At 37.2% G+C, this 288,358-nt stretch overlaps 2 protein-coding genes and 3 long non-coding RNA genes across 9 annotated transcripts in view; 3 read left to right on the top strand and 2 right to left on the bottom strand.

The window, feature by feature from the left end:
• GLRB (glycine receptor beta) overlaps positions 1–11,001 on the bottom strand; it is a 48,974-nt gene extending 37,973 nt beyond the window's left edge. For 2 of the 3 annotated variants that reach the window (XM_064417485.1, XM_064417487.1), the window contains exons 1-2: positions 10,745–10,884; positions 9,311–9,464 (exon numbers count right to left, since the gene is read on the bottom strand). In XM_064417485.1, coding sequence (XP_064273555.1) covers positions 9,311–9,432 — 122 coding nt within the window. In that variant the 5' untranslated portion in view covers positions 9,433–9,464; positions 10,745–10,884. Of the gene's footprint in view, positions 1–9,310; positions 9,465–10,744 lie in introns of all 3 variants that reach the window. The other variant, XM_064417486.1, reaches the window with a different exon arrangement.
• Positions 11,002–11,083: 82 nt separating this feature from the next.
• LOC135299092 (uncharacterized) lies at positions 11,084–46,168 on the top strand. Of its 2 annotated transcripts, XR_010361144.1 has the most exons (7): positions 11,084–11,201; positions 15,979–16,514; positions 18,467–18,621; positions 32,036–32,113; positions 37,443–37,576; positions 38,942–39,060; positions 44,859–46,168. It is a non-coding gene; the product is annotated as an uncharacterized LOC135299092 (long non-coding RNA). The 2 variants fall into 2 exon arrangements; XR_010361145.1 differs by lacking the exon at positions 38,942–39,060.
• On the bottom strand, positions 23,739–26,481 carry LOC135299979 (uncharacterized). 2 transcript variants are annotated; one of them, XR_010361828.1, is made up of 3 exons: positions 26,348–26,481; positions 25,770–25,923; positions 23,739–23,872 (listed from the first exon to the last, which is right to left on the bottom strand). It is a non-coding gene; the product is annotated as an uncharacterized LOC135299979 (long non-coding RNA). The 2 variants fall into 2 exon arrangements; XR_010361829.1 differs by lacking the exon at positions 23,739–23,872 and adding an exon at positions 24,506–24,607.
• A 6,436-nt stretch (positions 46,169–52,604) lies between the features above and the next one.
• PDGFC (platelet derived growth factor C) lies at positions 52,605–172,178 on the top strand. The gene is made up of 6 exons (XM_064417488.1): positions 52,605–53,240; positions 121,469–121,664; positions 138,687–138,867; positions 164,049–164,256; positions 169,637–169,854; positions 170,512–172,178. The coding sequence occupies exons 1-6, from the start codon at positions 53,123–53,125 to the stop codon at positions 170,626–170,628; spliced, it is 1,038 nt and encodes a 345-aa protein (XP_064273558.1). The 5' UTR covers positions 52,605–53,122; the 3' UTR covers positions 170,629–172,178.
• Positions 172,179–175,004: 2,826 nt separating this feature from the next.
• Positions 175,005–178,216, top strand: LOC135299978 (uncharacterized). The gene is made up of 3 exons (XR_010361827.1): positions 175,005–176,239; positions 177,549–177,604; positions 177,754–178,216. It is a non-coding gene; the product is annotated as an uncharacterized LOC135299978 (long non-coding RNA).
• Positions 178,217–288,358: the final 110,142 nt, after the last annotated feature.

Raw genomic sequence — 288,358 nt, 5'->3', positions numbered from 1 at the left:
AGCGGCTGTAGTATACAATTCCCCACCCATCTCTTGCAGTAAACACATCACAGCCTCTGTGATCTGTAACAACCACATAGGTGAACTAATTGTTCCAGCAGAACTTCTCCAGAGATAATTAGTCTTCTAATAAAACAAGGAAGCATTTACTTTTAGCAACATATGTTAACTTCCTGTTATGTATACAGATCTGTATGTTCTGTATTCAATAAGCCTCTGCTAATTTAATATTACAGCAATTAAAAAAGGAATATGTGTTCTAACTCCTTTCCTAATAATTGACAAATTCTCTTTCAAACAATCCTCCCAGGGCTGAGCTTGTAAGCTTTTAAATTTTACTTAGAATTGGATCATTATGCATAAGAATTAGTTTATTTCCTCATTTGGTAAGGCAGCTGGACTAGATGATCATTGTAGGTCCCTTCCAGCTGAAATATTCTATTCTATTCTATTCTATTCTATTCTATTCTATTCTATTCTATTCTATTCTATTCTATTTCTGTAATTTTGAGATGTGCTCAGTTTTCAGTGATGACGTTTACCACTGAAGAGATTGCTACGGAAGTATCACAAACCAGCTTTGCATGATTTTTTTCTGCTACCACTAGTTGGACAAAAGGAAAACAAAATATTATTTTCCATTTTCTAGACGGAGCAATTCAGAAAAGAATGTTCTTCTAGCTATTAGAAAGGCAGGGAAACACTCTGCATGCTGCATTTTATCAGATACAGAAAGGTTCATGCCAGTGCTTCCTTGCAAGTTACACATATTGGCATCTGAAACAGCTACATCAGATGTCTACAATAACTACATTTATAAAATAATCTCCTTAATACTGACAATAAGATTTCTTTCTAAATTATGTATGTCCAGTATAATGAAATATGAAAACAAATCCAAGTAACAACTAATGAACAAACTTAATTTTTTTTTTTATTTTGTCATGGGTTATACAAAGAAGTTCATTAGTGAAAACAGTAATCTGAACTACGCAGGATAACATGGGCACATAAATACAGATGCTCATAAGAAGCAATGAGGAAAAGTGAAAAAAAGTTTGAGAAATTAAATGAGTGAGCAACAAACAGCAAAAGAAAGCCAAACACAGATGACATTTTTATTTGTCTTTTCGAGTAAGAGGAATAAAGCGGTAGCTTTGTGAGATCTGAGCTGCACTGCAGAAGTATATTAATAAAAATATCTATTCAGGTTGTTTGCTCAAAAGCCATCCAAAAATTGGGCAAAGGAGACTTATTGCATTGGGAAGACAGTGATGGGAAGAAAAATGACAGCATAGCTTGCTGCTAAAGAACACCACAATCACATCTTCCACAAATCATGGGGCTGTGTTTTGAACTTATACAAGTGTAGAAGTGCATTTTTCCTTGCTTATCTAAGAACCAAGTGAAATACAATGACTTTGGCTGGTTTGAGTTAGGAGGACAAGCACTGAGATTCAGTAATTGCTACTTTTAAAGGTCACTTTGAATGAACTGGTTGAAATAGCCACTGGAAAAAAAGAAAAGCTCTGCTGAGTATCAGTCATATTTTCACTGTGGTTCTTTTACAGCATGCTGTCATTATCTACCATCATTGAACAGCACACAAGGAAACTTCACCACAATGACTGGAATTCCTTGCTGACCAAAATGCCTAAACTTCACCTGCAAATCAGTACATCAGATGTGTTCCTTGGGGTGAGTTAAGAAGTTAACAACATTTTTGGAGTGACAAATGAGCAAAAAGACCTAATGAGAGAGTTAATGGGATGTGGTAGCTGCTTGGATAAAGAAACTGGGACTATTAACATGAGACATTTACCTAGAGCCATAACCACCCCTACTTAATTGGCCATTATGGAATGAATTAATGAGAGGCATATTTGTATATTACATAAGACAAAAAGGATTTGAGCTGAGATTTGCCTTTCTAGAAGAATTTTACTTCAGTGTGCTGAAGGCTGAGTCTCACATAACAACACACTGACTGAGAAGTTATTTACCATTTTTTCCAATTCAGCCTACAATTTTCCCATTTGTAAAAAGCTGGTAACTTTGATTTCCACCAGTTGCAGCATGCATTTTAATTCTAATGCATTTATTTCAACCTCTGTTGAATGCATGTGAAGCTGATGGAAAGCATTAAGAAGCAGGAATGTAGCACTCTTCACAGTAATTCATGAGTTCTAAGCAAGATACAGTGAATACCAAAGGATAAGGCAACAGAAGCCTCATAGTTGCTATGGAGAAAATTTAAAAGCAAGTAATTGTAAAGCTAGAACTTTCCCTACCGAAAATTTTACCTAAGTAATTAAAAAAGCCCACACAACCAACATACAAAATACCCAAACCCAAAGATATTTTTCTGTCTCTTAATAAATGAAATGGAAAACAAGCAGCATTCCTCTATACACAGAAGTATCTGCACTTCTACAAGCAGTGTCCTCACAATCCAGAGAGAAAACAAAGTACAGTTAGTTTTTTGCTATAACATCCCTGTGTGAAATGGCTGGTCTTTCGGAGGTTACATCTAGTATCACTGACGGATCAAATTGCTTTACATACTGTATTTCACAGGACATGCAGTAAGGTGTTCATCTCCTCTTCCACTGCAGCTCTACACATTTTATCACTGCCTTTGAAGATCATGATTAATGTTTCAAGTTGACGACAACAGGTAATTCTTTTCATAATTTACTAACCAAGAATTTTAGATAAGCAGATATGCATGACAAAAGGAAGCATGTATTATACTTGGTTTGAAATTTATACAGCTTTACATTTGTGTTAGGCAAATGTGTCCGAAGACATTATATCTCTACAGGTCATCATGACATTTATTCTCTCAGAGCTCACTGAAGTTACAAGGAGTCCTTTCGACATGCAGTGCTACAGGAGGAAAGAATATAAACAATATTCTACACAAACAGGAAGGAATGCTTTTTTATAGTTCTAAATTACTGACAGATAAAAATACCTGATGGATACTGATGATGGAAACTGACATTTTAGTCATATAACATGGCTGTGTACATGTGAGAAAGGTAAAATAAGTATGGGACACATAATATATATTATCCCACCATATACTTTAAGTACAATTTTCCTGATATAAACTATCCGTGTTCTGATTTGCAGGCATTTGATTTCTTGAGTGCAATAACTCTAAGCATAGAAACAAGTTAATACATATCAAGTAACTCTTCTGACTGATCTCGCTAATCTCTAGTATGTTTAATAGCTACATTTTCAAACTGTGCAAAGTGACAGGTTATTCCTAAGAAGATTAATTACAATTACTCATATGAAAAGTGGTATCACTAATTACATTAAAACTATGGAGCTATGAGTCAACATTTACATGCCTTCACAAATGCAGTTGATAGCTAAACACCTAAAATGAGATATGTAGCTTCAGTACTGAAATTTGGAGATAGTGCAGTGTGGTAAAAAAAAGAGAAAGGTTCCTTCATAGCTAATTTCGAAACAGAAACTCAGATTAGGCATCCTGAATTGTGAACTGTGAGTTGAGGGGGTGAAACAGCTCGTCTTTCATCTCATGTTGTAGATAAACCAAAGAGAACAGTCTCCTGATGTGGACACACAACCTTCCCGCGTTAGGTAGAGTCACTAGCTGTTAGTGCCACTACTTCAGTCCTTGTCTTGCAGAAACCTCTTAAATCCAGCTTTGGTTTCATAATTCAACATTCCCAGGGTTAGTCACCTTAAGGAGTGTTTATATGGGAATCTGAAGTGCCTTATTATTCACTAAACTTGAGAAAAGCAAGCTGGTTCATCTGCCTGCCAACAGAGGTGACAGCCCCCAAACCAACAGAACCAGGTTAGCATGGTATTTGACCCAGCCTGAACTAGTACTGCTCTCATCAATGTGTTTTCTTTCTAAAGCTAGCTTGCTTGCTCCTAGCTTAGGCATCTCTGCACCAAAGTCACCACCTGTGACCTTTGTGCCTAATGGGTGTCACGTGATGTCTTGATATGGTACACAGATGTAAAACAGAATAAGCATCCAAATGTTTAAGCAACATTTTGGAATTAATTTATCTACATCAGTTCAATACCCCAATATTTTTTTTCCAAATGCTGTAAGTATGGAGACAATAGAAGTACCTTAGTAAAATCTAACCAACTGCAAGGTGGTATAAGTGGAGATATAAGAGCAAAATGTAAGCTGAGATACATTCTATATAATTTGCCTTGACAACAGAATTTAGACCTATGGTTTTGCTTGGGCTTAGGTAAAGATGGTGCAATTCAACCCAGAGATCCAAGTTTTTCTCAGTCTAGAGGTTGTATATGAAATACAAAGTATGCAATTTTTCCAAAAAATTTTGGTGTCTCGTCACTCCGGTGTTAAGAATGGAGCAAACGTTGCTCACTGAGAGGGAAAGTTACTGAATGAGAACCAGTCTCTCATACTTAATTACTGTTTTACACGACAGCTTAGGTTTTGCTCATACAGCTTCATCTTTTACTGCCCACCACATTTAACCATTTTGAAAACAAATTCGCAAACTTTCTGGAATGTGGCCCTATCTGTCTGGGATCACAGCTTTCCATGAGAGTTACATGACACAGAATAATAAAAGCATTGACCAACTGCAGTTACCACAGGGCAGAAGAATTTTTATAGGAACAAGACCTGGGCTCTGCAAAGTACTTATCATTGGAATGACTGTCAGATGTATCTTCTTCCACAACCAAACTCAGGCTTTCCTTTCAACTTCATTCCACCTCCTCCCACAAAGTGTATAAACCCTTCCACTACACCTACAAATGAAAATGTTCACTGACTATCAACACTGTCTTCTAGATGATGGGAATGAGGAGAGACATAATGCCACTTTCCCACCAATTACATTTTGGGGTTGATCAGAGGGTGATATATACCCAAAGGCTTGATAAAAAAAAGTTACAGTTCATGGAGAAGTGGAGAGGACCCACGGTATAAAATCTATATGGAACTTTTACTTTAGTCTTAATAGGAAGAGCATATCAGAAGCTTAAAGTTAACCAAGAGAAATTTGAGGACAGAATTTCATACAAATCTGCTTTAAACACAACAAAGCCTTTTTTCCCTAGTTCCACTGTCTTTTGTTGTTGTTTTTTAAAAGAAGCTGTTTATTGAACCTTTGCATCTGTGACCTTTCTAAGCTTCTGCCCTGGCAGATGGCACAAGCCATGTTTTCTGGAGGGCTTAGAGGGCCATTTCACAGTTTCTGAAGTAGCTGATATGCTTTATTCAATACAAGCCAAATATGATTTGTAGTCCTGCTCTGTGCATAAAAAAGGTCTCTGTAGATATTATACAGTATTTATAAATCATCTACAAGGATACCAATCTCCATGTGGACAAATGCATAAAGGTGAAGAGGGATGCTGTTTTCAAAGCAGAGTCCTGCTATCCAGACAAAAGAATGAGATTTAGCAAGTGAGGTTTTGCTCTCAGCATTGCTGTGGCATTAGGGACGCTGAGAGATCTTCAGAGGTGAAAGCTGTGCAAGTGAACAGCTGAGTCATCCTAAAACTATAATTAACAGGGATAGCTGTGATGATGACCACAGTCATTAGTGGTTTTGTTAGCTGCTATGTGACACTCTTACTTATCTATTCCTTTTCTAACACTGTAATAACCAAGCTTCCCTTTTCTTACAATTTCATTTCATCTAGAAATCTCGTGAGTAGTTTTTAGTAGAGACCTTCCAGGCTGCTAAGGATTGTGGAGATAAGAGCAGCAGCTCAAACACCATAAAATAATTGAAGTGCTTATTATGGTGTAACAAAAGGAAAAGCATTTTTCAGCAGTGCTCTAAGTCACAGCTAACTGTCCCACATGTTTAAGAGAAGCAAGGTATTACAAGAAATTATGAAGAAGTTAATAAGAACTAAGTAACAAAGTCTGTGAGCAGGAAAGAGATAAAATAATTTAATCCATCTGTAGCTGTATAGAAATCATCTGTATTAAGTATATGAAATTTCAAAATAAGCTTTGTAAACAGTAAGACAGTTTTTTAGGGTTTGGGGTTTTTTTTGGTTTTGTTTTTTGTTTTTTGGGTTTTTTTTTTTTTTTTTTTTTTTCTTGAAGGGGTGGGCCTGATTTTTTTAAAAAGATTTTCCATGGCAAACAAAAGGCAAAAGTTTTGTTACAGAAGCTTTGTACTTCATTGCACTTTGAATCTGTGGAAGCCAGTTTCTCAGATTTATGGTGCAAAACTCTCTATTGTAACATTTTAGACCCAATATGTAAATTTCCTTGTTAATCAACAAAGATTCAGGAACCAGACAGAAGTATAATTATTCTATGTTTCACTTTGAAAGCCTGAGGTAAGAAGGAAAATGATCTAAATGTAAGATGTGAAATCTTACATCTGTTCTGAGAAAGCATTAAATCAAAGTAAGAACCAAATGATTTAGTATCAGCTTCAAGAAACCCTTCAATTTAAACCTGGGAAAAACAGTTTCAGGAATAAATGAAAATAAGATGGTAAATCAAGCCAGTATCACACAATGTACTGAGAAGTACAGCATCATGAATAATCACCAGGGTTTGCTCTAAGATACAAAATAGAATTTTCCTGATGTAAGGAAGCAAATATCTGCTTATGAGACAATAATGAACGTTTTATGGGGTTTCTAATCAACTTGTTTTCATCTTATCCTAAGAGTAGTTAATTTCATGCCAGAGGGGCACATTTGGCAAAAGGCTTGTATTCTGGAGAGCCATAAAAGGAAAAGTTCAAGTATGCTTAATTTTTATTCAAACAAATTTGTGATAAAGTCCCAAGCCAGTCTTGTAGCCACCCATTTCTTAACATCAAATTAAGGAACTCAGGCAGTAATATGAGATTCAGTATAAGTTTTTCCTGAATAATGATTTGCATAGATTTGAATTTCATTATAAAGTTTGCAAGAGAGGATTGCTCCACATACAACTACTAACGCAGTTTTTTGTTCTCTTGAAGAATTAAAATTTAGCTTTTCACATGCTGCAAGGAGATAAAAGGCAAAAATTTGTTACAATTAAGTTTTAAATTTTATTGCACCAGTAACCAATGCAAATTAAAAGTGGATTAAGAGTTTAACTCATAAAAGTACATTTACATTAGGAATTTGTACCACTTAATTTTATAAATTATACAAAAGGGTTTTTGTTTTGTTAAAAAAATAACATGCATTCTTCTAAAATATTGTTTTCAAGATTACTAGAAAATTTTTAATTTAGACACTTCCTTGAGTCGTTTTAGTCAACCCTTATAGTGTCACTTGATTTCCTCGCCACTGCATTATGTTTTGGCTTGATTCTGAGGAAAGATACCTTACTTTTTTCACAATGAAAAAATTACTACTAGTAGGCAACCTCTTTTACAAAACAGAGTGTCACCAAATCAAGAAATTTTGTGAACGATCATTTAAAAAATGCTGATGATTGGAAATTTGCCAACAGCAGCCTGAGTTAAGAGAGCACTGGGCAATTTCTCTGCCAGACAGAGTTGATTTTCATCGCTCACTCACATGACAGGTCTTCTAGATGCCAGCCACAGAAACAGCAACCCCACTATTACAAGTGGTTGTCTCTCAAGCTGTGAACTTCAGCCAAGTGAGATATAGACAACTTGGTCATTATTCAGGAGATGGAATAGGACTTATTGCAACGGCAAGTCTTGCCGGCAACACGGCACAATGGATCAACAAGTACTGGATTCACCGGTATTTTTGCAGACAAATTCAACTGGGAAAGTATCACTTTGAAAATGATAGCATGTATTCAATGTTTTTTCAAGTGTATTGGTGACAAATGACATCATATTTAATGGTACCAAGAAATACAGGGCTTAAAATAAAAACAAACAAGAAAAATCCACTCACAAAGATAAAATGACATTGCTGTTTTGAATTCTAAGACTAAGTCAAGAATAGGGGAAATGCTGGCTATTTAAACAAGACCATGGAAGACCTGGTTTCAGTTCCCAGCTCTCTAACTCACTTTTCAAAGGCTTCTGTTCTGATGCCTGTCCTGGGAACCCTGACATTTCTCTCCTTGCTATAAACTCTCACAGTAGCTCAGACCAAAAACCTCATCCAGACTCAACTTAATTTTTAAAAGGGAAAGAATGGGTAGGGGTCATTTCAGATGAGTCATGATCACATTTGAGACACATCTTAATATATTCAAATCTAACAACAAATATAATTTTTTTGGTTTGATATAAAAAAAAAGAAAAGGAAGACACGCATCATATGTAGAAACATTCTAAAATTTTAGGTTACAAATAAACATCTCTGTCAATATTTGAAAAGAATATAAACTTTAAAAAGTATTACTTGAACAATGCCTCTGTCTGATTATTCCACTTTTACTTTGTTTTTTCTTTGGAAAAATTGATTAATGTTAAATAACCAGTCTAACATTCTGTACCTCTTCTTTTACGGTCAAAGAAGAAATATGTTTTAACTGCGTCTAAACAATTTTATTATTTCAGTCATAGTAATTTTCTACACTTACTGGCAATTTATCATAGTCCATCAATCTTTTCCACATATATTTACAACATAACACTAAAAATTAGTAAGGCTGGCCAAGAAAATTATAAAAATAGGACTCACAAATAAAATATTGTCCTATGGATCACAATGTAAAGTGTGGTAGGCATTAGAAAGAGGGAGGTTTTTTTAACATCAAGTAATCATAGGTGTCCAGAACACATCCTCTATTCAATTGGGCAATCACAGATTCTAATTTCTGTATTTCTACAGGGAGATTATTCCACAAGGGCATACCTTATAGCAACAATCAATGCATCCACTTCCATAAAAGTTATAGAATTAAACATGATTGATGAAAGATGCTGAAGACCTTCGTTCTATTCAACATGCAATTGTAATATGTGTAGGACAAGCCTTCTCTTACAGAATTAGCTAACCAGAAGCTGAATTTCACCATGACAGTTTTGCACCCTCCTTGCTATCCCCAATACACCTGCAACATGATGCTAGACAGCACAGCACTATGGGACCACTCTACCGTGTCCCCATAAATAGCAAGGCACTGGGTTGAAATCCACCACAAGAAAAGGAACAATTTTTGTGGCTTATATTTTCCCCTTGCATTAAAACAGACTTGCTGCAGAAGGAACACAATGACAGAATGATGCTGGTCAAACCCATTCCCACCACAGACCCCATCCTTCTACCAGAAGCATCACCTTCTACTCCAATTGCCACATAATTTCCACTGTTAAAAACAGGGCAGGTTCACCATCATACAAAAGCATAAAAGAAAGCAGGAACATACGATGGACATAGATATTGCTTCTTTTTCCCTTTTCCTTTCTTTGAAGACTTCTCTTTGGAATAGACTTCTTCAATCCATAAGGAGAATGAGATGAAACATAAAATTGCTAGTAAGAACTTCATCTTGAAGATTATGCTTCAGAGAAATCTTCAGTCTGTGGTAAAAGAAAACAGCTTATGTTAGTAGGGCTGGATATGGCAAAAGGAAATATATACCTGCAAAAAGTAAACAAATCTTTCAGGGGAGTTGAGTTTCTTGCTGTTCTTTGTTGTCCTGGGAGAGAGATACATGTATCCTTGACGTGAAACTGACTTAGGCAATTTCCAGAGAGTCAAGTAGCTTCCCAAAGTTGAAATTGACAGTGAGGAACAGATTTAAATGCAGGCTTGCTTCAGTGTGCCTCAGAAATATGATGTCTTTCAAAGACTAACCGAAAATAGTCAGAAGCTTGGAAAGGGGTTCCTCACCAGAAATGTATCAACTGCATTAAATACAATGTCAACCAGTCATGTAGCAAGGCAAAAAACTGCAAGCTCTCTGTGACCTTGCACAGATAAAATAGCAATCATTTCAACACTGGTTACGAGAAGAGGTTATAAATACAATTTTATGTACAGAGTTTAAACACAACAATTTTGCATTAAGCATTTCTACTGCAGAGCCAGCACTGACAAGGCCTTGCAAAGATGACTAAACACAACCCGCAATACTATGCTTTATTGCATCGTGCTCAGTGTAATATTTAAACTTCTCTGGGGCAAAAGCACGTACCCCAAAGGCCAGGAGATGAGTCTGTGTTTGGCCAGAGCAGCTCCACCTGCCCCTGGCCACAGCACTGCGGCACCCAAGGCATTTTTCATTTGTTTGCCATTCCACAGATAACTCCCAAGCATTTCCTTGGGCCAACAGAAATCTCGCAGACGCCTAAGAACCTGCTGCATTTTCCACTTTTATTTATTCGGATTCCGCCCCCCCTAACCCCTGTTCTCAAGGAGCTGTGCCTCTCCCTCTGTACCCCCACCTCACGGAGGCACCGGGATGCTTCGGCTGCCCCTTCCCTGGGAGCCGCAGCATCGCCACCGCCCCGGCCCGGCCGGGAAAGGTCGCGGATCTGTCCCTGCTGCCACCGGCCCCTCGCCTGGCCTGCCGGCCCGAGGCTTCCCACCGGCCCGGGAAGGGACGGGAGCGGCCTCCGCGCTGCCGGCGCTCCGCGGGAGCGGGAGGAGACGGGCGGGGCTCCCCTCGCGGCCCCGGCAGCACCCCCGGGCCGTGCCCGCCGCCGCCCCACCGGCGCTGGCCGAGGTGCTGACGGGGCTCGGCCGTGCCGCCCGGCGGAACGGGGCCCTGGGGCCGGACCCTCGATCCCCGCCCGCCCCACCGGGGGCACGGGCCCCGCCCGCACACGCAGCCCCGCCGCCCGCGCCCCGCGCTCACCGCCGGACGCTGCGATCCCCCCGCGCTCAGCGGCGGCGGCGGCCCGGCAGCGGGCGGGCCATGCCGCGGCCCGGCCGCAGCCACAGCGCGGCTCCTCCGGCGGCGGAGCGAGCCCCTACCTCCGGCGGTGCCTCCGCGGCCAGTGAGCATGTGCGGCGCCGCGGCGCTCCCCAGCGAGCACGTCCCGGAGCCCGCCCACACTCGGGCACGGCGCGCCGGGAGGGGGCAGCGGGGCCGGCAGCCCGGGCACCCCGGCCCTCCCGCCGCTGGACACCGGCGAGGCGGTGGCAGGTGGAAAAGGGGGTGGCGCAGCGAAGCATCCTCTGGCCTCTGGCGGGAGGAGAATGCGTTCGATGGTGGTGTTGAGAGATACCTAACAGAGTTGGCAGGCCCAAGAGAATATTAGCGGAGAGGGACTGAGTAGGACGAGAGGAAGAGGGAGTGCAGGCTTGCACAGGTTAGTGGAATGGTGGATCGATGGGCCGAGGCCAGTTGTATGAGGCCCAACAAGGCCAAGTGCGACATCCTGCCCTTGGGTCGCAGCAGCCCCTTTAGCCCCGTGCAGGGCTACCGGGTGCGGGAGAGTGACTGCAAAGCTGCCCAAAGCACTCTGGCTGCTGATCAAAGCCAGCGTGTGCCCAGGTGGCCAAGAAGGCCAGTGGCATCCTGGCCTGGATCAGCAATAGTGTGGCCGGCAGGACCAGGGCAGTGACTGTCCCTCTGTACTGAGCACTGGTGAGGCCACACCTCAGATCCTGTGTTCAGTTTTGGGGCCCTCACTACAGGAAGGACATCGAGGTACTGAAGACCGTGCAGAGAAGGGCAACAAAGCTGGTGGAGGGTCTGGACAAGTAAGTCCTATGAGGAGCAGCTGAGAGGTGGGCATGTTTAGCCTGGAGAAAACAAGGCTCAGACAAGACTTTTCTGCTCTCTACAACTGAAAAGATGTTGAATAAGAGTGAGGATCGGTTCTTTTTCCAGCAGTCCCTTACCAGGTCTGTTGAAGAGGCAGGAGGCAGTCCAGGACACCAGAGGCTGCTGCCCATGGCTGGTCCTTGCCTTGCCCCAGCATCAGGGATTTTGACATGTGCTGCTTCAAAGAAGCTGCAATAGAAAAATGCTTTTGCTAAGCTCTTCCCAGGTAAAAGAAACTGTATTTGAACAAAGTCATGGAAGAAAGTTTACTGGCAAGTGTAGCATAGAGCCATAGAGCCTTATCTGTCCCTTGGGGAAGTTTTTGTTTTGGAGAGGCAACAATTCCAGGGGAGAGGATGAACTGTGGCAATTGATGACACTTTTAGATTCCTACTATTTTATTTGGTGGGTTTGTACCCACCAAAATATGTAGAAAACAAAGACCTTGCCTGTCAGTTGAGCTGTGTTGGGACTTACAGGCACTCTAATGTGGACACAGCAGCACATACAGCAACATCTTAGGAGTCCAGGACTTCTCTGCAGCCAAAAAATATTTAGGCTGATGATTAAATTCAGAACTATTTTCTGTTAGGAAACTCCAACTGCTTCTTCCAACTGGGGCTTGCCCCCATGCACTGGGACACACAGGAGAAGCTGGCATGTCCCAGAAGATGCAGAGCCCCAGCCCTGCTGGCAGGGAAGTTCCCAGGACCTGTTCTGTGGTGCTTAGTTCCCCAAAGCCATAGAAACCCTTCAGTTTACAACATTCCATGTGAGCTTCAGCAAAGGAATCACTCCTCCAGCAATCAACCACAGCACATGCTGGGCTGCACAATTGGTTGTTTTCTAATACCAAGAAACCACATTTTTTAAAAAAGAAAAGTATATATTACAGCCCAAACCCGAACAGTTCCTATTTCAACCTATCCTGACCAAGTCCCACAGAGGCTGTTCATCCTGAGATAGGCTCTCCCATGAAGAAAGGGGAATAAAAAGCAGGTCAGCCGTAACCTTCCATAGGCATGTTTCCTGGCAGGGGAATGAATGAAGAAAATAAATATTAAAAAGAAAAAGGAGAGAATATGTTTCTCTTGTCTGCTTGAGCAAAAGAGTTTTGTGTAAATGTTTTACACTTTTGGCAACAACCAAAGTTTTGGCTGGCCAACTTCTACTTGCCTCAGCAGGGGCACCAGCTCTTTGTGCTGACTTGCTGTGAGCCTGATCTGCCTCTGCCAAATGCCCTGGTCTGGCTGCCCTTGCCCCACCATGGCCCCCATGCCTTCCAGCCAGACATGGTGGCACCATGGAGCAGGTCCTGGAGCCTCCATCCCACTGCTAAGGGCAATCTCTTCCCAGCCCACAAGATGTTTTTCAGAAGCTTGGAAAGCCTGACCCAGAGGATGCTCATCCCTCTGACTTGCCCTGCCAGGTTCAACTGCCCCCAAGCACATGGATTTTTTCTTAATTGCTGCCTGCATTTCGTTATAATTTCTTTTACTCCTCATCTCTGGGGATGCAGAGCTGCTTCCATTTATCTCCAGAAACATTTAATTTCACTTTTCACTTGCTCCCTCCCTCCTTGCCACTTCTGTTCATTTGCCTTTTAAGCAGATCTCTACCCAAACTGGCACTACATCACTTCTCATGACCCAGCTGTTTTAATACTATTTCAGTTCTTCTAAAGTTACCATTCTCCTAACATTGTCATCAGAGCACTTGCTACAGCTTCAGAAAACTAGGACTGGGGCAAATCTAAGTCAGAAGGGAGCGAGAAGGGGCTTGCTTTGGGCAGCAGGATCCATCTCAATCCATCAGGTACAGGCATTGGCAAGAGCTTCCTGATCAGGGCAATGCAGTGAGGATTCTGTAAGAAAAGGCCTCTTCTTCTGCCTCTCACCCTATAAAACCAGTCCAAGGTCACAGACAGCTGCTTTCCTGCCTGGCAGCACCTTCTTGGCAGGCCAGCAGGGACAGAATAATCACTCCATCTCCTCACTGCACACTTGCAAGAGGAAGCCAGAGCTGTCATGCATGCAAGGCTCGGGAGGACAGCCTGCACACCTTTCAGATGTCCTATTGCGGTGCCAGCTGAGCTGGCAATGCCCAAATAGGAAGAAATGGAGAAAACAGCCTTATGAGAAACCTTATACACCCAAGCCACTTGATCATGAGTAATGGTCCAGCTTCTGCTGATTGGTTTTGGCCATATTGTTTTGTATTTCAGGCATCTATTGAAAAGAAGTGAATAAAACACAAGTTGTCCTGGTGAACGAATGTCTAGGGGAAGGCACACATCTGTCTCAATATTCATTGTGTTTCAAAGTGCAGTGGTAGATTTAACTATCTTTCCTCTGTTTGCAATTGCTGCCTTGTCAAGTGTTGGGAACATCTAACCATGTTAAATTGTTTAATTCAGGAACAATGCCCATAAATTCCTGATCTTAGACAATATTCACTAGAAAATTCTTGTGTAAACCAAATGCAAATATAACCAGACATTTCCTAGTGACAGCCCAAGGACATTAGTTGTTTCTTTAGTTTGCAGTAGTAGAATATGGACATCTGAAGGTCCAGCTCTGCTGTTTGATCACACAAAAGATACTTTGCAGCTGTATAAGATAGAATTTATTTGGGTTTATTGCTCTTTTTAGTCTCATTAAGGTATTGAATTTTGTGCAAAAACACAGTATGTGTATATATTTCAAACAGTTTGTTTCAAATTTTTAAGTGATTTATACCACATTTAAAATAACAACAATAACTTTTTTAAAAAGTCAGAGGACTCAGAGAGTAGTCCTGTGTGTTCTGCTGGTTGTGAAGGCACCTGGATTAAAATCAGATTAAGCTAATGTTCCTGCAGAAGGAAAAAAAGTAAGAGAGCAAGCAGACAGGCCTGAGTGGTCACTAGAAATCAGAAAAACAAAGGAAACTTAGGAAAAAGTGATTACAAGTTCTTTAGCCACAAACTTATGTAATTAATAAAGAATCTACTTCACTAGAGGATGAATTATGGCTGAAAAACAAACTTCTAATGTCAAATAGCTGACCAAATTTTATTAAAGCCTCCACCAAGCCTTTTTCAGGAAAGCAAATACATATTTTTAAATTTCTATTAACACAAGGACCCATGCCTTGGTTTTCAGACTAATTCAGTTGAAAAGCCAGGCAGACAGAAGATCCAAATCAAATTAAAATCATATTTCAGTAGTTTCAATGCTCACCAAAGTTGTTTTTCTTATAAATTGAGTTGATTTAATTCACACAATTGAAAAACACAGTTTTAAAAAGGATTTAATGTTCTTCAAACTTTGTAATTATAAATGTTTTTTTAATCACCTGTCACATCTTGATGACTATGGTGAGCATCCAGAAGACTTAGAGATTTACAGAGCACCTAAGAAAGACTGATTTCCAAAGGATGATGAAAGCTCTTTCTTTTTCTTTCCTTCTCTATGTTGTAATGGTTATACATCCTCAGGTCTTTGTAGGAAGTACAGACATAATAGGTATTTATTTACAAGGTTTCTCCCATCTGGCACAAACGACTAGAACTGTGGAAGTAACCTGATTTTATTTCTTTGAAATGAAGACTAATGATTTTCCTTTCATTTTGAAATACAGAAATTTGAAGTAGCAAACCCATCAGCAAAAAAAAAAAAAAAAAAGCAAACAGATGAACCATCAGATGAAGAAAATTATAGTCTGTCCTCCTTAATGTTCCAGTTCCCTCATCTCCCTCTCCTTTACAGATACTGAGTATGACAGATGATCCTTACAGGGTCGATGTGGCAAATCTTACTGGAAAATTCAGACTATTATGCCTTGGTGGAGGCTCTAAAATTAAGAATTTTGAGAGAGCTGCACACTCAATGAAGTGTCTCATTTATTAAAATTAAATGAGAAAATTATTAGAACCCTGTGCCACTTAAAACCTGTTAATGCTGGTAAATGTATATATATATATATATATATATGTGAGGCTTTATGTATCTGATAGATAAAGAGCTTGTCAAAACAGCAATTGCGTACATTGATCATAATAGACATGACCATATTAATAATAAGAATATGGAAGCATATTCATATTATGAACACTACATAAGAATATTATGAATACAGGAAGCAGCCATGTCTAATTGATGTAATGGATTTATAGAAAAGTGAGATCATACAAGATGCTGAAAGCATATGTTCCTTGCAGTCTTTTGCATTTTAATGCTTACATTTACTGTGTAGCTATGCCATTGCTGACAGATCTCCATGTGCAAACCAGTGTCAAGCTGTTTGTATGACTTTATGATTTTTTTTTCCCCATGCAGGAGTGCACACACCACTCCTCCAGCCCTTGCCACACTACAATCCTGGAATTCCTGAGACTCTGCCTTGAGAAGGTGCACCTGGAGCTTATCAGGAGCACTGTTTGCTCCCAGCAACTAGCACTGTCTAATGATCACCTGGGCTTTAGCAAACAGCCTCGGAAACTCATTTTTCTGTCTGAACAACAACCCAAGTGAAATAATATTTTCATTATCAAATTTTAAAAGAAATTTTCTGACCTGAATTGTGGCCAAGATGAAAGGTTACTATGACTAAAGCCACCTCTCTTGTGATTCTGAAAACAGCAGCCTAAAGTGAGATCCTCTGAGCTCTCCCAGACCATAGCAGCTGCAACCAGCAACCTCCCTCTGCCTGGGATATCTCTCAGAGCCAGTGAACTCTTGAGTTTGCTCTGCTCAAAGGATCACTGAATGATGATGATTGTTCTGGGCTGATACCCCAGCTCCTCAAGGCTCAACCCTGTGCCCATTAAGAAGATGCAAAGACATCTGAAGTGAGCACTTCACTGAACTCCAGGGTAATTTTTCACAGGAACATTGTAGAGAGTCTTTATGTCTGTGTGAGCAAGTGTGAATATGCTATAGCAAATTACTAGGAATGTTGCTCTTCTAGATTCTTAAGTAGTTTAGGTTTGAAAGTAAGTTAAGCCTGTAAGTGAGTTACTGTTGTGCTATAGCAAATTCTATATGAATCCTCTGCTAAGTTGTTGATCCTAAGTTATGGATTAAGTGCTATTAAATTTAAGTGTTGTTAACGTTAATGGCTGTTGAGCTTTCAGGCATAAACTGTTGGTAAAGTCAGGCTCAGTTTAGTACAAGGGTCTACTCTGAACCTTGTGACTCAACAGTACGGTCTTCTGTATTCTTCTTTACTCTTACACTTTCCTATCCTTTTCCTGCCCGCCCTCCTCCCCTAAACTTTATTGTTTAAAGACTTTAAACTCTTGTTGCACATTACAACACTCAGTGTTGCACATTATAACATTCACAGTGTTAATACCTTAAAAAAACAGTTTTGAACACACTCATATACCTATGACAGTGCTAAAAAAAATCTCAACTAAACATCTCTTGAAAATTACAGAGGCTCATTGTCTTCCTGTAAGATGATATTTTAGAAAGTTGAGAAATACTGTCACACCAGTTTTGTGAGAAAAAAAGTTATAATTAAATCAAAATACACCTATTTTTCTGCATCCAAATTTAACTTATATGCTCTCATTTAACCCTTAAGTCTCAATAAAATGGTGTAATTAATTGACTGAATAAGTTTAGTGCCATTTTGGATTCTTTTCTGGATTATACTGTCATTGAGGAATTGAGATACAAGTCAGTGGTGAAAAGAATTAGCCTGTCAGCTTCAAAGTTCTTAAAGGCAGTGTTTGTTCATGCATAAATGGTAGATGTAAATGACTTGTGAAGAGTTAATGCATGATTAGTAATTGTTATCAACAAGCTACAGGCATGAACTGCATGTCTCATGAATAACTGTGCCAAAACTGTATCTATACAAATTGATAAAGAATATAGCTTAACCTTGAAAAAAATCAGGAAGACAGTGATTGTTGAGATGTCATTTAATAACACTTATACTTTCTACCACATAGACTCTTTCTAAAGGCACTTATTGCATGCAAAGTGCTGTACAGAATTAAGTACCTGTCTTTATTTCCTCTACTTACATAATAAAAAGAAGAGACAGATGCCTTGTTGGACAAGTCAAGGCAATTCCATCTAATAAGAGTTTTAAGCATGATTCAGTATTCCTCCTGGCTGACTATTTTGGAAAGGTATCTAGATGTTCCTGAGGACAAAAGTGAGGACAGCATGCAACATCACATTCAAATTTCCTTTTTGCCCACCACAGCACATGCATTATACCTAAATCACACTGATGATGTGCTTTACTGTAGTAGTTGCTCTTTACTTAAATTCTTCTTGATTTGCACTCAGTCTGAACAGCTGTCAGCTACCTGCTAGACATATGGTGCCAAAGACCCACAGGGAAAATTTCTTACAACCCACAAGATGCTCAGTTGCAGTCTTTGGAACAGTTTTAGCACACTGTCATGGTGTTATAATGAATTGCACCTTTCCCAGACTCCAATTCCAAACTGGATCTGAGCCCCAAAATTTTAACCTAAAGAAAACAAATCCTTTCTGCCTTTAAGAGAGCCATTTAATCTCACTCTAAGGTCTTAGTTTGGTTCTTAGTGTAAAAAAAATTATATTCTTGATATTTGTGCAGATATATATCAGTCTGAACTTTAGAATCTGTCCCCTCATTCAGATTTAGCAGTTCAAAAAAGGGACACCACCACAATAATTGAGAGAATGTCTGGGTCTTCACATCACTGTGAAGGATCCATGCATGTTAAAGGATCTGCCTTAGGAGATCCCAAAATACACTGTTAAATTTACTCTGAAATTAAAGCCCTACTACTTTTTTTTTTTTTTTCCAAAAACCCAGGAGAACTAGCAATGCCTCAATGTTTATTATTTGGGTAAGGAGTGAAATGAGGACTGTGAAATACAGTAGAATCCTTACCTGTACAGCAGTCAGTGGAAGTCTTGGAGAATGAATGAACTCAAAAAGAAGAACAGCTGCCTGAGGCACCAATACAGGTATGTGACACACTGTTTAAGGAGATATTTTTCAAGAATAGGAATGTTGGACAAAATTAAGGGTTGGAACGATAACTGTTATATGAACCCTCTCAACTAAGCATACTTTTCAGAGGTTTGAATACAATTAACCATGCAAGAAAGGCCATGTCCTTTTAGTTTGAAAAACACACTTCAGAGTAATAATAATTATATACTTGATGCCTAGTTATTACATTATATGGTTTCTCAGAACTAATAATTTATAAAATAGAAATCTCCAAAAATATGCTACCCAGAAATCGCTGTAGAAAGACCATTCATTCTAAAATGATAGCTTTTTTATAAAAACAAGTATTTTACACATTACACTTGAAATGTACAGGGTAAATTTTGTACCTTACAGCAACATTAAAAATAAATCTAGCACTGAAACTTCAAGAAACTGTGGTGAAAGTTCTCGTGCTGCTAATTTTTTTTTTTAATATCTGGCTGTAAACATAGGTGCTAGAAGGTGGGTGGTCATTCAATATTAAAGAACATACTGACCTCTGAATGCATCCTTAGCAAAATTTTCTCTTGTCTAAGACATCATCCTTCCTGTCTTCAACTAGGAGAGACTCATCCATGCTAATGGATCTGACATCAGTGTTGCTGGAGAGAAAGATTTTTATGCTAGAAAAAAATATATTCTCATTTTCAGATTGCATCTGATTGTTATATTTCTGCTTTTGTATGGGTTCACTTTAATATCAACTCAGGCCAGTCAGCAGAGCCATTACGTTTTTGTAATTATTCACATCCTTAATTGTGTGTTAAAATGCTTTTTTTGATTAAAGGTCTGTATTTTGTGTTAGCACTTTTCTTGAACATAGCTAGAAGCATAGATCCTGCAGTGATTTTTAAATGCCAAACTCAATGGAAATATTCAATTTTGAAAACCTAAAAGATTAGGAATGGGGTTTGCCTGCCCAGATTGATCTATTTTGTCCAAGTACCGGTTAGTTATTCTGTATGCAGTATGAATTCAGTAGTGTCCATAGGAAGACCATGCAGTCATTAAATATTTGATGAAGATTATCAAATGACTTCATAAAAACAGTCACGCTACCTCAGACCACTGGACCCCATAAGACAGCATTTTGTCTGCACCAGTGGCCACAGGCAGATGCCTAGGGAAGAGTATGAACAGGACCAGCAGATGCTACTTTTTACCCAAATATCTTCCCAAACTCCAGCCATTTTCTGCTCAGGGGATTTCTGAATACCATTTTGCAAGTACATAGATCTCAGTAAATTAGAGCAAGGGGCACTGCTGCCCTGCCGGTCCAAGTTAGGAAAAGAAGAACATGGAAAACCTTGGGTGCACAGAGAAACTGTCAGACTGCAGAGAAATAGTCTGAGACTGGCTGCTGCAACTGTCCAGTCCAGCATTATGACTCTGCTCCAAGAAAAAAATTCCCATAGGGCAGAAAAACTGGGAAAATAAGAGCTAGAAACACCAGGGTCTTCAAGACATTGTTTTCTTCTGATTCGCAGTACATGTGTGTAAGTATTTGCCCCATTTTTTTCTATTTTTCCTCAATTTTTCTTGTTTCATGACCCAACTCAGATTCACAAGCAGAAATGATTTTCAATCTTCATTCTGATCGTTCTCTTCTGGTCTGACCATTAAGTTTGTGAAGAAAGATCTTAGGTTAGCATGCCAGGATCTGGATCCAAACATATAGACTTCCAGTGAAGACAGACCAGACTAACTATTCTACTTTCCAATCCAGTGACTAAGAGAAAGTGACTCTAAATATGCCCTGAACTCATCTATTTTCCATTTTGTTAGAGTTTCTTGCTGCTGGAAGTGCAGCTGACCAGCAAAAGGCCACAGAGTCTGCTGAGACCACACTAACAAAGGACCTGGTCACTCTCTTTTGACTGGCATGTGAACCAAAAGCTGAGACCGAGTCATGGTATCATGTACGAACATAATGAGCCAGTAAAGATGTCAGCAAACTGGACAGTGACTTTAGGGACAGCCGCTATAGTCGCTATATATAGCTGGTAGCAGCAAGGATAGCAGAAGTGTATCTCTAATGGGTTTTGCAACATTTATAAGTCCCATCAACATTCTCTAATATCCAGGGAGGTCTCTTTTCTGGTGGCTCATCTCATCAAGCTCCTTAGTCAGTGACAGTCTGGAGGCTCTTAATTATTGACATTTTTTACTGGTTACTTAATGGTCTAGGTGCTGAGGGTGATGTTTTCTGGTGGAAAAGTGATAGTATAAATAAAATGCATCCAAGTCAGATGGTTTCAAAATCACACAAGGAATAAATATGATTAATGTTGCAGTTGCACTCCTCAGCTATGAAGCTCGGGAAAACTAGATTGCAAGAGACATTTTGCTCCTGCTCAGCCTCCTTCTGAATGTTTTGCCATGCTGCAGTGGCATGCGGCAGTATGGTGTGATGCAAACACAGCAGCTTGCTGTCCAGAGCAGTTTCCAGCCTTTCTATCTACAGATCTCAGGCACACATGCCAAGCTGTCTGACCTCAGATTGCTTGGGCCTAGTCTGCTACACAAGCTGTCCTTGCTTTACTCTCTCCTTCAGTCACTATATTCCCCTCTCAATTCCTATTATGGAGTTTCCTAGTCCAGCCTCTCAGCACCCACTCTAATCTAATCTTAATGACTGCTGTCAGCCTATCCAATCCCACTCTCTGAGTCTTGCTTGAGGGCCTGAACACTAACACATAGCATGTGGGAGATATCAGGTCTCTCTCACCCATTGCCAGCCTGGGGGACTCAGTTCCAAACTGCCTGGGTGGGCTCATCAGTGAAGCCTTGATTGGAGTTAAGGACCTCTAGATAAAACAGCTTTAGACAACTGGCATAAAGGAGATGAGTTACACTGCTTAAGTCAGATGTTTAGGCTGGCAGTCACAAGCTAGGAAGGTTTCCAGTTGAATGGTGACTGAATAGCACTGGGCATTAGAAACCCTGCCTAGGGGAGAGGGAAAAAATTATGGTGTTCTGCTGATGATAAGGACATTGGATTAGCACTAATAAGATTTGAACTAGACCACATTTCCTTGTTTGCTTATGCTGAGATACACAACACAGCCCAACCTTACTAAAGTCAAATGCTTTCACTCCTGTTTATTATTACTATTTATTATCCTGTTTATTATGCAGGCTAGGGTGCTGCCAGCAAATGGTTGCCATGGTGTGTTTTGACAAGCCCACACTGCATGCTTCTTAGCACCTCATCTTTTAGGTATATACAGTTTGATGAAACAAATATGGTATGCCTTTTTCCTTTCTGGAATTTCACATTCCTCTTTTGCTGTCTTCTCATAATAGTTGAATAGAATTGAACAAGCACCCAGTTGGCAGTTCCAGCAATGTCTGGTTTCCTGTCTTTAAATATGAGGTTAACTTCAAAAATACTAATAATCAGATTAGTACCAATTCTCTGAATTTTCACATCAGTAGGTTAGTCACTCCAAAAATGAAATTACTTCCTTTTTGCTTAATAAATCTACTTCAAGTACTGGACCCTTTGTCACTCCAAAAATGAAATTACTTCCTTTTTGCTTAATAAATCTACTTCAAGTACTGGACCCTTTGCATAAAATGGATATAGGGCTACTTTACAATGTATAACTCTGCTGTTTATTTCATTAAATATTTCAAAATTAACTGAACAGTTCCCTTTAATAAGTGCCTTGGCTTGGAACTTTGCAGAGATACAGATCACAGACAAACATCAAAATCTTGAGATGCTCACTGTGATTTACTGAGAGTGAAAAAGCCATATATAACTGATATGCCTTATGCAACACGTTATCATTATGTCTGAAATGCTCCAGTGAACTTTTTGAACAAACCAAACAAAAAAAGTGACCTGACAACTTGTTCAAAAGTATAGACAGCTCTTTCTCAGACACATTTAATAAAAAAATTTCCTTTTGGTACATGTGAACCAGGATTTTGTGCTCTAGTTATGGAATATCTTTGTCGGTGTAGATTAAAGGATTTTTTAAAATTGTTTTTCTTTTCTTTCAAAACAATGTTGTTGCTAGTCAGATATTTCCAGTACAAGTTCAGAGCAACAGTTTTGTTGTCAAAGTGGCAGAAAATAAACAAATGAAAACATTAATATGTAAGGAAATGTAACCAAAATGTTTTATTATCTTAGCCAGAAAAAAGGCCACATAAAAAAATCTTAATTTAATTTTTTTTTTTTTGTAAAACTAGGCACTGATGTTTACTGATGATTCAGTCCAAATATGAGTTTCATGTGCAATTTGATTGACGAAACACCCAAGCATGGCCCATAACTTGGCCTGCTCTGACCACATGGAAGTTGTGTGGAAGGAGTTCCAGCCATCCAAAGCAGATCCAGCTCTGTCCATCCAGGGTCTCCTGTGCAGATCTGCTGGGAGAATGTGTTGCTGGCCACTAATGTTTAGCAAGGGATGATTCCCAGCTCTGAAAGCACTGCTTTCTTTCTCTGTTAAAGGGGAAAGCTACACAAAGCTAAGCCCTTTGACTTTGCCTTGGGACAGAGTTACAATCCTCATATATCCTGGCAGTGATTTCAGCTCAGAAGTGAGGTCAGGTTTTGTCATTTCCTGAATGAACTCAAACGCTGCCTGGGATCTGACTTAGACAGTCAAGGAAAAAGGGAAAAAAACCAAACCAACAAAAAAGGAATTATGGGGTGTGGGGCAGGGTGGAGGAAGAGAGGAGCACATAAAAGGACAAAAAAATAAAGCAGAGAAAGGGAAAAATGGAAACAAAGGGGAAAGGGGCAAGGGGGGGGGAAAAAAATCAGTCTTCCTAGATAAGACCCTGGAATATAAATGGAGCCCCTATACATGACTTTTTCCCTTGACTTGATAACTGAGGCTATCCACATCAGTGGGAAGAGAGGCTCCCCACACCTGTTTGTCTGTTTGTTTTCTGAGATAAGTTAACAGTGACGTTCCTATTAGCATTTTCTTTGCTAAAATCTCAGGACTTCCATGAGACTCACCTTGTTTTCACTGCCTTTGTGAGCATTAAGCCTTCAAAACTGTTCTTGTCTATGTGTCATGAGAACATTGTATTTCTGGAGAAAAAAAAGTTGAAATCTTACCTTTCCCATAATACATCTGTCCATAGATTCTTGCTCTCCTTAAAAAACTTGGGCATTTCCTTGATTCTGACCAAGTATAGATCTCAATTCATGGGCATGAACTAGGCTGTGATTTGGGCTTCTCTGCTAGGATGCTGCAAATTGGAGACATTCTTTAGACATGTGGTTCCTGTCTGGTGGCTGAAGTGAAAATTCTATTTTTAGGGATTGCACAAAGATGTTGCACTGACATTACTAAGTGGTGCAGATGTATTGTATATCTGTATGGTTCTAGGATTGTGTATGTGTTTTTAAGAAAAATTATATTTGTGCAAACATCTGTCCATAGGCATTCACTGCGCATGCATGAAGATGTAATGTTACAGGTGAGGTGAGTCAAGGGCACTCTGATAAGTGGCTTCAACCTTGGTTCCACCAGGGGAGAAACCATTTCCCAGCACAGCAGTCACACACTCTGGCACATCCTGCAATACTCCAATCGTAAGTGCAAGGCATATTCAACCCCTCTGGTACTCTAAATAACAAATGTGCAGCTATTCTTCCCCCAGAGCAAAACAGTCATTTCGAGTTAACTTCACATTAGCCATTTAGTGTCAGTAAAAAGAAAATACCAGCTCTTTATCTGTTTCTCCCAAGACTGTGGGATGTGAGTAACCTATTAGCATCCAGCCAGCATAGGTTTATGAAAGGCAGGTCTTGCTTGACCAGCCTGATCTCCTTCTCTGGCAAAGTAGTAGATGAAAGAAAGGCCCTGAATGTTGTTTACCTGGAATTCAGTAAAGCCTTAGACGTTTCCCACAGCATTCTTCCGGAGAATCTGCCTGTTTACAGCTTGGATGGGTGCACGGTTCTCTGGGTAAAAAAACTGGCTGGGTGGCCAGGCCCAGAGAGTGGTGTTGGATGGAGTTCCATCCAGCTGGCATCTGGTCACCAGTGGTGCTCCCCAGGGCTCAGTACTGGGGCCAGCCCTGTGTAGTGTCTTTATTGATGGCCTGGACAAGGTAATTGAGAGCACCCTCAGTGAGTTCACAGATGACATCAAGCTGGGTGGTGGTGTTCATCTGCTGGAAGGTGGGAAGGATATGAAGAGGGATATGGACAAGCTGGATCACAGGCCAAGGGCAATTTTATGATGGTTGGATTCCATAACCTCAGAGATTCTTCCCAGCCTAAATGGTTCTATGAAGTGTATCACAGCTAATGGTTTTCTCTTTAAAGTTACTGCAGCTACACTGAATGATATGTTGGGAAGATAGTCTTTATGAATTTTGTCTTCTTGATAGATAATCAGGAAACACATTAAACTCTTCCAGCAGTGTTTCTCAGTAAGAAAAACCTAGCTGCGCACAGGCACTAGCTTAATTTTGAATCAAATGTCAAAAATTTTGTTTGGAATTCATATTAAAGTTGTGAAAATATATTCCTTTGGTCTACAAATGATTACATTCTTTCTGTTTTACACAGAAACTGTCACTATCCTTGACACCAAACTCATTTTTCTTAATGGACTCAATCCACTGTCAGCAAAATCAATGAAGTACATTTTTCATCAGTCCTAATGGGATCTGGAAAAGGGCCCATGTTTCTAAATAAAGCCAAATACTGGGCTGATTTTGTATTCAGTTATACCCATGCAAACTGGAAATCAGCCAGTTGGCAACTTCTTTTTTCTTTCCTTCTCTTTTGTGTCTTGCAATAGGAAAAAAAAAATCCCACTTTATTAGGGTGAAAAAGGTAGAAACACAAGATTACAAGGATAAAAATTCAATTCCCTTTTCAAGTGATGTAACACTTGATCTGTATGCCTCGGCTCAGAAGGGGATTTGTAAATTATCCAAATTTCAGCATCTTGAATAATTTGCAGCAGTGTCAGGGTTGACATGACTTAAGTGTGTCTGTCCACATACCAAAAGCCTTTAATATTGCTGACTATTGGCTGAGTACAACAACACTCAAACAGTATTTCTTAAGTGGCACCCATGTATGAGGCAGGCGAATGTAAAGTAAAGCTATCACATCTGTTCCACTCACCTCTTGTTCTTGGAGACTTTCTTCATTTATTTGCTTTGGCAAAGTAAAGAGATTTTTGCAGTCTCTGGCACCTCCATGTATGCAAAGACGTTATAACACAGTCCCTGAATTTGACATACAGGTGGATTCTGACAATGGCTTAAACAGCAGAGAGCTTTAAAAGCAAGGATGACAGTCTGCTTAGTTTTCAAATCATGGCAGTTTTCTAAACAATTCCTCACACATAAAAATGGCAGAAAACCCTGTGTGGTTGAGAACATGGTTGCCAATGACCTCACTAAAACTACCTCAAGAAATAGGAAAAGACAGTGCAGCACCTGGTAACATTTCCTTTCTCCTCTATTCTCTGCCAAAATGACTTCTCATATTTAGGAAATGTTTAGCTCTCATGTTTTAGATCTGGAAAGCTTAATAATAACTTTCCCCGCTTTATAAACTTTATGAGATTAAATCATTCGCAGCAGACAGATAAGATACAGTTTCAATACCTCTCCTTCACTCTCTGCGTTTCTCCTTGAAAAGGAGTGTCATTTCCATAAAAACCTCTAATACCTTGCAGGAAAAATAATGGCACTTACATACTCTGTTTTGTTAAGTTTCTACCATATATGAAGAAAAAGAGATCCTTTTTGCCTGTGTCTTGCACAATGTGTAGCTTATACAAAGAGGAATGGTCAAGAGTTTAAAGAAACCACCATCCACAGGAAGAAGACTATGGTTGAAATCACAGCTAAAATGCAAACTGGTGTGGCAGATGAGCACACAGAGAAGAGCAGGCCTCCAAGGCAGGCAGGCAGGTGGGCGCTGATTAATCTTGCAGTCCTTTTGCTTGGCAAAGAGCACAAGTAAATACTTTCTTCCGTCCTTAAGGACATATGACCACCAACAGATTCTACCTGCATTTCTCTGTTAAAGTGTTCCCAAAAAAAGGATTATAAAGTCCCATTTTCAAGCAGGAACAAATTAAATAAAATAAAAATAACCCTCTTAATCTTCCACACTACTCTGTGCCCTGCTTTTTAGCCAAGACAGCTCCTGTTGATGTTCGTAGGAGTTGTATTAGTAGAGCAACAAGAAAGAGTATACACAGAGACCTGCTCTTTAAAACCTTTTACAACCTCAGCCATCCTTTAAGAACAGATAGTGTTCAAGAAATCCATGGCTGCTCACAAGGCCTTTCTCTGGTGACACCTGGCACTGCCTTGGCCAGTGTGCAGTCCCCTTGTTCTGCTTAGCTTCAGTTCCAAACTTCCAGGCTCCAGTGGACACAAGTGCATCATTTCAAAGACAAACACAGCCACATTTTAATAGTTTGGAAAATGTGACTGTGCAAGATGCTCCGCTGGAATGCTTGGTAGAGACTTATAGGGTCAGAGCATGTTTGACAAAGTTCCTGGAATTTTTTTTTTTTTAGTTCTGTTTCAAAGGCTATGATAAATAAGCAACACAAACATCAGTGTGATCAATACAAAATCAATTATAGGATAAGTTTTTCCGCTTTGGGTATTAATCACTAGTTAGATAAACCTTAAGGAGTACAGAATACATATCTTTTCCAGGAAGAAAATGAAAAAAAGCTTTGACAGAAACACAGTTTAGAAATACTTTCCAGAATACCTGTCTACAGGACTGCAGGCTGAGGGAGACATTCTCAAGCAGTTGTCATGATGATGATATGTCATTGACCTCCAAATTGAGAGTTTACCTGCTCAAGTTATCAAATATTCTATCTTGAATGGAATTGAAGAGAAACTAGACCCCAATTAGAGATAAGTCCTACTTAGGCAGAAAGCACTATTTTGTGGCCTGTCATTTTGGCTGATGGATTTATGGATTTTCTCACATACAGGAGTTATGTTTAATCAGCTAGTTTAATTCTTCCAGTGACAATTTAATGCATTTAACTTAATACACTTTTTATTAGTGGTTTGTTTTTGTTTTTTTTTTTACTTGCTAACTAGATTTTTAACCTCTTTTGCTCAAAGCTAAAACTTTTCACTTACTGCCAGGCCTGAGTTTGGCTCCATATATTTAATACACAGTACAGATTTTATCAACATATGCTCCACCTCTTTCTCATTTGGAGCATTACACTTATTCTTTCCTCATAATTAACCCTGCTTACCTCTTGCTTTCAATGGAAAAAAAAGAAAGTGATGAATGATACAAGGCCCCACCAGTGACAGAACTTTTCCATATGGAAATACTAATGCATTTCAATGCTTTCTAAGATATGAGGTAACTTTTTGGCTAGATGTCTTTGATTTTTTTAAGGATTGCATTGTGGCATATACCTTATGATATGGGGTTTTTATTTAACATAGTTTGATTATTTTCTTTATGCAAAAGCTTAAGAATTCTGAAAAATGGCTTCTGTTGATATGAGTATTCAAAGTGTCATTTTGTATCTATTTTCCAGATTCGTTTAGATAACACCCACAAAAAAAATTTAAAAAATAAATAAAAGAACTATGAACTATTTGCTGCTTAAATTCTATTATAATTAGTTATTTTTTAAATGACAAACCAAAGTCACTTCTCTCACACTTGCATTTTAGAGATCATTCTTCCCACAATCTATGAATAATATTAATTGAAACTGGTAGATAAAACTACAATCTCAGATTTTTCTTTTATTAGAGCCTAGCTGACTTTGTAACTTTGATAAATAGCAGTATCTGCAGAGCAGTCCATCCTAGCATCCATCATCATTGGTCTTGACCAGAGTATCATAGAATATGCTGAGTTGGAAAGGACCCACAAGAATGACTGAAATTTAACTCCTGCCTTTGGATGGGACAGCCCCAAGAATCACACCACGAGCCTGAGAGCACTGTCCAAATGCTTTTTGAATTCCGTCTGTGGCCACTCAGGTGCTGTGACCACTTTCCTGGGGAGCTGTTCCAGTGCCCAACCACCATCTGGGTAAAGAACATTTTCCTGATGTCCAACCTAAACCAGCCCTGACAGAACTTCAGGCCATTCCCTCAGGTCCTGTCACTGGGCACCACAGAGAGAGATCAGTGCCTGCCCCTCCTGTGCCCCTCACCAGGAAGCTGTAACTGCAGTGAGGTCTCCTCTCAGTCTCCTCCAGGCTGAACAGACCAAGTGACCTCAGCCACTCCTCATATGGCTTCTCCTCAGGGCCCTTCACCATCTGTGTTGTGCTCCTTTGGACACTCCAATAGCTTTATATCTTTTTTATGTTGTGGCACCCAAAACTGCCCCCAGAACTTGAGGTGAGGCTGCCCCAGCTCCGAGCAGAGCGGGACAATCCCCTCCCTTGCCCAGCTGGTGATGCTGTTCCTGATGCCCTCCAGGACAGGGTTGGCCCTCCTGGCTGCCGGGCCATAGTGACTTGTGTTCAACTTGCCATTGACCAGGACCCCCCGCTCCCTTTCTGCAGAGCTGCTCTCCAGCCTCTTGTTCCCTTGGTGTCAAGTACAAGTTTTAGTCTGAACCAATATTCAGAGAAAGTCCCAGAGGGGTTTCAAGGAAATTTTGCCTGGAGTTCTTTATAAACCAGTCCCAAGGGAATATCATGAAAGGAGAAGGATGTGATAAAAATGAGAAGTATTTTCCAAATTCCCATAACTACTTTCTTAAATTACATATATTCCTGACATCCATGCACATGAGTACTCTGCACTTCCCTGCTTTTAGTATTGAACTCCTGCATCGTTGTGTTTACAAAAGTAATTATTATTTACTTTCCAGTCGCAAAAGAAGAAAGCATCAAAAATAAATCTTGCAGGCAGGTTTTTTCCCTTACACAAGAAACACCAGCCACATGAAGCCTCATGAATGGTTACCATAAAAGCTAAAAACAAACAAGGATTTCTTGAAAATGCAATTGCTCAATATACCTAAATCTGCCAGCTGCAGTTTCCTCTTTAGGGTATTGACTTCATAACCTTACCCAACCCTTCAGAAATTTCCTGGTCAACAAGATTTTTCAGAAACTTTATAGAAAAAACAAACAAAACGAAACAAAACAAAGTTAATTTCCCGAAGGCTTAATTACTTCATTGGAATTCAGACTAAAAAATTGTAAATATTACTAAAAGTTAACCAATTTATCACCTTAGAGCAATAAAGGCAAATAAGCAGAAAGAAAGCTTGTTAGAAACTACCTCTTTACCACCTTGAAAGAATATTCAGATATTCTTTGAATATTTGTTTTTCTGTATTGGAAGAAAAGATGTTGCAATGCATTTTTTTTTTATTTTATTTTATGTACAGGCTTCAGAGAAACTAAAGGGTATAAAGTAGGAGTAAGGTTTCAGACTGAAAGAGTTATTTCTTCATGAAAGTTTGGGTCATGGTTATTCCTTCTCTAACTGAATAATATATTTACAATTATGACTATTTAAACTTGTAACAGTGATTCTCTATGTAAAAGCATGAAGTGCATTTTTAGCAAGTGCATTCAAATCAGAAAGGGAAGGTATTTTGTGAGAATAACTTTACTCTGCATTTACTGCTGTTAGCATATTCCTGTCCTCAGTAGTGACTTTGGTGGGACTACTTACATGAACTAGTTCACATACACATCAGTATTAGGCTGGTCTATAAGTCTGTGAGAAACACATCCCCATCTCACACCTAGTTATAGCTGGTGATTCAGATTTCAAGGAGAGACAGAAATTAACAAAGAATTGTCCATAGGACTGTTAGGGATTAAATGAGAAAGTTGGGCTACCATCTTAAAAAGGTTGCTGTTATATTTTTTTGTTTACATAGAAACTTGGACAGCTGGTCTGGCTACAGTCTATCTTATGTGCTTTAAGGCACGTGATAAAAATTATATCTATAATTTCAGACCTAGGTCTGATGAGGTACAGTGTCTATATGGAACAAGACAGAGAAGTTACCTTTAGGTTAAAATATGTAAGATACTTCTAGAAGTTTTCCCATCTTTGAAGGAAAACTGGCAACTCACATATTCTCATTTCAAGATTTCAAAACTATAAACTCAACCAACTGAGATGTGAATTTAAAAAAAAAGTATATAAGATAAAACTTGCATTAGAAATGCTTGTTACCCAAAAATATCTACAAGAGCATTATTTTCTTTCAGCAGAGGCTTACAGACTTTCAGTCATGGAAGAATTCTCCACTGTGCTGCATAGAAATGGGATAGAAAATGCACCATCATACTGTACTGAAGGTCTTTTGAAGACCAAGTGTCTTTTGTTTTGTCTTTTTCTATTTTAGGAGGTTTTTGGAGAGATTGCACAAGAGCCTCTAGTGGGCTTCATAGAAAGCTGAGAGAGCATGATGCAGAACTTCCTTCTGCTCCAGAGGCTTATCTGTGAGAATGCTGATGTGAAAAAGCATCAGTCCTGCTCTTGGCTCCCTGCTCAAAGCCATATACAAGCAAGTGCAGAAATACTCACTTTCCAAATGTTGCCAGTGTTACTCACTACCAAATGTTCCCAATTGCTCTTGTGTTTGGGCCTTTTCCCCCCCCCACTTTTTGTTTCACTACTCAAATTTGCTGCCTCTTATTTTGATGAGAGAAAAGTTAGGATGTTTGTAGGGACAGAAAAGATAAATTAAAATAAACATAAGGCTAGACTCTACTAGCAGCTTTCAAACCAAACTGAAGTCTGATGGGTGCATGTCTATTAAAGTACATGTCCTGTTCTGATTCCCACTGGGTTTAACAGTTACAAACTGTTAGGTATGCTTAGAAGACTTTAATTCGATTACTAGATTACTTAAGAGGAGCAAATCTTCCACTCACTTTTTCTAAATTTTCATTTAAACAATATTTGACATTCTGGTTTCACAATACAAAGCAATTTATTCCTGGTGTTTCACAATAGACATCACTAGTGGCTCTTTCTGACTTCTCATTTCTCTCCTGACAGCAGGGATGGCTGCAGAGTCATCAATTCTGACAGTGCTGAGTGAGCTAGAATAGGTACTGCTTCGTAAAACACTCTTCAAAAAATTTTTGTTTCTCTTGAAACCTTAAGGTGTGTTTTTTTTTTTTTGTTTCTTCTACTTTGAGAGCCTATAGCAACCTTCCTGTCTACCTGCCACAGGCATTTGTCTCTAGCTTTTCCACCCATCAAAAATATAATGAAATTCCTGCCCTGAAAACTGGGAGTTGTGAAAGAAGGAAGAAAAAATTGTTTTCCTGGCTGGAAGTGACTGTAGCCAAGGACCACACAGATTCCTCTGGTGCCGTGTCTGTCACCAGCAGCCATGCTCCTTCCTGTAGTGAGATAACTGCCTTGTGTGTTTGTTCTAAGCAGGGCATCCGTGACAGATAAAGGAACTGACAAAGTCAGAGGGGCACCACTGGCTGCAGGAGCTCATGGAGGGATTTCCAGGTAGGCCAGATTGCACATGAATGAACAGGAGCAAGCAGATATTACAAACCCACATTTTTTCTAAAATCATTTCAGCAACACAGGAGAACCTTGGCAGTCCTAAGGCATTTAGTCAGTCAACATTTCTGTAAACAAATACATAATTTAATTTTAAATGTCATTTCATTCCAGGGGTCAGTTTCAGGTTGCTATCACACAGGCCTTAGGGAAATTTGTTCAAGGGTGATCTCTGAATACATAAGAAGCAAAAGAGGACAAAAAATTCAGTTAATCCCAAAAAGAACAATCCTGGTTTGAATAGCAAGCAATGAATCAGGGAAAGACCAGGACTTTCTTTTAACAGTGATAGACTGAATAGCAAGTCTCATTCTATAACGAGGTAAAATATTCCCTGCAGAAGTTTTAATTAGTTAGGGAATTCATTTCCTATAGTTTTGCAGTTTTCTGTTGCAGACTCAAGACCCTTTGAGTATTCAAATTTAAAAAACTGACAGAGCACAATAAAACACTCCAGAAAGAATAAAATTGTATTAAATAGAGAAGAAAAAATGCCAGTATGGAAGCTAAGGAGTCATAATCACTGTCTAATATAAAAAAACCTGTTTCTGCTTAGAGAATTTCAACTCAGGCCTGGTATTAGAAATGCAAGGCTTCCTACTGATACACATCCCTCTCCTTTTTTCTTTCGGTTCAAGGGCATGACAAAGACTGAATAGGTTTGGTTTCCTTAGCCAGGAATTTGTACAAGGGATATTAATATCTGCTGAGTCACAAACATCCTTCTTTTTCTTTAATTTCTTTTTGGAATAAAATCTTCTTTTTGGACCACTAAAAACAGGCCACTGGGGCTAAGATCCGATACCAAACCCTTTATGGTCAGCAGAGAGTTTGCTTCTGTTGGTGGACCTGGCTGCAGCTGTCCCCAGCATTCATTCTGGGTAGTCTAAATTATTCTATGATGCAAAGTGATTCTTCACTTGGTGAAGTTGAAATATAGGAAGGAGATTAAAAATGAAACTAAATAAAGAGAGGATGAAAGGCATCATCGAGATAGTTTATAAATGTGTTTAAATTAGGTGAACTATCTGAGGATTGTCATATCCCAGCCAAGATTGTCTTTCCCAGCACAATTCATTTGCAGACATCATTCAGACACATTGCAATGAAAAGAAAATGCATTTTCTAGTAATTTTCAAAAAAGAAAAAAAAATTACTGCCACCTCTGTTTCTTTTAGTGCATTTTTTTTTGAGTTTTGATGCCATCCTGCATTTTGTATATGACCATGTTCTTTCACCAAGGGGTCAGCACATACATTGTGTCCATATGTAACAGCTTCTTAGATATAAACAGTGTTTAATATTGCTTCATAATCAGTACTTTTGGCCAAATTAGCAGAGATTCAGACAGGATTTAAGGATACTATAATCAGGTTCATAGGTGTGGGTGGAAAAGGGAAGGAAGTTTTAAGATATTTTTAACCTACCACGATAACTTCAAGTATTTGTGAGTGCAATTCTCTCAATGCAGTTATGTTTGATTTGGAGCAAAGAAAATTAAAAGTCCTTTCCCTAGATATTGGTCAGTGCAAATAATACTATCACATAGAAGTTCATGTAGTATTAGTTTCCAGAATATTTTTTCCAGGCAATTCTAAGGAGGTTTGAAGTTTGTATTTAATTTGAAGAATGTTTGTTTGAAGCTTACTTGAATTAGTCAAGGACCATCAAATTGATGTGGGCTAGAAACCTCTGAAAACCTTTCATTATTTGTCCAGCATTTATGTCACATTTAGCTGCCACAATTAGAGTATGTCTCTCCTAAGGCTTTCCAGGGTTAAAAAAAATATTTCTAATCTAAGGATGGATATGAAACAAGATATACAGAATGCGTAAAAAAAAAATTAAAAACAATTTTATGCCCATCCATAATTTCAGAGGTTTTCCAGTCATATAAATTTCATATAACTTTCATATAAATTTAATATAAATTTCCAGTCATATAAAGTTGTCACCATATGCTATGAAGATGTGTCCCCCAGTGCAATCAGAATTAAAACATGTTTACTTCTCTGTCTGCATGTTAATCTGGTTAGTATAACAGACCAATTTAAGAGAGTAAATTAGATTTTCCTCTGACACCTATTTCATGTATAGAATTAGTTTCACAGTATAATCCTATTTACTAACACTTTAAACAGGGAGATATTTCTGCTTCATGCTCTAGTGATGATGTCTGAACCGAAAATACCACTCAGCTTCAGTCCATGTAGGATCTGATGAGAAGCTGAATTGGGAAATTCCCATATTAGAAAAGAGTTTGGATGTGAAGCCACTGACATAGCACTTCACTGACATATTTTGGAGTCCATTCAGGTGTCCAGCTCTACAGAATCATGGAAATGTCAGAGCCATTCCCCCTGAGGGTATGGGGACTCTAGCAGGCACAGTGGAAATTCCCTGAGCTAGAAATACAAGCTCAGTCTGAAAAGATGCTTTGTTCTCAATACAGGAAGGAACCTATAACATTCAGCAGTGCATTGTTAAAAATCACTTATATGTATCAGTCAAGTCTACTGGAAATCTAAGGAAGTAATTTATTTTGTATACATAGAGAAGAATGCTTCTTCATCCTTTTAAGTTTTATTTTATTTTATTTTATTTTATTTTATTTTATTTTATTTTATTTTATTTTATTTTATTTTATTTTATTTTATTTTTGTACTGGAGCTGGTGTTTTCTGTCCAAAATGAATTCTTAGTTCTTAGTAATAACTCAAGAAATCTCTGATAGAAAATGAACAAGACAGATTTCTGCTACTTTGAGACATCAGCAAGTTTCCTAAAAAATAATGTACCAGATTTTCAGACTGAGTATGCTTTTAGAGATAAAATTTCTAGCTTAGAAAGACATAATGTAAAAAACAACAAAAAATTTACTCACTTTTAAAAGCTATTAATTCTTGTTTGATTCTCTTTCTCCTTTTCTAGTTTTGACTTTTTTTTCTTTTTGCTTTTGTTTTAGAATGAACATCTACATAAATGTTGCAGATCAGTATGTAATTAAAACTTGTAATTTGCTTGTTGCATCTCTCAAGACTGAGCAGCAGACTTTCTCTATGTGCATAAATGTGATAGGGCCCTTTTCGTAGATGAGCAAAACCAGAGCCAGTTCATATAAGTTATGAATCCATTCTGGCAAAAACTTAGACCATTAATTCTGGACCTCTCTTTATAGTTCAAGTAATAAAGACAGGTCTGGAAATCCAATTATTGTCTCTTGTCTGCAGTCTTTAAAAGAACTTAGGAAAGGTCTCAATGAGAGAGAGTAACACAGAAAATATTTTTAAAGTATTTTATTTAAAGTGTATCCTTCTAACCTTATTGTTTAGATTTCAGAGTTTAAGTGATGTGATTACCAACATATGCTATTTCTGTTTAATCAATTACTGATTTTTTTTTTTTCTTTTCTGGCTACAGCACTACAGAAACAATGTATAGGATTTATGTATTCTGTTTGCAGCTCTGGACTGGACTGACTTGGATCTCAGTTCAAAAGGAAATGGAAACATAGATATGTTTAATAAGAGGGGAAAAAAGGAAAAAATAAAAGCTTTCAAGAGCAGGAAGAAATAAGCATTATCAATCAAATTTAGTTTTGGACATATCTATCTATTATTTATCAATCTATCTATCTATCCATTTATCTATGTATTTATCTTTTGCTTTTAGTCATTCTGAAGGAAGTGTGAGGTGTGTGATGAGAACAGGTGTAGAAATGCAGGTAACATCCTTGAACAAATTACCTCACCATGTTGTCAAATAAGCTTAAATTACATATTCTGTGGGGTTATGAGTTGTATTTCACATTATCCTGACCAAACCAAACCAAACCAAACCAAACCTCTTTTAGTTTAGAGAAATAAGAAGCATTGAAAATATCAAGAGGTGTGACCAGGAAAGAAGAAATGGAGATTGATCTTACATGAAGCAATGCCATTTCAAGTCTGAGCTTTGTCAAAATACACCATGTAGATGCCAATGTGAGGCCCTAACTCTCACTAAACCTTAAGCTCCAGGTCTCTGTGTAGCATTTTTATTTACTGACATTCTTGGGGCTGTGGGGTGGAAAGTTATCTCTTACTAACAATTCCTGCAAAAGGGGTTTCTTTCAAACTGCAGTTTGAAACTGGAATCTGCTTTTTGACTCATACTGTGAGTAAAACTGGGAAATTCCAATATTTTGTAACTTTAATGTTATTTCAGGGACCTACAGCCAGAAATTCAGGGAAAGTTCCCTACTAGAAACAGCATTTGTAGTGTTTGAGTGAACACCATGTGTGGTGAGCCAGCTGCACTCCTTCCATTTTTTGTTCCCTGACTGAGCCCACATGTAGGCTTGAGCTTCCAGAATGGCTGCTTACAGGCAGAGGTAACAGAGTCTCTCTGTCCTAACTTGTCCACCTACCCCTCGGTTCCACACCAGGCAGAGAGGCTGGACCTTAATGCTGAGCTGCTTCTGACCTGCTGCAGATGAAAACTGCAGGTGAACCCAAGTTGGCACATTGGTTTGCAATGTAACCTGCCTGCACTGGTAAGAAACGGCTTTCCAGTTCCCTCTTTCAAGCTAAGATGATAATAGATGTGGCTCTGCAGCACATAAACACAGCCTGGCCAGATGTGCTTCAGATCTCTGGGCCATGAGACCCCAAAACCCTGTGAAAACATCCGGGATAGCTATTGCTGCTGCCAATCTGCCTGCCTGGCAAGCCCTGTAGGAACTCTACCTACTTGATTTAAGTTCAGCAAAGTGTATATAGTTTCATCATAAAGAAGTTAGGAAAAATTGATAAGTTTTGGTGAGAAAATATCAAACCATCTCAAATGAAAGTTAAGTACCTAATTCTTGCTTGTGCCTTTCTTCAAAATACTGGATTAAAAACCAAAAAAAACAACCAACCAAAGAAACAAACAAACAAAAAAAAACCCAAAAAACCCCCAAACAAACAAACAAAAAAAACCCCATAAAACTCTCAGAACCCTTTCCTCAGCTTCTTTCAGTTTTCCCTGAAACACTTTAACACTTTTCAGTAGCATAAGCAATGAGCTGTTAGTTTAGCAGATGAGTTCATTATTGGCTTGGTTTTTTAAGAATGACTGTATCATGCAGTAGTTATGACACTACTTTTCCAGACTTTTTTCTAATCCAGTTTTACTTCCTATTAAGAACCAACAATTTTTTTTCTTCTGTATTTGGAGTTACAAGTGGGTTTTTTACATAATAATAATGATCTGGTATATGCTGTTGTGTTTCCGTTTGGTTTTCTCCCCAGACAAGAAGCATACAGCAGCATGGAGCTTCTGGAATATTAATTATGTGTAGCTTATTTCAAGATTCGAAGATATGGTTGTAACCACCTGATTACATCTATCCCACAATTGGAATACATTCTGCTGAGAGCAAAAGGTTAAAGAGATAATTATTTGTTCTACACTGTCTTAAACTAACTTTGGAGGTTTGTTCCATTTAGATTTTTAATTTGTATTTCCCTTAAGTGGTGTTTATTTCCTTAACAATTTTGCATTAGCAAAATTTTCTGACACTGAAGAGGAGGAGAATCATGAAGAAAGGGGAGAATAGCTTATTATACATGAGGAATGATTATGAGGTTTAGCAAAAAAATAGTGAAATGGAAAATAGTATTAATTTAAACTCAGAGAAAAAGATCCTAATAAGAATTTCTGCTACAGAAGAAACTGTAAGAATTAGGCCTATTAGGATTTCCAGTGTAGAAAAGATTGGAATATATTAATGGCATTGAGGACTAGTGGTCCAACTAGATTTAGTATTTCAAGTACTGATGAAGAAGTATTGAAGCAAGTGGAAATCTCATTTGGAATACTGTAGGCAATGTTCTAGGAAAACAATTCTAAAACTAAGCTATCAGGTATGGGAGCTGTCAATGGTGCAGGAAGTCTCTTTAGGTATTAATTTTTGTGCCTCTTGGCAAACTTCACTGTGTAATTTAATTATTTAATATTCACTAAAAGCCTGACCAGAAAAAGCAGGGGAAAAGTACATTTGGCCTTCTGATTTGAGCTAGGAGCAGAGAATATTTAAAACAGGTCCTTATTTTCCTTATGTATCAGCTTCCCCATTTAAGAAACAATGAAGTTATTTACCCAGTTTTATAAACATAATTAAGCTAATGAAATACTCATTAGCTTGAATGATTAATGAAGCACTTTTCTCTGCCTCTGTCCAATACCACAATTTGTGAGTCTAACTGCTACTACAACTAAAGAAAACAAAACCATGTAGCTTTAATGTAGGCACTAGCAGCACCTAAACTTTCTGTTGTCTCCTTTTATGAGCCCTTGAATTTCTTTAGATGCTCGGTGCTCTGTTTCTGTTCAGAATCAACGTGGGCTGGGAAAATTCCCAGGCTTTCAGAACAGTCAGGAGATTAAGTGTTTCTTAAGCAAAACTGGAAAGAGTAGAGTACATAGAACAGTTCCTGGAATTCCCATTCTATACACAAAATATGAGTCCTTTCCAGTAAAAAACAACAGAAATATCTAAAGCCTTTCCTGTTGAATAAATATTACCGTGAAAGGATACAAGATTAGAAGAGAGAGGAAAAAACCTCAAACAACAACCTGATTCTATTATCTACTTGTTGCAGCACTGAAAAGCGAAAACAGAGTTGGAAAATCCTAGTTTGATGTTTGTAGTTTCCACTAAACTCTAAAAAGAAATATGCAAGTAAGGGTTCAGTATGCCCTCACCCACACTAAGCAATATTACCAATGCTTTCTTCCTGTCATCCAGTGAAACTGGGATCTGCTGCTGAACACAAACATCACTTTACTAGGTCACTTAGAGAACATCTCTTTCCTCAAAGCCTCTCAGAGGGATTGGTGTGATTAGGCCACCATCAGGTTGAAAAGGTAAGTAAACATAGATTTTCTGTTCCTAAGTACTCAAAACACTGAACCAGCAGTGGAGGGGGTTCCCTATGGGGCAGGCACATCCTTTATGGGTGATTCACATGACAAGAACACCTCCTGATGTATCAGGAAAGGTTCTAATATATGGAGACATAGAACCTGAAAGCTGAATAATGCAGTGTCTGTTTCTTTCAGTCCTCAGCTAGAAAGTACGATAGGATAATCTCATAAATGAATGGCCAATTCATGAATCACATATAGGTCTTTATTTCACAATTTTCCAGACATCCTTTTGGAAATTTTCCAGTAATTGGAGAGTCTTTTTATCTTCAAATACCACAGAAGATTAAGGTGATTGAGAAATCCTCTCTGCAAAGGGAGAATTTATTTTTGGAAAAGCCTTCAGATGTCAGCTTTAATAAGTACATGATGTCTGATCTCCATGGTCACATTGTGATGTAACTTAAAATGACCTGGTAATCAAAGAATGCTCTATTTTTAGAAAATTCACAACAGAATTGAGAATTGCAGCAGCATTATTTAAATGTTCTGTCCTCTGGTAGTCTTTAAACTCAGTGTCGTGGTTTAATGCCAGCCATCCACCAATTCCCACACAGCCCCTTGCTCACTCTCCCACCAATGGGACTGGGGAGGGAATTGGAAGGGCAAAAGCAAGAGAACTCATGGGTTGAGATATAGAGGCAGTTTAATAGGGAAAGCAAGAGTCATGGACACAAGCAGAGCAAAACTGAGAATTAATTCATCGCTTCCCACAGGCACATATTCAGCTGTCTCCAGGAGAGCAGGGCTGCATCACGTATGATGGTGACATGGGAAGATGAATGTCATCATTCCAAATCTTCTCCTCCTTCATCCTCCCCAGCTTTATATACTGAGCATGATGCCATTTGGTCTGGAATATCCCTTTGGTCAGTTTGGGTCATGTGTCCTGGCTGAGATTTTAAACAGCATCATGTAGCATTGCTTTTCTGAGCTGAATCAGGAAGATTCAGAATAATGAGAACTTATTCTGAGATATTGTTCTTGCCTTCAGCCCCTAGGGCTCCAAACAGCTCTTCCTTCCATTCCTTGTTGATTTTACATTCCAGTCTTTTAATCAAGATGTTATGTTGTACCACATCATACACTCAAATTTCTATGAGGCGTTTTACATCAACACTATCAACTATTACTTTTAGCAACAAAGTGTGTATTCTTACTAAAAAATAAAAAGGCATCAAATCATTTCTGCCATAAACAGTGCTGAATGATTTCAATTAATGGACAAAAATATAATCACCCTTAGTTCTCTATTAATTTATCAAAGTCAAGCTAATGCATTTCTTCTGACTTGGATCATTCTAAGTTTTCATGCATCCCCTTTTTAAGGAACTCAAGATTTACAGATAACTTCAGACTTTAATTTGCCACAGGCCATGATGTGGCAATGATTATCTACCCACTCCCATCAAGGTAGAACCATAATCACTTGCTTTTTTCCAGTTTTGTAAAGCTCCTCTATTAGTCCAGGCTTAAGCAAAATTAACAAAAAATATTGAAATTCCCTTGAGACAAGTTTCTTGGATTGGGCATCAGTCAGTAGGATTTAGATGGTTATTTTTAGTAGCTGCTGCTTACCAGTCTTCTCAGTTAATTTGAGAATAGAAAGTGTATAGTCTTCACTTTTGATGCTGTACTAACACAGTCTTTTTCCATATCTGCATAAGCATTTATTTTTCAGCTGGTGTGAATATCAGGAGAATTGAGTAGGCTGGAATATAAGTATTCTAAAGCACAACTTAGGTGATGGTAAAGTAAACTTACAATCAAACAGACAAAATATATGATTCTAAAATCCTATTAACAGAGCATCATGTAAGAAAGCTTAAATTAGAGCCAAGAAAGTCAGCTACACAAATTACCAGGTACATCCGATGAGCACAATGGTCTCAGTGCAGGAATGGTTTCCATCTCAAGCAAAGTGCTGAATTGGCCCAAGTCTATTTTCCCCAGAATTTTAGATAATATCGTAGCATAATGCTACAAAATGTTGTGTTGATTAAGTTGGTTGCAGATAAGCTGTTACCTGCCTGCACAGTGCTGCCATGTACCAGGGGGGCCTGTGGACTGCCCCACAATGGGGCTGTCAAACTGAGGATCCAAACAAATCTGTCATGGGGAGGAACAAGATTGGTCTGGACTTAAGTTGAGCTGTGCCAGATGAAAAAGCTGTAGCTCTTTGAGAGGACTGATACCTCCTGAAGGCAGAATGCAGCACTGCAAAAATACACAAGCTGACACTCAAAAAGTAGCATGATCATGCTAGCACAACTTTGCATGCAAATCAGTTAGACCTTACTTAATCCCCATAGTGATTTCTCTGTAGTGAAATTTTCCATTCTGCTTTCATTTTTTGTATCTGTTTCAGCAGTTCCAATTGAATAAATGTCAGATGTCATTTGGTGATTCTTATATTTTACTCCCTTTGCTTTCTGTCCCTGATATACCAGAGATGAGTGATGAGTGACTATAGAAAAGGGAACGTGTTGCTGGAAGGCTTTGGGGTTTTTTTTCTTTTTTCCTTCTGGATGTTGTATTCTGCTATACAGTAAAATGAACAAGTTCACATCTGCAAAGTGAGGCATGAATGTTTATTTTATATACTGGATACTTGACAGATTCTTAAACTCATTAATTTCCAAAATATTATATCATTTATTATATTGTTTATTTTCCTTTTATAGTGTATTACAAGTTAGAACCTGATTTAATAACCTTGAGAACCAACATGGTATTATTTAGCAGCTGTAAACATTGTTCTATGGGCAGATTTACCTAAAATAACTCATAATATTGCCCTAAGCTATTAATGCACTTGGTCCTGCATGAAAAAAAATTCACTCAATATAAGATAAAGAACTACAAATCAAAGCTAACAACCTTGGAAAAAGAAATGGAACAGGAATGTGAAAAGCATTTAGAGTTTTCCACTGTCTCAACATGTAGTAGCTATTCTTAATGCCATAATATTCATATAAGAATTAACTGATATGACAAATCTGAGTTCCATCTGATAACTGCATAAGCAGTTTTGAATTAATCTGTGCAATGAATAACATTCTCCTCATCTATTCAATTAGCATTAATTTCTCTATGTTACCTAAAGCCATATATTAGTCTTAACTAAAACTGCAGATGTTAAAAGTACATTTACAGTAGCTTGGTATTTGTGAGTACAAGGATATTTGTCTGCCCGTAGTTTGTGGGGTGGAGGGCATGGTGACTGAACGATCATCTTTCAGTGGCTAGAGTAGTCCCAGTTTGATTGAATGATCCTCACAAACAGCTTTCCAGGAAACTGCTGGAAGAATAAATATGCCTTTAAAATAATAACTAGCATCCACTACAAAACCAGCATTGATTTATCTGTCCATAAGCAGAATTCTGTTGCATTACAACAGAAGAAAAAAAGGACAGTCTATTGGCCATCATCTGCTGTCTTTGCCAAAATAAAAATCTTTCTCTTTTCATAAGACCTTCAACAGGCACAAGAAAGCTATTACTATAATCACTTGTTAAAACTTACTGCACATAAAAATTTTCTGCTTGAAATATATAGCCATAACAACTAATTTTATGTGACAAAATATTTTTGTAGGTAGCAATAAGTACACAAGCAATTAATAATGGAATGGGTGGAAAATAATAGATATGCCAGAGTCCAGAAAACTGAGGAGTGGAATACAAGCTGGACAATCAGAGAGGAATAACTCAGCTTCTGTAGCTTTACCCACTCTCAGTGATCATTTTGCTTTAGTATGACTTAGCTGGTCATGACCAGGTGTGGCACTGAAAATAGAGCTTTCATTATTTCCTGCATCAAAAAAAGATCAAAATCCATTCATCAGGATGTAAACAGGACAGCTGAAATGAATGCAGGGAATTCACTATTGAACTATCTTTCTCATTAATTTCCAATTACATGAGGGACTGAGCGCTCTTTCTTAGCTTTGTTTTTGATTTTTTTAATGAATATAATGGAATTAACATTACTCAGTTCAGTGGTTCACAGAATTGAGCAGAAATGTGTTGAGCTACAAAGGATCAAGTCATATTTGCTTTATTCAGGCATGAACAGGCTTACTCTTTCTATGCGTATGACAGGACTCCTCGTGCAGAAGAGCTTTTAGGCTCTCATCCAATAGTGTAGTGGTTGAGGACTAGGAATCTGGTCCTACAAATCCATTTAGATCAGGAGCCCTTGATTAAATTAAGAACTATCATCTCAAAATTTGATTCTCTTTCAAAATATGTCCTTGTAATAACATCCATATTTTGCATTGATTAAGAGCTTTTTCAGGTCCACCCCTATTCACACTATTCATTCTGGGCATTGCTGATTTGCTTTTTGAAGGAAGGCATGATCCTGGGAGGTACTGAGTTCCACCCAAAAAGATGCTGAAAACCTCAGCAGCTTCAGCTCCTCTATCTCCTTTAGCCCATGTTGAATTTTGGGCTATTGACAGTAACCAGAATGCTGAAGGAGCACTAGGGAATAACAGTATCACTATTTACGTCTACAAATCCACTCTAAACACCTTACTAGACACCTAGTCTAAGGAGAAAAGAGTATTGTTTATAAATTTCAACATTAATGGAGTGGTATTCTTTTCAAAATGGATTGTGTCAGGGCACAACATACAACAATATTACAAACATAATATGAAATACGTAGTTCAAAGACCTACTGTCAAGCTAAACATATTTTATGGGATGATCTGGGATCCACGTGGCTGTGAAGCTGAAGTTCTCATTTTTTATGGTGCTATGGGAATGAGAGACTGATGCTAGCGTGTGATCAATAAATAAAAATGTTGTCAATACTCTGGAATATTGTGCATTCTTAACTCGATGACATGAAGTCCAGTGAATCATTGTGGGATAGCTTTGAAAAATTACTGGAAAAAGCTTTAAAATTATTTTCCTTTGTAGTGTATTTCCATTTAGTGAATTGGCAAGGAAATAACAATGAGAATATATGGGTATGAATAATGCATCATTTGTATATTCTTCATACTCTTGTCCAGCTGGCAGTCCAGTTGCTGCAGAATTACCTGGATTTCCAGATACAAAAACAATGTATGGTTTGAAATAATAAAACTGAAGTAGGATTTACTCTGTATTTTTTTGCAGTATAGCTAAGTAATAATTTAACTGCTCTTCAGTATCTCAGATTATTCTAATATATTTATAATATGCAGAAATTCTACCTATATTTATGTAGGAAGGGGTAGAAAAAAATTTGGTAGAATTAAGCTGCTCAGTTCTTACCAATAACATTTTATCTTATGGAAAAAATTTTGTAGAATTCATGTCTGCTTTTAAAACATATTATTGAATGAAGGGGTTAAATGAGATCTTTTTAAAAAATCTGAAAATATAAAGACTGTTGCTTTTTACTAAAGTGGCCTGATATTTTAAAAGACTTACTATTTCTGGCTTTGGAAAAATACATGGGATTAAAGCCTTCATGTTCCATTTTGAACTCTATTTCTGCCAAAATAACTTAGATAGTTCTGTGAATGAAGCAACTGATGAGAAACTCAGTGTCTGTGGTTTTGTATGTCCCCCATGTTAAAGCTTTTTTAAAAAAAATCTGATGAGATAATGTTTTAGGAAGTGTTATCAACTACTTTGGTGGCCCTGATTTTTTTTTTTTTTTTTTTGGTAAATTAATAAGTTTTAAGAAACTTGGAAATTAAACTTTGCAAATGATCTGTACATTTTTAATATTACAGGTCAGTTCGTTGGAATCTCTTCCTCGCTTCTCTGGAAAAGCTCCAGATGGCCTAAATAACACTCTGGTGTGCTTCTGTGGATGATGCCGAGCCTACATTCAGGTGAATCGTTAGAACACATTCTCTCCAGCTGACTCTGTGCAGCGTAGAACAGGGAAGCTGTTCAGAGGCAGAGACACTCCATCAATAAGGAGATGTATGTACTGTAGGTTAAAATAAGAGGGCCCACAGAAAGGTGTCATAAGAGTTGGGAAAGTCAGAATAGCAGGTAATCTACACTGGAGTTTAGTTTTGAGAAGAAAGACACCTTCTGAGACATGTCTTACCACTGATTATCATCTCATAGCTGTCTTGCAGAATTAGAACTTTCTTATGGAAGCATATTGAAAGATCGCCAGCATATCTGTGGTGTGGGTGCTGGGTCTGCAGCCCCAGTTGATTCACTGCATTAGCCCATGTTGAACAAATCAATGCAATGAAGGCCTGAGAAAAGGTGTGGAAAAGTCCTTCTGTGAGATTAAAATGGGGATAAAAATATTTGCTGTGCTAAGCAAATCTGGCCTGGAGATTGACAGGAAATAAAACAGTGAAAACTACAAAGAGGAAACAAATATGAGTGCTAGAGAGTATCAGTGGACCAGATATGAAGGAAAGGAGGTGGATTAGGAAAGATAGGACTTAAATCAAGAGTGGAGAGATAAGATTAGGAGGACAAGACTTTAATTAAATAATGAGTGCAGTAGAAGTAGTAACTAATTAATTGAGAAGGATGAAAGGGAGGAGGTGAAAGAGAGGAAGACCAGGGAAGAGACAGGGAAAGGACAAATGAGAGGAAATGTAAAGTGGCAAATCAGGGTTAGGGAAGACAGACACTCCATATGTAGCAGAAATTTTGCTCCAATACCTCATCATTCCTGAGTGGTTGTTCTTGCTCTTCAGTTCACCTTTACTCCTCTACTCCTGTTAGATTCCTGATGTTCTCTAACCTATGGACTTGTTTTCCATATCTTCTTAGATGGATCTCATTAACCAACTGTAATCTCAGTACAGCCTTTAAACAATGCTGTTTGGAAGCTGATGTTGTCAATACAATTCCTGTTCTCTTCAGCTGACTTAGTACTTAAATGAAGGCTCATAGCTATGTAATTGTCTCAGCATTACTCCTGCTCTGTCTGGACTGAAACACCAGAAGACTAAGGCTGAAGTGCAACAGTTGTACAAAGAAATCTGGTTCAATTAAACATGTTCAACAACCAAAATTTTTTGTATCAATACTATTCTAAATATTATAAGAATAAAATTCCTGCAACATAGACTAAATCAAGACATGTTATTTTTCTGCTTCAAACTCAATAGAGATAAATATTAAATTCAAATAAATGTGACAGATCTTAGTATAACTATTTGACAGACAGTCTGCATTCAGGCTGTTAAGTTCTATATAAATTGCAAATATTGGTAACAAAATTATGCTGCTGTGCCACAAATACTCTCAGCTGAGTTTCATTTCTCTGAAGAGCAGTTTCAAAGCCATTGAATATTTATATATAAATAGTTTAGAATTATTTCAGTATTAAAAAAAAATCTTGTAATGCTGTAAGTGGGTTTTATCAGTGTTTGAAATAATCGGTTTATATGAGTTTTGAGTAATACAGTTTACCTTTAGTTTTACTGAATCTGGATATAGAGATGTGACTTCATAACTACATGACACATGCTATTTTTTCAAATAGCAGTGGTTTATAATGCTTAGAAATACAAACCAGAATTTGTATTCTGATTGCATACTGAGCATATTGCAATGCTCAGTAAAAGAAAGACAGGCAGGAAGACCAATAGTTATCCAGAATTCAGTAACTGATACAGCTCTAAAGAGACATGCCATCTTCAGTATTGATCATGACAGGATTCCACGCATGTTGATAGAACAAAGATGTTAGTGATCTGTAAGTGATGTCATCTGATTGAAAAGGAGCCAGAAAGCTTACTTCTGACATCAATAACCAAAGTCATCACACACACAGTCATAAACAATCAAACACTCATGAGTACCTGAGCAAGCCTGTTGTCTGGGCACTTATTCAAGTCCTTATGCACTTGCTCAAGCATGTGCCTAAGAGAACACTCCGTTTGAATACTGAGGTGCATCTGAACAGGGGTGTAAAATGACAGGAGCTTGTACTCTGAAAGCATACAGAAGGAAGTGAATACTTTGAGAGAGACAGCTTCCCACATAGAACACTCCTACATATCCCATGGGGAAACACTGCCTTTCAGACTGGCATAGGCCTGATGCTTTCAGGCTGGGTTTAGTCCATGTTGAAGTTTGGCAAATGTTACAAGGCAAAAGTGACCTCCACACCCCACATGTTACATGCTAACTTTGGAAGCCCATCAAGACCCAAATGAGCTAGCAGGTGCCAGAAGTGGGTAGTGTTCTTTTACACAGTTTGGGAGACCTCTAGTGGGCCTCCTTTCTTGTCTCCTGATGTAGCTCCCACAGCCTACATAAAGCAAAGTTGCACTGTAACTTGGACTATATATGTGTATGTAATTGGCTGAATCATTGGAATTCTTATATGCGACTGCTCTAAAACAATGCTTATAAGCGGAAACCACACAAAAGTAAAATAAAGACTTTGATCCCAAATGTTTGAGACATTTTGAAAAATAATTAAACTATGCACCATCAAGCAGAACAACACTGATATGCTTAGAAATCTGTTTTCAAAGGCTTATTTGTAGGTGTATTTTTAAGACCCAAGTCTCACTTTAGGATTTGCAAAATAGAAATGGCATCTTTTATTTAGGGGAGTGATTCAAGTAACCAAACTAGGTTTGGAGTTCCTTCACCTCTCTTCATGTCTGAGCAGTCCACACCACACAAGCATCAATAGAATTGAAGCCTCTTTGGACTTCACATTTTTCTTTATCATGTGTTCAAGTGCAGAGTGGAAATGGGACAACAAATCTTCAGCTCATTTACAAATTCAGTAGGAACAACAATAAGAATAAATATTAAAATTTATCATTACCTTATTTACAGGAGTACTTTCTAACATAGGAAAATGATGTTCTATTCAATTCCATACACAGCCTTTGCACCTCACGAGTAAGTTTAGAAGAGTCATGTTAATTTGTACAAACACCTTTTCCAATTGCTCAGTGATCATGAGAGTAGGACATTTTATTATTGCTTTTCTAAAAGGCAATCGATGTTTGTAATGCAATTTCTGTTTTCATATTTATCACTCATCCATAAAAAGATTTTAACAAAACACGTTTAATAACTAATAATTAAAAATAATTCTATAGTATGAGCATTCAAAGCTCAGCCCTTTTATACCAGTAATTCATGTGTGACTACACTGAAATCAGGAGCACTTTGCACAAAAATGGACACTTGCCTGTGTGTGTGGATGAGCATATATTTATTAATTCTAAATTATATTCTAAGCTTTGCAAAATACTGGTTTGTCTTTAGTATGAATTTCCAAGGATTATACAAGTTCACTTAGAATATATGGGAATATAAAAGTGCATATTTATTAATTAATTTTTTCCTCTATTTTTTTTAAGAAGTCAAGCTTTGGAGAGAAAAGAGAATCAATCCATCTTCTTTTCCCAACAGTGGGTTTTTTGTAGTCTTGCAAAGGTATGTAAATGTCTAGTCCTGACTCTTGTGAGACATGAATTTGATAGAAGTTACAGCATTTCTGAAGTTATACATCTCCAGAAGCACTTTCCTTTGGTTCATCATGCCTAAAAATGGCTTTGTATCTCAGCCTTTTTCTATTTTCCCCCCAAACACTGTATTTCTCATCCTATTCCTTCTCATGAGAGAAATGCTTATGTCATTGCAAAGCTTTTGGAGGGGAAAAAAGTCTGAAACAGCACATGAGGAGAAGGAAATAGTTCCTTGCAGATCTTACTTGGGATATTTAGAGCTCCCTGAAATCAGTCTATATCTCTTGGCATCAGCTCAAACCACAAATGGCAGTCAGTAAACATCTATGCACCTTGCCAGGTCCAGCCCACTTCCAAAATGGGGAATCTTTCTTGTAGCAAAGTGGTGAAGGGACAAGGTGAGGAGCACATGTCTGTGACTGTCCATATCTGTTGGCGTTGTGACCATATTATTTTGACTTTGATGTGGGGAATTCTATTTGCTGAGGTAAGTGAAGGTTTTGAAGATTGTGTGATGAATGTATGTTTTAATGGTAATCCTTTCAGTTAATAATAATCACAGAGAATGCCTTTTCATTTCAAGGATATTTATAGTACAGGAAGGCTATACAGCATCACAGTAAGTCTCTGATATCCTAACAGGCCAAATTTCTGTTGCCTTCTATGGCGGCTAAGCCTCAACACAATACATTCCTGTGGGATAATACAGATAGTTCAAATTTTATTCAAGTAAAAGAAATACTCCTTCAAAGTCAGTTCTCAATGAAGATCATAAAAAACAGAGTCATAAAACAATCTGAAAATATGTAAAATCAGTGAGGCTATTCTAGAGGGCAAAGTTGGCATCTCAGACAATTTGAATATCACAATTTACAGAGAAACACCTGTTGCAATATTTAAATTCAAAAATACTTGAGGCACCCTTTATAGACTACATTACAAAACATTTGGGAAAAGAAAAAGTTTTTGAAGAAATACAGTGTCAACTAAATAATTGTGAGATGAGTTATGGTGAGGTGACTGATAAAAAGGACAAAAACTGAAGTACAATTCTAATAATGGGGAAAACTTAGGAACATAAAGCTCTATGTAATTAAAAACATTTATAATGTATGTAGAAAAAAAATTATATCCAGAGAAATTTTTACTGGGCATTGAGTCACCAGAAGTCTTAGCTGCATTGGCATTGTGGTCCCCAGTGAAATTCAGTATGGGCAATGCAATATGCACTGTCAGGCATTATCTGAACGGCATTTACATAATGTAGTAAATGTAGTTCAGATAATTCCTGACAGTGTATGTAGTTTGTCATAATTACCTAGACATTTACTTTTTTAATGCCAATACTTCCACAGGTTATTACATGAGTAGATCATATAAAAAGTTAAAGATATAAACAACAGATACTATATACAATGAAACATTCTATTTTCATTCACTATGTAATGTTAGATTAGGCCTTCACTTGGAATGTTGTGCACTGTTCATCCCACCCCAAATAAAACACAACAAAAACAGATGGCACTTGGGAAGCCTTAGAAGTATAGAGGTGTTCATGTGAAAACCATAGTAAAAATGCCAAGCTGGGAAAGGACATGATACAGCTGTTACACAGAAGATGAAGAGGTTAAAGGAGGCAAACATAAATTATTTATTTTCATAACCCAAGCACACAGATATATCTAATGAAACTGGAGAGCAATAACATTAAAAATAAACATAGCTGGTGAGAAATGCTTAGCATGAATTTCAGAGAAGACTGGACACATTTAAGGATAGAGATTATCTCACATGATATTTTGGGTGGAATTTGCAACAAAAGTGTTTTTTAGAGATGTAAAGTCTCAATGATCAAAATTATACCCTGACCTTTAATTACAGGAGGTTTATAATGGAAGCTTCCACCCTAGGCAGTGTTATTCCATATTCATCCACTATGTGGGTTCTTGCATTTTCCTTTGAAAAGTCTAAGCCAGGACCACAGAATTGTGGAATCATTTAGATTGGAAAAGACCAAAATGACCAAGTACAACTATAAATCCAGCACTGCCAAGTCCACCACTAAACCATGTTCCTATGTGACATACCTACACATCTTTTAAAAACCTCAGGAATCATGATCACCACTTCCCCAGGCAGCTTGTTGCAATGCTTTGCAACCCTTTCTGTAAAAAGATTTTTCCTTAATATCCAATCTAAACATCCCTGACCTAACTTGCTGTTTCACCTTGTCCTGTTGCTTGTTACTTGGGAGAAGAGACCAATCCCTGCCTTGTTACTGCCTCCTTTTCAGGCAGCTGAAGAGAGCAATAGAGTCTTTCCCCCGAGCCTCCTTTTCTCCAGGCTACACAACCCTACATCTCTCAGCCACTCCTAAGAGTTGTGTGCCAGATCCTTCACCAGTTCAACTGCCCTTCTCTGGGCATGCTCCAGCACCTCCAGAGGAAACCTTGGTCTGATGCAGCCTAGATTTTTCAATGGATAGTTTGCTTTTCATGTACACAGCATAAGACATTAGGTCCATGTTTTTCAGAGTGAACTTGCCATCAGTACTACAAAATACAACGAATCCCACAAAATCCTCAGGCAATGAAGGTTAATCTACAGTGTAATACTTAATTAATTTGATTTAAAAACCCCAAAACACTGTTTGTTATCATCAGGGTAGGAGACCTAGAAAGTTGTACATGTTATTTTTATTTCCATTTAAAAATAACAACAGTGAAGCAAAAAAAAAAAAAAAAAGGATAACAATAATAAAAGTAGTCTGCTTTGTGCAGTACATTTCTTTCTTCACGCTCTGTAAGTGAAGGGTTGCTATTTATGGTATGCTCCAAGTCTGCTTTTCAGAAGACAGCTCAGCTTGGCTGGACAGCTTTCAGTTGCTACTGGAAATATGTCACTTATTAGGAACAGAGGGGTTGTTTATCACTGTCTCAAGGGTTACTTTGGCTGAGGCGAAGAATCAGCTCAGTTATATAATGGAAAGAGCTGGGTCAAAGGATAAGAAATTTATGTAGTGTGGGCTCGAGATTCTGGCAATGCAGACTCAGTTTCTCTCTTGTGTGTCTTGCACATATCATGGTTATATAGGCCCCCCAAAAATATATATGGCTGTATAGGTCCCTCATCCATCCCCAAAACAACTTTAGAACAATGGGGGCTGAAGTAAAAAATTTAAGAAGTCCTCCCCAAACTTCTCAATCAAGACAAAGAGATTTGTCTTAATTGGTTCTTTTGCCCTTCTGGTATCCAGTTAGCATTTGGTGTTGTTAGCCAGACCCCCCACACAGCCACAGTTCCAGTCCTGTAGCAAACTAGAAATGCCATCTCTAGCAAAGATCTATATGGGTGCTGAACATTATCAGTCCTTTTAGTCCTCACCAGCATTAATAGAGGAATATTCCCTGACATAATCTCAGTTCTGGTTTCTGGTGAAACAGCAAAAAGGAACCCAATCCTATCTGCTTTACTTCACCAAGTACCACGAGGCATTGCAACAAGCCAGGGACAGTTACAAAGAGTTGAACCTATGTTTCCATCTGCTTATGTAACTGTTAGATGTCCCGGTTCAGGGTAACAAAAACAACTTCTAGTACAAAAAACGCAAAACAAACAAGCAAAGAAAAAAAAAAGTATTCGGAGACTTTTTAAAACTTCCTCTCAATGTTTTATTTCCCACTACCAAGGGCATCCTTTAGACGAAATGTTTAACCAAGCACCAAGCTTTCACGCACAAACCCAATTACCATGATAACAACCCAGTAAACAAATACTGGTAAGCCAGCATCTCGCCCTAATTGCCAAACACACAAAACTGACTCCGGAGCACGGTGACCTCGGGTCCTCCTCGGGGCACGGCGGAGGGAGCCCCCTTCGTGGGGCACACGGGGCTGGGGAGCCCCCCCGGTTCCCTCCCCAGCACCTGTTGCGCCGCCACTTGGCCGCTGCAGAGGGGGCAGCAGGGGGGCCGCCCGCCAGCCTCCTTCTTCCCACCGACAACTTCCCGGGGCGTAAACGGCCGCGCCAGGTGCCGCCCTCGCCGTGATGGGACGGCGGGCGTGGGAGGGAGGGGGGAGCCGGCAGGCACGGCCCGGGCTGGCAGCGCGGCCGCCGAGCTGCGGGCGAGGGGAGCGCTGCTGCGGGAGCGCGGCTGCCCGCCCCCGCTGCCGCCTGACAGGTGCGCGTCCTCCGCGGCGGCCCCGCACCAGCCCCGGCTCCTCCGACCCCCGCCCGCCACGGCCACGGATTGTTTAGTCCTTGGGAAGCTGGTCTGCGTCCAGATTTTCCTTTGATCATTTTTTTTTTTTTCTTTTTCTTTTTTTTTTTTCTTTTTAAGAGAGGGAAAAAAAAAGCCAAAGGAAAACAAAACCTGGAGACACAGAAAAGGGCTCTAGGAAAAAGTTTTGGATGGGATTATGTGGAAACTACCCTGCAATTCTCCGCTGCCAGAGCAGGCTCAGTGCTGCCTTCTCCCCAGCGGCGCAGCCCGCGCCGGGCGCTGCTGAGAGACGCCCGGGCCTCGGTGCCGCGCCGCCAGTGCCTGCTGTGCCGGAGCCCCTCGCCCCGCCGGCCCAATGCTCCTCCTCGGGCTGCTCCTGCTGACATCTGCCCTGGCCGGCCGGAGGCAGGGCGCCGTCGCCGAGTCCGATCTCAGCAGCAAGTTCGCCTTCTCCGGCGCCAAGGAGCAGAACGGTAAGGAGCCGCAGCGCCCGCCGCTGCGCAGCCCGGGGCAGGGCGGGGGCGGGCGCCCGGCCGGCGCGGAGCGGAGAGGAGCGGAGCTCTCCTCCCGGCTCCTCTCCTCCCGGCTCCTCTCCTCCCGGCTCCTCTCCTCCCGCCGCGGGGCGGGAGCGCGGCCCCGGGGCGGTGGGCGCGGGGGCTCTGCCCGCCGGCTCCGGGTAAAAGGGCAGCGCTGAAAGGTTCGGCGGCCACGGGGGGAGCCCGGCGCCTCGCTCTTCTGCGGTACTTGAGGTGCAAAACGTGCCCCTCTCCCGTCCACCGCCTCGCCCTGCTACAAAAACCAAACAAACTGAAAACCAGCAACCTAAACCCAACAACGACCCGCGCACCTTTGTACCCTAAATGCTTCGCTCTCGGGGGGTGGGTTTTTGTGTCTGTGCGTGAATGAGTGGTGTTTTGTACGGGCTGGAAACGAGCTAATCCTGCATAGGAAATGAGAATTACTTTCAACTTTCAAGTGTACCTGAAATGTTTAGAAAACTCTCAAATGCAAGTTCCCCTGGGCTGGGGCTGCGCAGAGCTGGAGAAAGACTCCTTTCATACAGCAAGGGCAGCTTCGGGGTGTGTAATTTGCTTAGCCTCTGAACTCCATATGATTTACATTATTCAGATTTTTAAGCGCCTTTCCTCTTGATCTGCTATTATGAAGTCATTTTAAAGAATACTTTACAAACTGTAACGTTATATACTGCATGAAACCACTCTTACTGTAGAATATCTAAAAATTAAGACTGTTTGCATGCATTCGTGGAAACCCTGATGTTTAATGTACGTGGTGGGGGGCGGGGTGGGGGGGGCGTGTTTGAAAAATTTAGTACTTAGCATGTCAGCTAGAACAAGCTTTCTCCCTGGGCACAAACCAACACAAAAGGCCAAGCTGGGAGCTCTCAAAACTCTCTGAACTGTAATGAAATAAAGCAGAAACGCAGATTCAAGGCTAATTCAATTCTCTCAACTTTGAACTTGGGACTCCCCAGATAAAAGTGTTCTATGTTCTATCTTCTAATAGAAAGCAAAGTTTCAGAGACCTCTGCGAGTGTTCTTTGAGTGGGTAGAATGTGCAGTGCACTAACAAATTTAGAAGGGGGAGATTAATACTGCTGTGGCCTGTTAATGTGATGATATATGGCACCTGCAGACTGCCAGAGCTGCTGATCAAAGAGCAGCATGGGGATCAATCTCTAATCAGAGCAACTGTGAAGGGCCAGAGGAAAGTGATCAAAAGACTTAGAGACTGGGCTATTCTGACAGGAAACCAATCAGACTTTGTGCACAGTACAGGAAATTATCTGCTCTGTGTGAGAAATCACTCACTTTCTACCCCTTCCTATCCTACCTGGTGTTTAGAGGCTCTAGGGCACCAGTTTGTGACAAAATGGGCTTGGCAATTATATACTGATGCTGTTGTGCTGCCTTCTCTTAAATGTACGTGGTGTGCATATGGAGCTTTTCAACACACAGAGTATTGTCATTGCTTTGCTTTAACTTTGTCAGGACTGGAAAGAAACCTGCTATGCTGTCAGTCTCCTCTAAAAGGTTTGTTCCAGGATTCCAGGATAATGCAGCTGGGCCCTGAAAGGCCTCCAGGGTGCAACAGTGGGAGCACAACAGTGTAAAAGGTAGATCATGCAGCACGGAAGCAAAACTGGTGTAAATAGGTGTAAGTATATGTGACAGTGCAAACTAGATTCTGTTCACATATATCAGACATGCAGGTGCCTTAGGTCAACTGGTTTGCAATGAAATTTGGCATGCTCTAAGATACTGTGTCTTAGAACAACTGCAAAGCCAGGAGAAATTTTATTTAAAAAAAGTGCCTGAAACTGTATTATGTGGTAGTTTATACTCAGAACAGTCCAGGTTCTTCTTGTAGCTTACTTCAGGTTTTTTGTTTCATAGCTGATGAATTGCAAAACTTACTTTAAAAATTAGCACAAGTTTAGGTATAGCTAAGTACCAACCTCTGACTTTTCTTAACTGATTTTAATTATTTGGGGGATCAGTAACACTAGTCCAACCAGTTCTTACTTGATTTAATTAGAGTGATTTTTACACTCTGCTGCAATCTAAAGATTGTATAGCTTTTAGCTAGAGGCAGGTTAAAACTCCCTGGAGTATGAGAATGAGATATTGCTGTTCATGTGCCAAATAATCTCTGGTCAGGAGAAAGGGAGATTTTTTACTCACACAGTCTACAAATAAAACTTCTGTCCTCAACTTGTAAAACTGCTAAGTGGCCAAGAAGTTTTGCAGTAGAATGGATTACAGTGTTACTCAGCTGCACACATGGGTGCTATAGCTATTGCTTTAAGGTGATGCTGAAGATGCCTGTGACCAGTTATTAATTCAGTGGGACTACTCGTGTTTCAAAGGATAAGCATGTGCATAAGGACTAACTAATATTCACTTATTTAATAGCTGAATTACATTAAATTCAAAATTACAATTTGACTCATTTGTTAATTGTTTGCATAAGAAGCTCTCTTGGTTTTGCTACATAGTGAATATTATTTTGAGTGGCAATTTCCTAGTGTAAATATTTTTTTGCAATTGTAAATTACATATTTTAGAACACAGTGTTTTGCTAGTACCTCCTGGAAATTCAGTGTGTTGGTTGTTGTGGGGCCACTGTAGCTCCATTTGAAACCACTAAAAACTACCTCCATGTTTTTGCCTGCCCTCTGTTACAGTGAGATTTTCTTTAAGAACAGGTTTTATTTGTAACTCTGTATGGCAGCAAGGGATTTTATGTGATTTCTGTGAAAAAAAATCCCATTTATATTTAATGTTTTTATTTTATGCCACTGAGTAAATAATCATCTAGAGGCTCAAAGAAGTTTATGCAACATTTTTCTGGAAAGTAAAGTAGTAGCAAATGGTGCATGTAGTGAGGGCTCCCATTTATCTGGGTGGATTTTATTTCTACAATTCTTTGTCAGATTATACTTTGGAGGGTTTTTCATACTTAGGTGGCTTTATCATTTCTCTTAAGGCTCTGTGATGTATTTACTACAGTTTTTACATATTGAAGCAAAGAATCAAGAAAATTTGAATGCTCAGTTTCTTTTAAATCACAAAACTTAATGTCTTATATTGAATTTGAATAATTGGATGGTTTACTTACTTCTACTTTCTTAATTTCATTTCTACTTTTGACTCCTGTTTTTGACATAGTATCTTCATGGTGTTTCTTTAGTTTCAGAAGTGTCTGAGGGGGCTGTTGGTAGGTTGAGTACTGTGAATGACTTAATTCTAGTGACTTAACTCTGTTAGTCTTGAGTGCACCTGCTTATGTGATGTTATTAGCTTAATCTGGATCTGATTACATGAGATGGCAGGAGAATCTAAGACCTGTTTTCTTGGCTGCCTTAGAACAAGATGCAGTAAATGCTTAATTTTTCTAAGCTATCAGCTGTTACATTTTCTATGAGAAATATGAGTGTATATACAGAAAATAACGTAAATCTACTGTTGGATGCCATAAGCAATGATGTGTACAGCTTATGTGGTGTGTACATTTCAAGTGTAGTACTGAATGGCTTGAGAAAGCTGAGAACCTGAGGTCAGTCAGAAACTCACCAGGACTGATTTTCCTGCAGTCAGTTTCAAGTATGAATGAACTGCAGTAAATAGAGTTGCTGAAGTACATCTTAGAAAACTGAAGCGCTCACTTGATTTCTGTCAAGTCTTCAGCACAGGTAATGTGTCAGTCATGATCTGTCTTTTCACAGATCTCAAAAGGAATTAGGTTGATTTTCTTCTTTCTTCACATGAATGGAAACCCCTAATAATAAGTTTCACTAACTGAACACTTTATAATCTGTTTCTTAAATCTTCTGAAATGGGGAAGATTTATGTAGCTTATAAAAACCAAACCCAAAAATGTGTCCTTGAGACAGAGTTTGTAACTTGCATATTTCAGGCCATCCTTGGGAAAAGTTGGTGGATGCATCTGGAACTGAGTGAGTAGCTGAAGTGCCAGAGGAGGATTCTCTCATCACCTCGATGTGTGTGTGGCCTGCCATGCCTACTCTGAACTTTACAGAGGATTCCCTGATTTGTGTATGTCCAAAGGAAGCTCCCAGTTAATTCAGGGAGCGGGACAGCCTCGCAACAAAGGGTTTCTGATTAAGTTCCTTTAACTTGGGCTGAACATCAGGAAAACGTGTGGCTGTCCAAGTGATGCAGCACATTGAATCCTTACAGACAGGAATGTCAGTCCTTTTGCTTGAAAGCATAATAAAAATTTGACTGAAAATTTCTGTCTTATAACTGAAGATACTTTATTGTGGTGTGATGCCACTTCCACTGGCTCATGTTGAATTGAAGAGTGCCAGCACAGCCTATTGACTGCTGCTGGCTAGCAAAAATTGTCTTAGTTTTGAGAATTTAAGGAAGAATAATAGATAAGCTGTGTCATCTAAAGGGAAGCTTGATAGCGATACAAATTTTTTCAAGTCAGATCTATTTCTGCCTAGTCCAAGGCTTGTTTTTGAAATGTTTTAAAGCTGTTTTCCTGGAAAGTAATGAGTTACAACACATCCTCTTTTGACTTTAAGCAGAAGATTGTGGCAAATTAGAGAAGCTGTTTAACACAACAACAAATTGCAGAGGAAGAAAGTTTTTAAAACGGGGTTTTTTTGTGTTTGTAGTTGACTTGTGGCATATTGTTTGCCATTCAGTAGAGTGATGCTTGGGACTTCTCCTTAGTCCTGTTGCTTCCTTCAGTTTCTTCTGTTAGGTAAAATAAGGGTTTTAAAAGCACAGACATTTTACTCCTTGTCTCAAATATGTAGTCATTCCAAACTGTCCATGTCTTTCTTTAGGGTTGGAATGGAATTTAGTGTAAAATGGAGTCTTGAATGGTGTAAAATCTTATATTTGCATTAACTAGTTATTATTAAATTTGTAGATTGGACTTCAAAGCTTTATGTCATGTTGTCTGGGGGATTTTTAGTTTGTCTGTCAGTTAGGTATAATTTTATAATGGAGAAGAAACATGAGGCATACCCTGAGTCAGGGACAGCTGTATTGCCAAAGAGCTTATGTTCAACTTTGTCTTTCCATAAACATAATGTCTTTTATATCTTAGAGCTTTTTCCAGACCCTTTGAGTCTTAATGTAATAAGAAGAGTCAACATGTAATAGCAAAGTACTGGTTTACATCATACAGCAGTGGTTGTGAATTATAGCAGTGGTTTTGGGGGTTTCTGAATCTGTTGGGTGGTTGCTGCTTTTGGTTTTTGCTATGTCTGGCAGTTCCTGGTTACTAGAAAGAGGATGTGCTGAGCAAGCCCACTTCCCTTATCGGGAAATGAGCCTCTTCAATTGCTTTATAGATAGCTCTTGCCTTTGCCAGAGGGCCTTTGCGTTTTAGTCCCAAAGTGCATGCCATGGGAAATACACTTCTTGGTGTGTAAGCATCTTAAGAATTGGCCTGTACAGATGTAGCCTTTTAGCAGAAACCAGCATGACTTAGAAAAAGTTACAGGATCACAAAGGAAATAGAGCTTACACATAGAAACATAGTTATTTTAGTAGCAGTTAAGTGTCTGTATGAATGCTTTGTTGTTTCATTCAGAGTTTCTGAGAAATTAATTGCATGTTAAAACTTAGTCAGCCCTGTCATTCCCTTTTGGGGAGAACTTTTTCAGCTTGTGTTTGAACATGAAATGCTTTTATTTAAGTAGAAAAGTGAAAATTCATAATGTGTTATTGTGAAGCTAAAATATAAATTGGTGTTTGGAAGGGGCTTTCTTAGACTGTAGGATGTTATTTTAAGGTGACAAGGCCTGGAAAATTTATTCCTGACTCCATCCATGGACATCCTAGCCTTAGGGTTCATCTGTCTTCTGATCACCTCTTCTTGGCATCATTCTACTGAGATTTTTCAAAGAAATTTTCTGTGTTACATTGTGCTATTTGTGTTTAATTTCATGATTCTACAGCATACTAAGCAGTCTTACTATGTGTGAAGGTACCTCATCTTTACCAATCATGTGTACAATAACAACTCACTACATTTCCATAACTTACTCAGTTTCCACAGCAGTTGTTTGGCTGGGTGACAAAAGGCAGGACTCTGGGTGCTCTGGGAGAAAGTCTTACACACAGAGTGTATAAGAACTATTAAAAAACTAGTATAAACAAAGGAGAAAGCCCAGCTAATTCCTTGATCTCCTGCAAGCCTTCTGCATTAGAGTTTGCAAGTGCTGTTTTTTTCCTGATCTTAATTAGTTTTCTTCCAGCTATTTCATCTCTGTTGAGCATGCCCTCAGTTTTGGACTTTGGTGTTGGCATGACCTAATTTTTGCCCTGAGCTTGGAGCCTGCTTGGCTTCTTTGCCACAAGTCCTGTGAGTGTGTGCCACCCCCAAGCCATGACAATGTGCTTTCACCTTTGCTGACCAGACCTTCATGTGAGCTGGCTGCAGCTGAAGGTGAAAGTTTAGCTGTGTCTCTTTGAGCCACTGGTTTATTATTCTCATTCTCATGGGCTAATTTAAGACTATGCAGGTTAACTCTGCAGTGAGGATCTTCACAGTGATGGTTGCTGCTTTTGTTATTGGAATTTTATTTGCTTTCTGCCATTTTTATATGCAGGCATTTGGAGCTGGAGAAAGAGGATATGAATGTAACTCCCTTTAATACATTACAGGCAGAAAGAGAATCAAAATAAGAAAATTTTCAAAGGTTATTTCCCATGAAGTGGCATCCTTTTATACTACCAAGAATGAGACTTCCAAGGGAATAATCAATAGCACCTTTTTTTTTCTGCAGAAATGTACCTTTTAGTGAATTAATCCCTATAAATTATTCATTAAACTTGCCATTTTGTGGTAAATTCATTCAAGGTATCATTGTAAATATGGGTGTTTTAAGGAGATTCTTCTAGTCTGAAGGTCACCTCTGTTCCTACCGCCCTGAAAGCCCAAAACACTGAAATTTCTCATTGAATTACTTAAAACTGGTTATTAGCTGCAGTAAAACAGCATGCAGGCATTGCTTAGTTTGATCACTGTTGTGCTGATTTCTCCACATGAAGTGGAGGGTACCACTGATCCTGAATAAAGCTTGGTAAAGGCAGGCAGGCCGGGGCTTTCCTTTGGTCATGCATTATGGCTGGAATTAAAAATCTTTGCTTTTAATTTTTTAGGGCTTGTTTTTTCTAGATGAACAGTGCTGTTGGTTAGGTACCTATCCTAATATGTTCCCTATGATATAACAGTACTACTAGAGGAAAGCAGGGGAGGTCTTTCTAGTTTCAGGAAATATCTGGCATGGCTAGTGATAATTTGGGGTGCTGGATCCGTTATCACCCTTTTGTGGCTTTTTTTGAAACTTTAATCTGTCTGTCTCAGAAAAAGCAAAGTGTCTTGGGAAGAGGAAACAATGCTGCTTGTGTTTTCTGTACAGTTAATTAATTTTTACATTGCTGCTGCTGTAGTATTCTTATTATAAATTGGCAATGAGAGAAGGTGGGGGGAGGACAAGGAGTTAGATGCTGCAGTTAATTAAGGAATTGGTCCTGTAATCTGATAAATGGGCTTCAAACTAGGTTCAGGCAGTAAAAGGTAAAGGAGTGGTGCCCTTTTTGTAGTTTCAATATTCTACATCTTTAAACCATTACTCAGTTTGGCACACACCAGCAAAGTTGTAAGTTTCTGTATGTGTAAAATACTAGGGAGCGTCATGTTTGAGGAGTGGTTTACACTGGAAAAATTATTTTGGAGGTGCTCTTAGCACACCTTCCCTGTCAATCTGTAGCTCCAAATTTCTCTGTGCCTCTTTTTCAGCATTATTTATTTAAAAGCACATGAAGTGGGAAAGTGACCCTGCTGGAAGAGGTACTTATTTCTGAATTAATGCACAGTATCACTTGTTTCAATAGTTATCTTTAGTTATAGTCTTTTTCACAAAACTCAGTTATCCAGTCTTTTACTAAACTGTTATCTGGGGAGCTTCATTGGATGAGATATTGCATGATAGCAGCTAGAATAGCTAAGTTTGATTATATTTTCTATTTTATTACTTTTTGTCCCCCAGTGTAATTCCCTGTGTAACCATGCAACTGTGTTCACCCTTGTTCTGAACAATCCAAGGCATTAGTCCTAGTGGCTCCGAGTTCCTCCTTGGATTGACAAGGAAACCAGCACTCATTTTATGCAATAGTTAAACATTAAAAAAGACATATAGCACAGGAAATTCTTTTGCTGTGTGTGAAGGTATGGCATTTCCAAACTGAAAGTGTTGTTCTGACTATTCTACCGGTAGTGGAGAGTTATATGAGGCCACTTCCATCTGCAGAGAATCTGTTTCACTTGCTTGTGGTTGTGGGGCTCATTCAAAAGCTCTAAAGCAAAATAAAAGGAATGGATGTAATAACTTCTTTATGGAAAAGTCATAAAAAGCTACAGGGCCATGTAAACAAATTGGGTCATTTACAAGATGTTTAAGTGATGGATATTCAGTCTGTATTCAAAGGTGTGGATTAGGTTCTTACAGTCATCTTGACTGAATTTTGCCCTCAACAAGATTTTCTTTCTCTGCCAGGAATTCCTTTGACACTACAGATGACAAATTTTCAGAACAAGTGTTTTCAAACATTTCAGTGCATTCACAGTTAAGCTAAGTGCAGGAGAACAATTCAGTACTGTGGTTTGTTATTTTTCTAGGTGAATGAGGAGCCTTTCTTAATCTTCATGGTTACACTGTGAAGCTGTAGTGGAACTTTGTAGTATTCCCAGGGAAAATCAACTAAAAGAGTTTCCCTTCTGGATTCAAACATGCTTGAACTAATTACAAAGCAACCATTTTGGCTCTCTGCTCTGTCAGTATAAATAGGTTTGCACAGAACAGCAGTGACTGTGATCCAAGCTAAGCTGTGTTAGTCACAGCAACGTGTGTTGTATCTCATTGAAGTACTGATCATGTTATCCATGGTGTGTCACCTCACAAGGCCCTCCTGATTTTATCACTTGTTGGAGAGGAGCGAAAAATATGATAACTACAACTTCTGCATGTTGCAAGATGCATTCTGTAGGTCATTTATTTGCTTTCATGTAAATATAAGTCTAAGGATGGACAATTTTCTCACATTTGTTGGGGGAGGGATATTGGTGTTAGCTACTATTAGGTGCTTCCTTTCTCATGAGGTGTGCTTGCTTTCTGACTCTCAAAGCAACTTCAGTTATCTTTCATAACTCTTCATGCACTAAAATCTGCAGATTATTTTAGAAAGAAAATAACTTTGTGGAGCACAAGTCTGGAGATAGTAGTAATTAAGTATACATGGGTGAAGCTCTATATTTGTATGTACAGTGCTAAATAATGAACTGTTGATGTATCTCTCTTGTGCTTGATAATGTGCCTGCGAAAGTAACAGCTCTTACCTGGAAAATGTGTATGTGTGATTATGCAGCATTTGAAGAAGACTTTCTAAGTGATTAGAATGAAAGTTGCTTCAGACAGTGTCAAATGTAAAAGGTTTATATGTATATTATTGACAATTTGTGTTTCAAAAATAAATTTGGAGTAAGTGGTCTATCTTAATATTTCAAGGCTCCCATGTCTTACTACTTAGTTGGTCTGTTGTTACACAGGAAGGTTCATACCTACCAACATTTCTGTTGCTTGTGAAACTATAATGGATCTGAAAGGGAGGTAAAGCCTCTTAATTGAAAGTTAACAAATAATGGCTCCAAAACAAACATGATCTCTATAAAAGGAGATTAGACAGTTGGATTTGACCTTGCCTATTGTTTTAAAATATGGCTAAACATTCTTGATGGCCTTGCTTTCTTTGTGTCATTCAAAAATCCCAGGCCCAAGGTGAGCTGCATATTTATAGGCAGACTGGAATCTGAAACTTTAAATACTGTAAAAATTTCTGCTAAGCACTCACTATATTTCTCACAGTACTTGCTGTATGAGTACCTATGAGAAGTCCCAAAGTACTTGCCTGTAGTGCTAATGCAGTCTTGAGTTCCTTTTGAAATGGAGATTGAATTTGTGACAGTCGAGTCTTGCAGCAATCCTTACCTCTCTGCCTTTATAAAGATTGGCATAAGTGCTGAGAACAGCCTTTTATTTTCTTTTGTTTCTTCCTTGGGAATCTTGATTCTATACCTGTTCTCAGTACCTGCAAGAGCTGGTATGTGTGTGGGGAAGTGGGTGTCCCAGGCTGAGCCCAAGCAGTACTGGCATAGAGTTTGAGTTCAATAATTTCCATTTGAAGAGAAACCTCTGGAATTGTCTTTGATATTACCTAACACCTCAAGAATGCCACACCTCAGCAGAGTATGACAGTAAAGAGAGCTCTGTTGCTTAAATACCTGCCTGATTTGCAACATTTTCTTATTGCTTGTGGGGAAAAAGATGGTTTTGTATAGTTGTCAAGTAGAAAGATAAACATGTTTCTAAGCGTGTGCCTGCCTTATCAGCAAGAATCTTACAAAACTCTGATGGGCCTCATTTGTCAAGATGTATGTGGAGGTTGGTGTACTGGTAATACCCAATGAAGTGCAGTGAGATGTTTCCAAATTGTTACTGCATTTAACATAGTTAAAAGAAATTAAAGAAAATAACTGAAAACTCTGTAGTTTGAAAGAAAGCATTCTTTCAACATGTCATTTTAAGTTGGCTTGGGCAAGCAGTGGTGAATATTCAAGTTAAAAGTATTTTGATTGAATTTAAGGGGGGCTATCTGTGTGTTAATAGGCCCTAAAACATTCAATAAATTGTAATCTTTTATGTTTACATGAACATCAACTAATGCTAGGTAATATGACAATATTTATATTTTACTTTCATTTTCTTGGGTTTGGGAAGAATGGAGTCTTCTCTGCTCTTCTGTATGTCAACTATTCTTAAAATCATTTAATTCCAGGCAATAGAGGCTTTTGAACATGTGTATCATCAGCCACAGCCAAGCTGCATATTGAGCTCTCTGCTCCACAGAGGGATAACATGTGGCTGAAGAGGGTTCACAGCATCTGGTTTTGGAATTTGTGTGTACCCAGATGTTGCTACTGAGTACAGAATATAGGACTCTTGGTTTCTCAGTCCTGATTCCCTAGCCTTACTCTAGGATCTTAAAAAACAACTTTGGAATAAGTGGGAGTTTTTTTGCTTGGCTCTTTTGGTGGTGAGTTTAAAAAAAAATATTAAGTGCATAATCATTTATTTATTAATAGCTAATTTATTAAAAACAATTTTTATTGCTATCTCTACTGCAGTCCCTTGGCTGATTTAAGACTGCAGAGTCAACTAAAATATAATTATTTTCTGAGGTAGCTGGTTTTTCTCAGTTACATTTTCCTTTCCATTGTTTTGCTGAATATTCATTACTTTGAAGCTCAAAGTCTACTCTAAAAGTTATCTTGTAACACACTTAAATAAAAGCAAGCTTTTATCAAAAATATTAATTTCTGTCCCTGCTTTAGTCAAATCCTTAACATAAAAGCAGTTTCTAAAGTTGCTAATTGCTATGAAGTATGCTATTATATCTACTAGAAATTTATTATGTGTACTAAGTATGCATACTTTTTTTTATAAATAGTGTGCTACCATACCAGCTGTAATCCCTGAACTTCCCCACTGACAGTACTTTGGGCTGGATGGATGTAAAAGATGCAAAGATGTATTGTGGAATTGTTCCCTAAGATACACAAAAGGGCTTGACCTTGAATGAGGAATTCCATTGAAGCTGGGAAGTGATTTGGTCTAGTTAGAATAAAAAAATTACATGATGCACATTTGCAAGATCATGACCTTGTCGTTAATTCAAAGCCTGGGAAAGGGAAACATCTTGATGACTTCTTTTTTATATTCTTGGTTATGTCCATTAAATGTGAAATAAAACTCAGCAATTGTATTCATGTTTGCTATGGTGGCTGTGCCTGTCTAGCTATAAAAATCATTAACTACATCTGAATTACTTATCTGGAAAAAACACCAAAAAATAATGGTTAAAGTGTAATAAAATTTATTTATGTAAAATAGTATTTGAAAGATAAAAGCTAATCATGTTTTCATATTTTATTTTCTTTTACAGCTTTCTTATACTCAATAAGCTAAGGAATCCAAACTGTATGCTGTACAAGAGTTACAGTAAAATACTCCATTTATTCCATTTGCAGTAAAATACTGTGGATAGATATGAATATATGTGCTCTTGATGAAAACTGTAACAAAACCCCCCATGCTTCTGCCTTTATGGCAAGGGAGAAATGCTCTTTTTGGAATTGGAAGAATAGTTGAACAATATTGAATGCCTTAAAGTATAAGGAAGTAGTGGTATATGTTGAGAGGTAAAGACAGAAATGTGAAAGAAGTCTGTGTTGAAAGTTAACAATAGAAGAAATTAAGATGTTGTGACAACACTGCATGGAAATTGTTTTTCTTTGTATCTTTTTTTCTTTCTGTAGTAGAAGAATGAACAAAAGGGCTCCAGCACAGTAGCTCTTCTTTGATGATTACTGAATGGGGTTAATTATTTTTTTCATCCTGTTGTGTATGGGGAACTTATTTGATACTTATAGATTATTATCACCTGATTTTTCCATCATGTAGAGGTATTTAAAAGGGGAGTTTGAAAGTTTTTTCACTAGTACAAGACGTGAAGCTGTAAACAGCAAAGACAGTGATCAGTTCATAAACACTGCAATGTACTGGCTTATTTTGTCCTCAGCATTACTGACAGCTCTTTTTGGTTGGCTGTTCCTCAATACATAGAGTATGTATGGTGTTGGTGGTTTAAACCTGTAGGTAATCAGGGCTCATGTCCCAGGGATTGAAGAAAGAAAATTCTTTCAGCTGTTACAAATTTTTTTATGCTAAAACATTTTTCAATGTCATATAAGTATTTGTATGTCTGATGAACTACAGATAAAGTAGCGGATGCTTAGGCTTTTATCAATATTGGATTCATAACATGAGCAATCTCTATTTTCCTGTGGATTTTATTTCTGGTGCACCAAAATTAAGATATCAGACATAGCCTTTCAAATGGCTTCTCTTCTGTGTGGCTGGTAAGTATGGCTTTCAGGGATGGCCTTGTACCAATACTCGTCATTACTTTAAACAAGAGGAAATTGTAATACTTCTAAAAATCAAGTCCAAAGCATTTAAAAAAATGAAACCTATGAATAGCAATTGGGAAATCATAAGGTTCTGAAAACTATCAATGTATTTACTTTTCTGGCACGTGCTTATGCTGCCGCTAGGAGCTTGATCCTTAAAGTCAGAGGATAGAATGTAACAAACTGCTCAGTGGTACCTTGGTGCCAATATAGATTCACTGCAACTTTTTTTCTTTTTTTTTTTTGTTATTCCTGGCACTTTTTTAACAAATGATTTCATAATGCCTGAAATGTTTCTGAGGAGAAATAAAATTGCATCCAAGGCTTCCCTTCTTCTCTTCTTAATGATTTTTTTTAATTTTTTTTTTTTTTGTGCGTGCGTGGATGTGTGTGTTTTGGAAGTTTTTTTTAAAACAAACTGAGCCCTAATGAAAAAGTGTGCAAACCAGACAGTAGTTAAAGGGTTGTTTTTTGATTAGGAAGGTCAGCATCTTGCACCTGCCAGAAATATTTTGATCAGAAATTGTTAGATGTGTATATTTATGAGGATGGGGAAAACAGGAGGAAGAGGAGCTTTGGTAATTTCTCTGCCCGTGAAGAGCCCTGGAGCTTCTGGAACCACCTTTAGTAGAAATAAGAGTTATAATGGTGGGCATTGGGCTTTAAGTGCTCAGCTGGCATCTGCTTTGTCACAGTTAGAAAAGGCTAGAGGGAAAGATCTTGCATCCTACTGGATTTGTCTGGGGTGCAGTTCCTGAAGACTGAACAGAACAAAAAGTCATCAGTCTTTCTGTTCAAGATGACTTGATAACAAAGAATGCCCTGTAAGCACAATGGGATTATTTGCTCAAAGGACCAAGATGTTTATGTTACTGCTACTTTTGGTAGCAAACAATGGAGAAGCACCATAAGAAAGATGGTTTAAAAAAGGTTAAAAAAAAGGGCACCCACTAAAATACCATATCTGGTAAATAATTTTTCTCTAGATCCTTCCCATGAAAGATATTGGTGTTTTTTAGCCAGGGCATGTGAATAAATGCTTTCTCTTCAGAGATGCAGCTAAGGTTCTATCTTTTGCAGTTCCATAAATTCTGTGTTTAAAAAGTAGTGACAGTAGCAAGACAAAGTAGTAATGCTATACAGATTTTAAGAATGTCTGTAAGCAAACAAGACCTAATTCAAAGAAACTTCTTTCATTCTCTGAAAATGAAAGGTTTGCATTTTGTTTTTAAGGTGGGTACCCTTGTTCTTAAAATTCTTCCTGCTCTGGAATTTCCTTCAGCTCCACAACTAAAGTCTTCTGCATGCAATTCAGCTTCTCTGAATTTTATTCCTTTATTAGAGTATCTGGTACATTGGTTCTAGGTGCAATATTTCCCCCACTTCTTTAAACCTCTATTTACAAATACCAGTTCAAATAAGCAATATTACATTCAAAAATGTTGTGTCCAGAAAATAACTCTCTAAATAGCTTCAGATAGTTACTTATCTTTTTTAAGGTAAAGTAAAATATTTCTACGTTGTTAATTTCTGAGGTTAGGAATAATTGTTTTCTTTTCATAGCTTTCTCATAATTCACTTCAGAATTTTACCATCTTGATCTCTCTGCAGACAGTTATCTAATGATGATGCCACCTCCAACTATTTTATTAATATGCAATTCAAATATACACTTTTCAAGCTGTAGCTGTATGTTAGGCTTTAGGTATGTCAACGACTTTGTTGAAGCACTTGCAGAAATCTTCCAGGATCATGAAGCTCTTTTTATTACTGCCTTGAAGCAAAAGTGTTGCCAGGGACTTCATTTAATGAAGTCTCTCTGTGTAACACTTCTGTGATATTTCTTGGTATCATGGCATCATCCAGGTAGTAACAAAGCATGAGCAGTTGAAAACACAAGGCTGAGGTTCTGTTCTTGTATCTCAGTTGAAATTAGGTTTAGCTACTACCCGAGTAGGCTTTCAAAGAAAGACAGAGTGTTAGATGAAGAGAATTTAAAGACAGTGCTGGTCTTCCATCTGTGTTGGTACTGGAGGGGATGTGAAGGCTCTTCTTTAATTGTTTCTGAGGGTTTTGTTGCTTGTTTTGTTATGTTATTGCCTTTCTCTTCCCCCCATTCATGCTGGAGGGTTGAGACAGTGACTGACATCCCCTATCACTTGCTGTAGGTTAGCACACTGTTCTGACCAAAATGAAATTGGAGAATTGCTTTTGGTCCCCATAAATTCCTTTGTAAATACTAAATTTTCTTGTTTTACAATAATGTCTGCAATTAGAGCAACCTTTTATGAACTACTTTGAGGTCCTTATCTACCATTTGCATCTGTTGAGAATGTGGTTCTGTTGCCCAGCTTTATGCAACTTTTTGTCTGTGTTAGTATTTTTTGAGATATTTACATGGAATCGACTAAATAATTGACTTGTTAAATTTGATTTTTAACTTGGAGAGACTGTAGGAACCAGGACTTGAAAACAGAACTAAAATCTTTGAGAAAGAGAAATGGAACAGAATTATGGGCAGAAAAATTGCAAAGTTCACTCAGACATGACTCCTATTTACCAAGAAAAAATTAAATTAGAATTGTCAATTTACCTTGTAAATATGGATATTTTTAAAGAAGTAAAACTTAGTGGTAGGTAGCTTACATAATTAATATTAGGCTGAGGAGAATTCAAGAAAAAATACTGTTGATTGTATTCAAAAAGAAGTGCTTTGTATTTGAGATGAAACAATTTTATTAAAGGTAGGCAAGGTAATTAAAGATATGGAATAATATGTGAATTCTGAATATAATCAAGTGGTAATGAGGCCAAAAGGAAGAGATAAGGTTAGGTATAATGCTGTGATCTCAAAACTGTAGATTAAAAGAAAGCACTAGTGAATGAAACCAGTGTGCCAGGGCAATTCCCTGGGAAAGTTCTAGAAGGTAATAGCAGCCATTCCAGGCCAAATTAAAGGTATAGTTGGCTCAGTGTGCTTTGCTTGACAATACCCAGTAAGAAATGTAACAATGATTCACTGGACTATTGTCCTGCCTTCCAGTGTTGTAGGACTCAGAAATTTGTAAGTTGCAGGCAGAATGTGGGTGTTTGGTAGCCCAAATTCTGATTTTTGGCGTCTTGGAAAATTTTTCTATTTACAGTTTCTAGTGAGAAAGCTTAACCACATAAGTGATAAATATCTTATTTTGGTTGTTACATGCACACTGTTGGATCATTTTATTCGGTCTCATCTTGCTCTTTGGTTTTCCCTATGATTTTTAGATTTGATCAGCTATTGTGTAACCTCAGCTAGTAGCTGCTCCAAGCCTTGGATCTGCCACACTGTTCTCCTGCAGAGTGTTTATGTGTTTTCCTGTAGCAAATATGCATATATATGTGCAAAAATGCACGAAAAGTACGTATCTTCTGGTATTTCAAGTATCAAAAAATACTGGGAAGCAGTATTCAAGATATGAGAAGACCCTGGATTTATGCAGTAATAGTGTTTTCTCTAGTTTTCCATGCTTTTGCCTCAAGTTCCTAATATTCAGGTTTTCCTCTCAGATGTGTAGTCCTGTCCCAGTAGGACAGACAGCAGCTCTGCGCATGGAAAAGATGCTCAGAAATTGCTTTGTGTTGTGCTCAGGTCTGGAAGTGATAGAGACTGCAGTGGCTCAAAACTATAAATTTGACAGGATCAAGACATTTCAATGTTCTGCTTCAAGTATGTAATTGTTAATATGGGTAAAAGATGCTGTAAATCAGGTGGTGACTGTAAAAATGGAAAGTAAACTTTCTCAAGTGTTCTTTCCTAGTGTTAGGTTGTGGTGTCAAGTGGTGTTCTGTTTGTTTTGGCCTTGGTTTTCTTCCCATAGACATTTTTTTCATTTGTAAACCTTCATGGCCAGAATCTATTCCTCCATTATGCCTCTGCCTAAGAGCAGAGATTTAAGTGTTTGGGGTTTTTTTTAGTCCTTGCTGATTTTAGAACATAGTTTGAAGGAGAACCTGTCCCTGGGGGTAAGCTGGTTCTTCAGTGTGGCCAGTGATACTAAGAAATTGCAAAGGAGTTGCTGGTCTCCCATCCTGTTCCTTGCCCTATTTTAGACTTGAATTTCATTTCTTTACTGTTGAGTTTCTCTCATGAGGTAGCCCCACCTTTGTCTACTTTGTGTGTGAGTAGTGATTGATTTCCACTCCCCCCTCCTCTTTAAACAGAATATTTTCTAGGCTTTCTTACATGAAGAAAAGCAAGTTTTATAATACCAGATGCTTCACCTAACTATCTTTCAATTTTCGCTTGAGTCAGCATTTGGATGCCATTCTGCGTTTAGGAATGAGGTTTTTGACTGCAATCAAAATAAAAAATATTCTTAGAAAAGTAAATTAATAGAGAACTTGTGTGCATCTGGTTTGTTCTGTGCTCTGAAGTTCCGGTTCTTATGCATGGAATAAATAACACTTGCTCAAATGATAATCCTCCCTAACCTCATCAGGTAGAGATGACAAAATAAGAACTAGGTACTTATTTTCTGGTAGTATTTTTAAAATCTGCAGTTCTGGAAAATGACATGCCACTATTTGTTTAAATTGGTTTAAATTGTCAAATTGTAAGTAACCTTTAAATTTTCCCTGGAAAATTATTTGTAATTTATTTTGAGATAATTTAGAAGAATAATTTTCAAGATTGCCTTTTATATTTAGAGAGAGCCTAGAAATTGAACTATTATTTGTTTTGGTTTTTTCTCTCTAATGGATTTTGGGAGAATGAATGAATTGTGCAATCAGGAACAGCCTGATGCATGCTCTGCTGAAATTTGGATGACCCCGTGAAGTCAAGCCTGTAGTGAACCAAGCCTGGTTCTTGGTAGGCAGTGCTAAGAGCAGGGACTGGTGTCCCTGCAGATGGTCCAGTGCCACGCTGCTTGCCAGGGGCTCTTGTCTGCTGGAAACCCTTCCCACGGGAAAAGCTGCTTGCTGTGAGATTAATTTCTTGGTTGCTGCTGGATCCAGTTCTGATCTCTTGAGCCTTTTCCCCAGGTCTCCTGTCTCTGCCTTAGGAGGGTGTAAGGGTATTGGGGGAGGAATGAGGAGAAATAGATGTTTGGAGCACTGACTGAGAAACACAATTCATATTTGGGCAATATTTTCTGACCTTATTCACTGCAATAATTAGACATTTATGAAAATACAGGCTGAAGTGGTACCATGCCAGACAATATGTAATAGAAATCTCAGATCAAGTTGCTAGTAGTTCCTTTTCTGGCTCGCTTTCAACTGTGCCTGTGAGCGCAAAGGAATGGCATGTATTTATACGTTTGTAAATAAGATCCCACACATTTTCCGCTTGAGACCATGCACTCGGACCTTTTATGGTCAGGAAGGGGTGTTTCCCTCTGTCAGTGAGCTGCCCAGAGAACTACACATTTCCAAGTATGCAGTTCAAAAACTTACAGCTAATACTTTGTAAACTTCAGTTTAAATAAAGAAGGTTAGGGGATTAAAGGCAAAAAAAAGTATTTTTTTTCTTTTTTCCAGTAATAAAGTATTTTAAGATAGGTTTTAAAGTTGATGTTTTTGCTAACCTAATTTGCCTCATTCAGGTTTACTTATAAAAATAACACTTATATCAAACTGTCATGACTGTATGTCTTCTTTTCAAAATGGCTGTTTATCAAGAGGCTCAGTTGATAATGTCTTTTTAAAATATCTAAAACTCTTTCTAGATACTCAGTGTCAGTTGATCATAATGGATCAATAGTATCTAGCAATAATATTCTTAGGGAAAAAACCTCACAAACCAACAAAAATTCACCTATATGAAATGGACATCATTCAAAAATATTAGTTTCTTGCAGACACATTTCCCCTATCAAAGAAATTTTGATTCAATTTGAGTAATCTCCAGCCCTGTAAGATGAGTGCAGAACATTAAAATGTCACTGTCAAAAAGTATCATTGTCTCGAGAGAGCACTAATAAAATAATTTACTTGTGTAGCACTTTAGTTGCAAAGAGCATAATAAATATGTGCTTTCTTTATGTGAAATGGCAGTGTTTTAGGGAACCTGTAATGTGCCCCACAGAACATGTCCAGGTGGGGTTTAATTTTCCATCAACTGTTTTGAAACTGCAAATAGTCTGAAGCTATAGGACAGTTGAAAACACTTGAAGTATGTACAAAAGCGAGACTGTTTTTGGTTCTTACACCATGATACACACAGTACTCCACTCTATCTTTTATACTTAAAAAAATTTAAATAGGTTTTCTTAAAAGTGGTTATTTTCTGTCTTTGGATTAATCAGAAAAAAAGCCCTTTAATACTTTTTGGATAAAAAAATTACTACAGGAAGAAGAATAATTACTTGTTCAATACTAAAAGGGGTAGGTTTCAAAATTCCAACTCAGTTTCCCAAAGATGCATTGTACCAAGTGGATCTTTGTACAGTGAGATGGGAGAGTTGCCTTAGAAGTGTTTTTTATTTCAGTACTGTTTGATTAGGTCAAAGTAAAATGACAACAAGCTGAACATTGTAAAGACCTCTGTTTCATATGTATCATATATTTTCAATTATAGTGCTTTTAGGTGCTCTAAACATTCAGTTTCAAATCAAGATAAAGTCTTTGGGAAGCTGGGGTTCTTTTCCTACTCAGAAAAGATGAATTGCATATAAGAGCCAGTTCCCTTTCACTTAGGCTCCCTTTGGTCATACCATTCTGCAAAGGCAGTTAAGTTCTCAGAGGTCTAAATTTGCAGTCATTGGAGACATCCATAAAGAATTTGGCTTAAAAATTTGCAAGCGGGCTGTGTGTAAGTTCTCAGAATCCATACAAGTAGGAATTCAGACAATTAAGATTACCTTGCAGAGACTTCCATAATATAGGGAGCTTTCTCTCCAAGGTCATGTTCTTGCATTGACTGGTGCTATGTAATCTTTGAAAATATGTAACCCTACCACAGATGAACCAAGGAAGTAATTCCTGTTCCAAAGAAGTAAAAATCAGTGGCATAGCAGAGTTTCTAGGGCACTTGCTCAACTTAAGTCTCTGCTACTTTCTGTAGGCCTAGAAATCCCAGTGCCACTAGTTAATTAGTGGTGTAATCCTGAACTTTGCTCAGCCAGCGGCAAGCAGAGCTATTATTTAAGTGGAAATAAGTGAGCAGGATTAAAACAGAGAAAATTGGGCCTCAAGGGGATCAAGTGTATTCTTAGAATTCAATTGTTGTCACTTAATGTGTTTAATTATCTCTCGATTCACAGGGCATGCCATGTGCAATTAACTGGAGTTACAAATAACTAATCCACAAATTTTTTAGTTAAAGCTGCCTTTTGATGTTAGCCTAAACTATGTCTTCTATGAAGTATTACTCTAGAAATCAGGACACTATCTTTTTATTTTCCTGTCTTCTTTAATTTTTGTTTCTGCTGCTTCCTTATATCCAGTTTAATTACCTTTTGTGCTCTTTTCCCATTTCTAGCTGCCTATGGTTGTTATTGGTATCATTATATGGTATGGCTATTTTCTCCTCTGTGTGATTTTGTAGTTGATGTTGGTTAGTGATGGCATTGCTGAAGGCATGAGCTGGGTGACTTCTCAAAGGTCTTATTGACCTTTCTTTCCTGTGATTGCACATTAGACTTGTTCCTCAGTTAGCCATACTCGGCATCACAGAGCTGATTCATGTTTCAGGTGCAAATCACATGCACGACTTACTAGACAGGAGCTGATTCTCCTGTTAGATACAATGTGAGTGCTTTGATCCTGATCTGGAAACTCTTCAGGGGGACTCAGTGCTGAAAGATCAGCTGCTGCTTTGGTGCATTGCTAGATTGGGGTCAGAGTGTGGAGTGTCTTGTAGATTCAGAGCTGTTTCTTCTGCTCCAGTGACTAGTGGTAGTTAAACTGTAAAGGTATATTGAAATAAGGTGTTACGATGTAACAGCCTGTGCATTATTACTGCATACTCAAATTTGGCTACAAAATAGTAATTTGCATCTGACTACCCATGTAAAGTATGAGATTTCATATTAAACTGAAGAGCCCTGTTGTTTTGCATCTTATCTGTGCTTTTGAATGGGATCTGTGCATGTAACATCAAACACAAAAATTTGTTTGGTTACTTAAAGGCTACCTCTTGCTTTGAATGATAACGAACCAGATGGCATCCTCTATTACCAGTGAAGCTGAAAACGTGGTGTGGAGGGAATAAAGGAACAAAACTCTACAGTTGTGGAATCATCAATGAAAAGTGCCAAAGACAAACTTTTCTGTGATTCAGAGCCTTGTTAAAAATTCTGGCAGCTCTTTCCAAACTAAGCTGACAGGAAAGCTGTATTTGTAAGCCTGGGATATTTGTGGGAGCTGTGGTTGTGATGGCACCAAACGGTTAAAATTCAGTCTTTATTTTCTGATATCTTCACCTTTAATGCAGCAGATCATTAGTTTTTATGTTCCATGGTTGTTGGTTTTATATCTGGAATTAGGAGAGGAATAATTCCTAGCTGTCAGAGCTCTGAAATTGTTTGCACCATCAAAAAAGCTTAATGCAATTTTTGCGATGGCCATGTATGCAGTGTTATTGTTCTTCCCAACAGAAATGTGATCTGCTTTTAAGTACAGCTTCAGGATAGTCTTAACAGTCTTTTTATTCTCATTGTGGTTAGCTATCAGAAGTCTTGTATTTGAGTGAATGGAAGGTAATCCAAAACCTTCCTTAATAACAGGAAATATTTGCCATTTCACCTCCAGTACAAAAGAATTCATGTTTGCTGAAAAGCTGGGTCCTTCTAAAGGTCACAACTGTGGAGCTGTTGCATCCTCTGCTTTCACAGCTCCTCTCAGTTTTGTCTGTTTAGAGTCAACCTCTTTTGCATTCCCACCAGATAGTGATTGGTTTGGGGTTTTGTGGTGTGGGTGGGCTTTTTCTTACTGTGTGTGGGGTTTTTAATGGGATGCAGAAAAATGGTATGAAAATAGGATTTTAAAGGTTTTGGACAGGAAAATGGAAGTCCTGTTTTTAAACTGATGAGGCAGGGAATGTGACACTGAGTGTGGTATTACTGAGTTAGACTCAGCTAAAGTTGATTTTATTGCCAATTTTATATTTGTAATAGTATCCTCAGTTACTACTCAAGTTTAGGGCTAAGGTTGTTCATTTATTAAAATTGTAATGAAACAGAAGAATATTTTGGAGCTGACATAATTCAGAGTTGAAAGAATTGATGGCAGCATTTTCTTTGTCTTCTGTTTTTAAAGTGCGTGCAATTCACAGAATAGGAAAGGTAAATTTTTGTTATATTTTAAGGAATTTGACCTTGGCTGGAAGGTTTACTTAAATCTCAAGGTTTTCCAGGGTTTTTATCCTGCAATTCTGGCCTAGGTAATTATTGTCATTTTTGTTTATCATCTATGACATCACAAAATTATTGTCCTATCTTTAGTGAGTGGGAGAGCAGAACAAAACTAATGTGTCTTGATACTCTTCTTATTAGTAGTTGCTGGCTTCCCAAAAAGCTTGGCTCCTGTGTATATCCAGAAATACTCTGCTCCTGGTAAGCTAAGCTGATGCTTTTTTATCATATGAGCTGTCTCCAAATACAGATGATATTTTTGTGCTGAACTTCCCAGATGGATTTTAATTGAGTATTAGTCTGTACTTTCTTTACATTTACATACAAATGCTCTTAGAAAACTACAATGGCCATGCCTCTTTCTTGCAGGAAAGAAATCTGATGTCCTTTCCTCATCTTAGCATGTGATGAGACAAAGGAAAAGTCCTGTATCTATCAGAGGGATTTCAAACCTTGTGTCTGATTTTCCTGGAGAAAAGCATGGCATTTCAGGATCCCTCCAGGAAGTATATTATTTTGTAAATTGGAACACATCTATGACTGAGTAGAATTAAAATATGACTTAAATAGTCCTGATGGTTAAATACCTTAAGACCTTCAGGAGGAGGTTTTGACTTGCAGATCTGAATAGATTAGCTTTGAGAGAAGAGGGGCTTATTTCAAAGCAAAGCTCCCAAAAAGCACATCTTCCCACTATGGGAAGAGGATGTTTTTTTTCCCTTGAGCCTGCTTTAAGTCTTTTCATGGTACACATACTGATTTGAACTGGGATGAGTGTGTGGTTTGTTGTTCTTTAAATAAAGTTTTTGTTTCCAGGAGCCTAATAAGGCTTTCAGATTTGTTTGGAAACCAGACCATGTGCCAAACATTTAGGTATGATGTATGCGCATGAGATTTCTTTTTCTTATAACTTTCCTTTCACATTTTCATACTTTGGATGTACAATTTTTATATTGTTCTTCTAAAAATTGTAGCTTCCTTTTTTTTAATTGAAAAACCCAAGCCAATCAGCAAACAAAACCAATGAACATACCCTGTCACCCCAAAAAACAAAGCACTTGCATTTATGCATTTGTCTGGCATTATTTTTGGAAAAAATAAAATTTATGCTTTTGATTTAGGTTGTTCTATAAATAAATGCTAATCTGTGGAAAGAATAGTCTGTGGTGAGGAAAAATCACAGATCTGTGAAAAATAGTTTTGAGATTTCAGTTTTCAAGGAGGTTATGAAAATGCAGTCATATTGATAGGTGTATAGTATTTTAAACATTAGTCTTTGATAATCCACATTTCAATATCAATAGATAGTAAGTATTGCTCTTGGTGAAATGAGTTTGTTTTTGTTTTATTCTGTTTGCTAAATAGAAACTTAAGAGAATAGCAGTGCTCTATTCAGAGATCGTCAGTCACTTCAGCTTCTAGACCTCATTTCACCATTATTCTCTTCCAGTCTAACCCCCTTTTTTCCCCCTTCTTGTTTGCATAAAGCCTACAGTGAAGTGTAACTTGAGGCCCATTGACTGTGAGATTTACAGAAATCTGTTTTGCAGCTGACCCTTTGTGCTTTATTAAGAGTAAAGCTAAAATACAAAACTTAGAGAATTTTGGCTGTGTAACAGGTAATAAAAATAATTAAAGCTTAATCCTTGAAGTATTTTAATATCTTCAGAGACTCGGGTATTTCAACTTTCAAGAACTCATCAAATTTACAAGAGAATTTGATACAGCTTTGGTTTCTAGAAACAAGCGAGCAAAACAAATCTACGAAATAGAGTATTTATCACAATTTGAATGCTAATGTGAGAGTGTGAAATAATCATTATTGTTATTAGGCTTTATTGATACTTTCTTTGAAAGGTGTTATAGATTTGAATGCAAAATAATGAAACCCTCTTGTTTAGAGACCTAGTGGATCTTATTTTTCTGTTGTATGAACATAATGTAATATTGAGTGTGAGTCTTGTAAACTCACAAATTTAAATGTGAATAAACAGTATTATACATTATCAATTTTAGTACTCATAGCAGCTGGTGGACAGACCTATAAAAAAGATACTTTGAAAGTTGTGATTTGGTGGCTTTTCTGTTTCCCTGTTTTTGCTCTGACAAAAACCCATTCTTGGCCTTTCCTCTAAGAGAGGAAAGTCAGCTGAGGCAGTTCTGAATTGTGGCTTTTGAGATTCTAATTTTGTAGTTAATATGATGTTAGAAATGCACACAGTTCAGCTGAACTCAAGGTTGGGGTTGACTGTCACAGTGTTATCCCAACTTAAAACTGAGTTTAGTTGCTACAAATTTTGAAAGCTCAGTGTATCTATAAATAAGAGGGTTTTGCAACTTCTCATAAAAGTGATGGGTAACTTCAATTTCCAGTTGTTGCTTTCATGTTGTTGAGGTTTCTTTGATGTAAATATCACTGACTTCTGAGATATTTTACATGGGTCTTTTTTTTCAACATACAAGTTAATACCAACACTGTTGTCTCATTTGATCTGTTTTGTAAGTAGAAAAGTAGACTGTTACTATGGTGGTCCTATTAAGAACTGGAACATGGATAAATATGTAGATTTTCAGTGTCCACAAAATTCTAATTTCTTGACAAGTATTTGAAAAAATTTGAATTTTCACATGATCAGCTTGATGAAGGCCATTATATCTGAGTTCTTGTGGAAGCCATGTATTACAGAAATCCATTGTATCATACCATAAAAGGAAAGTTATTTTCCTTTAAATTGAAGAGAAGTTAAACCAGAGAGATAGATAGGTGTAAAATGTAAAAGCTTTTCAATTTAGCATCAGAGACATGCTGTCAGCATTAAAATACTGTGTTGGCGTGAGAGAAAGGTGAATGTTGTCCCCCTGCATATGAAACAGTGCAACACTGTACTGTTCAATCTTTGATCTCTTCTATAATAAAAGAGAAAGAAGACCCTGTTGGGCACGCATATCTTGGCAGGACCAGCCTCTGCTCTCCTGAAGACAGCTTTACATGACTAGTGGGATCATTCAAAGCTTATGGAGTCAGTCCCACTGAAATGTCTGGCTAAGAGCTTATAGGATCAGACTTGACTTATAATTGCTAAGATGGTAAATTGTGATTGTGTTCTAGATCTGTGAATCTAGAGGATATCTTGTCTGCTGTGCTCTGTGAGGTCATGCCTACCCTACCGGTTAGGTGGGAAGTGAAGAAACACTTCAGAACACTTGCATATCATAAAAGGTGTGATGCTAAGAATGGGATGAGTTTCTTTTTCACTGCAGGAAGGTGATTTGACTAAAAAACTGAATTGTTATGTTTGGTGCTTCCTGTTGACTTGATTGTTACCTTTCCTGAGTTAGTAGGCTTTGCAGCGTGGCTGGAGTCCTGAAAAACTATCCCTTGCTTTGGTGAGAAACCACTAAATAAGTAGAGCTGTTTACAAATTGCACAATGTTTTTGCATCTACAAAATAAATCTTAGGGCTCTCATCTTCCCTCTTGTGTCTGTTCCATCATCTCTTCATGTTTCCTATTTTACTTTCTTTTTTAGTGCAACTTTTATTACTTAAGCTCGCACAGGTGGTCCTGTCGGGCTATAAAAGTAGTTGCTTGACCAATATAAAGAGACTGCCTGAATAATGCTGTTTTTTACATTTAGGCCTGATCTTGCTTAGAAACCGTTACACAGGGTTTATGCAAGAGAGTAATAAATTATATGTAACTTGTAAAACATTCTGGGATACACATGGGATACAAGACCAGTCAGCAGCAAAAATTTTCCCATGAGTTGTATGTTTCTAAGGTATCTGGCAAATTGGTTCATCAATCTTTCTTGTTTACCTCTTAATAATGGGGATAGTTTACTTTACATATTATTTTTTGGGGTAAAGTTTGTTGAACAGTCCTCAGGATCATGTGACCAGTGGCTGATGGAGTTCTGTTTCCAGCCCATAGCTTTTCTGGCTTGAAAGGGAAAAAAAAGTTACTTGTGGAGTTATGTTAAGCATGTTACTAATTAAAGCAACTGTTCAAAGTGAAAGCACAGGGCAAATTTATAATATGTATATTCTGTGGCTCATGAGCTTAAAATCTCATTTTTTGTGTTTCTCAGTGCCAATGAAGTATGTATTTTTTAAAATAGACACATTCTGAAAACTGTTCTTCATATGTGTTAAAAATCATGGGAAATTAAGAAACTGTGCTGATGGAAATGTCTTGCAGTGTGGAATAGGGTGGATAAATGTAGAATCAAAAATAGTGATTGCAGACACTGAAAGTCTGTGAAACTGGCAACAGTAGCAGATCTTGCTACTTTGTTTTATGCACAGCTTCTTGTTTTGATTGTTGGCCCATCAAGAGGCACGGTTGCAGTTGCCTGACTCTGGTGGGCCTTGAGAGATACAGATTAGTTTTTAAACTAACACCCAACCAAAAATAAAGTCAAATGCTCCGAAGTGTGTGTGTTTCAATTGACCTGAAAAAAAAAAAGATCTATTTTTACTTTGTTACTATGAATAAGCCTTGGGTTTTTGGGCAAAAATGTAATAACATAAGGCCTGGATTTTTTTTTTTTTTTTTTTTTTTTTTTTTTTTTTTTGCTTGGGGGTATGTGTTTATATACATGTGTATATTTATATATCTTTAAAGCATATGAATTATGCATTTGAGCATACGTATATGAAATATTTTTATGTGAAATGCTGTAACAGCAAAACTTGGTGTTTAGATGATGGCTTTGAGGAAAAACCTTTGAACTTGTCTAGAATCAAGCTAAGTTTTTAGAAATAACCTGTCACTTGACCACATTTATGTACAAGGTGCTACAAATTTTGGGATGCATATGTTTGTGCATATGGTTGAATCTTTGGTTCTGTATACATGTAGATACAAAACTAGCAATAATTTTGAAATTAAACGTTGTAAACCATTCCATTCCAGATTGGTTATATAATACTAATCTCTATCCCTGTAAAAGTAGGAATTTACTGGAGGAACATGGGCAAATCTTTAGCTCTAGAAATCTGAGCAGTGTCCGTGTAATATTATGCATGCTATTTAAATAATCCATGAATTAGTCACACATTTATCATCTTAACATTCTGCTATTCAAAACTTCACACTGGACAGCAAACATTGAATCCTATAAACATTTTTCCTACAAGCTAATATATGAGAAGACTTACTGAGGCTTTTTTTTGTAAGGGAAAAAAGGACACCAAACCCACAAAATCCAGCAGAATAGTTAAAGGTTTGTTAAGAATATTTTGAACTGGTTTTAAATTTTTATATGTCAGTATTAATCTCAGCTTTCACTAAAATGCCATTGTTGCATTATGTGCTCCATTACTTAGGATTTAGATCCCATACTGATATGATGTGGAAAACACAGAGATGACTCTTTCCCAGGAAATAAAAGGGTAGGGTTTTTCTTTTTTTTCATTGTTCTCTACTATGCTTGGGTAAGATTGCTGCAGTCACAAAGCAGCATTTTCAGCATTTACCTGGATGAATCCTGTAGCTCAGTGGCTGTGTCTGACCTGACACAAGCAGTCTCATGAGCTACAGGAAAAAAAAAGAGTTACAGGTCTGTGCCAGGTATTATAAATAAAGCTGATTTTCTTGCCAATAGCGGCAGTGATCAGTTCTTTCACACTGTGTAGTGACTGCATTTGTATTACATGTGGGTTCTGTGAGGATGTTTTAACTGCATGAAAATCATCCTGAAGACTTCAGAATACCTGCTTCATTGTCAGATAATCATCACAGTGGACTTGTTAATTTTCAGGCTTAATTAGATGCCCTGAGAAGTATCGGTCTCCTAATTAGTGTCTGTAACATAAAATCTGCAAAGTACTACAGGTATAATAATGGGTATTTATCTTTTTTGAGCTGGTGTTTTGTAGCCTGCTCTAGCTCCTCAGCAGCCCTTTCTGAAGACATCCCATGAAAAAGGCCAGAAGCAGTGTCTAGGATACCTGGCTTAGCCTTGCTATCTCACTAACTTGCAGTGAACAAACAGCATCCTTGTCACCTTTGCAGATTAAAACATGGCATGAGTATCCTGCTTTAAAGCTTCTTTATTTTTTGGCTGTATTAAGAGTTAAACCTGGTGACAGAGTTTCAGGGTGGTTGCAAGGACATAGTGGCAGTGCTTTGTTTTTCTTTACTATTTTTTGTAATGATTTTACTTTCTCCTGAAATTAATAAATGTGGTAATTTCAGTGTCACTCACTGTAACAGTGCCTGTACTATATCTCCCACTAATGATAAAAAGATCAGGAATCTCTATACTTGACTACTGTATTGATGACAAACTTCTGATTATTAAAACATATACCTCTTGATTTTAGCCTGCATTTCATGTATTAGTTCACGTATTCACGTGAAATTGGAGTTAATTCTTTTACTGAAAAATGTAGTAGCATGTATATGTGTTGGCCTGAAAACTGCTTCACTGGATTTCTTTCCTACCTTACACCTACAGAGGACCCAGTTTTTTGGTTAGTTGTTGGTTTTTTGTTTGGGTTTTTTTTTGAAGCTACAAGTAACTTTATTTGGTTTAAAAACCAAATAAATAAATAAGCCACTGTCAGCTGCGTGCAATGGTTGTGGACATAGAAAATACACCTTGGTGCTTGATGAAGTCACTAGGAATCTTCTCCTTGACCCCACTGAAGCAGTGATCCTTGTTATACTTATTTGGATCTCAGAACATGGCTCTGACCAAGGAGTCCCTGCTTGTGTACACCTCAGGAAACAAAGAGTCTGTTTCTTGAAAAATTTTCTCCTTAAAAATCCAAAGATTTTTTTTTTTGTTAAACAAAGCTGAAAGGCTAAAGTTGGCATTTAATCTGTGCATGTATTGGGTAGCCTTAGATAGGCAGTGGTGCTCAGCTCCCTCATTCAGTGTGTTGGAGGTGACTTCTTTGACCTGAGTATTGTAATCAGCTGTTTCCACAGCAGAGACCCACCACGCACATCTTTGTACTAGGCCCCCTGTGAGAAGCAGTGGTTGAGTGCTCTGAAGTGATGGATTTAATCTCTGCATAAATCTGAAGTTCTGTAGATGAATATTTCAGCTAAGCTCCATCTCTGTGCTCTCCTCCTGCAAACAGAGGATTCTCTCTCTGCTGCAGCGAGGTGTGTCTGTGGTGCTCCTCGTTAGCGAGGTCACAGGTTCAGCCTTAAGCTGCAAAATAATGTGTTCTGTTTCTTCATAACAGTGTATTTTCATCCATCCTTGTTGCAGCTGCTCATTACTCTTGTCCAACAGCCAATAGCACAGAATTTCAAGGATATCTTTGTCTCCACCCCTTCACCCCATAAATTATTTTTCTCAAGTAATATACTGGGCAGTCTTGGTGTACAATAGCGTAGTTACTTGGAGAATTTTATGAGGCTGCTTACTAGAGGTTTGGTTCTGAATCCCAAAGTGCTTAAAATGAATTAGGCTGAAATCACAGCAGGAAAAAATTCCAGATAAAAATGTGTTAGCAAGTGGTGCTGTGGTGGTTGAGTTTGGTCCCTATGACTTCCTGTATGGAAGGATATAGACAGATAAGGAATATGTGAGAAACTGATATGGAAAGGAATGTAAGAACTAATCAGGGAGCATGAGAAAAGAGATTTCAGTTCCTTTAATGTGGAGGAATGTCAAAATGAAAGAAATGGGAGATAAAGAAGCACAGATGCAGAAGATGATAAATACACCTTCTTGGGAAAGGCAAGATACTGGATAAACTGGGGTGACTCGGATAAAATGGCAATTGATTGAAATGATTCAGTGTCATTCAACTTAACCTGTGGTTATTGTAGGTCAAAGCATTTAATCTGGAAAAAGCAGATATGTTGCTATATTGCAAAGCAGCCCATTTTCAGGACTCATTTTGAGAAGATGAAATAGACTGCTGTGCTAAAAAGACATTTTAGACATTGTTGCATATTTCAATGTCTTCCTATTACAAATACAGTTAAGCCTGCTTTTTCTCTTCTGTTTAGACCTTTCTTTAGAAATAAAATAGCAATTAAGAACGATGACAGATTTGACATGTACATCACTTACCTCGTTTATATTATATTTGATATTTTTAAACAACATTATTTACTCTCTGTTGTAGTACATACTGAAGTTTTCTGTATAACACAGATTTCCAAAGCAGAATACAGTTTATAATTTCCTCACAATGTCAAGTACAATCCAGTTACTCTCAGTAGTAAGAAAATGTGGCTTTTTGGCGCTGCAATGTGTCTGTTAAAGTTTCCCTAATGCAGACAACCTGCTATTCTGATGTATCTGTATCTTTCCTCGATATACTTGGTGTGAGGGAACACCTTCCATGTCCCAGTCTTGTATTATGGCAAAATGTTACCTCAGAGTTACATTCATTCATGTATACTTTTGGTTTTAAAAGACTCCAAGGTTCATCTAATGTAAACTAATCATCTGTACTAAAGCAAAACATTTTGCTGAAGAATTTATATGCAAAAGAAGGATTTGGAAGACATTACACATATATGTATATATATATTTTTAGGTGTATATTTATATCTAAAGTCTTCCTTAAGGAAAGTTATTTTTCCACAGGATGACTTTTCTTTCAAAGCAGTAATTCCTATTAAGGGTGTCACGTTGTTGCTATATGTTCATACAATATGAACAAGAAATTCTGTGTAAACTTCTTATGTGTAAGAAGCAGAAATCATAGAGGCTGGGGAAAAAACCTCTAAATGTAAGTCCCATCCTTGACTGGTCACCACCTTGTCAACTAGACCATAGCGTCATAACATCCAGTTGTTTTAAAAACAGAGTTTTAAAACTCTGAACATTGAAGTATTGCTCAGCCCTAATGACTTGCTGTGAATTTTTGCTTTATTTTTTACTGGGTGTATAATGAAAAGATAAGACAAAGAGCCCCCCAAATTCATACTCCTTTAAAGTTTAAAAGTTTCAATTGGTTTTAGATAGTGGATTGGAAGAGAGAATACAAATAGGGAAACAGGGAAAAAAAGATTTTTTTTTTCTTGTGTGTGTTGTGGATTCTTGAATTATAAATGTGCAGTGTCGACATAAATTCTCCGAGCCTCTACCTTAAATTTAGGCTTTTTTAAGGCTTACCCATGATGACTTTTAGGATGGATCCTTAACTCTTACTGTGGTATAGAGCAGTAGAAAAAGTAGTTTAGTCAATAGTTTTAAAGTATTAAAACTTTTTAGTCAAACAGCTCCTCACCGTCTCTGTGGCTGGATGTCCAGTGTCTCTATGTTGAGTATTCTACCGTTGTAAGTTTTAGTGGTTAAAAAGTAGCTTATTTTTATAGAAGTAAGGAATTTGATGCCTCAGCTTGTTCTTTTTAAGTTGGATGATCTTTTTGATAAATTAATCCAACTCTATCTTTAAAGGCAACAGATTTTTTTTTAGTTTATTTTGGTTTTTTGATGTCCGAAATTCCTTTAGCAGACCAGAGGGAGATGAAAAGTATAGAGGAGGTGGATAGGCACATAATGAAATAGAGTAGATGTTTGCTTCTGAGTTTACTACATACAATATTGAATTAGGAGGCAATTCAAATTCAGAAGTGCTGATTTCAGTTCGCTTAGATCTGAGAAGGGTGAGGGTGAAGCACAGTGGTAAGATTGTGTTATGGTTTCCTGGTATTGTTATCAGAAAAAGAGGTGGAAAATGTGTGCTGCAAACTGTGAAGGCCACAAAAGCAATACTTAAAGTAGAATCAAAAATGATGAATTTCTTGGATTTTTTTTTTTTTCACAGAAAGATTAAAAAAAATTAGTACCTGACAGCCAAGAACCAAGAAATAAATATAGAAGACGAAAAGATCACTTTGATAGCACTGGAGCACAGAAATTCAATCCAAGGAAGAACCAGTGAAAACAGTGGTGTCAGAGAGGACTGTGAAGCCATGTGGTAGCAAAGAAAGACTTTTTCAACTTCCAGAGATGCTGGGCAGTTGTAACTACCCTCTTCTAAAGTATGGGACTCCAATGAGATTGGTTTTGGACCTAGATACTGTTATGACTTGGATAAAGCTCAAAGGAAAGTTGCAGAGTTATTTATAGCGAATTATGAGCTGAATATGTGTATTTTAGCTAAGCAATACCTGAGGCAAATGTAATAAACCTTAGAACAATTGAAATTGCTTCAGTACTGGGGAAAAAGGAAATTTATTTAGGTGGGTGTGAGAAGAAATGGTAGCTAGACAGACAGAAAAAAAATGAGACATTATTATGAGGAATAAAATGCAGATTGAAAAAATACTTGAAATTATGTGGTAGTTTTCTGAGTGAAGTGGAAAATCTATTTACTGGAGAAATTTGCAACTGCACATGATTTTCTTCTCCTGCTTTTTCTCCTGGTTTCCATTTTGCCTGAAAAGAAATATGAGGGCAGCTGTTGTCCTGACATCTGAACTTGCAGGAGGACAAGTTCAGTTGTCTTTATCTCAAAATATAATGATGTATTAATACTTGGCACTTCACCTTCTAAGTCTGCAGAATAACCCATAGCTATTTAAAAAGGCCTAGAGAACTTGAGACCTCTTAAACAAATGCAGTTCATGCTGTCAGTGTACAGCAGCTTGAAAAGTGACAAATTGTCCTGCTAGTTTGCTGAATGCACCTGGGAAGAGTTGAGGTTGTTGAGTGAGGGGTTGAAGATGCAGGTTCCACTTCACTCTCAAGACTGCCAAACAATTGCATGGATTTTTTCAAACTGCACAGCAGCAGCTCTGTGAAAGCTTTGTGCATCCCTACGTGCATGCTTGTTCCTATAACGCTGTTTTCTCCTCCCACGTGTGCTGTTCAGAATTGGTCCTGAGGCAGCAAGAGGTACAGCAGACAATTCTCACTTCAGTTTTCCACTCTGAGCTTTGGTTTAACCCCTTTGGTCTGCATTGCAGGGTTTGACTGTTGAAAGTTGCTGGGGAGTTGGAGTAGGAGAAGGAGAATTAAGGGAGTTGCGAAATCCCTTAAGAAAAGCTTATACAAACACGTATTTAAAAGGGCAAAATTATCCGTTTTCTCAGGGTTGCCTCTTATTCTTTGAAACTTTAGGAAGTTCTGCTCTATTAAAATTATTTTTAAATAATTTTAAAAATAGTAAGCTAATGGTGAAAATTGTGAATGCCATTTTTTTCAAGAGTGATTTAAAATGAAGATTGTAATGTGAATTAACAGAGAGATTTATTCACATTGTAAATTCCATGGCTTTATATCAGCTTTCCCTTTTTATCAACTGTTGCTTCCAGTGAAGCTGCTGATAATTGTTTGAGGATCTAATAGGAGGATGGGGGTATGTCGTCTGAGAGATTAGTGATTTATGTTATTCCCTTGAGATTCCCACTAACAGTTGAAATTACATAGCTTTCTGCATTGGTGTAACACTGAAAGGCAGAGTGTAAGATGGCTTTCATGAATGCAAACCTATACACAGTCATTCTGGGTTCTTTGAACAGCAACGTTGCAGAATCTGTGCCAAGGTGGATGTTTTAAAGGTTTTGTTCCCAGAGTGAGGAAAATCTGAGCTAGATCACATTTATTAACCACAGTTCAGAATGGTGTTTGCATGTACAGTGTAAGCAGTACTGGAAGCTGAGCAGCTGTTTAAGCATCCCTTTTAGAGTCTAGTAAAAGATGCTGCAGAATATAAAATGACCAAATATTAAAAATAATAATAAAAAAGAAAACCAGCAGCAACAAGCTCTGAAGAATCAACAGCTTTCTTAGTAGTAAAAATCATGTCTGTTGAGGCCTTGGTCCCTAGGGCACTATGAAAGAATTACAATTATTTTTTTTGCTTTAAGCTCATGTCACTCTGAATGTTAAAACACAGTTAGTTAGAACATGCATATACTGTGCTTCCACTTTTGGTATTCATCCCTGTTTCGTGATAAGTCAGAAAATTTTCTCAGAAGTAATGTAAGGTTTGTAATGTACCTGTTAGTAATGTACCTGTTGTAGTGGTTGCTGCAATTTCAGCAGTCACCAGCTGGTATTGCTGGGACTAGGCATGATCTGAGCAAGCTGGACATTGTCTTTCCTAGGGAAACTGGCAGCAAGGAGAATGCACTGATGCACATCCAACCTTTCTGCACATGGCACTGAATCAAATTTAAGGTGTATTTGAACTGCTTATTGAATGTAATTATGCTAAAATTATGCCAGTGTGTTCCCCTAGAGAAAGTGGCTACTGACAATCCCATTTTCTAGCCTGTAAGATGATTTCAGCAATGTTTGAAATGTCAATAATATATTTATCTTGTGAAAGTTCAGCAGTAACTGAGATAATTTGCACAAACACATTTTCAGAAGTCCTAGGATAAATTACTGCATGTTTAAAATCTAGGATTAGCCATTTTTCCCCTAACAAAAAATAAATAAATAAATAAATATACATTATTGCATGTAGAACATTATTTACGGCTATTAAAAGCACAATCCTTTAAAAAGGAGTGAATTAAGTAATATAGTTAGCCTAAAAAACTAAGATAGGTAGGTATGAATTAGAATTTAATTACCTGAAGTATAAGATGATTCTCTTACTGTCTGCTAAGTAGCTGAAGCTTTCAGTAAAGGGATTTGTGTCAATATCCTTATGAAGATTTCTTTGTAGGAAACTTCATTGCAAGGTCTATGCCTATAATAACAACCATCAATATTTGGATTTTTGCTTCCTTTTTTTTTTCAGGAATAGTTGAATTCCTGCTAATTTGGAATATATTCTCTTGTGTTTACTATTCAGCACCCAAATATGCACAGGGAATAGCAGTATTTTTCTCTTTTGAGCAATGTTGCCTTTAAATGTCTCTCCAAGAACATTAAAACGGGAGTTTCTCGGATGGTATCAGGCAACTAAGTAGCAAAACACATATGTTTGATTAATTTAGTTGTGTGCTTTTTAGTCTCATGAGCTGTTAACTGGTGGAGAAATTTTTGGCCTATAAAGCTGTGTTTAGCTTATTGTGTGTGCTACATATACAAGCAAAAACATGGATTCAAATCCATCTATAAATTAATGGTTCTCCATTTTTGAAGTGTGAAGTTTTCTAAACAAGCTGGTTAATAACTAATGCCAAGATAATTGTGACTTAAACTAGGAGGGTTTGGTGACTATTTGACAGGGTAGTCTGCAAAATCAGCAAAAGGTTTGCCATCCAAAACCATTTCTAATACTTATACCAGATGTTCAGATTCTGATAATACTAATTAATAATTATAAAGATGTTACAGGGAGGAAATTTTGTGACTTATTGTTTGAAACAGGTATGTAAACCATACTGTTTAATATTCATGATATATTTAATTGTGTTTTATACCAGCTTCAGGTAGGTTTATTCACTGCAGTTTTTCCTGGTTGTACATTGGATCTGCTTACTCTCTTGTTCTGAATCTCTTGGAGACTTAAGAAGCTTCTCAGGCTTGTTTGAAGACAGTCTTTTTAACAGCCTTCTGGAAATACATCCACAATCTCAAAAAGGAAGGGATTAGACATCATTAAGGGTTCAGTGGACCATTCAAATTTAATTTGAATGATTTCAAGTTATCCTACCTTTTATCAGTAAAATGCTTAGATACGCTAAGACTGACTTGTAAGAAATATGATTTCTAATTGCAAAGCACGAGTTATTGAAGACAATGTTGAAATGATACCTGCCTCCCTAAAACTTCAAAGAACAACCTTTATCCTCCTCTCAGGTTTTAATAACTATAAATCAATCTGTCTTTCCGATATTTTTCTCACAAGTTCTCACCATGTTTAATTATAATGCAACTCAGTTCAGATTTACCTTGCTTCTTACCTTTTGTATTTAGAAGTGTGTTATGGTTGTGTGCAGTTTGGGCAAAACCTGGGTTATTGTGAATAGCTCCTTCTATTTTAGAATATGTAGAATTAAAAAAAAATTGAATAATAAAGGTGGGACAAAAAAGTGTAAGGAAAATTTTTACTCAACATATTTGTGATTCTAATTCTTCACAATATTTCTTTTAATACAAATGAATAATAAATCTCTGTCTTGCAAAATTGCATCCTTTGAAGAGCACTTTTAAATGTAGATGAAATAATATTATAAACAATGTGACTGGTAGCAAAATGATTCTGGGGTATAAGCAAATCAAGAAGTCTGTGTGGAAACAACCAGTTTAAAAGGCAGTGCATTGAGGACTTGGTGATAGTACATAGTTCAAAATGGATAATCCAACTCTAAATCTTGTGGTGAGACTGTTTCTGTTCTTTGCTTTGTCTGTAACAACCATGTTTCAAGTGCCCTGCCTGACTCAAGCAGTCAATCTTTTTCAAGCATATTTGTTTTTTGTTCAGACCTAAATGTTTTGCAGACATGCTCTTTATTTCTTATGGAAAGCTCTGTGATATAAATTCTTTTTTTCTTTTTATATAATACGTTGTCTGATATGTAATGAGTGATACAGTGGCAATTAGGCCACAGTTCTTGACAGTTATGTATCAGAAATTGTGCTGTGATAAAAAGCTCCGTGTTTTAACTAACAAATATTTCTGAGAAATTCTGCCTTTCAGGTAGGTTGCAAAGCATCTAAAGTAAGATGCAGGGATTGCCACTAATTGCTTTTTTTGGGGACAGTTTTTTTTCCTTAAGTTCCATCCATATTTTGCTGTATCTGAGGATAAAGGGGTGAGGATGGAAACACAATGCTTGCCATTCAATGTTTTCTGAATTATGTGTGTATGTGGTGGGTAGAACAAATCACACTTCTTGGGAATTCCTTCTACAGGAATTCTCTCGGGAATTTACAGATAATTGACAAGTAAAATTGCAGATAAGATGTCTAGTGACTTGGCTTTCTAAGGCTTGTCTTAGAGCTGATGAGAAGAGTTTTTCTGCAGAATGGTGCCTTGGAGACAGAGGGGACAGAGCTTTCTAAAATTGTGTTACTGACTTAGCTGGAGGATGTGAGAGTTGTGGATTCTGGCTAGAGGCAGTGGACATGACTGGAATGCCCTTGAGACCAGAATTATGATCCCCAGCTCTGGCCTTCCTTGTTAAATTTAGACAGCAGCTTGGTTTTGTCCTCTAATTAGAAGTATCTGAGATGGGCGAGCTTGCTGTCCGAAGAGAGTGTGGTAATGTAGTCATTGCTGCACTGGAAAGAAGGACTTCAGCAGTTTGGGCTAAGAATGGCTGTTTGTGGTCAAAGTGTACAGGCCTGATGCATTTGGAAATGACATGGCAATCCTCACTGGATGCAAGGAAGATGTTTATGTTAAATAGCATCTGATGCATGTATTCTAAATCTGAACTTGGTGCTTCTTATAGCTGTTTAAATTAGAAAGTAAAATAATAGATTAACATCCAGAATAACATTTTGCTCTGGTTTCTGTGACTTGTTGGGGATGTGGAGATTATGTCCTTTGAGGCAAAATCTCCTTTTAAGGAGAAAATTAAAACTGAGAAAGCACAACTCCCCATGCATGTTGGCACAGTTAAGTGTAGCTGAATGGCATAAAAGTTTTGGGGGTCTTTGTTTTAAAGTGATGTGAATCTATGGTGCATTTCAGTAGACTTACAAGGGCTTTTTTTCTTCCCTGTACAGCTTTATCCAGGAGTCTCAGTACCAGGATTTTTCTGAATGGGCTAGCTTGCCCTTCTGAGAAGCTGATACAGGGCTCTGTGTTCTGAACTACAGAGCAGACCCAGTCTGTCATTTATAAAAGGAGCCTGTGTATTCCTGAGAATACTTTGAACCCATGCTCAAATATTGTTTGCACAGGAGACCACTACCCCTATTAGTCAAACACTTGCTGAAAGAGAAGAGTTAAGATTGTTTGTTGTCCCCCTTCCCCCATTGTCAGGAGAAATGAAATACTCTTATCTTCAAAGCTTGAAATAGATTTGAAGGGCTGTATTTCCATCTGCACTCTTCTTCAACACCTGCATTCCTTACACTGCTATCAAGGCTTGGTGCTGCAGTAATAAAACTGCAGAGGTTGCAAGCCTGTGGGATTTATTTTTAATAGGTTTTGAATCAAATAATTTATTTTAAACAACTCTTGGCTAAAAATACTATAAATATTGATTTGGGGACATCTGCCTAAAATTCATAGGCTATAAATAAAGTGGTTCTTTAAACAGATGTTTCTTAGCCTACAATTTCTCTAGTTTGTTTTTAGGCCCTTTTCATATATGGCAGCTAAATGTCAGTGAAGAAAGCCAGTCATGTGTATTGCATTTTATTTGTAAATTTTATCTCAATATCTTGTCAACACTGAATGTGATTTTGTGGTTAAATAATGTGGTTTTTTCACCATAGGCAGCAAAAATATGTACTTAATCTTTATCAAGCTGAAAAGAAAAAGGCACAATATCTGGCCTGCCTGGGTAAAAATAGGAGCAAACAGTTATTTCTTTACTGTTCCTGATCTCCTTTTTCACCAGAGGAAAAAAACCTAGTTCCTTGACCTTCTAAGAATTGTAATCTATATAAAATGTAGCAATAGTTGGATGCCTTCTTTGGCATGTGAGACAGTCTTATATGCAAGGTACCTTATTTCCTCCTGAAAGGGAGAAGTCTGGAAGAAGTGGTTCCAACTCTCATATTTTACCATGGTTTTCTACTATTAGGAGTATTCACCCAAGTATGAGGGATGAGCCCTCGTCAGCTATTAAAATATGCAATATTCATGTTAAAAAGCTTATATTGAAAGATATTTCTTTCAAAATTCTCTTTTGGAGTGTTGAAGAATGTCTGGTTATACAGGTTTTATAGGCTAAGCTGCAGAGTATCACAAATTCTTGGTTTTTTATTGATAGCAACATAGTATTTTGCTGTGTTTTAAATATTTTAAGTTACTTTACTGCATTTATTGTTCACTTCCCACCTGGAGCAGTGCATCCTGCTCTGGAGTTCCGAGGGGGAAGGAAATGGATCTGTCATTGTGAGTCCAAAGGATCACCAAGATGATCAGAGGACTGGAGCACCTCTGCTCTGTGGAGACAGAGAGAGCTGGGGCTGTTCAGCCTGGAGCAGAGGAGGCTCCAGGGTGACCTCATTGCAGCCTTTCAGTGCCTGCAGGGAGCCTACAAGAAAGCTGGAGAGGGTGTGTAGTGATAGGGCAAGGGGGATGGCTTCAAACTGAGAGTAGGTTTAGATTAGATATAAGGAAGAAACTCTTTGCTGTGAGTGTTGAGGCACTGAAACAGGTTCCTCGGAGTAGCTGCGGCTGCCCCGTCCCTGTCAGTGTTCAAGGCCGGGCTGCATGGGGCTCTGAGCCACCTGGTCTGGTTGAAGGTGTCTCTGCCCATGGCAGAGAGGTTGGAACTGGTGAGGTCCCTTCTAAAAACTCAAACTTATCTATGATTCTATAGCTGTTAAACCCCCCCCCCAAAAAAAAAAAAACACAAAAAAAACCCAAAAACCAACATACACAGGTTGAGCAAATAAGATATTTTGGTAATTCTAGACTAGACTGATGTTTGTGGAGGAATTGCAACACGGTTAAATCACTTTGTCTAACAGTGATGCAGTTTAGAAGACATTGTTTATTAGCCCAGTGATTTTTATTTTTCTGAATCTTCCCATATTACTGTGCCAAATTTTACTGAATAAGGACAAGATACTCTTTAAATTTGTTCTAAAGTAATTAACAGGTAAAAATCAATGCCATTCTTATTCATTACATTAGTCTGTCACATGGGATATATTTTTTTAATATGGAAATATGAAATATTGGAAGAAATCAAAAGAAAAATCTACAAGTACATGCATAACTTGCTTTTTATTTTATTTTAAACATGAGCATAGGCATGTTCAGAGATCTCTGTATGCCCTGTCTGAGAAGTGGCTAATCTATGCATGAATGGCTGAAACACTGTAGCAGTGATTTTGCAAATTCCTTTGTTTGCAATACATATGCATAAAAAAGTGGAGAATGTTAATTTTTTGTAGACTACTGTATGGATGTGTTGGCAGGTCCATTTATTCAGTCATTCATAGCATAAAATTTGGTGGAAATGGTTTTGGGTGTTTTTGCTGTTCTGGTGCCAGGAGCAATGATCACAGCTTGAGTTTTGGGGAAGCATGCTCAAAGGAAGAATCATTAACCTCCTTTGACCATCCCACTGAAGGCCAGCTTGAAGAGCTCTATAGTTTGTAGTGCTGCAAAATTGGCATTTCCATCACTTTTCTGAGCCCTTTCACTAATAGAGTATGAATGCACTGAATGTCTGTGAGACAACAGATGCCTTCCTGCTACAATCCTTTAAAGTTACCTCACTGCTCCTTTTTTATGACCATTTTAATTTCAAAGAAGCAGAAATTTAACAAAAGCTTATTGAACAGAATTAAAGCCTTCATGTGTTTAATGAAGTGTAATTTACTATTGCTGCCTCCCTAGGCCAGCTTGTTTTGTCTGCTCTTTGGAGTGCTACCCTGTAAAGAAATCTAATACTTTGCAGTTGCTTGCTATTCACTTCATTTAAATTTGGCTATAAATTAACTTTGGCTCTATTACAAAGCTTTCAGAAGATAATCAGAAGAAAACAAGAGTCAGGAAGAAAAAATAGCAGTTTGTTTTTATTCTATAAATCTGCTTTACTGCCAGCTAGCTGGGCATTGTGTAGGAAAAGAGATGAGTCCAAGGAGCGATAGAATTTCTGGTTGGGATTGTGCAGGATTTAATTTAATATGGCCAATCTCAAGGACTTCCCCAGCCACCATCAATATAAAATCCTTGGAATTAGCAAAGACAGTCTTTGTTACTCAATATTATTATAGCCATTTTCATCTTTCTCCAACCGTTTTATGTAGTTTCAGTTCCTTTGATAAGTCTCGTGATTACTTATTTATTGATCTTTCCTAACATTGCCTAGAGAGTCATAAAGTTTGTGGCAGTGTACAATTACTTTACAATTTATCATGTTGTGACAATTTATGGCAGTAAATATTTATGGTGGTAGGTGTAAAATTAGATACTGTATCAGTGATTGGAGGGAATAAGATAAGTGGAATGAAACAGAGAAGGTAAGTCCAAGACACTGATTGAACAGTTGAGTTTTGTAGATTTTTCACATAGAATCTACTAAATTCCACAGACACTTTGGTCATTGCTAGAGGCCATAAGAAATAAGTTACTATCTACCCTCTAATGTCACTTTCCAAATTTTCAACAAAAATTGGAGCATGACAGCTTATGCAAATTAAGATTCCCCCGTGTCATTTCAGCTCAAGAAGTGGCATGCCTAATGAGCAAAGAGAGAAATGGAGCTATTCTGTCTCCTCTTATATGCTTTTGGATGCAGAAAAATGATCCATTTTTGTGCTCAGGCCCAGTTAAATGCAAAAGCCATGTATTAAGTGACTACAAAATTAAAATAGCTTAAAAGTAAAGAAAAAGATAATTAGATCACATTGCATGTTAATAAAATCAGTCGCATATTTGTTCTTTTGGGTGGAGTTTGATCAGTAGTAGGTAAGGCCAAGTGAGGGATATTTATCTCTTTTAAGTCTTACTGTACCCCCATTTAGACAACCAGTATTTAGGGAACATTTTAGTATTTTTGTGTAGGTACAAGTTTTTTGACTGGCAATTGGTGGAACCAATTTTTTTCATTTTTTACTTTGTTTCACTGAAACATTTCTAAAACACATTGATTCATGAATTCCATATGAGGTGGAGCTTTTCCTCTTTGTCCTTTCTGTAAATGTTTCATGAATGTGCCTTTTTCTTTTTTAAGCAACATGCTGTAAGACATTGCTGGTGCAAGGAACACTTATTTCTTGCAATTTTCAGTAGATCTATAATTTTCAGAGAAAGGGCTATATATTTTTTGCACATTTTCAAGGTAACATTGATGAGTGTGTTGGTTAACAGAACTAATTATAAGTCTGAATCACAGAATATTGGTTAATTAAAAATTGTGTGAGGTTTAATCATGAGGCTTCTTTTCAATTGTATATTTAATGTGCATAGCAAAGCCTATGTGTGAAATTCTGGGAATGTATTCTAGAGCTTTTAAAGGAGAAATTCCATGGGACACATTTCCTTACTCTTCTTTTGCTTATCTGTAAGTTTTTTCTACCTAGTTCAGTTTCTGAAGCAGATTTCAAAGCTGTTGCTTTTTCAATAATAATTGATTTGTTTAGTTCTTTACTATTAGAGAGAACTTTACTTATTATCTTGCAGGACATTCCTGCATGTTGCTGCATGAAGTGTCATCTTAAATGGGAAGAACTGTGTTGTACTTGCAGTTTAAGAAGTTTTCTTTCTATTACATCTCTTTCTACCTTTTTCAATATTTTGTCCTATTGTAAATCCTGTTTGTGCAAAATTAAAGACACCAACAATTAAGCAAAATGCTATTAATGCAGGGAAAGTCATTCTACTGTCTTTAACACAGCATAAGCAGTGCCTGCTTTTCTTATTAAGTGGACAGGTACAGTTACTTATATATATATATGTATGTTAATATGTGTGTATATATATATATGTGTGCATATATATTTTTAAAAAAAATATAGGTGTGTATATATATATATGTATGTATATTTAGCAAAAGAATCTTCCTATCCTTAATTTAGTTCCAAAACATGAAAAAAGGTTATCATTGCGTAGAGCTATAAAATAGAGAGGGAAAAAGAATTTGATTTGAATTTTTGAAGGAAAATGGCCCTAAATTTTTGTTTACTTTTTCTTTTTTCTCTTTTTTTTTTTATTATTATTGCTTTCCCCAAATGAAATTGTGGATTTTTTTTTCCCAAAACTGGACATGAGGTTTTATGGTAACAACAGTTCTTTTAAAGACTTGGAATTTCTCTCATGAACACATAATAATTCTGGCAGATTGCCTTTAGTATGGGCACAAGTTGTGAGACTTTTATATTTATTTATTTTATGTATGTAATTTTGATGCATACATCAGAAAATGCTTTGTGTTCTCTTCTCTTCAATCTGCCTGTAGAGTGAAAAGTTGGAACCTATGTTCCTGGAAAGAAATTGCATTTCATAGTTTCTAGTTTGTACATTAATACATAGGCATATGTTTTGTGTTAATATGTAGCAATTCCATCTTAATATTGCTGATAAGGATAGAGCAATTGGTATCCATGGAGCATGCTCATTTTGGTACCTTGGCTTTTGGGATTCACTACTTGAATTTCTTGTGGGGTTTCGAATCACCTGTTAAAAAATATGTTTTCTTTTTGTAGGGAAGTTATCTTTGTGTTTAGGATAGCATAAAACTTATCAAGGAGTTCTGCTTTTTGTTGTATTATATTGTGTGAGGCAATTACATCATTTGACATTGAAACCATTTTGAAGTTCTCAGGAATAATGTCAAGTTCTATAAGCTCTATGTTAATCTTTAACATAGTTCAAGATTATGTTAAGCACATCTTTCTTGGTAGTTATGCACACATGCAAAAATAATATTTCTGAAGGTTCTTTTTGTGTTCAGGGTTACCCTCAGTGTTACTTCAGGTAGTTGAAGGAGTACATGAGAAATACCTGGTGTGACTTAAAGTTCATTTGACCATCAACTGTTTGCAGTCTTTGTCCCTGTGCCTGGAGCACTGAGTTTGTCAGGAGCCAGCCTTTGCCTGTGTGCAGGTAAGATGTGCTGCAGAATGCACATCCAGAACAGACTTCACGTGTGATCTCATGCTTGAGGTTCTTTGTTTGGAATGTTTGGAGTTTAAAGAAATCACTATGTAATAGATTTAACAAGTCCATTTGTAGTCTTTGGTCATGCGATTAGACTATGTTCCAGCTTCACTGAAGCATAATGAAGCTGTTCCATGACAGTTATTCTGAATTTTTAGCTGGGGAGCTCTACAGGTCACCTTGTCCAGCCTCCTTCTTGCAGCAAGGGGAAGTTAGATGGGGTAGCTCAGGGCCTTATGCAGCTGAATTTTCAAATTCTCTAAGGATGAAGATTCACAGTCTTTGTGGGTACCTGTTCCAATGCTTGACAGCTTTCTGAGAACCCTCATTGTTCCCATGTTCTGCCAGACCTTGTCTTCCTGCAGCTGGCCACCTCTGGCTTTTGTCCCGTTGCTTGTGTCCCAAGTTACACCTCTATGACCCTTGTTTAGGTTGTGGATGACTGCTATGAGATGCATCTTTTCCTTTCTTTTCTCCAAGCTTAATGAACCCAGGTCCTTCAGTCTCTCCTCCTGCATCATTTGCTGCAAGCAGAGGAGCACTTTGAGCAGTTCCACTCTCAGGTGCAGCCAGGTGGGTGGTTAGGCTTTGTTGCTGCAAGGATGCTCACTTGTTTATTTTTGCTGTCCACCACAATGTCCAGGACCTTCCTTGCAGAGCCACCACCTTATCAGTGGCTGCCCCTGCCTGCCCTGGTCTATTTTTAAAAAAATCACTAATAGACAGCAATGGTAGTTTCAGTTTGATGGACCACATGGTTGTCTTTAAATTAAAAAACAAACAAGAAGTAAACCTAAGCAAGTAACAAAATATCCCTCTCAAACCCCCCAAATACCTACCCTTCATTTTCTGGATTTTGCTAGTTATTAGTCTTTAGGGAAACCACTTCTGACCTAAGTCACTCTTATAGATGTCATCTAAAAATAATAAAAAATAAAGGTTTCTACATAAATTCTATCAAAATGAAACTTTCCATTAAAATCACTTTATTCATTTATGTGCCTGCTTTTTGTAAAGATCTAAATTTACTTGCATGTTTCACTGACCTTTGTGGTACTAACTGCAGTCTTTAACACTGAGCACATGAATAAGTGTTTTCAAAATTGAGGTTGTAAATAATAAGCTGTTTTACAGGGAGAAATATGCCTCATTGATGTGGGTTTTTGTTTGTTTGTTTTGATGGATTTTGTAAATTTACAGTTCACATAAATACCTTATTAAGGTCACCATTAACATACCAAGGCATTGCAACAGTGTTTTCTTATTTCAGAATAATCAAAATTAAAAGCACAAAATAATCTTCAAAGAACAAAAACTTGCACTACTTTTCACTTATGTTTACTTCAGAGAAATAAGACCTGCAAATGAGGATACCAGACTTTCCCAGCTGCTGCATGCCTCCAATATGAATTTATTTCGGTACCTTTCAAAGGCATTGTTGGATATTTCATATAAATGTCCATAGATGAAATATTTCCAGGAATATTTTTGCTCAAACTGCTCTCTGTTGGTGTTTTGGTCTCCTTGTCATCATTGTATTGTAGTGGAGGAGTTACACCTCTGATTTTCCTCTGAAGGGTCTGATGTTGGGCTGCTGATGGAGGTGCAATCTGCCTGGTGTCCCACTGGTCCCTCTGGGAAGTGGCAATTGTGTTCACGTGTGGCTTCCTGGAGACCATATGCCAGGAGATGTTTTCATGTTGTTCAGCCAGCTTGCTGATTCTCATCTTTACTGTTGATCTGCACTGTTTCACAAATGGCCACTTGAGATCTGAGCAAAGAATAGTTAGGAATGTTGAAATAAGATCAACAGATTTTGTAGCAATGAGATGAGAATTGCTGGAAGGTGAAACTAAAATTTTCACTCAAGTTGAAGGGGGAAGAGAAAGAGGAATAGGAAGTGAATTATTTCACAAACAGAGTATTGTCATTAGCCTTTCTTTTTGCATAACAGGTTCATTTAAAAATAACTGCTAATTCATTGCTTTTGTAAATCACCTGCATTCTTATTTTGTATATTTATGTATTGATTCTCAAAGATAATGTCCAGCAGGACATCAGTTCTTGGGGTGGAGTAGTAGTAGCCAACAGCATTATTAATAGTTTTAAACTTTTTTTTCTACATAAATGACCAGACTTCACAAGAAAACCACATAAAATCAAATGCTGAAGCTCTTTTATCTCACATTCATTTTGCCAGCCCAGTTTCACTTCCAGCAAAGTTAATTATGCTGATATTTCATTTGGTATCGAGAAGGCAGAAAAAAAACTTTGAAAGTGTCTCCTTTACATAAGATATTAATATTGGCTTTGTTATGTCCTGATCTGTGGAAAACTGAGACCTGTGCTGCTTTTAATGCCAATTTCTACAGTACTTGTATTCTGACTTTAAACTCTGACATTCAGGTCCTCTCCAGACATTACTTCTGATAACCTTTGGAGAATCCTTTGTAGAGGTATAATAAAGTGTTCTTATAAAAAACTAAAAGAAATGCTGGCATTGACCTGAATCATCTGAGAACTTGAATTTTCCAGAGTTGGAACTGGCAAGACAAGATTAGAATGCATATAATCATCAACATCTGATTTTCAATTGTGTACTTGTTTAGAATTTTAATATAGGTACAATATTAATTTTAATATTAATTAATAATGCCATCTAATGACATATTAATTTTATTTGAAGGCTGGAGACATATTAGACAAAATCCAATCTGCCTTATGTAATCTTTAAGCAGGTATCCTTTTTGTTGTGGAAATATTACTGTGGTCAGAAGTAGGATTTCATATGGAAAATAATTTTTTAATGCTGTTGAGCCAGCCAGTAGGATGAGGCCATAAGAACTTCTGAATAATGCCATCTGGAGCTCCTGAAGTCTGCCTCAGAAGTATTTGGCAGTTGACTTCATCAGGTCATTATGTCATTTTCAGATCAGTAGAGTGGAAAAAAGTTGGGATTCTTCCAAAATTCTGTCTTTCAGTTTGGAAACAGTATTTCTATGTGTTGCATTTTTTTTTCCAAAAGTAGTAAAGTAGGATAAAACTGTCAGATGTGCCTGCCAGTCTGGTAGAAGCTTGGCAAATATTAAGAGATGGATTTTTAAATTTTTTCCCCCCTTGAACATGGTGACATACACAATAAATTATGGTCTTTGAAAGTGGAACACTGTCTGAACATACTGTCAAAAAAATTTTTATGTAAATCTGTCACTGGCTTTGGTAATTTAGCAGCAAGATTACTCGAAGAGATGGTGGCTCTTCCCTTCCTTTTCCCTTAACATACTTGCATGTGATTTAGGAAACAGATCAGTTCCTAGCCTGAAGAGATTTTCCCAGGATTTTCAAACATCTCCAGTTTCCCATGAGGAAGGTGGCCCTTTGATGCTGCTACAAGTGTGTGATGCTGACCTTCAGCTGAAGCAGGAGCCCAAAGCTGGCTGCCTAGTGGTGCAATCTGTGCCCCCCTTAGCCAGCTCTAGGCAGTGGGGAAGAGCTCCTGCAAGTATTGCTTTGCTCTCCAGCCTGCTGCTCAACATGGGGGCCCTGGGGGCTGTGGCATTGCAATGCTGAAACCTGCTTGATTCGAGTGGGCAGTGCCAGAGTGCTTGTTGCAGGTTTGCACCATGGTGTTTGCTCGTCTCACCCCATCTCTGGTGTGCCTCTAGTCCCTGTGGGCAGGGAGCTGCTCTGCCTGGCTCACCGGGGAGCTGAGGCACACTCAGGAATTGCAGAATGGGTTGGTTGAGGCTAGATCCAGAGCAGAACAATATTACAGGGCTTGGAACTAGAGCTTGTTTATGATCAATCCATGGTTCAAGGAACGAGTAATCTTTTTTCCTTTTTTTTTTTTTTATTCTCCTATATATTTCGGGTACTTTTGAACTTGTGCTTTTTGTGACTTGAAAGCTTGAAAGAGATGAATTTCTCCAGTATGCTTACTCTTGGAAGCTTCAGCTGCTGCGGAGCGAATGCCAGCCTGCCTGCTGATGGGCACATCTGTTATATTTTATCTGTTTTGTAATCCAAATCTTTCTGCGACCATTTCTGTCCATATACAGTCAATCCAGTTGTGCCATTAGCATTTGAGTACAGATGGCAAGTGTGCTCATAATAATGTTCCTGACTGCAGCTTGCGTTCTGTGAGACAAAGGTTGGCTCTTGCCATTTGTGAACACAGAACTATTGAATTTTGTTAGACTTCTACTGGGCTTTGTGTAGACGTAGTCTGAAAAAGTAGCTTTACTCTGAAGACCTTTTTTCTTTGAAGATGCTGCTAATTCAAACAGGCTGATACTCCTGAGGAGCCCATCCCACTGGATTTAATCATTATGAAAAATGTGTTAGTCTGAGAGTAATCCCCAGGGAGATGGCAGAAGCTGACTGTGCATCAGTGAGACCTTGGTGAAAGTTGTAAGAGTGACTACAGAAACTGGAGACCTCAAAAGTAATAGTGAGAATAAATATTTAGACTGGAAAAGCTCTCAGATATTTTAAACAGACTTCTACAAAAAAGTGTATTTATATAATACAGCTATCAAAAGTTATGAATTTTTACCTGTAGTTTGACAGAAAATTAAGTAACAGCAGCATGTTACAATCCTGCCAAATTATCATTGTTAGAGCATAGGAACATCACCAAAGAAGTACAGGACATAAGTATCCTACAATTAATCTTGAAATTTTAGGAGTTTTTCTCCTGGGAGTTATTTAAATAACAAACAAAAAACAAACCCCAAAAGCACAAGCAATCTCATTATCTGATAGTAATGCAGCCAAAAGAGAAATGATATGTACTGTATAAAGTATACTGAGAGTAATTTGTCACTAGCAGCAGCCATTAGTTAACACTGTAAGTGCCACCATGATTCTGACTAAATAGCACTTGTTAAGTTTTGTTTAAATACTATAGCAGTAATTATACTGATGTATATTAGAAGCTTCAGCATAAAAGTGACTGATTATATGCCTTTTATAGAGGAGATGAAAAGTGAAAACATAGTAGTTAATTATGACGTAGACTTTTCATGGCTTGCACAGCTGTATTAAAAGAATGAAGACAGCTGCAAGAATAAGCTGCAAAAATAGTTTATTTAGCTTCCCTGCTTCCTAACTACACACATGTCCTTCTGGAGGGAGGCAGCTGGTATGGAAATGTTTCATCTTCGTATCTGATCAAAAAGCACTCCCAGCACCTTCTTGGTGGCTGCAGAAGCACCCAGAGATTGCTAATTTAAATTAAGAAATATCAAACACCTGTACACTTGCGTGTGTGTAGTAATCCTTCACCGTGGTATTTCCAAGTCCCAGAAATAGTTTGATTTCACTGCATTTTGAGACTTACTAGTGACAAGGGTAGTTATGTAGAAGGAGAAAAGAAGGTGAACTTGCAGGAAGAATACCTAAAAACACCTTTCTGAAACAAAGATGCAGTGAATAAACTTGGAGTGTTATTGTTTTATGAGCCATAATTTGAAGTTGTTTGCCTTTGAAGGCAAAGGCTTTTTGATCTACATTCTGCTGTTGACTAGATTTTTATCTTTCAAGAGAGATGAAAGTAGCTTAAATGAATCTGCTAAAACAATGGAAAGCTACTTGAGGGAGGTCTTATTTTGGAAAATAGAGTTACTCTGCAAAAAGTAGGGTAGCAGAACTCTCATGTTGTCTGTGTAATTTGGTTAAATTTAAAAAAACCCTTCCATGGTTTCTTCCCATGTATGAAACTTAATTTGCACTTGTAAGTGGAAAATAGAAAATTAGTTTAAAGCTTAAATTTTAAAGCTGTGGCCTTACAAACCAGAAATGTTTCAACTTGTAAAAATTGTTAATTACTTATTAAAATATTTGTACTTATTTTCTTATTCATTTGATGGGAAAGGAAGAATAAAAAAGGCTTGATGGAAACATTTTCTAAATGATTTCTTTTTTTTTCCCCATAAGAGAAAGCAGGGACTTTTTTTTCCTGACTTTTTTTTTTTCCCCATCCCATTTTCTTCAACCTTTTTCAAAAATGAAAGGAGATGTAAATCATATACACTAAAATAAGGAGAAAGAGTAAAGCTTCATCTTTGTTAAGTAAGAAATTTAAACTCCTGCTTTTGGAAATAGAAGTGGAAAGTATGAGTAATGGGATATGAAAGAGTATAATTCAGGGAGAAGAAAGGCCTTTTATTAAAAATTCATGTATTGAAAAGTTTCACCACTACTGTCAGTGACTGACTGCAGTTTATACTGAATTATGTCTTGTCAAAATGGTATTTTGTTCTAGAAAAACAAGAACCAAAAAGCGTAGGATAATATGGAATTAAATTGCAAGTTGTCTTTTCCCAGTTCAAACTGGTGAGCAATAATGAATCCAGAACTTTAGGAATTTTGTGTTACATTTTCAGACTTCTACATTTATTTTCTGAATACAGTAGTCAGTAAACCATTACTCCACAAACTAAGCAGGTGGCCATTTTGATAATCTCACCTACATTTCACTGTAAAAGAGAATGATGATGATAATAATAATAATAATAGTAGTAGTAGTAGTCCTGTCTATAACCAACCATGTTGTCAGTCAGTACTTGTTAAGCAGTGCCCAATTTTCCTTCTGTAGTGGCAAACTTTAGAACCCTCATTATTCATGAAGAAATAGTTTTCAGATTGGAAAACCTATGCAATCTACTGTTCCAAACCCAAACAAATACAGTAAAATTATGATCTGACAAAGGAAAAAAAAAATAATTTGAGAGAGATTTCATCTGAGGTTTTTGTGCACAGAACTACTGCGTGTCAACATGTGGAAATGGGAAAGATGTTTGTAGGTGTTTGCTGCCCTGGCTATTTCACTGTCAGGGTAATGCTGCTACACTGCTCTCTCTGCTGTGACACACATTGTTTATCTTTATTAATTGGAAGAGTTTCTTTTGTCTTAGATTCCCACTAGTCAGGAGATAATGACCTATCAAAGTTTTCCTAAATGTGCTGTCTGATCTTGGTCACTGATACAGGAGAAGGAATACTGCAGGACTGCATTTGTAGAAAAGGTTTGGACAGTTTGTTCCTTAAACAGACCAGTTCTGGGATTCAGAACTTCTCTGTAGCCTCACACAGGGCAACTGGTTCACTGTTCCTTGTGTTCATGCTCTCCTCTTTATTATTCAGCTGTCTCAGGCTATGCTCAGCTGCATATGTATACTAAAATTCTGCAAGACCACTGTGCATTAAAAATTAGGAATTGGTGATACAGAGTTGGGCAGCTAGCTGCTTTGTTATTCAGAGTCCCTGCATGACACCTCGGTCAGAATTTCATCTGGGGGCTAAATGTGCTGCAGGCAGGTGATTCTTTCTGAGCTATTTTAGGCAGAGCTGTGTGCTTACAGAGAAAATATCCACAGGCCTCCTCACAAACATGATTATTTAGAATTGTGCATAGGGTGTTTTTGTGTGTGTGTGTGTATGCATGGATAAATAAAAGTAATATGTCTTACTTTGGCTGAAGTATTTTATTGGTTCTGCATAGTATATGGTTGCTTTCTCTCCTTTCCTTGTTAAAGAAGCCAGTCTTGGGAAACAGTCTGGCACGATGATTAACAATTAAAATTTCTCTATCCTTTTTCATTATGTTTCCCCATGCATCCATAAAAATGGAGATTCTCCATTGCCCTTCTTTTGTTGCTGATATACTTGCAAATATACAAATATTTGATAATTTCACATTGAACTTCACAAATCTGATATTTACATGAGACTAAAATAAAATTAATCAATGTCCTATTCTTTCCTTTTTTTTCTCTAAACTGTTCTTAATGTGGTGTTACTCTATGCATGCATTAGAACTGGAGTTTTATTGGTGGATTTTTTGTTTAATTTTTCTGCTGTGATTAATCAATATTTCCTTCCTCACTTAATTTACCTAAAAAGTGTGTTATGAATAGAAACAATATCATTCTGTGTTAAAGCAACAGAATGGGAGAAAAATAAGAGCTTTCATTTGCCTTAATGAACTAAGACTGCAGATTCAGATAAAACTTTGCCAAACCTTTGAACAGAACAGGTAATCAGCTTTTATAGAGTGCTGTTATGTACGTGTAGATGAAAATAAAAAAATAAAATGGGATGAATAGTGAATTTATAGGGGGGGGAAAGGCACAAAAATGATACACAAAATAGTACATTTTGTCATTGAATGAATAAGTTGATAAGCCAACTGGTATTCAGCTTTAAGAACTGAGTTTGGCTGAGGGTTCTTTTTGACTTCAGTTAACAAGGCATAGCAGCTGACTTAATTTTTTTTTTCCAGTGAACTGATCTCACAGACATTGAGTGTATAAGCATTTTCTGTATATGAGTAAAAGTACTGGAGGCTTAAATAGAAGCACATATTTGCAGCTGTTTTACATAACATCTGGATTTCATCCACGGTACCAGCTGTAATGTACATGGAATAAAAGAGGGAAAGAGAAGAAGAGAAGGATTCCAGTAGATTGTGTCATCAAATGACTATGACTAATTTAAACATTTAGGTAATAATAGTGGTACAGTACTTTGAATTGAAAGGAAAAAAAAAAAGGAAAAGTCTACCTGCTTTGACTCCCCAGTAATGGTAGAAATAAATGACAATGATAAAGGAGGATGAAATGAAGTTCTCATGTTAAGGTAGTGCTAAAATGTAGACATTAATGGTGAACTGTTTAGTGCACTTAGAGAAAATAAGCTGTTTTCTTTAGCTTTGGAGGTCAGTAAATGTTTCCAGGTTTTCTTTTTGGTTTTTTTTTTGTTTTTTTCTTTGACTTAAGATAAATTCCATTGTACTAAAGGTGTAAGATTTTATTATGTTAGCAATATAAGACTGGTCTTCCAGCCCAGACTGGTTGGTAATATGAGCCGGGTGAAAAGATAATTACATGCTCTGCTGGAAAAGGGGATGGGGTTCTCATCATCTTTCAGGATACTCATCTCCATGAGTAGACAGGCACAGTAAGTATTTATCATTAGTTGCTTTTGTTCATTTATAATTGTTATTTTAACTCCTGCCTTTTCACAATGATACACATTTATTTTGGCTTGTAACCAGAATTAGAATAAATATTATTAAATAGAAATTTATAACACAAAATGAAGTGGCTTTTGCTTTCCTCTTCATACAGAAACTGTAAAAGCTTTAGGGGATGAATTAAACAAGTCCCTGGAATATTTAATTGGGAATTGCTGATAAGTATTCACTTTGTTCAAAATTTATGTGGCTCTCTTTTTTTGCAGCACTAACAAATAATGTTGTCCTGTGAAAGGAATTATTAAATTGAAAGCAAGAACAGCTATAACTACTGAGACCCAAAATATTGTCTTTGTGAATGGCTTTGGGCTTAGCTGAGTAGATACCCAGATTGCCAACTTCTGATCCCTAGTAATCCCATTCTGCACCAGGCGTTAGCGCTTGAGGGGTATGTGCTGGGGAATGTTGTGTGTCTCCTTGAGAAGGAGGGTGGTTTTGTTATCAACTTGAATTTTAACAGCAGCCACAAGGAAAGCAAGTGATTTTGCAAAAGGATAGAGTGGGTTTACTGTCGTCTGCAGGATGTACCAGAAAACAGAATGAAAACCCAGACTTCCAGCTGTTGGGGGTTGGATGGAGTTGTATATGAAGAATTGCCAAAATAAAGAAAGAAGCTGTGTTTCTACACCCTTTATTAATCGATACTATTTTTACTTTACAAAGGTTACTTTATTTCAATTGAGCTTTTGCCTAACATTTTCCTAGACCAGTCTCTAGAAGTAGTAAGGGTAATAAGCAACACTGGACAAAGTGCAAATGCAGACCTTTGTGGAAACTTCCAGTCCTTGTGGGAAGTCTCTTAAAGGAAACTTTATCAGTACAGCAAATGTATGAAGTGCCCTAACACATCTTCGTTCTTCTATCTGCTCTCTCACAGTGAAATACCATTGTTTTAGTACGTGAGATGATTATGGTGTGGAAAACTGCACCCAGAACAGCTGAAACACTCTGAGCTCGTGCGAATGAATACCTGTGTCAAGGAGGGCTCCTGTTAGCTCCAGCCAGCAAACTTAAAGGCATTGCTTTCTGCCAGTGTGTGAAAAGAAAGGCATTTCCAGTGGCTGTTAGTTGACCAGTGGTGTAAGATATGAGTGTCTCTCTGATGGTGTGCATGGATGGTGCTGCTAAGACATCTGAACTGCCTTAAAGCCACAATTGCCCTGGAGTGCAGCTGGTGCCAGGCTTGACTCCAGTGAGGATGGCAGAGGAAGCAGCAGGAGCGAGGCTCTCCCAGGGCTGGTCTCCCATGTCCCATGGAAGGGCTGCGCTGTGGGGATCCACAGCTGTGGGAAGCTGGGGTAGAGTAATGGAATACATGGGAAATCCAGTTTATGGGAGGAGAAGGGGACACTTTCTTTTCTCCTGATGTGTGGAATCTCTTGGGATGCTGGTGGTGAGATTTTTTTCCCCCATTCTTTTTGATACTCTTAAAGTCTGTTTAACATCTCTCAAAGTCTCTGCTGAACTGGAGCATATTTTTGACCTTTCCATACCAAGACTGGTTAGTTCTGAACTGAGGGCATCCTTGGGTTGTAATTTGAAAAATCCGTGGAACTGTGCTAGTCTGAATCTGGCACATTTTTAATTTCTAACCTTAATTTCTTCTTCTGCTAGTAATGATTCTAATGGTATGAACTTGTTTTAATACAGCTGTTAGCACTGTTGACTTCATGTATGCCTCTGATATTTGATATATTTCACATCCATTCCTTCTGAAGTGGGCACAAAGACTTTCATCTTTATTAGTTTTAGGCCTGCAGCTTCAAAGATAGCAGAAACAGTTTCTGCTCTCCTCTTCCAATTTGGTACAATGAGAATCTTCCAAAGGCAAGTGTGCATTCCCATGAGCTGAGAGTATGTGATCACTTTAGCCTTCATCAGATTTGGCTGATTTCAAAATGAGATGATGACTTATTTTGTTATTACTCCTTTTAATTATTTTCTCACTTTCCCTTGTGCTATGAACTCCCTGGGTCTTACTGGTAGGTTTGCAGTTACTTCCAGAAGTGCACTTAGCAGTAATTAGACATACCATAAATATTAAAAGATTAGGATGAGATCCCCATCCAAGAAAAATCTTTTTTTTTTTTTTTTTTGAACAACAGTGTTAAATCTGAAAAGACATCACAGAACTACTTCTGCAGAACTGTAAGGTAACAAATAGTATTAAATGGTGGAAGAATTTATATTTTTTCACCAGTTCTTCAGTAAATGCCTGTATATGTATGCATGTAGTTTGCCTTTGCAACAATGCAACTCATAAGCCATCCTGCTCTTCATATAAGAATATTTAAATAGTTTAGGGGAAAGTTCTGTACATAGGAATTTTTAAAAATAATAATTCAAACCATCAGGTCTTTGTATTGGGTGTATCCTGCTGATAATCTAAAAAGAATTAGTCTAATTACTTTTAATAGAGTGAACTTTAATTCACTTTGAAATATACAAAATAATGAATTTGAAACCAGAATAAAGTTAGTACCCTATGAAGGAATGTATATCTCTTAGCAAGTCTGTATTTGTCAGATGTAAAAGAAAAGACATGTTTTAAAGCAGGATTTTTAGTGCTCATGGTCCTGCACTGTTCTTTGAACAGTAACACCTCAACTTAAAGGTTATTTTGAAAACTTTTCTCATTGCAGAGAATCCCCTAAACTTGCTGTGAAATCCACAGTCTCAGTTGCTTTCAGTTCTATACAAATAGGTGATACCATGAAATACCAATCCTCCTCTTTCTGCTTCTTTTGAAAACCTAAACCTAAGTGAGGTGAGTTTAAGACCTCTCTGGATTACAAAAATAATTCCTGACCCTTGCTTTTTTGAGCATCCTAAAAGAAATTGTATATAATGCCCATGTTTTTAAAGAATTTGAGGGAATACTGTTCTCAGAATCAAACTTCTTTATTTGGAGACTAAAAAAACAAATTTTGTTTAATTTAAAGTGCAACCAGCTAGAAATGAATCAGTTACTACCCTCAAATTAAGTCAGTGAGGAAGAAGTCTTAAAAGACTGAAATCAGCAATCAAGTCAGATTTGCTAGTGTGATAACATAACTTTTCTGCTTTTACAGAAGACCTGAAATATTTAAAACATGTTAATATACTGTTTCAAAAAACTCCAAAACAGCCAGGAACTGAAAAAGCAAGACCACCCTTACCTCCCCCAAATCCTAAACATTCTCAGTTGATTTTCATTCAGCAGTCTTTTGTTCTTTTTCAGCTTCATAGTGGAGGTAGTCAACATTTGGCATCTGGTGCTTTATTTTTCTTTATAGCAGTGATGCTTTGATGTGCAGATAATACTTTACCTGTGGCATATTATAATCTTAACTTCAAGATTTCAATTTCAAACAAAACATCTGCCATGGCACTTTGGACCTTTTTACTTTTTTTTTTTAATTGTGAAAGTTTTTAATAAAATAGACTGCTGCTAAGGTGCCTAGAAATGAGAAAAAATATAGCATGACTAAAAAATTCAGTAAGCTATTAATTAACAATCTTCAGGTTTGTCTTAAGCATTCTGCGTGTATGGAATTCTTTTTCATGCAATGCTATGGTGGACTGAGTAAACAACATTATGGACCATCAAAGTTTGTAGACACTGATACTGCTAAAATTCTGTAGAGGGAAACTGATTAGATATGAGAAATATTTACTTTCTTCTTCAGCCATCATGTGTAATATATATGTGTTTAGTTATTGCAGAGCATTTATCACCAAGTGATTCAGACATCCTATTAATTGCAATGCTGGATTAGATTAGGCATGTATTAATTGTTTTGTTCCTTTTAATTTACATGAAAGCGTAAGCTTGAGGGTTTGATATTCCTATGTTGTTTGTTTTGCAATTAATAGCTTCACCTATTAGTGTTGAAGCTGTTGATAAATGCCTTCTGTTGGGGATGCATTTGAATTCTTAGACATAAAATTGTAAATGAAGTGTGCATTGAGATGTGAACCTTTACAAAAGCTGTTCTCTTTCATATAGTGACTTGCTGCTATGCCCTGGAAAAATGCAGTGCCTTAAATATAAGACACAATTTCATTTAATTGAAATTACTATAGTTTTCTTCTATTTTAAAATATAAATAACTCTTACAATTACAGCACAGGGATTAACACTTGAGTCATTCTGTAGTGACTCCAAGTGTAACTAGGGGAAAATTATTTCAATTTACCTTCTCTTTGGTAAACAGAGTTCTGGCATTTAATTTCCTTCTTGTCTTGAGACTCATGTGATGTGATGTGAACTTTGAATTCAATTTGTCCAAACTGCTCTTAAAAAGTGCAGTTCTGCTTGTGCCTGTGAAATAAATAGTTCTACCTTTCTCCCCAAGAAGTTAGAATGGCAGTACAAACTGGCATCCAAAATGCCTTCCAAATGCGAGTGAAGAGACTGGAAAGTGGTTTCCATTAACTATCCTAACCTAGTTTACTGTCTACCTAGAAGAAACTATCAGGAAAGCAGGTCTTATTTATTGGTGGCAAATAGGTTTCCATCACACATCAGTGTTTGTTCTACCACTGAATCTTAAGGCAAAGCCTTTTTGTCCTGATTGAAGCCAATCTACTCGGACAGTCTTTGAGCTTCCCTGCTAAGGGTCTGCTTTCCTTTTATACTGTTTGCATGTTCTTCAGAACTACAGGGGCACTGCAACCAAAATGCATTTTAAGCATTAATTTCCCCCAACCCTCCCTTATGCCCATATGTCTCTGCTTTCAAAAAAATTTGAAGAATACTGAAGGGTAGTTTGGCAAGGGTTGAAGCTTCTAGAAAGGTAAAGTGACAGATCTGACTTCATTCTGATCCTGACTGACACTGAGGACAAGACTGTTGTGGAAAGTAGCATATTTCTCATGCTGGATTTCAAAATGAGCAGTGCTGATTGAGCAAATTATGTTAAAGGGCAGCATTGCCAAGACCCTTGGGGAGATCACTGACAGTTTAACAAGTTTTAAAGTTTTAAAACTTCTATAGTTTTTAAAGGGTTGACAAATGTGAAACTTATCTGAAACTAGGGAGATTGGAGTGACTTAAGAGTTTCAAATGTCACTTTTCATATCATAACTGTGAAGGTTTTTTCAGATGAACCTATATAGAGTTTTTTGATATTGGGTTAGGCATAACTGTCTGAGAAGATTTTTATATTAAAGACAGCAGAAAAAAGCATTAAATCATCCAGTGATAAAATCTTGAGCTTATTGTGTGAAAAAAATCCCAATTTGTGAACAAATAAAATCATAAATTAACATGGGAAATAAGGTGAACATTGACAGCTCTGGGGAGTAAAGTCTAAATCAGTGTGTCGATAGGTTTCTGAAGACTGCAGCACTGCATATATATTTTCAGTGGCATAAATTGACTGATGGTGACTTGGGCCCTGCTGTCAATCCTCCTTAAAGACACCTGCTATACTAGATTATCAAAAGTGTCTTTGAAGTGGTTTTTTACATTAAATACCATATGCCTATGGTATTTTATACCCACTAGCCTATGGGATACAGGTCTCTTATGGATGCTCCATTATGCCTTTATGGTCTTTGGAAAAATACAAAGATCCCAGGAAATTAAGGATAAATTGTTTGCAAATCTGATGTTTTTGTTCATCTGGCTTCCCTGAAGAGTAAGGACTGAATTTTCAGTTAGGCTCATACCACTTGCAATTACCTGAAAAGTGACAGTGTTTTACTTATTTAGAGAGAATGGCAAGAGTTCTCCCCCTGAAGCTGGAAAATCTCTCTGTCCTAAGAAAATTCTCATCATTTTGTCTAAATATCAGATTCTTGTAATTTTGGTCTGTCTGTAAAAAGAGATTCTGGTTTTCATGTATGCATATGTTCAATAGGCAGCAGGCTCAGAGATGCATGATAACAGAGTTGTAAAAAGTATTAGTTCTCCATATGGTGTTTTTATACTTTACAATACTGTCTCATTTTGTCCTTACAGATCAACAGACTGTCTGCTGGACTTGTCCTTCCTTTCTAAATTTCTTCTACACATGTAAATACTGTTAAGTGTTGCATGATTTAACCTTCCATTCAAAGACATTAGAAATGAATGCTTTAATTTTGATTTTGTACAGAGTTCTGTCTGCCTGAAGGACTTCCAGTTCAATATCAGTTGCATTGCATTCACCTCTGCAGATCTGTATTGATAGTACATGACTGCTTCCTGTGAAATTATCTTCTAGGGATCAAATTTTAATAAGGTGAAGACATCATATTATTCCAAAAGCTTTGTTTTAACAGGCTAACACTAGATAAAATATTTTTTTTGCTTAAATGGACATTAAAGGTGTAATGTTTTTGTGTCTCTGAATTTGGAAGTGTAGTGTAGTCTGGTTCAGAAAATACATAAAAAAGAGATGCCAAGTGATTTATTTATAATATTTTCTTTGTTTCTGTTGCCTTTTTAACACAAGAATATACTGCAGTTACATATTGTGTGTATGTGAGGTAAACCTGGGACAATTTTCAGCTGTTTTTTGGAGTTTCCAGTGGCAATGTCACTTCTGTACTGTTTTGCTTAGGGTCCTCTGCATTTTTGATAGTGAACTGGATGCCACATGGGCTTCATTCTTATAGTTACTCTTGCAGTGTAGGTAAAACTAGCCCTACATGTTCTGCATTCCTGCCTTCACTTGTAGTGCACAAACCCTTCAGTCTCTGGTTTCCTTTAATGTCCCCTCTTACAGGACTTCATCACTGTAATTTTCTGACTAAAAGCCTTTCCAGTAATGCTTTTCCATGTGGTCTTGGGCAGCACATTTTTTTTCAAACCTTAGACTACTACTGATGATCTTCATAAATGTTTGAATTGCTATATATATATAAAATGCTCTACTGTGTAAAGAATTAAAAAACCAAAATACATACAAATAGTAAAACAGTGCAAACAGCAAACCAAAGCATTTCAGGGCTGGTGTTTCTGAAGATTAGGGTGGTAGTTTTATCTTTTTTTTTTTCCTTTATCTTTCCACCTCTTGAAACATGATCAGTCTGGGATTATTTTTTTCATTCTGAATAATACCTAAAATGAGAGAGAGCTGTTTAACACATTCCGTATCCATAGAGTCTATTTATTCAGACTGAATTCCACATGGACCATGGATAATCTTTTTCCCAAATGTTTACTAGTATCTGCTCTTAACAAGTGCTGCACAATATAAACTGAAGGCACCATAAAGAAAATGGGCATAATAAAATTAAGCCTTGTTTTTCAGCAAAGTCTGACTTAAGATCAAGAAGTGCAAGTTTAAATGGTTTGGATTTTAAAGATTTTTTTTCTATAAAGGACATGAATCATGAATTTAAAAGCACATGATGAGATATAGCTAGTATTAAAAAATGAGCTACAATTAGGTTTTAATATATGGCATTGAAACTAATGCTTTTAACGGGGATGAAAGGAAATCCAGGTTCATTCACTGTTTTGTTGAAGTTATCTTCTTGCACTTGTAACCACTCTGTGCCATGCACAGTCTGGAAAATCAGGGTAATGCTGCTCTGTTCCCCTGTCCCTTCCTATCTCGGCTGGTATGTACAGCTTTTCGGGACAGACTGACTGATACTGTGTGGGCATGTGTGTGGTCTCCAGTACTAACAAAGCTAATTTTGGATGTAGCTTCTAAGCGCTGTTGTAATAAAATTGAAAACAAATTGGGAGCACTGGGCTCAAGCATTTATATGTGATGGTTTTTACATTCACTTGTGTTTCTGTTGTTGCTGTAGATACTATTTATAATTGTACTTCCTGTTGATGTTTGTTTGCATCAGAATTAAGTTATGTTTTTCAAAACTTTTCTAAATCAGTTCCCATAGGAAAAAAAGAAACAATTATTTTTAGTAACAGAATTGGAAAGATTACATATTTGAAAGTACTAATATTTCTCCCCCAAACCTCCCAAACACACAAGACTTTCAAAATACATTTTTTTTCTTCGTTATAAAGTAAATAAATAACTTTGTTATCTCTGAGTAGATATAAATATCTCCAGCTGGGCAAACCTTTTCCTGGTTAACTGTTTGTGTTTGCTTCCTCATCCCTCTCAGCATTAAATGTTCCTGCAGGTCTTTTCTACTGAGATTTTTCATGTAGAGCAAGTTGTACTTTTCCAAGGAGACTTACAGTTCCTTCTATCCCTCGCCATTTAATCATGTGTTTGTAAAAGCCTGGGTGAGTAACTTTCAAAAGCCTTTCCCTTCCCGAGTTGTTACCATTCAGGACCACCCATTTTACCTGTTCATTATTAAAGAAGACTGAACCTGATGTTCTAGCCTTCCATGGGATGAGGCTGAAAAATGGATCTGTCACTGCATACTGTTATGCTTTGCTTTAGCTTCAGCAGTTTTCAATTGAAATAATTTTGCAGAGAGGGCCTTTTGATTGGAGATTACGTAACATGCTTCCCCTTTCAGCAGGGGAAGAGAAAATAGGAAACAGAATACACAAAAAATATTGTGTGGCAGGTTGATACTCTGGAATATAGCAGAAAAGAAAAATATTAAGAGTGGTCTTGTTGCAGGAAGATGAGGAAGTCATGCAGAGCTCATGTGTTGAAGAGTGAAGGCCAGGTATTTAGGCTGATTGCATTTGTTGTCTGCCCTGCACACTGTTGATCATAATGCTGTTTACTATCTGCCAGTCCTTGTCATGGTTGGGGGAGTGATCTACTCAGAATGATGGTGTTTACCTTCTTTCCTTTTCCTCTCCTCTGTCTCGCTCTCTTTTCTACTTTCTCCATCTATTTAGTTGAGAATTTTGTTTTTGTCATCACACTTTCAAGTACTGCTTTGACAGTCAGAGACCATACCCCAAACTGAATTGTAAATCATTCAAAGTAAAAAAAAAAAAAAAAAAAAAAAAATTAAACTATAATATAATGCCTTTAAAACTTCTAAATCACCTTCTGCTGGACTTTTTACATCCTTTCCTCTTTATATTATTGCTCCTACAGGAAAAAAAAATCATAATCCTGGATTATTTTGATAAATATATTGATAGCATTGGTGGTAGGAAGAGGCCAGAATTTGCTTTCCTTCAGTGATGCCTCTTCTGTCTAAGATGACTCCAGTCACTCAAGCCAGAGGACAGAGACAGGGAGAAATCCTTGACTAGAAACTGTATTAGAAACTGTATGTTATGTGATGGTTTCTTACTTTATAATAATTTTACTAGGGAAAAAAAACCACTGAGACAAGAAAAAATGAAAAAAAAATCAAAAGGATGGGCTTGGTATTTATTTCATCCATAAGAGAAAAGAAGGATGTTTATGAAACTTCAATGCTAGTTTTTGTATTACAGACTAATTTGTTAATTTTTGAATGACCAGTATATGTATTTGTCTTATGAATACGCAATGTACTAATAATCCTATTTTTTTTCAGAATAAAGAAAACAGATCATATTATTATCAGTCTAATATAAAATAATTCTAGCAGTTTTATGTATTTAGCATAGATGGAATTCCTTTCATATTCAAGTCAGCAGGGGCTTTAACATATATGCCAGTGTAGCCAAGACTTTACCTGTGGACATTGGAATAAACGCTTATTGAAACAATAATTACATCTTTGAGCATGTGATAACAGCAAAAAGTTACCTCATCTAACATTTAGCAGTAGGAATTCTTTATCTTGGCTAAACTGTAGTATTTATCTAGTTTTAAATGATATTGAGAAGTTCAGGACCAAGACTGCCTTCCAAAAGAATTTGGTCTGAAAACAGAACTCAAAAGATGTTCCTTTTAATGCAAGAAGATTTACTGTGCAGGAAAAAAACAAACCCCTGCAACAACAACCAGTCAACCAACCAACCAACAAAAAAAACCCCAAAAAAACCCCACCAAAAAATCACCGCTGTTTAATTGCCATTCTGTTCTTTGAGCAGAAGCCAGAGTACTAGGCAAAGTGCTGGCAGAATACTTGAAGGTTATAAAGTATGAGCTTGTAAAGTAAAAGTATACATTCATTTCTGTTTCTTGATACAATTTGAAATCAAAAAAGGTTTGTTACTTTCTGATTAGTCATTATTATCTTCTGCAGGACATTAAATCACACAGCTGTGTGGAAACTTTATTAAATCTGTTACTGCAGTTCCATGCTCTGTCACCCATTGATGTCTTCCCCGCTCCACCCCTCTGTCCTCTCTTTCTTCCTTTTGTCCTTCCCTGTTGGGTCAGCTGCCAAAAATGAGGGTTCCCAAACATCAATTAGAGAACTTTCTCTTCTCTGCTCACTTCTGTGTTCAGTCCCTAATGTAATGTGAAAGGCAGAAAGACCTTTAGCCAGAAGTCAAATAGTGTGTGATATTCAGTGCCTAAGGTAACAGTACAAGTTTGAACGCAAAATACTAACTGAAGAAAAAAGGAATAGGTTAAATTGTAGGATTTAAAGAAAACAAATACAGTTCTTCTATACATTCATCTTGAGTTGTGTGAACTGGAATATTTTCACATCTTTCCAAGTGTGAGTTAAGTATGTGTCAGAGGGAGGAGTAATGTAAACAAAATGTAATATTTATCTTACATGTTCCTACTTTGTTAATTTATATCCATGTGATACTTTATAAATTGTATTTCTTAAATTTTCTGATTTGGGGTTACATGTAACTGTGCAAATTATCAGATTTCTAGTTCTAGTTAGATGTTGAATTTATTATGCTGTGATGTTGACAGATCACATGTATATTGTGTGTGTGTACTGTGGGTAATGTTCATCTCTCTTTCTAATTTCTTGCTAATGCTTGAAGAATCATGTCAAGATTTCAAATAGGTAGCTGTATCATAGAAGCAACTGAAAATGGAAAATTCACATAAGATCCGTCTCAAGAAAAGTATCCCAGAAAAGCTGCAGACCATATTGCTTAGGGAAGCTTTCTTAGGAGATACAGCAAGTCAGTATTAAGTTTTCTTTTTCTTAGTCATCATCAGCTGGAAAAGTTGATGATAAAAGCAAAGGCTGTGAGCCTCAAAAACACTTCTTGTGCAACCTGTGGAAAAATTTTGGAAGAGTAGTCTGCTTACTTAGTTAGGTTGAACATTGTCTGGATGGCCAGGCTTGAAGGCTCAGCTGGCTGGTGGCAGGTAGTGATGGACAGTGAGGAGTCTGGGTTTTTTTTGTCTGAGGAAGAGAAGGATGTGAGGCAGCCATAGTAGGCTGCCAATTGCCTGAAGAGCAGTTGAAGGGGATGGAAAAGTTAAACTCTTCCTGGTAGAAGGTACAGAGAAGGTACCAGAATGAATCCTGAAAAAAAACCCCAAAAAACCAAAAAAACCACCCCCACCAAAAACAACAACAAAAACAAATCCGCAAAACAAAAAGAAAAACCACCCCAAAAATGACAAAAAAGGACAACAAAAAATGACCTAAAACCCCCCCAAAACCTACAAACCAACCCCCCTTTACGCCCCAAAAAAACCCCAAACAAATAAACTAACAAAAAAATGCCCGCAAAACCAAAAAAAGAATCATGGCTAAAAAATTGCAGCTTGAGAGGATCAAATTTAATACTAGGAAAAAACATCTTTCCTAGAGAGGCAATGGAATAAGTTATCCCAAGGCACTGTGGAGTCTCCATGTGTGAGGGGCTTTGGGCATTGTCTAGAAATGCCGGCCTTCCAATGACTGAGCTGCTCTGGTGTGAGCAGGAGCTGTGACCTGAGCAGGAGCTGGGACTGGGGGTCTCCCAAGGTCTCTGCATAGCAGCATTTGTATGACTTTGAGTGACTTTGCCCTGATAGCCATTTCATGTGCAAACAATATAGAACAGAGGTATTTGTCTTCAATTTTCTGCTAATAACAGATGATCTTCCAGTTTTTCTTTTGTGCCTGGCAAAAGGAGTTAAATTTCTTTTGACTGTTGTATTTGAATAACAGCTAAGAAGTGCCTGGAGGGAACTGAATCAGAGACAGGACAGAAGGAGGTACCCCTGCATGGCTTGAGTTACTGCTTTTGAAAGCAGACTTATTGCTTGAAATTCTGGGGAAAGAGGAAGAAATATGTAATATTTTAAAGAATTTATTTTACAAAGTCTCAGTTTCTGTACAGATGGGCATGTTATAAAAATTATATGGGAATGCTGTCCGGAAATCCTTTCAATTAATTAAAAAGCCCTGTTTCCCTCTCAAGTTCTATGGTAATGACCAAATAGTTACTGGCACCTTTTGTTTCTCAGTTTTAAAACAGAAGATTCACAAACTGCAACACTTCTGTATATCTGAAAAATTTCTAATGTTTATTTGCAAGTATTTGGAGTTCAGAATTTTTTATGTTGGGATTTGGCTTTATTTCTTTTAAACAGTAATATGCACACATTAGCTAATGCTCTTTCTGAAGGCCTAAAGTTGTTCTTCATAATTTAGGGCTATCAGATGAAATTAACCAAATAATATATATAAAGACTGTGTGATTAGCAGTACTATTGATTAACAACTGTGATTAGTTGTCCTTTGGTGGAAAATGTGTAGTTTTAACAAAAGGATTTAAAAACTAATTTTTCCAGTCCTGTTTGGCCGATTAAGTGAATCAGTGCCAAGGTCATTATTCCATCCATGGTGCTCCTCTCTTCCTCTGCAGTTCCTCTTCTATCTCCTGAACTGTATGCAATTTGTCTGAGTTCTAACCATGACCTTTGCTAAAATGCAGAGATTACAATGTACTAAGAAAGAGGTATTTGCTATATTTAAAAAGTGTCAGCACTGATCTTTGTGAAATGTGTTGTGCCCATGGGGGAAGAGACTTACTTTGAAGTAGGCAGGAATGAGCTTGTCTAGTTGGTGGGTTTAATTTCAGTTTACAGTGGCATCTACTGATCTGTTTGGTGATACTGTGGTTTTTCATCTGCATTACTACATGGGTGGAAGGGTTAGGCACTGCTCTGCTTTTAGAATGCCTGGAATCTTGTAATTTTCAGGGGCAGACTTTCTGCACTGATGGATGTATAAATCTGGTGATAGCATCGTGTACCACATCAAAGACGACTGCGGCGACTCATTCTTCAACTTCAGGCTATGTTAAGTGTGTCGTCCTTTCCTAATAAGTGTAACCGTGTCATATCTCTGGGTCAACTCAGGGATTTTTCCTGTCTAGTTTGACTCATTTCCAGGACTTTCTCCTGAAGATGATCTCAGTTGCTCATCATCTGTTGAAGCTTTTTACTGAAGATGCAAATGCATTGTTCTGGTCCTTGTCTGTCTCCATTTTCCCAGTTGTCTCCTGGCTGAGATGTTGCCTTGTCTACCTCAGTCTTTACCTAAACTGATGCTTCAGAGTTTTTCAATACTGTTTTTTACAGTAATAATTTTTTTTTTGTCCTAGTGGAGGGACATCAGGATGAGTATGGGGAAGATGGTTGTTCATAGAAAGGCAGACAGCCCACAGCAGCTATGTATATAGATTTGGAGTTCTGCAGCTGGCTGCTGTAAATTTAAGTGAGCTTCTTACTGCCTTTTTAGTGTAACTTGGACTGATTTATACCTAAAATAAAGCCAGGAATTGCAAGGTCATTCCACAAAGATCAAAAACTATAGTCTCATTTCAGCCATGCAAAGGTAGCTGTGCTTTTCACAGTCTACTCAAAAGCAATTTTCAGACCATGCATGAACTAAGTAGACAAAGGTTAGAGTTTTGAGGTACACTGGTACAAATTTAGTAGAACAGATAAAAAGGAATATTGCAGCTTATCTGAATAGAAATAACAAGCTTCATTCTCCAGTGACAGCAATTACTTGCCTTTGTAGTCATACAAAATAATTCTTTTGTAAGAGAAGAAATTCCACTGTGAGAAAGCAAATATTTGAAATGGAGCAAGTGGTGTGTGTGGAAATTTGATATGTTCATGTAACACTGTTGTGTGTAAAGCAAATAGATATTTTTTCCATTACAAATGGGGGAGCTTGAAGGTACTGGAGATGCAGTTCACCAAATAATAGATATGTCTTCATTCCTTTCCCCTTTTTTATTGACTTTTCAGTCATGATATCCCTGGACTATTTACAGTCCTTACTTGCAGTTCTGTTGTTATCAGTGCCCTGATGATGCAAAAGAAAACATTTTTTAATATGTTGTGAAATATATCATGGTTTGTAATTCTGTTTGTGTTTTTAGGGACAAAAAGTACCACTAAGTATAATGTGATCAGACACCACACTTTGACATGTTTATCTGAAATGGTGGTCCTTTGAATGCCTTGGAAATAGCACTCTAGTGCACTAATCTCTGGGAAAGTAATTTTTATTATTGTTGGCTCCTGTGTATAGCAAGCAGCTCTCAGCTGACAGACTGTACATTATAGAAAAATGTTTGTGACTCAGCTAACAAAAACCCAATGAAGTACCTAAATTAGGAATTCTGGTTTTGTGCCTTTTTTTCTTATTACTGCATGCTGTCCTCTCTTACTGCAGTCAGTCCTTTGCAAGTGTGTGTGGATGTTGGCAAGAACACACTTCATTAGCTTGATGTAAGCAGCCATTCTTCTTAAAAGAAAATTTACCATTTTCATACCAAAAGTAGAAAGTACAAGTCCAGAATAATAGAAGGCAAAGAGTTTAAATTATATTTAAGTATAGACTGATTCTTTTAAAATAGCAATGCAGTATCTGTGGTCTTCTTTTCTTGCACTATATTAATTTAGCTTTTGACATTTATATATGGCTATATTGAGGTATACAATTGCAGAGTGTGGTTTCATAGTATATTGAAGTATGTCTGTGTTTTATAAATTCAAATGAATGTTCATCAGAATGCTGTTTATAAAGAAAAGTCAGAAAAATAAGGTAGAATATCTATCTGGAAAAAAAAAGAATAGCTGAAAACAAAGGAATATAAAATCTCCTGTATAAAACTAGGACCTTTTTTTGTTACAAATTTATTAATAGCTACCTCTGAGAACACCTATAATTTCCCAAGTGAAATACCAATCTGACAATATACAGGTTTTAGAAAAACTTTTGTCTTATTGTAAGGACTTTTCAAGCAGAAATTCTTGCCAGATAAAGAAAAGCAAACAGAACAAAAGCGTCTTTATCTGTGCATACTATACTGGCACTTTGGGGAAAGGGGAAGGAATGAGTATTGATGCCTCTGTTTTCTGTCCTTCCTGTAGGTGTGCAGGACCCTCACCATGAGAAGATAATTACTGTGACTACTAATGGGAGTATTCACAGCCCCAAGTTTCCACACACATACCCACGCAACACTGTGCTAGTGTGGAGATTAGTAGCACTTGATGAAAATGTATGGATACAGCTTACTTTTGATGAAAGATTTGGGCTTGAGGACCCAGAAGATGACATTTGCAAGTAAGTTACTTTCCCTTTCACTTAGGAAATTCTGAAAGGAGGTGATTGGAGATGAAGAAAAAAAGTACTGCTTGAGTTTTGCAAAAATCAACACTTGCATGTTAATTTATATATAAAACGCATCTTTTAAAGTTTGGTTTATGATTTGCTTTTATAGTGCTAGAGGAGGTTTTCATGCTTGAAAGTTCTGGCATGCTCCTATTTTTCCTTTTGCATTCAGTACCTCGGCCATAGATATATTACAACAGAAAAATGTGACATATTTAATCTCCCTCTCAAGTGAAAGTTTTGACATCAGAGAAAATATTATTGACAGAATGTTAGAATGATGAATGTCTAATTTTTGCAGAGTAAATTTTGGTGAGTAAGTTGCCTGAAGCAGAATTCAGGTCATGACAAAAAGTACTACACCGCTGTTTAAGACACCCCCACACAATACTCTACAATATTTTAATGGCCTTAAGTTGTCAAGTTATCTATGAAAAACAGCACTTAAAGTACTGTGCTAATTGACATTCTTCAGTGGTACTGGTTTTTTCCTGACTTCAGTAAGCATCTGCATGCTCAGTCACTGGCAAAGGTTTCTGTAGGACTTGTGGGGTCTGTTTCCTTCCATGACTCTCAGCTGAAGGCTTTGTAATTTGGGAGAGAAACAGTTGTGACATAACAGGCATCAGCACAGATGTAGTTCTGAACCAAGCTGTGTGGTTGATAAAGTTTTGGGTGTTTTGTGAGGCAGTAGGACTGACATTTCCTGTGGGAGGGTGAAAGAGGAGACATCCTAAACTCTTGTATCCTATATCTGTCTGTTATCTCAGCAACACATCATAAAAAGTCCTGATGTGTGAATAGTGGTATGTTGTCTGCACTTTTCAGTAAATTAAATAAAATGTGTCATTTAAATGGCATTTTCTCCTTTGATACCTTCCTGGAGAAGTACTCCACACAAGATTTTTGTTTCAAAATAATTTTTTGGGGTTTTTTTTTTGTTTTTTTTCTGGTTTGATTTTTATTGTTGTGTACATCATACATGCATTTGACTTGATACTTGTTTTCAGTTTTTTAAATTGACTGTTATTCCATTGGTTTGTATGAACCTTTAATAACAATTTTGAACTCTTTAGAGGTTATTTTTGCACTTATTCTTAATTTGGGAAAAGGTGTTTATAACAGATAAATATCTCTTTCTCAGAATTCTAAAGCAAGTAATTACCAAGGCCATATCAGTACTATACTACATACTAATGACTATAAACACAGGTTTGCTTGAATGAGTGCACTCCCTTTGCACAATAAGTCTTTTCTTCAAGTAAAAACTTAGCTTGCTTTTTCTTTTCTTTGCATATGGCAGAGTGAAGTGGCAAGTGAAAGAAAATCCAGGTAGGGTGACTCATTCATCCACTTGCAAAAAGAGAAGTAAGATAAGTTAAAATATTTTATAATATTATGACTAGAATAGTATTTTAATTGTGAGTAGATTTATTTTAGGTAAATAATGTGCTGAATACAAAGGACTGACAAATTAAGAAACAGTAACAAGTCACTTATAATCTTCACTCAGTTGGAATCTTACCATGCTTGTAATTGTTCAGGGATACCAGGAAGTTGTATGACTGCAATTCCTGATATGTGTCCTACTGAAAAAATACTGGGCTTTTTGGTTTGGAAGATTAAAAAGAGAGCTATATTTATCTCTGGAAAAGATTTATATTTTTGATTTTAACTCCAGGATTCCTCTGGACTTCGATTTCAGTAGCAAGTTCAGTAAAGGAAGAGAAATTGCAGCTTGTTTGATGTAAAGGGAGTGTAAATAACTAACAAATTGAGGAAATAACTAAGAGACAGATTAAATATGTAAAATAATTCTACACACGTCAAGTTACAAGTTACCTGAATAATATCTCTTTACGAGTTGTGTCTTGCATTTCTTACCCTTAGATTTCCTAATAAAAATATTTATACTTCTTCCAATACTTTCTGTAGAAAAACTAGGGATTTTTTATGGACTACATCCCACAGAATTTATTACTGTACTGTGCTTCTGACATCTTGAAACACACAAATCAGTATTGCTCATGTAGTGTGCTCAACGATTTCTCCAAAAGCAAGTTTGTATGACAAAGGATATGAAACATCACATGAAGTTGAATCTATTATAATTCTATACCTTTAGCTTTGACATATGACTGAAATGAAGTAAAAACTGCAGCCAGGAAACATTAGATTTTCTATGTGTACAGTGTGTATCAGGATATCATTTTCTCCCTTCTGTGGTGTCTGAGACAACCTCATGAGTTACTTGCTGTGCTCATTGTCACAGTTCTTAGTCTCTCTACCTGTTTAAGCTGCTCATTCTGGGTAATACCAGAATTTTCTCCATCATCTCTGCAGACCGTGGTGCCCTGTGGTGTCAGCTCATAGGGCCAATGAGAGAATATTCTGGAGTATAACAGCTTAAGATAATTAGCAGTTATAACAGCTTAAGCTACATAGCAGTTTTTGCATCTCATAGTAATTCAAATATTGCTCATAATTTGGAGAAAAATTAAACTCAAATATATCCAGTTGTACAAGTGGTTTTTTGTTTAACATAGTTCTATAACAGGAATACAATAGTAGTGGTGACTAAAAAATGTCATAGATGCATCCTGAAGCTATGGCAAGTTTTTTCCTGTATCTGACCTTGGATTTTTTCAAAGTCAATTCTGACGTTTCAGGCTATTCAGTGAAGTCTTTTCATCTATAGCAAATATCATATTTTACAGATATTTTTCAGGTACCACTCTAGGTTCTGCTTCAAATATTTTCCCAAATGCAAATCCAAGTGATCCTACATGGCTTTTTTTTTTTTTTTTCCACTCGGTTTTAACTTGCCATTCAACTTAGAGTATTTACTAAGGTAGCAAATTTGCATTACAAAAAGTTCTATGTTAAGGCGAGCCCTTCTGACTCAGCCTCACCTGTATTCACGTGCACATTCTGCTAATTCTCAACAGTGTTAAGCATGATTACACAGTAATTTTAAATTACAGGACTTTTAGAACAAAATTCTGGCATTTTGCCTGTATTTAACCAGGTGATTTTCATCCTGGTTTTACAATGGTGATGTACTTGAAATTCAAGCACATCATATTTCCATTCCTTTAAAAATAGTCAATGTTTTTTGTTTTTTGGGTTTTTTTTCACAACAGTTCTACTTCATCTGCACTTCATCCTTCCTATGGACAAAATGTTAAGAATCCCACTGTGTCCTTTCCAAAGTGAACACAAACTCCACTTTTTTTGGAAACTAGATCCATACATATATCTAGAAGAGATGTAGGTTATTTGGTTGACAGTAGGGATGTATAAATCTCTGCAATATTATGGTAACTTCAGTTTCATACACTGTGTTTGATTTCAGTTGTGACTTACAAAAGAAAAATATTGCAAGCAAAATAATCCTCCTTCAAACCAACCAAACAGAAAGGAGAAGGATGTAACTCTTGGGTGTTTTGTGCAGTACTGTTTACATGATAAAAGTGGCAGTGAATTTCTAGCATTCATTGGGAATTTGGATTGCATATGCCTGCCCTTTCTGATGAAACGAAAATGTAGTTTTTCTGCTGTTGATATGGTAGCTGATTTGACAGGTCATTATTTTCATGATCGTAGCCCTCAATCCTGTTTTAATCCTAAAGCCATTAGACTCCTGTGCCAGACAGCTCCTATTGCCAGGGAGCTGCCATAACTCTTCTTGACCAAAACCTGACTTCTGCTCAGCTGTTGCTTGTTGTTCAAATTTGTTGCTTTCTGTCAATAAGAACATGAAGTGATAACAGCTTTATGATTAACTCCTCTGTGACAGGAAGACATAGATTTAGCTTTCTTCCAGCAAGAGCACAGATATTACACTTGATCTTGAAGGGAAGTCTGATGATGTGAGTTGGTCAGAGCATTAAAATGCAAGGCAAAAATAGGAAAGGGAAAGGAAAGAATCTTCTTTCTCTCTCCCTGTGCATGGAATGGCCCTAGTTGTTCATCTGAGCAGTGGTTGCAGCTGTTCTTTCTAATCATCTGATGATTACAGTCTGACTTTTATTATATATAATAAAACACAAAAATGTGTCACAAATCCAAAGTGCAATTACTGTAGATAAGGTGATAAGGATGAAATGCACAAGTAAAAGGCTGTGGAACTAACTGATAGTAGAATAATAAATACCATTTTAGCAACATCTTCATTTTAGGATTGTTACACTAATTTCCAACTCTCTTTATCCCTCTAATAATTTAAATTATCAACTATAGTTTGTTTAGCTGCTAAAAGCAGCTGCAGATGTGAGTCTGTTCATTTACATGTATAAGTAAAGCATTAACCTATAATGTTTTGAAAGAGATTTAAAAGCTCGTCTACTTGATATGTGTATTTTGTGGAACTTTTTCCTACATAAAATTAGTTAAGCTGAAGGCAGCCATCAATGCTATCATAGGGTAAAATCTGTGCGACTTGTTTTTCCTCTTCCTGTCAAAGTCAATACTTAATTTTTGAATCCTGAGAATATTCTTCCTCTGAGGACTCTTAGGATGATGCTTTATTATTCAGTGCCACATGTGTTAAATTCACTACCTCCCCTTTCCATGTTTCCCTTGGCTACTTTCCTTCACTGCAGGTCTGTTGTGACTGAGCTATTGCCTTCCATTCATGGAACATCAATGGGATGTTCTGGGATAGAAGCTGTAATCCAGACTGTTAGGAAATTGTTTATAAGAATTAAAGAATTAGAAGATTTGGCTTAGTCTGACAACACTGAACAAGGTGTATTAAAGAGGAAACATACAGACACCGTCTTTCATCTGTGACTATGACAAAAGAAAATGTTTGCTTAGCAGTCTTTTATGGTTTTTTTTGCATAATTTGTTTCAAATGGATGCTAGAGAGTGATAATTTACACTAAACACAAAAACACTGAACATTTTCTTGCATAATTTTCCAGACAACTTTCTGTGTAATATAAACACAATGAGTTACTTACACTATGTGGAACTTTGTTTCTTGTTATTATTACAATGTCTAATATGTGGAGTAAAATATGCATACATAACAGTTACTCTCTAATGCTTCAGTAAAAAAGACAACAGAAATTTTGCTTCTGTTATGCTCTTTTGTATGGAAGCACCTTGCAGCATCAAGAGAGTGCATGCATGAAAGGATAATGTCAGCATCATTTTCTTCTATTCAGAAGAAATTCCATCTCACACCCTGCCCCCTAGGGAAGAAAAAAGTTTGGTTTTTTGTTTTACCTTGGTGCATTATAGAGTCAATTGTATATATGTGAAGACCACATCAATATCAAGCATAGATTTGTGAAAGAAATATTACTCTTCACATAAAGTAATTATTACTTCTGGGGCTTTTGAGGGCAACAAGTTCCTTATCAAGGTCTGGTTCCCAAGAAAATTGTTTTCTGGACACAGTTGATGGGCTGACTTTACAATACGTTAAATTCTTCTCATTGACTGTGGTTACAGAGGGTGAAGTTATCTCCTGAGTAAGTACAAAGTTCAAGTTGGCTTTGAATAACTGCATAAGGACCTTTAAGTGAACTGTATTTAAAGCGGAATTGGTGCAGACAATGTTCACAGTGACTTATGTTGCTAAGTAGCTGGCTGCTGGGATTTTTATTGCTTCCTCACATGTTTCAGAAGATGAAGGGGTTGCTGCTGCCACCTTTATTTGAGGATTCAAAAGAGAGTCCCCAAAAATTTTAAGGCTTCAATCTGGGAAAACCCCCAAAACATTGAGTACCAAAACCCACAGAATTCTGAAAGCAGAAATGAAAGTTATTGTGAAGACTAATCCTTAAAACTCTATTCTTACAGCTGTTGCCTTAGCATTTCAGTATGTTCAATTTTAACCACCTGTTTTTTCATGAGATAATCTCCAGTGATATGATGTTCAACTTGGGCAGGTGCTGGATTCTGCACCTGCGGTGGGGCAACTCTGGGTGTACAGACAGACTGGAGAATAAGAGGCTGGAGAGCAGTGCCATGGAAAGGGACCTGGGGGTTCTGGTCAATGGCAAGTTGAATACATTGTGCCCTGGCAGCCAAGAGGGCAAAGCGTGTCCTTGGGGGCATCAGGTACAGCATCACCTGCTAGGCAAGGGAGGGGATTGTCCCCCTCTGCTCTGCACTGGGACAGCCTCACCTTGAACCTTGTGTTCAGTTTTGGGTGCCACAATATAAAAATAAAATTTAAAAAAAAAATCTGTTATTGAGTGTCCAAAGGAGGGCCACCAGGGTGGGGAAGGCTGTGGAGGGTGAGGAAGCTGTGTGAGGAGCAGCTGAGGTCACTTGGTCCTTTCATCCTGGAGGAGACCTCATTGCAGTTACAACTTCCTCGTGAGAAGAGGTGCGGATACTGATCTCCTCTCTGTGGTGCCCAACCATGGGACCCGAGGGAATGGCTTGAAGTTGTGTCAGGGGCAGTTTAGGTTGGATATCAGGAAAAGGTTCTTCACCCAGAGGGCGGTCAGACACTGCAACAGCTCCCCAGGGAAGTGGTCACAGCACCAGCCTGACAGAGCTCAAGAAGTGTTTGGACAGTGCTCTTGGGCACAGGGTGTGACTCTTGGGAATGGTCTTGTGCAGGGCCAGGAGCTGGACTCGATCGTCTTTGTGGGTCTCTTCCAACCCAGAATATTCTGTAATTCTGTGAGATTTGACACATGGATGGGCTGGGCTCTGTTTAGGTGACTCTACATATCAGTCATACTGAAGTGTCTCATAATTGGCTGTAACTTCTGCAAAAATTAAACCATAACTGAGTTAGAATTTATTATAGCTCTGTTCTGTGAGTCAGATCAATTTGGAAATGAATGATTCATTAATACACAGGGTTATAAAAAGCATATGAACTCTCATTCCTCAATACAAAATATTTAATTTTTTCCCAACACATAAATTGTTAATCATTTTTATTCAAAGTATGAAAGGGGGACATATAATTTGAATGGTTGGGATGAGTTCTAGTATTCAAGTGCCTTGGTTTAATTGAAATATTGATGGCAGAGAATTAGTATGAAGTACCTTAATTTAATCAGAAGCCCTTTGTAGCAGCATTGATGTTTTATCAGTGGCAGAAATGTGGCATTTTAGGAAAATTATGTAGAAAATTACATAAAACTTGTGTCAATTTAGGCTGATGGAGTAATTTCTTCTGATGTTTGTAGAGTGTTTTTTTATGGTTTTGATTTTTAATTGTTTGATCCATTTGCAACACAACTAAAAAGTAGTGCCAGTGCAAGAGAAGTTTGGATGCTAAATGGGTAAGAGTGAGTGATGGAGATCAAAATTTGTAAGAAGTTACATTGATTTAGGAGCAGAGTCCTGTGATTATCTAAAAATTCTTCTTTTATATATAAATAAAATAGTTTTATACTACAGAAGTTATTTCTCTCATGTGAGTTGCAATGTGACAATATTCTTTTAATTTAATGAATAGAATTCTGATGAAATATCCAACAAACTTATGCTTCCTGCTTTCTTAGTGTTTTAAAGAAAAAAGAGTGGATTTTTTGCATAAAAAGAAATATCTGGGTCTGTTTCTTCTCTATTCTGATTTCATAGAATAAAATTATAGTGGAGATTTTTTTAATTTTATCTTTGGCTTTTGGTGGTTTGGTTTATTAGGATTTTTTTAAAGAAATATGTTCCTTTTGGATATTGCATGATTCCAGAAAAAACACTCCACATAATTCAAACATTAACTCATCTTTCAGCTGGTCCCATCCTTTTGGTTTAGCTGCTGTCCACTGTTCCCAGTGTGGCAGAGATGTGTACTGTATCCAGAAGTAGATCCTTTCTTTTGGGTTCTCTACTGCTTATTAAAAGCTGCTTAATACCATTCTCATGATAAGAGACTTATAAGTGTGACAAAGCAGATATCCCAGGCAATAAAAAATGATAAAAACAAATCAGGAAAGCAAAGCTCAGTGTGATTGTAAGGCTACTCTGTAACACACATTTCCGAGGCTTCAAGAAGAGTAAACTCTTCTGTTGTACAGAAAGGGCTTACAGCTACAAAACTGTATTCTCTAAGCAAATCAGAATGAAACATAAGAAAGGAAGAGTGAAGGAGAGGCTTCTTTGGGTGGAATGGGAGGACAGCAGAGCACAGGTGACGTGATCAGAAGGGCACTCTGCACAAACCTAGAGACTGCATTCCCACCTACCCACTTTTCCCTCAGTTTCTGTAAATGCAGCATTCATTTTTAGTATCCACTGTTGCTAGAGGACACTATAATAGATATCATTTTGGAAGTAATTTGATGCCTGTTTTCACAGCCTGGAGGAGTGTGTAGGAGAATGATTGCTGGTAAGTGGGCAGTTGACATAATCCCTTATACCTTTTTCACACCAGAGACTACAGTCATTGACTTAAAAAAATTTAGGCTTCTTAAAATTTCTTCCTAGTCCTCTCAATATCAAACAAGCTGATTGAATAAAGTAAACTGTGTCCCCACTATCAAAATATTTTTGTAAATGCTCCTAATGCTAATTTATTGCTTCTAAAATTGTTTTATGTTAGTATAGTTGGCAATGTTTCTAATGGTGGAGACCAAAGTTATTTTCTTTGAATGTGAATGTGGAACTGATGGGTCTTGCTTCTTTTTAAAGTGTTCTGGCAGTTGTAGTTGATGGAGGTCTGCTGCTCTCACCCTACCAATTATTACAATATAGAAGTAAATCTCTACTTTCAGGGGCAGACAAACATACTGTGAGCCACCACCACCTGAGCTCAGGGACACAGCCTCTGTAGCCACCTGCAGTTTCTGGTAAGGCTCAGTTTAGCTCTGATGACAAGACTCTGCAAGCTGCAGAGTCAGGACCAACAAAATAACAAAAAGTTACCCCATGTAGTGTCTAAATATGTAAGTTTAACTATAGCATACACTCCCTTCCTGATGTTTTCTGATTACTGAAAGTCCAAGTAGAGTTATGATGTTAGACTGACCATCAGGTGTATAAGCAGGATTAAACAGGAATAGCAGATATTCCAACTGTCCTGTTCCTAGATGGACAGTATTTCTTCACCTGTTGTGCAGCTTTTCCTTTTACCTTTGTTTCTCCACTTGCCCTCTTCCTAAATGCTGTCCTTGCTTCTTTAAGTGTATCATCAGCATTTTAACAAAGTATGCTTCTCACATGCAATTGTAGTCAGACAGCATTACCAGCAAATATTTTCAGCCAGACAAGTTAGTAACAATCCAGTCTTGCACTCAATGCTGCTCCATTAGGATAAAGTAGAAGTAAAATGTAATGCAATTTACATAAATCTGGTCATCAGGATATCTGAGAAGATGCACATGCATCAGAAAAAGAAAGAAAGATGTATTATTGTAAAAAATATTAGGTGGTCATGTGGGAGCATCATGGGGGTTTTATAAGGTAAAATTATTAGATCATCTCATTTTCTGAAAGTAGCATCTGATGAGGGAGACCAGCACTGTAGTACCAGTTATTAAGACATATCTCTTCAGACTAACCTTTGATACTGTGGCTGGACTGAAAATATATTTGCATAATTTTATGACCATCAATTTATAACTAGTAAAACTGAAGTGAGAGGAAACATCTTACGCTCCTTAGGTAAAAGGTGATCTTCTAGGATTGGGAATACATTTTTTTTCTGGCTCATGCAGACTGGTCTGTTACATTACATTTTCACCTTCTGATTGGCAAATCCTGTGTGCAGGTGTAGCTGCCAAGAGGCCATATGTTATTGTGAGCCAAAGGAAATAAAGGTTTTTTCATTTAAATGAACATAGATAGAGCCCCAGCCTCCCCTGAAGTAGGCAGGAGGAGGGGAAGGGAAGATGAGGAGCTTATCCAGGCATGTATTCGTGTTCTAATATCGAGGCTGCTTGAGGGGAAGGGAAGTAGTCTGCACTGCCCTGGCAGAATCTTTGCATTGATAAAAATGCCCCTTATGCTCCTTAGGTTTTTTTTTTTCACCAAAAACTGTACTTTTGAATGTTGCTTAGCCAGTAGTTTGCACATCATTGACTAGAGCCATTGCTTCATTCTAGGATTTATGTCCTGGAATATCTTGGAAAGTGCATAAAGAGGAAATTACTCTTTGGGATACTAGAATAAATATTTCTAATGCTTCTTGAAAAACAATGGTATAATATGTGTTTGTGGATTCACAGAAGCTGGAACAGATGCACTGACCACTGTGAACAGTTTGAGTAGAGGAAGAAATTTTTAGTGGCTTAGAAATAGTGCTTTGCAGTCTTGGCTGTAAATGTGAACTCTAAGGTCCATTAGAGTTTTTGGTTTTCTACAAACTGTTGATCTGTACAGTAGGAACGTGTGATTCATTATGATTGCTGTAATTCCCAAGATAAAATATACCGGACTTTACAGAGGAGTCCTGGGAAAAATTTGGTAAGGCATTTAGTTCTCCAAAATCTGGAATGTGTAGTACTGTATAGTGCAGGATACTTATTAAGATGGTTCACTCTGTGAGGAGAGGCAGCAGCTCCATCTTTATGAAGGCAAAAGTGCTTTGGAGATTGTAGTACAGCAGGACCCTGAAACTTTGGTGTTCATTTCCACACAATGTTTTACTGTAGCATAATAATAATAATAATACAGGTAATGCCTTGCACAGCAGAAGACAAAGCCAATAATAGAAGCACTGCTGTGCAAAACAGTAAGAAAACTTTGTCCAATTACCGTTTTTTCTTGTGTGTGTTATTGTTTACTTCATAATTGGTGCAAAATACTGAGGAGGTCCAGTGAATAGCACAAAGTAGACAGAGGTGAAATGGTACAGGAAAGGGTTTCTTGTAAATGGTACCCATTTTTAGTCCTTGAAAAATAATCTTTCCAAGTAACTTCTAATTTTGTGGAAAATCTTTTTTATTTACTGTATTTTATAAGACTACAGGAGAACGTGTAGTCAGATAGGAAAAAGTAAGTGTAGCATATTAACTGTGAGTGTTGGTAATCCTTGGAATATTCATCTACACAGAACTTAATTATTTGTATTTAATGATAAAGGCCAAAGTAAGTACATGGACTGGAGCATCATTTGCAGGCTTATTTGTATGTGTACATTTTCTCCCAGCTCACCCTTTTCCCCAAATTCTTCTTTGATATATAGTAATAGTGATGGTATGAAATGTCATGCACTTTTTTGATTTCTATGTCTGTTGTACTCATTTTTGTACCAAATTTAATCTGTGTTTTAAAAAAGCTAAACCTATTTCTGACTGGCATTGGGAATTGGGAATACTGACATCCTGTAATACAATGAAGATAAGAAGCTTCTAAGAAATTTGACAATCGATGTTTTAAAAGAAAGAGTTTGGGAAGACATCGTCTTTCCTTACCTCCAACTCTGATCTGCAGGATTATACTGTCTCTTTCTATAAGATTCAAGTGCTTGAAATGCTGTATGAATAGAAGTTGTATGGGTATAAATTAGCAGAGGCTGAATTCTGTTGTAGCAGAGGCTCAATTCTGTTGTTCTGTATTCCTGAAATTCCTTGTTTATGTGCTTAATCCATATAAGTACTTTACTATATACTTAAATAGTTGAAATCATGCAGGTTGAACATAGAATTGTTTTTGTTTCAGAGCCTGAAGTACATTTAAAAATGTATCTAATTTGCAATTTCTCATTCTTGTCCCTTTGTCCCCACAAAGTGGATGTCACTTTCAGAGGCTATGGGATATTCATGTGCTTATGGTTGAGAAACGTGTTTATCAGTGCACTTAAATATCAGTCATGAGGATTTATTTCCTAGATAAAGTTGTGTGCCAACTTCCTAATCATCAGGGAAATGTTTTCAGCAATATGCAGTTTATTAACTAGCACTGAAGTAAACTTTTGATGAAAATGGGAGTTTTGAGGAAAAGAGACACATTTCTTTGAGCTTCTTATTTTTGCATGCAGTGCCAAAATGCATTTACCAAGGGACAAAAGCTGCTTTGCAAAATGTGTGTTTCTCACCTTCACATGGTACTGGTCCACAGAAAATGGAAAATATATTTTCTGGTAGACTGGAGTGTGGTAATGCAGCAGTTAATTTCTACAAATCAAACAATCAGTGCATCCTTTTAATAAAATGGGTTTGAATGTTTGAAGAGTAGAAATTGGGGTTTGAACTCTGTCTTGTTTTTCCTTTCCACTTTCAGTGTGGTTAAGTGTATATTTATGATCAAAGTGGCTTGCAATGAGTGAAATCTAAGGATTAAACTTTTTTTCCCCATGTATTCTAAATAACAAGGTAGAAATACAGAGAGAGCTGTGTGGTTGTGTTAGAAGCCTCAGGCTGTTATTAATCAGTGTGAGAAAAGATTAAACAGGGAGAACCATGGCAACCATATAACATTTGTGAATGAATCTGTGTTTCCATAAGGCAGTTCCTAATGTGCAGTACTGCATATTCTAAAATAGATGTATTCAAAGTAGTTTGGCGCAGAAACTACAATCCATATTTGGGGAATGGCAGTTAGAAATGTTCTCTGTTTATACCTTGAGTATCTTTATTTCATGGAAAATGTAGACATGCCAGGATACTTGGGGGTTTTATGCTCATTTGTTGGCTGGAAGTGATGTCTACTGCTAGAAGTGATGTTTGTATATAATTAAACATAATTTTCTGAGTACAAAAACTGACCTCATCAGTTATTTATTTGGATTATATCTGGGTTTGTTGTTTCTTTCCAGTGACTGTTGTGACACAGTGTGTGTAAAATCAGCAAATACAGAAACTACTATGGAAATTTATTTCTGATCAAATCACTGGTGTTCCATCATCTTTTCTCTGTTTATATGTTAGAACATCAAGCATGATGATTTCATGACAGAAATCATAGAATCATAAGCCTTTTCTCAATTGTTGGATGATCTGTAATGATATCCAAAGGAGTTTCCTCTTGCAGGAGAAGACACTGCCAAGTCCTCCTGAAGAGGGTGAGTCTTAGGGGTAAATCACCCAAGTTGTGAGCCTCAGGAAATGCAGTCAAATGACTCTGGGTAACTTTGTTTGGAAATTCATATTGGCAAAACAAAATTAGAGAAAATATTTAAATAATTAAAATTTTGCTGTATATTGATCTCTAGGCAATAACAAAGCTGCTATTAGGTACCAAGGATTTGAGTGCCTCTGTCATGCTTCAGTGTTCCATTTTCCACCCGGAGAAATGTGAATCTGCCAAGCTTTGAAAAAAATGTTGTTGAGCTAAATGCTTGGCCTTGGTTTCCTCTATAGGCAAATACGTTTATTTTACAAAGAGCAATATTATTTCTTACAGATGTGATTTGAAAGTGATCTAAGAAGTGAAGACTATGTAAGGTATCACCAGTACCTCACACTTCTGTTTATACAAAAGCACAGTTATGTCAAATGATGGAAACCAAGACTTTTGTTTCATAGGAAATATAAATATTGCAATAGCAGAAGTTGAAATTATTTCAAATAGAGCTGAAAGAGGGAAGTGAAGTTTTCTTTGGAATGATGGTGTTAAAATTCTTATTAGTAAAATATCAAAGTTATATTTTCATGATGACAGTTTTTAGTAATTTCCAGTGTTTCCAAAAGAGAAGCTGTCCAAACCATTTCAGTACTATTTTACAACTGTTTCTCTGGTGAACTGCCAGATGTTTTGGGTCTGCAGGTGGGTGTGCTATGCCAACACCAGGAAAACCTCAGAATTCTATGTGCTTTAAAACAAGTTGGAATAGAAATATTACATTGCCCCACAAAACACCATAAAAAATTCAGTAGGGATTGTTAACACTTCTTATTTCTTACCTAAAGAAAAAGAAACTTGTTTTTATCAAAACGGGGGAGCAAGAATAAATTTCACCTGTCACAAACTGTGTTAATGGGCTTTTCTAGAGTTTTGTCTAGCATGCATCTGTATACACATGGAAGTGTCCAACTCCACTGATATGACAAATGGTTTTACCTTGTGGATTTTTGCTTCTGATATTTTTTGATATATTTGTGGAATTCTGGAGGCAGAGAGAAGCCATAGAAAGGTCACAAAACTTCAAGCCAAGATAAACAGCCTGTCAGAATATGTTTAGGAAATGACAGTATAAACCACAGAAAAACATAAAGAAAGGAGAGGAAAACATATACCCTTGGAAAATACATTTCCTGGTAGGAAAGCTGTTGAAGCTTTGAGCTGCTTATATTACTTCCTTGCTCCTTTCCAGTAAATTGTCTTTGCTCAGGTTGTTAATTCAATCCATGTTCCCAGGCACCCAGGCCTTAGGGGAGGGGATTACATCTTCTGCAACAGGTATAACAGAAGGCATTGTGGGCATCATGCCTAAAGGCCAGAGCATCTTTAGTCCCCAGAAAGGAGATTAGACTGCCTTTTGGCATAAATTTTACTTGGTTATATTTAAAAAAATCTTACAGATACAGCACCAGAGCATTTCCTTAGTCATTTACAAAGAGGCTTGTGTTTGCTCCTTTGCACACTGCAAAAAAAAGAAGGCTTCTGTGTTAGTAAGTTCAACATGCATTTTAACATTTTCTTACTCCATTGCAGTTGTAAAATGGCATCTCAGTTCTTGGTTATTTATCCTAGATCTCTTGTGTTTCAAGTACACGCTTCTCTTGATGGGGAAATAGTTTTCCATGGCTGTGCTGTTGTCCCTGCTGCTGCTTAGCCCCGTGACATCAGCTGCAAAATTACGTAGCACATTAATGTAAATGCTAAAGCATCTGAACAGCTTTGTTTTGTTATTTTTACAGAAAGTTCAGACATCAGTCCAGGTGTATGATGAGAGTAATTTTAGTCTCACAGAAGGCTTTTTGGCAGGCTCTTGTAGCACATTTAGCTTAGATAACTGACAGGAATAAAGTTATTGGCTAAAAATGTCATTATCCAAGCTGAATTTTATTTGGTTTTTCAGGATACTTATTTCCCTCAAGTTTACCTCACTACTAATGGAATTAATTAGCTTTTATTTGAAGGGTCTAGGATTTAAACTGTGGAATTTGAGTTTCTCTTTTCCTTCAGGTGTACCAGAAGACCAAAGAGTGCAATAAAAAGTACTGCAAGTTAGGTAGAGCCACTAAGCCCCCTGACTCCCCTCAACATCTTAAACCTAAGTCAATAAATGTAAATATTAGCTTATTTCACTCTTTAAAAATCAGAAAGGTAGGTAATTATTTCATATTCTTAACTGAAAAAAAAAGGTTGTCTTTAGAAATTTCAAAAGCTGATCTTAAAAAGAAAAAAAGCTTAGTGCTCCAAATAAATTTGATAAATGTGTTGAGCCCTGAGGCCTTAGTACAATTAATGTACACATTGCCTTTGTAATAAGTTGTATACTTGATCATAAAGTAAAAACACTGGTGAATCTGTTAAAGGGATTAGTTTGTGTTTGGGGGAAAAAAGATAATGATAAAGTAATTAGTATCATAAGTTCAACAAAGATTTAAAACTGTGGTACATGGCAGTAATGGATTTTGAACACAGTTAATGAGCATATCCATTGCATTCATTTTTAATTAAGTGGAAAAAATAGTGGTCCTTTAAATGGAGATAATAAATGTGCGAGTCAGTCTTGCACAAACATGCAACACAAGAATTTATTGCCTGCTGTCTAACTAGGGAACTGGGAATCATTATAAAGATTAGATTTACTGAAAAAAAATCCAGAAAAAGCTTTAGTAGAAAATGTTTATGAGGTAATAATTTTCACATTAAATATAGTTTGGCATATTTGGTAGAGTGTGTTTGCGTGCATTTTTTTAAAATATGAGCCTTTGCTATCATCAGAGGTAGGACTGTTTGTGCTCTTGAAAAGGACTCTGCTATTTATGAATTTAGATTTATGTGAGATGTATTTAATATATGACTGCACATGCAAGAGGACATAAAAATATCAGAAACCTCAAAACTTCCGCAGAGGTTTTTTATGCTCATGCTTAGGATACAAATTGTGGTTTAAAAGTAAAACCTTGGCTGGGGAAGCTGGAACTGAAAACAGCCGAGTGCTTGCCCTGGTTTTACCAGCACACACTCACCTTCCCAAACCACCGGGCTGTGCTGCCACTGGGGATTCAGGCTGGAGCAGGGAAAATGCAGCTGAAATGCTCAGTGTTTATTCTGTCAGTGGGCGGCTGGGGAATTGACATGAAGCAGGTTAAAGCACTGAAACCAGATGTACCTTCTAGAGCAGTGGCTTTCCATGTTTTTATGACTTGGGAACCCACTAAACGTTTCCAGTGAAAATGAGGACGTTTGTATGGCATACTGAAGCTTATTGATGATTGACTGGCATGTCTTAGTTACCTTCCATGGATCTGCTTGAAGTTGCTCGCTGATCCCCAGGGATACCCGGACCACATGTTAAAAGCGATAAAACTAAATCAGACTTAATATGTTTTATTCTCTCAACATTGCCTACCCATATGTTTCTTGTCAATATTTCCACAATTCCAGGTTCTTTCTCACGTGAAGTGGGGTCTAGGTCTTTGCTCAACAAATGTCTTCTTGGGATATGCATCAACTCCTTCCAAGTTTCTCTAAGCCTTAACTTAACCTTTAGGAAGTTATTCACCTCTGATATTCCAGGAAAGCAGGTTTTCAGTACCAAAACCCCCCTGAACTTTCCCAGGTGGCATGCAGTGTGCTGCTGGTGACATTGCAGCATGAATTACTTGTGCCACGCAGGCAATTACAGCCTTTTACTTCTCTGATTTTATTCTGCCCTGTCACACATGTGGTAATTGCTTTCTGTACAAGAAGCAAAACCATACACTTGGGTCTCTTCAAAATGCTAACTCTGCTTTTATTTTCTTAACCTCACTGCATGATTTTATTATGTATGTAAGTCAGTAGCAACTTGGGAGCTAAGTTCAAAATAGCTGGCTTTGGCTGCATACTTTTAGCACTTAAACAAATAAAAAATTGCAGAGTCAGTTTATTGGTTAAATTAGGAAGTTTATAGAAATTTTGTCAGTAAATAAACATTTTATTTTCTTTTCTGTTCAGGTATGACTTTGTAGAAGTTGAAGAGCCTAGTGATGGCACTGTTTTAGGTCGCTGGTGTGGTTCCAGTACTGTGCCAAGCAGACAAATCTCCAAAGGAAACCAGATCAGAATAAGATTTGTGTCTGATGAATATTTTCCTTCTGAACCTGGATTCTGCATCCATTATACACTTCTTATGCCAGTAAGTAACATGTTTCAGATTGAAACATTTCAGGATACAAAATCTTTGAAGTGGTGGCTCAAAAGAATACTTTAATAGGGTAAGATTAATTACTGTTTATTTCTTAATAATAATAACAGTGTGCAGTCTGTCTTCCTGAATTGTATATTTTGTTTCTGTTTTTAACTGAGTGTTCCTGTGGTTCTTTTTGGATGGCTTTCGACTAGGAAGTTGTGGGCTCAGTTGTTTGTGTGGAAAATTCAGTAAAATGTTTACATTCCTAATAATGTACTGTGGAAAAAAAAAAGAATTCCAACTTTAAGAAGAAGACAGATCAATTTATGAATCAGCAGTATGATGTTGAAAGAGGATTGGGAAGTTACAAAAAGGAAACTCAGGAGATTAATGTTTTTATTAGTCAGCTGCTATTAGACATACTCAACCAGATGATTATACCTAGTTCCCAAACAGAAGAGTTCTTATGATTCTAGGTAGTTTTATTATAGAAGCAAAGCAGAAAACCCATAATACTCATTTTTCACTACATTTTCCTTATAATCTGTACTTTAAGCAAGATTCAAGAGAAGCCTAAAGCTTGTAAATCACAGATTAAACTTGTCATTGTCTAAAATGTGACTAATTTCAATCAACAGTTTTCTGTTACTATTTTCATGAAATGAAAGACCTGTGATAGCAAAAAAATGTTTACAGAATTGTAAGGGTGAGATAATGTCCTAAAACATTAAAATATAGGAAAACAGGAGCTTTTTCCTTAATAGGTATTCCATATTTAAAGAGAATAATTTTTTGTTAAATTCCTCATAATTCACTTTCAGTCTCCTAAGTAGTCTCATGGTCTGTGGTATTTGGTTGGTGGAAAATATCTCCAAGCTCAATAAAAAAAAAAATTGATCAAAAGAATCCATGTTGTAACTCCACTGAAATGTGCTTCATTCAGAATGCACTTGGCTGGCTTTATTTTTCTGCTATTTTTGCTCCTTCTCCCTTTTGGCAAAATTTAAGTTATTGAGAAGAATATATTTACCATGCTGGTGATGGTGTCAGTGTAGTGTAGTGGGCGTGAGATGTTTGTGTGTGTATATATATATATATATTATATATATATATATATATATTTATGTGTGTTGTTTTCCTGTAAATATTTTCAACTACTTATGCCTAAGGAAGAACTACTTCTAAAGGGACTAAAGGTTTGCTCTGCATATTTGATTCTTTTATGAGTTAGAATAACTTTTGTTAGTAGAATATTATGACTCAATAGTGGTAAACTTTAAATAAAATGTCAGTCTCCAAACTTGAAATAAGGCCAGGTTTAAACATCAGTACACCTGAGGCAGAATGTAATAAGTGTGTTTACTTTTAGAAAATGGTAAAAGAAAATCAACAAATACACATATATATGTGGGGCTGGTTCCAAATTCCATTGTCACAGCTCTAGTATTACACCCTACCTGCTATGTTTGTATCTAACTTATGTGTGATCCCATTTCTGTGGAACTGATTAAACAAAGGCACCTGAAAATAGGAGTATATGTGTAATTATTTTTGTGTCATGCTGTAAAAATGGACTGAGTTTATTCCTTCATATTTGATGGGGAAAATCAGTTAGAAAATTTAAATTACCAGCACTCACAAAACAATGGTTTAATGTTCAAAAAAGTTACACCTAACACATGCAAGGTACAAGTGCAGCCCACTTGCTGTTATAAGAATTTGGAATGAGTCCCAAAATGTGCAGTAGAGCGACTTCTTATCAGTTAATTTCTAAACCTACCACTAAAGGAGCTGTGGTCTTTTTCAACTAAAAGTATTGGGTTTTGCAGAATGCAAAATACAATTACATATTTCAAACATGCAGAATACAATTACACATTTCACACAGCAGATTGTAAATTAAATGGATATTGTTTAGTTCCAAGATTAATTTTTTCTTATTGTACCTAAAGCAATTGAGAACCAATGCCAAAAATAAAAGTAGCTTGCTCTTAAAAGGTTATCTTATCCAGCTTTTCAAGAGAAAATAAAATTTACAAACCCCCTCCCACATCTCCACAAAAAAGAGGTCAGCTATAGGAATCAGCTTAAATTTTAAATAATTATTGCAAAACCATAACTGATTCACTAAGAGATTCAGTTCAATGAATTGATCCTAAACAGTTAATTTTTTTTGCTCTTTTTTTTTCACGAGTAATGGGGAGGGGGAGATGCCTGGTAGACTAGAAGTGAGAGATTGTTTGGGGAGAAATGAAGCAAAACTGAAATAAAACAGTGCAAGCTTGTTTCTGTATTTGAAGGCCACACACAGTGAGGGGCACTGGACACATTTTCAGGTCTTTTAAAGAGCAAGAGGAATGACTTTGTTTAGATCTGCTGTAATTTATCGTGTGTATATATATGTGTATATATATATATACACACATTTTTTGTTTGTTTTTTGTTTTGTTTTTTTTTTTACTTTGTATATTTCAAACCAACTTCTCACATGATAAGTCGTAGGAGAATGGCTATTGATCTGATTACTTTATTTCTAGGATTTAGTCACTCTAAAGAAGGGACTCACAGCCATTCCACTGTCAGTGGATCCAACATCATTCTCTAGAAAGGTTTGATGTGGGTTTGGAAGACACTGCATAAAAACAGTGTTTATATACAAGCAGAATGTTCCTCAATAAAAACACAATGTTTGTCTTCATATTCTAACTAATTAGATCTTAATAATTTTAATTTCTTCCATTTTAATTTAAGTACCCTGGCTGCATCTGGAACTTTCTGTAATTCTGGTCTTACTCCCACTTGCTTTCCTCTATTTTATAGTTATAAGTCAATTTGTCTGCGATACCATGAAGTAGAAGAAAGTGTTGAAAAAACTTATTCCTATTAAGCAAACATAGTTTGTGTTATTCCAAAATTATTATGCTCCTTTCAGCACAGCTGTTATTCTCAGTCACTCTTTCATGCTCTGCCCTGTCACTTACTCTGTGCTTACTGGTGAGCTGCTTTATTCAGTAAGGGCTGCCTAGTGATGGTTCTCAGTTTTGACCAGCTATCCATTTATTAAAAGTCATGATTTTGGCAGCACTGTGTCACCTAAACCCTCCTAGAACTTTATTACAAAAACAATCCATATTTCATTTCTTTTCCGCTTCTTCTCCTTTGCCCCGTATAGTAGCCACATGAAATTGAGGAAAATCTTATAAACTCTTATAATATACATTTGGTCCTCAGTCTTCCTAGTGACTTGTTTAGTTTAAACTATGTCAGTTACAAGTTTGGCAGAGAAAACTTGGTGTAATAAAGTCCATTGTTAGTTGGAGAGCGGGTGAATGGGATACTTGATGCCTGAGGTGCCATTAAGGAATGCATGACTGATTGCCAAAGTAGTTATTAATTATTCAGGGCACTCAGAACAAAGCAGCTCCAGTTAAAGTTGAAGCTGGGGGTGACTGTATTCCCCTTCTTTTTTGGCATATGGTAGCATGTCATTTGTCATCAAAGATCATGCCAAAGATCTTTGAAAAGGACAGACTTAACCCTCTTTTATGCAAGCAAAGATGAAACTCCAAGAAGCTGTCTAAAGCCTGACCTGATTTAAAAGTGACTTTGGGTGGTTTGGGATTTTGGGAGAGTACCTGTTTGGCTACGTGGGTGTCAATCCAAAAGAGTGGTCTGGTTCGATTTGCTTTACTTTTTTCTCCTTTTGATGCAGGTATTTTGTTAGTATTGCTCTTGCTTTTAGCAGTGATGAAAGTTAAAAAGATACTCTTTTTTTAGAACTATGTAATAATACTTCCTTTATTTCATCCAAGTTGGCTAAGCTTTGCTCTTTAAAGATCGAGCATATTACGTTGGTTTTTTTTTTTGTGGAACCTTTTTAATTTAGCTTGTTGATTGAAACAGGCAAATAAAATTAAAATACTAATAGAAAAAGTGCATAGAACTAGAACAGAGGGGAAAGCTCATATCCTGATTCCTGTCACAAGTCTCCAGATTTCACAGCAATCAGGTGTGTTTCTCACGTGTTTGTGCTGAAGCCCAAGAGATGCTTAACTGCCTGCAATAAATGGAAATCCATCCAGAAACATCATAAAGAGCATTATTGGTCTTCTAAACAAGGTTTTTTCTACACTTTCTTTAGAAGTGGTTAAAAGGTTTTAGAAATAAAATTATTTCAGGGTTGTTCAAGCCAAGGTGGTAGGAAGAATGGGGGGAGTGGATGAGTGTTGTGTAGCAGTTTGGAATTCTACATGAAGTGAAAAAGAGCTGTGAAAACCCTTCATGTGGTGGGAAGGACTCTAAAACAAAACCTCTGTGTTCAGAGTTTCCACTGATTAGGTACAGTGAAACCTTAGTCTAGATAATAGAACAGGCTATTAAAGATGCTCCAGTGTGCAAATTCCATGTATTAATTTTCTTTTGTGTGGCAAAAATTCATTGTAAATCAAAGATGTTTTGGAACAAATTCTTTCTTGAAGATTCCGCTTTGCATTAAATTTTTGCTTAATGTCTTCGATGAGACAATTTCTTAGATGAGACATTAAATATTACCCCAAAATACATAGATAGGAGTGAAATGCTTCAGTTAAAAAAAATAGGCAAAAAGTACAAACTGAGAGTGGCTGTTATCCATGGGACTAAAATGAGTGGTGGGGGAAAAACAAATTTAAGGCAAAAGAACCTCTGAAGTATACTTTCTAATTAAATCATAATGCCTTTTTTCCTATGACTATATCTCATTCTGTCCATGGATATCATAAAAAGATCTGTGTGTGTGAAGCAGGCTTGCAGAGACACTAGAGAGGTTAGACTAGAGAGGGTTAGACAGGAATCTAGAAAGATTATGGACCTGCACAGAAGTCCATAAAGTGTATCCTTGACCTCCACAACCTGAGGTGTCAGTGAGGATTTTCTGAGACTCTAAAAGGAATAGTGACATTTTGAACCATTTTTGTCATTTAGTTCCTAAAAGGAGTGAGCATACTTATTTGATAGCAAGTCTTGTACTTTGAAGGACAAGGTTCCTTTCCCTTTGGCCAAAATCTGAATGCAGTTTCTTTGTAGTACATATAGTATAAACTATTTGTTTCATAGTTAGTCTTGATGTTAGTCTTGCAGCGGCTGAGGTGGAAAAGAATCACAAATTGTTTCATTGTTTGTGGAAAAAAAAGTAATTTAGTTTCCTTGGATTAAACTTTTTTACAAATTTATCATATATTTGACTAAGATTTAAGTTCATTGATTTGGGAAGTTTATTGAATATCACATCCTGTATCAATAAGGCAAGAGGTGAAAAATCAGGTAATTTTATTTCTAAATAACTAGCAGTAATTTCAAAATTAAATGCAATTGCATTACAGCAAATGTCATATTTGGTATTTTTTTTCTTTACAAAAAAATTCTGTACAAATTTTCTTCCTGAAAAATTCAGGAGTGTTCAGCAAATATCAAAGTATTTTTTTTAATGGAACATTAATATAAGTCTTAAAGCTCTTTAATTTTTGAATTTGGGGGCATTTTTTGAAAGAAAGTATTGAGGGGAAATCTCAAAAAGTGACATGGACAAGAGCTCGTGAAAGCTACTCTCCTTCCAAAGCATTGTGTCCAAGTTAGATCGCTCACTCTCAACTTGTGTCAAGCAGAAATTATTTCCATAAACAGGAGATGGGGTGATGCATCTGTAAAGGATAAGCAGGCAATCTTTATTGCTACTTGTCCCAAATAATGTCTTTGATCATATATTAACCCTCTCCTCCCAGATGAAAGCAGACCACAGAATATTCAGTGGAAACAATTAAATACCCTAAAGAGTGAAAAAGTTTAGAAAATGTGTTGGAAAACTATGTCAAATACAGGGGACAATCTCTTTCCTTAATTCTCTGTAAATTACCCAAAGGCTTTTAGTAAATTGCCTTTTAGTAATGGATATTTATATTGTCAGGGACTCTTTTTTAGTATTTGAAAACGTTATTAGTGTCTCATAGCATTTCAGCAGAGAAGTTTATGTATGCATATTTAACTTGGAAATGAGGTTTACGTGGTCTATCACTTATTTTTTGTAGTGTTCTAGTGTAAATTTTAATGTTTTGTGCTTTGCTGTTTTCAAAAATTTAGACATTTTATATGAGGGTCCTCAAACAAAAAAAAAAACTTCAAGCAAGGCTGTGACTTAAGAGCAATCTGTATATATATAAAGATGTCACTCTTCAGCTGTAAACTCGATGATATCATGTAATTGGAGCTTTGGATGTTACTTCAACAGAAATATTTCACAGTGAACAATGATGTTCAAATGTTCCTTTAGTCTTGCAAGATAATTCTGTAGTCATGGTTCAAGTTTATTTGTTCAATCTAGTTGATGGTATCTATCCTAAAGAATGCAGTGTCTCAATGGTTTGTAATTTTTAATTTAATCCTTTGCTAAATATTTTATGAGCTAGTTTTCACTTTATATGTTTGGTTTAAAAAACTCAAAGCATCCTCCCTCCAAAACACCTTGAACAAAAAAAAGGCAACAAAATATCCACATACAAAAAACCCAAACAAAAACCACAAAGAACTCTCAACACCACCTTCCTCTTCCCCAAAGCTTTTTTAGCAATCCATATTTTTTTATACTTTAAGTAGTACAGAATCATCTATTTGTCTATCCCTTCTCCAATTTTCAGGATCAACATTTTTGAGAAAGCATGCTGATGGCTTCTCTACAAATTCCAAAGCAAAGTGATTCTATCCCACTCTGAAAGTAATCCCCTGTATAACTGGCACAGTCCTGATTTTTTTTTTTCTTTCAAATCACACTGAGACATTGTGTCTGACATGGTTGCTAACTGAAAGAAAGGTAAGCAAATGTACATTTGATACTAGGTTTCAGGCACCACCATAGTTTTCAGTTATGCCATTTAGGTGCAGTCCTGTTCTGTCCCTGTTCATTGTTAGTGTCTTAGTCATGCCACAATCCTATCCATTGCCTCACCCTAGCAAAACAGGCAGTAACTAATTAGAGTGGTGTGTACTGTGCTAAATTTTCTTACTATGAATCTGTTAGGAAAAGGCAAAAGCAGAAATGAAATTAAAGAAGTTGGGATAAAAGAGTGCAACTTCTTAATTTATTTATTTTATTTAATTTTTACATGCTAGAGCACTGAAGGGGGCATTTCCAGACATTTGAGATAAACTCAGCTGTGGAGCAGCTTCTGTAGGTGGCTTACAGCACAATGTAGCTCCACAGTTGGTAGAGGCACCACTTTAAATTCTGAAGAAAATTTCTTGACAGAGTAATAGCACTGTATAATAGCTTCAGGGTAGGAGTTTGCTTGTGGGAAGATTAATGTGGAATATTGGTAGTGGTGTTAAGACAAATCCTTTTCTTTCTAAAAAGGGGTAGTTAATAAGCACTATGAGAATACCAAAATTTGCACCTGTCTTGTCTTTGCAGTACCTGGCCTCTGGTGTTACAGATGGGGATTAAGAGCTGTCATTTGTTAGCTTCTAAAAGTGCTCAAAATTTTTTTAATGATGATGATGAAAGGTTTGGCTGAAGAAGCCAGGATTGTTATTGAAAAGCTTTCCGTTTTGTTTTCATGGGAAAGTCTAGGAAATCACAAAGCTGTCACATCTGTTCTTGCAATTATCTCAGGCTAGGGGAGTAGACAAGGAATTCAGGAAGGCTGCATCCATATTTGCTCCTAGCTGGCTGATGTTGTTGAAGAACTGTAATTGTTTAAAAATAAAACAAAATTTAAAGAACCTAGCTTGTGGAAGTGGAAGGCAATTTTTTGACCAAAGACATTTCCAGAGGCTTGACTATTAATTTCACTCTGCTTTTGAGCTGAGCAAAAAATCACAGGAGAAAAAAAAGTAAAGATCATTTACGAGAAGAAATAGAATGCTGGGCTTCGTACTGAAGGGTATGTTTTAATGCATGAAAGACCAGCTTGAAAGGCACTTGAAAGGTGGAGGTGTAAAAGCAGGTGACACAGCCTTTCCAAGAAATTCTGCATGTAATCCTACAGGCACTGTGGAGGTTGGTGGTTTCTAATTGCCTTTCCCTTTCAGATGCAAAAGAGTTTCTTGGGGGAACTATCTAATAACTCCACCCTGACATCCCTTACAGCACATCTTGGTCTCATCTGATTGTTTTAGGAGGATAGGAGATTTTCAGTGTAGTATTGATAATTAAATCAAGATGGTGATTTATTGCTCAGAATCTAGCTCTGGTGTCTTTTGGTAGCACTAAGATTCAGGGTTTGTCAATACACATCTCTTATTCTAAATATTCATATTCTTCTAATAGTATGACAAGCACCCTTTAGAAATCAAGATCATCTTTAAAAAGACAGATGCAGTGCTAAGGGAATTTTTTTAGAAATCAGTATCTTCATATTTTAGTGAATGGTTGGCACAGTAAAAGCAATTCCTGAATTTGAATTTATAAATTTTGGTTTGCTTTCAAATTTTGTTTTATTTTTTAAATTTATTTCAAATTTTGTTTTATTTTCACTATTTGTCTTACTGTGCCTGCATGTGATGTGTTTAAAAGGCCACTGTGTTTGAAGCTCGAAAACCCCTGAGATTTAAAATATATTTGAAAACAAATTTTTGCTAACTGTGCAACTAACTCTGAACTTCCCTGCTGACTGACAGAATCAAAATGACTAAGTAGCCAAGGAGAGTAAAATGACTTAGTTGAGCCAAATTATCAAACCCTTTCAGTCATCATCTGTATTTCTTGAGGTGTCATCATCTATATTTCTTATTAAAAATAATTTCTAACTTTTTAACTGGAGGACAGCCACATATATGTAGGCTTTTAGTATGTAAGTTGTTAATAGGGTTGCCCTTGCCTATCTTCTAAAATCATTCTGATCTGCTGAACTCTTCTGATTTGTGTGTGCATATTTGTCTTTGGGCTTTTCAATGTAACGTGTTCTGGGTAATCAACAGTTAATAATAAAATACTTCCTGCTCTTTACTCATCTCTGTAACACCTTTTTGGCTTGGAATGCTTGTCTTAGTTTAACTAAGTTCTGTCATTGATCTCCACCTGTTTGCACTCTGTCAATATATATATCTTAAAATATATAAGTATTTACTGTATTTACTTTATTTAATTGCCTTTCTGCTTCATAAAGTCATAGGCACCTTTAATGTAGAAAAAAACCCAGCTTTTAAATTTGATGCCTAAAACAGCGGTATATCTTTGATGCAAAGTTAATGTGGAATTAAGGTTCATAAGAATGTTTTGAAGCTGTTTGCTGTTATAAAAACTTCAGAGTATAGCTCAGCTTTTCACCAGAATCAAAGATAAATGGTCAAGTTAACAGTGCAAAGACAACTAAAAATTTTCAGAAAGTTTTTCAATTCTCTAAATTGGAATCTTTTGCTGTTAAAGTGAAAAGAGGAAAAGAGACTTGCTGTTAAAGAGGAAATAAAAATCTTAAACTTTCCATTTTAAAGTTTGATATTTCATCACCTGAAACTTAGAAATCACAAAGGAATTTGGTAAATCAATCCATTAAAAGGTACCAAAGTCTGAACAGGACCAACTTTCCTGTGCAGGCCATTTCAAATAAGTTGTGATTTAATAACACCATTACTTTCATAATTTTTCTCTAAATTTGATTCCTTAATATGTTATGAGAGTGAAATTACTTTTGAAAGACTTCTTCATTGTCCTGAGTTAAATACTTATAAAAGGTAATCTTCTAATCAAGCAATTAGAGAATCCCCCAAGAGAACTAGGAAGCAACTCATCTTGCATGGGATACAGCATGGGAATTTTTCAGTTCAGATCTTTCTTACCCTTCTCTGACTTTGTCATGCAGTGTTCTGTCCCCAGTTGCTGTCTGCCATGGGCCATGGCTTCTTGCAGAGTGGCAATTTCCACTATTTTTCTTTCTGCAGGAAAAGGATGGCAGTTTGTTTCTGCCAAGAATTGAGGTTTAGAGGAGAAAGTTAAAATAATAGTCAAGTTAACCAAGGGGTGATAACTGGCAATTGCTATAGTGCCAAATTGTAATTGTTAGGTCATCTTATTTACAAATACAAATGGTATTCCTGTGGGCTTTATCGGGTGAACAATTGTATTTTAAAGTTTTTTTAACAATGCACCAACTTGAATTAATTATTCCATTCTATTCATATACAAGACTACTGAAATTTCAATAAGAATCATATACTTTCCAATGTATAGGCTTGAAATCTTTGGAAGTTTTGATTCTAGTTTTTTTGTCATTTACAGTGTGGCTGGCGGCAGATTTTTAAACATGCAGTTCCTATTGCCTTCAACAGAAGCTATTAGGTATTGTGAGTCTGAAAAACAATGACCACACCATCACAATAATGGTCACGTTATTCAATCCTAAATAGATTTTGGTGGGGTTTTTATTTAAAAAAAAAAAAAATTAATTGACAAATAACTGTTTCCCTATACATATTTATTACATTGAGATTAATGTTCTGTCCAGCATTGTGTATTCCTCTAATTTCCTAATTAAGCAAATTATACACCATGGACCAAATTTAGTAATGAAGCAAAGATTACTTGGAGGAATTAAACTTTGATGCTAATCAGGTTAAAATCAGTATTGATGATCCATTCTGAGATAACAGTCAGTGGTTATCCCAAAAAATTTGTTCAATTTTCTGTGGGAGAAGTTGAATTGTAGGAGATAAAAAAGAAAAGAGTTGTCAATGTTTTAGCTGCTTTCTAAGACATCCTAGTTTCTCAGAATTCTCTTTGACAACATGATAGTTGTCATGGTAACCCATATCTAATATTAGTATATTGTTTGAGAAGATAATATAACCTGAATTGTTAAATAGCAAAATGTCCTCTTCTGACTTCTTAAATGAAATATAGCCTTACAAAGAGAATTTATGCTCACGTAAATTCAGGCAATTTACATTAAGTTTATGGTGATGTGAATTGAAATGACAATTTGTCTTCCCTCCCATTCCCCAAGTGATTAGCGCTGAGGCATCCTAATTCAAATCATTGTTTGTCCACTGGGACTGCACAGATAATCTGAAACATGCAAAGTAGCTTCAAATTAAATAGCAAATAATGAAAGAAGGCTAAGAACATGGTAATAGTATCTTCTTGACAATTAGGTATCTCAAATGTATAAACATTTACAAAAACAGAAAATATTTTCTCCAAATACAAGACTGAGTCTTCCTTCAGCAAAGCATGGCAGTCACCACAGTCACTTTAGTCAACCTGTTTAATGTTGCTTCATAAGTGTAATTCATGCAGAACATCTCAATTATGTTTCATTTTTGGTATTGATAACCTTCAGAATGTGTTTTTATCCTTGTTTAAACAAACATAGTCTCATGGGGCTTCACTGTGTATGGCAGGTGGGAGAAATCCCACCAGAATTAGCCATGCAGATCTCTTCAATGAGTGTTCTTGACTGGTGTTTTCCTTGCAAAGTTGCTTCCCTCCCCCTACCCCCCTCATTTTTTTTGCCCTTTTCTTGCAGTGTCCATCATGTCCTGGAAAAACCATCCCACAATATATATTCAGTGATCATTGATTGTAAATAATACCTTTTTAATATAATCTTAAATTATCTTCTTATTTGGCTCGTTTCTGAGATGGTGCTTTGTTGGGGATTCAAAAGAGCATTTTCACTGATATGGCTGTGTGGTAGATTTTCTGACTTGATCAAAAGATAAACTTGTGGTTAGCCAGTATCTTTCAATCCAGTAGGCTAAGGGAACAAATCACTTTGTCTTCTCTCTGTTGAACCCCACAATTTCTGCAGTTCACAGGAAGTCATATTTCTTATGAGCTGGAAAATTCAGGAGCAACCTGTGCCTCACACTTTGGCTTTTTACTTAAACTGATAATAAGCCCTATATCTAACCACTTCCTAGATTGCATTGAATAGCAGCTTGTGAAACCACAATTAACTAAAGTTTAGAAAACCACAGTTTTTGATGTCTTGTGTTCTGTAATTAGCTCCATAATATTCCACATTAAATCATCAGAAACTGACAGTATTGCTAAATCAGTGAATGGAAAAATAAGCGACACAGGGATATTTTAAGCATATATAGAAGCAGAAAAGTATGTTTCAGAGCATAAATATTAATTTTTCAAATGGCTATTAAAAAGGGTACATGAGGGGAATAGAATCAAAGGTGCCTCTTTAAAAGGCTTTACAACTCTTTCAAAATTATGCTTTTGAAATACAAAATTGAGGAAAACCTTCACCTCTTTCCAAAGTGACAGTAAGGTACAGCAGATAGCAGCAGTTTGTAAATGGGTTATGATTGGTGTTAGTGTGCAGCACTTCCTTTCCTGTGCAGGTGTTGTGACTTGGCTGCTTTCCAGCACAGTGAACATGCAAACCCAGAGTAGTGTGACAGGAGGAAAGCAGATGAAGGTCTGTGCACATGGGGACATCCCTTTCAGTCAGTGTCACTGCTGTGAACAGTCTGGTGGCAGCACTGGGGCCACAATCAATGCCTGAATACACTTGTTTAAAATGCCTCAAGGAATATTAATGTCCTTGTTCAGGACATAAAGCAGCATAATTTGCTATCATTTCTGTTAAAAAGAGTACCCATATCCATAGCAAGCCCAAATGACTATAATCATCCATCCATCCATCCATCCATCCATCAATCATCTAGATCAAGGTACATGATCTAGTTGACCATCAGATCAGCTAGAGAGAATTTGGTCACATCTGTGGATAGTGACATTGTTATCTCTGAAGATATCAGTCCTAATGGAAGGCAGCTGATTAACTAGCAGTCCTCAGGAGAATGGTATTTTCTCTCCAAAATATTGGATTTGTTAATATTATGGGTTTATTACTTGGCAGATGCCATATTTCCTTCTTTTCTTTTTTTTGTCCAGGAAATGGCTAAAAAGGAATTGCATGTACAAAGGATAATGTATATTTATTCATAATTTTAAAAGTAATTAGATTGTTTCAAAGATTTATTTAATTTTAAATAACACCAAGAATCAGGCTGAGGCAGTTGTTTATAGTGGTGCCTTAAAATTCAACCTAATTCTATTTTAATGGATTTGTTCATGCTGTAAGCAGCACCAAATTTCATGGGAGACTACTAGAAATAGAATGAAGCAGTCTCCTTTCAAACCATCTTTGAAGGATCAATTTTAAATAGCTTTGAAAAAGTACAGCATGGCAGAAATGCATCTACTTTTATTTTATAGCTGATACTAAAACCATCTTCTCAAGTGTGTTATATTACATACTATTTTGAGGTTTCAAAGAAATTGTAAATGATACTGCCAAAGGAACTTCTGCTACTCCCTAGTAACCAACTTTTAATAAAAAGCCTGTGACTCCTTAATTTTCTTCAAGAGATAGTAGCTAAATTAAAGTCCAAAATTGAAGTAGTTTCATTCTCAGTTAAGGGCTTCTGGTTTGACATTCAGCTAAAAAAATATGTATTTTTCTACCATATATTCTGTATTTAGGTATACTGGCATGCAGTTATTTATTTTTATATGTACCATTAATTTTCTAAATCCAAAGGGTTAAAATGTACAAATGGACAAATTGCAACTGAAGGAAAAAAGTGTTTGGTTATGTATTCAGAAGAGCTTCTGGCATAGTTAGTCAAAACAGATTTTAAAATTAATTAGGATTAATTAGTTTTCAAAGTTCAGTATGTCCCTCAGCATAATTTCACGGATCTTCTAGAAGGATCAAGGTCACCAGGTAGATGCTTTGCAATATAATCACAGTGATGCAAGGCTGGAAGAAAACACAGTGGGACTGGCCCTTTTCTGAGCAATTGTCCTGCTCTAAGGGGCTGCAGACACACTAAACTAATTCTTGATAGATTCTAGTGCTGTTCCTGATGTTCAGGGATGAAGATTTCAGAGATTCCCCATGTCATGTGTTGCACACTTTTACATTGTATAAAACTTTTGTCAAACACTTAACGTAAATAATTCTTGTCATTGATGGACCTGATCATCTGATACTCTTTTACATGTTTGTTATCTCCTGTCAGCCTGGTCTTGTAGGGATGAAAGAAAGTTGTATCACTTAATCTTTTATCATGGTTCATTCTCTTGTTTTCATCTTGCTCTTTCATGTGAATATCCTGTTTCATGTGAATAGCCTGTATCTCACAAGTGCTGGAGATAAATCTGAACACTGTATTTCAGCTGAGACCTCTCTAGCAGCTCAATATCTGTTTTTATGATGTTATTCTGAAAATATCTGAATGAGATTTGATTTTTTAAAAATGGATCCTATTGTCTCTTATTCAGGTTTAGGTCTCTGTAACACTGTTTATTCTGCTTCAGACACTACTTATGATTTTGTATTTATGCTTTTAATATTTTACTCATAAATGCAAGGGATTTCAAAATACTCTTTTCTTAAATTTCTCCTATTAAGCATACTTTACCAAATAATCTTGACGTTTATTTGTTGTGTAATCACATTATTCTACTTGTGTAATGTATATCAAAGTATAATGAGGTAACATGAAATGTTTGATGACATTAAGAATGGATATATTAGGACATAGATGAAGTTCTTTCCCTGCAAAGTAATGCTTTGTTCAAGGACTTTTTACCTTCAAGGCAGGACAAGCTCCGATTTGCAATGTCTGCTGTACAGGAATGTTGGGTGTGTTCATTTTATTGTGATATGAAATGAACAGAAAGCTGTTGTGGAATGCAATTTAACATGTATAGTGAAGGATCAAATTAAAGTAGTGTTCACTGTAGAGGTAATTTTCATTGTCCTTCACAAATACACTTTCCAGTTGTAAGAAATGCTCATTACTAGTGTTTAATGTTTGTTGTACCCCCTGTGAGCATACTGGGATAAGTAAACATTTCCTTAAGAACACCTACCCATTTCCAGTGGAGAAGTTCCTAGAGAGAAGTTAAAGAGCAGTTCATTCACTGACTCCAAACACTTCCTGTTGTTTAATTTAATTAAGCTGTTATATGTGTTTTGAGTAAAATGAGTAATTTTAAAAAAGGTCTGCAGACATGGTGTCCTCTAACTATGGCTGGCCATATCCCCTGTCATAGAAGAATGTACAAAAACTTTTTTCTATTCAGAACAGCTTCACATATGTTGGCTGTTTATTACTTGTCAGCTACTGTTAGTCAACTAAGAGCTAGAGCTTTGCGTGCAAAAAATTTAAAAAAAGGCTTCTGTAAATCATAAATATAGCAGATGCAACTTTTTCCTGCTTGAATTATAGGTGTGTCTATAAATGATAGTGATTGATAGTCACAGTAACCACATTTACAATAAGATCTGAGCAAACATTTATAAGACTACATGCCCACTGCCATCTGATTGCAGGAGTCTCTTTTTGCATTTATTTGGGCACTTAATTTGCTGTCAGTTCAACTACAATGTTATTCCTCCTTTTTGATGATAATTCCATATTGTAAGCAAAATTCAGGTTGTCATGTTCTCCTGACTGAAGTAAAAGGTGCTCCACATCTTCAGGTGTTCCACACACGATTCAGCCTTCAGGACTTACATAGTATCAAAGTGTCAGGAAAAGAAGCTAAGCTGTGGTGGAATCCTGTTCTGCTAAAGTTCAGCTAAATCTTGAAGCCAGGTTCTCTGTACAATAAATATAAACTGTAAAAAAAGATATTAGGATACCATTATGAATATTGAGAAGAGATATTCTCTTTCTTGTTCCTAGTATTTGATATATAGATCTTGATAAGATTTCCCTTCTAGAAGGGAATTGCATGCATAATACTACATTCATCAAAATAAGACAACCTAGAAAATTACATTTAACTTTATATTCACAAAATGAAGGTAAAGGGTTTATTTATAGCAGCATTTGGAAAAAACCACTTCTTATTTAGCTGTCAACTCATGCATTTGAATGTCTATGAAGGAATATTTTAGTGCAAAGTGATGTCACTACTATTTAAAACAGTCACTAAATACTCTGCTGCTTTAGTCACAAGGTCAGTTCAAGCACAAAACAAAAACGAAGCCACCTTAAGAGCTTAGGGTGGAAACATAAAAAGGTAATTGTGTGTATATTCAGAAAGTCATCAAGCAATGAAATATTGACATAGTTTTTGAAGGGTCTCTGGAGAGTTCTACTTTAACTTCTCAGTGAGAGCAGTATGAGGAGAAAATATCCTTTTTTTTTTTTTAAGTCAGCAAGTAATCAATATAGAGTTCTACCCTGTAAATGGGTACAAGACTGCAGTGACCTCTTAACAATGAGCTATATTAAGCAGGGAATAAACTTTAAATGTCCTTAAATAATTGGGTAATTAATAAGGGAGAGTTGAAAGGAAGGCACCAAGACAGGGAGGACAGAGTTACTACTTAGGAAAATATTTTGTGTTTCTAAAACTTAACCTGCAGCAATCAGCAGCAGTCCCATGAGATGTGAATAGTTGACCACCTGTCCTGCATGTTCCCTCACACGTTCCACACATTGTAAGAATTCACTGCAGCTGCTAATTTGTTTAGGACAGTCCTGTGAATATAAAAAAGAAAATGCTATAAGACATGAAGGTTATAATTTCTCAGATATTGAGGGATTTGCCTGTTTTAGCTCCTTGAAGCAAGCACATGACAAGATCTTTCTCCAAAGAAGGATTTTACGAGATTGTAATGAGAGAAACTATACTTCAGTAAATTATTTTGGTACTTCATTTTGCCTGTATGCAGTCTACTTTCAATCATTTTCAGCAGGTACCTTATCTGTATAAAGACACAAACATGCTTCATACCCTTTAAAATGTATATATAGATGTTAGTATTGCCCATGGTCTGAATTAGACAAAATATTTTTTGTGCATTTAAATTGTACAACATGTAACATTATCTAGTGGGTTATAGCTTTTTAAAGTTGCAGTAGTAGTCCTTCCATGTGCTCATGCATGACACAGGAACAGCCAGATAGTTTTGAATGTATTTCATAAATTTGGTTTGAAAGTGTTATAATGAAAATTGCTCTGACGTTAAGAAATCAAAATATTTAGCAGTTGTTACTAGAATAAAAAAGGTAGACTTTTTCTTATAGCATATATAGAGAGAGAGTTATATGGTATAGGGAAAGCTCACTCTAAATTTTGTTTTAAAGTCTCATTTAAAAGAGAGAAATGTATAAAAAAGCAGAGAGTGCTCACTAAAAATTAGGATTTTGGAAGTAGTTATGTTTTAAATGTTACTCTGCCACAAGTATGCTTAATAGGAACCCTGACTCTGGGATAACAAACCTTAAATTAGTTTGTCTATCTACAGTAAATTGAAAATGATAAAAAAAGACAAATTATTTCAGGAAGAAACTCTAGATTCAAACTGACGTGCTGATTTGACTTTGAAGTTTCTTGTCTTGGAGATAATCTATGCCATAACTTGTTCTGTATGATTATCACAGGCTGTTTGCTTTTAAATGCTTCCTGTTCAACTCAGTGAATCTCAACTTCTCCAGGTCCTGCTTTCAGAATAGTAAGGCTGGGTCTTTGCCTACTGAGTCAAAATGTGTCCAAGTCATGCCATGTCACATTTCTTTGAGTCTTCTGTCTAGGATCCTACTCACTATCATGTCCACAAATTCCTAATGCAAGCAAATACAATTAAAAAATAATTAGGAATATAGAAAAAAAGGCATCAGAATTTGACTTCCATTGCAAGCATCTGGCTGAATCTGCCAGCTTTCTGGATTCTGGGGCTTGCAGGGGTTATATGTTTCATGGCTTGAGATTTATGCAGTTGCCAAAGATGCTGGCAGCCCAGCGTTCAGGCAGAGTTGTTTATACAATTCTTCACTCCTTAATTAGATGAAATAAATCAGTGAATCAAAGTTCTTACCCAAAAGAATACAAGAATCACTGGGTCATTTTGTAAAAAAACAAATACTTCCAGTAAAGGAGAGGTAGGTAATTTTGTAGTGCTTTTGAAATGCTCATGAAATACCACGTGCTGCTTCAATGAGACTTACCAGATGCACTGAAAAAAATCAATGACATGCAACTACATCCAAGAAATATAGTTGTGTCTGTGTATATATCTCCTAGGAATAGAAACCTCTAAAACTATCATGATGAAGTGTATTGACAATAAGATCTCCCATACAATACAGTGCTGAGCATTGGTTTTCTGCTTTTTGCCGTTAAAATGAATTAGTGTGATTGATTACTGATACATGTGATCACAGAAAAAATCAAACTATATTTTATGCATATATAAACATAACTATTTATGTGCACATACATTATTATAGATATTTATGATAACTAACCAATCCCTAAATGTTTTTTGAGAATAGGTTCCAGAGATTATTGCAATTGATGGCATCCTCTGAGAGTTAATGAGCTAGCTCTAAATGTGTCAACTCTGCCTTCACAGAGTGTCTCTCACACCTGTACTGTCTATTTCAAAAGGTGTCAGTGTGCATAGACTTCAGGCAAAAAGCTGCAATTTGCCAGAGGAACACTGATGATTAGTGACATCCTGTGCTATTTCCATGCTGCTAGCTTCCTTGGGAGCATCTTGCAGTTGTTTCCAGCTCAATTAGAATTCCAGGCCTTCTCTGTGAACTGCACAGAAACTCTGTTTAGGGGAATGTTTAAGCATTTTCAAAACATTTTATCTTAGAATTTAGCCTGAGGAAATGTTATGCTGTTAGTTAAGCTGTAAGACTGTTATCCAATGCTACTTTTGCACATCTTTATTATTTTATTCCCACCTGTGACAGAGAAAACCAGAAAGGCATATATGTGTTCATTTTCCTTTGTGATCTCTGTGATCTTTTGCCTGTTGGTGGTTTTGGAGAGTAGAGATTCCGCATTATTCAGAAAGCAATCCTCAAACTGCAGTAACAAAAATATGGATGTAGAGTTTGGAAAGCCATCTCTGGACACTCAGCAAATGAGGTCCTCAGTGAGATAAAAGGAAAACCCTGCACATGAAGACAGCCCGAACAAGCTTTTGATAAGAAGTTCTAGCACTCTATAGGAACAGAAAATTTAGGGAGCCTGTGAAAGGCAGAGGAGATCTGGGGGCCCAGGAAAGAGGGGTGCTGTCATCCTGCAGTCTGGTTCTTATTTGCAGAAGCATTAAATTGAGGAGGGCTGCCCCTCTACCTGTGTGTTATTTGACTGGCCGAGGTTGCATCCCTGAAAGGAGGCCTGCTGAAAGAGAGGGCTGTTTAACTCAGTGCACTGGAGCTTATTTCACCAGACCTACCTGCTCAGCAGCCCCGGGGTGATGTGCCTCTCATGCAGCCATCCTTGCTGCCCTGACAGTAACTTCATCCAAAGCAGTAAAAAGTGCTGCAGTGGATGAGAGCTGAGGCAGCCTTCCTGACTTCCATGTCTGCCATGTGTAGTAAACATCCTCACTTACTTCTTTCTGCCTTGCAACTTGAGCAGGACTAACACCTAGCAGTGCGCGTTAATGTTGCACAGAGATGATATCTTTATAAATGAGAGACTTTCACAAATGCTTTCTCTTTTCTACTGCATAGATGCAAGCAAGTAAAAGGGTGTGCTTTTTCAGGCAGGTCAGGATTTCTAGAGGCTCTTCACACCTATTACTGAATATACTTCTGGGAGAAAACAAAGAGTTATTGTTATGCAGAGAAATTTGTGTCCTCAGGGCAAACTCAAAAGAGTTGGAGATCTGCTTTCTCTCAGAGATTCTAATGATGCTAGTAGGAGGGTTACCTGTGATTATGAAGGAAAAAAACAGGCTCTTTAGTGCATGTTACAAGAATATGCATGTACTATAAGTATCAAAAGCATATCTTTAAATCTAAGAGGACTTGGAGTGTTCCTGTATAATAATTAAAAAAAAAAAAAAGCAACAAACTCTAAGGATATTTCATTAAGAGAAATATGTTATTTCGTTCAAATTACTGATCCTAGTTGGGTTTCAGGGGAGACTAGGTTCCTTTGAGGCTTTTATAGAGTCCCTTCTAGTTTGATTAAACTACACTGATGTTTATTAGTTTCTCTGAACTGTGCCAACTGATGAATGGGTCATAACTCAAAAACTACTTGACAGTATTTTCTTCAAGACAAGAAAGAAAAAAAAAAAGTGGGGATTTCTTTTGTGGGGAGGTAATTATTTTAGACATAGTATTCAGTACTTGTAAGTGTTCTGTCATGCCAAGTATTTGACTCACTTGTTTTTGTTTTTCCAGTCTTAACTTAGTGCTTGCGTTATTAAATATGAAATTCCTTAATCCTGGCGGCAGCAGCCTGACATTACTATTTTTTGCCTCCTTTAACTAGAAGAGGGTACTGTTAGTACCTTTAGGGTGTTAGTACTCTTATCCTGAGAAACAGGAGCAAAATCAAGGCTTTTCTTAGGTCATAATAGAGCTATTAAGAGCTGATGTTGTGTAGATTTGTAGGTCAGTGCTGTTATTTTCTGAATTGTTTATCCTTGAAGCAGCTACTGTGCAAGGAAAGAACAAATGGATAGTGGCAAACAGGAAAGGTTATAATATCCAGTCTCATATCCAAATTTATACCTGGAATCTGTCTAACACACTTCTGTATTCTTTAGGTAAACCAGTAATGAGTATCTAACAAAAATTGGTTGTATTCATTCTCTCACAAAATCTGTGAGATCAAAGAATTGCCTTTATGCTCATTTTACAGATTTGGTAGGGCTGTGTTACAAACCTGTATGCTGTGAAATTCCTGGTGCCAGAGTGAATCTAAAACTGTTTGTGTTAGCAGCTGCTGTGCTTTCAGTTGTGATGGCTTTGCTGTTGCAGGTCTATTCTTCTTTTTCAGAAGTTTGCTTCTTATTTGTTATTCAGCCACACATACAGTCGTGCTAGCATAGCAAGGAGATACTACCTCCAGATGCTTTACATTATGAAGGTTTGACCTAAATACTGTGCTCAGGATAACACATGAAATATGTGTCAGAACAAGAAATTAACCATAAGTCTTCAAGTTAGGCTGTATACTAAATAACACTTTAGGCTTTAACTTCAACCAGATAATTTTAAATTTGTTTGTTGAAGTTTTTGTTCAGATCTGCTTCTTCAGTGAGGGTTGATTTCTTACTCTACTTACAATAGTGTCCTACTCCTTTAACCCTTTGAGAAGGAGGTTAGATGGAGTATTTTAGTTCCTTTAATAGGGCACATCTAACATTGTAAGCACCATTAGATGCATTTCAGTTCCTAATTTTTTTTTTCTGGGGCACTGTTACATTTGATGTTTTGGGCTGGATGGTCTCGTGACATATTTCCATCCTTTTTTCCAAGCCTGTATCTTTAACTGTTGCCTACATGAGTCTATTGGCCTGTCTTGTTTGTAAACATCTTAGGGGATTTCTGTGTAGTATTTGTTTTGATAGAGCTAAGTGCATGTACAGAAATGCAATATAAACAAACCTGAAGAAAATTCTATTTGATCCAACACCAATTGTCATTCTTGGCTGTTGTACAGGCCAGCAGAAGTTCAATGTTTTCTGCTCTGGTTTTCATCCTGAATCATTTTAACTAACCGTAAATATGCAACTGTTTGCCTCTATCTTTAATAATCATATTTATGCTCATTAAAGTAATTTGAAATTATTTCCTGGTCAGAAAAACAGAAACAAACCACAGTATGTTTTTTACTAGAGGAATCATACAGAGAACTTGATGCATTTGTCAAATATATCTTGACAGAAATTATTCATGCTCAGGGAAAAAAATAAGAAAGGTGATCTCAAACCTAAAACATTGGCATGAGTTTAGAATGTGTTGCTATGACAGAATAAGCATTTACTGTCAATTAGTATTTATTATAGCAGAGTATGGAGATCATCACTTCTCAGAAAATGGTTTCCATCAGGAAAGATATTTTGGATAGCAGCTGTATTTGCTCAGCAGAAGTGTCTGTGGTCTTGGGTTGTATCTCCCCTGTCAGATAAATAAATTTATGTTAAATCAAAGGTTGATTGTTTTTTAGATGACCTGTTAGGGGAGACATGAGAAATTTCTGTGGAGTAAATTAGGTGATGTCATCTATAGAATAAATGTCCACTTGACAGATGGCTGCTTCATTATCAGATCATTATCTCCATCAATGTTGAGCAGCAAAACAGCTAGAGATTATCAGTGGTCCTCCTGGGAGGCTTTCCCAGCCCCATTCTGCTGTGAAATGGCAGTGCTCTCTCTGACACCCACTGGCTGCTGTTGTCATGGCACAGCACAGAGCCTTGAGAACACCAGTGAGTGTCAGCCATGCAGGTGGAGTGAGGCATCCAGGTAGGACTGCCTAGAGAAATATAGATTAAATTGCAACAGGAGTGACAGACTTACTATAAAGTGACTGAAAGCTTCAGGTAGGAAGCATTTCAGCATTTCTGAGTTGCAGCTATCATGTTACTTTTCAGAGTTATGCTGAAGTTCCACATTTGCTTGCTCTAAAATGTATGTACCATCAACGAAGTCGAGTTTTAATTTCTTGCATCATCATTTCTGCTTTCTGCTCTGCAAGTAAAACTTTTTTGCATGTGTAAACTCTGCCTATAGATGACAAACTTTGAGAAAGTCAAGTGAAATTATAAATTGTATAAAATTCCAATATATAGTTTTACTCACTGGAAGCATTGCTGCTTAGGCTGCCCTGGATGTTCTGTCCAAAAGATTTAAATTCCGAAATAATTAGTATCCTCTAGCAAGTAAAAACAATGTAAAGTATAATTAGAAGTACCATTTACCTTGAACAGTTTATTGAATTGAGATTTCATAAAGGTTATTATGTCACAAATTCAATATACAGCATTTATAGCTCTATGATATCAATCATCTTTAATATTTGCTACATTTTAACTGTCATATAAATTAACTAACATTAAAAAATATTGGAAAAAAAAATTCTTAATCCTGAGGTCCTACTGACTTTATTCTAAGACATTCAAAGCTGTATGATTTTGCTGTTTCAAATACCTTTTCTTTCTGTTTTGGGCTGCTGTGAGAATGACGAGAAAGTGATGGCAATTTTAATTGTGTTATTAAGTGCAATGATTCACCATATCCTCTCAACATTTTAACTCAGAGAAATGCATATTGGATCCAGAATACCATAAACTGATGGATTACATGCTACATATGTATTATTTAGTGTGGATGTTGTAAGTTGTAAATATGGAAATAGATTCTAGATCAATACATATTCTTCTAGAATTCCCCTGTTTCTCTGGCAACAGAAGTCCTAGCTGAAGTAAGTCACTGAAGTAAATTCTTCAGCTGAAAACAAAATAGAAGATTTTTTTTTTTTTTACTTGAGTTATTAGTCCTACCATTTATTTTGTTTTTCACATTAGTAAAACCCTGCACCTTCAAACAGGAAATGTGGCTGTTTCAGCATTGTGGAGAAAAACAGGAAGAAAAATTTTGGAATGTTTACTTTTTTGACCATCTGAATTATGGTGTCACAGCACTGTTCTGAAGCTTGCTAAGTAGCATATTTTGCTGAGAGCAACTATTTAAATTATACACCAAATTCTGTTGCTTTATTATCATAACAGAATAGATGGATCAACATATTACTATTTTTAATGGAGCAAAAAGAATAAATATTTTAGTATTTTGAAAACCACATTCATCCAGGATGGGAAACAACTGTTTCACCAATTCTATTGGAATCGATTAGCAAGATGAAAATATTGCAAAATTAACAGTAGCAGAATACTTAATCTATGTTTTGTATTATTTTTGCAAGACTTCCAGTTACAAAGCAGCACAAATCCTTCTAGTGGCTGCATTTCTTGAAGTTGTAGAGAAAGCCTTCAAGCAAAAAATAGGAAGGGCACGGTTACTCCCATTTGCTGCTCTTTCAACTACACATTTAGCTGAAACCAAAACTGTATATTTAATAGAATCTAGAGGACAGAAAATAAAATATTATTATTGGTATGGGATGCAGCTACCACAGGAGTATATATTTTAGAAAACTTCTGCTGCGTGTTGCACTAAATCTTCTTTTCCAGCATAACTGTTACATTTCTCATCAATTTCCCTGATCATTTTGAAAAGGTAAATGACTACCATACCATTGATCTGACATTATAGATGGAAAAAACTATAGTATATACACACTTCACATTACAGTACTGACAGTGCCATTTTGACACTAAGTGGTATGAGGGTTTTTAAATATAGATATCTATATAAACACATAGTCTTGTCCTCTCCATCCCCTAAATTGGCAGCGTGTTCAAAATTTTTCTTCATCCTTCTTACATGAGCCAGATGAATTGCTCTGGTGCATTACTGTGGGCATAATGTATGTAGTAATAATGTCTGCATAGAGAAAAGCCTGAAGCCTAAACTGCAGGTGCTTCAAAAGCAGCTTCCTACTTAGGCTTACCTTCCTGCCATTTTTTTACTCTTTTGAAAATACAAATCAATGCATAATTTTCAAACAGATTGTAGAGTGAACAAAAACAGATGCCTCACTTTGCTTCAATTGTCTGTGACTAAGTACTCCCATCCACTGAGCTTGTCAGTGAGATTTGTGCTGTGGTAAAGTACTTTGTCAGAACTCAATTTCAATGTTTAAATACTTTTGATTTCATTTGGAATATTTTTTTTCGCTTTGTAAGGGAGAAATAATTTCAGTTTTGCCAGATGTTTTTATTACACTGGTCATTATTATTTAACCAGAAACATAATTCTTAGCATTGTATGAAACACAACTGGTGCCTTTTTTTTTTTAATAGATGAGAGCAAGAATATTTGCTGTCTTTTTACTGGGGTATGTTAATATTTTGCATTGAAGGACGAGAAGACAAAGATTGTGGCTAAGTTTATGAGGAGAGGCAGAATGTGAAAAGTTTCCAATTTTTAGAGGGGTTTGGGAAATGCCTGTAAATGGGGCCATATTTTTAAATCACCCTTTGTTCTGTTTCTAAAGTCCCATCCATCACTCAGTGACCATCTTCAAAGGACAGGTGTAGTGGCATGCTAGCTGCAAGGCTGGAAATATAAGAAGTAGGCAAACTCTGAAGTGGAAGTTTGTTTACAGTTATTGCTAAAGAATAATTATATACTTTTTGACTCTTGACATTTGTCTTATTAGATAAACTGTACTTTGGAAACAAGCTATCCACTTATAAACTTTCCCAGCCATGTAACTCGGTAAAGTACTGCGCTTTGTCAGAGCAGATCCATTAACCCTCTGACTGGTGCTCTTCTCTTGGGTTTGATTGCAGCACCACACAGAAGCACCCAGCCCATCACTGCTACCCCCCTCAGCCTTGCCCTTGGATGTCTTAAACAACGCCGTCGCTGGGTTTAGCACCGTGGAAGACCTTATCCGCTATCTCGAACCAGATCGGTGGCAGCTGGATTTGGAAGATTTGTACAGGCCAACGTGGCAACTTCTTGGGAAAGCATACATCCATGGAAGGAAGTCAAGAGGTAATTTGCTCTTCTGTCTGGCCTTGCAGCTTGCTATGGGTATGATTTCTTGAAAAAGAATTAAGAGCGTTCTTCACCTTGAGTTTTGGTTCAAAGAGAGGAGTACGTTAGAAAGAGAGCAGGTTCCATTGTTCACTGTCCTCACCACTGTATTATTTGAAAAAAGACAATAGCTAAACTCAAAGGAATTTAGCAGGATAGAGCAACAATTAGTAATTTTAAAAAATAAATAAATAAATAGCAAATACAGCAGTTTCCTGTAGGGAACCTGGGAGATCTTTATTTCCCTAAAGTAGCAGGGCATCTTGATAGGGTAACATATTTGAAATTTGTGGGTTTTTTTTTTTATTTCCCTAAAATTTGTCCAGTCTCTACATGAAATGAATTGAGAGCAATACCTAAATGTTTATCTTTGATAACACCTTAAGAAATGTTCATGTGTCCATGTCTCAGTTGATCATGCAGTTGTCAGCTTCATCAGAAGTAAAGTATACTGTGTTTTCAAATTTTTAGATCTATTGATCAGCAACTCATTTTCTTCCTTCTACATCTGACACTCCTGAATTTCCTGCCACATCCCATCCAGATGCTACCCACTATTTCATATTTATGGATAAACATGGATAGCATGAAGGCAATACCACCTTCCTTGTCCACCATACAGCATGAAAATGAAAACATATGAGCATAACTGAACAGACTTCCCTGTTGGTGGATATAAACTAGAAGGTTATCATCTGATCAGCAAGAAAAGGGAGGAAGTAGAACCTTGCATAGCTCAAATTTAAGGGTTTGACAGTTAATTCTTAGATCAGAGCCCAGAAATCAGCTTTTGTACCCTATCCATATTGCTATAGCTGTGCATGGAGCAGCTAAATTATGAGCCAAAGAGGAGGAAACATTTTTTAAAGCTCTCAGATAGTCATTTAACACTTCCTTAATTAAAGACATTTAGTATTTGCCAAATGCATGCCATAAGTACACAGTAATTGGGAGAAAAACAAAATGCAGGTGTTGGATAACATCTATATTGACAAAAGAAACTCCCTGCAAGACACATCTTAGAAAGAAACTATCAGAGTAAATCTTTTAAAGGCTTCTAATTAGATGCTGAAATAGATTTTTTTTCACTGAATAAACATATCATGGTATTGCCACATTTGTCTTAGAGACCACCCTCAGACTGCATTACTGAGTCTGTAATATAATAGCCTGTGGTAGAAAATATGCCCAGTTGAAATGGCATAGGACTATTCAATAGATAGGAAAAGCAAAACATTTTTCTTCTTTTTAATTTTTTCCCATGATATTCTCTCAAGAAGCATGTTAGCTGTATTTCAAAACCCTTATAAGAGATGTTTATGGGAAGGGCATATCCTAAATTTTTTTTCTTTATTCAATCTCTTTCATTCATGATTAGATCAGTTTCATTTTTACAGTGTTTCTTTGTAAAAGCTAAATTACTGTCCTGTTTTCATAAAGAAGGTATTAAAAGTGTATCTTACTTATGTAGAGAAATATCCTCTACTCCAACATAATAATTTGCATGAAAAAACTATATTTAGACAACCTAAATTCCAGAGAACTTCTGTCTCTGATGTTTTCTCTGGATAAAATGCTTCCAAAAACTTCTGGTCAAGAAAAAAAGAAAAACCAAGTTCAGAGGCTTTGATGTCAAATATAGTTCTAAATTTTTTTATACTATTAAACGTGCTTAAAAATAAATATATTTTGCTGTGCAAAAAAAATTATCCCATCACTTCCCACTGAAATCTATGTATAATCTTTAGATCATATTCTGAAATCTCTTTAATGAGGAAAAAAATAGTCCCAGTCAAAGTGTAGTCCTTAGCAGTTGTGGGTTTTGTACAAGTTATGTCACTTTATTTTTTTATTTATACCCCACTTCTTGCTTGAGATTTTGTAACAGCTCCTGTTGTAGAAGCCAGTAAGAAACTTACATCCCCAGGAACATCTCCAAAGTGCTTGGGAATGAAAACCATTCTGCTGCTATCTGTGCTCACACACAAGAGCTCCAACTGGAATTTAATTTGTTTCATTGACTTTGAGAGCAGTATCCAGCTGGAAAAATGTTTTGGGAAAGAAGTTTCCCTGTGGTACTCGATACACATCCAGAAGCTGCCAGAAAATTGCATTGCCAATTGCATAACACAATTAATTTCAGGCTGCTGTGAACATGGATTAGTTCAGTTGTGTGTGCCAGTGTCGGCACACTCTTGAAATACACTTTACCGTAGGCCTACCTGCATCTAGATTTTTTTCTCCTTCACTTATTTTTATTTTAGTCTCTCCCATTTATGTGCTACTGCAGAGCCTTTCACTCCTCCTGAGCTAGTGCTAGACAAAAGAACCTTGACTGTTGTGTCAAACATGATACATGAGTGGAAGCCAAGTTGAAGGAGTGTTTAAATGTTCACATTATAACAGGTACTGTAACTCAGTGCACTTGGGAAATCCACATAACCTTTTATTGTGGTTAAGTAAACACTTTTAAGGGAATATATACATTCTCTCATCTAGTTTCATGCCCACAGTGTGTTAAAATAAATTTTGAACAGACAGCTACTCTTTGAAAAAATAACAGCTTCATTCACACACTTCAAAGAAGCGATTATATAAGCACTAGATAAATTTGCCACAGACCTTTTAATGAAATTGAATTACATAAGATAGGGAAAGGGTTCATTGTGAGGTATTATAGCAATATACAAGGTATACAAATGTACAGGGTACACCTTAGTACATTTTAGTAAAGCATGGAAATCAAACATGACATTTGTTCATCTCTCCTGAAGCCTGTTGTAACAGTACAGCACACTGAAAGATATCTGCTAAGAGCTGGCTGTGTGTTCTCCAGCAGAACCCTTTTAAAATTAATGTCTGCAGGTCTGAGGGGTTGAGTTCAAATTAATTTCTTTTTTGTGACAAAGTGAGTAACATGCTGTTTATTTTAGCGCATTGCCCTTTTCTCTACAACTAAGCTAGCTGTAGGTATGGAAATTGATGCATTCTTCTGCTGCTGCCAGAAGGCAGGAGGCAATGGAGAAGGACATCACCACACAAGAATCTCTCTCCCGCTGCTCCGTAGGCCTGTTGGAAGAGGTGCCAGTGCCCACTTTCACTTTCAATATCCCATGGTGAAGGGCTGAGCAGCACATGAGATTAGCTCCTTCAAATTCACTGCAACAAGCATATCAGTCTCTGCAGGAACAATCTTCTAGGAGAAAGTATTAGCAGAACTAGCACTTCTCACAGTGTGCTTCAGGCATTTTATCCTCATTCAGGCAGCTCGCTTATTATATGTTTGAAAACATTACAGAAGAAAGAAATACTCCATTCCTGTCCACAGTCCTTGATTAATGGAGGTAGACACATCCACCTTTTAAGTGACTCAGCCTAGAGCTATTAGCTGATCAGAAAGGCTTAAATAATTTCTGGTTTCTCACAGTGAATCTCTCCCCTGGAAGTCTTGTTTCTCTTTTCCCGTGCTCTCTTCTCAACTTTCTCCAAGGAATGCTCTTGCAGTGTGGGAGGCAGGCTCGTGTCCTATCAGTAACTTTATTGGAATTATTACACACTCCTCCCTCTTAAAATTCAGTTTGTTTATTTAGGAGCCTATGTTAACCTGATAGTGATGGAATGAAGCTCCCCAGCTTGGCATTCACTGAGAGTGCAAGCAAAGAAAAGGCTTCAGTGTGTTTAACTGACCTTTCACAACAATAAATCCTTACTTACGGATGCCAGTATATGGATATGCCTGCAAAAGAAATGTTTGAAGGAACAAGGATTGAAATTCCTTCCCAAAGATCTGCTCTTTGGAGAGTACCAGTGAGCATTTATGCTAAAGAAATTCAGCTTCCAAATTTTTTTTTTATGTCTTACATGTTTAAATAGAATTAGGAGGAATTATTACCTTGATAGGCTGAAGTTCTTCTTGATGACCTCTTGAGGCTCTTTACGTAGTAGAGAGGGAAAAAGATATTTCTCTAGAGGGTGATTCAGATCACAAACTTGTTTTAGCTTTATTGTATTTATTTTTATTTATGAATAGATGACATTAAAGTAATTTTTAAGCTATATTAATGCACTGGGGTTCTTTTTCCCCAGTGCATTTTTCTCTTGATTTAGCTTGAAACCAGTTGGTTAAAGGTCATTGGCATTGGTTATTCAGCCTCTGTTTCACTCATCTCAATAGCCATGTTGTCATAGGATTTTCATTTTCTTTTTATCTTTTTTGTTTTTTTACTAGAGAGAGTAGTATCCCTGTGAATTAGACATCACTTCTGTTCCTTAATGGTAGATGTGGAGAAAAAACAATTCAGACAAAACATCTTAGATCATGATCATTATAGTCTGACTTTTCTGAAATAAATTCAATTTACATTGCCTCTCACTTTTTTCCCCCAGTCTTATTCATTTCTTTCCCAATTTTAACTTCTTCTTTCAAGGCTTGTTAGCTCTTGACTGTGCAGCTACGATGAACATAAAGGAGCTTGTCGTCTTTCAGATATTTACATGAACTGGCTGTTCAACTATTTGCATAGTGAAGCTTTAGTATAATACAGTGGAACCAGTTTATAGGGAAACTGGTGCCAAATATTAATATCTTTAACTTGCACTTCAAGTTAGTTTGCTTACAAGGAGGAGCTTTTATTTAAGAGACATCAAGAGAAAATGAAACCTAGTGAAACAACAGAAATTCATATATATGCTGCTATGGAGAGAGAGGAGAAAATGGAACCTAATAACTAATAGTTATATAGATATACACTATTGTGCAGTTATTTATTCTATGCAGAATTTCCTGATGATGAAAACTTCTTGAAGTTCTTAGTCCATATAAGTGACTTCTGCTTAGATATGAATGGTTTCATTCTTATAATTACAATGCCTTAGCAAAGAAGTGATAATTGAAATTGTAACAAGAAGTTTGAATGCTTTATTGCAAATGAATTAAAAATATCCTTGAAATTTTGTAGGATTCTTAATTGCTCTGTGTGTGTTTCTCCAATCCAAAATAACCGTAGGATAGGAACACTGGAGGTCAGAGTATTGGTGTGAAAAAAGTGACTTCCATTAGGGTTGATTTGATAAAACATGTACTGGAACATGGCAGCCAGATCTTGCTTTAGGTGTAACCAACTTTGCCAGAGTTATACAATAATTTGTGAATAGCACTGTGCAGCGATGATTCCATTTGAGTTTCATGGTGTTCATGGAACCCGCAGAACTGCACTTCTGTGCTGAACCTGCACAAAAGTGAACCTTCCCCATGGGTTCTGCACTGCTGAATTCGATCAGCCACAAAGGAGCTTGGATTGCAGATGAGGCAAGCACGGTTTCCTCTGTCTCTTTGCAGTGGTGGACCTGAACCTCCTGAAGGAGGAGGCGCGGCTGTACAGCTGCACCCCTCGCAACTTCTCGGTGTCGCTGAGGGAGGAGCTGAAGAGAACGGACACCATCTTCTGGCCGCTGTGCCTGCTGGTGAAGCGCTGTGGTGGAAACTGTGCCTGCTGTCAGCAGAGCTGCAATGAGTGCCAATGCGTGCCAACAAAAGTCACCAAAAAATACCACGAGGTATGCACTATTTTTACGTCTGCATGTTTGGAAATGCTGAAAGCCAATCAGGGTTTTTGTTTTTAATAAAATGAATGCACTGACATTAATATTTTAATTTTTTATGTATTGCACTTTTAGTAAATATTTTTTTAGCATTTTAATTAGGCATTGCATTGAAAAAGGTAAAATCTTCCTTATTAATATACTTTTCTGTGTAAGAATTAATTTCCAAGGTATTTACTGGTGCAGCTCAGACACATCACAACCATACCTTTCGTTCTTCCTTCTCTAGTAGTAGATATCGACTTTATGAGTAAACAAGTATTTGTTCATTTCCACTGCTATAAATTTATAGTTAAAATTATTTATTATTGAATTTTCTAATTGGATTGACTCTACTGTTTGCTCTTAAATAAAATTAAGTGGAAATCTGAAATTGAAAGACTCTTCTTTGGTAAAGCAACATGATTCAATCGTGTTCAACATGATTTAATCAATTTTGTAAATGGCTTGAGGTAAAAGCAAAAATAGTAATGAGTGGGTGGAATTAATGAAGAAATTCAGTTTTAATATGCTTCCTGTCATCCAGTAGGTTTCCAGTGCAATCTAGCTCACAGTCTAGGTGTGTGATGAAGCACTTGCTGTTTTCTTGATGCTTGGCTTTTTCTCCTTCAGGTTCTTCAGCTGAAGCCAAGGATTGGTGTCCGGGGATTGCATAAATCATTGACAGACGTACCTTTGGAACACCATGAGGAGTGTGACTGTGTGTGCAAAAGGAATACTGAAGGATAAACATGATATAATTGTGCTGTTTTCTTTCAAAGCACATTCAATCAATGGCTGATTCTATTATGGGGCTTGTGCATTATCTCGTTCTGTAATCTCAGTTGTTTGCTTTGGGGATCTTCCGTCTTGAAGATTTACAGTGAGCTCTAAAAAGAGGAGAAGCCAAACTGGGATTATATGTTGTGTGACAGCTCTGTTTGGAGGCCCAGTGAAAGGATGGGAGAAAGGCATCAATCAAGGGATTTAAAATATATGTATTGTTGTTGTCCCCCACAATTTTCTTGGCAATACATGGATTTATAATTTAGGAGTAAAAAATAGATTTAGAAGGCTGACATCATGGAGACTTGATCCTGCTGGCTGTCTCATTTCTACAGCTCGAGTATATCTGGCCTCTGGTTGAAAACACCTGAAATCTTTCTGTGTTCAACTACTCCTACGTATTCTAAATCAAAGCGTTCTCTGTTGTATAAACTTGGGTTAAAACAGACTGTCTTTTTCCGAATTAAATTTAATTTGTCTAATGCTGGTAGGAAGGACTGGATTTTTCCATACGCTCTAGTAAAGCTCCTGCCTTTTAGAAGGAAGACTGGACAATAATGTGAGCTAAGGAAGCAAACATTGAAAAGATCAGTGCCTTTATTCTTACTACTATGGCTGATGATTTTTTTGTGTGTTTGTTATTTTTTATCGTGTACATTTTTATACTCTCCTTTTGACGATATAACTATTTGCTTTTCTAAACTTGTTAAATATATCTATTTTTACCAAAGGTATTTAATATTCTTTTTTTTTATTACAACCTAGATCAACTATTTTTTAGTTTTGTGAGACTTTAAAGCCAGACTTATACAGTTGGAGGAACAGAGATGTGACTACAGTGGGAAAGAAGCATGATCTCTTTGCAGTTTGTTTCTACAAAGTGAAAAGTACAGTTTTTTTACCTGGATCCACAGTAATAGTAGACAGATGTGTGGATGAAGCTCTAAGCTTGCTAGCTCCATGAGACTAAAAATATGAGAGACAGAGGTTACTATAACCAGTTTCAAAAGCTGACTTAAAAATGCCCTCTCTCCATACTGTCCTTTGTTCAGGTAGGAAAGAAATGAGCATAGATGGATGCATTCTGGCTTGTTTAACTCTTTAATTTCTTTAAAGGAGAATGACCTACAGTGTAAGAAAATAAACCAGTGGCTTGCAGCCATCATGATGCATCATGGTCATGGGAAGGCAGCCTTGTCAATGGTGAAGTGTATGGTTTTCCATTGACAGAAACAGCTGCTTAAGTGCTGTTCACTCACAGGAACGTAACACTCTGCAGTGCAGTTTGATGAACTCTATGGTATTGTTCTTCTGTATGTTTTATTCTTTAACCCACACACTCATCCCACCCCATGCAAATTGAAACGGAAACAGTAAAGTATTTTGCTTGTAAAATGCTTTAACATTATGCCTAGTTTATTTTTTTGACTATTGGATTTTCAGATTGTAATGAATCACAAAATAAAGTAATAATGCTAATTTTGGGAGAATAAATGTTTCAGTGTGGTTGCATATTTGAACCTGTCAGTATACAATTTAATGGGAAAAGTTAGGATGGTGATTTTCTCCTGATCATTTTGAAAGTCAGCTCTGAAAACAAAAGTCTTCTGTTGCCAAGACTTCCACTTGCTTTATTAATTCTGCATTATTGTAAATGCACAATGAAAAAAAAAAGAAAGGAATTAATGTGATGCTATTTGTACAAACATTTAAAATGTTCAAAACTGTGTGGATGTGAAGCCATCAGATTGAAATAACATCTTCTGTTATTGTTTCCATAGTGAAAGTGAATTCTAATGAAAATTTGGGTTTTTTGTAAATCAGTATGACTTTCTGATACCAGTTTTGGAAAATGTTCAGGTGGCTTCTAATTTTGTCCCCACCCTCAAACACCTACTCAGTAAGCAAAATTCCTGGTGTAAATGTGACATATAATTTTCCAGTCTGAATATTAACCCTGTATCAGAATACAGAATTATGGTCACACAAGGAACCTGGTTTACTTGAGTTTTGAGTCTTTGACCCAGAAGTGTTTTACAGGGATGTTGGGGATGTTTTGCATTAATGTTATCCCTTTTTTGGTGGGGTTTTTTTTTTTTTATTTAAAGATTTTTTGAACAGGAAGTCAAGATAAAAACAGAAATCATAGCCTCTGGTATCGTAATTCAGCAGAAGAATCAAAAAATGTAATTCCATTACAGAAGATTCTGCTGTAGGAAATGCAGGAGTTCTCATCCTCTCTGTAGACTTGCTAGGAGAAAAAGAGTGATCATGAATTTTGGAGTAGGTATTTGGTGGCAGCAGAGTAATGAGGATTTTCTGGAACCATGTGGGATATGGAGAGTAATGTTTTCCAAATGTCACGAGTAGTTTTTTTCCTGTTGCCCCCCTCTGGCTCACTTTGTTCCTTGCCAGTTCCTTGAACCACTTTCCTCCCCAGTTGCTTGCTGTGGGGCTGTATTTGAGCTCCTTACCCCTTTACTCCTTGTATCACCTTCTCACCATTTCTATTTGCCACCCTCTTGTTGAGCTCTGTGCCTCCCCCTCATCTCCATGCTCAGGCTTTGTCTTCTCGCTGCTTCTGCCAGAACTTCATTTTTCCACCTCTCCTCAGACATTCAGGAGATTTGGCACTTCACCTGCTCCCTAGCTGAAGGAGTCTGGAGAGACTCATTTCTCCTACAGGAAAGGATGTAGGAAAGGCACCAGCTGCAGGGAGCAGTGAGGGGTGCAGTTCTCCTGCTTGGTGCTGCATCCCTAGTCCTGCCAGGCAGAGCAGCTGCTCCTGGCTGTGAGTGACTTCTAAGTAAAAGGTGTGGTAAAAACTGACTGGAGATATTAATAATTAATTACTAACAAGCAGCTAACAGTGCCTTTCATAGCTACAGGTAATGGCAGCTGAATGCCAAGGATATGTAGAAATAGATTGACATAAGTGGTTAGTAAACCTTTTCTAATGTGGTATAGAAGTTACAAGTTTTGATGTTACATCTTGGTGGAGATTTTTTTTAAATGTTGCTATGTATTTTAAGCCATGAATACCTGAATTGCATTAATGTAAGCATCGGTGTTTGACAGTAATGACTGTTTCTAATGAGTCTAAACAGTGGAAACAACCAAGTGGGATAAAGTAGCTCCTGTAAACAGACAAAATCCAAATGGATTTTGTAGGTTTTATCCTATGCCCAATAAATGTCTTCAGTCAGAAGTAATTGTTCCCTCCAGAGGAATAGGTGGGGGAGCTGATGACTGATGTTGAGCCCTGTTTTTATGGATTCTGTAGATACTCACATTCCTGGAACCCTCCTGTCAGCTGTGGCCAGCATGGGAGTCGTGGAGAAGCACCAAGTCTGTACTCACCAAGGGCGTTAACGGCAGATCTCTTGGCTCTTAAAAGACTTTAAGTGTTTTTGCTCTGTGTCTGCCTGGTTGAACAGGCTTACAGCTCCTTTTCAGCAGAAGAGGAGGAAAAAAATGTGGATGGTAGAATAGAGTGTGTGGAGAAAAAAAGACAGAAACACAATTTTTTTATTTATTAGCTAGTGCATCAGCTAATGCAAGCTGTCACCTGATTTCCTTTCTAACAAAGAACTGTGTTGAAACTCTTAAAAATTTGCAATTCAGATGCTAGCTGCTTAAATAGTGTCATTTTGATTACTCAAATTCTGAAAATAAAATTATTAACATTTCCATTTACATTGTAAATGTTGCTATTTGACTTCTGAAGATACAATAACAGTGCTACTGTTCAAGGCTTTCTCACCAAACCTCATGCAGAAGTGCTAAAGAAACATGGTTGCAAGATTCTTATTCAAACCAGATGCTGAAGCTAAGTAGACTAACTTTTCTGACTCTGTTTGTGATATGATATTTAAATTTCTTTCATCAAGATTGCTCTTTTTATCACTTTTTCCATGCAATGCTTTATCAATTTGCCTTTGAAAGTCCTTTCATGCACCTTTTAAACCAAAGAACAGTGGTTTTGTTTATCTGCCAAAATCATATTGTAAAAAAATGGCTGCTTAATTCAGCATAAATTGGACAAACTTTTCAGAGAAGACAGTTTGCCTGTTGCCTCACTGGAATTTTTCCAGACTGTTGTAAGAAAGATAAGTTTACAGCTCAGTCATGGGAGAAAGATGACAGCTTTTTCGCAATTGTGATAGTACATGAGCTGTATTCCTGCTCTGAATCTTGCTCTGTGTCAGCCTTCATTGAGCTGGTCTGTCTTCATCAAGTATAGAGGCAAAGCCTGGCTCTCCCAGCTGAAGCAGCTCTGTTAGGTGCATAAGGTTCATCCATGGGAATACTTCATACACAGGCCTGTTTTCTGAACAAAACATTGCTTTCTCAAAGAGTGTTAAGGAGTTCTGAGTCTGGAATGGCTTTCCATAAAGCTGATCTGGCCAGCTTTTTTGCCTAATGAAGTAAAGACAGAAGTGCCAGTTTGACTCATGCCCTCATTGCTTTCTTCAGATTCTGCTTCAATAAAGACAGATGCAAGCCAGCTTGGGTCTGGTGTCTCTCCTGTTTAGGGTGAGTGATAAACCACATCTCAGCAGACTTGCTTTCCTCTCACTGTGCAGAATCCCAGTAAATTAGCAAGGTTGGGAAGAAAGCTTGTTTATCTGTCTTTGTCCTGCTTCACACATCTGTGGGATGGGTCTTGTCTCAGACATGAGACTGAAACTTATTTGAGAGTGAAGGCCATAATGTTTAGGATTATTTCAAAAACAGCATCACACAGTGATCAGAACAATTAGCAGCTTTGAGGCTCAAAAGGTAGTAAAATGAACTTCACTACCTTTTTGAAAAGGCTTCATTTAGAGACTGAGAGGAAGAAAATGTTTTGAACTGAAAGATTTCAGTCTTTTAGAGGTTTTCCACAATTTTGGAAGAGAGGCTGTTTTTCACCCTCATTAATAGTTTTTTAATTCTGTTTTTTTTTGGTCATAAATTGAGTGATTACCCTCAAAACCAGTAAACACATAAGTCTGTATTTCTTCAGGTTTTAAAAGGCTGGACCCCCTGGTTGTTTTAGCCTTCAGGGTGACATCTCTTTTATTGTGACTAAAATATTTTCAGTGAGGAGAAATCAGTGACCTGGGTACCATGTAGCATCTTTATGCTTGAAGGCAAAGCAGACTTTTGGTATACTTGCAGACAGGAGGTGTCAGGCAGAAACTGGCTTTTTTTTGGTGCCTTGACATAATTGAAAAGTCACAGCAGACTAGCTAAAAGGTGTATGTAATTCAAATTAACAAAATTCCTCCACTGCTCTCCAGAAAGGATATGCTCCCCATGAAAAGCCTCAAAAATAAGTCTGTTTAGCTGTGACTAACGGATACAAACTGAAAAGTAGGAGTTCCCTCTGAACATCAGGAAAGGCCTTCTCACTGCGAGAGTCACACAGCACTGGTAGAGTTTTCACAAAGGGATTTTGGAGTCTCCCTGCTTGTAGATATTCAAATGCGACCTGGACATGTATGTGGCCAGCTGGCTGTAGGTGGCCCAGTTTGAGCAAAGGACTGGAACCACATGATTTCCAGGGGTCCCTTCCAACATCAGCTTTTCTGTGAGTAGCACACATATAATTTCCACAAACATTTAAACTTTGTGTTAACACTGAGATATTCAGCTCATCATAGAACAAAGAATTAATAAACAGAGAGTCAAGTACTTTTCTTATGCTGTAAAGGATATACCTAGGCATCAAATTGCCTTGTAATGTTTATGATCTGATAAATTCTTCAGTTTCTCCCAGAAAAATCTTCTAAGGGTTTATATCTGCTTTGTTAATCATTGCTTTCAAGATAAAAACTGGAGATAAGGATGTGAAATAATAGCACATTATGTGATAGGAAATGGCCTATATCTAGGCCAATATCCTGTATGAAATCACACCTTTATTTTTCAAGTAAGATCAAGTTTCTTGTATAAGCAATAGCCTTTGAACTCTTACCAAATTTCTTACTTAACAGTTTCTCTGTGTTTTGGTTTTGCTTTATGTAGCCCATAAGAACATAGACATTTTCCCCTCATACTTGCTAGCAGTACTTTGCCCTGACAAAAGGTACCTCACAGGAGCAAATAGAGAATGTGAGTTTCCAGTCATTTGGGAAATTACATCAGAGCAATTTTATGGCATGTTGTCCAGGGGAAGCAATGCCAGGAATGGTGCCACACAGGATGATGATAACCATCAACTCACAGATAGGCCACTGTGTAAATACCCACAGGATGAAGGGCTGGGGACCAGGACCCCTGGGAGTCAACAGTAGAAAGGATGCACTTCTTCAAAGTTGAATTGTCCTTGATTTACTTTGAGAAAATATGTGAAGGCAAATGACATCATCCTAGCCTTCCTGGAAGGGGGGGAAAAAATGAAGAGCTAGTTAAACTATCCTAATACTTAAAAATTGGTTTTGCCAGATGGAATGTGAAAAAACAATAGAGCTTTTTAAGCAACGTGCAGTTCCCCTTGCCCATGCTCAAGGTGGCATTTAGATCAGTAAAGACAGCATTCTTTCCAGTGTGAAAGCAGTGAACAAAGTTCTCTATATAAATAATTTATTCTATAAAAGTACCTAAATTAATATATCACTGCTATAGTAACCACAACCAACCATGTAAAAGCACTTTGTGAGGTGGGTTAAAATTGTTGCCTTAGATGTGGTAGCACAGTTCACAAATTTTTAAAGTAACCTTAATGGATTTTAGAATTTGGCTGCCCTTGCAGAATCCTTGGAGGTCACTCCGAGTGATGACTGCAGTGAAAAACTTCTTTGTGACATTTAGAACAGTTTGAAACAGTGAGGTCATGACAGCAATCTTATTTAAATGTAAGAGAAGAGGTCAGGTACAGATTTGTTTTTAAGTTGCAGGAAGATGGCTTGAGACACCATTCCCTGTTGGCAGAAAGGGGACTCTGATTCCTGAGGTAGGACTGGTTTGTCTCTTAAAACTGACATTTTCTTCCTTCTCACAGGAAAATGTAACAAGATTAAAATAGAAATCTTGTAATCTAATATTTTATTTTATTTGCTTTCATATATTCTTTTTGTGCACATCCTTCTGCATTTCAAGCAGTGCATCAAGACTGCCTGAGCCTGTGCATATTCTTCCTGCCTACAAGCTGTGCTAATGGGTCTCAGAAAGTAGAAACAGTCCTTTTTGGATGTTTGAGATCATCAGTGCAGTTAAGCAATAGAATTAGTAAGTGGAGAAGAGCAGCAAGTCCATGCCAAAAAATAAATTTAAAAAAATAAAGCTCAGTATCTCTACGAATGAAAAATGGAAGAGTCAGAGGAACCCTTTACAGACACAGATATAAGGTAAGCACCTCTTGAAAGCCAGTGGGCTGTAGGGTTTTACTTTATTACTGCATTTGAAAATCTCCATTTTGAGCAAAGAAAAATGGCATCAGAAACTAATCTTTGAAAAGAGACTGGGGTGTAGGAGGATTGAAAAAACTAAGCACAAGGCAAGGGATGGTGTTTACAAAGGAAGCTGGTTGTGTTTGGGAGCTGGTGGTGTTCATTGTTTGAGGAGCTCTGAAGGGATAGGGTGTGTATCTCCATTGCAGAAAGGTAAGTTGTGTTTTACACTGCTCTGAGTCTGCCTGGAAGTGTAGGATACCAAAAGCAAGCATGACAGAACACCTTGATTCCAGTAGGTGGGCAGAAGGGATGGGCATCTTAATGGGCACCTTGATTCCATTAGGTCGAAGGGATGTCACTGGTGCCCATGTAAAAGTCTTCTCCAAGGCTACAAAGGCAGGAGCACTCCTGACTGGCTTTGCAAGGGTGTGCCATCAGGAGCAAAAAGCATCTAGACAGAGGGTATGCTGTACTGGGAGAGATCTGCCATGCCTTCCCACCTGGGTACCAAATGTGCTGCCCTGGGTGATGTTTCTTTGGATGTGTTGTGAGGTGTGGCTTCTCCCAGGCTGAAGAAGGAAACTCATCTCCCAAGGTTCTGTCTGGTTGTCATTAATTTGTCAAGTCGTAAGAGACAAAGCTTTTGTCAGAATGTTTTCCTGTCCTTTTCTTCTTCTCTTTGGATGCTTTGCTCTCTTTGCCATTCTGCCATAAGAGTATGTCATTGGTTTGAGCTGCAGTTCCCAGCTGTGAGACAAATGCTCAGCTGTTCCTAATTCATGTTGTGCTTTGCCTATTTTCTGCAAAGCATAGAGGGAAATAGTGCAAGGAGGAGCAGGGATTTGGAGAGATTTTCTGCTGTTTGCTGAAAAGCCATTGAACACTGTAATGGCAAGACCTGAGTTGTGGCTGCACATGGCTGAGGAAGATTTCAAGAGGCAGAGAATTTGATTAAAACATTCAATATGCATAAAAACTTAGGATCAGGCCTATGATTAGATTTACTGTGACTGAGCAACTGGCTAATATTTAGCTCTAAGCAGAAAAAAAAAATGTTTAAATATATTGGCTATCTCCTAATTATTGGGGCATGTAATCTTTGGCTTCAGTCTATTATCATTTAATTTAGCAGATCCTAAACCTTTAGAGCTGGAATGAGCTGCTGCAATTTCTATTTAAGTGACATGAGTACTTTGAGACTCAAGTCTAGAAAATAGAAAATTAATTTACAAAAACTAGCTTGGATACATCTCTTAGAAATTTCCTCCCACTGTGCAATCAAGAATATCTTTACTTTGAAAGCTAAGTCTTCTGTTTGCTGTATGAACTTCCTTGGTGTTCTCTCAGCCTATTGTGCTGGATTTCTTTTTTACTGTAGGTGCAGTGTTTTCAGTAATTGGAGTTATTATGTTTAATTTTCTGCTGTTTAAAACTTTTCTTTTCACAAGATGCTCCAGCAAAATTGTTTACCAGAGGTACATACTGTGAAATATATTTTCCTTTGTTTCCCATGGGTGAAATAAATTGGTTCATGTGGGAAGCATGAGAAAATAACATGATGCCTTCACTCTACAAGAGATCTTTAAAAATATTTTTTGATTTGCAGTGGGATGTTCAGCCTTCTACCTAAAATTAGAAAACTTTTTGATGTATACTTTTTTTTTCCCCCTAACACATTTGGTCCTTTCAGAAGCAACTGAGAGCTTAAAACTATTTTCAAATATGTTATTTGTCAATTTAGTGACTGTCAAGTCAGTTGTATCAGACATCTGACTATGGATTCATTTGCCCAATAGCAAACACAAACAGATCCTCTTTCCTTCTGGGCAGGCACAAATGCACTTTGGGGAGTATCTGATGGAAGGGCTGTGTGTTTTACAGAGCTGCCTGACAAAGGTGCCTCCTCACCTCTGGTGCATGACACCTCTGAAACAAAGTGAAATTTTAGTCCTATTACCCTGCACTCCTTCAGCTGGGGAAAGCTGGGCTGGAGACCTCCCTTCTCCGTTTTTTAAAATGCCTTTGTGGTCTCTTTATACTGACATTTTCCCTAATGTGCAGATATTGAAACCATCATATTTTCTTCATTTTAAGAAGTGGACAGGGGCCCATCAAACAGTCTGCTCTGTTTTCTGTATGGTCTTCTGTCTGCACAGTGCATGGAGCAGGAGGGCCTTTTTGAAGCACGAGTGCATGTAAATACCTAAACACACAGGTTGTGTACAGCAGATCACACCGTACACCTGTGTAGCTCCTTCACAAATGAATGAATGTGCACAAACTTTGGAAGGCTATGAGTTTGAATATTTGTCACAGAGAGATCCTCTTAATGGTAATCTTTTTTTTTTTACTAGCATGAAAAAGGAAAAATTGTCCAAATGAATGCTGTTTTTTGCTTAATGTACTCTCTGCCATGGTTGGAGTTAGATTGTTATGAGCTCCAAGTGATTTTAAAATCAAATTTTCTTTGATGACAGAGACACATTCTAAACTGTGTGCCTATTATCTCTTTTGCGATATTCCATAAACACGCTTAATGAACTGGCAGATTTCAGAGTAATGAATTGCCCATTCAGTTGGCATGGGAAATTTTCTCTTTTTTGCAGACCATGTGGAAACCCTCCCTGAGGATCCCCCTGATGGGGAGACCCCTAAAAAGTTCTGTGCCAGTATTGAGAGACAGACGGGACTTTTGGTTTTTTGGTCTTCTGCTTCTGCTGTTTATCTTTCTCTTATAGGAGAAGCTGTTATAAATGAGCACAACAGGCTATCTGAGCCAATTCAAAGCCAATTTATTATTACAGAAAAGAAAAAGCAAACTGCAGCGCTGGGCGACAGGGGAGTCCCCGCTCCACCAACTGCCGCGCTGAGGGTTGTTCCGTTCCCCTTTTATGCCCCCATCCTTCCTCCTTCCGGTGTCTCTCTCTGCGCATGTCCGCTTTGTTGCCAGGGGGTCTTCTTCTGCCTTCTGGATGAGGGTCCTTGATGGTTAGAAGTGTGTAATATCACAGGGTGAGAAACTTGGAGTTTTGGGGTTTTAGTCTGGAGGCGGATAGAAGACAAGATGGAGGATTTTGGGCATTGTCTGATCTCCTTTTTCTCCATCTACTCCATCTTCTGCAGTGTTGGTGGCAAGGAGTGATTGGTCAGAAAGAACTGCAATGCAGATGTTGTGTGAACAGATAAATAATTAGTTATTGGTAGAAAGGTAGAAATAAAGTATATTCTAAGAGATAATTAGACAAAATAGATCTAAAAAACCTTGAATCTGTGTGTCTTGTGACTTTTGGTGCCTTCTCTCTGTATGTTAAGTATGAGATATAGATGTGTGTTGAACCTCCTATAAGAGAAACAGACCCGTAATCCCAGTGCTATCGATCAATTTTGGAAGCAGGTTCCACAGCCTCAGGTCAAATGCAGTGCTCTCCTGGGGGTCAGTGCCTGTCAACACAGAAAGTCTAAAATTCTCCATATCCAGGGTTCCAACAAGACCAGAACACTTCTTGTATTACAAGAAAACAGAGAAATTGAGACTGTAATTCTGAACAGATTCTGTGCTTTTATAAGTAAAAATTGTATTTCTAGGTTTAGTGTAATAACATCATCTCCTTTTTCTCTGCTTTCAAGCTAGTAACCTTTCAGACTGGAAATCAGCATTGTGCTCTTGGTGCTGCCACTGTTGCCTGGTGAATGGCTGAGCAACTCTCTGTCCCTTCCTTAATTTACCCTGTTGAATGTAGGTAGCAGTACCTTCTTTTTACAAGGCACTTTTAATTCTGAATATGGAATTGCAATGCTAAATGTAACTTCATTTGTTATAAGCTGGTTTGGAATAACACCATGTGGATGAACCCAGGGGAAGACAGAATGAAAGAGAAATGGAGCTGCAGAAGTTTTTGTCTTGTAATTGAATTGCCGCGTACGGGGAGGACAGTGATTTCCCAAGGCAATTATTTCATGAGATGCTGAGATGCTGCATGCAGCATTCATAATTCGGAAACTTCTGCTTTCTCACAGTAACCCAGACGTATTAAAATAGAAGTGTGGTACCTTTTTGTTTTGATTGGATTTTTTTAGCACATCTTCATTAGTGCAACTTTGTTCCCATATCAGCAGAACTAGACTTGCACCCTTTTAAACGTACAATGGATTCCACAGTTTGTGGGTTGGTGTGTGTCTGCCCTGCTTCAGATACACTCTAGCCTGGCAAATTAAATTTAATTAAAGTGTGAATTGCCTTAAAAGCCAGGAATTCAGGAATAGTTGTTTTTTCAGTGGTTTGTCCTCCTTGCAGTTTTTTCTTACCACCTATAGCTTGAAGGATAATATGGAAATCATTTTACTTTCTATGGATTATTTGGACATGTGAGCATAAATGGAGTTGAAATTGATTTTCATCAGGTCAGATGTCTTTCCTTTACCATGTATGTGATAGAGCAGAAATCCGTATGTTCAATATGTCACTAACAATCATTTTAATTTCTGGATGGACTTGTTAATAGTATTTATTCTTGTTTTTGGGAACCATTTTTGATGTAACTGGGAGAATTTTACTCTTCTTAGTCTTCATGATGGACATGGAAAATGCTTCTCTCTAACCTAAAACATCTTACAGTAGTCATATGATTTGCTGAAGGACTTTTTCTTCTTTCTCACTCCTTTGAGATTGAAAGAAATCCAAATTTATACTTCTTTTGACAGATACAAATGTAAAAACTTATCAGCAAGAATATAAAACTTGAGGCTGAGTATCTAAATTATTGTACTTTAAAAAAAGGCCCAAAACTCTGCAGCTTAAATATAACATGTTGTTCCAGATAGGCACTGGATTGTTGAAAATCTCTGTGGTATAGTATTAATGTTTCAAAATTAAAAGTGCTATTTCTTTCTATATATATAAATGTATTTCCTTATTTGTGCATTCATAGGCTAGACTTTGCATTTAGAGTGAAAACATCCCTGGTTGCCTCTGTGTCTGTTTCAGCTCTTACCTTTAATATGAAATTAGCTTTGTCTACTTACAATGCATTATTGTTTTATATTTTTGATTAATTTGCTATGTTGTCATTCCTGTCATGTTGGCAGTTTCATGCAAAAAAAAAAACCATCATATTGACAAAAGAATGAGTGGTAAAGAGTGAAAATTACAGGGAAAAGAAAGTATTCAGTGCTTCATATTTACACTTACACTCCGTGACAACAGGAAATCTGCTTCCTGTCCCCAGTCCAATTACCCCAATTATGAACCAGTGTTGAATGTTTTGAAATTCAGACGCACTGTTTAAAAAATAAACACTTTATTGATAAAACAATAAGGTTATTTTCTCTTTTTAGTCTCTGTTAATTGAGATCTTAGTTCCATTAAAATCAGTGATATCATGGCAATAATTTTATGCTGTGGGAAAATAATAGTTGGATTTACTTATACAGTGGGACATGTGGTATTTATAGAGATACGTTACAAACTCTTAAAAACAAGATTTTATAATGGAAGTGTTGACACAGGCTTCGTTCTGCTGGCATAATAAATTCTATTATAATGTTCATTATAAAAATTTCCAGTCCTTTTATAGACTATGGAGTCTCTGGAAAGCAAATGAAGTCAAGAATTACTAGACTATCACAGAAGATTCCTCAGAGTTATTACTTAAAAGTTGCATATGATTTGAAGTGTTACTTTTTTTTTTTTCCAGGAATATTTTCCTTTTCTCCAGACAGTGGGACTTCAGTATAACTCAATTTGTTTGAAGTTGTCTTTGTTTGAAAAAGAAAATCAACTTGATATAATCTTATTGTTAGTTTTCTGGAGGAAAGAGATAGAACAGCCTTCTCTGAATAGCACCTTTTGATCCATCTCACAAATATGATGTTTCTAATATTTTATTATGTTTTGAGTCCAGTAGGTGAGATGTATGAGCTGTCTTTCTTATATAAATCATGATGCACCCACCACATTGTTGAGGGGTTCATATGCATTTTCACCCCCAAAGAATTTCACTGTGTGTAAAAGCAACTCCCACACATTATCCCCATTTACAGCTTTAATTCCTTGTGTTTTGTATCAGCCACTGTTAGAAGTAACTATTTCTTATTCTAATCTTGTCTGCAGTTGCAGAAAATCATAGGAGATATTAATTAACATATAAAAGATATGCTATACTTTGCATTACAGGAAAGAGACTGAACAGAATATTTTGATTCCTCCATGTTTTTCTCTAGGTATATTTTGGTTGTCAGACTAGAACAGGCTAGAGAGGACGTTGTATTTTATTGTATATACACATATTTCTATAAAATGACCTGAATCTTCCCCCCCCCAAAAAAAAGTTAATAAATCCTCAGACATCTCACAAATAGCAGCAGAAAGATCCAGGCAGACAGGTTTTAATGTCCTCATGTGGATATTTAGTTATGTATGAAATTTCTGTTAAGAAACTGAATTTAAGATCACAAAAACTCCAACTCTTCTTCTGGAAGTATTGGGTGTCCTTGAAGTTATTCAAACGTCTACATAGAATCAGATATATCAGGTGGATAAGACAAGATATTAAGTCTGAGAACCTGTTTGGATGTTCTTTAATGGATCTAAAAGTATGTTATGGCTGTGGTGACAACCCAATCAGAAGACAAGGGGAGGTGTGATGCTAAATGCAGCACTGGGTGACAGTGGAACAATTTACTATCCTGAGTAAGACCATAATGAGTTTCTCCAATGAGAAGTCTGCTTGCTGCATTTACTTCCCAGCATCTCCTTTTTAGCAGTTATTCTAGGAAATTACTTGGGAAGTACTGAGCTATAAATAACATTCTTTTCCACTTAGCATAGAGGAAGAGGGAAGAAGGTGTAGATGTTTAAATGAGTGGTCTGATACTGAAGAAGGTCAAGCCAAGCTGTGAAAACTGGCTGTATTTAATTAGGAACAGACAGCTGACAATTTATGAGTGGTACATGCAGGCCATCTTTAGCTCACTGAGTAGCTCTTGTATTTGTTCAAATTGGCAAGTACAGTATTCCTTTTACCATCCCATAACACACATCCCTTTCCCATTTATGTGCACAGGCACAGATACTGAACAATGAAAGTACACCCTAAGTAACATGAATGATGGGATTGCACTGTGAAGAAATAATAACCATCAGAATATCCAGTAACTATATTTCCATGGGCATTTGTGCACATTCTCTATTTCAACTGCTAATATTGTACTCCTGAAATTCCAGGGAGCAGTAGTAAAACATGTAGTCTTGGTTTAACGTGTGCTAAAGCTTGAAGGTCACGCAATGTTTCCAATTATGTATTCAGTTTGTTAATAAATACAGGGATATTATAATGGTGCCCTTCAATCTACTGATGACCAACCTCTTCAGAGACTGTCACTGATGTCTTGTGTCTGTGTTCTGTTCAAGTGCTATACTGTCAGATTTCTTAAGACTGATTGTTCATCTGTCTGTATTTCAGGAAATTTAGAGGCAGTTGGACTAAAAAGATAGTATCTAGACATGCAAACTATTTCAGGTGAAGAAAGGTCTCAGTGGGAAGTTCAGGAAAGAAATAATAGTTATTAGCATTTCCTTTGACTAGGTGCTATAACCTTCATATGCCCTGTGGAGCATATTTCAGTGAACCACTTCAAGGGAAAAATAACACAGGAAGCTGACTGAATAATGCATATGTCAGATTCTCTTTCTATTTTTGTTTGCCTTATTTGGAATAGAAAATAATGAGTTGAGGGGACAGGGGAGATTGATACCTCAGGGAAATAGAGAGAAATGTTGAGTGACAGTAAAATATATAGGATAAGTTTTATGCATGTATATTATATACTAATAACTTGTATAATCAGTAAACACAGAGGAATTTTTAAAAGCTATTCAATAAGTTAATAGTTGAATGGATTATTTAGGTGAAAATGCATGTGAATGTGGTCTGTATAAGTTTCTATAACTCATAAAATTATAGTGAAAAAAAAAGTGAAATTCCTATGGTAAGATATCAGAAGAGATCAGTCCTGAAAATCGTGCACATTATTTATGTAGTAACTGTGATCGTGAAATAAAGATTTTAGTATTTATATTTTATTTATTTACATTTAACTTTTATTTATTTTATGTAGTACATTTTTCTCTATTTCAAATGGAAAAGTTACTCAGAAATAAACCTTAAGGGAAATGGAGGAAATTGTGTTTTTTATTTTTTTTATGAGTCAATATTCATTCAATTATGTTGTGACGATATTGGAATTAAGAAAATTCTATTTGCAAACATGAATTTGATAAGAATCTATGATGGATCTTTTTCTTTTCTTCTCACACTTGTTTTTGTCACTTCTTAGAAGAAAACACATTTAGAGAACAGAAAATCCTAATTATAAAATCTAGCTTCAGGAATGAAAAAATGCTTTAATCATTCTGAGTTATAATTAGATTCTGCTGCACCTACACGATACATCATGCCATGCCAATGCCTTTTTTCCTATCAAAGTGATTATACCAGAGACAACAGATTGCTTCCCACTGCAGTGCTTCAATGTGCAACCCAGGCACTGATAATGCCACCTACAGCAAAGACTTAGGAGAATTCCTGAGTCATTGATAACCATGAACAGCACATTTTCGATGTGAATATTTCGCCTGCAGTGAAGAATTTGCAGATTTACAGGGGTTTGAGGAAACTGGATAGAAAGCCCAGGACCTGCACTGCAGTTTCTTATAATTCTGTTGCAGGGAACATCAATATGTGGTATAAATAATTAATGCCACATAACAATTACTATGCTTCTTCTTGCGTGTTATTTCATTCCTAACAATAGCATTAAATTAAGATTGAATGCTTGATTGTTGAAATAATGATTATTCATACCCCTTTATGATGTGATGTGTCACTGGGTGAGTCATAACATCCTTGTGTTTTTACATCTATTTTATACATTGAAATTTATTAGTATTATTTTTGTTGGGGTGGTGATGGTATTGTTTTTTTTTGTAAACCAATGAAATTAGGTTTATATGTGACAGTTGCATTTTTCATTGTAGATAATCACTCTAACACCTGAGTATCCTGCACACAAAATTAATAGGAAAGTCTAACGTGGACTTTAAAATAATTAAAATAGTTTGACAGTTCCAGAATGCTACTTTTTACATTTTCTTTGTTTTCATAGGGCAGAGAGACAGGGTTGTCACATGGTGGTATTAAATGCAATACTGTAATTGTGTGCATCACTGATATTGGCAAGGCTTGTTCAAAGAAGGCTGTGAAATGTTTTCAAAAGAGATGAGTCTAGATCTGCCTGCCGTCTTCTAACAGAGGCTGTGCTTCATCCTTGCACCCAAGAGTATCAATAATGAATCCACCTTGCTTTGTTGTACAGTCTCCCTAAGGATCTCAGTTCTAGTGCTTTACTAATGTATTACTGGTTTTCTTCAAAGAGTCTGTATCTGCTTATCCCAAGGTGAGGGAGATTCAAAATTGCTGTAGATCAAACTTCCCAGGTCCGTTTTGAGTTCCTTGTAAGGACTATGTATTGGGTCTGGTTAACCTTTTTATATTGCAGACTTCTTGCAGCTATGTTAACAGTACAAAGGCTTTATTTATGGAAGAATATATTTATAGGGTTGCCTACTCTGTGCCATTCTGTTTTGGTACTTCAATTTGCACGCCGGGCAATTGACCCTACAGAAGTAGCTGTCAAAGACCTGTCTTTTGTACCAAGTGTTGATTTTTTTCTGTGTCTGCTAGTTCCTAGCAAATTGTGAAGGAATGAAAAAACCTCTCTGATATGAGGTCATTTCTGTTTATGCAAAAGATCCTAGCAACCTCCCCAGCCACTCTGCTTCCATGTTTTTTCTTCCTGTACCCTCTTTCCTGCCCAGTTCTCACTATACCATTGTGAGAGCTCCTCAGTGTGCCAGGACTGCTACTCATCTGCTGATAGCAGCTGGGTGGTGTGGCATTTGATCCAGTCCTTTCCCCAGTGAATGTCTACTAAAGCTCAGTTTTGATACAAGTTCCTTAGAGAACTTCACTGTCAGCAGCTCATTATCACTGATGCATGTCATGTACTTTCCAAGGGCTTTCTTCTACAAAGGCTTAGAATTCAAACACACATGAGTAGTCCTACTACAGTCAATGAGACCTCTTTAATGTGCATGAAGCGCCTCTATGAGCTTTTGAAGAAGGTTACTTAAAAATTCTTTAAATATACATGTTCTTATACACAACATTCAACTTTCCAAAGACTTCTGCTGTGGGGGAGATTATCTGGATCATGTTGTTTCCTGGAAGGTACACAGAGCATTGTGTTATATGTGTGCTCTTTCTCACTCTGCTTTTTCCACTTGTTCAGATAAATGAGGTGATATCTCCTTGCTGTTGAGATATCTTAATAAGCTCTGCAAGTTCGTGGACTTTGTTAGGACCTATGCTCAGGTCACACATACTATGGACTTCCATATCCATAGGTTTGGGATTTTTAGGCAATTGCACCTATCCACCCTGTATTGAAAAGCTAACATTGTGCTAACACATGTGATTGTTAGCACTGTCCTCCCTCACACCTGGTATTCCCAGACTATTTGAAAAAAGGAAAAGTAAGAGTATCTTCTGTCCCATTATTTCTTGGGAACCAGTGAGATTTTGTTCAAATGTAAATGATTTCCAATTCTTTCCCCTCCATAAGTTTTCTAACCGTTGTTCTAAGACAGTCTTGTCCTACTTCTAGTCAAGTCTTCAATTGTTCCTTTTGCCTTGAAAAAAAAATAATTACTGCCAAAATGCCTAAACAGACAAAATAATTGTCTGCTCAAATAGAAAGTGGTAATCTTGTCAAATTTACCATTCCTGAAGCAGAATATTTTTTCCAGACCAGACATAATAGTGAAAAATTACTTTGTGATGAAAATGCAGTTAAAAATTTGTGACCCCTAGTTCTGTCTTTGGGTCAGTAAAGTTTTCAAGGAAGGCACTGTGGTTTGTTTGATATTATTATTGCAGATTGGGCTATTAATGCATCTATTAAAATACCTATTATTGGTAATGATGAAGAACAAGAGTATAACTGTCCTCCAGTGCTTTCAAATATTTGTCATACTCTTACACATCTGCTGAAACACCTTCTGAGAAGCCTTTAATTACATTATTGGCAGAAATCCATTCGTTGCTTCCTTTCACTGCTTTCAACATCATTCCTTTAGAACTTTTATGTATATGTTCTTTATGTATAGCTAGTAATTGTTCCCAAATATGTCTCACTGCTAAAATAAGACAGGTTACAGGTAGCAAATTAGGATAAAAAAGGAGAAAAGAAAGAGGGAATCAACACTAAACCAGTGTTAGAGGCAGAGAAACTGAAGCTGGCATCCCAGGCAGTATAACTAAGTCTCACTTAGAGCAGTTTGTCTTTTCTGGCAGACTAGCAATCCTCTCTTCACACTAACTCTAATGTTTGTCCAGCCTTGATTTTGGCTGTTTCTGTGCCTCAAAGCTATAAAAAGCAGGGAGGGGAGAACAAAACCCTTTCATACAGCTTTTCAAACTGCAATGCCTTAGCCAGGGTTGGAGCTGAGACAGGGAGGATGGCAGGGCTGCGGCAGCCAGCAGTCAGATTAACTCCAGATTAACTCCACCACCTCAGGCAGGAAGATTAGATAGCTTGTCCCTTATCAAGTGTGAGACAGAGCCAAGAATGAATCAAAATCTGAATCAAAATCAGTGCCTGCCTAACACACAGAAAAAACTCTTCTCCTGATTTTCGCATTTAGAGGTATTTTTCACTAACTGGTTTAACATTTGAACTGTGCCCACATAAAATACCTTCTTCTTTCTCTCCTTTGTTTTTATTTGCAAACAGTTTTATATTCTTTGGGTTAATTTGTGCATGTACATCATGCAAACTTAGATTACAAAATGAGACAGAAATGTAAGTACTCAGATTAAAAGAGCAGTGTGGAAGTTTTTTAAGTACACAATAGTCAGCTTGACTTTAAAGATATCTCTATAATGTTAGAAAAATGTACCATTTTAATTGCACATTTTATAAAATATAAAAGTGTTTCAGTTTAAAATGTCTATTTTTGGAATTGAGAAATCTTATGTTCAAATACATGTACAGTTATGTGTGGCCAAAATTTTGGAGGCACTACATAAATTATTACGTATCTGTGTAATGCAGTTGCACAAAAGAAAATAATACCCCTAAAAAGTTGAAAATAAATGGCTGTCTGGAGTATTTAAAAAATGAAGAAGTCTAGACTCCAAAAATGTGTTAATTGAGCTGAGTCATTTTTTTAAAAAACAGACAAATGTGTAATAAATAAAGTTGGCATTTACTTTCAAAACAATGCTAAAAAGCATTCAAAGTTAAGTGATTTAGAATAAATGGCTCTGGATTATGCAGCTATCAGAGTAATAGAAGGAGAATACTAATTAGCACTCCAAATCCTTAATACTGTAGCAATCCAATTCTCTCCTTTGGTAATTCTTTATTGTAGCCATAGTAACAAAAGAAGAAGACTTAAGCCACACAGACATTTTCAATTCCTTTTATTTTTCTTAAAGAAGTCCTAATTTCTCTAAGAATCTCTGTTTTGTACTTGTAACACTTGTAATTATACTTTTCTACATTTAAATATGACAGCATATCCTTAGGCATAATTCATTCCTACATAGCTCATCTAGATTAATTTTTAAAAGCTTGTCCTTGCTTTCATTATTTCATGAAGAGCCCTTCAAAATAAGCTGCACTATTCAGAACTTAAATATATATATATACACACATATATATATATAATGACAGTACTTACCTAAAATAGAACAGTTATTTTGAGGGATGTTCTTTTAGATGTACTTTTAGAAATAGTTCAGAGGATTTTCATGCCAAAGCAAAAGGAAGTTAAAGAAGGTAGTGATTTGAAAGCTCCAGGAAAGGTCTTAAAACATGCAATGAATCATAGATTAATCCAGGTTGGAAAAAGCCCCAGAAGATCTCTAGTCCAACTTGCCACTCAAAGCAGAATCAATCCTGAGGTCAGCTCAGGCTGCTCAGGGTTTGATCCAGTTAGGTCTTGAAAGCCTCCAAGGCTGAAGGCTGCACAGCCTCTTTGGGCAGCCTGTTCTACTGCAGGACTGCCATCAGAGTAAAAGAGCATTCTCCTGTTTTCAGTGGGACCTCCCCCATTCCAGTTTATGTCTGCTGTCTCTCACCCTCCTGACAGGGACTCTTGTGACCCTGTCTTCATGCTAAATTTACCATAAGCACTGGGGGCTCCATTAGGTCCCCTGAATCACCATTTTTCCTCCCAGATGAACAAGCCTCAGCCTCTCCTTACAGGATGCCTGCACTCCTGCTGCAGTCCCAGCCATCTTGGCAGTCCTCCACAGAACCTGCTGCATTAACAATGTCTTCCTTTACTGCTCAAGAGACCTCAAACCAAACACAGTCTCCTAGATAGGGTCAACATGTGAAATTAAAGGGCACAGACTTATCCTTAGCCGCTGTGTATGTTCCTGAGTCTACAGCCCCAAACACTGCTACCCTACCCTACCTCCAGAGCATGTTCATCTTTAGATCCACTACTGTCTTCTCTCCAGAGCAGCTCCACAAGCTTGTACCACTGCACTGGTTTCATGCATTCAAGGGGTACAACTTTGCAATTCCCCTTGTTTTGTTACTTTGGGCTGCTGCCAGCCCATGCCTCCAGCCTGCCTGGTGCCCCTGGAAATGCCCATGGCTTTGAGCACATTGGCTGCATGCACCAGCTAGGTGTCCCCTGAAAGTTCGATGAAAATGAACTCTGACCTCTCCTCCAGATCACTGTGAAACGTGCTAGACAAGAAAGATCTTGAAAAAATCACAACTGGCCTCCAGGTAGAACGTGTGCCATTAACTACCCACTCTTTTGGCCCCAGGGCCCAGGCAGGTTTTCACCCATCTAGTAGGCCACCCATCCAGATCCACCACCCATAATGTTCCAGTTCAGATATCTGGATGCTGTGGGAAAGGAAAAATTACCTCCTGATATTTTTTTAATAGAATTCATATTTCTAAACTGCAGGAAAAGTTCTTTACTAAAAAAAAAAAAAAAAACCTAAAATATTTTAGTCACATTTAAAAAAAAATTACTCTGACAAAAGCAGTTTTATGTTATTGCAATTTGTACACAATACAGTGTGCTGATTTCTATACAGTAAATAGAATAGTTTCTTCTCTATCTAGTATATCAACAGGAATGATAAATGTCAGAACTACTCAAAGAACAGGTTCTTATCATAGTTTAAATCTACCACAACAAATGGGAGATTAAATAGTAGATCCTGACACTGTTCACAGCTTTTTTGAGAATTCTATTAAAATATATTTATTTCATTCCTCTAGTAGTCTATGAAACTGTACAGGTGTTTATAAAACAAAAGTGGTCAGAGAATGGGAGTTTTTTCTTGCAGATACCTTAGCAGTTTTTGAGGTGGGAGACAGAGTATTTGATATGAGGCAAGATGGGTTTTCCAAGCTATAAAGACATATCTCTCCTCTCTCACTTCTTGATGGGTGCCATCCCTGACTGATTTGGTGTCAAGGATGCACAGATGTGTGCTCCTGTCACATTTCAGGAAGCATGTCCATCCTTGCACAATTTTCTTTGCCACCACAGCTAAAGGCACTTGCAGCTGTGACCCAGAACAAGGCTGTAAAGAGTGGCCCAAGAAGCAGCTTTGTCAGGGCAGACAAAGAGATTTGGGCCACTGGAGGCTGTGATACAGTCCTACTGAGCCCCTTATGTGATGTGCTTTTTATAGAACAGGTGATTGGAACCCTCTCCCTTAAACAAGGGCTGGTACCTGCAGATCTAAGTCAAGTAGCTTGTCCTTCTTTTCTACTCTTGGCTCACATCTGACAGGTTGTTCTTTTACACACCACCGTCTTTTGTAGCATGGTTGTGTAAACCTTTCTGCCAAGCCGTTTAAAGTAATGCGAAATTTTCCTCCCTAAAATTTTGAATTTCTTTTACTAGGATTTTCCACCATATAAATAATATGAAGAAAATCAAGACAGTATGAATATGAAGGAACAAAGCTGCGTAAGACTTTCTTTAAGGCTCCGTGTTCCAAACTGCAACCTTTATGACTCCTTGAAGTCATAAAAGGGTCACATAAATTTGGGGCCACCTGAATTCTTTAGTTGCCATACATTTTTCTGAGTTTTCACACTGACATGGCTGCCCAGCTTCTCAAATGGAGCAGGCTTAGCCAGAGCTGGGTTGGAGGGAGTGCAGATTGAGCCTGTCTTTAGCCACCCGTTCATGTCAAAATCCCTGTATTTCCTGAAGGCTTTAAATTCTTTTTTCCTGGACATCCCCAAACCAGCTTAGTGTGGAGTGACCCAGCCGTAATTTACATTTAACCTAATTTGAATTCATAAGCAAGGCATTCCTCAGTCTGTTTCACCTGAGGGGCTCTATCCAGCTGGCATCCTCCAAGCATGACTAATGCTGCAGGCTGTGCATGAAGCACAGCAGCAGGTGATGGGAGTCTCCATTCATCCAGGAGTATGAGTATGCAATGTGGGTTCAATCTTTGCCTGGCAGAAGGGGTTTACGTCCCTCTTTCACCCCAATCTTCCATGTAAAAGCTATTCTAATAGGGCTTTCCTCTGTGAAAAATTCTGCGCTTAAAAGGAATATGCAGGAATAAAATAAATACTTATTTTCATTAGTGGGAGGAGGTGGGGGAGAGTGCACAGAGTTTGTGCCAAAATAGTCGTGTTATTTAGGTGTCCTGGGGCAGTTGGAGCTCTTGCTTGGGAAAAGGGGAAGGCTGACTTCCAGTCCTTGCAAGTGGTTATTTAAAAGCTTTACCTGATGTCTGATTAACAAAATACCCATGAACATTACCCTCCTGGCTATTATAAGTCTCAAATGGATGCCTAATTGTACTCAGAGGTTGAAGAGAAAAGAGAGGTACCTGCCATGGTAGGAAGTGTACTCTCCTGTTTGCCTCTCTTTCTCCAACCCTCCCTCCATCCCCACCTCCTTCTAACAGGTCTCTTATATATTTTCTGGATTTAGACCCTGAATATAGGCTTCAGTCCTTGCATTCCCAAGCTATATTGATACCAAGGAGCATGAAATGAGATTTGCCTTAAGGCACAAAACCACAGTGTATGCATTTAAAAAGCTTTGTGTGCACACAACTGACTATTACAGTGGTATTTGAAAATGAACAAAAATGCATATTATTATGCACATTTGATGGCAGTGTGTACAGAGCATACAAAGTAGAAAAGGCCTTGTGACTTGTGTGTTCATTCAGAATCAAAAGCAGTGAATATAAGAGGCTAAATCAAGATAATTTTGACACTTAAGGTTGTTTGCATGTTATTTGGTAGAATTGCTTTTCCTAAGACATTTTAATGCAAGTGCCCTTGAAAGGCATAAAGCACTTAAAATACTGATATGTGTATAAATTTTCACTTAAAAGAATATGTGTGCTGTTTGTTTTGTTAAAATGTTGTTTAAGAAATATTCTTACTGAAGATGTGCACTCAGTGCATGAACAATAGAAGTGCCCAACCTTTATTATTTTCCCCATATAAAACTTGAATGAGTAAGATATTATTGCAAAGCAACTCCATCAGGATAAAACTGTAGGGGTTAGAGAATCATGCAGCTAGCTCAAAGTATTTTGACACTGTTCAGGGAATTATCCACTCTTTATACTGCTGGCATCAGGAGTGGTTGGGTTGGGTGTGTGGTGGCTGACAGGCTGCGCAGCACGATGGCAGGCTAAGGGCAGATGCTTGTGCTCTTTGTGTATGCCAAAGTCAGTACACAACCTAGAATTCTAGTGTTGTGATAAGACAATCACCAGAGATGCAGAGAGCATTCTAAAAAGAGACATTTTTTTGTTAAAGTAGGACTAAACCTGTGAGAAAAACCATGCAGTTATTTGTAGGTTATAACAAAGTAATTTAGCCAACAGGTTGTTTCTAATCAGGTTAAAGCAGAAAAGCTGGGCATCGGCCAGCAGCTAAAGAGGGGCTCAAGATGTTGAGAGATTAAGATTTATCACCAAAGTGTATTTTCCCAGATTTTAAAGAAACTGAGAGGTCCTCTTTTTTTCACTTTTAACACCATTATAAAAGTATCTAAGACAGTCCATTATCTCAGACACTAGATTATCTTGAAACTTCAGAAACTTGAAAGCATGTTATATGGGAAGTTTAGTACTGCATAAGCACTCAGACTTCAGCCATCAAAATAAAAGAGAAATTTAATACTTCAACAGTATTAACATTGTATTTACAGCTGCTGCTGCTGCCCACATGAAAAAAATGTTTCCCAGGGGCTGACATCAAAGGTACTGCCAATGTGACATACTGTGGGACTACACTATAATAATTTTACAGTTTTAACGGATTGTTTCCAGTGAAAATGTGTACGATAAAAACTGCAGGTGTTCATAAACAGGGAATGAAGACTTTTATATTAATACAGGTAAAATTTTAAATTAGCTACTTGCTTCAGCTGTGCAACAGCCTATTGTTTGAAAAGTACCTCCTTTATCTATAATTTTCAGAGCACATATAGTCCAAATATCCTAGAATTTTTGTGAGACCATGAGTCCTGTGTAACTGCGAGCCTCCTCTTCCATATTAAACAAATAATTTGACAGCAGTTTGTTGTCTGTTTGATATGCGGTTTTGAATTTAGTTTTTGTAAGGCTTCTACTTCATGTAAGTTCATGTGCAAGTGGAAGTTCCTGTGTAAAAATTCAGGCAGAACCTTCACAATTATTTTACTTTTCAGAATGTCTTAGCTGAAGCAAAGCAGACTGTTCCTCTCTGTTTTACTTTGTCTCCCTGATGCCGAAGAAGGAAACTTCATATCCAAAAAGGACTTAGAAATGGCAGCAGGCTCCTTGCCAGATGCTGTGGGTACGTCACCAGAATGGTGCGCAGGCATTTAGCCTTCTGACTCTATTAATGTTAATGAGAGTCAGGCAGTTCAACCTCCATATACCATGCTCTAAACATATCCATTGAAGTCTGGCAAAGAAGCCCTGAGGCTTCCTTGTAAAAGTCTTTGAAACTGCTGCTCTTCTCCTGTAAGATTTGTGATGGAAAAAAAGCCAGAAAGCTGCCTGCTATACAGAGATTTCCATGCAAAAGCTGTGCCTGAATATAGATAGGTCTGGTGTTTTGCCATACTACTAAAATCAAAGCACTGTGAGGGGAAGAAGGGTGATGTGAGAAGTACGTGCTTCCCATGGGCAATGCACTGAATGGCTTTGCAGAGGCAACTCCAGGCAGGCATTATCTCTGTAGATTATGTTGAAAGCTGCTGAGAAACACCTGAACCAGGCACCAGAGTTCACATCCCCATACCTGACAAAGCTTTGTGATTTATTCTGTTGTTCTGGTCCGGAGCAAAATGGCTGTATAGCCAATTTATCTCTCTTCTGAGAGTGTGGAAAGCTATTCATGTATTACAGAGGGTGACCATAAAAAGCTCCTTTCTCAGTAGGGAAAATAAGCACATCCCTGTGGTCCCCAGTTACGTAGGGAGCAGGAATTGGAGGTGCTGCCCTTACAGCAGCTGATCAGCTAGTTACCTGTAAGAGGAGGAGACAGCCACATCTGTGGATAATGCCCCAGGGAGTTTGCTCATCATGCCTTCTGCCATGTGTGGTCTTATCTACAATGAAGTCTGAAGGTAACCTATATTCTCAGGTAGGTATTGCAACAGGATCACAGATGGTGCAAAACTTGGTTTCTGGAATACAAATAAAAAGGGGCAGGAAGCCAGCCTCCATTGCGTCCTTACTTGTACCACCATAAGTGTGAAGGAATGGAACTCCCATCACCAGAGCTACTCACTATGAAGGCCCAGGGAGAAAAGAGTCGAGTTCTTCCTTACTTTGAAAGATGCCTTAAATTCCTTATTTTTTCAAATGGATAAGTGAAGATAGATGGTTCCAAGTTAAGGTGGTTTGCAGTCACTCTCGTACATGCTCACAATCGCCAATTTGTTTTAACACTGGCCTATTTTTTCACTTCCTGTATTTCTCCAGCTGTGTGGTCCCCTACAGACTGGGCTGCCTTCCACAAGCCATAAAACAACCTGGGACTGCCCTGATTTAGGCTTGTTTAAAATTCTCCTTGATTGTACTCGTTGGCGAGAAGTGCAGCAGTGCAGGGTGGCAAAATCCAGCCACATCGCAACTAAGAAGCTGTACCCAAGATGGCTGAGTTTAATCAAGTGCTGTGCAAGACATGTCAGGTAACAGATTTCCTGTAATGAGAACTCATTCAAATTCTTCTTGGTAGCACAGAGGGGGTATTTCACTGTTTACTCCTTTGTATTCATTCATACAAAGTGTCTTGCAAAGAAAATGTGTGTCTGGGTTAGGGGAACTGAAGGTGGTGCTTCAGGCTGTAACATGATCTCAGGCAGAGGTCTCTACTCGCACGCTGACAGAATAAATCACTTTGCCCAAACCGTGTTCTGTGTGTGCTGAGACAAGAGCCAGCAGGAGTGGTCCTTGTGGTCCTTTCCATGTCCCCCACTATTACAAACCAAAGGAGACCTGACGTGGGTGAGGGAGAGAAAATGATGCATCTGACTCCATTATCAGAAGGCTAAATAATTACTTTATTATTCTATACTATATACATTGCATCTAAACTGAATCTGCCTTGTACTCACCCTTTCTCACAACTGCACACAACTGCACTCATCTCTGAATCTCTTGTGACTGTCCCATGACAGTCCTACACATACACCTTCTTGGCCCTGATAGGCCAAGGCAAAAAAACATCTTGACTTTGGGTAAACAATCTTCATATTGCATTCTACTTTGGCACAGAAGCAAGATAAGAATTATGTTTTTCCTTCTTCTCTGCTTGTCTCACAGCTTCTCTCTGTTCAGAGGGCATGTGAGTACCACACCCCACTGACCACAGCAGACAGCTGTAGGATAGACAACAGTGAGTGTGCAAGAGTCCACGTGTCACACTGCATCCCTCAACATCTTGTCAGGCCACTTTTCCACCTATGCTACCCTAACCTGCAGGATTTGTTTGTATGTCACTCAGAATAGTCCAAAATTACTTCACCAGAAATTGTGCTCTCTGGAATGGTTCCATCCACTGCCAGACACTGTCTCTGGAGTAAGATACTCCCTCTCTTTTACATGTAAATGGGCATTTCATTTTTAACCTTCTCCATTTTTTTCCTTGAATCAACACATAAACTGTGGTTTATATTTTTCTGCTGCTTCATGCTTTTTTTTCTGGCAACTACAGGATAACTGGTGAGCTATTTTAATGAATAGAATTTTTGATTCATCAGAAACAGTTAAGCATTTTCAGAGGCAAGGATGGTCCATATTTTCCTCTGTGTGTTTCGGAAGTACAAGTTTTCTCTCTCAGCATGCCATTCAAAAAAAACCCAGACAAATGTTTCATCAGCAAGGACAACTGAAAATAAACTTTCTACCTGACTTCCTAATGCTCTGACAATTGAAATAGAGCATCATTAAAATTTAAAAATTAAAAATTACAAAGCTAAAAATAGACTTGCATGTTTGTGTTGATTTTTCAGCAAACTGTGTTTATTCCTCTAAGAAGTACTGGTGCGAGTTTAAGATTGCTTTAAAAATAAATTTGCTTCCATTTTTACTGAACAGCAAGATATACAGTCTCAAAATAATACTTATACCTCATTCTTGCAGCAGAGAATGCAAAAGCCTCCTATTTGTGTTGACCCACTTCCTATGCAGACAGGGACACATTGCAACTGGTAAGACCAATTTCTAATTCAGTGGCTCACAGAGAGTATGAAAGCAAGAGAGATTTTTTTAAAATATTTTTTTCCTCAAAAATAGCACTCCCTGAGCTGTGGATCAGGTGTTGATCTCAGGTTTTTTGCTTGATAAATCTTGACACTGCCATTGCCATGCTCTGCTGCCAGGCTACTCAGATCTTCTGTTTGGTTCTGCAAGTTTCTGCATTGTCTTTTTGAATTTGGTTACTGGCCTATTAAAAAGGCAAAGGAATATCCACTGATCCAATGACCCCAGATTTTTTTCCTATCATCTTTGAAAATAATTGCTACTGGCTGGGTTTACTCCATTTGTTTATAGGAAAAGGATTTCAGAAATGCATAATTCTGTTCAGTACATGGTTTACTATGTGTCCCCATTGGCTTATTGAATAAGAGGTGAGAAAAGGTCAAGATCCTGTGAACAAAACTAAATCTGCTGCTTATTTGTGCTAAACTGAAATTCATTGCACAAGTAAATTTAAAAAAAATAAAAATAAAAAAATTATTGAAAATCTAAAGTAAAAGTTAAAAACTTCTCATGTTCTTAAAATCACAGAAATTAATGTAAGAAGAAAAAATCAACCAAGTTAATCTCTTGTTCTTTTTGTCAACATACGGTAAAAATATGAAATACACTTACACTATACAATAAAATCCTGATTTTTGATTTTGCTTCTTTCATCAACACTTTAAAAAGTTAGAACAACTACTGTTTATACAAACTAATTATTTTTTAAATTATTATTTAAAATCACCTTTATTGTTTTGTTATACACTTTCATCGTGATGAAGTAGAATTATTCATGTATCAAATGTTTAAGTTTGTAAAATTGTGTAAGCTTACAGTTTTTATAAGAGTAACAAGGTTAATTTACAAAAGTTTGAAGATGCAGAATAGTATAGCTTTTACTATATTTCAGCAACTATATTTTTCAAATGGAAAATTGAGCCATCAATCATTGTCAAAAATTTGTAACAAAAATATGCACCTTCTGCATTTCTAAGCAATTTCAAAGGTAATAGTTATGAATTCCACCACTTCTAAGCTGAAAACTCACCTATTTGCTTTACAATTTCTAGTTAATATGTGATATAAGACTTGATAGATCTGAAACTCATCACTATTTAAAGTGCTGTAGTACTAAGCCATAGATACATTAATTTCCTAAAAGTTGGCTGTCTGGCATTTTCTAATATGTGAAAGGCTCAAGATTTCATTAGACTCTTAAAACAGGCATATCTAGTGACTACACAAAGAGATAAAGATCATGTAAATGATCTGAAATTGGAGGAGAGATATAGTAATACTGTTTGCTAAAAGTTTACAAAATGGAATGTAATGGCATTATATGAAACATTTCTATTTCTGTCAGTAATGCGCTTGTGATACAGAATTCCCTCTTTCACAAATCTAAATTTAAGAATTGCTTGTTACATTATCAGGATTTTCAAGATAAAAAAATTGTAAGTATTGCATAAATAATTTAGTTTTCTATGTACAAAACAGGCATCATGAGTATTTCCTGTCATACCTGTAACAGGTAAGGATGCTTGCATATTTATTTTCTGTAGTTCACATTTCCCCTTACCTCTATCAATTGGAAAGCAAATAAAGTGACATATCAAGTTTTCTAATTGTGGTCCACTCCATAGACCTTAGACGGATTTAAGATGTTAAAAGTATTTATCAAAATGTTTAAAAATCCTCTTTTTTGTCACCTAAACTGGAATTTGCAACACCTGTGAACTCCCCCCAGGTGTTTCTTAGGGCCCTGAAGTTCATTACTATGCTGGGCAGGGCTGACCTTGTCTGGGGGATTCTAGCAAAGCATCTTCACCTTCTCCAAAAACTGGGCATTGGCCACAGCTCCCAGCAATCCTACTGTACTGTTGCACATGCACACAGGCAGTACCTGCAAGTACTGACAAAATCTCAGCTTAGGAGGACACACATGCCTTTTTTGTTGGTGGTGGTTTTTAAACAAAATTTTTGCTGTTCTTTAGCTATTGGGTGCAATTACATTTTGCTGCTGCTCTTCAGCTGATAGAAATTTCAAACACCTGTTGTGCTTCCTGCTCCTGCAAAGCCCTTGGCATTGCCTTTTCCTGTACTTGCACCAGCACAAAGATCTTCAGCAGATCCAGCACTGAGAAGTTTGCATTCCTCTTCTCTTTTGTATTCCTGTGGCTGTGAGGGATTCTTGTTTTGAAGAAACAAGTTGTTGACCTGGGACCTTTATCATCACAAAGGGTAAGAGTACATTTTAAGTTAAGAAAATCTGCAGCTTGAGAAGGCTAGGAAAGAAATACCAGTAGAATGCAGAGGTTTCAAAGTATTTAAAAGTAGCCTTTGAGAAAATTAAGAGAGGATTTTATGGGTTTTTTATGTCTCAGGGGGGATGAGGGGCAAAGAATATTTTTGTTAAGCCTATGGGCAAATCCACGTATGCCCTGCATCAAGAATCAGCAGCTGCTTGTGTGTGGCTCTGTATCTCTCTGGCTTTTTGCTTTGTCTCTGTGTGTCCCATATCTGAGTGATCTGTGTCTGTGGCAATTTTGAAAAGAATGTTCTGTGGCCAAGATCCAGAGGGTTTTGAAATGGCAATTTTGAAACTGCAGCAACCTCCGGTTGCCCTTAAGGAAGAAGCACTGTAAGACACAGATAGGTACTGTTTTCTGGCACTCCTTTTCCAATCTCCTTTACTTCATTTCATCAAACTTAATAAATCCAATGTCAGTGAATGTGATAATCTGGCAAGTACAGCCAATCAGATACTTAGTGGGATACTAAGCTGTCTTTAAATGCAGTTTTGTTCCCAAGACAAAAACCACAGATGGGTGTTTTAAAAGAACGAGCTAATTGTTCCCACAAAATGTGACTTCAATATATCCACCCCATCAGCAGCTTGTACCTTTAATAACCTTCTCAGAAAGAAAACATTGTTGGAACAATACCCCTTTAAAAAGAAACTAAAAATCTAGGAAGAAGCTAAAATATTTTATCAGGTTCTGGAAAGCTAAGGCTGAAATTCCTTCTTTAATGGCAAGGTTTGACCCCTACTTAACTGTCTCCAGTGGGAATGCTTTAAGCCATGGAGTGGAAAAGTATTCTGTGATAAAGCACTCTCAGTTTTGCTTGTGGAATTGTTCAATTAGCCATTTAAATAATGGCATATGTAATATAAAATACAAAGTGTGGCTGGCCAGCTATCCCTATCCTGAATAAATGTTCTAATTCTTAGGTTGTGCCAGTACATTTGTTCTCTGTGGACCCAATTTTCTGACATTGAGTCATTGAGTATAAAATGACTTACAATGTCTTTCTTTTCCACTTTCAATGATGTACTTTTTCCACACAAGAGCTACTTCTGTGGAGAAAGATGCCAGAGACCCCTGTAAACCCACAGAATTTACTTTTCCTGTTCTGTCGCCTTTAAAGCCATGTTCTGTTCCTTGGCCAGGTGTTCCAGTGAAGGTGTTTCTGGTGTAGAGAATATGTGTAATTTAGGTAAAGAATTGATGGGGTTTTTTTGTATTTTTTGGGGTTTTTTTTTGAAGAATGTAAATAAGAATGATAAGGGGGGAAAAAAAGAAAATCGTAGGCTGAGAAAACCTGGCAAGGAAGGGGATCACCTTCAGATTTCTTGGCAGGACTTGGGTCTGTGCTCTTTGTTTAGCTTTGCCAAGGTTTGGGCAGTTATGGGCAAGCCCAGAAGATCTTTCCCTTTGTGCAGAAAGAATTTCAGCCATCTCTTTAACTCCTTCAAGAAATATAGGTATCACAGAGGAAGGTAGGAGCCAAATGAGATCTCTGAGTATGAAACTTTCAGACTGGTGTGGTCAAGTTGCCTGAATAGCTTTATGCTACTTCTAAACTGGTACCACGAACTGTGGCTTTCTAAAATAAGGTAGATGCAAATAAGTGGGTGTGTAAAACAGTGTTTCTGCAAACCTCCTGCCTCTCCTTTACTATTGCCAGGAGCCTTTTACTGCTCAATAGGGATTTTTTGTGTGAGTTACTGGTTATATGAACAAGCATAATGGTTTGGAGCCTGTTAAATGCATGAATATTTCTAAGCTACTCCTGTTCTACAAAGAAAGGATTTCTACCTCCACAGATTTGATGTGCCATCTTATGTACAGCACTGGGTACTTGAAATGATTTGTCTGACATTATTTCAGAAGTAAGCAATAAATCACAGTTGAAACTGCAAATAGTTTCTTGTTCAAGTTCAGTCATTTCAGTCATTGTCTTCAGATTTATCTATTGACTCACATATTAGGCAAAATAAATTCCTCTCTTTTAAAGTTCATTGCATTTTGAACACTATAGCCATATGACAAGGATGCCAAGAAAAACTATTTACAAGCATTACTTCAATACCATTTAAATGAGAAAAATTGGTGAAAATATTTTTAATTGAAGAAAATATTTTGAATATTTAATATCAAAATTAGGAGGAGTATTTTATTTTAAATATTTAAAGAAAACTCTTCAAACTTAATCAAATTACAAAGAGTCAATTCATAAGGCATTTGGGGGGATTTTTTAATAGTGGGCAATAAAGATAATACCTATTTTTAAGTAAATGGAGAGAGCATTGAATTTTGCTGAGTTAGTACTTATCGCTTCAACCAACCTATGTATTAGCAACATTGTAATTGCCTGGATTGCTATTCCCTTTTAACATGGTTCAATTAGGTTCAGAACTACAGATTTTATTTCTTTTTTCTGTTTTTAATACCAGCTGCAGCGTAGGTACATATATGGGTATTTTACTGGGAAGAATATAAGAACTATGCTTGTTCAATCAGCTTCCTAAGCAAGCATCTCCCCTCTTGCTAGAGGTGCTTTTATATTTGCCTTCTATTGCTTTTCCTACCTAAGAGGCTGAAAAAAAAAATGTTTAACCCCTTGAAACAGCAGAGCAATGAAGTGGGATATGACTTGCCCTCCACCTCCATGGTCTAGTAAATTATAATGATATGGCTATATATTCTATGGAACCAAAATCAGCTTTCCAATAATTTGTATGAAAAGTCATCTGCAATCCTATGTGAACTGTTACAATTTTTATTAGTCTTGCAAAAGAGAAATTTATTGTCTTGTTTTACAAAGTCTTGCAGGAGTCAGTGATGTATGTCATTGGCAATCAAACTTCAAAAGATTTGCAGCAGTAAAACAGCACACAGTTTGAAAACCACCAGAGGTAATTTCAATTTCTTTTTACTTATTTTTACCTTCCTTTAATTAGGAAGAGTCAAAATGCATATGAGAGAAAACACTACGAAGCTTCTAACTTTGAAAATAGTGTTGAGGTCAGCTAAAGTGTCTAATGCTGTCCTCTCCTGAATGTAAGCATTTGGCACTGCCCACTCAACACACAAACAGTGGATGGACATAGATAAAAATGTAGGTTTTTTTCCTGCGCTACTAAGCCATAACAAGACCTATGGTCACCCATGAAGCTCCAACCAGGTCATTAGGTGAGAAAAGAACCAATGTCTTGGCAGGACAGAGGTTGCCAAGATCCTGAGATTAGTAAATAGCCATGAAAAAGGGCTTACAGGCCTGAGATAATCTTGACATTTCTGTCACCTTGGCCTCAGGCTTCGCCTGTGTCAGCAACAGAAGAACCCTTTGCTGTTTGGCCCAAGTTATGCTGGCAGAAGAGACTTCTCCTGACTTCAGTAATAGTTCAGAGTTTTGCCTCCTTCCTTTCTCCTTCTCCTCTTTTTCTAATGCCACCCCTGGTGCCATTTGTGTTCCAACCACATTTTGTAGGAACTGTGATGCACCTTTTTTGAATGAATCCCCGTGAAGGATCTGTCTGTGCACAGCGAAAAATATAAAAGAACTAAAGTTATAAAGTTATATTAAAATATATTTGTAGCAAACATGTCTAGATTTTAGTGAGTTGACTTATTTGAGCCCAGCTTATTTCACCTTCTTATTGTTCAGTATTTCTTTCTTTGCCCTTGTTAATCAGATGCTTGATTTTTAATAGCAACCTGCATGATACTGTCCTTGATAGCTGACTTGTTACCATGACCAAGTATTCCTTGGACTTTCAAATGCAGAATTCCTTGTCTTTACCTATGTGAATGAGGGGAGGAAAAAATCCTGTATATCAGAACAAAGCTAGGAGTGTGGGAAAGTAGCTGGGGAGTGCAGTGCTGGCAGGGCTGCTGTTTCTGTGGTCCCCTGTTCCAGGACTGGGAGCTGTGTATAGTATCATCTCCAGTACATGGCTTCAAGTAGCCAAAAATGCTTGCAAATATTTTGATCAAAACCAGGTGCAAGTGGAACTGGAGGGCCGCTATGACTTTTGTAGGAACTATCATTTTGTGGTTTGTTGTGAACTTCAGTGCTGGCTATATTTGATAACTGTGGTGTTTATAATGATGGACTAGGATAGTGGTTTCCATGGTCCAAACTGTCAGGCTGTGGTACATGACCTTCACAACTATGCTGAATATAATAACAGCTCCGGATTCACAAAGACTCAGCTCACTGTGACCATGTAGCTTCCCTGACTTTCTCATGTGCCTGCTGGTCTATAGGAGATGCTGAATAATTAAACTAAACAGGGAAAATGTGACTTAGACCTCTGTTAGTAACCTCAAGAAGAGGTTATGTCTTACGAGACATGAGAATAATCCTGTTGAATTTCAGTTCCATTGAAGTGAAAAAGGAACTTGCTGCACTTTGAGCCTAAACATCACACCTTTTCTTTCCTAAACTTCTCCTCCTGTCAAGATATGTAGGCCCAATATTAGCAGTCAAGATGGGGAATCTGGGGAAAGATTTCCACAAAAACACAGTGTGGTGTCTTTAGTTTGGCACAAAACATGCTTCTCTTTTTCCCCAGGCTCCTGCAAAGCTAAACTTGTATGAAGACTTATCTTCGCTTGTGTAAATATTCGTTTCGGGAATTTCATTAACATAAGTAGGTGCCTAACCTCTTTCATTCTAGAGATGGTTTTATGTGCTGAAACAGAATCTACATTTTGCAACACATACAGTTCTCTAAAGTATCCGGTTAACTATTGTGACAGAATAACTGGAGGTTACTATGGATCTTTTAGCAGGGAGGAAACAATATAAGAGGGTCATATTTTCTGGGAAGTTCTTATTCTGTAGCGAAGTGCTCTGAACAAACTTTTTTTGAGCTTTTTAATTTTTTCCATTTCTGGTGAGAGAAACAGGATACAAGGTGTTTGTGGTGGCATTGAAATGGCTTGTATTCATATTGGGGAAAAAAATTCCCCAAATGATAATGGTTTGAACCTTGCACCCAAGAGCTGAGCTGACTCCAACCCTAGAGGCTTTGTCAGAAACAGGGCAGAGGAGTTTCCTGATCTAGGTACCTGCTCCATAGCTTCTCATGAAGTTCTTGCAAAAATCTTTGAAAAGAAAGAGAAAACTTTAGCATGTGATTCTTCTTACCTGTTTAAGATGCCTTCTTCATGGCCAAAAAAAATTAATTGTTACTCAGAAATATTTCTTCCTGTTGTCTGTAAAGAGAGATTATTTCAAAACTGGACAGGTACATTCATTGACACAATTGTAGCTACCCAGCGTCCTTCAATGCTACTTTAACACTTAAATAAAATTGGTATTTTATCAAGACAGAGAAGTTTGTCTTGATATGCTAGCTGCTATAACTGAAAGTAGAGTATTTGCATAAATAATTTATTTAGGAATTTGACTCTTCTAGCCAACTGGCATGTTCTTGTTGTTTCCATTCACCATAAAAATATTATAAATGTTTAGAATAATATAGGCAATTTAGTAATTTAAGTAATCTTACATATTGGGTTGTGTTTGCATTCTTTTGGGTTTTGTCCCTTCATTTTTTTATCTTATGAATATGCACAGGATGTTACACACTGGATTTTTTTTTTTAATGTAAAGAACAAGAAATTGAACCCAATGTTTTCCTCATCTAAGAAGCTCTAAAGAAATTATTAGTCAAGAACAGTTCAACATTTTCTTGAACACCTCAAAAATAAATAGTATTTAACTCTAATGTGGTTTTTTTGCCTGTCTTTCCTTTTTGGAAGTTTATTCAAGAACTTTTTTTGCAAAGGAAATTGTAGATCCAGCTTCTTAAGGAAATTTATTGCTTGAATGTTATTTATGTTATAGATATTTTCCTGAAATGTTCTGCATCTTAGCTGAGTTGTGAACCTCCAGGCAGCTTTCTGAATGTGGTGTCAGTATTTTGGGTTCATTCCTACCCAGCCCCCTGTCAAACTTCAGTGTAGTGTTACAGATTTTTGGTACCAAAAAGGAGGTCAGACATTGTCTGTCTTCCTAGGAGAGCACCTTTCATTGCTGATACATTAATATGGTGGGTGATGGAGATTAAAGCTTCACTGTAGTTTGTAGTTTCCTGATCACCTCAGGGAAGTTTCAGCAGGACCAGTTTGAGTGGTTTTTAAGTTTTGTACTTTGCATGCTACCTCTTTCCAGAGGAATCCAGGTGTGTGTCTGGCTTTGCAGAAATGTGGTTAAGTCCAATACTGTAAGCTGGATGTGAGCAAACACAATTGCAGCTTTTTTTTGGTTCTGAAGCATTTGGCAATAAATTATGCATTACAAATTAGCAGCCAATGAAAACATGTTCACTTAAGTAGCATCCAAAGACCAGCATTTCTGATTAATTGCTATCTGGTGCATAATACGGGTGCACAAGGAGCAAACAGTATTTTTCAATAAAGTCTCACTTAACTGAAGCTGTAAATTTATTCATTTTATGGCTCACATATTTTTTTTTCCAACTGGTGTAGCCCTTGAAGTCAGGTGTTGCATATAAGATTGGCATCACTCTTCTGGGTTGTGTCAGTAATTTGCACTGTATTGTCACCATGCTGGAGTTGAGAAGACTTTCTAAACATCATGGTCAATTGACCACTATTAGCTGGGATGGGGTGGTGGGGATAATTCTGTTGTTATCGTGACCATTTTCATTTAAATAAAAAATAATGATAAAGAGGTTTTTAATTTATGCCTGTGATGTTAAGGTAACAGCAAGGAGATCAAAGCAGAGAGAGGCAAGGCCAGAGCATTACCTGGATGCTTCTCTTAGTAGAAGAGCTTTGTCTGGCTCCTCCAGTTGACTAAGTTCCATTTTATCCTAAGCCCGTTCAAGAGGAAGCAGGCTTGTTGCAATATTGCATTTTCTCCTGCCTCAGGAGCTCCAATAATTTTACAAGTATAATTGTTTTTATGCTGCTGTTGACTTTGCATGGGCTGTGCAATGTGATGGTTGTCTGTGTCACAGAGGCATTGATCAGCAGCTGGGGAAATCAATGGAAAATGTAATGTGATTTTTTAATTTTTTTTTTCTCACATCTGGTATTGTAAAACATTAAGGAAGGGGATGTGTTGTAAACATACACTCTGTCAGTCTACTAAAATGTAACGATGGAAACTTGTATGCAAGTACAAGTATAGCTATTTACTGCTCCTCTCTTTTCTGGTACTCAGGAATAGTTGTCACTTCACCTGATGTTTCTGAGTAGTGGTGTTAAAGCTCTGTCAGCCTAAATGTCAGTACTGATGGCTGATTTAAATTTCTGACTCTGTTTGGTGTAACGCCTAAGCTGGTCTAGAGGAGCAGTGTGCTTTCACAGCTCATCACCTCAGTGGTCTTGTGTTGGGCTTGTAGTGAGAGAGCTCTCTTCTCCTTTGGTGCTCTATTCCTTCTTATTCATAAACACTTGTGGGGCTGGAATTGGGAAATTTATGAGATATAGTGGATTTGATGCAAGTAAGTGCACCAGATTTCAAAAATAAATTAAAAAAATTAGAGTGGTTGCAATATGCTTTGCACTCCAAACTTCAATTTTCACTGCATTAAAAAAAAAATAAAAGTAGAATGATTCTCACATAGAACTGAAAATAATTACAAAAGATTGTTGTGACTTTAGTGACAAACGTTACAAAAACATTACCAAAAACCAGAATTTCATTCAACTTGGTAGGAAACCTAACTTGCCATTCTAATGCTTCATAATTTACTTATGTCATTATCCTTAAGTTTTTGTGGCCACTGGAAAATTTCATGAGACTTCATGTTAGAGTATCAAAATATGAAAAAATGTTAAAACATGTCCTCTACTCTGAAAATAATGGAAGGGAGCTACTATATTTCTGAATTCTTTACTTCTGGGTTAAATCAATTATTTCAGCACTATAAAGAAAAAGCTTGTGTCTCACACAATAATTACCACATAGACATTCTCTAACACTCAGAGCAAACATCTGGATCATGTTGACTGACTTTTCACCATGGCAAAAAGGATGAATGAAATATAATTCCTGCTTTCTGATATCATTAGGATTTCTTCATTCCCACAACAGCTGGGGCTCCCAATATATTATAAGCATTTTCTTTTTTAAGTGTTACAGATGTTATGTGAAAAAAATTCACACAACTTACCATGAAGCAACACTTGTATCAAATGTAGTAGAGAATGAATTAGTCTTTACATTAAGTCTTTGTTTGTCATTAATTTGAGCAAAATATAAAATCCTGATGTCTTTCAAGATATATTAGTAGTATCAAAATAAAGTAACAACAGCTAATTTTTTATGAGTAGATTAAGCTGTTGCATTTTCATTTCATGCATGTGTTTTTGGAGGTTTATTTCTTGTATCTGTATGTATGTTTGATTTTCCTAAGTATTTCTAATGCTCTATTATCTCCAGAATAATATTCTTAATACAGCATAATCTTCCGTGATAAACTGCAGCAGACTGGCTCTGGGACAAAAAAAAAAAAGCTGTGCTAAACTGTGGTCTGAATTTTAGGTTGCTTGTTAGGTTTAAAAGAGAAAACGTGCATTAAAAATAGTTTGACTCTTTTATGTGGTGGATTAGCCTGGTTTAGCTTCTTTGAAATCTGGTAATCAGATAAAGTTTTGCACAAAGCAACTGCAGCTCTTTGCACTAGTGCTTGCGGTGCGGACCAGCTTGAGGTCAGTGATCAAAATGAAGGTACATTTCAAAGAATTTCCCTTGGGAATGTGCCCTGAGAACTGCTGATGGATCAAAAGCACTGGTCTGTGGCAATGAAAAGACACAGAGAAGCACTTACTGTCATGGAAGTACAAACTGTGTTTGCAATAGCACTTGGCATCTTTTGTAAAGTGCATGGCTATCAGGACAACGGGAAGCATGACAGCCCGCCTTACGTACTTAATCTTCTGAGCAGAATTATTTAACCAGCTGTGGCACTTCTCTTTCATGTCTGGACAAGGAGGCCTAGGCACTGGTGTAGGTTTTCTGAGAGTGAACCCGGTCCATTTTCTTTGACAGTGGAGCTGATTCAGTGTTGCTGAAGTGAATGTCTTCATCAGTGGGGCTGTCCCTGGCCATCCCATCAGTGCCTGCAGGTAGGACTGTGATGTGCACAGGAGAGGGAAAGATGGGAGTCCTCCAAAATAGAGAAAATAGGGGCTTTGCTGCCACTCTTGAGCATGAGGGAAGATTTTCCTACTGACTCTCCATAATTTCCCCAAAATGCAGGCATTTCTGTTGGTTGGAATTTGCATCCTGGTAGAGATGAACACGAATAATACCATCACACTTAATGTCTTGGACTTGTTCTGCCATGACAACTGTGTGTTATGACTGCAGACTTGAGTGATAAAGAAGTAGCCTGGTAATTAGCCTACAGCTATAATATTTTAAGCAGGTAAATGCCCACACAGGATGAGCAGTACCTGTGTTTAATGACAAATGTAACAAAACAAAGAACATATTAAAGTCACTGGAGTGATTTTAGAAGAAAATTGCTTTAATGTGTCTTACATATGCAGTAGGCCCAGGATTACAATCAAAACCTAAGAATTGCCTGGAAAGCTTTATATCAGTAAGCAAGAAGTTGATTACAAACAGCAATTTCCATTTTGGGACTGTTAAAACTTGTGGCTATCATGCTTTGTCTGAGTTGTAGTATTAGAAAGGAGAATTCTTGCTATATGGGATATCCGTGTTGATTTTGCTCCTATCTTTGTTTTGATGATTCTCCTTCCCACATGACTACTACTATGTACTAGGGCTCACCTCAGTGAATGTACAGACTGACTTCTCAGAAGCCACTTGGAAAGTTACACCAAGATTGAAGGGAATTCATCTGTAAATTGTAAAAGTCTTTTTGTGTCTGAAGCTCTGATGAGAGCACTGCAAATGAGAACATTAGTATAGTTATTATGTCTCAGATCAATTACAACTGATATGTTTTCAGCTAATGTATGCAGCTGCTGCTTTGTCATGTTGATATCCAGAACCAAATGGAGAAAGAGGAGACAGGAACAGCATGAAGGGCAAAAATATATAATGGGATTTAATTTTTTAAGTTAGGTTGATATGGCACTTTCCTTAGGTGGGAAAAAGCAACAGCAAAAAGGAGGCAGAAGAGATGGGATGCCAAAAAAGACTAATTTGGTCTGGTGGCTGCTGCTCCCCAAGCAGATGTGTTACTAGTGCAACAAACTAAAAGAGTTATTTGCAAACATTTCTTGCAGGTTTTTTCCCCCCTGGTCTTTTCCTTAGAGACTGGAAACACAACCTGGAAAGTAGCTGGTATCTTTGGTTTAGCTCACACTCAAGTATGAAAGTGCCAAAGGTACTTGGCAAAGGGGCACAGAACACAAATGGATTAGATTTTAAGTGCTGAAATGTTAATGGGGCCTAGGGAAAGTTGTCTTGTGAACATATTATTCTGTAAGTATCCAGTTTGTACCTTCCTCAGAAATATCCAATTTTAGTCAGCAGTAGATAAAATATTCTGGCTACGAGCCTGATTCATGAAGGCAATATTTGTTAAACATTGTTTAAAGCTACGCTGACAGATACTTTCAGACTATGGTTAAGCAGGTACACAGATTGAAATATTACTCAGTACTGATCTAAAGTACAGAAAAAAAACATTTCTATTCAATTTTCTTTAAAACATTAACCTTAATGCAAAACATAAAAGAATAGATGAACTGAAAAGTTCACCTTGTGTTTATGCTTGTCTGTGTTCTCTGTGACATTGACCTGATGGGTGAGTGAGACTTGCACTCCTTTGCTACCACAGGTAAGAGGATTCCTAAAGGGGCAGTTCTTGTATTCCCAACTTGTTTGCTGAGATATTTTCATACATCCTCAGAATATGTTTGCTCCTGGTTCTGTTTCATGACTGTTTGAAGATAAAATGTAAAAACATGGCAACAGAACAGAAGTGACAGTGTTTTCTTGGGTATCTAAGTTGTTATTTAAAAGTCTAATTGTTATTTAAAGTCCAATTATTATTTTAAAAATCCAGTTTTGTACCCTCTAAATTATTTCCTTATTTTTTTACAGCCTTATTTTATAATGGTCCTGATGCTGATGGCACATTGTACTGACCTAGCATTTCAAATCAGAGATGTGCTTTTAAAGCAATTCTCTGGATTTTCCCCAGTTTTGATTAAATTATGGGGGGTGGGAGAGGGAGTGGTCTGCAAGCATATGAAATAGATTCCAAGGACATCAAAGTGAGAAATTTCATCTAGGCACCTAGTGTGTTCCTTTTTCAATAAGGGGCATCTGGTATGCCCCTGATTTCAAGTTGCAGTAGGAAGAGACTTTTTTTTTTTTTGATGATTAAGAGCAAATGGTAATAGAAAACAAGAAAAAATGAGCCATTATTAATAAGTTTTTGGTAAGATGATGCAAAGAATTCATGTTCTATGAGAGCTTTGCTTCCGTAAGTAAGTAATTTTCAGCTTGTTGATTTTCAGATTTGGGGATGTCCTCCAGAGAAAGTGCACTTCTTTTCTGCATAGGTCTGCCAGCACTCTCACTGTTTCAGAGCAGACAGAGCTGTCTTAAGCTTTTTCTACTCTTCCTAATAATTTCACTATGGAAAAGTATCGGAGCAGAGCATAGTGGAAGTGGTATTTCTCTGAATACTCTTACAGATTAGGTAAGCACATGGTTCAGGAACCAACCAAAGTAGAGGGAGTCACTTTGGATTTAATTCATTTTCTCGCACAGATTATTGTAGAAAAAAAACAACCAAACAAAAACAAACAAAGAAAAAAAAAAAAAAAACAACAAAAACACAAACCCTAAAAACCCATCCAAAAATCACCAAAAAACACTCAAACAAACAATAAAGTACAACAGTAAACATACATGTGAATAGTTACAGTTTGGTGGCATCAAGCTTAAGTACACATTGTACTGTAAGAAGCCTCATTTTGGTTTGTTTTGACTACTCTGACCCTAGTCTCATCTTTCTTTAACCCTTATTTTAAAACAGGCAGTTAATTTTTTTTTTCCATCTCATTTTGTCACAGTACAGGGGGTTTTATGAGCCTCTGCCACATTATCCTTCAATGTTGCCCTTGTCAAAATGAAAACAAGTAGCTTCTTGTGTGGAAACAAATACTGGGAATCCCTGTTGCATTCACTTTATCACTTACCAGTTCTACTGTTCTCTTCAGACTTGTGCTTCCCCTGTAGTTGTGCTTCAAAATAAAAAGGTAGGCATGTTTGCTCTAACCTGATGTCTTCATAGGGTTATTCACTGTATCTTTAAGATGCTTTTCTTCTCTTTCTGCATCTTACAGAGTTACACTATGGACTATTTTCACTGCACTGTAAATAAGAAGTGCTGCTCGCATTACTTGCCTGTGTTGGGATTGTGATATTGGCCCTTCCTGTAAGCTGATTTTACGTGGTAGTACAGGAAGCTAAACTGAAGAAATAGTTATTCTATACAATTTCTAAGTGATTCACAGAAGGGAGCAATGGGAACCCAAGCACTCTGAAGGGAAGGATGAAGTCCTTTTGATTATCAACTGGGCCCATCAAGCTGTGGCCATTATTATTTTTGGCACGTCTCTTACACATAAGTTGGGGGCTGCTGGTGGTCTCTGGGCAGGAGGTTTGAACTGTATCATAGGAGATACGAGAGTGAAATGAGATCACATGGACTAGAAATTATGCTTCATTTGCTTATTTCTTGAAGTTTAGCATTATTTTGAGCTCAGTTGTGTTGCTGTGTCTCAAAGCACATTAAAGGTGAAGTTATTTTAGACATAGAGCAGGGGATAACTGAAATATAGAATTCAGTCTCTATATCATCTCTAACAAGAAATGGTAAACCTGTGGCACTTTTGCAAATGGCTCTAAAACCAATGACTTTGAACCAAGGTGTTTCGACTGGTCAGTGGCAGTTGATTCAATCAGGTGGATGTTTTCTAGTTAGGATGGATTTGCTAGGACTGCATCATATCTACTTATGAGAATGGTAATAAAAAGTTCAATGAAGCAAGAGGCAAGCTAAGTTCAATGTTATAATTACAATTAATTAGATTAGAATTATAAGTATTTGTTTTCTGAAAATAATTAGGTTATTAGGAAATAATAAGTTACTATAATTAGGAAAAATCCTGACTGTTCCAAATGGGAGTAGTTAGTTCTGAGATTTGCACGTGATGTATTATGTGTTAAAGAGCTTGCTGATTCATGATAATTTATTATGAAAAATTATTATTGTCCCAAAAGTTGATGTAGATTTGTTTAATATTTCTTTGCTTCAGTGTAAATAATGTTTCCTCAACAAAATCTGGGACTGCTGTTAACCAATCCTACACAAAGCCTTTTAGAAGTGTCAATTTATTGTGTCTTCTGTGTATTTAGAGTGTAAATAGCTGTCTGTTAGAAATTTTATTCTGAATCACTTTGCTAGTGGAACAATAGCATAGAGCAATCTCTTATGAGGAGTTTAACAATCTAATGGAAGTTCATTGTATTCAAATAACTTTCAATCTGCAGTCCTTTCTGTTAAAGGGTTGGTTGTAGGGAGTTAGCACCTGCTTGTAATCTCAACAATTTCTGCATAGTTTTGAGAAGAAATTGAAATGGAAGAAGAAGTAGATTATAAAACTGAGATGAAAAGATTTGTATTTCAGGTGGCTGCCTGAACAGGTTCAGCCCTTAGCTCTGCTTTAAGACCAAAATGGGACAGTGTACTGAGTGTAAATGTTGAAGAGGCAAGAGAGGAAGCATTACCCTTCCATACTAATTTGACACCTGATGCAAGTCTTTATATTACACTTGCTTTGAGGTTAGTTGAAAACATTTTAACACTCAGCATACTTGATTTCTTCTCTTTTAAACTGGGGATAGCCTGGGAACCATCAAGTGCCAAATGCTTTCATCAAAGCCATAAACAAAAGGGGATTCTATAGGAAATCCATTTATTCTCAGGAGGTTTCAACAAAACACATTTTCACTTATTCAAAGTGGAAGAATAAATCTGTAGCTCTTTTTAAAGAGACTTACTTCATTGCCCTAGGAGGCAGACACAGTACTGGATTTAAAACAAAAGCTGTAACAAAAGCACCCTCACCAGGCTCAGTAAATTGTGGTAATGTTTTATAGGTCTGCAGTACATTTGCATGTGAGAGTGTTCAGTTACTGCCCAACCTAGCAACATAGATAGCCTAAGAGGGGGAAAATATGTGCTGTGTGGATGCTGATTTTTTATCAAATTATATAACATTGAATGAACAGGCTTCTTAAACAAAATAAAGAGCTGCGCTCTGATAGCTGTGATCACGAGATACAAAATAACTTTTACAGCAATGAAAATCTTAAACAAACAACCTGGTGTTTTACCTGTGTTTAATCTTTCTTGTCACAGATTTTCTTTATACATAAACACACTGGTAATTAACCTTGCCTGACTTATTTAAGGATTCATGTTTGCTGCCACAGCAGAGGCTCCCAGCTCAAATGCTGGGCTGATGTTACTGAATAAATACAGTGAGGGGAAGCTAACTAGTTTTGGAGGTTGGCTCCTGCCCCATATAATAACCCGTATATGTGCGTTTTGGTGGCAGAGACTACTCCTGCTTGTATTTCTACCAAGCACTGGGGTGTAATCTGCTTGTTTATTTAGTACAAAATACAGAAATATCTGCTTGTGTACATTTGCTGGACAGATCAGGTTACAGCATCTATCAGAATTCTGTTTTAGGGTTATTTATGGGCCAACACATGCTAGATCATGTGCAAGCATCCCTCTTTCCATGCTATATCAGAATACTCCACAGAAATGTACTCAAATCCAAACTGCTGCAGACACAGTGATGTGTGGACATGAAATACAGAATGCTGCAGGAGTACAAGCAAGGCTTTCATCTGATGATCAGTGTTCTTCCTCCTCAGCCATGGTATTTGCCAGTGGAAATTAAAAGGTTCTTGCCATCCTGATCTTAGAGTCTAGGACTATAACATACTCCAAAACAATGCCAAAAAAGAATATAGGAACTGTCTGATTTCTGTCGATTTCTCATCTGTTGTTTACAAGTTTGGTGGAAATACCTATTTTTACAAAATGTTTGTAAAGAGTCACTAAAATTCATAATTCTTCTAATAAGTAAAGTCTGTTTTAGTTGCAGAAAACACAATTTTTTCTGACAGAAAATTGAGCATTTTTAGTTTGCTTAATGGAGTGACAGTTTAAGTCAGTATTATGCGTACTACATAAAAAATGGAAATGGACTGCAAAGTTAGCAGTGAAATCCTGATATTTAAAGCTACTTAAACATATGTTGTGTATGACCAAATAAAATTAGCAGTGGGAATTTCTGGTTGGTTTTGGTGGGGCGATATTTTGTGTGGTTTTTTGTTTGTTTCGTTTTGTTTGGGTTTTGTTGTGTTTTGTTTTTCTGTCCTGAAGCTATGGTTTCCAGATGTGTGGGATCATCAGTAGTCTTGGGAGTTTTGATGATGTGTTGTGGCTGAAGGCTTGAGACTTTAAAGATGCAAGTTATGTGCAGCAAAAAGAACTGCAAGGAACTGCAGACTGGCTGGAAACATTAATGCTTAGAGCTCAAAATTAAAGCTTATAAAAAGACTAGCATAGGAATCATTGTATTTGTCATAAGAAATATTTCAAACTGACAACATATTAAGAGAAGATAGTATATAAAACGTCCATTGCTTCAAATTGTGTTATACTCTGATTTCAGTTACAGAAATGAACTGTAGGCTGAGCTCAAAGGACAGAATCCTTTCTAATGGATATTGCTTCATTGGAATTAAAGTTTTTATTATTTGATGATAATCTGTACTTTGTGTATATATCTTTACAGTTTCCCCTGGAAATAAAAAACATACGGTGGCAAAAGTTCACAAGACAAAAAAAAAAAATATACCCAAAACGATGATAATTGGAAGATTTAGCAAGTGTTATAGACATGTCTTCCTAGAACAGCAATTTGGCTGCTTCACAGAAAATGTTGTAGAAATATTTTGGTATAATTACATTATTCCCTTGAAAGTTTGTTTAGATTTTGTTGTTAGATTCTGATAATGCTGGTGTGGCCCACTTTAAGAATTAGAATTTTTTTTTTTAGGGTTAGTTCTTGCCCAGAAACTCCTAATGTGACTTTCTCACAGAAGTCACAGGAACAGCATAAAAAGCAGCCTTTCAATAACAAATTACTCCAAGTCTATAGTCAGGATATTGGGAACTTTGATGAGAAGGGAAATAAAAAGGAACAGGGATGGATTAATTGCTTGTGTCAACTTTAGACTGAAAAAAAAAGTATCATCCACAGCTGGTTTTAAATTAAAATTCAGTTTCTTCAGGATAGTAGCAATGTATTATTAAGGGAGTAAATGGTTTAATTCTTTCTTAAGCAGCAAAAACATTTTGGCATTGACACTGTTTTTAAGGCTTGAAAGGAAAAAGTATGACTTAAGCCCAGCAGATGGAAATAACAAGTCATGACATGTTTCCTAGTCACATTTACAGAATATTTTCATGTACACATTGGGTTAAAAACTATTTTTAAGGTAGGCAGATTTCCATTCCTCATCATATGTAATGATGTTATTCCTTCTCATAAAAAAAAATCCAGTAGAGAACCAGTACTCAGAACAAATCTTGGATTGTTTGGGATAAGCTTCTAGATGTGCTTAGATCTCTGTGCTCATCCACCCATGAAAAAAAAACCAAACCAACAAACCAAAATCCCCAAAAAACAGCTTTCTCCTTGATAGAACAGGTATAGGCCAATCTAGCAGGTAATTGACCATCCCTAAGAATTTGCCAGCCCTTTCCTAAGGAAATTCTGCTTTCACCCCAAAGAAAATCAGTCCAAGATGTCCATGTAACTTTATCATGCTGTCTTGAAAAACTCATAAATTATGGTGAATTGAAACTTCTGTCCCTTCCTCACAGTCGCTGAATCATAATTGCATGTACTTCTGCATTTTGGACTATTCAGTGGATGTCACCAAAGCGTTGAAGTCATGAACCTCAGCTGGGTTGTGTACAAAGAGCAGCTGGGGGTTGAGCTGTGAAACTCTGCATATACATACAGAGAGTGAGGAAAAGAGGCAGCCACTCCTGTGTGGGGAAGGGGGAGCAGGAGTTGCTTCAGTCTCACAAGCCAAATTCAGGAGCAAATCATGTGAGACATGGATAATTTCACACAGGGACAACTTCTTAAACATTTTCCTCACCCTCACCTTTGCTCCTCCCCTTTCCCCCCAAAATGAGACAAGCTCTGATGGAGTGATTTGTAAACCTTGTGGGTAGATGTGGAAGACAAGATAGCTCAGAACACAGAGATTAGGTGGAATGTTGTCCTATTTGGATTCAAATCTGCTGTTACACTTTCAAATCTATGTGCCAGCCATGTAAGAAGGAAGACATGTGCAACAAATGCCCATTATTGCCTATAAGATTATTCCTATATTAAAATTTGGATACCTTGCTGACTTAACCTAGTTGAGGTACTTGGACATTTTAAGAAAGAGATAGTATGACATTCTCTAATAGTTTTCCTGCCCTAATAAATGCCTTAGGCTTTCTGTGCTGTTGTCTATATCAATTGATTTTACTTAGGTCAATTAAAAGTTCATTCATGTTGTTTTGAAGAAAAAAAAATATGGGTGGATTGGTTATAAAATATCTGAGGTGAGAGGATATGACAATAACAGGAGAAATTTAGGTTTCTTCAAATTCAGTAAGTCTATGCAAAACATAAAAAAGGAGGTTTCTACAGATTTGAGTGAATTTGGTGATAAACAATGGAGAATGTATATTAGATACCAACCATAGATCAGTTTTCCATGTGGTAGAAACTTACACTGTCTCAAACCACTTCTTTTTTTATTCCAAGTAGCCTTTTAAAATATAACTTGATTTTAAATGCACTTTTCCCTTAGACAGATATAGTTTCATTTTAATAAAGTAGGTGATCAATTAAAAGCAGTTAATAGTCTATGTGAGCTTCTTTCCATAGTAAAGAAATCTAAAAAAAAAAAAAAAAAAAAAAAAAACAGAAAAAATCCCCCAAAAAACTAAGATCAGTCTTGTGACTGACAGTTTTATTAATAAGATGATATGAGAAGAATCTTGGAATCCAGAGCAATAGATTGCTAAGGCTCGTGCTCCCTGTGGACAAGAACGAGGTATAAATCTTAAAAATTAAATTCTTTGCATTCTTGAGACTAAGTTGAAAACAGTAGTTTATATTCAGGCCTGCTTGGGCTATTCTTGATTAAATTAGTGTTGCATACAGTATGATGTAAATACATATCCAGTAAGCTTTTCTCAGTGTGACATGTGCTACTGCCACCAGTCTCTCACAAGTTTATAAATACAACTTTATAACAATCAGATCAGTTGTGTGTGGCAACATGCAAATATTTCATAACCACCCACAGAAATATATACTATAAAATCCTTAAATATGACAAATGTGGGCATTCTGTATATTTGTACATTTGCATTCTCTGATGAAATGTAAGATAAAATATACCTTAAAAAGATAATGGTAATACAAATAACTGTGGTCAGTTATAACATTCAGACTATTTCAGAATAATTTCAGATGTGCTGTATTTTCAATTGTGGGTTCAGCTTATGTGAAATGTCACATTTTGCACTTGCAACAGCAGAATACTTAAATAGAGTTCTTAGTAAGTCACATTGTATAAGGAGAAATAGCTATATAATATCTGTGCAACTCTGTTCCTGGAAAACTCTACTGGACTGTAAACAGCTTCCAAGAAGAAACTATTGACCTTTGATTTTAAGAAATATGATTGCCAAATATGTTCAAGAACTAAAACTGTGATGTTCTTATTCACAAAACCTTTCAAAACACTTCTAGATACAAAGAATACCTTCAGCAAAGATTTGTCAAGATAGTGTAGGAATAGTTTTCAAAGACTACATTCAGTAGAGGCAAAAATGAACCAACCAAACCAATTCTACACACCCACACCAAAATAACTGAAAACCAGCAAAAACCCTCCAAAACCTGAGGAAGGTATTTCATTTCTATGGGTTTTGTATCCATTTTGGTATCACACCTATCATGGTTTACCTATACAAGAAGACATTTAGATAGACACATCTATGTTAAAGCACTTTTTATAAACTTAACTTTATAGTTACTTCTCAGTTAAGATATCTCATTTTTTAAAAAATGCTTATTTTAGGAAGACTTGTTCCCTGCCTCCACATCACTTCCATGCTATTCTCTTTTCAGAGGGGAAAAAATCAACTTCTGAAGTGTCTAACTATGAGATCTGTAAATACAACTTGGAAAAAATTTGTGAATGACGCTGAAAATTATGGGTCTTAGGGACTGCTATTGTGATCAATGCTTGCACAGCTGGGAAGAGGAGACTTCTTGTCTTAATCTGAGCAATATGCTTTGTAAATGGGCTGAACATACAGTCAAGAGCAGTCTATGCTGTGGTTCAGGAATAGGGAAGTTTAAAAATACTGTGAGGAATATAATGAGTTCATTGTCTTACATCTTTGGTAGCTTCCTTGCAGCTATTAAGAGGGCTATGAGCTATCATTTCCTTCCACAAACTGAGCAATTAAGTGCTGTCTGAACAATGCATATTCACAGGATGGATTCCAGTATAGACTTTTCTGAACAATTTTAAATCAGGAAAAAAAACCAAAACACCCACTCATTTAGGCTTTTTCACTGTCTTTTTAACAAGAGAGTGAAAATCCAATAGGAATCTGCTGTGCATTGCACAACTTATACAGTTTCTTGCTGTGAACGGGATTGTGATACTTAGCATCTTACTCTCCTCAACATTTCATCAGTGTTGAACTTGATCATTGTAAACTGAATGGTAGCATCAGTTTATTATTTTATAAAGGCAGTACAATCAGACACCAATGACATTATTTGAAAGCTGGGCTTGGGTTGTCTGTTTCATAAACAAAGGAGAGTACCCAGTGCTTTAAAACTTTAAAAAGAAATGAAGAAAAGCTACCTATCATGGTCATCATAGCATCAATAGGAGATTATTGTGAATGTCTCAATGTTAGCATTGCTGCTGGTTTATTTTGGTGCAGAAGAAAGCCTTGATCAACCAGACCTCCACAGTGGGATTCTGCTCTGTGTACCACTCTGCCTAGTGGTAGAGTGGCTAATGTCTTCACAGCCCTTTGGTAGGGAGACTAAACACTGTGAGTAATAGGCAGAAAACAGCCCAGGGAAAAAGGAAAACATAATTTCTTCCCAACTAGAAATCTATGAAGAAGTAAGGTATGATTTTATATCTTGCAAAACATGCTTTGCCACTTCCTGCCTTCATTTTCCTCACATTTTGAGTTTGTTTCTTTTGGGTGGACTGTACCTTGGGGTAATAGCATTATTCCTGATTTTAATAATGTGGCTGATGAAACAAAGTTGCCTAAAGTTTCTGGTCAAAGTGCTAGACTATGCAGCTGCTGCTGTTGGTATTATTTCTTCCTTTGGTTTCATAGTTTAAGGTGAGACCCTGTCTGCCCCCACTAATTATTGGGGCAATTATTGCTTAGACATACAGTCTGTACTTGAGTAAATACATTTGAATTGGAACTCTGTAGGCTGCTGACCTTGTATGCTGTCTCATTGCTCAAATAGCATACATGCACTGATCTTCTGCATAAAGATAGCTACGTGCTTTTTTTGTGAGCTCTTTTAGCACAATTCATTTGTCATTAATTCAGATTTACTGAAACTTTTGAACAGGTTTACAACATTAGGTGCCTGTAGTTTCATAGAAGCTTGACTGTTGAATACCCAGGGGGAATTTGGTAAGACACAAGTTTTGTTTAAAATGCTTGTGTGATTAGTTTTAGTAAATAATGGAGAATGTGTATTTGTTCTTAAAACCTATTCTTTTAACAGAGATCTTTTATAGATTAGTCATTTGTGAAAGAAAGAAAAGATAAAAAGGCTGCATGGGAGACAAGGCTGTATGGACCTTGTACCTTGGTTCCTTCTGTAAAACAGAGGTATGAGTATTTCCCTGTCACAAGGCCTGGGGGAAATATTTTTAATGTTAAGGAAATAGTGAGAAGTTCTGATGGTAAAGAAAAAAGACCCCATGGTAAATAACTGAACATGGAAGTACATGGTGCTGAAGTTTGAGATAGTGGCTTAATAAAGCATTTGTCCAACTCTGTCACACAGTTTATATGGCCCACTGCTGTAGCATGTAAAAATAAAGGCAATGGCCCTAATTTCAATTTTGTATTAACTTTGTGCCATGAAAGGATGAAAAAAGATAAACTTTTTCCATAGTTAATGCTATTAATGAGTTTGCTGCAGAACTATAACTCTTTGTACCTTAATCACAGCTAGGGCACTTAAGAAAATTTGGTACTTAGCAACTCTGTTCTTTTCTTTCTGTTCCTGGATGATATTCCTAAATCAGAGCTAAAAATAAAGCTACTTTTTTCCTTTTTTTTTTTTTCCCATTTTGTCTTCTGTTTTAACAGGCATCCTTTTACTTTAAAACTCAGATTCTTGGACTAAGTATCATTGCACTTCCTCTTCATACTCACAGAAATTTTAAAAAAAATATTAAGTAGTGTGAAATCACTGCTAAAGTATCTAGAACATGACAGTAATTTGGAGAATTTCAGAGTATTGGGCAAAGAAAAGTACAAGTACATTACAAACAAGGAATAGTTTTTTTTCTGGTTCATATCTGTTTTGGAGGCATTTTGTTGAAGTGGAGGAATATGATAATGTATTGATGGGATTAGTTTTATTAACTCTTGGTGGTGGCAGCTCACTGTCTTCTTAGAGGTCAAATAAGTGAACTGAATAGTGAGTTTTTTTAGTATGATGGTCTAGGATTACTTTAAAATTAGAGGAAAAGAAATGGAGCACTAAATCATGCAAATCTAGAAATTCCAGATGTGAATTGGCAAAACAAGGTAGTTTTGAGAGACAGTCACTAAAAGCACAGTGAAGCTGAAGTCTAGCAAAGAAGAGTGAGCTTTCTGGGATGGTTCAGGCCCTTGTTTAGAGTCCAAGGGTACAGACACACTGCAATCAGGAAACTAACATTAGCTCAGACAGGATGCATGAGTCAAGGATTTTGAAAGGAGATGAAAAACGTGGTATTCGGGCATCTGCCACTCACCAATTGCTGGGCACTCTTTGTGGTTCATGCTGCTGATTGGAATGTACTGGAAAGGAAAGAAAAATAGTTTAAATTGGGTTAACAGCTAACATCTGTCATGTGACTTACTGAAAGAGAGAACTGTTTAGCTGCAAAGACATGACCAGAAAGAATAGGAAGGGAAAAGCTCATGGTAGAGAGTTTCTTTTTCCCACCACCCCCAGTCCCCCTGACCTTGTTTATCTCAGCTGATAAGGCTTAACAGCTTGATATACTGAGTATAACCTGGCAATAAAAGCATGTACAGCCAAAGCTGCATGTTTTATTATCTTCTTCTACAATGGACTGTATTCTGAATTGACATCTAGAATCTGTAGGTGTGTGAAATGGACATCACAATGGTTCACTTTATGGTTTAATTTAGGTTGGATTCAAAACAAAATATCCCAGTGGCCTTGCTCAAGTCTAGGAACACTTCCTTTTTCAGAGCATGTTTTCCTTTAGTTAACAACACTTGCAGGTATTTGGGTGGAATAGTAGTTGGAATTTTGGGTGAATGTAGTTGGTTCAATGTATGGAGCAGAAACTTTTTATTTAACATGTGCTGACCACTGTGCACTTGCTGTGAGCTTTAGACTGGAGTTATATGAATAGCTAGAAATACCTACTCAGGTGTGAATCCACTTTGCCTGGTTGGTGCAGATAAACACATGAAATGTCTTACCCTGCTTTCCTGGCCCTCAAATCTTTGTCTGAACTCTAGGACCAACTTTGACATATATTATAATTTTTTTTTTCTAGTATAATTTGATGGTCTGTATTCAAATACCTTTTTTTTTTCCCTGTACTCCTGGAATCCATCAGTCAAGAACTCTGACTCTTTCTTTGTTACAGTGTCTGTATCAAGAAAAAATTTGTTGAATTTTTGCTTCTGACCTGTGTAAGCTGTTTTGACATCTCTGGCATTTTCCAGAAGCAAGGAGTTATTAAACTTTGAGTAGTTGTTTAGTTCTGTGATATCTTCAACCCACTTATATTCTCTTGGATATATTTGATAATTGTAGACAATGATAAGCTAGTACTCTGTATGCACTGCAGCTTGTCTCTTGGTATTAAAAAACCTATGCAATGGTGGAAAAAGTTTTTTCTTGCAACCAAAATTTATTTTCCACAGAAAAGACAGATTTCAAAAGTTTCCAAAATAGCTTGGGAAAACTGAAATAGAACAACAAAGTAAAGCTGTCAGTTATTTTAAGACTTTCTGTATGCATTTGTCTAAAACAAGACCTTGTATTTGTTATCCAGAAATGCTCAGTTCCCTGGCTTATATTTTTTAAAACCTAAAGCTATTTATACTTCACACTGTGACTTGTAGAATTTCCTCATGCTTTACATTTTTCTTCCTTACAGTATGGTAGATAAAATTATTGTTTGTCTTTATTCGGCCAACAAAATTGTCTGAAGAGTAGGATTGATTGGCTGGATGGTACCTAGAGACAATCTGAATCCATTTTTATATATTGTCTCAGATTTATGGGCTCTCACAGTCTCAGAGTACTTTTGCCTGTTGTTTACTAGAAAAAGAGCTTATCTGACCTTTGTGTTAGGAGTGTGATGGACTTGCCTTTCCAACACTGATCAGTGATCTTGTTGTTTTTATCTTGTGAATAAATTCACCAGTTTTATTTAGAAACTTCCTGCTTGGGAACATCACATTAATACAGTTCAGGGATTGTTCTACATGTCCATATAATTAAGACATCACAAATATTAAAAAAAACCACAAACCTTAACGAGACAGCTGTGGAACTTTTATCAGATTCACATTTTGTATGTTTATTTTATCTCTAAAACAAAACCTAGTGGTATGTGTTTGCTGCTTATTGCACATCTCAAATTGAAGTGTTTTCTTTACTTTATAAGGTGGATTTTACTCTATAACTGTGTGACACTTTATTTAAATATGTTGGTGCAGGCAAAAGGTGTTGCCATGCTACAATGAAGACATCTACTGTCCAGAATATTTATTGTAGTGGAGCTCAGTTACATGAAAAATAATTTTTAAATGATGTGACTGTTTGATAGCGCTGGTTTATGTTTAGTAGTAGCTGTGTTGCTTTGAAGACTTCTAGAGTTTCCTTTTAATTTCTTCTAAAGCTTTTTATTTTTTTTTAATTTTAAGCACCTGAACATCCAACACTTCAAATGAATGAACAGGGAAAATATGCAAAACATTAACCCCTACAGTTCTTTCAATAATTTGGAAGACACTTTAAGCTTCTGGAAAGCTTTCTGTCAAGTTTCTAGGTATTGACAGTTGTGCTATCAACTATAATAAATTTGCTGAATCCAAGTACGTTTCAGGACACAGGCTCTGTGTGTGTGAGGGTGGTGTCTGGTGCACATGAGGAATGAAGGTAAAATCGATATATTCAGCTTAGCTGCACATCCTTCCAGTCACTAAGAGAAGTTTCTTAGGCTGTCTCCAAAAGTATAATGGGCTGTGTGCCCCAGCTGACAATCAATAGGCAGAAGCATTGCCTCTATGTGCTTTTTTATATTCTATTTTCCACTCCCTAGTTTAAATAACCCTACCTGGTGACTGAATAGAAATTCTGTAGTGTTTTAAATCCACACCTGAATGTTGAGTCATTCTGGCTTTTTTTTTTTTCTTTTTCTTTTTTTTTTTAAAGTGAAAACACTCACAAGTAGGAGAAGAGAAGATCTGAAAGGAGAGTGAAATTCAGGACTTTGCTCTTCTGGAAGAGTAAACTGGCGCAATACAATTCAGGAAGTGTTTAGAGGACATGAAATACCCTCATCTTCAGTTAGCTCATGGCTGAAAATAGGAACTGTGACTGCTTCACATATTTCTGTGCAGAAAATGGCCCCTTGGCTGGCAAGCCTAGATACCTTCAGAACAGATTGTCCTTGGCTGGGCCTGGACCTCTCTTAACTCTACAGGCAGAATAGTGGTTCATAAGGCTGTGATAGAACTTCAGCCTAAGACTTTTGTGCCAAAAAATGTCATGGTTTTTTTTGTATCATTAGTTTAATTTTTGCTTACTATTTATGTAGGGTATTGTAAAAATTCTCTTGTGTTATATTTATGAGTTTCTGTACCTTAAAATTTGTTTTTGACCTGATACTGCTCTTGAAGTGCTTGGGATAACTACTGAGTTGTTTTCTTTTGTTCCTTTATTTGGTTGGTTTGGTTTGTTTTCCTCCAGAGCTAAGAAAAGTATATTGTTTCTAGTGCTCTTATCAGCCCCCTAATATATTATTTAAATCAAAATGTCTAAGGTTTACAAATTTAAAAGGCAGGATCTGAAAAAAGAAAATAAACTTGAGACATGGTTTCAGTGGATCTTTTTAAGTGTGTTGAGACCACTGTGTATTGTCTGCTTAATTTCATTATTATTTTATTTATTGTCATGGAGCCTTTTTGAATTCTCCATCAGCCTCTGATTTAGAAATACGGTATCGGGGTTTGTGTATTTTTGCTGTGTAAATTCTGAAGCTAATGGTTCTGTCAAACAGACTAGGCAAAATATGATTCCAAATGCTTGCAACGAATGAAAAAAAAAAGAAAAGGAGAACTGGATATTTGGATTCCAAAGTGCCACCACAGTGATTAAAAAATAAAATGCAAAACTCAAGCCATTCATTTGATCTGAAACATAAATACAAGTTCATTTTGAGTTTACAAAGCTGAGAACACTGGCATCCTTCAAACCTCTTTGGAAAAGCAGCCAATTCAAACTTCCTGAGAGTGAAGTTTGTGGGAAGCGGCTTAACATCTTAGAAAAGTGTTTTGAACCCCAGACAGAATAAGGTATTATGCTTAGCAAAGGAAACTACAAATTGTGAAACATTTGGTGTACGGTTTGACTTAGACCACTGTTACAGTAATGTCTGCAACCCTTCATAATATTCTCATAATGGGGAATGGTCTCGTTAAAAGAAATTTTCTTCCTTTTCATTTCTTCTCCTGTGCAAATAAGGAAATGGTTAAGAGCTTTCAGACATTGCGATCAAACATTCATCCTTACAGACACTTTGGAACAAAGTAAACTTTAAAGATTAGCCTGAACACAATGAATTTAAGAAGGAAAAAAAAAATCTTATAACCATGTCCTTGGAACCTTGCACAAAACTACATAAAGGCCCACTGTATAAAATATGGTCTATGGGGACATTTGTGGTATGTGAACCAAAGAGTAGGCAGGCCTGAAAAGTAATTTTTACCTCAGACAAGCATCAAGTTAGCAGACAGGGTGCCATCAATCAGGTGAAATTCTGTGTCAGAAGTGGAATTGGGATTCTGTCGGTTTCTGCTAAAATGCAGTCCCCAGTGGTGGTTGAACTGAGAAAATTCAAATTTATTTTGTCTTTTCTACGTTAAGAACCACTGCCCTTTTACTGTGTCACTCTTGAATATTGCCGTTGAGTTAAGTAACCCCAGGCAGCAAGAGAAGCTGGACTAAGTTCCTTTAAGTTCCCTTCCCCCCCCTTTTTTTTTCCATATTGAATTAATTGTTTTCTTTTAAAATTTTTTTTTTTCTCAAGGCTTATCTCAGATATCCAGTGGTACAAACTATATGAGCAATGAGTTGTAAACACATCATGGAGGTGCTGCTGTTGAGCTGCAGGTGATCTGCTCAGTGGTATGTATGATACACTGATATATGTATTTCTATATATATATATTCCTGTCTGCACGTGAGAAATCTTTAAATATCCCCCCAATTTATGCAGAGTGAATGTATAATTAGATCTCAGAAAACTTTCTGTTCTCTAATAAAAATAATTAAGTGGTTATTTAATAATGTTTTAGAAAATAAATTATGGAGACAGACTTCTTTTTTTATTCCAACACTAAAAATTGGTAGAAGTGCTATAGTTCATTTTGTCATGAGCACCTGTGGAAGAGCACAAATGTATCAAGTATAGGTGAAGTCTGTAATGTTAGAAAGATATTTATTTTTGTAGTGAACTTTGATTTATGGATTTCATAGCTAAAGCTGATGCATATTGTCAGGCATTAATTTCTTTGTGAATGAAAGCTTTGCCTGAAGTGTAGGGGTGATACATTAGCAAGCCCCCGAGTCTGGGAATCTGGCCACAAAAGAAAGCAGTGAAAGATGTAGAGAAAAAAATTATTTCTATTTATGAATTCTTGAAGAAACTTCTGCTATCAATTCTCTGTTATATCTATATCTCTTGTGTCTCTGCTCAGAAGGTAAATCTCCTTCCCTAGCAGTTTGTTTGATATTTAAAGCTGAGAAAAGACATTTTCTGAATTGCTTTTCATCTCATGTATTTAACTATAAAAGCCTCTAAAAGTGGTGGTTTGAAAAAAGCATATTACATAAATATTAATATTCAGACATTATTGTAGGTACCATTAAAATAGCTTTGTGCATTTGCTGTGTCAAAAGACAACAGTAAAATCATGTAAGGAAGTTCACTTGCTTTTGGGTTTGTGAATCTTTTTGGTTGCTTTGATTGTTGTTTTTCAAATTTTACTTTAAGTAGTAGAGTTCACTTTTCTTTAATGTTTTCTATTCCCCAAAAAGATGTAGCAGTTTTTCCAGGAAACATTAAAGACAGTAGAAAACAAAGTTATGATACACTTTTGGTTATCCACAGGTAACAATAGGCTCTCAGGTAGTCCACAGCCTATCCATAGGCTCTCAGGTAGTAGCAGAGGGATCAAGTTCTCAGTTGGATATATGAAAAAAGGACTTGGGTACAGTGAATAAGAATTCCTTCCTAAATTGGGGAGCAGCATTCCTAGATGAGAGCAGCATTCCAAATGGCTTCCAATATTATACTTAGTACAGAATCAGCCTGCTAAAATGAGGCTCAGGGAGACCTCCTCATGCTCTACAGCTGCCTGAAATGAACTTAATCCAGGTGGGGACTGGTCTCCTCCCAGACAGCAACAGGACAAGAAGAAATGGCCTCAAGTTCTTTTGTGGGAGGTTCAGGTTGGACCTCAGGAAGAATTTCTTCCCTGGACCGCCTTTTCCAATGCTTAACCACCCTTTTAGTGAAGTGGTGGAGTGTACAGTGGCTTGTACTCTGCTGTTTAATGGATGTGAAGGGAAGATTTACCATGGTTTTTTATAACTCAGCTCTTCTACTGAAAGCACTATGAGTATGTTCTTTTGTTTTTCAAGTAACAGAATTTATGAGACTTTGAATGTGGTGAGGCTTTATTGGAAGGATATCAAAGGGTTCTATTAATTTGTTTTTCATTCATGGTGTAAAGGCCCGTTGTGGCTGAGGAGCAAGGAGCTGTAGCACTCCCATACTGCAACAGTAGGTCAAAGGGTCTCATCATCACACACTAGATTTACTTAATTTTCTGTTGACTGATTATTCATGGGAAAGAAGTTATACCACAGTCAGGACTTTTGCAGAACTAGAAGTTCTTTTTGGCTGGAGCCACAGGGAATGAAAAAGCTTAACTCAGAGCTAGCAGAGCATTTCAGCAACATCAGCATAAAAACCAAAAGTATTTTCTAACTTGCCATTCTAGGTTTTAGAAAATGCATCTGGCAATCAGTCTTACCTGTATTGAATGAAAATCTTCTTCTGCCTCCTCTGCTTACACCAAGGGGCACAATGGTAAGGGGCTTAAAGGTAAGATGTGGTAGATTCAGCTTCACTCCTCTCAAGACCTTTCACATCAGGGAAACAGTGTCATCTTCGTAATATTTGTGGAATGAGAGACTAAGCCCTTTGCATTATTTTTTTTTTCTTCAGTATTCACCTTCTTTCCTCCCTTCAGTATTTTTTCAGTGATGAGGGAGACGGATCTTGGGATTTGTACGTGCATGCAGAGTATTCTTAGTGCCTCAGGACCAGTGAACTGGTCTGTTCTAGCCTAGACCTATGCCTCCCGGAAGAACGACTTCCCATGGAACTAATTCTGTCTTTCAGAAAATTAAAAGTGAATTCAAAGACAGAATAAGATTCCAGTAATTCAAAAGCATAAGGATCTGAGCAAAACCAGGTTGTGTGGGTGAAGTACGAAGCTTCGTTTGATGTGCTTCCACTTTTCTTGCCTGGATGTGCCTGGCACTGAGTGCACTGACTGTGCCACACTCCAATCCCTTTCCAGCCCTGACAGTCGCTGCTCCCTGCCTGCTCACACCTGCCTGACCAGTGGCTGCTCTATAAGAGGAAGCCCCTAAAGCTGCTTGTAACAAATCTTCTTTTCTGACAAGAAGGAGGACTGGGAAAGAAGACCCTAAATTGACATCCTTCCCTGGGCATTGTGGCATTACCCAGCTCTTAAAAAAAGACTTAACAGTTTTCTGCCAAATGCCGGGTTTTATTTCACTTTGGGCACTCAGGAGGCTTCTGTCACCAAAGTATGTCCTGTCATATGTGATGAAATAAAAGCTCAGGTTTTGCATTTCTAGCCAAAACCAACAAATGAGGTAGGAAATGGCCAAGGAAAGAAAAAGGGAACATTGTTAAAAACTAATTTTTTTTTAATTCAATCTTTTACTAGAAGAATAATAATGGAACATTTATAATCCTATCTGACACATGTTCACATAGAAGGAAGGCATTTTTCTGTCTATTAAGATGAAAGACAAAGGTGATTAACACATGTAAAATGTGTATCAGTGAGTAGGTATTTTTTTTCCAATTTGTCTGCTAACATTTGACACAGGTCTGTGTATGTGTATTCTAATGACAGAAGCATTATACATATAAATAACAATATTAGACAAAAAATGCCTATCATGAAATCTTGTTCTTACACCTCACATCTAAACATTATTTTGTGTTGCATTGCTAAAAGACATGTTAAAACTGACTGTAAACATAGTATATGTGTAAATTATTATGTTGTTTGTTTCTGCCAGATTATAGACATTTCTACTATTTTCACATACTTTCTCAGAAAGGTTGTTCTTTTCCCATAGTCTAAATATTTTCCTGTGTGTGTGGTCACCTGATCTTCCCTTGTCATGGGGCACACTAATGCCAGGTAGGAGGTTCCAAGTGTGACAAGGAGCAGCCCTTTCTCATTGTGTGGCTTTCTGACTGAATTTGGAAGGAACAGGGACTCTTTTCAGCCATTTTAATGAAGTTTGGGATGGGGAAAGCTATAGATTATGAGAGCACCTCATTGAAAGTTAGCAGTGTTGAGATGGTCATCTAATGTGATATGCTTTGATACAGCAGGTGTTCAATATTACTGCTTCATTTTTAATTCCCTATAATGCTGTTTTAAACTATACAGTACCCCAAAATTGAAGCCATTATTATCTACTCTGTAGCATTACAGCAAAAGAAGTCACAGGTCACCAGAGCAGGAGTTATTTGAATGGCTAGAGGTTTTAGAGCAAGGTCTGAGAGCTCTAGCTGAGAAACATTCTCAATCAGTTTCCAGAAGAAAGTTTTGTGTTTTACTTGTAGATTAAAGCTTCAGCACAAACTTCATTTCAGATTTTTGTTATTTTTGCTGTGGCATTTGCAATACCAATGATGACATTTAATTTTTTAGATTGTACACCAGAAGACAAGTAAGCAGGTGTAGCACTACACAGTAACAGATGGTCTTATAATTTGTTCTCCATGCTTGCAAAGAACATCATGAAAATAATTCTGTTGAGGATGACAGAGTAGTTGTGTTATCACTGGCTGTTTATTGATGGATAAACCTTCTCATATTATTTTTTTACTTTGCAACCAGAATAAAAGCCTAATTTTAAAAAAAGATCTAATGCTCAAAGAAATAAGCAGATGTTTCCCTGTGAAGGAAACATTTATTTAGTGATCTCCGTGGGTCGGGGTTTTCTTTGGTCTAATATTTTCCTGTCTGTGTAATGTGTATAGTCAAAATGATCTTTTTTAATTACTGTTTATACTTTTCCTCTGATAGTAAAGCACCTAATGTTGAGAAAGGTGTACCAGAATGGGTTTCTACTTTTTTGTAGAAAAAGTCCCATTATAGAGGGTTGTTCCACTTGACCTGCTCAAATCCACAAAATCTCTCAAATGGAAAAGTGGCTCATGTACCACAGCCAGTGTGTATTGGCTGTGGCTACCCTGCTTTTTTCCTAACTATATTAGTTTTCTTGGCTTGGCCTTCCCTTATGTTTTGAACTTTGTTAGAGAGGAAGATATTTAAAGAAAAAAATCTTCCTAAATAGCTTCTGTTCCCAAAAACCCTAGTGAGAATGTGTGGGAAAGGACACTGGAGTGCCAACACAAATATTGTTTGAAAGGATGAAGCACACAAAGGACTGAAATATCAGTCTGTAGCAAGACTTAAAAACCAAATCTTTGTATGATCATTTCTTTTGGTACTTCATTTTAACTACCATCCCTAAAGGGTCAGAGTCCTCTACATTTAGTCCCATTATTCTGCATTTGAATAACCTGAGCTTTACATTTCAATATCAACATGGATATTAAAAAAAAAAATAAAAGCAATTGCTGTTAGTTACGATAATTACCCTCATAAAACTGCTCCTATTTTATCTTTTCAATGAACCTTCATTTTCACATTGTTCACTATAATATTGAGAATTGAGTTAATATGAAATAATACATATATTTGTGGTAGAGTCATGTATCTATAATACTAGGAATTTATTAGCTGTATTTCTAAAAGGGACTTGAGAATAACACGTAAGAATTCCATTTCTTTTCACTCCCTGTGGACAACTAAACAGAATATTAAGAATACCTACACAGCCAAGCCTACCATGTCACAGAGGATAGCATGAAGCCTCAAATGGAACAGTCTGTACTGGTTCTGTAACTATACATTTCCTTGTCGCTTCTAAACCCATACGTCAGACCTCAACTTGTAAGCAAGCATAGCATTTGGAATTTTAATGTTTAATTATCACTTACTTTACTAAAAATTTAGTACACAGGCTGTACCTATGATGAAAAATTATTCTGTGATCAAAAAACTAGCTTTTGACAACAAAACTGCATTTCTCAGCCACATGCATTTTCCTAAGCTAGAAATTAATTTAGAAACATGTAGCAGCAGTTCCACCATAGATGCTTTTTCCAAAAGTCAGTTGAATTTTCAGGTATGCTTACCTGGAGCAATGTGTGGTAGCATGTGAGATGTCCTGGCCAATAGAACATTGCCTTTGCAGACTTATTCAAACCCCTGCCCTTCTCTTTGTAGGTTGGTAAAGAAACAGACAGAAGAAATCTGCACCTGACCTGCATTACACTGATTTCTAAATTTGAAGGATTAATTTACATTGTTTATGAAAACACCAGTTACTGCCAATGGCTCAAAGCAATGGTAACCAACTTGACACACTACAAAAGTCATAATTTCTGTCAGGTAAGTAATTTGTCGTGTTAATTTGGTCCTTTCTGCTTTTTCCTAGCTTTGCAGACTCCACTAGTTGAACTGGAACCAGCCTACTTACATTTAAGTACAATATTTATATCAGATGTGGTTGCATTTTCTAAGAATGACAGAAGCCATATTGAACATAAAATAGACTTTCCAGATATTTTTGCATCTTGCAATGAAACTGGGTCATTACTAATTGCATCAATATTTTTAAATTTGACTTTCCTGTTTTCTGTTTTTATTACATATTACCAAAATAGAAAAGAGGAAGAGCTATAATTCTGCTTGGGGAAAAAAAAAGTGCCAACCAAATCAACTACAGATTCTCGCTAATGGATTGTAATTATGTTAATTTAAAAAACATTATAATAAGTTGTAGGTAATTTCTAAAGCTATTAAAAAAATGTCGTCGTTAAAAAATTATTTGGTGGAATTATCAGAAATGGCATAATCTTATGTACTATACATATGGCCATAAAAGCCATTTTTAAAAAAGTTATTTCAAAAAAAGCATAAAAGCAATTTCATATGACTTTTTCTTTTTCCTGGGAAAAAGACATAGGATCTCCTCTGGGCAAGTTCTGTTCCATTCCTACTTGTTTCCTTTAAGTCTATATGCCACTGAATGTAAAAAGCGGAGAAATCAAGCAATATTTCTTTAGGGAAAGGACTTGTAAGTGAGAACACCACCCAAACCGGGAAAAAATTTCTTTTCAGATCCTGTTTTTCATTACTCAAATTCAATCTCATTACTGTGTTTTGGTGGGAAAGGGTCATCTATTTTTGCCTTCTTAATAAACTATTTCTTTTCCTTATTTGCTTTCCCAAGTTCCAAAAGGAACAAACAGACCCTTTATCGTGCTACCCTTGTGCCACGGCATTTGAACGTGTCAGTCTGGAGTTCAGAAGCGCGACCTGTTGAGCGCGCGAGGAAGGAGAAGAGCAGTCCATGCCTCCAGCCCTCTGGAAGGGATTGCACTCAGTCTCAGCTGGCTGAAATTGTGCTCAGGCAACACGGTGTTGCAGAAGAAGGCCACTACTACCTTTGTATAAAGCACTAATCTTTGCAAGTTCTAAAGTAAACAACCCATTAATATTTTCTAATCTGCATTAGAGTAGTCTATCCTCCCCATAACGTGTGTTACTGTTACTAATGGAACTTCTTTTCATCCTTCTTTCAAGCAGGTTTCACTAGATTGACTAGCTTACATTTTAAAGTTTAACTGGCTTTTTGCTTGCATAAATTGTTTGCAGCGTGTCAATTCACCAAATGGAAAGGAAACAATTTTTGATTATATCTATATTTAGATTCCTTTGGGATTCCTAGTTAAAAAAAACCAAAACAACAACCACAAGCAAAACAACCCCCACCAAATTATGCTCTGTGAAGAGTTTCTGCAATGACTGCTCTTTATATTTACATAGAAACAAATTTATTTACTGTAAAACCATTGCCTCTAAATAATTAATTTCACTTGAACAACCAAACAAAAATAGATTTATTTTCTTCTATTGGTTATCAATAGCCTTCTATACTACTTACTCATCAACCAGTTATCTGCCATTGGAAATCGAGACTGATTAAACTGATTTTCAGAGCCCTATTTAATGTTTTAGAAGACTAATTTTCTTACTTCTTAATCAAATTTATACTTCTAAGCAGTATTATTAGGTGATTCAGATAAATTACTTTAACTTCCTTTTTTGATAACATGACTTATGTAAAATACAATAAGAGCTTCAGCTCAATCACAGATTGTTCAGATAGTGCCCTATTTTTTTATTAACTTTTTCAAGGGAAAAAACCTTAAATAGCTGTATGTATTTTAAACCCTCCATTTTAAATCTTTCCTTACATCTGCTGTTCTCCATTCTTTTCTCTCCTACTTTTCTGAAGTGGGTGAAGTACAGATCATTCTGACCCTGATACCCTGGCTTGAACAGTCTTCCATTACTTGATTCATATTTTAATAGTGCAGTACACAGCGGAATTGCTAATTATTTGTGTCTGTTGTTCCCACACCACTTGTTCAAATTCAGCAGGAGCTTGCAGCACACTGCCTCAGTGTTCCTGTTAAACACAGAATGCAGGGTTGGACTCACAGATTTCTGAGAGCTCCTCTTTGACCATTTGGTCTCCTCTACAACCAAACCTACATTTGGTTGTAGGTTTCCACTGTCATCCTTGATTTCTCACACCTCTGCTTCTTGCCACAGCTCATATCCAGAAAGTTGGAAGTTAGTTAATATTTTCCTGAGGAGAATAAGTGCTAGTCTGTAGCAGCCAATCTGCATCCTCTGTTCTGGGTTTAGGTGTCCACATTTTCTTAAGGGAGAGAAATGTCTCTTATACAGAAGTTCGGCTACATGAACACCATTTTAGGGCAAGTCAAAGGGATTTTACCTTTCTTAAAACATTTCTTTATTTTTGTGTTCAATTTTACAGAGAATTACAATACTAGGAAGTTGAGTATATCTGTAAAGAATACTTGTAAAAAACCCTCTATTATTTGCTTAGAAAAAGCAAGACTTAGGTGTCTAATGTGGGCATGAAATGGAATTTAGGCATTAGAATCCAAAAGTGAAATGTTTAAACCCCCTGTATTACTTGCTTTATCCTGGAACCTAAAATGCCTTAGTACTTACCCTCCTCTTTGTGTCTGAATTTTGACTTTTTGAATGGTTCCAGATGCATCTAATCTTCCTCAAGACTGAGTTTTCCAAGGCTATGGGGGGAGAAAAAAAGAGCAAATCAGATGGTAGCATATAGGCACTGAAGTACAAGGCAGTAAAAATAATGGAGATGTAAGAATTGTAGCTCATATGTTTAAGCACCTATGAGTAAACACCCACTTTTATTTATTTACTAGCAAAGTTAAATGAAGACAAAATATTCCACAGCTGAGCATAGCCAAAAGCATTGATACATGGACAACCAACACTAAATGTATTACTTCTTTATCTACTATTTAATATTAAATACTGACATAATTGGGCAATTCTCTAGCCCAGATAGATGATGAACATTAAGCTAATATATTGTCCCATACCTTCCGATGATCACCCTCTGATTTACTGGATGATGCATTTTAATTCCCACACTTCAGGCTGGTGCGTCTTCTTAAAAAAAAAATAGAAAAAGGGGAGAGGAGGCAGAGACCCCAGTTTCCAACATAACCTGCGTCCTTCTGATTCTGTATCTCTTCAAGGAGAGAAGGAAAATTCCCTGTGTGCTGCACATGCTGGGCAGGCAGCCTAGTCAAGGAAGTTATTATATTCAAAAAAGATTTCCATTCTTTCCACAATCTACAAAGAGAAGGTTCTAGGATGTGGATTCTGATGAAAAAGAGACACCAAGAACTAAGTGAAGGACTAGATAAAAAAAAAAAAAGCTGACAGTTTATTATCTGGACACATTTAGGTGTCTGTTTTGAAACAGACAATTTGTAAATGTTTGGATTCCATTTCCATCATGAAACCCTCCTGAGTACTCCCCACAGTGTACATGGTCGTGAAGGTGAGCTTTGAATCTTAGGGCTTGTTCTCAAAACTACTACATAAATCAACACAGAAATCCTCATGGGTTAATAAGCTACGACTTATATTTTTGGAAGGCACACAACCTGCAATTCTAGATATTCTTGAGGAATCCTTTTATTTTTTTCCTTTGTTTACAAATAATTGAGTTGCTTTTCTCTGGTCTGTAAATCAAAGTTTGAGAACAAAACTCATGTAAAGGAATGCTGGATGTATAAGGTCTTTAAGCCTCTCAAAAGAAAAAGAAATCCAGAGTTCAGAACCTTGACATTTCTAGGGCCAAACCTACCTTAAAATTTGTCCAAACAAACCATTATGGTAAAGAGAAGGAGAAACAGAGAAATCTTTTATACATTATAAAATCTATACCTAATTTTCTCTAGCTCTGCATTGCAAGATCTTTTCTGCAGTATGAAATTTTGATTTAATCACACAACCATGTTATTATTCTAGAAAAGAGAAGCTGGTTTAACTGATACGAACATTTCTAAAATAGCCAATTTAAATAAAAATAAATGAGCTTAGTTGTTATGGCCAAAGGGAGAAGAGAGTATAGTTTAATGTCATCATTACTGAAAATCCTGGCACAGAGAGAGTACACAAGTACTTGGCAAAAGTACAAATAAAAAAATTGCTATCTCACAGCTTTTTGTTTATTTTTTTGTTTGTTTGCTGTCAGTAAACAAACCCAAATGAGCACAAATGAGATGCCAGAACCACATCTACTTGTCTGCCAACATGGAGTGGAAACCCTTGTACAATGCAAGTCCTTCCACAGGCACACATTACTCTTGTCTCACACTCAAAAGGGAAAAAAAAAAGATGAAAAAAAATTAAAGGAACAAATGAACAAAGGGTTAAAAGCAGAGAACATATCTGAAATAAGAGAATGATGTACTCAAATCCCATCATTCTTTCTAGCCTCAATACTCAAGTTTTTTACCTTTACAAGTAGTTAATAACCAGGTTTAGCTGTAATTCTAATTAGAGGGAATATATCCCTTTTTGTTTCCCATTCTCTCAGGAACAAATGCAATAACAATGAGTTTCTTTATCCACAAATCAAAGTCTCTTTATAGCTAACACTCTGGACTTAAAAACTTCCTCTCTTTACTCCTTCTGAATGGGAAACTAAACGCTTCTCTGTTTCTGTGCTGCATTTCTTGTGTGCTCAGCTGCAGGATCCCAGCCCCTCTTTCTCCACTGTCAGTATTCAGTTGATGCTGCCTTTTTGGAAGAAAGAAAGTGCATCTATCAGCTTGATAATACATTGTCATTAACCTAACTTAACAGACATAAGAAAACTATTAAAAACATTAGATATTTGTCTAATGACAGGTAAATGGTTAAAACCACCTACTTTATATAAACCATAATTATATTATTCTGTGTTAGAAATTATGTGCTATTACTATAACTGGGCATGTTTTTTCACCAATATTGCCATTCTTTTGTGCTCAGACAGGGCACACACAGACGGTTCAGATTTTGCTTGGTGACCAACAGCCACCTGCAAATGCATCCCATCAAATAAGGTCATGATTTACTTGCAGGAATGGAGTTTCATAATTTCCACTGGAAATTTATAATCCAAGCTGTTTGACTGGAGACAAGGCTGCATGCTGAAAGGCAGCAGCCAAAGTCTGTCAGTAACGGCTGTTGGCAGTCAAGCACATTGCACTGTACTGAAGCTTGGAAAACAAAGACAACATGCCTAAGATGTTATTACCAACAAAGCAGCAATAGCTGGCAGTCCTGTTATCCTCTAATGGAATATGGTACAGTTTCTTTCATTATGGTGCACTTTGCCAGTAGGTTCTAGCACCTGTGAGTCCCAGGCTCTGGTCTAGTGCAATATTGCACTGGACACCCACCAGTGTCCATAGTGTAAGACGTAGGCTTCAGAACTGCAACAAAAGAGAAAAAAAAAGTTAGACATAATCTATTCCTCTGTATAATTTACATTGAAATGGGGAGCAGAGATTAAGGTGCAAGGCTGGAAGTAGAAGCAAGTGCTTTTAAGACCCAAAGGTTACTCTTAGTTTGGATAAATGAGTCACTTACTGGCAAGCCACTCATGAATGTTAAGAGGATGGGGATCAGAATAAATTTGCTGGAGTTTCTTGAAAGGCAAAGACTCTTCAATGGTGCCATGAGACTCTGACCAGTAAGCAGATGTTGTGGTTAACCCCAGTCAGCAATCAGGCACCACCCAGCTACTCACTCACCCCCAACCAGCGGGACTGGAGCGGGAATTGAAAGGATAAAAGCCAGAGAACTAGTGGGTTAAGATAGAGAGTTTCATAAGGAAAACAAAAGCAACATACACAAGCAAAGCAAACCATGGAATCAATTCACTGCTTCCCATGGGCAGGCAGGTGTTCAGCCATCTCCAGCAGGGTCCCATCACACGTAGTGGTTACTTGTGAAGACAAATGTCATCATTCCAAATGCCCCCCCCTTCCTCCTTCTCCCCTTCACTTTACATACTAGGCATGATGCTATACGGTCTGGAATGCCCCTTTGGTGTGTTGGGGTCACCTGTCCTGGCTGTGTCCCCTCCAAACCTCTGATGCTCCCCCAATATCTTTGCCATCCTGGCAGCACAAATAGAGGAAAGGCATCGGCTCTGCCTAAGCCCTGCTCAGCAATAACAAAAAACATCTCTGTATTATCAACCCTGTGTTCAGCACAAATCCAAAACATAGCCCTGTACTAGACACCCTGAAGAAATTTAACTCTACCCCAGCCAAAACCAGCATGGTGGAAGAAGGATTGAGCTCAGGAAGTTGGAAAGCATGCCATTTTCAGCTGAGGGGGCTTTTTACCCTCTCACATGGATACATCTGCAAGACAGAATTAATTCTAAACTAGCACAGCTTTTTTTCCCCCCCTCCCTTAAGCACAATGTCAGTTGTCTAAGCTCCAAAATCCTTATTTCATGGAAAATAAAGTGGTTTCCATTTGCTTAAGTATATTTATCACTAAAAGTTTTTACCATGGATTTAAACAGGATTCAGCATGCTTGCTAAGCCAAAAAGGGACAGGGTGTTGGTAAGTGGCACAAGCAGGCACACACAATTATCCCCTCTCAGTTGTACAACTTGCATCTTATGTACATCTCTGCTGTTCCAATACAGAGATTATCTTCAGTGACCAAAATGTACAACTGTTTGCACAGCAACAATGTACACAGATTATTTTTAGTTCAAACATGTGGCACTACTCATTGTGCAGCTGCTTTCATGCATTAATGCATTGGGATACAAAACCCTAATTGCAAGAGCCCAAATTAATTGCAAGCAATGAGACATTTTGGACTGAAAACCCCTTTTGGCTACACTGGAATTGAGCTGTTGACTTTTCAAGCTAAAAGAGATATGAATCATGGAAAATATTTCATTCTTAACCCCTCAAAGTACCCAATACTCCTAAACTAATGCAAAATACAGTTATGTGTTGGCTTAGAAATTACAACTTCTCTGCCAAAGGTTAATTCAGACTATTCATCCAAGATTAGTTGCAAGTTTTTAAAACTGTAAATAAATTCTTGTTCCTAAACAGCACAGGTTTTCAAAGCAGGGAGTTTAACCCGCAGCCTATAAAAGGAAAAGATTTAAAGCAGAAATGGGACATTTGACTTCTGCATATTTGGAACATTTAATCACTCTCTTGGTTATATGGAATAAGTTAGTCTGGTGGCTTTTTCTTCAGCTCCTTAGCAAAAGTACATTTATTTAATAGGGCCTTAATGTTTTTTAGTATGATTTGGAATTGAGTCCTGCACCTTTTACAGGCAACTGAAGAACTCTGCTTCAGGAGGGATAAGGTCCAAAGATTATAAGCACTTGAAGGCAGAGAGTCTAACTTTTTCTCCTGTTTGAACAATGGTGGGCATCTTTCATACTCATAAACAATATATTCACATACACATAATTGGAGAATTTTAGTCTCATTCTATTAGATACACAGAGCTCGTCAAAACTTAAGTTGCTTTTAGCTGCAAACTCAGGGAAAAAATCTAAGGTATAAAAGTACTGTCTCAGGATTAACAGAAAGTGGTACTTACAGGACCTAGGTCTCAGACAGAAGTAATTTTGGCAGATTTGGCTAGAAAACTTCAAAACACTGATGCTATTGAATCACCTCCTACTGTCTCTTTGCTGCAGACAACTACCCACATAAAAACAAACTTCAGTCTTGCATAGTTTGATCTTAGCACACATTTACATTCACTGACAGTTTAAGTCTATTATTTACAGTGCCAATTACCATATTAAAATAAGCACATGCAGTGTTGTTCTGAAGAGAAAAAATGAAAGATAATTCGCATCACTAAACTCTCACAAAAAGTCACACACACAACTACCAGAGAACCTTGTGTAATTTCACATCTAATTTTCACATTTCCCTCCCAATCTTGAACTTTCTGTGGAGATTTCATAAGGGAGAATAAAATTTTAATCCTAGATGGATTGTATGCAATTATGGTTTTAATATGTTCACCTCTCAAAAGCTTATTATTTACAATTTGATGCAAGTTTAAAATTAATTAATATAATAATTAATAATTGATTAATATATAATTAATTAATAAAATAGTTAATATAAATCTTGATGTCACTAGAGGAAAATTCTTATAGCTGAGGATGAGAGCATTTTGAGGCAATGGTGAATCAAGGTGTGGTGAGTACACAGGCAGTAAATAACCTATTCTACCACAGTCTGTGGGCCAAGGCATTCCTGCTGCTGGGTGCATCCTTTGACCTGAATGATTTTCCAGCCAAAGAGTTTGGATAGACCCTTGTATATCCTCAAAAAGCCAGGCTGCTTGCACCATTACACTTGGTTGGCATCTTGAAGAGTCTCGTGCTGTGTTCCAAGGGGTCAGGAGCACATTTACAGCTCTGAAGCCTCTCTGGCAGTAACCCTGCCTCCTGTTGACTCGTTTGACCTCTCTGCTCAGGAGCTGAGCACTTACGTTCAGTTCAAATGGACAATTTCTCTGGTCCCTCACAGCTGGACTTTAGTCAGTAACACCTTGGTGAACACAAAGTCTGAACATTGCACAGTGTCCTCCAGAGAGGGGAAAGCTGTTGTTTCCATAGCAGAACTCCAGTTCACAGATTTATCTTCTGTCCAGCTCCCAAAGAGCTATCCTACAGGACAAATGAAGCTCAAAACCTTAATGCACCTGGTGGAGAGCCTAATGCCAGACTACTGTTTTCTTGAAAGTGCCTGTTGGGAATACCTTTTTTTTTTTTTCTGGGTCCATCTCTAGGCATTCATTATTACTCAGCACATACCAAAAAACAAGCAGCTTTCAGACAAGAAGTTCAGTTTAGAGGGTCAGCAGACACTCTTTTTTTGTTGTTTCCTCTAGCAGCCCTAATTTTTCATCTGACAGCCAAATTAAAAGCTGTCTGGAGAAGAATAAATTTCTGTTCCAGCACTTGTAAATTAGAAATTGGAGTGGAAACCCAATGTGTGGCTATAATAAAGAATTCTTAACTTATCAATTTAGCTTTTTTAGACTATTTGGAGAGAATAAGTGACACTCAGGAATTTCAAAAATCCAAATGCTCATTTGAAGGTCACAGCAATCAGGTACTTCACTGTACTGAACAGCATGAACAAGACTAGTTACAAGATGGATTAGTTGAGTCATCCCATGGAAAGTAGTAGTCCGTTGAGCTTAATTTGGTACTTATATAAAGTAGTTCTGAAGTACACTGCAAATGACTTAAACAGATAAGGATTTTCTGTGAAGCTGCAAAGAACACAGCAACTTATCACATACAATGCTTTTGTAAAATTAATGAAAGGAAAAGAGGAAAATGCTGCATTTCCAGCACTGTCTCCTTTCAAGACTTCTTATCCTAGAAATAAGTTCCTTTTTCTAGTATTGTTTCTATTTCTGTATTCTATAAGCTCTTATTAACATTGGTGAAATTTAGTTTTGAGCTGTCCTCAATGCACACTTATTCACATTCAATAGCACACACTGAAATTATATTCTGTTAGTTATTTGGTACTGACTTCATAAGATTTTGACACAAAACACAGTGAACAAGAGATCTGCTGGTACTCTAATCCATAAAAATGCTTTTAAATGGAAAACTATAAAAATCCTCTTTTCTCTCTTTGTATTACAGATATGATGGGACTATTTCACTTGGATGGTGTTTTCCTTTCTCTTCTTACCTGAAAAGGGTTGGAGAAGGAAAAAAAACCTGCTGGGCTTTGGCAAATACGTCTTTACTTTAAAAATTTTTTATACATTTAGTAACAATTAAGTAGCTGTCCTCACAGTTACCTTGTAAGGTGTACCTTAGCCCATGCCTACCTGCTATTTATACAGAAATAATTAGCAGTTGTGGTTGTGTGCCTTAGATCCTGCTTTATCCCATGCTAATTTTCCTTTCCTGCTTTCTTTCGGTTATATAATTTAAGCAATATTTCTTACTCCCTTCTACAAAAATGTGAGAGCTTGAATTAGCTGTGATTATGTGAGCCATAACAGAGAACCAAGGATCAGAAGGAGAACTTTACAGCTGAATGATCTGATTTGTCAGCATTTCTTTGGTACATCCAGGATGTCCTAAAGCACAAGGCATAGTAAGATACAGACACAGCTACACCAAGTGATATAAAAATCATTAGCAAAAGGAATTTTTGTGACCAGTTATTGTGTTCATGTTACCTAAATATGCAGCAAATAATCAATTCCACAGTTTCATTTGTGTTTTATGAGTCAGCTAAGGCAGCTCAGGACTGTGGGAACTCAGTACATCACTCCGGACGTCCAGAGCTACCGAGACAACCCTTGGGGGGCTCGGAAGCCCTGGAATGTTGCCAAAAGTACCTGGTGGCTTGACTTTGATCCTTTTAAAGAAATGACACCTGAATGTGAGGAAATGAGAGAATTTCAGGTCTGAATGATGAGGGGATGATATTCACTGGCTAGAACATAAGTTAGAATGCACTGTACAGGGGGGTCTTATGTATTGTACAGGGGGGTCTAGAATTCTGTACATGGATCAGGAGTCCCAAGATGGAGGAATTTGGGCATGCCCTGTCCTTCTTCTTTCTTCTCCTTGGCATCCATGTTCAGGATGATGTTGGCATGTGTGGATTGGTTCATAGAAAGAGTACACTTGCCAACAAGGGCAGAAAGTATTGGGAAGTAAAGGTAAATATCGAATACGTAATTTTCATTATAAAAGAGACAACCGCCTCGTGGGCGGGGGAGAGTGCCTTTGGCTGTCTTGCTGATCAGACCTCGGCTGGACAGGCAGAAAATCTTTGTAGATAAGAAATAATAAACTCAACTGAAGATCTAAAAGCAAGAGTCCAGACTCCTTCTTCGAGAGCGCAGCCTACCCAGAACCACTTTTTCCCGTGCTGGGGCAGAGACAAGTAACAGCCGACCCTGGCACAGGACAGGACTCAGACAATGCTTATTCACATCTTTTGCAGCAATTATTTTTTGCCCAATTCTAACTTACTTGCATGATGTTACATAACAATAGGTTGTTCTGTTTTCTGTTTTCTCTCAATTTTTAAGTAGATAGAAGTAGCACAATTTCTAACGTTTCTGAATAAAAAGCCTTTTATCTGATGATCACCCAAATATTAAGCATAGAACACAATACTTTTCTAGACCTGGGTTATCTATATTTTTCCTTTTTTTTTTAAGCAGCTGTTCCTCAAGAGACCTGCAATGTGCTTCATGACTTAGAAACACCAAGTATTAGGTCTCCATGGTTGAACTGTGTCAAACAGAATTCAGGTGGGACTGAACTGTGCAGCACAAGTGGAGAGCTCTGGAGCATTTCTGTACTCTACACAAAATTATTCTTACTTCTGTGAATGGCTAAAGGTACAAAGTTTCTCAAAAAAGCTTTGTCATGCAGCTCCTCCTTCAGTGCAATGTTATGTTATATCACTTGACACTTCCTATACATTTACAAGCTTCAACAATCACTTACCTTTCTGTATTCTTCATTATCCATTTATTCTCTCCAGTTAACAGATTTCAGACAATTACTTACAAATTCCTTTTCTTTTGGTTACATAGCCAGCAACCAGCTGCTATGGGTTTTCTGTTTCACTCCAGATGGCAAGTACGCCCTACAGAACGGAAAGCAGTAAAATTTGAGAAAAAACAACTCCCTGATATGTCCAAATTCAGTGAATGTGGTTAAAGTTGTAACTCCAGCAGAGAAACCGTCCCAAGCAAGACTGGGACAGGTAGCTAGGCTCCAGAGAGGGGAGCAGGGACATGGGCAAACTGCAGAGATTGCAGAGCTTTGATTTAACAAGCTGAGCAAAACCTGGTTACTGCTAATAAACATCTCTGATATATGCATCTCTTATGCAATTGTAAATTTAAATGCAGATTTAGACATTTTCTTCTACTATCTTCCTTACAGAAAAATATAATTGTGCATGTTGTGGGAGATGGAGTGCCATATGCTATAATATGCATAAAAAAGCCTAACTCTTAGGCCTCTACCTTGCCTGAAGATCCTCATCCTCAACTACACACATGGATGCTGGTACATTGTGTTACTGAACTGACAAAAACAGACACTGGATTAGCATAGAATGTAACCATAATGTACTTGGATTATGAGCAAGGCAGATTTTCCAAATTAAGATGCTGAAACAGACCTGGAAAAATGGAATTTTCCAGGTCTATTCTAATACAAAGGCTAAGATTAAAAACTGTGGGTTTGTGTATTGGCTTGAGGAAATTGCAGCATATGTCCAGAGCTAACTGCAGTCCATCAGTTTTAATATTCCTTCAAATCTTTTAACAAGAGCGACATCAAATGAATGCTCTGCATTTGGGTTTTTGAAAAATGCATAGCTTATGCTGTAGCATTCTGCAGAAATTTGCATCACTCACCATGATTTTCTTCTGTTTTCAAAATGTCTGGTAAATTAATTTTCCATTAATTTTCCTTGCTCATGTTCACAATCTTTAGCACTGCTTGGGTTATCTTTGTTGATAAAAGAATGGAATCTTGCAGAATATTACAAAGATATACAAAAAGTATTAGTTTTCCTATAGCAACCATATTTCATTTAGAACTTGTCATGCTGCAAATCTGAAGATATGGCATAGTACACTGAAATCCATCCATAACACCCTCTCCTAATGATAACCTGATCAGAAATGTCTACAAAACCACCCTTACAACTACAGTCCTACAAGACTGCAACAGCTGCCAGCTGCTGCTGCATGGAGCCTGCATTTCTCACTCTTACAGAATCTTAATGGCTCTTTCTTTCATTTCTAGTACTGCATCTGCTACTTAATAACATGGGGCTTGGCAAGGTGAGGTGATGATTTTGGTAGTCCTCTGCAAGTACATTCGGTAACACAGAACAGAGTCTGTGATCCAAAGGAAGGATTTTTCCAGTACTCATTATTACCAACATTCTGTGCTGTGCTTTGCATTATTTTAATGGGACCCAAAATATTTAAATTCTACCCTCCATGAGGAAGTTTCCCTGCACTAGGCACCTTTTTTTTTATTCTGAAAAGCAAGAATGAGACTTATTATAATAAGAGAAGATTTATTTTTTTAAATCATCTTCATTCATTGAAGGTTGCCTTAGAAACATAAAACCAAAAAAGATGATCCCTCCCACTCTCACCTCTTTCAGTTTCAGCTTTAGCTGGTTGATTCCAGGATTCTGGAATACACTTCCCAGGGCTAAAAACAGAGGAAAGAAAATGAGCTTGTATTGCCAATCTTTCAGATTAAAAGTTCTTTGTCTTTAGGGAAACATCAGGTGAGGGGCAACACATTTCTACCATAATTCCAGAAATCTTTACACAATGGACTCCAAGCTTGTTGGCTTTTTCCAAGTGCAATATTGATGTCAGTTGTTGTCTCTTTACTGCTGAGATTTCTTTTTTACAAGAAGCTGATTTTCCTGCCCTGTTCTTCTATATATCATCCTCCTTTTCACAAACTGGATTCCCATTACAGTGACTCCCAGAACTATGAAATGGGGTCCATCCACTTTTCAAGCTTGCCCTTTCCTCTCTCAATGACAGAGCTATATAGCTCCTCACAGTCTATATAGCTCTTCACAATCCTTAGAAATTCTTAGAGCAGAGACTGTTTAAACAGGCCTTTTTTCTTATGCTTCCTTCTTGAAACAAAATCTAACTGGTCTTCCATTTTGAAAAACATTTTAACAACTTCAAAACCATTGTGAAATCTCCAATACAGTTTTCTGGTGAAAGACTCTCTAGTCACAGTAGTCCATAACCTAACTTACAAAATCCCATATCATAAACACTAATTGAATTCTAGTTCTTATATATAGCAATATCTTTACTAAAGATCCTTGAAGCTCTTATTTTCACTCATGCTGCTGATTCAACTCAAAGTTAGCAATGGAGAACATGGCAACAGTCTCTCATCAGCTTCAACAGAAAAAGTTCTCAATTCAGGTCAAGAACTACATTAGAATTTTCCTGTTAGTCACCTCCTGAAGAGTTCATGTTTATATAGATTATGTCAATATTCATTCACCCTTACAGTTACCTTTTGGGAATTACTTGCTTGCAAGGTAACATCAGTGGAAATCCAGACAGCAGTAACATGAATAACTCAAATCTTCAAATGAGGAAAGGAATCTAACAAATCCATGTCTTGGTGAGATTCATTAACATTTTCCAATAGAATTGAAGCATGCAATGACATCCTAACAGGTCTGTCAGAAGCCTTTAATCAATTTTACCACTTAATCCATATCAGAATGCGTGTACATCTTTTCTTGCCACAGCAGTATTCTTCAACAAATGTCAAGGCTCAGGTCCTCAGCAGATCTTACCTACTTCTATCTCATGGGATCTGATCCTCCCATGCAGGCACCACAGACCTTCAAGGAAGACCAGGGCACTTCCATAATGCCATCTAAGCACAGAGGAGCTGAGCAGGTACTGCTAATGCCACATAGTTCTGGATACCTTGAAGTTCAGGATACCTTAAGTAGTGAGGTATTCATTATTTAAGACTCTAGCTGAAATTTGACAATGTGAACCCATTTCTCTACTTCATACAGATCTAGATTCTCAATGCAGAGAACACATTTACCAAGTTCGAAAAATAAAATAAATGCTTTTTGACGTGCAAAGTGGCTAAATTGACACTGGTACATTCAGATACACAGAAACAGGAAAGCCATGAGAATATGCAGAGGAAAATGATCCCTCTTTCTCCAGTTGCACAGCCTTAAGACTCCCTTTAGTACTATGTTATGCAACATTAAATAATATCCTTTTATATAAAAATACAATAGTAAAATATTTTCCTCTGTCTTTCCTGCCTCAGTTTTTGCAGTGCTTAATACTGAGTGCCTGATGTCCAAAAGACATGATATTAGAATCTCTTTCTGTGCATGTGTTTGGCCCTCTGGGGTGCTTAAAGCAGAAAAAATCCTGGATCTTCATCAGACCTTACAGAGCAATTCTTTAGACTGACTACAAAATATTCTCCAGTGTCCTCAAGATGAAGAATGAGTTATCAACATTGTTCCTATGGGATGTGGTCCTTTTTTGATACACAGAAGTTTGTCTCTATAGATTTCAGTGCTGTGCTTACCTATCCTACAGCAGCTCTAACTCTCAGGTATCAGACTAAAGCAACCTCAGACCATATATTTGGATATATCCAAGTATTTGCCAAATCCTGTTGACACAATTCTACACACATGAAATTGAGCTGTGGACTCTCACATTGTCATTTTATATAAAACCATTTATACAGAGAGAACATAATTGATGCAAAATCAGAATGCTTATGCAAACATAAGTTTGTAGTTCTACATCTCTACAAAATTGGAATTCAAAACTTACAAGATTAAAAGTTTTTCAGCATAGAAATGCTCATCCTTCCCTCCAAGAAATGAGGGCAGTTTTTTATTCAGGCTTTTTGGAACAGCTTGTCTAGAAAGCTTTTTCCAGGTTTCCTAGAAACCTAACCATGCAGATGGTCAGATCTCCTGTAGATAAAAGGTCTAAATTTACTAAGGATGAGTGAGTATAACCAATTCTGGTGCATTAACTCCCCAGACAACCCTATTTTTAAGCCAATTTAAAAAGTAAAAGTCCAGAGCCACCACCTCTGCACTCCTTGGTTCTTTGCCAGCAACAGGTCAGCATAGCTACCTCATCATCTACCAGAAGCTCAGGTTTTTTCTGCTCTTTCTCTTCCATTTAATAAAATAAAATTTAAACAAACCAAGAAACAATGGGTTTTCCCTGCTTGTTTTGCTAGTGTGAGGTCTACTTTCTGTGGTGTGCAGTAACAAGGGAAGATGCATAGCTTAGCTGTTTGTGTATTCCATTTTGTTTGAATACAAACATTTGTAAACATTTATTTTCCCAGCGACCTCATGTCTTTCAAAAAAAGACAGTTCTAAATCCTAATCTGACAAAAGGTTTGTGGTCAACCCAAAAAAATGGACATGCAATGTTTTTAACACCCATCTTTACCTCAAACTGATTACCATGACTGTTGCCTTTTACTGCAGAATATAATTGTGAAAGGAATGCTCACAATAAACCAGAGTTCTTATCGTCAGCTGTAACTGATGCCCAAAGCATGCCATGAAGAAGAGAACTGCAAGAAAGGAAGAAATACAAGTCAAAAATCTCATATAAATGCTAATGTACTTATGTACTAAAAATCTAGCAAAAGCTGAAATAAAAGACGTGCCATCATTTCCAGACCAGAAGGCCGAATAGTTGCTTATTACTTTTAGACATGAAATGGTCTTACAAAATAAAAAAAGGATTTTACTCCCTGTGCCCCATTTCTCTTTATTGTTTAATTAACTTAGATATTAGACTGGGGTGATACATGCACTAGGTTTTAAAACCTAATATTTGCCAAAATATTAGTTGTGTGTAATTTAACTGTCAAAAACCAGAAACAGGATGTGTTATATGTGTACTTTTGGCCATCTAAGAGCTAAAAAAGAGAAAAGAAGCTGGTAAACCCATGAGTGAGAATGGAATCAATTACGACTCTTTGTTCAAGGTAAGAATTTCTAAATCAGCTCCATTTTTTAAAACAGTCATTTAAATATGCAATATCCAATCTGGAAGGCAAAAAGTTCTCAGAAAAGAGCACAAGCAGACAGCTGTTTAGGAACACTCAGGAAAAGTATTTTAGTTAAACCAAAGCAAACCTTTTAGTCTGCTTTCCCCATTAGACCCCATCAGACCACCATTTTCTCTCCTTTTTATTTCCATTTAAATTATATTTATTTTACTTTCCTTCAGTTCAAATAAAAGATTGCCAAATAAAATGTATTATTGTCTGTAGGTTTTACAGACTGCAAAAAAAATTCTAAATTATTATCCTGAGGAGGCATCTTCTCAAAAAGAAGCAGTAAATGATCCTTTCTAGGTTCATATTTTGCTAATTTTTGATAAAACCAGATAAAATTAGAAATGGCAAGATGAAAGAAGGAGAACAATCTTGCTTTCTTTTAATATATCATATATAAAATCATATATTACAGTGAGCTTCTTTGATACAGCTGGATCTACAAACATCAAAAGCTCTGCATTTTTCTCTGTCAGGTCAGAGTGGACTTGGCAGCTGCAGTGGCCACTAGCCTGGATAATTTCTTGAGTGTAAAACCTAAACAAAACAAAAAAATCCACCACAAATGAGGAAAAAAGAGGGAAAAAAAATCAAAGATACTCTATTACACAGGTCAACAAAATATTCACTGGGGAGTACTAACATTATTGTGCAAGTACATTCCAAAGTATATACACTGCTCTTGGGTTCAGCATTTAACTTAAAAGTAGAGAAATGTACAGTAGATTGTGGCTGATCTACAATTTGGCTACAGAGATGCCCAGATACTGACTTCTCCTACTTGGATACACCTGAAAGAGAACCAACAGTAGCCCCCACCTTAGAGTGTGTGCATTTAAGGCAGTCATCATGCAGCTGCTTGAACTTCCTGACTCCAGAGGAATCCAAATTGTGCTGCTGGCAGAAATTCCTGTGTCAGGTGCAGGTTCTCTGCATCCAGAGCCAGGGCTCAGCTTTTTATTGGCTTTACTCTTATACCTAGCACTGTTATGAATACTTCTTTTTAACTATTATAGCAGCTCCTGATGCTTTGCCCTCTGACAGAAACATACCTTCTTCCCCTCTTATACTGATATAAACCCTGGGGTCCCAAATCCTGGTGGATGCACAGACTCATATCCTTCCCTCATCACTGTGGGAGTGTCTAGTAATTCATCTAAAGGGAGAAATTAATGCATTGCTCATAGTGACAACAGAAATTACTCTGGCAGTCAAGGGAAAATTGGAGTATAATGCACACACAGAGCAAAGGCAGAGGGTGGAATGGCACATTCTAAGCTTGCAATTATAGAATTATTTTCAGCTATATCCCCAAGAAAATATACAATATGCACAGACCACCTGATGCAGCAAGGAGTAGTGTAGACAGTGAGAGTTGGATTGAAACAGCAGAGAGATGAGCTATAGGTCTGTAAGATACTTTCACGTAGCCCACTTTGTTTATTAGTACATATTTTGAAAACTCAGCCTGACTGTTTACCAGGGACTCAGACTGCATAGAGATGTCAAAACAATGTCCTGCTAGTACAAATATTTGATACTTGCAAAAAACCCCCATCAAACCAATAAACCTTTCTAGTTCTGACTCATTCATCAGTTTTGCCAGAGCACTTGTTTGCATTTCTAGTGTCACCAAATATGATGACTATTAAATAAAATTCAAAACAGGATTTATTTAATCTGATATGACTAGATTGAAAACATGCTTGTTTAAAGTTTTTTTCTTCTTTCTCTATCAGATGAAATAGAACAAGCTACCAATAAGGAGGGCAATGAGGAGTGCTGAAACATTACAACAGCATATTCATCATCTCACATTGAACAAGGAAGCATTCAATTATTATGGCAGGCTACAAGGACAGAGTTGATACTGCAGTTGTCCAAATAGTCTAGAGAAGGTGCTTGTTAAAGAAGAAGCTTGCAGATGAGTGCCTTACTCCCTCTGGACTAGAATAAATGCAGCCTCAGAAGTGATATAAACCTTAGATAAGTGATCTGCTAGTCTCTAGAAGGCTTGTGTCCAATGCCTGGGCCAAGAAAAAATAAATCATAATTGTCCCTTCTGCAACTCAGGCTTACACCTGCAAGACAATAGTCTAGAAAAATAATAGTCTGACTAAAGGTGAGAGTTGAAAACAAACAAAATAAACCTCAAAAAGTCTTTGTTCCTGCAATTCAGATGTGAAAATAATATTTTATAGTTCTTCCCATTTATGATTTGTATGTCAAATATATTTCTGATCACCACAAATTTCTCAGACATAAATTTATTTATGAATGCCCATACATGTATTTCCAGCTTCACAAAGGAACCTCTTCTGCATAACAACAAGAATTTTCTTAGATGCCTATAAAAGTTATCTAACTATCCATTATTTCCCGATTGGGAAAAGAATAAAACTATTCATTTAGCAATTCTAAACATACACAAGGTTTTACAATGGTATTAAGTAAAAAATAAATATGTTTTAATTTATATTTATATAAAAATAATATATTAAATAAAAATTAAAAATAAATTAAATTACAAAATCTAACACGCTAAGGTTTTTTTGGATCATGTCCCATGGCCTCTCACTCTGTGTAATGACTGTAAAGAGCTTTTTCTTCAATTTCTCTATCAGCAAGCAGAAGTACAGTTTGTGCACAAACACTTCTTCCTCTCAACCTCTCCATTTCTTTTTTTTTGTGTATTTTTTTTTGGTTGGTTGGGGTTTTTTTTCTCCATTTAAAAAGCTCAAATTCCTCCCAGGACTACATTAGGAAAGAGGGATACCTACCCAAAACTGGTGCCAGTTCTTTATTCACAGAACAGCTTGAAGGTTTATATTCTTCTTTGGAATATAAACTGCTTCCACCTCTTTAGAAATGCTAATGTCCCATGGCTGGATGAGCCATGGTCATTTGCTGTCCTCAAACAGATGTTTCTCTAAGTTCTAAATAAATTATTAGCCCACAGAGACACAAAATATTCTTTCCTGCATCACACAGCAGTGTTCAAATTTCAGGGTGAAGACTTTCCACACAATTAATCAGGTATTTCATGGGAGCATGCACACTGAATCATATTTTGTACGAGTTTATGAACTGGATCAATGCACACAGCTGACTTACTACAGGATCTTGAGTGACCTTTTGAGTTCAGTCACTGAGGAGCCAATTGGACTTTGAAGGAAAAGTCACAAGTGACTTTTGGAATAATGGTCAAAGCATTAAATCCCACAATAAAGGCATATCTTAACCTTTTCCCTTTCCTGCCCATTGAAAATAAAATAAGAAAATCATAAAAATAGCTGAACAAGGTAGGGCTTATCCATATTTCTAAGCAAGATGAAAACTGAAATTTGCAGGAAATATTGGGGGTTAATTTGGAATATAGTAGAAACTTGGTAGCCAAAATTCTCCTTATTACATGAACTATAGTTATGCTCCTAGACTTTTATCTGTTCATTGAGAAAGAAGTAAATTATGAAATAGGCTTTGTTCTTAATAAATATTCATTACCTCAGGCATTGAACAGTACAGGCAGAATCATGTGCTGAGCATCCCTTCAGGTCCTGGGATATGAGTACTTCAGAATACAGAGTGAGCAGGGAGAGTTTATTTTAATTCCTCTGCAGTATTGTATTTTGCTTTTGAAACAATATAAAGAGTTACAAGAATCAAAAATTACTACTGCTTTTATGTCAAAAACTGTGGAATCTGATTTTAAGTAGCAGAGTTTATGGGGTGTGGCAGTGATGAATAAGGCAGGTGCTTGCCCTCATCTGAAAAAATGTCATGATACATCTGTGGCAACTAGGCAATATTTCAGACACCATCAATGATTTTTCATGGTCTTTACTGGTTTTTTTCCCTACTCAGCCAGGCCACAAATAGCTTTTGCCATTTTCTGACCTGATCAGAAGCAAGCAGAATGAGAGACATCTGGTTTTTCATTTTCTCATACTCTTATCTCTCACAGGCTTCAATGTTTACATTCTAATTACAAAATAAAGAGACACCAATAATTTGTTTCATCTTGGTGAACATTCAAGCATTTCAGTTTCCAATTTTAGCTGTTTTCTACCATAGAAAACACCATCTTTCCCACCATCTGAAAAGACATACTGTCTTCTGGTTTTAAAATGCTATTAAAGAATAGAAGTCATGAATAAGATTGTAGTGAGATATGCTTTTAAGGCAAGTTAGAGAAAGAGCAAGACTTTCAACATATTCCTGTAAATGTTTTGCCCATGTAAGTAATAAATATATTCTAATTGAAAAGTAAATTGCTTAATGTTCACCTTACAGCACTTTTGTGTCAAACTACTTCAGGATTCACCTTTTAAAGATCTTTCATAAACTGACACATATTGGGTTGAGCTAATCCTTGCATACATGCCCTATTTCCTACACTGCTGAGGAAAAAAATCAAAATCTCTCACTTCATAGAATATTGGATCTTACTGTATTCCTGTTAATCTTGTCCTTGCAAAAGGACCCATTCCATCAAATTGTGCAAATAAAGAATATAAAAGAAAAAAGGTTAATTACTGTTCCACTACATTGCATCAGTGTAGCCTTTGTATCCCTCTCATTGCAAGAGATTTTAAAGGCTGGTTAGGAAGGCAATTGGAAATCTAACATCCTTCAAAGCTGTATGTCTATTCCATCCTTCAAACCTAGTCCTGTGAACAATTTTCTTTTTCCAAACATTTGGAAAAAAAAAAGGATATTTTTTGTTCCTAATGGAACCAGGTAGTAAAAGAGAATAGGAAACAAAGTCATTAAGAAAAAAATAAAAGCAATAGTTTTGGCAAGTATATCAGATGACTAATTAAGTGCACTCTTTGTTCAACAGTGCAAAGAAAAGTTAATTCCTGAAGGTTTTTTGCTGGGAGGCATTGTGTGGTATCTCCAAAATATGTGGGATAAGGGTGGGGGCTGAAGTATGGAAGTGATCCAAAGAGAGTTAGGGATTAGATTCCTGAGAGATTGCAAGAGTCATCTAGGGTTAATAAAAAGAACAAAGTGAGGGAAAACATTGCCTGTAATGAAGTCTATTGATTATGAAACTGCCTCCAAAGGGAGCAGTGTTTGCCTTTTAAGAACACAACCAATGAAAGCATTAAAGACAGCTTGTAAAAGGACACAGCTGAACTAACAGAGAATGGTACTTGACCTGGGGAGAGTTTTAGCTTTTTAAATTTTTATGCATAGTGTGGTATTTGTACATGAGTACAAAATGTAATCAGTGTTATTACCTGTCCCTACACAAATGTCAATGCCATTCTCTGCAGGTGCCAGCTGTGGTCTGCTGAAACAAGCTACCCATCCCATCAATTAAATGTTTGCAACAGCTATAGACAAATTCAGTGTTCCACATTTGGTTTAGTGCCTTGAAATGAGGATTACTGTATAAAGCTGTATTTTACCTTGAAAACCAAGTGACTTTGTAAGTCACTGAACTCCAGATTCCCTACAACCAAAGTTGCTGTATCATAAGTGTTTCAAAGAGTCATACAAACTACATCACCTGTAGAAAAAGATCAAGTCCCCACTGACTAGGGGGAATGCATGGTTCAACTTCTGTCTAAACCAAGCCAGTTTTTGTTCCAGTATACCCACAGAGGTTTAATCTGCAAAATTATCTACTTGGTTCCTGGCAAAGAAACAAAATAGGTTTTGGTTGGGAAAAACAACAAACTCATTGAGAAGTTACAAAAATTAATTGTATAAGACAACTGTGTGGGTTTCTAGTCAATGTTACTAAAATACATATATAAGAAGTCAAAGCATGCACCAAGATGTTTGAATATTTAATATCTTTCTAGAGATAAAAGGGTAATAATTATGTTCCCTCACTGCATCTACCCTCTCCCCAATATGAATCTTTATGTCTAGCCCCTCCTTGATCCTTATTTTCCCAAAACAATGATTTTGGGATGTCCTCAGCAAAGACTTAGAATTTTAGCAGCCTTATGATCTACACCAGAAAAACATGTTATACACAGATGGAAAATACATAGAAGAAAGCAATACCTAGCTTATTATTATTTTTATAAAAAAATCAGTAATGTTGAAGAACACATTTTGTCTCAGCCACAAGTGATCACAGTAAGGAAAACAAGCAAACACAAAAAACTCCAAACAAAAACTAAACAAATCAGATGTGTACGGTTCCAACTCAAGTGTCAGAGAACTTACTAAAATGGCAGTGGGTACTAAAACCTACAGACCCAAATTATTTCCTAATATTCCATTAATGACTTTAAGTTAAAAAAAAAAAAAAAAAAAAACAAAACAAAAAGGTTCACAAAATAAATCTCGGTCAACCCTATTTTATTGTATGTTTGGTTTGCTATTTTCAATGTCATAAACCACAACTACCTTTCTACATAGGTTTTGATCAAGTTCTCCTTCTCACCTTCACTCAAATCATTACCTTACTGCTATGTATCTGAAGTTTAAAAATCAGTGGTCTGCTGAAACAGTGTGGAGAAAACATCTGGTTGTAGAATAAGATTTAGGTCCTCCACACCTGAGACACACAAACTGTGATGATTTGCCACTACGGCCTCTAAAATCAAGTCTTCAAACATTTGGTACAAAGACATGATATTTCTTTGTAGACTTCTACAACACAATTTAAAGAAATGTTCCAGGCCTCATTTCCAAAATATTATAGCTGACCTTTTGGATGTGCCATGATTGTTGCAAAAGCTGTTAAAGCTGAGAGAATTTGTATGATTTTTTTTAGAGACATTTGAGAAAAATCAGTCATTGAAACTAATATGAAACTCCATGCTTAACTATGCAAGTATGATGAACTAGAGCAATTGTTCCAATAGAAACAGAAAAATGTGGTGGTACAAAATGATTAGGAATCTGTAATCTTCTAAAAGAAAAAAATAAAGCGAGTGCCACTCAGAATTTCTATGTTGCCAGACAATTAACCCTCAAAGGAGATCTGTACTACCCTCAACAAAGGTTCACTTAACATCTCCAGAGAAGAAAATCAATTCCAAAATGGAGCTACATGTAACTGAACTTGTTGCCTGAGTCACTCGGTAACTCCCTACAAATAGTGCACAGCCCTTTGCGGGATTAGGGAAAAATCACCCGTGAAAGGCATGAATTTCACAACCATGGAGCACATGGATCGCTCATTATTGCTATAATCATATCAGAGCAGCAGTAAATCTCTGGTTGGAAGTGCAGATCCAATGATACTAGAATGCATATTGATTCTGGCTGTTTGCTGGAGATAGAGGTGAAAGCCTTGGAGCGAGCAAACTAAGACCGTACAAAGTAATATTTAAACTAAAGAGATTTTAATATCTTAGTTAATTGTTGGGAACATTTATACAGTATTAATTATTACTAAATACAGTTATTTTATATATTATCTGAATGGAACTTTATTGCATAGGTTCATTAGCTAACTTTTAGTTAATTTATACCTGAAGGGAGGGAAAGACTTTCACCAAACACTGTTTTCCCAACAAGCACAAACCTCTGTGTGTCAGTCTTTAGCTTCACGACCCGAGTATTGTCTTTTGAAAGGAAGGAGAAATAATTCTGTTTTATTCTTCTTTCAAGCACCAGATCTTACAATAAGAGTTATCAGTTTCTCATTTGTGCCTGACACTAAAAACACAGCAGAAGGACAGAGCTAATTTTCTCATGTTTATTATTCTTATTTTTCCAACAGAGACATTGGATTCAAGCATTTTCATGCTTCAAGTTACATGTGAATATGCACTGTCTTTTTGAAATATATTTGAGCAGAGGTAAAGATGGTCAATATTCAAAACACTGCATCACACTGGATTACCAGGAGCATCCCATCCCATGCAACAATTAAATACAAAGAGTTTTCTCCTGTTGAGGAAACCCCAAGAACTTCTGTCTTTTAAGAATAGATCAGGCCATGCATGCACAGAAGCAGGGTCCCCATTTAGAATTATATTACCAGAAAGAAAAAAGAAAGTTTTTTTGAGCTAGAAGGTAAGACTCACTTTAGTGCTCCTGAATAAAAAACAGTGCCTAAACATGGTAATCAAGTCTTAACAGGACTTGCCTAAACTTCTTCCTTTATTCTGTGGTCTTTGTGGTCCATAACTATTCTAGAAAAGGATGATATCACTGTGGAAGCAGCATATTTTTCTCTCTGTGCCTCTATATAGGCAGACATTTGTGGAGAATATTCTCTTCTGTTAAAACTAAGATTTCCTTTCTTCATCTTCTAAAAATGTTCAATATTTAAAAAGGTGGATAAAGGATGGTGAAATTCATCTTCAGCAGTACCCAGCCCAAGATAACACATTCAAATCCTATAGTTCTTAGATTTTCAACAATATTATTCCTCTAAAAAGAAGGATAAAAACAACCAAACAAAACCAAGAGTGAAAGTCAAACCTCAAAAAAATTATATTTTTTTCTGTTTGTTTGTTCAACATCATAAGCAAGACAACTACTATTTAAGTCAAACTTGGTAACTAGATGTATTGTGTATGAATATATACCCAGCCTAACATTAAAAGCATACTCTGCAGCAGCTACAATATTTTAAGCCATTACCAGTGGATCTTTCTTCAAATATATCTTCTAAGTCTTCCAGTAATTACTACTTGTATGCAACATACCATTTTTCTGTCTCGTTAAGAACACAATAGTATAATTAGGTCTGTTGCAACACCCCAAACTGTTTAGCATAACTTGCTATAAAAGATACAAAAAAACCCAAAAAAACCCCTCTTTTTCTCCAGTACAGGATTAAGACACACTGGGAACACACTTTAAAACAAGACCATATCTCATAGATACACCTAAGCCAACAATATGTGGCTACATCAGTTATTTGTGTCAATAACATCTTATGTGCCCAGAAGACAAATTACAGACTTCACAGAATATGTGTTATGTGTGTGGTGACATTTAATATAAATGAAATTACTCAGTCAAAGTGAACAGCTGCTGTGCAACCTCTTGAACTGGCTAAAACATGAGTGGCTCTTTAGTAACCATCCAGTCAAATGTGCTTCACTTAAGGCCCAGTAAACTGCATATCAGTTGAGATAGCTGAATTCTCTGCAAAGTATCTAGCTTTTCTATTCTAGTTGTCCTTTCTTTTCCATGGCATTTCATCCATTCTCTAAAATTTACCACTAAGGCAGAAAGAGGCACTGGAAGAAAATTCAAAAGCAACTGCAACAATTGTGAGATAAGGTGTCGCAGAACCCTGAATTCCTAGCACTGATGCTGGGGTAGAAAGACTAAGCAAGCTAGGAAGCTATGAATCCAAGTTATAAAGCAAAAATTAGTCTAAAGATTTTCACAAATATCTTTATTTTCCAGCTGTAAGCTAAAATCCTGTTTGCAAATATTTGATATACAGATACTTCTGTTTTATTGTTGAACTTGACTAAAGATAGGACAGGGAGGAGGAGGAAGATGAGACTTGAATCAGAAGAAAACTGAAATTCTTAATAGCATCCAAGGGCTAAGGAGTGTTTCCTGTCAAGGATCAGCCTGCAGAGTCCAGGTGGGAATTGTACTACCCATGACAGTTTCTGGGAAGAAGCTCCCTCAGGCAGGTATAAGTCAATAAATATTCTATTGCAAAGGAAAGGTGGTTGAGAGACACACCAACAGTTGTGGGTGAACTGCGTGTTATTATAACCCCTGGCAAAACGAAGCTGACAAATGTTTTCACTCCCAAAAGGATGGCATGCATCCAGCAGAAAATACTAAAAATGTTAAAAACCCTGGAAGGAACAGGAACACCAATATGTATATTTCACATCTGAAATCCACCTCCAGTCTCTTATCTGTAGCCATTGAATGGACATGGCTTGTATTTTCTTGATGGCATTATTCCAGTGAGCAACTTTATTGGCAACAGAAGTGACAATCTTTAGAGCAGTGATTAGAAATGACACAAAATAATTTTTTAATAGAGCTCTAAAAGTTGGGAAATAGCAGCAGTAAGATCATTCACAACCACTGATCATATTGCTTTTGCCAAATAAATACTTAAATTACTTCATACTTTAATTAAAAGGAGCTAGTTAAGCAGAGGAATATGCTATCACTCACAGGAAAGGTTCTGAAGCAGCTGGTAGCACAGCGCTGTGCCACTGAATTTTAAACTGCTCAGCCACACCTGGCTGATTCACCCTCTTGTCCCTCAGGTTCCACTGACACTACACTCCTGCCTGACTCGTATGTTTGGCAGTTTTGCTACTTTCAGCTGTTGAGAGATGACAAGTTGTTTCAGCTGCCATCCAGCTGGTTTTGAGTCCCCTGACTTTTTCCTTCAAACGATCAAACCCTTGACACATAAGATGTCCAAAATCCTCAGAAAGCAGATTCTGACCTGAACTGAAATCATCATTCCCTCCCATCAGCAACTGTTGCAGGAAATGTCTCTTCTGAATTAAACTCACATGCCACTTTGGCTTTGCCATCTCTAACACCTTCACAGGAGCATGTATGTAAGACCTTTCAAACATACATACAGAATGTAATATACACCATTTTCTTCCTGGAGAGAAATTTGGGAGGCAAGAGGGAAGAGAAAGAAAAGCACCACATGAGAGAGTAGTCATCTTGATTAACCCAAAATGAGCTGATGCTCAGATAGTGTGGTACAGAAAATAATGGTGCAAAGTACAAAGAATAGGGGCAAAAACGTTTTTCAAAATGTGTATTTTAAAAACTACTGATTTTCTAATGCAAAAACAGCTCAAGTGAAACCAACTTCTTTGAGAGCCTTACTTCATACTCTTTGTGGAAGGACCTTCAGAGGAAAACTTACTGGCTGTAGATGTGACAGTCTTTAAAGCAGCTGTTGGTTTAAAAGGTGGCAAGTTTTCAAGATCTGACACTACTAGAAATACAACCATAGTGAAATGACAAAAATGTAATGCTCCTTTGTCTGATCCAACTAAAACCCAAAATTTGTATTTCACTTAACTCACAAGTCTTTGGGCAATCTCAAGTCGAATAACTGCTTCAGAAAAAATCTTTACATCAATCCAGCTGCATTTGGGAATCCTAAGTATGAGAATGAGAACTATTTCAGCTCAAAGATGGCAGGAAGAGCATCAGCCTTTACAGGGCTGCCATAAATGTGTCTGCTCTTCTCCAACCAACACCCCAAAACCCCCTGCATCATATAAACTCATCATAAAACTTGCTCTCACTTATCAAGACCAAAAATATCTGCTCTCTGACAGCCTCTGGGCATTCATAGGATCATGGTATGACTTGGGTTGGACAGGACCCCTGAAGATCATCTACTTCCAGCCCATCCCCATCCCTGCCATGACCAAGGATGCCATTTACTAGATCAGGTTGCTCAGGGTTCAGCCTGGCCTGAAACACTTCTAGAGATGGGGCAGGCACAAAATCCCTGGGAAACCCGTTCCAGTGTCTCATCACCTTCATAGCAAAGATTTTCTTTCTAATATCTCATCTAAACCTGTCCCCTTTATGCTTGAAACCACTGCCACAATGTAGCCTTCCAGTAGCTAAAAAGGGTTTTATGAAAAGGAAAGGCAATTTTATATGGGCAGACAGTGACAACACAAGAGGCAATGGTTTCAATTTGTTAGGTCAAGGTGGAGTTGACAGGTCTCTGTGTGTGTCATCTAGGAAAAAAACATTTAAATATGTGACTTTTTATATAACTATATACATATACCTTTAAAATTTAAACACCAAGTATATTTATTGAGGAATAAATGCCGAATGGAATAAATGGGAACTAACATTTGGGGTGGGGCAGAGCAGGAGGGTTTGGGGGTTTTTTTGAGGATCATATGCAACATGGAGCAACAATAATTCCAGTACTACCTTAGATTCTGGTACATATTACTTGAAAAGCCTCACTATGAATCCATGCCCATTTGTCCTGAAAAACTTCTCAGCAATTTAGTAGCATTCTACATGGATCTCCAGATTTATTTATTGGGACTGACACTAATGCTTTCAACTTCATTGCATTTTATCACTTAAAGAAGCACATAAGCTAAGCTGAAGATAAACAGGAACACACAGGACAAAACAATCCCTTTATTTTCCTCATTACAGTACACTGAAAGTGCTCTCTAATATCCTCTTACTCCTGTTTGCAACCCAGTTTTCTTCTAGTGTACTTCTGCTTTAAGTTCAGGTTTCACATTTTCACTTTAAAAGCACCATAATGCTCTGCCCTACCATAATCTGCCCTTACTGCCTTACTCCACTTCATTAAACCCTTCACCTCCTTTCCTTCACATGCTCTTTTCATGCTACCATTTGTTTTCTTGAAGACATCCAGTGCACCCTTTTGCTCATTCTTCCAGATGAAACCCTAAATCCTAAAAATAATTTAAAACAAGCCCAACAATATCTTAAACACTGAATTCAGCATGCTTTCTTCAGTGTAACACCCACCTATGCCCATACTGGTGCCTAATGTGGTGCTATGGACCTTTTCTAGGATTTCCCTTTCTATTGGAAATGGGTGAAAAAAACCCAAAAACTATAAAGAGATTATTTTTTATGCCTAAAAGTTATTCTGCCTCCTAATTCCTCCTGCATTTTAATAGTAAAATGTCAGTTATGTACAGATTCAAAACAGCTACCCACGAAATAGTCATTGAAAATATATATTGAAATATTCACAAATGCTGTATTAAAGCTCATACAAATTTGATGAGTAGATGCAGAATTTTCCCTAGTTGCAAGTGTAGCATTTGCAGAACATCTTAATACAAATGCCTTTGATTCCCTCAGCACTTTTCATTACACCCCAGCATTTCACATTTTGAATGCAGAGATGGAAGTTTACACTGTTTATACTTTAGAATAATTATTGAGAAAAAAAAAATAGATACAGAAGGTAAATAGTCATTGCTTTAGATGTTGGTTTGGTGCAAAACAACTTACAGTGTGCTGCCACAGTCGTGCTCCAGGGCTGGCCAAAGGCTGCTCCTAGAATGACACCCGGTGGCCACCAAAGCGAACAGCACGGTGTGATCCCTGCCCTCCAGCCTCCCTGCTGGGCTCAGGGGCAGGAGCCATCGCTGTGGGACAGCCGGGCACCAGCTGGAAATTCTCCACACAATCTGAAAAATGCAGGGAAAACCTGTGTGGATTTCAAATTGAAATGGGTACAGAAATCTCAGAGTTGAATTTCTTATTTCATTCTAGAAAGGGCTAGTAGTGGGTGAGTGGCATTTCCAAAGTATGACTGTGCATGCTCAGGATTAAACCAAAAACTGCTATTCCAAAGTAGGGAAGATTAGTTTATCTATTCTTAAACATCAGAGGACTGAAATGCATTCATTTAGTGTTAAGTTATTGGAGAAGAATTCTAAATTAAAGGGAGACATTGTCAGGCTTAAAATAAATTTGGACAAGGTAAAACTGTAGCAGTGCTTCAATAACACATTAAGTTTAAAGCAAGGAATCATGGTCTAGAAACAATTGGCAGCATCAGCAAGAGTTAAGAGCTTCTTGACACATTTCATTCTGATTAAGTACCACATGAGTCAGAGCAGAGCTTTTCTTAAGTAACAGCCTATTGAAAATTATTTGATAATATTCAGCACAGTTTTTACAGTGTTACATTCGTAGGACTTCCAGAAAGTGAAACAGAAAGAGAATATTTATTACTTGTCAATTCTTAAATATTTTATTTCTTAGACCAGAGTCAAAATTCCTGGTGATGCCCTTACACCTCTCTTTGTAGCAGCTAGGGGTATCACAGAAGATATTTTCCATTTCTTCCTTTGGACTCATACCTGCTTTTTCTCTAGTAAGTAAAATCAGGTAAATAAAATTTCACAAACATCCCCCACAATGAAATTTTTAAGGCCATGTCAACTCTGAGCTTCCTTAGACAACACTTATACCATTGTCCTCACTGGGCACAGGTGTGAGTGAGGTGGTGGGCACATATCCACACTCTACAACTCCAAGCCCTGAAAACTGCTTTCTCATCTCAGCTGTGCCTTAACATCTCTACTTGGAAAGATAACTGCTAAAACAACAAAGATAATTGTTTATATAAGCATAATGAAATTATTCAGGTATTTTGTCTGAAGCAATAGTTTATTAAGACACGTTAGCATACAACAGCTGAAAGAGATTACCACTGAACACAAAACGGCAGGCACAGCAAACGGCACCAGCGTGGAAACAATGACAAAAATGTGTCACTTATCAGTAAGTTATACACGTGCTCTCGCTGGCCAGCCAATCCTGCAAGAATTTAAAGCTTGTGGCAGATCCAGTGACTGCATGAAATCTAAACAAATAAGAAGCATAGCAATGGGAAGAATGACCTCCTACTGTATTAAGTTTAAAGCCGGATATTGCCAAGAGACATGCAAAGCTGTTGGAGTATGCACACAGCTAATCCTTGAGATACCATGGAACCAGACCAAAGATAGCATTGGGAAGGCAGATGGAGGGTTAAAACACAGCCTTATAAACTGCTGCCAGCTGCCAGCATTGAGCAGTGGTTCAAAGCTCTGTGTTCTACAAGCAAAACTGTGACTGAGCAGCCTTCAGAGAGAGGCTGTTCAAGCATCTCCTTTGATCTTATTTTTCAGTGGATGCAGCCATGTTTTTCAACAGTTGATAGGTTTTTAATTTTTAAGTTCACTTGCTCTCTGTTCACTGAAGAATGAAAACTCATTATTAGCTGGGAAGTAGATATAGTAATTGCCAATGTGCTACTATATTTTGTACTCCCTCTTCCACCTGCTCCCTCATGCCAGATTTATCTGTAAAGCCAAATTATAGTCTAAATGCACTAGAATCAGGTGTGGGAGAACAAATTTACAATATCAATTTAAACCAGCTATAAGGCACCAAAAGGCACAGCACAGTATTTCAGACTGTTGCATTTACACCCAGACCAACTACCATTATGAACGTGTTGTCATCTTTATACAGATTCACATATATACTGTATTAGGGTCAAAAGAGCTAGGATTTTGGAGCAACAATTTGATCTGAGGAGGTTGAGCAATCCCATAAAGAATCAAGAACAATCTCAATCATAGTATTTTGCAATAGTGGTTTCTTTCATGTGTTACATTAAATCCACTGTGGAGAAAAATTTGTTCCACGTGACAGAAATTCTACCTGCATGTTATTTCAAGTTCTAACTTTCCAAATTCCCTGCCCTTCTCCTCTGTGAACTTCAAAATCAGGTCTGTCTTTTAGAGGAGAAAAATAAAACACAGCTATGCACAACTGTCTTGTCCTCCTCCCTAAATCCTAAGATAGTCTTCCAGGTTCCAGAAGTGAAAGTATAAAAGCAAAGAAACAGAGGCAAGCACCATTCCCAAACCTAGGAGAGGCAGACAAATGCAAAACTCATATCAATCACACCCCTGCTGTCCTCCTAGCTCATTATTAACTCCTAGCTATCTGGGAAATCAACCATAAAATGTCGCATCATGTTAAATAGTCAAAGTAAAATCTTTACTGATTTGTTCACTGGTTTGGACATTGGATTGCCTTTACAGATGATCATTTTTCTACAATAGTTTGAACAGTTATAGCACGCACATTTTCTAAACTCTCACCATGAATTGCCCTGGTGAGATTTTGCAAAGCATCTAAACGAACTCCTGTGTAGTTTTGGCAACAGTGAAATTTCTTCTTTGTGAAGGTTTCTTTCATTTTTGGCACGACATATACATTCCAAAATTTGACAGACACACCAATAGTTAGTCTTGGCACTCACTATTTTGCAACTCCGGCTCAAATGCTCATTCACATGCTTTGTTTTAAAGAATTCCCTCTGGCTGTTTCCTTTCAGCACGATTTTGCTTTAAATTATTGTTCCATGACACAATACAAAATATTTTTTTACAGAGGCACAAGATCAATGTATTTTGATACCTTACAGGATAATTCAGATTAATTTGCGGTGATAAAAACAATGTGGCAGAAGCTGATACTCTCAAAGGCTGTGCTGTCATTCAGCAGGACCTTGGTAGGCTGGAGAGCTGGATGGAGAGAAACTCTAATGAGGTTCAACAAGGGCAAGTGTAGGGTCCCATACCTGGGGAGGAATGATCCTGAGTACCAGCACAGACTGGTACTGGTACTGATCTAGAGAGCAGCTCTGAGGGGAAGGAGCTGGGAGTCTTGGTGGGCAACAAGCTGTCCATGAGCCAGCAGGGCTAAGAGGGACAGTGGGATCCTTGGGTACATCAGGAAGAGTGGCCAGCACGTCAAGAGAATTGATTCTGCCACCCTACTTAGCCCTCTGGTGAGGCCACATCTGGAGTGCTGTGTCCAATTCTACTCCCTGCAAACCATGGAAGGTGAGGAGGTCTGAGGCATCTCCTTTATGAGGACAGACTGCAGGAGCTGGGCCTGTTCAATAAAAAAAAGACTGAGAGGGGACTCACGGCACTTAAACATCTCAAAGGTGGGTGTCAAGAGAGCAGTGCCAGACTCTTTTCAGTGGTGCTCAGAGACTGGACAAGGAGTAATGACCACAAGAAGCTCTACCTCAACCTGAGAAAGAACTTGTTTACTTTGAGGGTGGTAGAGCACCCTCAAAGTGGAACAGGATACCCTTGAGGTTGTAGAGTCTCCCTCTCAAGAGGTGTTTAAAACCCAACTATGGCACCTGCTTGAGGTGACCCTGTCTTGGAGGGCATTTGGACAAGATGAGCACCAGACGTCCCTTCTAATCCTAACTGTTCTCTGATTCAACATCAGTTCATAAGATTTATAAATGGAAAACAGCCCAAAAACCAAAAAAAACACAAACAAAAAAAAAAACCCCAAAACAACAACAACAACAAAAAAGAAATGACAACAAAACCTCCCCCCTCCCGACATATTTTTTTACTTAGCTTTCCTGTTGTCCTCTCATATTTACATGCATCTTTTTTTACAGGATCACCATTGGCTAGGAACCCTTTTTAATTTTTTAATTTGTGCAGTAGCTCCTGTTCTTTAAAATACTTTACTATGCTAAACAGATGCATAAACTCCTTTGTCATTCCATGATAAGCCATATATAACACCTCTCTCCCACCATCACTGATAATGCGCAATGGAGATCTGCCTCTGTTTTGCCCTCCAGGATATGCTTTTCTTTTTATTCGAAGCTGAGCTGATGACATTGCACTTATTTAATTTAAAAAGCAAACACTTTTTAAAGTTCGTTTAAACTTTAAACGAGGAAAGGAAAGAAAAGAGAAATCAAGTAGGGATGAAAAAATTCTCAAGGACTGAAAAGCAGTTGTATTAAATCCCCAGCAGAGACCCCACCCTTACTCCACATGAATGTGGCCGCCATACAAAATTTCTGTAAACATTGCAGGAAGATATTTATACACATAAAGGTGAAGAGTCCAAGGACAAAAGACATCTAAGCTGTGCAATGCAGAAACTCAAGTAAATAGATATCAGGAATTAAAATCCTTCCAGTATGGCACCTTATACAATTTGAAAACCTCACATTCATTTGTGGAGATGACAAGAATATTAATTCTGCATTCTACATTCTTGTTCTACATCATTTTAAGCATTACCCATCCCTAAAAGTAAACTAGAAATGAATACCATATCTTTTGTTTGATGAAAAAAACTCAATTTTTAAAATAGAATTTACAATTAAAATAATTAATAGCTAAAAATTTTCCTACTGAGTAAGCATGCAGTTGTCACTGCACTGCAAGCAAGTTCGTTAAAGTTATACACACTTAAAAATGCACATATAAAAGGTGAAAGAGACACTGCCTCTTGTGTGACAGAAACAGAACAGACTCTTCTTACAGTCATATAAACTGCTGGTGCTCTGGAAACAAGGATGCATCAGTTAAAAAACAGGATTTTAAACAATTAGTAGGATAAATCAAATTTAAATTATAAAAGCCAAGGAATGTTAGTTACATAGAAAATTGGGTTTTATTGAACACCTGGATTGTGCAAATAAGACCTTATTTAGTGAAGGCACTAGTTTCCCCTCTTCTAGCAAGTCAATGACTGTATTAATAGCTACTATTAGTAAACACAACTATCACTTTTAAAAAGACAAGTGTTACCATGGTGACTCTACAGGGGAAAAAAGCATGTAAAGTCATGATTAAAAAGGTCAGGAAAGCCAGCCTTACATTATGCTCATTTTTCCACAGTAGAAGTGTTACAGCTGCCTGTAAAATTAATGTAGAACACTCGACATATACATATGTATATATTACAAAGAAAATAAAACAAAACCTGGAGGAGATGCATGGTGAACCTCAGTGACTGATCACCAGCTTGGCACCAAGGTAGCAGTACCAATATACAAAAATTAAAACGTGCTTACATTTATGCTTTTCTACAACCTGCCTCCAGAGCAGACAACCCCCTTATTTTTACAAAGCTCCCAAGGTGGGACATTGATGTCCTAAAACACTGGCAAATATCCCAGTCAGGTGCTCTGCAGGAGGTCACTCTCCCTTCCTCTCTTATCCCATCCAAAGGATTCATTGTCCTGGCCACTGTAACCTTCAGCTCTCCCGAAGTATAAGGCACAAGCTCACTGTGACAGCTCCCCTTCCCAAAGCTGGGAGGCAAAGGTGCCACTTGTATTTGTCCCTTGGCTATTAGCAGGCCACAGTGAAGGCACAGAGATTCATGGACAGCAGCGTTAGATGGATGTCTCTGTAACTGCTTGGAGGCAGCTGGTGATACTTAAATGGTGGCTGTTGTCATTCAAGTTCCTGTGACAACCTCATGAGTGATGAAATTGACTCCTAAGGCATTTATATATAACTTCAGAATACACAACAGTTTGGAGTAAATGTGATCCATGTCTGTGCTACTTCTCCAGACAGAAATCACTGAGATTTGTTCCAAGTGACTGATACTAGACTTTAATGTAATTTTGAGAAGACACAATATTCTCATTCCCAAAAGGCAATAACACATGGACTACAAAGAAATTGAAGAAATTCATACCTTCCATATATCAGTACAGCAAAAATTCAAATAAGCCAAACAAAACCACTACCACTCACAAAACAAAGAAAACCCCACAAAAACAGATCAATGAAAAATTACTCTTCCAGAATAAGTACCCAATGCTGAATCATCACAATTCTCAGGCAAAAGCCTCTCTCCTCCAACAAGGACAATACTACTACAGTTATGACACTCATCTTTTCAGTCTTCATTCACCCTGATATATTAGAGAGAAGAATTAGGCATGGTGTCTGGAAGGAATCACTCTAAGGGAGGAAAGAAAGTAAAGGAAATGAAAAACACTCTGGATTTTTTCCCCAGGTAGTTTTGGTGACCAAGGTCTAAGAAACATGTGACAAGTCTATAAGTTTTGCTGCAGCAATGTCATTATATGTCATGGCATTCTACATCTGACATTTATTGAAGTTGTCTTCCTGGAAACAGAGCAATAAGATTGCAGCAGCTCACAAGAAATTGCAACCCTTCAATGGAAAACAAAATGAACTTTATTTTTATTTTTAAAATTAGGTAAGGTGGCCTTTCAAATAAATTAAAATAAAATAAACTGCTCAGTAAATAGAAATATATATAGCTCACTGATTAAAAGAGACTATTGGCTTAAAAAGCTTACAGCTTTGGTGAATTTTTAATGTATGGTAGCAAAAAAATCCACTAACATTCCTAGCATGATTTAAAAATATATTGTACTAAGCAAGTATGTAGGTAGATGCAAGGAGAATTAATTTCATGCATTCTGAGAGCATAACAGAATTGACAGATTAACAGTATTTCTCCTTTAAATAAATGACCAACTGGACATAGCTTCACTTTAAGGAAAGGAGTCATGAAGAAATGATAACGATAATAATGATAATGGCTGCCTATCAATCAGGTTATTTAGGATACAGAACTCTGCAACACATATTACACTTAAGTACTTTGTAATAAAATAAAATTAGGGAACATTCCAGAAGACAGTCTTTTGTAGCCCTCCAATCCCTTAACTGAAATACTGACAATACCTACAAAATTACAGGTTAAAAATATGCCGATGGTCAAGTAAATCAGGTGTACACAAGGAAACACAGAGGAGAAGAGGTAAAATTTGTTTAGGAATATTGCACCGCCTTGCTAAAATCAGTGTCTGACTTGTGATCTACTTTCCAGATTTTAAATTATCAAATAAGTGTTTTGTTACTCATTATAAAGTTGACATTCAACAAAAATCTTTAGAGAAGGAAAAACAAATCTGCTGTGAATTCATCTTTGGGTGAAACATTTAGCAGTAATAGCAAAATACATTATTCAAAGCTACTGTTATATGTACATGCTAAATATATCTTTCTATATTTAGCATTAAAAGTACTGCACTGTGAACTCACAGCCAAGACAAGAATTACCTCTTCTTTGGCTATGGCCACACAAGACTTTTATGGGATGGGTCCAGCCAAATTGTTTTTCAAAAGAATTTGTTCAGCTTTGTAATTTTTTTAAGGTATCAATTCATTTTCCTTTCCAGGACTTCATTAATCTTCCATATCCCTTTTTACATCCAGTGCCACTGCCCTCAGTTCAATTATTCTCCATTCACTGCTAAACACCAAGCTTCAAGTCACTGTAAGTCAGATAAATGGCATGTAAATTGCCCCAAGTTACACTGCACATCATGTAAGATACCTATCTTTCACACTTCAGGGAGCTACAAAAACCATCTGAAGGTGAGGAGGACAGTTGCAGTAGGACACCTCTGAATTCCACCAAAACCAATCCTGATACTGACTCTACTGGGAGATGATACAAGTCATGATGTAAACTGAGGTGTTCTGATATTTTAGGTAGAGCAAACTTCACTGGCTCTCAGCTCAGGGTTTGGCAAGTTCTAACTCACACCCAAAGCAAAGATAGTTTGGTTTGATAACCATGTAGGATCTTTTAACCAAATATTTCATTACACCAACATTACATTCAGCCAGGTATGAAGCCTCTGCAAACAGTTTTCATGGGAATTAGCCAACCAGTATTGATCTCTGTACAATTTTTATCAAACCAGAAAAAATATGTTGGAAATAGCTCCCAGTATCCATTGTTGTTCATATAAGTACACACATAAAACCCACATACACACCCGTGCCCTTCCAACTGTTCAGCGCACAGCTTAGGAAAGACTCACAGAGGAATCTTCACCAATAGAGATTATAGAAATATTACATTCTGCTTGCCTTTATTCTGGAATATAAACCCTAAATGTTCAGCTTTCTTGCCTACTGAGGTCTTTACCTCTTCGAGTTGATAAAAGAAACTACAGTACCCAGGCAGACACAAAAGGGCAGAACATGATCTTAGTAATTTCTTACTCTTTGAAATAAAAATGCACTCGTGAGTAACTCATGGGCTCAAAATTCCCTATATGCCCAGATCCATTTTTGTCATGTAAAAGGCCACATATAGACACAGTGTTGACAACAGTCACATGGGGATCTATGCAGTAACAAGTCATCCCTTACAGGTAAGGGCAGGACCCCACCCAAAATTTCTGAATGGTGTTGTAGAAGATCAAAACTTATGATTAAATAAAGTAAAAGTGTACCACAAAAAATGGTCCACTGGCAGCAGCAGCTTTTCATATTGTGACCATAGAAAATTGTTCACATTTCTTATGGCATATCTGAAAACGGTTTGTAGCTGTTCCATTCATTTTACAGTTGGGGCAAAGATTACTGGTGTAATATTATTCATGTATAGACACTTGTATATTATCTGGTCCTGAAATACCAAAAATATCTCTTCTAAAGTTTCTAAATATCTCTTTAGTTTCTGAAAGGAAGTGATATCAGAAAGGCATTTGCAGCAAGTCTTTCAGGCATGCTGGAAATAAACAATTTGCCACAGAGAGCATGGAAAATTCCACCACCTTCCTCTGAATACTGGTAATATTGCTTAATAGGAAGCACTGAGTCACTGAAATTTATTTCATATCCAGGAATGAGTCTGGTAAACAGGTAGGTCATCTGTTTATGTAGCAAGACACTTTGGGGAGAAAAAACCCTTAAGAACTTGTGTGGTGAGGGCAAGGAGGTCAGTGCAGTCCCAGCATCCACCCTGCTTTTTCCAAAATTCATGTTGAAAGAGATAAATAGAGTACTCCACTTCTGAGTGGCCTCACAAAAGAAACCTCTACCAAAAAAAAAGAGCCAAAGTTCAGGCTAAATTTTTTTTGCTGAAAGAACTGTATTCACAGCTCTACAATGGTCCTTAGACTACTTACAGTGAATGGAATAAAACTGATGCAGCCTAAACTGAACATGAAAGAGGATGAGACATGAATATTTCTGTCCTACATATAGCCTCTTTCGATAATAAAGCAAATTAAAGGACATTCAAACCCAAGAATGCTAACAGATCTATTCAGAACAGATGTAAATCTCTGAAAAGCAAATTTTTGAAAACCAATTATACATTAAAGGATAAATACAATCATAAAGAATTGATCCTGACAAACAGATAAATAAAATAAAGCACATATATCCTAACTGCATAATCAACCATATATGTGTGTGTGTGTGCACAGAATCCAATAGGTACAATTAAGACTTTTAAAGTAGCATGCTTCACTCACAAAAGAAAAATAACATCTTAGCTTTGCTGCACAGTTACCTTCACGTAAGTGAAACAGCTACAAAACATTCTGACTAGCATTTATATTGCTGTACAACATCTCACACTGCTCCATCTCATGTGGACCCTCAGTTCCACATGGTAATTTGCAGGAAGGGGAATGTTTTGTACTTATTGAGAAAAGAACCCTGTGATGGGTACACAATGTGAATGGTTGCTGTGCATAAATGTGTTAGCCCATAAAGGGGTTTTTTTGGTAGATTTTGCTGTAATTTAGATGGGAAGGGAAAAACTAACCCCTTCTTGTCTCCTTATGCTCATTTTTTCTACACACCAGATCTGTCACATTTACCAATGACATGGGAGAATGCCTTGGGGACAGCTTTAAGAGCTTTGACAAGTGTGGCCAGGTCTCCATTTCCGCACAGAAATGATAAAATTTGTGGCATAGGCAGAGGAGTAAAGAGAAATTTAGCACAGGGAAAGTATAAACAAATCATTCCTCACACCATGATGTACAACTCCTAGAAAACTTTACCACAGATATGTCAAGGTTTCTTCACACTGCTCCAGAAGAGAGTCCTGATTAATGTTGAAACAATCCAGGAAAAAAATTTAAAAATAGGGTCACTTTAGCAAGGTCAGACCCAAATATTTTATTTTCACTTGTTGACAATGGCAGAAGGCTAACTAACTCTTTGAAGAAGAAAAACAAGAAAACCCTTTCATCTTTGAAAAAATATCCATTTTTCTTCTCCTAATTACATAACGACAGAAAATTCTAGAGAATTGCGTTCTGCCTTCCTTTTTTGGGTCTTAAATTCAGGCTCTCCTTTGAATTAAGTCTTCTGACACAGAGGTACAGAACAAAGCAAAACCAGAACAAAGAAATTAAAAAAAAAAAAAAGAAAATAACAACAAAATACCAAGCAGAAACTAAACCACCCTCCAAACTTTCCTGTTTTTCTGCCCCTCTGTGTGCAGAGGACCTCCTTCAACTTTACTTCTAAGTTTTTCATGACACATTGTCAATATTCAGATTTAGCCACCTAACAAATAAGATGCCATTTATGCCCTGGAATATTTTCCTGAGATTTATAATAGTTATTAAGTTAGTTTGACTACCATAATGAATTCAGATCAAATATACTTGGCCATAATATGAGTATTTATTAACATTCACACTATTACAGAAAACATGAGCTGGACCTCATTTAGTCAGGGTAAACTTGCTGATGAATAAGTGAGAATAATTCTACACAACAAACCTGGACAACAAAGAAATTCATATAATCCAGTGAGAATTCTCCTTGCAACAAAGAAGACTGCTCCTATTTATCTATGAACATCCCTGCTAAACAGCTACTAAAGACTGAATACGCAGCCAGATCCCTCTCACCTCCCCACAGATTTTCCTTCTATTTAGACTACAAATAGGATTTTAGATATTTATCTCACAAGGATTAATGCATTTCCACTATAAATCTGGTTCCTATGCTGCTATGTAAGTTACTCAAGTGTTCCATAATCAAAACAGAAGTATAAATTGCAACTGATTAATTCAAGGTGCAGAACTGGAGAATGGACTGCAAAATCTTTCCACAGATTTCAAAGTTATAGCTTTTCAGATACACCCTGCTGTACAGTCAGTCACATTGCAGAGTTCAGATCCAGATTTATTACATGCTTATGTGCACTGAAAAGACTTAATCATCAGCTTTTCCTCATAAAAGCCTAACAGTCCCAACTTCATTTAGATGCAGCTAAGACAGATTTTTCAGCAAGACATTTGCCTCTTTCCTGATCCATCCATCCAAGGTTCTGTCTGTTCAGGAAAGGCTCCCTATTCCAAAAAGCACTTAAACCATCACATAGTTTCCTCAGTTATCATATTGATATGTCACATGGTGAAAGCCATACTAGAGCACAGACAAAAAGATTTTATAATCATCATCTTTATTCAGAATTTCTCTCTTCCATGCCAGGGATTATTCTCTTCCCCTTCTCCTAAATTATAGAGCAATTTATTAAAACTTTGTACAGAAGTAACCAAGAAGAGATCACTCACAGAAATTAATTAGTGCTGCTGTTTTAATTTATTTTTTTAATAACAAGGATGTTGGTTTCTAAATATTTGTCTTTCAAAGCCATTAAGAATTCCAACAGCATTAGTAACTTCAATTTGTTTTTTCAGCAGAAAGTCCACAAATTTTAACCAGCATAGGATAAAGCTCAGAATTTGTGACTTCTCAGTTGCCTCCTTGCAGAAGCAGTGAATTGCAGGATTCCATCCAAAATGTGTCTGCCTAGACCTTATCCTTCATCAAAGGTTACATCTGGCCTTTGCAGGAAGCTGTTTCTTTAGGCAGAAGCAGCAGTCCTGATGCTCCAGCACCAGCCTGATCCATTAGTCCATGATGTCACACCTTGGCACTGAGCCTTTGCTGAGGGGAAGGCTCCGGTCACCAGCAGCTCATCCGTCTGCTCTGCAGCTCAACTACACTGCAGGCAATCGTTTCTGCAAACCTTTCTCCTTCCCTTCCCAGAAATATTACCAAGTCATCAGTGTCCCTTCCGGAACACCACTGGAGACAGCTATGCTGTCCCAAGGATGTGTCATTTTTATGCAGCACAGCCTGCCCCATGAAAGGAAACCACAGCAGTTGTTGCAGGACCACCTTTGCCACAAGACTGAGGTGCTGTGACTAACAAATAGTGTCCTATGATAACTGAAAATGGAAGATTTTGCTTTGAATTCAGAAAGATTGAAAAAAACCATAGTCTTTCAAGAAAGGAATAAAGGTAAAGAAACTAGCAAACTTATTTTCTTTCTTGAAGTTGATTTTTACACATAAAGGTCAGTTTTCCAGACTTGGAAGTTTATAACCATTAGCAAAGTGGCAACATAAACCCCAAAACAGCCCTTCCCACACCCTCCCCAGCATGAAAATCCTGGTAGCTTGTATTGCCACATGCCAAATGAACAGTACCTTTAACAAAATTGCTTGGTAAAGTGCTGGCTTTGGGTGATCGCATTTTAGCCTCCCTTCTACAAGCTAAAGATCATGTTATTCTACATTGATACAACACAGGGATTAGGTTTTTTTTAACTCTCAGTCTTGGTTTCTGTTGCAAAAGATAAATCTTGAAGGAGAGAATATTTCTTATATCCTTCAATGTATTTGTTTTGACATGTGCTTTTAGTTCTCCCTTCCCTGCCACTGTCCACAAAAGCACAGTCTATTTTTCATCTCCTTAGATGTTGCACAGATTTATTTTTAACTTTCTTTTTTTACATCATCCTGTATGCACTGAAGCCCTTTTATCATTGGATATTTTTCTGAAGAATGCTGCAGTGTGAACACTGTGACCACACGCAGACACTGTAGCACAAGCAGCATGTGGCAGCCTCAGCTACTGTACACAAAATATTTCAGAAAGTCTTTCTAGCATAGTGCATGCACTTTGTCTGCAGCTTCCAGACAACCTATCATATAGCACTCAAGGCAGCCAGGGCTTTTATGGGAAACACATGGAAAGCAAAAGTCATGACCTACTTAGTAACTAGAATTAAAAGAAGCTGAAAACATGACTCCAGCTACTTTTTCTCCTCCCTTGGAAAGCAGAAGTCATGCGTTGAACTCAATGGAAATACAGCAGTGAAATCCTAATAGCAGCCCCAAATTAAGACTGCTGAATAGCTTTGATAATGATCACTGAATAAGGAAAACTCATGTTTTGATTAATTGATCACTCATTTGACTAGATATATCAAACCACCCCATCTGCAAGACAGACAATATTTTTTTCCTCCTTTAACTGATCTGAGCCATTTTTGGGGTGATTCAGAGAGGTTTTGGGTGACTCAGAGAGGTGTTACAGAACTGTATCTGCCCTCAGGCAGATAAATTGATTCTCTAGTATTCAATGGTATCTCTCCTCCCAGCAGCATGACCCTCTCTTGCATTTCCCTATTACTGCCCTATCCCATGATTCCAGTTCAAGGACCTATAGCAGCACTGGTGGCAGAGACAGAGAGTACTAAAGGCTGATTTACTCAAAGGAACTCACTGGACAGCCAGTCCCAGGTTAAGGGAGCACAGAAGCAACACTTGAAGTACTTTCTCTCCAACTGCAGCAGCAATCTTGACCTAGCAATTAAGAGTTTTTCCTAAAGCATGTAAATTGCAAGCCTTTCAAGGGAGAAGGCAGCTTTCAAATCATCAAGCAGACAACATCTTTTTGCAAGTAACAACAGTCATCTTTTAGTTTCAACTTTTGATTAAACATCCACTGAACATACTTTGGTTCCAAAATTATAGGCTTCTGCACGTCCTTGCAGGAAAGATGCTGAACACTTTGCAGGTTTTTGAGGAAATAAATACTTTGGGAATGTTGGAAGAATGTACTTTGCAATTAGTAGCTTAGCACTGATGACAAGTTGCAGAACAAAGTATTTCTGCAAGTCAAAAAAGGAAATCTAAAATTAATTCTCTGCAATCCAGAATTAAGCAATGATGAAACCATAAGGTGAGGGCTGTCACAGACAGAGGAAAAGAAGGAAACAAGGACAATGACAACTCCCTGAGTCCAGTTAGAAGAGAGCTATAAATTGACACTGGCAGGATTCATGCCACAACCTGTACTTCTATTTACTTGTGGGGAAAAACCATAAAACCCTACATGAAAACCAACCAACAAACAGAAAAAAACCACAATGTACATTACTGGAAAAGATCAAAAATTGCACATGACCATTCTGGGGGAGCAGGAAGCTTTCTACTTCCCCATCGTTGAGGAGAGAAAAATGTAGACTCTTACTAAAAACACCAACTTCCTGCACACAGAGAAGAAAAACCACTCCCAAACATCAGACTGATTTAGCATAGCAGAGCTTACACAAGGTAATGCTCTGCAGAAATGAAAAAAGAAAGGTTAAAAAAGGGCACCAATAGCACAAGCAATTTGAAAATGTCTAAAGCTTAACACAAATTTATTCTCCTTCCCATCTTTATTCCCTCTACCAAGGCTGCACACTGAAGATTTGCATTTGAAAAGGAGTTGCTCATCCTCTCCAGGGAATGAAAGCAGACGAAAATCTTACTGCTGCTTTAGAACTCCATTAGTTCCCACAGCAACACGCCCACCACAGACACACACCACTGGGCAGCCCCGGGAACAGCCTCGCAAAAAATCCAGACCTTGTTTGGAGCAACTGCACATTTCAGAGACCAGTGCACTTCACACAGAGCTGCAACACAAGAACAATGCCTCTGGACAGTCCAGGGCTTCACCCGACCTCTCAGCACAGTCTGCTTCACCTCACTCAGGTGTTGCATTTTGGAATCCATCAGCACTGCTTTGCAAGCAATAGAGTCTGAGAGAATGAGTCTCCCAAATACCAAACAAAACAAGACAAAACCAGGGGATTATGGAATATTCCCTCTAAAAACTGCTTCTCAACATTATCCCATCTTCTCCAGTCTCTGGAATGGCTGGCTCTCATTTTTCACCCCGTGTCTTTAGGATTTTCAATGTCTTGGCTGACGTGAAGGAATCTGGTGAAACTGATGATGACACACAAGAAAGTGAATTTATAGACATTTTTGCCCAAAGACAAATGCTTATTTCTGTAGGCAGAATCAGAATATACCACCTTGACTTACAGCAATGTTGCAGAAAATATGATCGCTTCTGGCATTTGATGCCCTTTTACTTTTTTTATCCAATTATTTTTCTGTGAAAAAAAATAAAATATTTGCAAAAATAAGGCTTTGTGACAATTAATTTAAATGCCTCAAGGGGGAAATAGTTTTGTCCCAGATGATCCACCAAACTTACATTTTAAGTGAGAAAAATGTGAACACAAAGGAAAACAAATTTTCTTTGGCCTTAAATGTGTCATTTCTACTGATTAATAACATCCTTTGAAGTTTAATATCTTGGGCAATCATATTTACTTAAGACAGCACACAAATATTTTTAAATTTTCATAATACTGCCCTGGGAGGCAGTTTGAAAACACAGGAGAGAGAAAGAAGGCATATGTACTGCAGTATAGTATCTCAAAGACAGACACATTGGCTTATTTTTTTCCCCTAGGAAGTCACTGAATACTTGTTCCTCTCAACAAAATGGTCTCTGGGGATGTTGCATCTGAAGGATTTCAAGGAAACAACAGTCACAAAACATTCAATGCCATTTCCTCTCCCACCACACACATGGAAAGGCTGCCTTTTCCAGCTGGAAACAGGCTTCATCATTTTGTATTTACAGGTCACGTAAATTTTTCTGAAGTCACATCAAGAGACACACTGCCAATTTAAACTCATTTATTCTTTTTAAATTCAGTTGCTGGGTGGTGGCGTGTGTGGAGGTTAGATTAGATGTATTCTGAGACAAATCAGCCTGCAAAAAAATTGTTTAAAGCATATTAGATTTATTATTAATTTTAAATAAAAAATTACTCTGTCCTACTTTCTGATCTGTGTTGAGCTAGCTACTATAGAAGAAAAAAAAAAAGATGACAAGTATTATTTTACTGAAGGAGCTCAGTCTGTGATACCAGCCTTGCCCAAAAGTCCAGTATGGAATAGTGTCATATTCAGGTCACCTAAAGACAAGCAAATTCAGAAAGTAGTGAGGGGGAAGGACTGAGGGGGAAGGCAACTTGCAGGGAGATGGAACCTTCTCCAATTTTAATCTTAATGCCAAAGTATTCATTCAAGTATTTTTACATGCAAACTCCATTTCTTTCACATGTTCTCCAAAGAGATCTTCTTGTGTCCTGACCAAAAATAGGACAAAAATTGTCATGTTTTCCAGCAACATAAAAAGGAGGGGGAAGAAAAAAAGAAAAAATGAATTTAGCACGCTGTGTTCTTAGCATGAAATTAATGTCTATTAACTTAACCACAGTGCACAGTATTACACATGTTACTACCAGGCTAGGTTGTTATCCACAGCAGGCACTACTGTATCACATTCTAGAATTTTGAAACACAGAACACAGGGATGTACAGATTTTTACAGAAAGACTACTGAGATAACTTTTATTAACAATGGAAGGAACAAACTTGTCAAATAGAGCAAATCTATATTTCTCTATCTCTTCTGTTTCTCCAGGCTCCTGGATGTGGTACAATTGCCCAAAGTAGCTAATCTGGAAATAAAACCCCATCTTAATGGGATTTCTTTCTATATCACATGAAGGGTCAGATTTTATAGATATGTGTCTTTCAACTGATACATAACCCAGACATGAGCATAAATACACTACAGTTGAGCTATGCCTTGAGTTAGTCAAGACGCACATTGTCTCACATGGAACATTCCAGACTCAGAAAAAGTAGTTTTCAAATTGTGATGTGTGCAAAAGCATCAAATAATTTTTAAAGCCACCAGTTGCTTCTCTGGTTTTTTGGTTTTTTTTTCTTTTTTGGTGTTATTCTACACAGACCTTTGAGGTCTCTGCATTACCCATTCACACCCAGGAGCCCACTAGGATTAAATCACTCCCCCCATCCCTTGGCTGTCTGAACACAGACTTTCTTTCTAGCACTTAATCATGGCTTTGCAGGGAGTGGGGAGGAACAGAAGGGCAGCAATTTAGTGTGAGTCAGAGCACATAAGCTACTGGCTCCAGTACTGGTAGCTCCACAAAAGGATCTGCCAGTATTTTCCATTTTCCTTTCAGAGCAATTTGGCCCTGTTTACTTCATAAAAGGTGATCTACATGCACTGGGTGATGGAGTTTATGTTCTTTGTTGACAAGCTCAGAACTGAAAGGAATGTTTCTTCAGTATGATAGTAAGCAGAGTACTTCCCAAGGCAAGGATTTTTACCTTAAATCACGTTAGGTCTCCTAAGCTAGAAAGCATCTTGATGGCAAATGATGCTACTTTGCACTTCCCTCGTTCTTAACTGCTAACAGTAATGTCATAACGGCTCCAGTCTTTTTTTCTACCAGGTCACTTAAAATTGTCTACACACAGTAGCAATACTACTCTCCAAAACTTAGAATAAACTAGCAAATCCAAAACCAGCTACAGCTGAAGTAATTTTACCACTTTTCTCCAAAAGACTTTATAGGTCCCAGATCAAGTTATGTGAAAATGGCATTAGAGTCTGTGAGGAGAGTGGGGTGATAGCAATTAGAGCTCTGTGAGGAACATGCAAAGTATTTTTTGCCAGCCTTTCCCAGGTAAATAGATTTAGATATAATGAGAACCCTACTTCCTCTACTGTCACCTAATATCCACAAGCAAATTCAGTTGCATTTCAAATGTTCTCTTCCCTTCTTTGGGTTTTTTTTTTTTTGTTTTTTTTTTTTTTTTGTTTTTTGTTTTTTTTTTTGCTGGCATTTTTTTTTGCCAGACTCATTCCCTTATAAATTTCATTGTCAGTCACTTTTGCTGGAAGAACCCAAGGTATACTTGCCATAAGGGGAACCTTCATCCCTTAATACCAGTAATGAAAATGCCTTAGGCTCTGCCAAAATATTCAGTCTGCCCTTTCTTCTCAGGGAATCATTTTAATTATTTTCTTCCTGTCACAGACCCAAACTTCTGAACAAAGTCTGATTTGTAGCTCAGATGTTTATAGGGCCACAAAATTTTACTGAACTTTCAAGAAGGAATTTATAGGCTCTATGGAAAATAAAGTATTTCAAATAAGACAGGCCAATGACTAAAGCAGTGTAACGAATTTCTTGGTCTTCTTTCAGAAATTTTTGCTTATACTTCTAATATCCTTCCCAGACTGTGGACATACCTCATCTAAAAGTAAAAGGCTTCTCTTTATAAATGTCTAGCAGATGGAATTTTGCCAGGCCTATATTGGTTTCTTTGCATCTTATGTAGACTGTAGATGGCCCACAGTAAAATGAATTCTTGTATCATTGTTCTATTGGGTTTGCTTATGTCTATCTTTTAAAACTGTATATGACAAATAGTTTTCATTAAGTTCCTTTAATCCAAAGTTATGTCACTTTTTATACCATTTAAATCTTCAGATAAATTTTTATGGCAACTGCAATCGTGTTTGTTGATTGGTTTGCAATCAGGAAATTCAAAGTCACTTACCTTTAAAAAGCCCTGCCTGAAAACTATATCAATTTGCAAGTGATTTGCAAGATTTTGACAACATAGATTCAAAGCTGACAAACAGAATAACAAGACTGTCAAAAGCCTTACTGGCCAAGATACTACACCTTCTCTGAATATTCAGCTGAAGGCTATTATTTTGCCTTACAATCAGTTAGTTCTACCTCTGCATTTTGATCAAAATCTAGACGCCTCTTACAACATCTCCAGGGACAACAGGAATTTTTCTTGCTCTTCAAGTGGGCTCACAGTGAATCTGTTTGGAAGTCTAGCCTTGTCCTAAATATTCAAATTGGAAGGCCTGCAACATTAAATCTGCTCTCAATTCTGCACACAAATTAATAGGACTCAGATCAATGAAGCCTGTACTCAGAGACATGCTTAATTTTTTCTCATTTTTTTATCTAATTCATTAGGCTATGTAACTCCTAACAAAATAGAAGCCACAAGCCCATGACACTTAGACCAGTTAAGACTAGTTCAGTTTGAAAGTCCTCTGCATTGTTTTGATGGAAATATCAGTTAACACTGCCATAATAACTAGTAATTGTGAAATGAAGTGATCCAGTTCTCCAAACTCCCCTCTCTCTGCTCAGGTTATAGGTCATAACTGCTTTTTTGATGCACCAACCAAGACAGTTCCATTTAGCAACCACCAAAGTTTTTGCCATGTTCAGTGTTACACAGAAGACTTTTATAATGTAGAGTGCTACAAGAGTTAATATTCTTTCTGTGTCCTGATTTGACAGCCCTAGAATTTAGTTTTCACGATGTTCCATTCTCACTCAATGACGCTGCTGAGGCGCACAATGTCCAATGTTGTAAGAGTACAAAGGGAAAATTATTGCAAAGTTCAATCCTGTAAGAACATCGACCACTGTTGTGACAGTTCAATTTCTGCTGTTGAAATTCTTTTAGAAACTTGAAAGGAAAATGTGTGACTGGTTGGCCCATACATGCTGCTGCAATTATTTAAACAGCATGACAATTCTTAAGACTGTTCCATACCAAAGCCTACAGATGTAGCATTTGACCAAAAATTGTCATTTGAGAAAGTTCTTAGAATAAGAACTCTCTAAAAAAGCCCTGTGAGGCACTTGTATTTTGGGTGCTACTTCTGCCACTTATTAAAAGGTCCAAAAAAGTACCACCAACCCTTGACAACCTGGTAAAATTCATTATGATATGTACAAATTCATGTAAATGTGCAAATATAGATAAGCAGATATACACACACAACTATACTTCTCTAGAAGTTTTGTATACTTTAACAAGAAAAAAAAATCAAAATAATTCACTGCTTTCCATTTTTTTCTCTCTGTTGAGAGGCTACTTTCCAATCAAAAGTTTTTTAATTCTCTAAATTAAAACAACTCAAAGCAGCCTTGGTGAGCTATTTCGAGCATAATGTGCTCCCCCATCGCCATTAGAAAAGCACAGTAATTAAGTCCAACATGATCTCTAAACATATTCCCTACTGTCCAAAACTTCATTATTGTACTTCACAACCAGATATTGATAATTTTTTCCTTCTGTAACCTAAAGCACCAACACTAATTAATATTTAATGCCTCATAAAGTGATAGCAAATCCCAATTGTGTGGTGTTTTAGCATATGCCCACATCAAGTAGTCAGGCAGTCTAGAAAAACAAACAAACAACTGAAACAAACAGGCACCAAAACCACCAAACCATGGCCATTCTCACTCACAAATAACGTGGCGTCTCCCAGAGCAGATTATACTCACCTCAGAACCCTCTGATTACTTTACACAACCGAAAATCACCAAATCATGAAGGATGTCTGAAACTACTTGCAAATGCCATCCGAAATTCTTGGGCTACAACGTGCTCTCCCCTCAGCCAGCATTGATGACTGGAGCCTCACTCTGTTTGCAGTGAGCAATCTGAAGCCACATCACCTCAACACGGAGAATGCGTGAAATAAACACGTCTGGTCTCAACTGAATGAAAACAGACAGACTGAGAAAGCTCCCTGGCAGAGAACCAAAGAGCAGCTTTGGGGAAAAAAAAAAAAAACAAAAACAAAAAAACCACAACCATTATGGTGGGAATTTGCAGCAGGTGCCTTCACTTACCAACTACTCAGATCCTGCCAGGCCACCATGGCCCACAGAAACAAAGAAGCTCCAAGTCACTATTCCCTGTGCTTTTTAACTTCACATTACTTCCCATGAATATGATAATTCCATTTTAATGCCTCTTAAAAGACATAAAAAGAAATGTATTTTATCAGAAGGCCCAAAAAAACTGTGATTACATCTCGGGGGGAAAGTTTTTCAGTGTTTTTGGCTAGATGAACCAAGTGAGAAGTTATATATTTTATAGATTAAAAAAGTCTAATCTAATGAGCAAACTACTTGCTGATTTCAGAGACTCATGAATTAGGAAGGGTATTTTTCATCTCTGGTTTTTAGTATCGGTAAGGATTTTTTTAAAGTTTTACCAAGAGGCAAAATTCCCAATGAAGAATATGATTTACACTTGAAAAGAGAGAGCAAAATACTAATGATTTTTTCTGTAGACTTTTCAGTATTAACAGACTTATTTTAACTGCAGTCTTACCTATTGCTTCCTCCTTTACAAATTAGATTCTCCAAGTGAAAAAAAATAGGGTGTTATACTCTTCTAAGATTACATGTACAGTTCCATTAGTGAATAAAAGTTCAATATTCAATAAAGGAAGGGAGGAGATCAATATTTATATTATGTAAAATTATTTGGCTCTGGGACAAACCAGGCAAAACTTTCCCTAAGTATATAATTATAGCACACGTATTAGTAAGCAGTGACACAGCTTATACAGGAACATAGTTTGGGGTTGCTCCTTCACCATTTGCATCCTTTACCCTTAATGATATTGACTGAAAGCAATATTTGGATCAGAACAACTCCATATGTGAATTTTTTTCCAAGCCAGAAGAAGACACAGGCAAAAGCCAGGATTCCTCTCTCCCAGACAATTCCACATTCCAGCACTTTACAGTAATGACAACACACGAGCACTACATACACCAAGCAGAAAGTCACCCTCCTCCAGAACATACCTGCTGAGTGTGACCTAGATCTACCTTTCTTCTTACCTATGGTATGTTTACTATGAGTCTCAGGATGTCTCTCCAACACCGACTTCCTTTTTACCAGTGCTTCCTAGGAATAACACAGGCTGCCAACACCCCCACCACCACCAAATAGAAGTAAAATAATCAAACTTACGACTTTCCAAGAGCAAACATTTTGATACTGCGAGCCCTCACTTCAGCTAATCCAAAAAACAACATTGAAGAGGAGGCTGAGAAGAAAAGCCTTTCCCAGCTCTAGGCTGGAAAAAACTACCCCAGCCTGGAGCCTTAATCAGCAGCAATCACCAGTAACCTCTGGCACCTGAGCTTAAACCAAATGAGAAATGAAACACATTGTAACCCTTCATGTCTTTTTAAACTGTGGTATTTTTTTCTACACCATTTCTGGTTCCTAATCAACCCTAAGAATGAATTCAACCAGTTTCAGGGAGATAAAAACAACTCTTGCATACCCATTAAGACTTTACACAAAACAACATTTCAGTTTTACTTTTGTGAGGAATATGATTCATAAGAAAATAAAACCGATTGTAGTGAGTGTTTTGTTAGTTTAAAAACAAACACGGAATATGAAATAGCAGATGTTTGGGCAAAGGAAAGAGCTGAGGTAATGCAACAGTTTCAAGTACAGCTAAGGCTATGGTCAGGCTATGGTGATTATTAAATTATCATAAAAATATATTACTAACATTCAGGATTTCTCTTTCATATCAATTCAATATCATACATTCTAAGAAAAAATTTGACCCACTCTTGCTCAGTTAGGAGTAAATTACATTTCTAATATTTCATCAATACATTGCATATAATAATATATGCATTTTTTTCTCTTTATTTTAGAATACATAAAAAAATCACAGATAATAGTCATATCTACTAAAAGAGAAAAGGAAGCAAGATTGTAATTAAGAGCTGCAGCAAGAAGAGAAGGAACATACAGCAGAAATTTAATCCTGATATTTAGAGACAAAACCATTCACTGCAAATCCTTGCTGCTATGGATTAACATGGAATAAATATAGGCAAATGACAGAAGTGATTACAACAGGCAAAAAAATTACTTTCCAGAGAACCAAGTTAGAATATTTATTATTTGGAAATCCCAGAACAAGGCAGAGCAGCACCACTTCCCAGAAGAATTTTAAGAAGTTTAATCTGGTAAACTAATCATAGTTTCCAAATTGTCATTTACATAGGCATGCAAAGGAGGGTCAGTATGCAAGCAGGAAACCTTCCTTCCTTTCTACCTTCCAGGAAGAGAAATTGGTGAAGCTGAGCTCCTTCAGCTGCTCTGGATACAAGTAAAATGACTCCTGCACATCATATTGTAGAGTTCAACTCAGCATCTTTAGCATATGCAAGATTCACTTACAGCAAAGAATAACTGCATTACCTGGTTAAATCTTAATAAAATATTATTTCCTATCACAATTTAGGAACTCTGCTACCCCTCACTGTTAAGACCAACTTGCAATTACTCCTTTATTTGGTTTGTGGTTGTGGAGACACTTGGGTATCCAGGGGCCTTTGCAAACACCAGCTTGAATAGCAGCTGGGACACCTAACAAAATACAGACAAAAGCCTTAATTTATAGATTAAACTTATTTCTATAAACCCTGAGCTCCTGTTTGTATGCTACATTCTGTAGCCCATGCTACCTGATTATGATACATTTTTTCTGTGATCTGTTCCCTGAACAAGGTCTCTCCTTATCACATCATTAGACCTGTAAGATTCAATAGAGGATGTTTGCATTGTGCCTGTAGAACTGATCTCTCCAAAGCCTTTATTGCAGCTTTTCCCCAGAATGGCCTTCAAGGTACAGGAGTGCTGCTGAGCCAAGCCAAAGTGCAAGAGAAACCAAGCAATATATTCAGGAATGTATTGGAAGTATTCAGTAGAATGGCAAATCTAGTTTGTGTCTTGAATTCTAGATAGGGTCTTACCCATGGAATTTGCTTTTTCTTCTCTGATTTTCTGTCTGGTGAAATACTGAGTAATCCTTTTAATTCTCTCTTTAGCAAAAAAACAAACAAAAAAACCCCACCAAAAAACTACCTCTGTGCTTGCAACACTTGTAGAATGCAATAAAGACTAAATATTAATTCATTTCCAAAATAATAGTGGTTTATGCTATTTTAGGAAATATGCAAAATTAAGGACAGAAAAAAACATTATTTGACAAAAATAGTCCCAGTTTTCACAGCTTTTCAATTTCCTATAAATTTGGCTCCTAGTACTGTTTAAAGCCAGCTGTGTCATACACTGGCTCTCTTCTGTTAAGAAAATAACTGAATTTAACATCTTATACACTATCATATCACAGTGAACCAAACCAGAATTTAAAAAAAAAATATGGAATTACTGTCCTATTAAGTGTTTGGGAGTCTCTGTCTTTCCAATTTCCTTTAATGAAGTGGCATGGATCAGATCAGACATAAACCCATTATTTAAGTCACAGAACAACAACCTACCTCCAACCTTCCACTTTAGCAGAGGCTCAGCAGTGTCTTTGTGGTATGGTGAACATACCTGAAATATGTAAGCTGAAATGTGATTGTGTCACATAAAGAGAAATGTGGCTCTCTATGATGGAGCTATTGAAGGAGGGAAAATAAATCTTGTCTATTCCATAGGACTCCTCTGTTTTATCCAAGCTGTGAGTGGCTCTGCCGAGGGAAGTCTCATCTTTGGGCCACTGCTGATGGCTCCCATTCAGTGACCATAGTGCCACTGGGAGAGAGCACCTCAGCCGGCCTGATGGGAGGAATTAACATTTGGGTGTTTTTATTCAGTTTGGAAGGTCAGAATTAGAAAAACAGGCTCACAACCATAAAAATGTCACTCATGTTGCTGCCTGGCAGCTGCACTCATTTACTTGATCTCATTGCTTTTTGGCAATAGACTTCTCATGCTACAGCTTTCCTTTTTCCTTCTGGGACTTTCATGGCAGGCCAGTATTTTCCCCTGGCATTGACATTTTACTACCAATCCATTATCCATTGCCTTCCTGGCACGTGCAGACTTCAGAAAAACCTTGTCTGGGATTTGGCACTCTACCCAGTGACTGATAAATGCTATAAACTTTATTTGTTCTCTTGTGGTGCAAATTGGAAAAATATGGCATGCAGTTATGCAAGCATGACACTGTCCTCAGCAAAAGCTGCTTTTCAACACAAAATCCTCCAGACAGAACTGAAATAATTTAGTGTCTCTAAAAGCA

Source organism: Passer domesticus, chromosome 4 (assembly GCF_036417665.1).
Source record: "Passer domesticus isolate bPasDom1 chromosome 4, bPasDom1.hap1, whole genome shotgun sequence".
NCBI lineage: Eukaryota > Metazoa > Chordata > Aves > Passeriformes > Passeridae > Passer > Passer domesticus.
This window is presented reverse-complemented; position numbering and strand designations above follow the sequence as displayed.

Coding starts and splice junctions, on each gene's coding strand:
- PDGFC (XM_064417488.1), top strand. CDS start 53,123: ATGCTCCTCCTCGGGCTGCTCCTGCTGACATCTGCCCTGGCCGGCCGG. Junction 138,868..164,048: donor ATTATACACTTCTTATGCCA/GTAAGTAACATG, acceptor GTTTGATTGCAG/CACCACACAGAAGCACCCAG. Junction 164,257..169,636: donor CCATGGAAGGAAGTCAAGAG/GTAATTTGCTCT, acceptor GTCTCTTTGCAG/TGGTGGACCTGAACCTCCTG.